We start from the raw sequence: 282,911 nt of genomic DNA on the forward strand, positions 1-282,911 counted from the left end.
CAGAACTTTTGGCATTTGATTAGCAGTGGCTGCTGAAGTTGGATAAAGCCCTAAGGCTATGTGGAAAACATGGATATAGTCATTGGCTGTATCCATGTTTTCCAGACAACCTTAGAGCTTTATCCAAGTTCAGCAGCCCCCGCTAATCAAATGCCGAAAGTTTGGGTTCGGATCGACTCGAACCCGAACCCGGTTCGCTCATCTCTAGTCATCAGTAGAGATGAGCAAACCGGGTTCGGGTTCGAATCGATCCGAACGCGAATGATCGGCATTTGATTAGCGGTGGCTGCTGAACTTGGATAAAGCTTTAAGGTTGTCTGGAAAATATGGATACAGCCAATGACTATATCCATGTTTTCCACATAGCCTTAGAGCTTTATCCAAGTTCAGCAGCCACCGCTGATCAAATGCCGAAAGTTCAGGTTCGGATTGACTCGAGCATGCTCCAGGTTCGCTCATCTCTAGTCATCAGTTGTCATCAGGTTTTATATAATTTTTTAATAAAAGCCATCAGTTGCCATCAGTTAAAGGGGTTATCCAGCACTACAAAAACATGGCCACTTTTCCCCCTACTGTTATCTCCAGTTCAGGTGCGGTTTGCAATTAAGCTCCATTTACTTCAATGGTACTGAGCCTCAAAACCCCACCCAAACAAGAGACAACAGTAGGGGGAAAGTGGCCATGTTTTTGTAGCGCTGAATAACCCCCTTTAATATCAGTTGCAATCAGTTTATTCCTTTAGTTGTCAGTTTTTTCAAATACAGTATATAGGGGGTCATCTATATAGGGGGCAGCACCAGAACAGGAGATAAAATATTGTGGACAACTTTTACATGGGAGTCCTCTAGAGCAGGATAGAGAACCTTGGCTCTCCAGCTGTTGCAAAACTACAACTACCATCATGCCTGGATATCCAAGACATGATGAGAGTTGTAGTTGTGCAACAGCTGGAGAGGCAAGGCTCCTACCCCTGTCCTAAATGGTGCTGCACTGTATAGAGGAGATGGGGGGGGCCAGGGGTCACAAGAGTTTAATGTTGGGGCAGGGACAGGGACTTCTCTATGGAGCGCCGGAAATCCAGGTCCTGTCTCCTGCAGGCAGATTTTTTGACTTGTGCTTGGCTAAACACAGGAATTCCGGCCAGTACAGAGAGTCACAGCTCAATGTGTCCATCAATCACATGACTGCCTTCTCTCTGTGAGCGCTCAGATGGCCTGGTATACACAGGACTTCCTGTTTCCTGTTTTTTGAGAAAAAAAAGTCAGAAAATGGGAACGGGAAGCCATGTTTTCCATGATAACTAAAAAATAAATAAAGAATGTAAATTGCAAATTTTCTTTATATCACATCTACTGTTGATTTATATTTTTAAAGTTATAACGACACTTTAATGTGCACCTGGAATCCATGGAAATAAGGGGATCTGGCCCAGATACATAGAATTAAACTTTCTATTCTTTATTTCCAAGTTGAAAATTGTGCAAACATAACATTACAGGACAGGAAGAAGTCATGTGTTTCATGCATCCATAGGCTGCGTTCACACTACGTATATTTCAGTCAGTATATGTTTATTTCAGTCAGTATATTTCAGTTGGTATTGCAACCAAAACCAGGAGTGGATTAAAAACACAGAAAGGATCTGTTCACACAATGTTGAAATTGAGTGGATGGCCGCCATTTAATGGCAAATATTTGCTGTTATTTTAGAACAACGGCTGTTGTATTGAAATAATGGCAGTTATTTACTGTTATATGGCGGCCATCCACTCAATTTCAACATTGTGTGGACAGAGCCTTTCTGTATTTTCAATCCACTCCTGGTTTTGGTTGCAATACTGACTGAAATATACTGACTGAAATATACGTAGTGTGAACGCAGCCATAGGCTGTATGTGTACCTGAAACGCGTCACTTTCTTACTTATCGGTGCAGGGTCTCTCTTCTCTTTTGCACAGTATAAAATGATAATCCAGTACAATTGCAATGTCTTACCACTGTACATATGAAAAAGCTATCAGCAGGGAATGGTAATCCTTGACTACATTCAGGGCTAATCTATAAAGTATTAAAGCTATGCACTGTTGAAAAGCTTCCTGCATTCTGCAAAGCAGTGAAGCAAACAGCCTGGCTGGATAAAAATAAGCAGCCTTCCAGAAGCTCTCTCTACATCATAAATGAATAATGCATCTCTAGGTGGATTACTGTGCAGTACATTCTAATCATAGAGCTTCAACAGAACAGGACAACCCAGAGACTGCAAAGTAAGTGAAGAATTTAGGCATATTTTACTAAAATCAAGATTATGATTGGGTATTAAGTGTATTTCATGTGTAGCAGAGGCTAGTTTGGTAAATGTAGCAGAGTTGAGTTTGCCAAACCATTCTTGTTACTAGAGGACTGCAGGAAAGCCTATTATGTTATTACCATAGAAAAGTAGTAAAATTACAAATTCAGCTCTGCTACAACTTTGATATGTTCACTGTGTGTCTCTATTTAAACTAACCTTTATTATGCATGGTCATTACTACTATGTTGTGTAATGTCAGTTTATCATTCTAAATAATAAAAGTGGCATTGCCTGCCAGGACAAACCCTTAGAACACATCGTGAAAGTATCACTTGTATGTACCCATGTGGTGCAGAGTTTATCCTGTTCCTTTATCGTAGTAATATCTTTTACTTCAACAATACCATCTTATAATACCAGAGATAGGACTAATTTAACAAATTATTCATAAATTTGTGAATAGAATATTCTCAGAATGTTCGCAAAATATTGCGTAAACAAAGTCAACTGGTACTGACCAGACGTAGGCCTAAACCAGTTTGTGAGGCTTTTTAAAAAGCTGCAAATGATAAATTGGGTGCAAATCTCGGATTATGGAAATTTGCCCATCGAATACTGGTTCATAAATATAATAGGCGCATATGCACAGTATATGAAACCACCTCTTTTTTTGAGGGGTGTTTGATGGCCATCTTTTTGCACAGATGTCACTTCAAGCTCAAATAACGGATGTTATTTGAAAATAACAGACATTATTTAGGCTCAAATTGACGGATGTCCAAAAAAAACAGCTGTCAAACGCCCAAAAAAAGATGTTGTGTGATGCTTGCGGGTTCATTCTTCAGGTGGAAGGCGGAATCTGGCAAACCATAAAATGGAGCCTAGTGGACCAGCGGAGATGCGTGCATCTGTGAGCGGGAACGAGCTGCGGAATCCAAGACGCCTGATCCACTGGGATTCCATAGTGTGCACATACCTATAGATTGCACCTAGAGATAAGCGAACCGGGTTCGGGTTCGAGTCCATCTGAACCCGAACGTTCGGCATTTGATTAGCTGGGGCTGCCGAACTTGGATAAAGCTCTAAGTTTGTCTGGAAAACATGGATATAGTCAATGGCTGTATCCATGTTTTCCACATAGCCTTAGGGCTTTATCCAACTTCAGCAGCCACCGCTAATCAAATGCCGAAAGTTCGGGTTCGGATCGACTCGAGCATGCTCCAGGTTCGCTCATCTCTAATTGCACCTCTTACTTACAGATTTGGAAATCAATACTTACTTCCTTAGTGTCTGTTCTGTCTATTTCTACCAAAACTAGGAGTGCATCCAACATCTTTCCATGATATTTTTTTCCAGTTCCATGTTAGATTTTGGTAAATATTCTTATCAAAATAAGGATCATATACTGAGTAAAATACCATGTGAGAACCCAACCACAGAGTGCCATGTAGAACAGAAAACAGACGGTCTAACCCTACTGCATTACAATATTTACACGTATAGAGAGCTATGGACTGTAATAAGATGTATACTTTAATGTAATCATTGATAACCTCCATAGCTCTTGTTTGCAGAAAGTCTGTGCAATTGTTGATATGAAAGCATTGAATGCACACATACCTCCTAAGTATTTCACAGCCCCAACTTGGCATAAACATTTAGGACCCCCAGCATCTCATGTGGTTTCACAGCACACTTTCTGGAGCCTGTCACCCTTCTATGAATACTACCTCCCTCTGTATGATGCCCAGCCAATCAGAATTAGGTGATACAATACAAGTGAGGCACACCCAAGGCAGACAATAGCACCCCTAAGGCTACGTTCACACGTAGCAAAACTAGCGGAATTCCGCAGCGGAATTGTCCGCTGCTGAATGCCATTAGCCTCCCTCTCATAATGGGAGTCTATGGGAGGCGGGAGCTGCTGTTCTCACAGCGTCTCACTGCGCTGAAGAATGAACATGTTCATTCTTCAGCGCGGGGGGAGCAGCAGCGCGCGCCTCCCATTAACTCCCATTGTGAGTGGGAGGCTAACGGCATTCATCGGCGGACAATTCCGCCGCGGAATTCCACTAGTTTTGCTACATGTGAACGTAGCCTAATAGTGTGCTTAATAAAAAAAAATTACTGTGGCCCACTAAGGACCATATTTCGCTTGCTTCCTTCTCATTCCCTGCGAGTTGGGGAGGGGAGCACGGGGAGCTGCGAGAGGGGCTGCCCGGACAATCCATAGAAGAGACTGCCCATCGAAGAGAGCCACTGCCGCTCCTATTACATGAAGCTGGAACGTATGGTAATCGCCCAAGTATGGCCAATAATCGTTCGGTGTAATAGGGCCCTTAGAATGACGCCTAATGATTTGTGACGTACAGTATATACACCCAGGGAGCTGACCCGCAGAGTCCAAGGGATTAACACGTCACTGTGGATTATAGTTGTCAATAATCTTACTGACCCAGTTTGTGCGGGTTGACAAACAACATTTTTTGTGAAACTTATTATGTCATTTGTTTGCCAAAAACTGTCATCAAAGTCTAGAGACAAATAAAGAGTTTATTGAAGTGACACAAAAAAACGCTCTACATGTAAAACATGATGGTGGTTTTATGGCATCTTTGGGGCAGCGGCATATTTCTATGTATATTTTTTCCAGGTCCCCCACCACCACCACCACCAGGCTTCTCTACAGAATGAAAAAAGCCAGCAAAAATGTATGGAACATTGAGAAAACGCCATAAGAAATTCCTGTAAAAAGTGCAATAAAGCCCACATATAAATACAATAAATACATAAAGTAAATGAGGCCCTATGCTTCTATATATAAAATAGGCCAATAATATCACTGCAATACTTTCACCTCTCAGAATCTATAGCCTTGACAAGTAAATATTTAGAAGGCAGTGAAGCTTTCCGTCTATGAGTCACACACTTATCTGACAATGCAGATATTCTTCACCTGTAACCAGCCCGTCCACACCCTCTCCATTCTATAAAACCTTGTACAGAATGTTTGTATGTTTAGGGTGAGTGACAGAAAAACTAATTTTTTTTATTATTACCTGATGTTATGAGTCTAATACAGCAGTGATTTAAGGTAACTACAGTATATACACGTTATGACAAGTCCTAACAAAGCTTATTGATTCCATCTATATTCAGCAACTCTCCAAATAGTGTCTTTTGCTGAATTGACATAGGGTATACACCTCAAAGCTAACCTAAACGTAACCTCCTTAGTTATAGCTGGTAGAGGCATGAGGCAGCTCGCTTCACTTTCTGGGCAGCCACCCATCTAAATCATTGTCATAGACAGTCTCTATAGACTTATAATGCACTGAGACCCCGACCGATCCTAATTTTTGCCATGTCTGTGCAACATATCAGGAGTTTATATAAATTACAATAATGCCTGTTGTCCAGGGCTCTAAAAGGGTGCTATGACCACCATCACTGCCCAACTCTCCATTTTTGCATCTGTGCTAAAATGTTAGTAGAAATTATGCACAAACCCCCAGAAACATGGCTTTCCCCAATCATGTGTGTATTGAACCATGTTGGCAGAGACACAGAACTGGAAGTATTGGGACTGAGAATTGTGATAACATATTAGAATGCTGAAAACCTTACTCCGCTGCTGCCTGTATAGACAATGGCGTAGCTACCATGGAGGCAAACCACGCAGCTGCTATGGGACCCGTGGGACAGGGCCCCCTCTTCCCAGCAGAGCGTGGCCTGCTTTCATGGTAATAAGGGGCGACCCCTCCTGCACTGGCACTTACCTGATAGCTTACCAGCACCCCCAAACACCCCCCCCCCCCCCAACACTTTGTACAGGATTCATGGGGCCCCATGAATTTAAGCTACACCCCTGCATATAGAGGCCAGTCCTTCATTCCTCAAGCACCATCAACAGGTCAGACTTTGAGGAGTTCCCTAGTATTTAACAAGTGATATCATAGTGCAGGTATCACAACAGGTGTTGCATGTATACGAAATCCTCAAATCATGACCTGATTCTTGAAGATTGAAATTACTGCCTTAGGACATGTCAAAAGTTTTTTTTCTAGGAGACAGTTGTGCTTTAAAGTTTTTTGCATTTAAAGTTTCACTGTCATTATAACTTTCAAAATCTAAATCAACAGTAGATGTGATATAAAGCAAGTCTGAAATTTACATTCATTATTATTTGTTAGTTATCATGGAGAACACGACACTTCCTGTTTTCTGACTAAATTTTTTTCTCAAAAAAACAGGAAACAGTCAGAAAACAGGAAGTCCTGTGTTTCCCAGCCCATCTGAGTGCTCACAGAGAGAAGGCAGTCATGTGATTGTCGGACAAATTGAGCAGTGACTCTCTGTATTGGCCAGAATTCCTGTGTTTAGTTTGTTTTTTTTCAACCAGCACAAGTCAGACAATCTGTCTGCAGGAGACTGGACCTGGATTTCTGGTAAGATCAGCTTAGTTTTACAGCATGATAACAACAAAAAAATAGTAATGACTGTATATTGCAAACTTGCTTTATATCACATCTACTGTTGATTTAGATTTTGAAAGTTATAACAACAGTGACTAACAACAGTGACACTTTAAATATAAAACATAATACCCCCCCCCCCCAAAAAAAAAAACAGATGTGCGAATAAAGTAACAAAAATGAAGCATAATAACATGTCATTGCCTCATTTGTGTCATCACAATGACCATTGCCATTAACAAGACCTCAGTGTATTGTAGTGAAGAACACAGGATGACTTTCCTGATCTTGTATTGCCGGCAATATAAACACAGTAAAATCCAGTCAGGATCCAGTGATGTGGTTGAGGGTGGCTTTACACATCATTTTTCTAAGGGTGCCTTCACACCTACCGGATCCACAGCGGATCTCACTTCTGTGGATTCGAAACGAGAACCGCTGCGGAACTGGTATCAATTCACCCCTATGATAGCACATATTCGCAGCGGGATTCACATCCCGCTGTGAATATGAGCTTTAACTCCCTGGTGCCCGCAGCCCCGCCGTCGCATCCCCCCATCCCGGCCACATGCCCCCATCAGCCCACCCCCAGCCTGGTCCCGCTCAGATCAGCTGAGCGGGACCGGAGCCGGGAGCCTCACTGCAGCCGCGCCGCCGAGCAGGTAACATATGCTCGCGGCGGCGGACCTGAGATGGGCTGATGGGGGGATGTGGCCGGGGATGGGGGATGTGCCGCCACCGAGGATGGAGGATGCATTGGCGGGGCTGCGGGCACCAGGGAGTTAAAGCACATATTCACACCGGGATGTTAATCCCACTGCGAATATGTGCTATCATAGGGGTGAATTGATACCAGATCCGCAGCGGTTCTCGCTTCGAATCCGCAGAAGTGAGATCCGCTGTGGATCCGGTAGGTGTGAAGGCACCCTAAAAGGTTTTTCTGGACTCAAGAAAAACAATAATCTTGACTCTTTTTTAAGAAAGTGTTCTATTTTGGTGTTTTATAGTTTTTGTGCAATTTGTATTTTTGTGTACTTTGGCATTTTCGGGTCAGCATTCGAACTCAAACACAGACTTCATCACTGAACTCCATGTTCGGGTTCGAATGTCTAACCGAACGCACCCATGCCAGAAAGCTAGGGGTCAAATGACCCTCTTCTTTGCCTGGGGAGGTCCCAGACCTTTCACACTGAGATTATTGTGAGCTGCATTGGCTCTCCTGCAGTCTTTAAAGTCAGCACACATTAAAGGGGAACTCCAGATAAGAAAAACTTGTTTTCGATTAAAAGTATATTAAAAGTTATATAGATGTGTCTATACAATGTATTGCCACACTGGTAGCTGATTGACATCCAGGAAGTGAAGAAAATAGCATCTGTGCTGATCCATATTGTCTCCTGCTCTCTTTGCTCTCCCCCCCCCCCCCCCCACCCCCTTAGGAGACAAATCTGATGCAGAGAGGGGGCAGGGCGTGATGTCACAGGAGGTTTGGCTGGATCCCCCAATCTCCTGAGTGATTCCCCATCTCTGACCAGCCAGAAGCAGGTGCTGCAACTTTACTGATTGTGCAAAAGTCTGCAGTGAAATTAGGGCTATGTGCACACATGTTGGAGCGTCTTTGCAGTACTGCAGCGTCTTCACAAAAATGATGCAGTAACAGAATTAAATGATGATAAATGGCACAGAGGATCAGAGCCGGCACTGCCAATCCCACCTGGACAAACAACGAGGCATAGACAGTATATCTCATGTAAGATAATATCGGATAAAGTCCTTATTGTGGGGCTCAACCTCAAAGATAAAAGATGCTTGATTATAATATGTGCATGGAGATGGGCAAAAAATTCAAATAGTTCCTTACTTTATTCCAATATCAGCGTTACAGGTAGAGAGTACAGCATGCTGTGTGGTGTTACAGGTAGAGAATACAGCGTGCTGTGTGGTGTTGCAGGTAGAGAATACAGCGTGCTGTGTGGTGTTATAGATAGAGAATACAGTGTGCTGTGAGGTGTTACAGGTAGAGAATACAGTGTGCTGTGTGGTGTTATAGGTCAAGAATACAGCGTGCTGTGTGGTGTTACAGGTAGAGAATACAGCGTGCTGTGTGATGTTACAGGTAGAGAATACAGTGTGCTGTGTGGTGTTACAGGTAGAGAATACAGTGTGCTGTGTGGTGTTACAGGTAGAGAATACAGCATGCTGTGTGGTGTTACAGGTAGAGAATACAGCATGCTGTGTGGTGTTACAGGTAGAGAATACAGCGTGCTGTGTGATGTTACAGGTAGAGAATACAGTGTGCTGTGTGGTGTTACAGGTAGAGAATACAGCATGCTTTGTGGTGTTACAGGTAGAGAATACAGCATGCTGTGAGATGTTACAGGTAGAGAATACAGCATGCTGTGTGATGTTACAGGTAGAGAATACAGCGTGCTGTGTGGTGTTACAGGTAGAGAATACAGCGTGTTGTGTGGTGTTACAGGTAGAGAATACAGTGTGCTGTGTCGCGTTACAGGTAGAGAATACAGTGTGCTGTGTAGTGTTACAGGTAGAGAATACAGCGTGCTGTGTGGTGTTATAGGTCGAGAATACAGTGTACTGTGTGGTGTTACAGGTAGAGAATACAGCGTGCTGTGTGGTGTTACAGGTAGAGAATACAGTGTGCTGTATGGTGTTACAGGTAGAGAATACAGTGTGCTGTGTGGGTGGATCCACAATGACATGATAAAGTACTGCAAATAATTCAGTAGCACAATGAAACTGCAACGTGTGCACACAGCCTAGATGTTCTGCAACAGATTTGGGTGGGGAATGGGCAGGGTGGAGGACTGTGATGAACAGCTGAGGGAAAGCGTTGCATTCTGTAACCTGTAGTACTATGTACAACTGCTCAATCAGGAAGTACAGCCACACAATACAGAACAAAACCCCCCATAACAAATGGATTTTTGGTAGTTTCAAAACTGGGATAGATAGATAAGTAATGCTATTTTCTTCTGCAAAAGGTTATTTTTTTTTTACCTCTACCTGGAGTTCCCCTTTAAGCTCAGTGTGCAGGATCTGGTGAATACAACATCTGATGGTGAGTTTGAAGATCCCCTTCCTTGCTGGCATGGGTGCAGTACAAGATCAGGCTGGCCCATCAGGGGGTTAAGTGGGGATGCTATGCATCCTCACTTAACCCCCTGGGGGCCAGACTGTTCTGTATGGCACCCAAAGGGTTAAGTGGGATGCAATGCATGTTCACATAACCCCTTGCGTGCCAAACTGTAGTAGCTGTCTGTACAGATGCTGAATACTGTATGGAGCAGAACACCTGTCACAATAATGGGTGTTCTGCTCCTGCATTTGTCAGATTCAGTGGAGTACGTTGATAGTGAGGGGTGTGGGAGTGTTTTTATTTGAATAAAAAATATTTTTCAATTGTGTATTGTCTTTTTTTCTTTACAGTCTTAGTAGTGTAAGCTATCTAATAGACATCATCTAGTACTAAGCCGGGGCTTAGTGTTAGCTGGTAAAATGGCTAAAACTAACCCCACATTATTACTCCAGTACCCAAAGCTACAGGGGTACTGGGAAGAGCCAGGTACCAGTAGTCCTGGAAAAGCAAAAAATGGTGCTCCTGGACTAGATGGTTATAGGCTGGTACTACTAGGCCCCTCCCACTCTGGTGGGAAGAGGGGAACCATAGACACTTTGTTTTGTAAATAAATAATTAAAAAAATGTTTAGGTTCTTCCTCATTACCATACTCAACCAGGTAAAAAAAAAAAACAACAAACAGGAACAGCCTTGTAGTACCAGGAATAGAAGGGGCATTTATTTTGGCCATCTCCGACCTAATAATATCAGCCTGTCACTGTCAAATCCAGGAGTGCCAATTTTTGATGCTCCGGGACTACTGTCTTTTCCCAGTACCCCAGTGGCGGTGGGTACTGGGGTATTAATGGCGGGGGGGAGTGTTAGCCATTTTCCCAGCTAACACTAAGCTCGGCTTGGTGTTAGCCTACTAAATATGTAAAGTAAAGAAAAAAGACAATACACAAAAATATTTTTTATTCAACTAAAGACACCCTTCGTTGACCATTTTATTAAAAACTCAGCTGTAATCCTCAAGATACCAATATTTGAAAAGCAGAAGCAGAACATCATTGTGCCAGGTGTTTTGCTCCTTACAGCAGCATCTGTACTCATAACTGCTTTTACTCTGGTTAGGCAGAACACGGCACTCTATCCGATGTGTGGTGCTTGTGGTAGGAAGGAATCCCAGACAGTATAGTAGATAAATCCCGGCACTGACAAAGTAGATTAGGCTTCTTTTATTAAAGTGATTCAAGTAGGCACATGAGAGAGGACACATTTCGGCCTATGGCTGATGAAGGCCATAGGCAGAAACGCGTCCTTTCTCACGTATGCTCTCTCACAGAGCAGGGAGAAGAAGGAGACGCCAAATGATACAACAAGCCAGGGGAGTATGTGTGTGTGTGTATTTTTTTTTTTTACACAGGGGTCATGCTTTCTTTTCTTTTTTTTGGGGGGGGGGGGGGCTATCTACTGGGAAGGAAGGGCTGTGGTGACTTGACAGGGCAACTACCTACATTGAGGTCCAAGTACTTTGGGGGATACTACATACTAGGTAGGCTATCTGCCAGGAGGAGGAGACACCTGCTGGGGAAGGGGTTGTTAGATATGGGGAATACTACATACTGAGCAGACTACCTACAAGGGGGATTAGGTACTGTATATGGGGTACTACTTAGACGGGATGCTACCTATCAGGGAGACTACCTATTGGAGGGGGGTTCGCTGCATGGGGAACACTACTGAGGTAGTCAAAAAACATTATGTGAACATAGCCTAGAAAAATTCATGTGATATACTGCATAAAGCTATGTTCACACACAATAAAATAATGGTAAAATATGGCCGTAATTTTGAGGTAAAAATATCGCTGCATTTTCTATATTATAATGCTCTTTATTAAAGCCAATAGGAAACTAATTTTAAGATGTAAAAATGCTCAATTGTCAGTCTTTTACCTGAGAAAGTTATTTGCACATATACTGTCCTCCTCTCTTTCTTTTTTGGGGGTTGGATCCACACCGTAAACCTTCCAGTGTTGAAAATGTGTTTAATATTAATGTTTTTTTAAATGTTAAACTAAGCTAAGTTCTACAAAATCTGGATTGTGCAGTGTTTGTCAGTTTACAAAGTGGATCTTCCAGTATTTCCTGATAGCTTTGCAAACTCAAAATGTTAAGATATCATCTTGTCATTTGATCATCCACAGCTACCATGCTTCAGAATTTCTATCCATTTTGGAGCAATGTACAACAAATTACAATAGGTTAAAGTGTAACTTGTCAATAGTACAAGCAATTTTAATAAACTCTGTAATAGGTTTTATTAGGCAGAAAAGCCTCTTTCTGTACTCAAAAAGCAGTTTCCAAACCAACCATCTTAATTCTTATCTGTTTATTATCAGGCAACTCCATCTTCAATACAGAGAAGCCAGTGAAGACAGGTTCTGCTGTGTCCATTATATCCTATGGAGGGGGGAGGGGCCGAGGGAGAGGGAGTGAGCAGGAAGAAGACACATGAAGTTCAGCTGTTTGACTGGTTAGACTGTCTGGGCACCTAAAATGCTGGAGGTCAGAAAGGTCAGTGCTTATCTAGAAACTTGCTGAGAGGAGATTGCAGGGTGTTGTGCTGTGCAGGACTCCTCCATGCTCACTCACTACTCTCAGCCCCTCCCTTCTCCATAGAGCATAATGGACACAGAAATCCTGCTTCTTCTGAAGTCAGGGAGGACCTAGGAAAACAACTTTTTCAGTACAGAAGGAAACTCTTTTGGTAAATAAAACCTATTACAGAGTTTCTTAAAATTGCTTGTACTGTAAAGTATAACTGTCATTTCAGAGTGATTTTTCTGGAAACCATAAATATCACTCTGAAATGACAGTTATACTTTAAAGTATTCATTCATAGGCTTTTTTTTGTCCATATGAGGCCAAATAATGGCCAGTATTTCATACTAATAATGTTATTTGTACAATTAATGAATTAATCATTATGAAGTAACGGCTGCTATTTGACCTCAAACAGCCAAAAAAAGACGCTGTTAGAAAATAGCCATAAAGCAAAAATTATATTACTAATTATATTATAATACTATTATGTTCACACATTGTGTTTTGATTAATATTTCTGTCAGTATTTTGGTCAGTATTTGTAGCCAAAATCAGGATGATTGGGTTTACAAGTAACAGAATTGCAGCGGATTTCACAGCGACATCCACTGTGATACTGTACTGTCGGTTTGAATAGGATAACATACTGGCAGCGGAATTTTCATCCCATTGTGAGTATGTAAATGCAGCGCGCCTTAACCCAAGGCGGCCCAGTGCATACATTACCTGTTCCTCTCCGTCCTACTTCTCAGTCAATGCTCAGCCAATCAGTGGTTGCAGCAGGACAGTGCACTGATTGGCTGAGCAGGACGTAAGGATGCCGGGAGCCACAGAAGCAAGCCAGAGCATGGACCAGTAAAGCATTCACCAGGCCACCGCGGGTTAAGGGGTTGGCGTTTACATACAACGGGATGAAAATTTCGCTGTGAGGATGTAATCCTATTCAAAATGATAGTCCGGAAATCGCAGAGGATTTCACTGCAAACTCGCAGTGTGAAATCCGCTGCAATTCCGTTTTGTGTAAACCCACCCTAATGGAAAGATTTGCACAGTTTCTGACTGACATGTGAACAAAAGATGAAAAAAAAATTGCTGTATTTTACAAAAACAGTAAATAATTAGCATTTTTATTATCTGATGGCTGTAAACAATTATGGTTCTATAGGGTATGTGCTATGACGGCCAATTTCCCATTGACTTCAATGGAGCACATTATTAGATTGAAAACATGGGCATATTTTTAACCTCAGAATTACGGACATATTTTATCTTCATTCTACAGTACATTGTGTGAACATAGCCTTTATTCTTGACAAAATGTTCTGCTCTTCACATCAGTACAGACTCCTTTGTAATATTGCAATTTTTACAGTTTTAGTTCTTGTAAAATATCCATAGTATGGAGTCTCCGTCACCTTCACAACCTTCACAGACTACCTATAAAGTCCCTCAGAAAACAGGCTTAAATGGAAACTCTAAATAAAATAAAAATTTGGCTGCAGGCAGGGGCAGGAAGAACATAATAAAGAAGCGCTACTTACCTGCCCTCGGAGCACTGCGTTACAGGCTCCATGACCACCCCTGGAAACTCGGGGTAAACTTCCAAACCTAGTTGATGGATGGCCCACTCAGTCAGTCAGTGACTGCAACGGTGCCCCACCTCTTTCATTGATCCAGGAAGCCAGCGGGAATCAGGGAGCAGCAAGCTAATGCTGCAGGCGCCCAGGGACAGGCCCCTGCCTACAGCCAAATTTTTTGTGTTTTCATGTTGGCCAGACTGCAGGCTACAGGCTGTGTTCATAGAACATACTATTTTTTAAACAAAATTGCTGTTGTTTTCCATTAAAACATTGGCCGATCTTATCATACTGAAGTGAAATGTATTGAAGCTAACGGAACAACGGATGTTGTTTTCACACAGTGCATTAAACAACGGCAGTAGTCTGGCCTTCACTTATACAACGGCTCACTTAGGGTCTGAGTGTTCAGACCACAACCAATCTCTAGATCATCGGTGGGAGAAGTGAAAGGTAGAGAGTTTCATGTCCTGGCTGGCAGCAACCTCTATAGATTTATAATTGAGACCACTCAGTGCAGCTAGATGGAGTTTGTGGCCAGCCAGAAAGTGAATCTTGCTACCATGTGCTTCTTCCACTGGTACCTCAAGATTGCTCAGGGTTTGAATACTGAACAAACGTTTTAACATGACTGTCTAACGTGACAAACGTTTTTTTTTTTTTTGTGGTTTGTTTAGTGTCCCCCAGCAATTGAAAGGCGTAGAGGGTGGAGTTTTTGAATATGCACTCTTTGGTTATGTTATGCTAGAAGTATAGTTGTGCCTTGCATTACGAGCTTGTAATCCAAATCAAACCAAAGCAAATTTTCCCATAAGAAATCATTGAAATACAGACAAATAGTTTCCACCCTCTGAATAACATGTAAATAAAATGAAACAAACATTTAGAAACAAGTGAATATTTCTTGTTATAAGTTACTGTACAGAATATTAGTCAGCATGTGGAGTATAATGTATAGTAAGTGCACAAACTTCCCTCAGCTTTACACTCTGCTGCTATTATGTGCCTGCACTCACACTCAGCTATACACACTGCTGCTATAATGTGCCTGCACTTACACTCAGCCATTTCCACTGCTGTATAGAAAAGTTTCTGTCACTGTCCTTCTGCACAGCTCTGTGATTCTCACTACCTGATTGGTCCATGCTGAACACCCCCTTCCCCATTGTTGTCATGTGACCACACAGACCTCTGACAGCAGCCCTGCTTCTCAGTTCTAGCCTGTTGTACTACACTACTACACACATTATGGGGATCTGCAGTTCCATCCTGTATCTACAAACTGCGGCTGTTTTTTGCCCTTACTATACATTATACTCCACATGCTGACTGCTATACTGTACAGTAGCTTATAATATCACATATCCAGCTGTTTCTAAATGTTTGTTTCATCTGTTCTACATGTTATTTAGAATACAAAATGATTATTTTTGGGGTGTGGAACCAATTGTCTGCATGTCAATGATTTCTTATGGGAAAATTTGCTTTGGTTTAAGCGTAGATTTGGATTACAAGCACAGTCCCCGGAACGAATTATGCTTGTAATCCAAGGCACCACTGGTGTATAATTCTTTTTTCTTTGCAAAGTTATAGTCCAGAGTTCATTCATTTTTGTGACCACCACATTCACGCTCAGAACAGATTCACGGCTATTCCTCCATATGACCACACATATTTAGCACGACTTACTAGAAGATTTATTTTACTTTATGCATTGCCAGCAAAAGTTCATGACAGATTCTTGCATCACTGTGGCAAATATCCATGGATGTCAAGCAGGAGCACGTCTCTGTGGTCCAACCCTTTATTTCTATGCATAAATAATACATCAGCACACAGCAGTGAGCAGTGCTTTACACTCACTATAGTTTGGGCATTTTGGTGAGTCTGTTTCCTATAAATACAGGGGATCAGGTTTTCCCATTGGTATGTTATAAGGGATTGTGATGGGAAGACCCTTGTCATTCCTGAAGTTAGCAGCATGGATAGCTGATCTCTGCTGCTTTATAAGCAGAACCAAATGATCATTTATTCAGTATACGGAAACAATTATTCTATTTGATTGATTTTTCTATCCATTTAAGAGCACTAAAGAAACTCAGGGGAATAAACTTGCTAAAAAAGGTACAGATCAGACAGCTGTCCATCTCTTATACTATGGGGAAGACAGGCAGACGCTGTATGTGCAGCCCTGAAACGAAATGTAGAGTGCGTTTTATACGTCCCACATTTAAAGTGCATATACTTATAATAAATGCTTTCTTGCTGATTATTTTATTACTGGTTAATTTTTCACTCGGTTCCATTTAAGCACTTATTTGCTCCATTCTCCATGCTTTATACTGCTGCTCTGCTCAGATCTCAAATACTGTGATGTAAGAGTAGTTTAACACAACTTAGAAACAGTATACAGGGGTTGTCTACAATGTATTCTAACAGAAGATGTAAGTTCAGTGATCTAGTGAGATGAATACAGTTACAGGGAAAATTAAATCTACTGTGACCACTTAAAAAAGAAATATGGAAACTGTACTGAGGAAACCTAAACTACCAGGAAATATGTGAATGGAAGCCAGAAAGCAGAGTCCTTTATGACTATGTTCACACATAATATTTCTGTCAGTCTTGCACAACTTGGCCATGACCATGTGTCTTTTTTAGGCAGTTTGACAGCCACCTTTTTGGACGGCCATCATTTTACTTCAAATAACTGTCAGGCTGCACCCGCTCCCTGAGCTCCCCCGGCTCCCCCTCGGTTCTTGACGCCACAGGCCATATGCTCCTTAACTCTCTGCGCTCCTGGTTTCTTCCCCGCTCGCCAGTACGTGCGTCCCTGCCGGGTCAGTGCAATTTAAAGGGCCAGTGCGCCTCTAATTGGCTGCAGGCTTGTGCATATAAACCGGGGTCTGCACTAGCCTTCCTTGTTGGAGCCTCTGCATGCTTTGTAAATGGTCCCAGCTTTATGTGATTCCTGTCCGTGGTTCCTACCGTATGTGACTGTGCAATCCGGCTTTCTTATGCGTGTCCAGCTGCACCTTGCCCGCTGCTTCTAGCAAGCCAAGCCAGAGGCAGCAACCCGGAGGTCACCTGTCGAAGCAAGTCCAAACCAATTTGTGGTGGGCACTAGTAAAAACAGCAGCCTCCGCTCCCTTGTGCGGCTTTTGCCATTACAAGTGTTGGCTCAGCGGATCCTCGATTCCTGCCGTTACAATAATATCTGTTATTTCAAAGTAATGTCTGTTATTCGAGCTCAAAATGATGGCCGTCCAAAAAAACGTCAATCCAACCAAGAAAAGTAGTTAAATGGTCACAGCCCTTCTTTGTTTTCAACCCGCTCCTGGTTTTGGTTGAAAAAAGACTGACAGAAATACTATGTGTCAACATATCCTATAGGTAATATTTAATATTCTGCATAAGGGCTACAGTCTGTATTCACATACCCGGAGATTAAAAACTAGTCTTGCTCATTACAAATATATAAGGTAAAAGCCATCGATCAAACATTGAGATCAGGAGACATGTTTAGGCTGCTATAGACTCATACACTGTAACAAACCATCAGCCCTCTTACAATATGAAGGGTTCCTGAAGCACCTGCATTAATGGAGTGACAATCTTGCATGTGTATCGTTCTTTCATTCATTCATTATCTATGTAGCAGCTGCAGATAGCCCCAAGCACTAGTGTATAGTCAGCTATCTTCTATAGTCCCATAGAAAATTATTAGGATGGCCGTATACATTGAGGCAGGGGCTTTGGGAATCCTTGACATTGCATCCAGTGCTTGGTCCTTTGGATAGGGAATAAGTGTTAATGGCAGCACAATCCATTTTTATAAATGTTAAGACAAGCTTCCCCCAATTACCCTTCTTCTATGACCCAATAACTACCATAATAATGCTGAATTAGAGTAGGTCTTACACTATGCACAAGAAGAGCCGTTCCAGCAACGTCCGATAAAATCCAGTATTTTTATTCTATTAGTCCATAAAACAGGTTACAAGAGAAACTGCATGCTCTCCAAAGTGCTAGACGCGTTTCAGCCAGCGATAGGCCTTGGATTTTATTGGACGTTGCCGGAACTCTTCTTCTTGTGCATATTCAAACGTCCGTCTTTCTGTGGGTGAGGGTCCTTGCATGTCTGAAGCCAGTCCTTAAAGGGAACCTGTCACATCGAATATAATGTCCAATCTGCAGGCTATTTGTTATAGAACAGGAGGAGCTGAGAAGATTGATATAAAGTTTTGTAGGAAAACTTTCAGGATAGCGGGTTATTTACCCATGTAAATCTCTGCTCTTTCTGGGCTAAGTAGTCATGTGGGCGGTCCTATTAAGAGATTGACAGCTCTCTGTGTGTAAGTGTACATGTAGTCCATCAATCAATGACTAGGGCTACTCGTTTGTCTATTGTACATATTGTGATTTAAGAAGTCAATTGAGTGGTCCTACTCAGTGATTGACAATTCTTTCTACCTACACAATTACACAGCTGTCAATCTATGAATAGGACCGCCCATGTGACTTCTTGACCCAGAATGAGCAGAGATTTACGTGGGTAAATGTTAAGTTATCCTGGAAATTTTCCTATAAAACTATATATCAATCTGCTCAGCTTCTCCAACTCGATAACAAGATGCATTCAAGTTAGATTGCATTTTCAGTGTGACGGGTTCCCTTTAACCCAAGGAGTATGTGAGTTTTATATGTGTGGAGTTGTAGCGGAGAACTTATTATTGAACTTACAAACACTATATAACCTCTCAAAGTAACAGTTAAGGAGCTTGAAAACAGTTGGACATGGGCCACTCCTTTGGGTAGGTGGGATGAGTGGCCAGAGGGGGCCACTAGTTGCCATTTCTACCCATTGGTTCACCTAGTGACAGTTTCCCTTTAAAAGTATCACTTCCATGAAGTCACTGTACAGTAATGTTTTGCAACATGCCTGGCTCGGGACTGCTCCGAAATATTTGCCTAGGGGCCTGCTCCTCCCATATCTTACTCATTCCTTCACTTGGCCAATGGTAAGACATAGCGATTAGCAGTCAAGGAAACACATTCCCAGCTTAGCTCTGAGAAGAAGAAGGTAAGGAGGATATTTGTACTTTTTTATATTGCATAATATGGTTTTCCTTATTGCTTTTATATAATGCTGTTGTTTATTCCATGCCAAGCTCTTATAGCTGATTGTTTCTGATATGCATGTGTGCTGTATACCATCCTGTAGGATATGCACTTGTCTTCTAGCTTTCAAAGTGTGAAGTGTCATACTGAAAAGCTGCAAACTGTTTCCCTGGGAGTAGGTTGTATGCACAATGGAGAAGGCTTATCAATGCAATCGCACCAGTTTTCTTTTGCATTAATGCTGGTATAGGGTCAGAAAGAAAGGGTGTAGCTTTAATATCACCTACAAAACTAGCAGTGAGCTAGAACAGGTAAAGCCCTATCATGAGATGGGAAAAACCTGCCGAAGCTTAGTACTGGCATCAATCATGGTAATCAACAGCAAAAACGTAATGTGTTCCACTGTGTTACAAGTTACATAAAATGCATAAACTGTAATACAATATATATACAATACTCTAGATCACAATACAGTGAGGCGCCCCCTAGCTGCTGGGTAGGCAGTTTCACAAAAGTGACTATAAGCTGCACAGTCCTTTCCCTGATTGCAACAATGTCTGGTTTAGGAACATTACTGACTCATTTTGTAGTTATTTTAAAGGGGTACTCTGGTACTCTCAGTTTTTTAAGAAAGTTATATAGATTTGTGATTTACTTCTATTTAAAAGTCTCAAGTCTTTCCATACTTATCAGCTGCTGTATGTCCTGCAAGAAATGTTATTTTCTTTTCAGTCAGACATAGTGCTCTTTGCTGCCACCTCTGTCTGAGACAGGAACTGTCCAGAGCAGCAGCAAATTCCCATAGAAAACCTCTACTGCTCTGGACAGTTCCTTTCTCTGCCAGATATGTCAACAGAGAGCACTGAGTCAGACTGAAAAGAAAACAACATTTCCTGCAGGGCATACAGCAGCTGATAAATATGGAAAGACTTGAGATTTTTAAATAGAAGTAAATTACAAATATATATAACTTTCTGAAACCAGCTGATTTGAAAGAAAAAGATTTTCGCTGGAGCACCCCTTTAATTTTCTCAGCAATTTGTGTTACAGTAGTTCTGTGGAATGAGACCAGAGAGGCTAGACTCGTTTAGCATACACATTAATAAGCCTTGGGCACCCATGACCCTATGACTGGCCCACTGATTGTCCTTCTTTGGAGCACTATCATTAGTTACTACCCACTGCATACTGTGAACACCTTGCAAAACCTGATGTCTTGAAGATACTCTAACGCACTCATCTAGCACTATCTTGGTCTTTGCCAAAATACTTCCTACACCTGCTCACTTGTGGCGGGTGTTACAGAATAACCATATTCCAAGCATATGATCACTTCCAGGACTGCCGCTGAGTATACCTTATAATGGCATTGGCTGGATGTTTAGGGTAGTTGTCCTGATGCTGATTAGAAGTTTTAAGCCAGTTAGATGCTTCCCTTATGGAGGCCTCATACTTTTTTTTTCCACACACCCAATTTAAACATTGGCACAGTCCTGTACTTTCATGGTTTTCAAGATCTCTGCTTGCTGTCATTCAGAAGGAACTTTAATTGTTTACTTTCATGTTGCTATATATCGCAGTATGTAAATGGAATAAGCCCAGTGTATATAATAGGAATTAATAAGTGCTGGTATCAGGTCTAAATCTGCATAAACCTATGAACTGTCAGCCATGGGAGGAAAACAAAGCCATGGCATTACCATGCCTCTAGGTAATGTATCATCATATCCTATGCATTAAAGGGGTAGTTCACCAAAATGTTTTCCTTTCAAAAGAACTGGCACCAGAAAGTGCCGGAGATTTGTCATTTACCTCTATTAAATATTCTCAAGTCTTCCGGTACTTACCAGCTGCTGTATGTCCTGCAGGAAGTGGTGTATTCTTTCCAGTCTGACACAGTGCTCTCTGCTGCCACCTCTGTCCATGTCAGGAATTGTCCGGAGCACTAGCAAATCCCTGTAGAAAACCTCTCCTGCTCGCCAGACTGGAAAGAATAGAGCACTTTCTACAGGACATACAGCAGCTGATAAGTACCAGAATACTTAAGAATTTTTTATAGAAGTAAATTACAAAACTCTGGCACTTTCTGGCCACAGTTCATTAGAAAGAAAACTTTTGGGGTGAACTATTGACTTTTCTTCAACTCTTCTCTCCTGTGTCCAACTGGAGACCAAAGAACTGGACAAGAAGGTCCTGTCAGTGGTAAAACTTTCCTATTGGTTCACAGGAATCAGTGAGGATCTACATAAACAGGTTTATTCCAAGAAGCCCAAAATAACAGAGAACCAATAACTATCCTGTGTAACAGGTCTTCCCTTCTAAAGATTAAGTGTCAGAATAGAGAATGTGACTAAATAACCTAAAGCAGAATAAATAACAATAGTATTGTGGCAGAGCCGCTCATCAAACCTGTCTGGCCACATTACTCCAAAAGTACAAAGTTCTGCTCTATACAACAGATGGAATAAACTGTAACTGTATGTACAGTAGAGCTAGCATTGTGACTATAATATACAGGGTGAGTAACAAATCTCAGGGCACCATATTTTTTTTCCAGAAATAAAAGGGGAAATGACATATCTGAATATCCCAGCAAATAATAGGTGAGGGGCCTATCTTTTAGGCTATGTCTGGAACACAGCCATCATCTCAAAGGCAGCCATATTGGCTCCGGAGCAAGTTTTTCCAATGGACATATAACATCAATATCTTTTGTGGTTCAAAAGTTATGAACACAGATGCAACAGCAACCAGGACTATTCCCTGTGATGCACAGCTATTTACCATGTTCAGTGTGTTGTCCATGGTGCTGAACACAGAGATGAGCATGACACAAAGCAACTTTCAGGGGGGGATTTATGAAGACCGGCGTACAAGTACGGTGGTCTTATATAAGTCCCCACCCCTATTTTTCCTCGGCACACGCCCCCAAGCTCCCCCAGCCTGCCCATCAGGCGAGCGGGGCAAACAGCAGGTGTACGCCAGGGAGAGAGGGTGAATCTGCACCTTCTCCCTGGTGTACGCCTCGGGCGGACTATTCATAAATATCACCCTCAGTGTTGATAACTTTTGAACCACTACTCTCGAGTAGAAATGAACGGACACAACACTTTGCTTCTGGTCATTCATTTTAGCCATCAGTTGGGCCTCAGCACCTTGACCTTCACCAATATGAACTTCTGTAATGTCACTATGACATGAGAATTTTTTTTACATTTTTTTAAATAAGGATTGGCACTTTTTAAGTCCATAAGGCATTGATGAAAAGTTTTGCACTGTGTGAGCTTTCATAGAAGGCAGTCAGTTCATTGTTAGGTTTCTTTCTTAGGCTTGGTACAACCATAAATCTGAAAACAAAATGATTCAGCATGGTCATATATGTTCCAACAAGATGGAAAATAAATAAATAAATAAATAAATAATAATAATAATAATAATAATATTAATAAAAATAGCCTAGCCCAAATGAGTATCTTTGTTTTAGGCATCTGCTGTTGCCACCTGCTGGTGTAGTAGATTACTGCAATTTGCTCACCTGCTGTATTAATAACATAAAGGCTCTGCATTTAAAGCATTTACCGTATATATATGGTGCAATAGCTGAAAAGATCAGCCCTTCCCTTTGCTGCTCTTCTGTTGCTAGTTATCACTGTGGTCTTCATTCTGCACTGACCTGTGTTTTCTTGTTTGTAGCTATATCTGGCTATTATCTGTCTCTGGCTTCACATTAGCTGCTGTCTTTAATGGGTTACTGGGGGCCTATGTGATGCAGAACTTTGTATGGTCCAGTCACACTTGAGGTATCCTCTTGAGGTATCCCACCTAGACTGGTTTGATTGACAACCTGAGTTCAGAGAGAAGCCTTGGCAATTGTGATAAACGCTGTCCTGCTTTAGCTCTTGTGGTCCTGCTTTGGCAACTCACCCTGGCTATATCCTGACACTAAACTTGGTGGTGGAGCTAGCAGACTACACAGGTCACCTCCAACCCACCCTCCTGAAAAACCCTAAACTAAAGTCATCTGTACGAAAGATAAAGGATGGCCATTCCGAATCTGTAATTTTCTACTCCTCCTTTGTATTTTACTGTTGTAAACCTACAAACTGGGCATATTGATGCATAGAGAGGACTAGTTATACTCCTTCATTTGTGGGCTTAAAGCAAAGGAATGCAGGAACATTGAAAGAAAAAAAAATTGCAGCTATAGAATCAGTGTTGTATACTCTACTGATAACTTTCGTTTAGTGGATGTTTTGGAGGGGACAGTCCCTTTAACTGAAGACTTATTGGATTCTTTTAGGATTTGGTAAAATTTGTCATAACAGCCTCCAAAGTTCTGATATCTCCACCCCACCTGGGTCGTGGTCCCCTTGTTTGCATTCAGAGCATGTGGCAGTGGCACTTAAGCATTTTAGGGATATAGTTTAGAATAGTAGAATACACACAGTCTTGGAGTTCAGAATTTTTGTATAATTTTATATTCCCATTCTGAACACTTTTTATGTCACCTGAAGTAACCCGTAGCCCCCACCTGCGGGTGTAGCAGAGAATGGAATGTACGCATGAATATTTACTCCTAGCAGATTGATTTACAGCATAATTGAACTATTGCAAAATAATGAAATATGTTTTTGCGCTCTTCATTTTCTGACACACTTCTAATTTCTTCATTATAAAGTACAAAATGTTGTTTCTTTGGTTTGTGATGATACCAACATTGTACCTTCCACTGTAGCTTGAGAAAGCTGTGCAGAATTTGATAGAAAAAAATGCTGAGGAACAGCTGTTATTCTAACATTGTCCACTAGGTGGAAGCAGAGCACAAAAAGAAAAAAAAAATCCCATTTCAAAATCATTATTAATAGTGTTAAATCTCTGTGATACAGTGAAACTTCTAGGAGCCAACCACTGATATTTGTGCCAAAAAAGTGCTTTTTAATGAAAGAATTCAGGATGCCGATTAAAGTGTCTAATGAAATAATCAAGGCTGTATAGCACATAAGTACATGCAATTGACACAAGAAATCATCTCTTCACTCTTGTGTAGAATTACTGGTCCAGTAGGCCCTATCACTCATGGTCTCCAGCAATGCTCTCCATGTTATTCATAGTCCCCAGCAAGGCTATTTATCTTATTCCCGGTCTACAGCCTGGTCAACCATGTCGATATTATTCCCTGGCATGGCTCGCCATCTCATTTCTAGTTCTCAAGATGGCTCATCATCTTATTTCTTGTCCTCAACATGGCTTTCTGGTTTATTCCTGATTGCCAGTATGGTTCCCCATCTCAGTTCTAGTCCCATATATGGCTCCTGTTTCCTGACCCCTGTCATGGTTCTCCATCTCATTCATGTTCCCCAGTATAGATTCCCATTTTATTCCTGTTCCCCATTATGGTTACTCTACTTCTTACAATTTTTTTTTTTTTTAGCATGGCTCCTTGCTTATTATTGGTCCCCATTTCTGACCCTGAATATGGCCCTACTTCTCATTCCTGGCTGCTAGCAAGTCACTCCTCTCACTCCTGGCCCCCGACTTGGCTTCCCCCTTATTTTCAGTCCCCAGCATAGTTCCCTTTGCCTGTTCAGTATGATGTGAGTTGCATACTCCCTTTTCCATCAAATCTCCTGCCTCCTATCCAATGATCCAGGAAATGCTTCCTCCCCCTCCTATTCTCTATGCTCCAGTGATGACTCATGATGCTGGTAGAATCTGTCCTTTGTATGTCTCCTCCTTTTCATGCTCCAGTTTGGTGATGGGATGAAGTGCAGATCTGCCTCCAGAGGATTCGCAGCACATATAGTCTTATCAATGGGGTCAGATAAGGGGGTGTCCTGCTTATAGAGGGCAGCTTCCATAGACTACATTCAGTCTAGATTGGGGGGGGGGGGGTCCTTTTAATGGGGTGGCCTTCTTGGGAGGTTTGTCTTAATTTTTTTTAGCGGGGGGCCAACCGCCAGTAATGGGGGGACTGTAGCCCCTTTGGTTTTCCTCTAAAATGGGACTGCTCAGAGCAGGATGCTGTATCCTATATTGCATCACAGCCCCATTGAAGTAAATAGAGGTCCAAGTTGTTGGCCACCCATTGGTGACAAATCCTAAAAGCAATGTCTATTATTGGAATACTCACTGCACATTTAACTAATCATAGAAAGTGTGACTTTTAGGGTGCATTCACTTATGTCAGCATGTATATGCAGGAATCTCTGCAAAAAATGAGGGACCCTCTGTCAGATTTTTCACTGGGGCCCATGGGCTTCAAGTTACACCTCTGGTGAGAAGTATATCAGTGAGGCTAACTACTGGGACTACTACTGATCACAATGGGGGTCTCTTTCTCCCCTGTCATGAGAGCAGCAGACAAGTGTGCATGCAGCTGCTTTATTCACTTGGAGGTAATAGACCTTCTTTAGTGTCATGGTCCCAATAACCAGAACCCCCCCAAATACACACAAACACTGATCAGACAATTATCACTATCCTGTGGATCAGTGGTGTGAACTATAGTATGGGGACTCCTTTTAAACATATCTATCCACTGTGCTGATTCAGCAGTACTACTACCTGTAAGCATTGCCCTAGAGCCCTATATATATAGTGAGACTGTGACTATGTTGTTATATACAGCATATCTCATAACCAGGTGTGTAGCTCTCTCTCTCTACACCTATGTTAGTTTAGCATTATGTACATAACCCCCATAGTAGTGACCTTTGACAAGGCTGTGTATACAGGGAGGCCAGCAGAGTGACAGCACAGGACTCTCTGCAGCAGCAGTGCCAGTCCCACTGAGGAATGTTTCCTCCCAGGAATGCTGCCCCATCTGTCTGACAGGTCTGCTCTCACTCACTGCCTGCAGCCCACAACACTCTCACACCCCTTAGGAGACACAGAATGACACTCTCCTCTGTCCCCCTCTAGGACAGGTTTACATGCACCGTTTATGCTGCGGTTTGGTTGAGATTTCCCCTACTGATGCAGAATAGTGCATGCTAAGGCAGTGTACATATACAGGCAGAGTGATCCTGGGCAGGCAGCCCCCTTGGCAGCAGCGAGACAAGGAGGGGCCTCGGACGGAGTGGATAGGAAAAGCTGCTTCATGCACTAGGAAGTCCCTGACATCTCACTTTTTCTGTGTTTTGCTGCAGTTCTCTGTGCAAGAAAGGCGAGGAGTAGACGGAGCCGTGCAGACATGCCACACAAGGGAAAGAAGCCCACTGGAGGTGCCAAGGGGGTAAGTACAGCCCTGCTGGGGGCACTGCAGGTGAAGCTGGCCTACTGGGCTGTGCCAGGGGGCAAGTACATGCTTACAGAGTGAGTCAGAGAGTGGAGGCGGTGGGCAGCCCCAGAACTATAGTTACTACATGTAGCTGGGCACCAGCTGGCACCACTGATGCCCACATACATACGGTATATATACCTGTCCCTCTCCTAGGTGCACCCTGCCTCCTGGCAGGCAGCCTAACACATGTGAGAGAGGGAGGGTGAGGAGGAGATGCTTGCAGGGTGTGGTGGTGTCTGCATTCCCTTACTAGAGTTAACCCCAAAACACAACCCACTCTGTGTCATGAAGCAGAGGGCCGGGCTCTGCCCACATCACTCCCCTCTACCAGAGGTGCCTGCACACAACTAACACAACTTCATCTCAGGAGCAGCTAGGAACTCTAACTATGGCATTTGCAAGCTGGTGGTATGCTACGGTATGTACGTGTGTGTGTGTGTGTGTGTGTGTGTGTGCTTGGCAGCAGGTAGGCTCTGTGCAGGGCACCACTGGGTGTCCCCTTCTGCTTCCATTGTTGTAGGGAGTTCCCTGAATTCCTTTCTTGTCCCAGGGGGCCTGTCTGTCCTATCAGAGGTTAAAAACTTCCCAGGCAACAATTTCTATGTGATACACTGTACGCAGCTGTAATCCCTATATCAACATCTTTCTAGTGACTGGCACCCTGCTTGGCGGAGGCAGCTGGCAGCTTTGTGTTTTGGGCAGGGCTTTACTCTCTTTATAGCTATATGGGGACTTTGAAGATCACAATGTATCACATCTAATGATTGTCTATGTAGTTGTGACCATGACACTACAGTTGCACAAAACAGTCACCTGCCACTTTGCCAGCAATGACTTTGGTGTGTGCGATGGTAACCTTTTGTAACGTTTCTGTAATTTTGCTACATTTATACAGCCAGATCCCAGTTGTAAATAGGTGGCAGAAATGTTTGGGTGACACAACTAATATGCAATTTCTTTGTCTGTGAGACATGACACCAAGTAACCCTGACTGAAAGGGGTTCTCCAGTTTACTGTTTTTGGGAGTGGAGATTGGCACTGATACTTTGACCTGGCATTTAGGAAGTAGTTGGTTCTTCTAAATGGTATGTCAGAATTCTGAAGGAAATTTTAGGATGCTGCCAGTGTCGGACTGGGGTACCTGGGGCCCACCAGAGGAAATTATCCTGGGGTCCACCAATAAAAAACTGTGAGAAATGACATGTCAGTCAGTTTTACTGCAGGTTCTGCGCTGGGGGCCCATCGGAATATCCTCTGGCCCGTCCGTCACTGGATGCTGCTCTCTTCTAGGATGTCTTTGTAATTTAGGGGTACATGAGCGGACCCCATAAACCAATAGAATGAATGAGGTCTGTACACTTTTATGATGCATCGACCCTTATGCTTGTAGTTTAGAGGTCTCTGATCTAATCTTGGTGAGGCAGAACATGGGCATGAATAGGACTATAATATCACACCTATAATATAACATTGCATAGTACCCTCGCAATGTATCTGTGACTTGTCAGAAGCTTCTTAAAACTGCATGATCACTTTTATACTAAACTGTCTTTTTTTTTTTTTTTTTTTTTTACTTAACAGTTAAGTGCAGCTATTATTCTCTGTTATCAGTCAGTTCATGATGGTAGAGGCTGGCTGTAGAATTCGTCAATGGAATTTTGTAGAAAAATGTCTACACCCATGATGGCGACTTATTGTCACATATCTGTAGTCTCATTCCCTTGTTATGTTGACATACCTATGTGAATGTATAGGTGACCATGCAGATAAGATCTACAGTATTAGTGTAACTGTGTACTTTAATGCTGCGGCGGCGGTAAGGAAAAGGTAACTCCGCATACTACTCACATTCCTGCTTCCTTTATAATGTAACCTGTGGGTCACTTTCTTTTAATATTTTATGAAGGCAGCTCCTTGTTGGACTTCTTTCTTACTATGTCTTACAGTGTCTGTCAGAGGGATTCCGCATTAGATACATAAGCTCCAGTACTATCGGTGGGAAAATGCACAGGATACAAATAAATAAAAAGATGCACATAAAAAAAAAAATATATATGTATATATATATATATATATATATATATATATATATATATACATACATACACCACACACACATAATATAATAAGTACACATAAAAATACACATCAAGGGGGAGATTTATCAAACATGGTGTAAAGTAGAATTGTCTTAGTTGCCCCTAGCAACCAATCAGATTCCACCTTTCATTTTCCAAAGAATCTGTGAGGAATGAAAAGTGGAATCTAAATGGTTGCTAGGGGCAACTGAGCCAGTTTCACTTTACAAAAGCAGTTTCATAAAAATACACATCAAATAAATTGGTGACTTTCAGAGCAGCTCCTCAATCTAGCTCAAACCCCCCTCCATTATGTCCATATACCCCTCTGTATAGAGCCTAGCATAGCATGAGTTGTCTTTGTGATAACTCCTTTAAATTTGTTGTCAATAATAGGTCTAGTACATGTAATTTATAGTATGTTGTTTATATTTCTTATAAAGAAAACCCACACGCCATCACTAAACCCCAATGACAGCGCTCACTTTAATGCATAGGAGTTACAGAACCGTACAGCTATGGGCAGGCAGAGGTTTCCATCTGACCACCTTGCAATGGAGGCTCCAGGGCCGATCATTTTTAGGATTAGCTGTCTCAGTTGTTATACTGGAGCATTGGCAGCATTTGCGCAGTGATCAATAATGATTTGTGGTCATTTTGTGGTAGTAGAACCCTAATTCAGTCAATGGATTATCACTGGATGTATAATAAAATAATAATAATAGATAAAATAATGTTTATCTAGACACCAATGAGGATACCAATAATTAAATAAGTGGCAAATTGTTTTTAATATTCTTTATAACTGTCCATTTAGACTGCTTACTGTGTATGGGATATAGTCCATATAAAACAATGTACTGTATATATCCTGTCAGTATAGGCAGAGAACATTATGTCAGTCTATTTGAAGTTATACGCAAAGTTAAGTACCACTTTACTTAATAGGGAATATTATATTTTACAGTATATGATGAGTAGTGCTCTAATATACACTTATTACCCAAAACACTCCCTTTGGGAACACGTTCATTCATGTACAATAGCAAGACTGCCAAAATCATGGCCTAAAGTTGATGGGTACCGATACATCTGTAACTGGACCAAAAACTTATCCTGGACTATGTACATCACTTATATGATGGGTGAGTGGGGATCAGTAGGGCCACGTACTTACCAGAGCAAGTGGCGGGGCCCAGAGAGATAAAGAGGCCTAGTGTTTTGATGTCCAGCCTGCTCACTGTAGTGCAGGGTGTGCGCAGAAGACAAAGAAAGACCAGGACCTGTGAGGTCCTGCAGAGAGAGAGGGATGAAGGACCTGATCACATGATCGGAAGGTCCTCAACCTAATTACAGTGTGAAGATTAGTTCTATGTGTGTGTTAGTCAGTAATGTGTGTCAGTCAGTAATGTGTGTGTGTGTGTGTGTGTGTGCGTGTCAGACAGTAATGTGTGTCAGTCAGTAATGTGTGTGTGTGTGTGTGTGTGTGCGTGTCAGACAGTAATGTGTCAGTCAGTTTGTGTGTGTGTCAGTCAGTAATGTGTGTCAGTCAGTAATGTTTGCCAGTCAGTAAGTTTGTGTGTCAGTCATTAATGTGTGTCAGTAAGTTTGTGTCAGACAGTAATGTGTGTCAGTTTGTGTGTGTGTCAGTCATTAATGTGTGTCTGTCAGTAATGTGTGCCAGTCAGTAAGTTTGTGTGTGTCAGTCAGTAATGTGTGTCAGTCTGTGTGTGTCACTTAGTATCAGTAATGTTTATGCCAGTAAATGTCAGTCAGTAATGTGTGTTTGTGTATGTTAGTGGTGTCTCAAGTGATTGTGCATAGTGTGGATGGATGGGTGGCCGCTGAGGCTCTTTCTCCCAAGGGCCCACAAAAACCTGGAGCCGGCCCTGGTGATAAGCCATCAGAAAGCTGACTGTAAAACCTCAGTACCCCCTATGGGAATCAGCAATACAGTGAGATTTCTTGATTCATGAATTTACAGCTCTGCAAGTGCCAACAATCCAGCCATGGAAGCTGGCACTTACTCATCTCTATTATCTGATAAGAAAATTACTAAATGAAATCTATGCAAATTATGGACACAAAGCTCAGATAGATTTAATGGGAAAATAAAATTATAAGGAACAGAATGGATGGATCATTCTTTATGTGAAGGAAGCTATATCTCACAGAATCAGGTCCTGAGTTTTCCCTTTGAAACTCCTTCCAGCTACAGGCAGGGCTATGGATGTATGAATTGGGCCTCAGGCTTAGACTCCACAGAAACTTTTTGTATTGCTTCTAATAGATTTTAACTATTGAGTTAAATACTGTATGGATTGCTTTGGACATATATATCTATCATGGCTATGTATATATAGACCCAATGATATTGTAGATACTGCCACTGTATCCACAACATTAGCATTAGGGGTGCTGTTGTTATACACAGCATGGCTCCAGATACAACAGCAAGGCGCCTGGTATATAATTGTAGCATCCAAGGTGAAATAAACCTATAACCTTGCTGCCGCACAAAAACAAGCTCCCATATGGCCATATGGCTACTGTTTGTCATCTAAAATAACAAAAAGTTATAGGTCCTGAAAAGTTTTAGCATTATCATAATTGTACCGGCCCATAGGAAGACCCAAAGAGAAAATCTTGGCTTAAAGGGCACCTGTTATTTAAACAAACTTCTGACATGTCATAGCAACATGCCAGAGGTAAGTATCGGTTGGGATCCAGGTGCTCTGCTTTTTTATCACCGTTTCACTGCTACTAACTGGATTATAATGGCGCTCTATGGAACTTCGGGTTTAGTAATTACCGGAAGTTCCATACTGCTCTATTATTATTCCAGTAAGTAGCAATGAGATGGAGATGCTGCATGTGTCTGCCCCTTCATTCTAACAATTGGCGGCAGTCTCAGCACTCAAACCTCGATCGATACAAACCATGTCGCTATGACATTGTCAGAAATTCGTTTAAATGACAGGAACCCTTTAAGAAGTTAAAATATACATGTATAATACAAGGCCTTACTGCAGGTCTAAGGACCAAAAGTGAAGGCATTTTAGATCCCTGTGATACTTTCAGTTCAGATTATTAAATCTGTGGTTGTCCAGGGACAGTGGCCCACATGTACTAAAACTGTCTAAGTGCAAACCTTGGATTGGACATTACTTGGCTGAATTTTCAGCCACATTCAGGTACATTTTTTTTGGTGCAATGTAGGCAACGCCACATTTTTACATAAACCACACCCTTTTTTTTATAACAGGCATTAAAGTGGGTAAAAGTAGTGGAGAAGTGTCTAAAATGCATAATAAATGTGGAGAAAAGTCCCGTACACCACTTTTTCAGCCAAATTTCTGGCAGAGACACATTAGTAAATCTGGGCCAATGTGTCAGTATTACCCTCATCCGAAGCTGAAACTGATGGCTGCAGTTTAGTGGCCACTGTATATTCTCTGACTTATTTGTAGATATGGAAATAAAACCATTGTATACATTAGGCAGAGTAGGCGTTGTGGAAATAAATCATTTTTAAGCCATTAAACATAATTATAATATTGCTAAACACGATAATCAGCCGCTCCATTTTATTAAACTTTAGCGTCTCATTTTCTGAATAATCTTTTAATTACCAGGTGTCTCAGTGTCATCATGTAGGTTACTTGTGTATATAGACGGAGATGATGGTATATTAAATGTTCATTAACCGCTCATTTATTATCCATCTTACTGGGTCTGGGTCAAGGGCCCTAAAAATCCTACTACAGCATAAAGTTAGGTATGATGTACATCAGGCATGTCCAAAGTCCGGCCGGAGGGCTATTTGCGGCCCGCGTTCCGAACTTTTACGGCCCCCCAGGTATCCAGCTTGCTATTATCTGCCTGTGTTATAAAGCATATAGCATGTAGCATGTAAAATGGTCTACCCTCGCACATGTTCACTTCATCAAATTTGGCACTCTTCGAAAAAAGTTTGGACATGCCTGATGTACATAAAGGAGAAAACCTATCCCATCCTAAAGGAATGACTCTATCGAATGCCGTTAATGTGCCATGAATGCTTGCTCAGAAACAATGGGCTGGGGCTGATCCTGAGAACCAGCCAGGCATGCGCAGCTATTTTTTTCTATACCTGCTCAGTGCTTGTCTAAACCTCATTCACATGACAGTAATACAGACCAGTAATATGGCACCAGTACAAATCTGGGAGTATATACCATACCTCTGTTTGCCCTCAGTTATATACCAAGGCATGTAGATGAGGGTTTTTTAGGACTATAATATGGGCCAATAGGAGACATGTACATGACCCTAAATCGATCCAGGTTTTTGGCCTCAAGAGACCATACTTAAAATATGTCATGCTTACAAGTCTCCGGTTCAGTTATAAGGCCAGATTTGCTACCACAGACTTTGTCAAATATATAGAGCCACATATATAAGTTACACAATGCCAGGGAGGGGTGACATGACACGATAAACTTAAGAGTAGACATGTATTTAGTTTTCTCCTACCCCTTCTCACTAAAGTTCTTTTCTATGCCATTCTTTGCTGTGTGAAAGGTTGAGGAACCTAGATCTTAAGGCCTCTGTCACAGCCAGTACCATGTACTTTACATTAGACAAGTTCTGGAGAAAGACAGATGATGGATGAGGCCTAACACAAAGCCCAGCCATATTCTGACACATATCAGGAATTCCGCTCTTTGAGAAGCTTGGCAAAGCAACGTCATCCTTGAATTCGGATTCAGCTGACAGTCCCTTTATGTCCAAGAACATCACATATTAAATCAGATTTGAATCTGACAATTGAACAGGTTGACCATAGCACCTACCAGTATTTATTATAGAAAGTAATAGGATACCTTCATTTATAATAAATGTACTGCTCCATCATAGTCATAGGAATGCCAGATCGGTTACATGGCAGGCACCAACGGCATCCATCAGACCCCAATGGACTTATAATGCGTTCTGTCACTTTAATGCTTGCTGCACTGCTATTTTTTTCCTGCTAATACTATGTGAATAAATCTGTGATGGAGGCCGGAACAGATCACAGATGACAGCACAATAAATGTTATTCATTTACCCGGCATACTACTTCTGACACTGTGTTTTAGGGATGTTTTCTGATTTATTAGAGAACATGGATAAAAGGCATTCAGAGGTGAGAGTATCATGAATGAATTTACAATAAATATATGCATTGGGTCACACAACACTTTTTACACCTGAGATATGTTGAGATGCCTTGTAGATAACAGCCACAAACTTACTCCAGCCCAGCCAACACTTAGAGACTTCAGTAAGCTGTTTAATGAAGACTCTAACCTGCTGATACATCCCTACAGTGCACAGGGTGCTGAGGATGAAGGTAAGTTTCTTGCCTTCATCCTCTGCGCCATTTCCATGCTATTGGGAGCTTGATCTTTATGCTAATTAGGTGTTTGGGTGCACTTGAGGCAGGACAACTGCCCCCAGGGCACTAATCCAGCCCCAGCTGCCCTGCCTCTTCTAATGAATATCAGCAAAGGGCCAGCCTTCCGTGGGCAGATCTGTGCACTGAAGGTGGTAGTCCCATGCCCAGTGCACCAAAACATCTCATTAGCGTAAAAATTACATAGCACAGAGATGGTGAAGAGGATAAAGGTAAGAAACTTACCTTCCTCCTCAGTGTCCTGTGCGCTATAGGGACATAGCAGATTAGATGCTTCTAACCTGCTTATAGGTTCCCTTTAATGTGGTTTTATTGATCTATTGAATCAGCTGTGACCACAGACTCTACTTTTCTGAGGCAGATTGGAAAACAAATCCAATGACCTAATTGGCTGCTTTGTGCAGTTTTCTGCTATGTTCCCATTCTTTACGTCTTACGGACTTCTCCCTAGTGAAGATGCACAACAGTGCCATTTGGTAGTAACATGAAGATTCCGAGACCGCCTTACCTGCACAGTGCTTGGGCCTTAGTGAACATTAGGATGTGAAGAGACCCATATGAAAGTAGTCAAAAGGGAATTTATTGAATAAAAAAATTAATGGGAACTCTATACATTAGATTAATCCTTGTGGCTACTGGGGGTGGTAGTTTTGCTCCGTTCCAGAACTTAGTTTTGAGTAGCTCAAAAGGAGAGTAGTAGTATTTTCTTGCATAGATAAAAAAATGGTCTCTAACCATTAGATTAAGTTGGGTAACTACTGGCAGTTTGTGAATTGCTGAAAAAACATCAACTTCCTTTCCAGTTGAACAAAATATCCTAAGATTATTGACATATTATTGACCCCCCCCCCCCCCCTCTGCTTTTCATGGGAATGGTTGTCCCTTGACCCATAAATGAATGGAGTGGTTGGGCATGGAGAATGAAGGTTTACTCATACGCCGATTTTTTTAAAAAAAATGTCTAACCCTGGTAACTCCTTTCATCGTCTTTTGTAAGTGGGAAGTTACAATTAGGGTAGGTTCACACGTGCCGTTGTGGAGCACCTCTGCACAGATCTCCCTGACCTGTGGGCAGCTGAGGGGGAGAGTGGGGCAACTCTAAATCTGATGTTGCCTTTATTGGGAGCTTCAGGGCTTAATCACCCTGAAAAGAAGTGGCCAGTCATTGGGAGCAGTTTTGGGCGATGAAATATGCTTTTATGTACTTGGAAAATTTGTGCATATCTGCATCTAAAACAACACAATTTGCCTGTGTGAATGTACCCTAAGGGTACTATTACACCAAGCAATTTTCCGGCGACTAACGATTAACGATAAACGATCTTAAACAACCGCTAAGGCAAACGACCCGTAATCGTTCGCCCAAGTACACAAAACAATGATCGTTATTTATGATCGTTCTTGCGTACGTTTCAGCTGTGAATTCTTATTTCACCGAACGATATGCGACCGATGTGCAAACGATGAGCGAATGATCAAACGATAAAAATAGGTCTGGATCCTATTAAACGATCAACGATTTCTCGTTGGTCGTTTAATCGTTGCCTGCTATTACACGAAATGATTATCGTTCAAACCCGAACGATTTAACGATTTTTCGAACGATAATCGTTCCGTGTAATACCACCCTAAATGTGGAATCCCTTTTATCTGTCTTTGAATTTGTTCAGCTGCCATTCTGTATCATTAATTATATAATTACATATACAATTTGGGGGTGTTTACATTTCTTTTAGGCCCCCCACCCCCAATTTTGCTGTAACTACTGGGGGAGAAGGGTGAGGTGTACAGTGACTACTGTGAAGTGAAAGAGGTTGCCGTGACTAATGAAGAAGTGAAGGACTACAAAAGGGGTCACCGTTGTAATTACTAGGGATTTATATCTGGTGACGTGGAAGGTGAGGCTCATGCATCACCACTTCTGACTCCACCCTACAGTGTGTCAATAATAGCTCCTAAAGGAATTTTTAATGGGTTCAATTATTCCCTTTGCAGGCTGATTATTGGTAGGAGTTATGCTGCGTTTACACATAACGATTATCGTGCGAATTTGCGCAATAAAGATCAAATTCGATTGATAATCGTACGTGGAAACGCAGCGAACGATCAAACGACGAGCGAGAAATCGTTCATTTTGATCTTTGAACATGTTCTCAAATCGTCGTTGATCTTTCGCCAAAAATTCGCAGATCGTTTCGTGTGAACAGCCGTTCGCCGATTTAACCAATGTGTGAGATAGGCTTAAGCAATCGCAAAACGATCGCAAAACGAATTTTCCGTACGATATATCGTACCGTCTAAACGCTGATTGTTATGAAAAAAGAAAATCGTTACTTCGACATCGTTAATCGTACGATCGGGCCAATTATCGTTTCGTGGGAACGCAGCATAAAGCCCAGTGATCAACCACCAAATGAGCAACTGCTAGTTCGTTGGTTAATCACTCATAATTATAATTATCAACAATTCAAAGGACTACAAATAATCCAGTTATCGTTCGTGTAGCCTTAAGGCCTTACCCAAAACGATCATCGCCTGTACATGGCTGATTACCACCCAATCCGGGGCGATAATGGTTTGGTGTAATAGGACATGTTAAAAGACCACGATTAGCTTACATGCACAACGTCGAAAGATTGTTGTTGAAAGATACCGATCATGTCAGTGACAGTCTGCTGCTCATTGCCCAGCATAACAGAAGCGACGGCAACTTCAATGGGTAGTTCAAACGGGTAATACGGCCTTCAGCCACACCATCATTGAGCCATTTAAGAGTCTCTTTAAATCACTGTCACAGCAAACGTTCATTTGTCGGCTGATCGTTTTATCAGGTGGTTCCTCAGCCACGCATCTTCCTGTGTAATAAGGCATAGGCCATGCGTCTCCAAACTGCGGCCCTCCAGTTGTGCAAAACAACAATTTCCATCATGCCCAGACAGCTAAAGCTTTGGATTTGGCTGTCCAAGCTTGATGGGAAACTAGTATTGCAACAGTTAGAGGGCTGCAGTTTGGAGACCCATGGCAAAGGCAATGGAAGTAAAGGTCCATATGAAGGATCTATCTTTCATGCATGCACAATAATTGAGCAATGTAAAGAGTCAGAGCTCAATAAAGAAGACGTGTGGGCACATCTAAATACTGTAGGCCCTTACTATGCAGGTCCCTGTCTAGTTATTCAGACCGTTAAATAATGTGATAGGGCAAAACATATAGTTTGATTGTGTAAGGCACAAAAAAATAATTTCGAAATGATCTTATTGAATTTTGTCTGACCCTCCAGTCTAGCCTAACCAGAGGAAAATAGTTTCCTGTGGTGTCAGTTGTGTGTTGAGAGTCATCAGTTGTGATGTCCCCAGGCCGGATATAGAAATAACGCACAGGTGAGGATGCAAGGCAGTTGCACAACTTTTCTATCGGTTTGTCGTTCTCATTGTCATTCTCAACTGGTATGTGTGAACACACCCCAATTTACTAACATAAGGAGTTAAGTGACTGTTCTGTTCTAAGCCCATAGGCCCAAGAGACCTATAGTGTTTAATTATTTCTCAACATATCCTGTGTTTCTGAGTTTACATGCATGGGTAGATCAAAACAAAATGAGCATGAACACAAGGATAAAATCTCACCGCCCACATCCTTATGTCTTTGTGCACTGTATTTTGCCCAGTGGAAGTTTTTATTTTTATTTTGGGCGGCATGTCATGTCTCTCATTATTACTTTCAACAGTTTTTACCATTTATGGGGTTTTCCACTAAGAGTTTATCCGGTCAGTCATAATATGCTGGTCAGATATAAGGCCTCATACTTGTCACTTTACAAGCAAGTCTTCAGTTTTCAAGAAACATACCTTACTTTGCAAAACATACCATTTCGATATCATTTTCTGGAAAAATCCTTTAAAAGGGAGAATATGTTTTCCATTAGACTATGCATTAAAATGGGTTGTCCAGGAAAAAGTAATACTTGTGCAGGCTGCTGGGGCTGCGGGGGACATGTCCGTGATACATTATATACTTGCCTGTCCTGTTCCCCTACCGCTACCGGATCCCCAGCCGTCCGCTCTGCACCGCTGCTTGTGTTTTCATAGCATACGATTATGTTCCGCTCCCCTCAGAAATGGCCGCTCAGCATAGCCTCTATACTGAGCAGTCATTTCCTATGGGGGCGCAATGTCATTGTATGTTCTGAAAACAGTGCAGAGCTGATGGCCAGAATCCGGTAGCGGTGGGGGAATGGGACAGGTAAGTATATATCACGGTCATGTCCCCCACAACCCCGGCAGCCTGGTCAAGTAATCATATTTCCTGAACACGTATCCTAAAAGTCTTGCAGTAGAAGAACAGCTCTCTATGGAGGAGTAATGTGAATTTCTTTATGATCTGACATTTTTACTTTTAATTTGTTTTGTTGTCACTTTTGGCTTTGAAATAAAAGCTTTGAGATCCATTGGGAGTAGTGCCATAGTAAGACTTACTCCTACATGAAAGAGGAGACATTGGTTAACTGTTTCTAGAGGAAAAGTATTATTACAAAGCGGTGAGTGTATATATAGATCTCATCCTGCCAGGACCCAAATTACATTACTGCTGCAGTATCACACCCTGTGACTTTCATGTATTTGCCATGAAGAAACTCTGGAATGGTCGGCATTTCTCAAACGCCAGGAATCCTGAGGAAAGATCGGAGACTAGATTCAAGGTGGACTTGAACCCAGTCTAAGGTCTCTGTCTATGTGGTTTCATCTTAACCATATATAAGTCTAGCATATAATTATATCCAAGTCTGGCTACATACTGTACTGTATACTACTAATATACACAGCAAGGCTACGGGGGAGGTGTGTTTTCTGTGCAACAGGACTTCCACAAAGATAGTAGTATGTGAGTGAAACAGCTCAGGGATATTACAGTAAAACAGTGTTTTGCTTTCAGGCGTAACCCTGGAATAGCAGATAACAGTGGAATTGTGTTTTATTTTAGCACGGTGGTAAGAAACCAGATGGGACATCCAAGCCTACAGATAAGAAAAGCAGTGAAACAGCAGAGGTAAGTATACATGTCAATGTTTTATAATACTATTTCTACTGTCTGTAGGCTTATTAAACTGAAGGAGGGTATTAGAGCAATGTATCAGGAAATTGCTAGTTCTGCATCGGAAATACTCTGGATAGCAATGGGGGCCTTCTGATACCGCACTGGGATTCCCTGCAGTTGCTTTGTAGGCCTGCCAGTAAACATCATTGTGCTAACCTGTATCTGCAGTCAGCTGACTCATTATTTGGTTATTTCTTGGGAAATGAGGCAAACTATAGACATTAGGCTTCAGCGTTTTTGCTCATGGTGTCTCTATCTATGTACTAAAAGTTTAAAGGTCACAAAAGTAAATCTACACCCAGATTATACAGTATTCAGGCTGAAAACAACATGAATACAGCACATAGATGTTGTATGGTATTTATAGCTTTTAATATAATAACTGTGTCTTTGCTTTTACAAGAAAACAATACATGTAGTAGGGTTAATAGAAATACACACGCTGTATTATGTAGTGCCACTTGATGGCTATTAAATAATGTTCTTGAGATGTTTTGTTAGAATGAAAGACTGTGTCCATTATCCATTAAGAATTTGTGTTGCCCTTGTTGGACTTTTTTTTTTTTTGTATGAGGAACATTGCTTAATAACAAAGAAATTAAGACATGTTCACACATGGCAAGAATATCGGCTGTTGTTTGACCTGGCTGGGTCAAACAATGGCGGATGCCTGAGATGTTTACTTGGCCGATACTGTATCAGCCGGATGAACATCACTTTATTTGAATTGGAATGCATGGCAATTAACCATAGACCACAATGTAAAGTACAGCCAGGAGCCGTATTTGCACTGTGAGCACAGGCTATCTTGTATGACCGCTGTTCACTATATAGCAACTGCATAAAATAGACCTGTACACAGAGGGGGGGATTTATGAAGACCGGCGTACAAGTACGCCAGTCTTATATTAAGCCCCGCCCCCTTTCTGTGGCAGGATTCACTAAGAGGCGTACGCCTCTTAATGAATCCGGTCGGGCTAGCGCCCGAATCTGTGCCCGGCGTACCAAATCTACACCTACTTCCAGCAGCTCCGCCAGTCCACCTATCGGGCGAGCTGGGCGTACGGGAGGCGTACGCCTGTGAAAAGGGGCGGATCTGCACCTTCTCCCTGCCGTACACATCTGGCGTAGTCTTCGTAAATCCCCCCCAGAGTGTATACACTACTGACTTTGTTCCATACACTATAATATAATTTCACATTATTAATAAAGAGTGGCCGTTGTTGCAATTTGCAATAACGGCCGTTGTTTATTGCAATAATACAGTGTGTGAACATGGCATTAAAAGGGATATTGTCTTCTCAACTAATATAAATATACTTGTAGGAATGTTTTTGCAAATTTGTCCGCTCCTCCTGATATGCTGTTCTTTTAGTCTCATTGTTGACAGCTTGTTGTCTAAGTAACTGACCACCACTCTGCTCTAAAAGCATTTGTCTGGCTGGTGTATATGATAGATAGATAATAGATAGATATGAGATAAATGGATAGATAGATTGATAGATAGATAGATAGATAGATAGATAGATAAAGAGGGATTGAGAGCCCTGATTTCCATTTAGACTGATGAGTAAGGAAGAATACAATTTTTGATGTATCACATTAGTAATTTGATGACTAAATGTCAGAATATACAACAACAATGAAACATCTAACGTGTCCTGTAAAAGATTTATTGAAACTTATTGTGTTTATGCATCCGTGTATTAGCGTAGGTGTAATATATATATATATATATATATATATATATATATATATCCTGTTTGTAATTAGCTCTGTATATTCTTTCTCTACTGACGTCCTGTTGATGAACGTAAGCATTCCAGTGTGCTGATGACCTCTGACACATCCAGACATTAAGGCTTATAGTCTATAAGATAGATGCTTGGAATTGTCAGCTAAGGGACAGGTTGACGTGACAGATGGATAATATTAGATATGGGGAGAAAAGACAGAATGCTGTTTCATTCATCCCATTTATCCCAGGCAGGCGTACATTAAGCAACTGTAGATTTATCAACCATGTCTGCTGGAAGTCTCTTCTAAGCATCTACTACTCTTTCAGTAAAATAGTACTTTACCCCAACTATCCTCAGATTGTGCCCCCTTTTTCTTGTGTTTAGTTTCTTATTTAAAACATTTCCCTCCTAACCCTTATTTAACCCTTTATAGGGATTCTTCAGCGAAAATCTTTTTATTTTTATTTTAAATCCACTGGTTTCAGTATAGATTTGTAAGTTACTTCTATTCAAAAAAAATCTCCAGTCTTCCCATACTTATCAGCTGCTGTATGTCCAGCATGAAGCAGTGTATTCTCTCTAGTCTGACACAGAGCTCTCTGCTGCCACCTCTGTCCAAGTCAAGAACTGTCCAGAGCATTATCAAATCCCTATAGAAAACCTCTCCTGGTCTGGACAACTCCTGACATGGACAGAGAGAGACAGGGCATACAGCAGATGGTAAGTACTGAAAGACTTGAGATTTTTAAAGTAGAAGTAAATTACAAATCTATATAACTATATGTGAAACCAGTTGATTTGAAAGAAAATGTTTTTCGACGGAGTACCCCTTTAACGTATTTACATGTTTCGATCATGTTTCCTTCCAGGCTATAGTCTTTTCTGATATGTATTATGCTTAAAGCATTGCCCCATCATAGAGGCACGTCACATATTATTTCCTCATAGGGAGGACATTGCATCACTAATCCAGGTGGGAGGTGCTGTTGTATATGTGTAGATGATGAGTCCTTTATTTCTGAAGAACTTTGTAAATCACTGGCAGGGCATTATAAGAACAACATGGCAATGATGAGTCCTGGTCTCTGCTCTGTGTTACAAAGGTGTTTATAGTCATGTATATAGAGCTGGAATGCTGATATTCCTCATTCCAGATCTGTTCGTAGCTTTTCTGCAGGTATCTCCTTGGATTGTACAAAACATTACAGACGACACACCCAAAATGAGCAAGGTACATTGCACCTTCCCAGACCTGTCACATACCAGTCACTGCACAAACACTCTACTAGTGCAATGGCTTACACACATTTGTTACTGTAAATTGCAGACCCACTACTACAATGATGCACAAAAACTTTACTATACACACATACAGCTCTGATAGTATAAAAGATACCAAATATTATGTAATACGTCTCTATTCAGAAACAAGTAGCAGTAGGAATTACTATAAGAATCTTCCTAAAGCCAAGACACTGTGAGTACAGTAAGTTAGCAATACATGGGCAAATGCTTGTCATACCATTGTCCTATTTACTCTGCGCCGACACAGAACTAATTCTATATAGTACTTTACTGATACACAGAAGGCCTTGTTCTCACATATATGGAGTTTTCTGTTTCATACAACTAAAGGAAAACAGATTTTCTGATGCATACAAGATGTAGAGGATTCTGTGACATTGCTGTTAATAAGGCATTGTGCTGCTATGGTATGCATCATGTCAGTCAACAGCTTCTTCTAGTGTCTTCTTGTCTGCCCTCTAGTGGTAAGACATGGAAACATAAGGTCAGCACAGTCAAGGAATGCAACAATTCAGAATGAGTCTCACTTTGCATCTCATTTTAACACTATATATATATATATATATATATATATATATATATATGCTCCCGACATATACTTTACTACTGAAGTATACTTACATTGCAGCCTTAATCATAAGCCACTTTATAGACATTGTGATGCTAGTGGTCCATGTATGACAGAATACTGTGCCCCTGGATGATAGTGAACACTGGGTTACCTTTCATCCATGTGGCCCAGTCTCTGCCTGTACTTCATAGCACTGCCGCTGTTCCAGGGTCTACCAGTAGAGGTCATGCACTGTCTATTAAAGGGCCAGTGTGCACCATGACTCAGTTCTACCAGGATCAAGCTGCCTGACCAATAGGGTTTCATAGCATTTCAGAAAATGTGCGTGTGAACTGAGCCTTATTTAAAGGGGTATTCCGAAATACAGAACTTGACTTTATTCAAAGTTATATAATACAAAGGAAAATCCTCTCTACATAGTAATTAAATCTTTTCGGTAGTTTCTCATATAATCCCACTGGCTGTAAATATGATGTTTATAGGTTGTCATTTAGGGTTACGACAAAGTAGTTTACATAGAGAGCAACAGTGTGACAAAGAAAGGAAATGGTATATATTTAGGATGTAGGATTAGTGTTATACTGCTGCCTTGTGTGTAATGTCCCTGCAGCCTTTTTCTCTTTTTTTGAGTTTCTTGGCTTAATAGTTGCTTCAGGCCAGATGCAAACTCTGGGATAAAAATAAAGATTAAAGATAACATTTAGATTAGTGTCCTCATAGCACAGGTACGAAATTGATTTCAGACCCCTCAGCAGAAAACAGGGCCGCTTTGTCCTTACATGACAGTTCTTTAAAGTGCACATAGTTCTGCCCTGTAACACTTTAATATGTCCAGATACAAGGCCTCATTCACACACCAGCAAAATTTCGTAATTGCGGACAAATTTAGATCCCATTGTTTTCTATGCACCTATTCACACGTCCACAAATTTTTGTGGATCTGAAAAAAAAAAAAAAAAAAAAGGAAATGTCCTAGTGCGAACCCCAGTTGCGGCACAGACACGCCAATAGAAGTCTATGGGATCTGCATTTTTATAGACGTTTCTGTTGTTACCGAGGATCTGCAAAAATGTACCGACTTGTGAATGAAGCCTGAGGCCTTAGTCACATGTTTTGTAGTCTGGTCCATAGTTACAGACAAAATCAATGTCTAATGATTTTTATAGGGCTATTCACATGATCCGTATTTTTACGGACTTGCAATCCATACCGCAATAAAAAATTGAACATGCTAGTACGGACCATAATTGTGCATAAGATTAGGCAATAAAAGTCTACGGGATCCGGTGTTTTTGCAGACGTTACGGATTTGACATGCGTAAGGGTCCTATTACACCAAAAGATGTCTGACAGATTATCTGACAGATTTTTTCAGACAAAGTCAGAAACGTACTATAAACAGAGAACAGGTTGTAAAGAAAAGACTGAGATTTCTCCTCTTTTTAAATCCATTCCGGGCTTTGGCTGAAAAAAATCTTTAAGATAATCTGTCAGACATCTTTTGGTGTAATAGGGCCTTAACGTCCACAATAAAATACAGATCTGCAGAAAAATAAGGATTCCCCAAGAAACGTCACAGGCTGAAAGCAATAAAGTGACCTTTTTAAGGAGTTGGGGTACAGATTGCGGACGCAGTACGGATGAATTTTTGCAGATTAGGGACGAGATTGCGGACATTAAAGGTGAAGTCCGTCGGATTATAAAATCGGTCAGCCGGCTGATGGACTGGCCATTTAGCCAGTCAGTGACCTGGGTGGGACGCTGCTGTAATCACTGATTGGCTGAGCGGCCAGTTCATCAGCCGGGACAGGCCTTTTCCCTCCGAGTTGTGAGAGTCACAACTAGGGGGAAAATGCCTTCCGAGGATGGTCCCGCTGCTCACCACAGGCACGGAGAAAGGTAAGTTAGTACGTGTAATTAATTTCCCCCCAATTTTAAGCTTTTATAAACTTAATATATAGACCAGAAAAAAATTGCTGAACGTGTCAGCCTGATCATAGTGCTTCTACATTAAATAGTGATTTTTTTGGTACCCTCTTAGTACCTTGTTACCCTGTAACAGACATAGCTCACATTTAGCTATAAATAATAAATGTACATGCACCTGAAGCAGTCTGTGCAGACGACACAACACAAACAGCCTAGGGTGAGAGAACATTTGGCGTTCCCTGGGTGTGTACAAGCAGTACCGGTGGGACCAGATGATTTGAGCAATTTTACTTCTTATATTATAAATAGCCTAAAGTGCAAACATTATATCCAGAACACATACTTCCATATAAAGTTACAGTATGTGATTGTTGATTTACCTGTGTTGCATATGGCTGCATTATAGTGCATCTAATATTAGGATCTTCTTCAAGTTTGAAATTGGTCAACAGTTCATAATAATAATAATCATAATTTTATGTATATATAGAGCCAACATGTGTTGCAGCAATTCTAGAGGTACAAATATAGAGAAGATCAGACATTACAGGAATACACATTTAATCATCAATTCAAACATAAGGATTGAGGGCCCTGCTTACAATCTATGAAGATTTATGAGTTCAGCCAAAAAAAAAAAAAAATTCTTTTATTAAAAAATCTCAATTCTTCCAGAGCAATTCTCGCGGAATCCATTTGAAATTTCGCCTGTAAAAAATGAGCAGTCTTGGCTCCCATTGTTTTCTATTGTATTTCTGCGCATTAGTGCACATGGTGGAAATTTCCGTCCGGAATTCCATCCGCATTCTGCATTCCGCGTTCCGCTCAAAGAATTGACATGTCAATTCTTTGGGCAGATTCCACTAGAGGAATCCTATAGAAATCAATGGGGCTTAAATTCTGCTCGAAATTTCGCTTGAATTTGGCTAAAATTTCGATCAAATTACGCTCCAATTCTGCCAGAGCAGAAAAGGAGAGGAATTTTAAGCAAAAATCCTTCCTCTTCAATTCCTCAAGGAATCTGCGAGAATTGCTCAGTGTGCACATACCCTAATTACCAGCTGCAGGAAGTGGTGTATTCTTTCCAGTCTGGAGAGCAGGAGAGGTTTTCTGTGGGGATCTGCTACTGCTCTTGACAGTTCCTGACACGGACAGAGGTGGCAGCAGAGAGCACAGTGTCAAACTAGAAAGAATACACCACTTCCTGCAAGACATACAGCAGCTGATAAGTACTAGAAGACTGGAGATTTTTAAATAAAAGTAAATTACAAGTCTATATAACTTTCTGACACCTGTTGATTTGAAAATTAAATAAATATAATAATAATTAAATAAAAAAATGCTGGAGTACCCCTATAATTGTTAACCAGCAGTTTTGTTGATAGTTCCATCAAAGCTGTAGATCTGACTATATATATTTCACATTGTATAAAGACACAATAAAGGGCACATTTGATATTTTTACATAAAGGCCATGTCTGCTTATTGACCTACAGTAATCTTCACACCAGCTTTTTATTCCTGTGAAACTTGTAGTCTGATCTCATATCACTGCAGCATAAGTGAACAAGTGGTTGAAGAGCAGAGGTTATACCGTATATAGTACTGGAGGAAGGCGTGATAACAGTGCTCTGTGTGTCTGTGTGTATGGGTGCAGTTTGCAGATACAAAGCTGCCTGGCAGCTGCATGCACACTAATTCCTTATCTTTATGCTTACATTTCTAGACACTTAGGTAATAAAGCTGCCTGTCTAGTAAAATTCTTCAGTAAGCTAATAGTTAATACCCATAAAGGGGAATAATGTTTTTAGAAAATGATTTCAATTCATTGCATAAAGAAAATTTTTAATATTTTCTATTATGCTCTCTCACATGTATTTCAAGATACCCGCTAACAGTCATTCAGTAGGAATGTTCCTTGTCTACTCTCAGGGGATACAAATCTATCTCCCTATGTCCATAGAAATCCTAAAAATTTAATGGGGCTGAACAAAAAAATTGCAGAGTTCTCTCAAAAAAGTGCCACACCAGTCCAAAGGTTGTGTTTAGTATTGCAGGTTACTCCTATTATCTATAGTGGGGCTGGACTGCAGCACCAGACATGAGGGACACTATTTCTAAATGAATGCTGCTGGATGATTCCTCCATACAAACTTCAGAAAACCATACTGTACCTCCATGGACCTTGCTTTGTGTAGTGGGACACAATCATAATGGAACAGGAAAGGCCTTCCCACTACTAACTATGGGTGTTATTACACCGCCCGATGGGGGCATGATCTGCTAGATCGGCGCTCATTTACTGGGCCTATTACACGGCCTGATTATCGTTTAACAAGGGCTGCATGGACATTGTTACCGATGTCCTTGCCGCCCTTGATTAACTTTATACATTACCTGTCCAGGCTGCAGACAGGCCGCTCTGAAGCTGGAGCGCACAGGACCTGGGGAGAAGAAGACCGCAAAAGGAGCCCTGCAGCCTGGATAGGTAATGTATATCGTCAGCCGCTGGACACGCACCGCTATTACAAGTAGCGATGCGCGGTCGGCGCCCAACAATTATAGGTTCAAACCTATATCAACAATCAGTCGATTGTTGTATTTATTACACAGAGAGCGATAATCGTTCCATGTAATAGTACCCTATGTCTAAATGTATGGCAGCCTCTTGTCACCACCAACACATGATGTTGTGGACAGATAGGTTAGGCGTTTTTACCATCTTTTCTTCTGGAAGAGCTCTCTACCACCAGAACCTTCTGGTTGCAGCTTATCCCTCCAATCCCCATAAAGGAAACAATACCTTCAGCCGGCCTAACATTCACGTGTATGGGAATTTCTGGAGGCATAACTATCAGCCCAACGTCCAGTTGACAGAGTATGGCCGACCTGAAATCTGATTGTTGGCTGCAGCATTGACATTACCCCTCACTGGGACTACAAGGCCTAGGTGAAGCCTTTAAAAACAGCCTTATAGCTTTATCCCATTCTACCAAATTTTGGTAAGTAGTGTTCTGTGGCCATATGAACACCACTTCAGAGAATATCAGTGCTTAACACCACTTTAGATAACACATTATATTGTGTGCATGCTGCCCATTGAAACCCATTTCATTAAGCTCCAGAGGCAGTTTTGTAGTTAGTAATATTTTATGCAATAGGTGGTAGACATTTTGTACAGCAGCTCCCTGTGTACCTCATAGAGCTAAAAATCAGACTCCTCTCCCCCAGGCTGTGCTGCCCTGCTCTGTGGTGTTTATGTCCGACATGGAGGAGCATGTGACCATGCCCTGTCCCCTATGTTCTCCATAGACATATACAGCCTCAGTGGTGGACACTAGGGGCAGGGCCTGGTCACATGCTCCTCCATGTCCGCCATCTTATGCACAGAAACACCACAGAGCAGGGCAGCCCAGCCTGGAGTCTGATATTAGCTCAATGAGGTACACAGGGAGCTGCTGTCAGTATATACAGTGAATACACTGACTAATACAGGACACTGAACTATTTTACTATAAAAAGGCCAACCCCTTTAAGGTATGTTTGCATATGCTGGAGTTTCATTGCATTAACACAATGGTTGGACGGCAATTAAAAGATCACTTACTGCAATTAAATGATGCAATCACATTGCATTTTCATTGCGTTACTGCATGTGTAAACATAGCCCTAAAGGTGTTCAAGCCTAAACCAAAGATCAGCTGATAGTTGTTGTCATCGGCTGATCGTTGTCTCTTTTACACGGAGCGATAATCATTCTGCTAATTATAGCTCTATGTAATAGGGTGCTAAGGGACCGCAAGTATTCACCAGAGCCTGTCGCAAGGTTTGTTGGGCAGGTGACCCCCTGGTCGCTATCCTTGGCTTGCCTTGCTAGCGGTGGTGGCCAAGGTGCATCAAAAAGTGGAAACATACAACAGCTTGTGGTAAGGAACAGGCAGAAAGGTCTTGGGCAGGTGGCAGACAATGTAGTCAGGAAACAGGTAAGAAGGTTTAGTGCAGGTGGTAGACAACGTAGTCAGGGAACAGAGCAAACAGTCAGAAACACGGATGGGCAAACATGCAAAGAAGACTGTATTATAGGCTCAGGCACTAATATAGTCAGCAAGGGTACCAGGAAGGGTAATGTTGAGCAATGAGGTGACCTTTCATCTCAGTGGGAAGGTCAGTCACTACAATGTTAGAATTTGGAGCTTAGAAGAACCATGTAGTCTTATCCACCTCATGAGGAACTCATCCAAAGTAATGGGCATCTGGCCACTTCTACCTGGGCACGTTAAAGGAATGGCTTATGCCACAGATAGAGGAAGATCATACAAGTATTAGCAGGATAAGGCACCTCCACATTTCCATTTGGATATTTGCAGATACCTGAATGAAAGTCCCAGAATTTTGGTTATTGACTAATGTTACGCTGGCCTCCACAATCACCACATCTAACACCCTGTGTCTTCAAGCTGTAAAATGCCTAAATGAGTGCCTATAGCGTACAGTAAACTAGTCTCTGTATTAAACAATTGTCTCTGTTGTTGGGCTGTGTCTTTGCATAGGAAGCACATACAGTTATTGCCCAAATAACTCTTTATATATGCAGGTGGCCCATATTCATACACAACGCCGGCTCTTCTGCTCCAGTGCCAAAGAGAGAAAGCAAGGAGGGAGGTTAGGTGATCTCAGCAAGTCTTCAGTAGGGCTTCTCGATATTGCAATTCTGGATCATGACGCAAAAAGAATCTCTTTCCTGTCGGAGTTTGTCTGTAACCTGTAGCTACCAAAGCTGAAATATTATTTTATGGCTTACAGTCCAGCTGCAGATGACATGTTCTGTCAGCAGTGTCATGTCTATGGAATGAATGGTTTGTTCTTTAAGGAATGCGGATACAATAAAGTCTATTTAATAACAACATCTCTGTACCATTGGGTTTGTGTCATCACAAATAGACACCCAGGGTTACCAACCTGATATTTAAAAAAAATTTCTGAAAAATGTATCCATAAGTCATGGACAGCTAACAATTTTTATGCACAAATAGGGCCAAAGCTATGTTTACACTACGTAAAAGCACGGCCGTTGTTGCCATCGACAACAACAGCCGTACTTTATGCTATGTGGAACATTGCCTACATTTCTATGGGATCCCGGCCGGAGCATATACACATCGTATCACCTGCGGCGCCGCAAATAACTGACATGTCAGTTTTCTGCAGCCGCAATTCAATGAATTGCGGCCGTAGGAAACCCTGTCAGTTCACACAATACAGCGAGCGGCTCTGGCGCTGTGGGAGGTTCTGAAGCGGGCGCGTGCTGATGCACCCGCATCAGAACAATGCGGCCAGAAAGATCACCCGGCCGGTGCTTAAGTACCGGCCGGGATGATCCGGGCAAAGACCGTCCGTTCTCTTACCCCGTGTGAACATAGCCCAAAAGTGATTATATTCAGAGTAGCTCTTTACTTTTGTTCTTGGAGGGGAGATGTCCTGATGGGATATCCCCTTTAAATGGTAAAATACATGTAAGGGAACTGTAACTCTATATGCATCTTTAGCAGTAATAAGAAGAAGACAGAAACAACATGACAATTTTTTAAAAATAGATACAAGGTTGACATTTGTAATGCGTTATGTGCAATACTGTGTGCAATAGCCAAAGTGCTTGAGGAAATAGTTTAAATAGCTAGAAATAGAAAAATAGCCATTTATTATATACCTTGTGGAAACAAGGTCTTTCAAATCTGAGGTCCTCATTTATTGTTGTTGAAACAAATCTATAGACAGTTCGGAGACCCTAGGCGTTCCTCTGGGTTCAGCAGGCAGGGGCTTCTCTGTCGTTTTATCATCAGCACCATCACATACTCATTCAGGGAGGGCCAAAGATTTCCATGACAGACGGAGGCCTAATGAAGGCCTCCCAGGCCTCCTATATTTGTACTCTTATTAAAGGGGTTGTACAGCGAAAATCTTTTTCTTTCAAATCAACTGGTGTCAGAAAGTTATACAGATTTGAAATTTACTTCTATTAAAAAATCTCAAGTCTTTCTGTACTTGTGAGCTACAATATGTCCTGCAGGAAATGTTGTTTTATTTTGAGTCTGACACAGTGCTCTCTGCTGACATCTCTGTCCGAGACAGGAACTCTGTCTTGGTTTTCTATGAATCCCCTTAGAAAACCTCTCCTGCTCTGGACAGTTCCTGTCTCTGCCAGAGATGTCAGCAGAGAGCACTGTGTCAGACTGAAAATAAAACATTTCCTGCATAACATACAGCAGTTGATAAGTATGGGAAGACTTCAGATTTTTAATAGAAGTAAATTCCAAATCTGTATAACTTTCTGACACCAGTTGATTTGAAAGAAAAAGATTTTCGCTGTACAACCTCTTTAACCTCTGCCAAGCTGCTTTAACTTGACAGGCACAATACTCTGCATCACATAGGAGCATTAGGTAAGCAATTGAAGGATCGCATGTTCAAGTCCCTTCGCTGTGACCATCTAAAGTCACCTGAACTCGAAAGTGATCATGGTCATTTTCAGAGTTAATGTTGTGAAAAATCACAGAATTGCTGTTTTGTTTTTTTTTCCATTCACACAGTAGACACCATAAAAGAAAATGAAAGGGAAACTATCAGCTGGTTACTAACCTGCTGATATGAACATGGGGCGCTGAGGATGAAGGCAAGTTGCTTACCTTCATCCTTGGAGCCGTTTCAGTGCAGTTTGTAGTCAAATCCCTAGGCTAGTAAGACGTTTTGGTGCACTGGGGGCTGGACTTACCTTCATCCCCAGCGCCCTGTGCACAATAGGGACATATCAGCTAGTTAGATTAGTCTCCGTTTAAAGAACACCTTATCCTGCATTACAAACAACAAAATAAAAAGCATTCAAAAAGTCATTTGAACTCCAACACGTCACAATGTACAGCTGCCCTATGTGCTCTATCCTCTAATGTACAGCCAAAAAAAGAAAATATAGAAAATAAAGTTGTTTATACCACACAGTGAATAGAATATGTTATATGTACCCTCTGAAAAATGTTTCAGAATCTTTTAATGCATAAACAAAAAAAAATTTTAAGGCCTAAAGGCCTAAACACATTAGGCTGGCCACTAAGAGGTTACTGCAATTGGGTGATACATTCACTTACTATTCCTAGGCCTGTTGAGTCATGTCATACAGCACCGCCAGCAGAACCTTCATACTGAAGAGTGGTGCTCATCTGACTGCACTGCCTCCCTGGTACATAGAGAACGGGCTGCAGGGACACGGTCTGGTTTGGCAAGTTTAGTGGCTGGCGGCACACAGACATTCTTATTCTTGCTCCATATCAATAATTAATGATGACGCGTGTTTTGCACTGTAGGTGTGGATAAGCTTTTTTATTATATAAAAATAAAATATATTTTTGGTATTAAAGATGAGCAAACTGCATGGATTGGGGTTTTAGGTATAGTGCTAAACAGGGCTCATATTAATAATATGTCAGACAACTACTATATCAAGAGATCTGTCACAAAAAAGCATATCAAATATAAAAGAGGATAACATCAGTTCTTTGCCCAAATGTTCTTTTTTGGGTTTTTTTATTGAGCGACTAGATCTAGAGATATACAGTGATTTGTGGTGGGGTAGAATATATATGGTGATACATACAGTATAAGATCACATGATCTATGGTGATAGATAGATAGATAGATAGATAGATAGATAGATAGATAGATAGATAGATAAGGTAGAAAACCGCAGCACTCCAAGTAGAATAAAAAAAACGTGATGTTTATTCCACCCAAAACTTGCGACGTTTCGCTCCCACACTGGGAACTTTTTCAAGCAGTGCTTGAAAAAGCTCCCAGTGTGGGAGCGAAACGTCGCAAGTTTTGGGTGGAATAAACATCACGTTTTTTTTATTCTACTTGGAGTGCTGCGGTTTTCTACCTTTTTTATACACCAAGCACTGTTGGTCCCTTGTGCTGACCGCTTGGCACCCACCTTCTTATACATTGAGGAGTGCTGCAGGACTTTCTTGCTTTATAGATAGATAGATAGAAAGATAGTGATCACATGATGTATGGTGGTTTAAGAGGGACTTGAAACACTGACAATCTCCCTCTGTACGACCTACAATTCTCTGGATATCTGTGGTATTTCAGAAAAAAAATCACAGTTTTAACACTAGAGAGAGGCCTTAGGGATTTTCCTTGCCTTCCTATTAGGGTATGTTTACACTGAGCAATTTCGCAGAGGAGAATCTCACCTGCCTCAGTGTTAAACGGCGTCTCTATAGGAGGGCTTTGCTCAGTGTGAACATACCCTTAGGGTACATGTAGCAGATATTAAGTCCACACCATAGGCCAATTTCCACTGTGTTCAATGCAGTTTGTTTCTGCCACATTTAGATGAGATTTCTTAAAATCTCATTCCTATTGCTGCTACTGTATACATTGCCTCCGTCGACCGCCGGAGGTGGCTAAGGAGCCAAAACAGCTGTGCTGGTCATTTTAATGGGGGTTGTTAGACTGGTAGTAGAAGTTATACAGATTTGTAAATGACTTCTGTTTAAAAATCTCAAGCCTTCCAGTACGTATCAGCTGCTGTATGCCCTGGAAGAGGTTCTATAATTCTTCCCTTTCTTTCAGTGGTCTCTGCTGCCACCTCTGTCTGTGCTGGGAACTGCTCTGGGGGCTTACTCTGGAGGTCTGCTCTGGGGGTTTACTTCTGCTTTGGACAGTTGCTCACAGGGACAGAGGTGGCAGCAGGGAGCAACAGGTTGTACTCGAAGACTGGAGTTTTTTTTTTTTAATATAAATAATTCACAAATCTTTATAATTTTCGGGCACCATTATCCTGCCTACTATCTTTCTGTACTTCTCTTGTATGTGACTATGCAATAACCTATATCGTTTTGTTCTATTTCACAGAAGAAACATGGAGCCACAAGTACAAGTGCAAGCACGGGTGCTGCAGCTGCTAGCAGTAGTAAGGTAAGGAAAGGGTGCTTTGTGTTCTTGTGATTTATGTTACTGTTATATTCCTTTTGTTTCCGGCAGGGTGCACAGTGTTTGTACATTGCATTATACAGAGGTGCTATACATCATCATGGCCTGTGAGGGTTAAGTGCTAGGGAGGAGCTGGTCACTCCTTTGGGTGGAGATTAAGGTTCTTACTGTTGCAGTTTGGGATGGCCGTGACATGTCATGTGTGCGTGAGATTTGGGAAGAGCCTCATACGTAGCAGGCTCAGAGGGCTTTGCCAGCACACTGAAAAGAAATTCTGATGTTGTGGTTGAGTTGCAGTGCAGAATATCATTGAGGACGCAGGGCTTGCTCTTAAGAAATAAGGTACTTTTTTTTACTTGCTGTGTAAACTGCTGACGCAGGAATATAATGGTGACGTTTTGTCCTTTTTGCAGAAGTTATCCAAGTTCATGGTGACTTTGTCTGAGATAGGTGGGGGCGTAGTGTCTCAAATACAAAGTTTTGTATGCAGATGATGCCAGAACTTATACCCGAGATGGTGGCGGAGAAGTTCTGGTGACTGTACTTTTATTTACAGGGTGTGGTGTTATTTGCTTGTGCCTTCTGTACTGAACTGTGTGAAGTGTAGAGAAGCCACTGACAAGGGTGACCTATGAGATAAGAAGCATATCGCTGTCACCTCATAGGATCCTGCTTCTAACGGGAAATGTAGGTAGCCTAAAACAAGGGTTAATGATGGTGGATTATAATAAATGGCATAATATATGGGGATTTGCAGAGATCAAAGCAAAAAAGATATACCTGGAAATTATGGATTACGTTTTCCTTATAGAGAAACAATTTCTAGGCGGATGTCCGGTTCATGTCCTAGACTAGACATAGTCATTGACCAATGGAAACACGGAAGCCTATGACATCCTGTATCAGAGTATAATCACTTATCAAAGTAATCTTTATAATGTGGTGGTATAGATAGATACATGTTCCAGGTGTACATCATTTAATATCATAATGCAGCGTAAATACTTATAGGCAGGTTCACCTCTGCCTTAGCTGTTGTCCTTTGGTTTCGGCCATGTTTGGTATACAGGCCTACAGCAGTGGCTCTTTTCCATGTTAGTCAACAAGATATGTTTCGGATTAGTAGCTATTGGAATAGCTTCAGATATATGCATACAGCATGGCTACTCATGGACAGCACCTTTGCTTAGCTGTCAGCTCGATTACTGCATTGCTTGGGTCCTGGGATTGTGTCTTGTCGATTCAGCATCTCCATAGTCTTTTTAGTGGTTTTCCATCAGGTATACCAGTAACACCTCACATATACACAGTCCTGTCGTGTTGGTCCTGGGCTGTGTTAACACTAGCGTCATGGCTTTTGCTCCTAACACAGCCATGACTATTATGCCAGACCTATTTTTGATGGTTCCTGACTAATCCAGTTACCCTATAAGGGTAACAACACACAGTAAGTGGCACAGCTATCGACCATATGCAGGAAGTACTTCTGAAATGCTGCTGTTTATCTGCGTGTTACTTTCCATTTTGAGGTATTACATTTTAGAAGTACCTACTGCATATCCCCAACCACAACACAACCCCAACGCTATCGCATTGTGAGTTTCTACCATCATGGAGTCATGACGGTAGAAACACAGGATCAAGGTTTCTATCTATAGGATTTAAATGGGCACAGTCACCAAAATAAAATGTTGATATGCCATTATCGGTCTGGTTTCAGACCACAACTGCTTTCTCTACCGCCTCTGTGTCACATGACTGAGGAACGCTTGAGTTGTGAGGTATTGGCCTTTATAGACCCCTATTTACAATTCGAAAGAAGATATTTTATGTCTGCTACAATCCACTACCACTGCTGTATTCCAGTGTATTCCATTCTGGCATTGTGGCATCTGCATGGACTGCTGGTCACGTTCTATATGGTTATACTTAGATAAATCATTGTATTTTACTTGGTCATTGTTGGCCTTGATTAAATGATGTCACAGTTTGCATGAACCAGTGGAACATAGTAAAAGGACAGAATGGCACCACGATTGGTCATCAAATATGTTTACACAATTGCCCTTAGTGTCTGGTTAGGGGGATCAGACCTGAGGGATGAACTGATTGAACAGGTGTTCATACAGTAGATTGACTTTTTCAATCAGTGTAATACAATACAGCTATAAGGGTGACATAGTGTATGTTCTCACCCTATGGTGTATACATCCTCTGCTGTGGATTTTGTGACCTCCTAATACATGACTGTTATGACAGCTGTATGCAATATTTGATGAATGCAGGGAAGGGCCCTGTACCTCAGGCAAATGTTAAACTCCCAGAGAGAACCCACCCTTAGTACATGAATAGTGAATAGTAACATCTACTGACCCTGATCTGCAGTGCTAGAGAATGGTATCTGAATGCATGGTCTGTCCATGGAGAGTATCACCAAAGCTGGAACCACAGGGACTGAATTGTTTGCTTGATGGAACCAAGGAGATACATTATTAATAATAATAATAATAATATTATACAAGGTTCATTGATAACTGCCAACCAGGAGTGACCGATCTAGCCTGAAGTCTGTGCCAACCAGATGTTGTTTACACCTACATATTGTACAGCTCTGTATTCTCAATGTGGTTCGCAATTTATGTTGTCCATCTCAACCATACATTAGAAACATTTTCATTTAACATTTCAGTACGTTTTTTAAAGCATGAAAGAAAATCGGAGTACCCAGAGGAAATGTACACATAGAGAGAATCTACAAACTTCATGCAAAAGTTGCCCCTGGTTAAACCCATGACCCCAGCGATGCAATGCTACTGTATTTTGTATGGAGAACAGCCAAACCCCCCACCAACAGGTTTCCATCTGCAGATTTTATCCCCTAATTAATGAATATTTAGATAACTATATCCATGTTGGTTTCCACTCTGTATTTCCATGCTGAAATATGTAGTGAGGATGAGAACAACAAGGCTGGGGAGAGGGAGGTGTTTACTAAGACTGGCACAAGAGTCCAAGTGTGCCAGAGTGTGACAGGACTGCAGCCAGTGCCACAGATCTCAGCATATCTCCAAGCAGAACAACTTTAGTACAGTCTCATAAAGTATAAATCTGCCACAAGAACTTGGATATATACAAAAAGAATAATAATGCAGGTTTTCACATACATGGTTTTCAGGGCAGATGGAATACAACTAATAAATCTCATAATTCTGTCAGTTTATAAGTTCAGGTGCGGCCTACATGGGTCAGACTTGCTTTACCCATTACATCTCACATGGAGATATGGGGATATGGGGAGCCTTGAACATGTTCCTGAATGAGGGCTGGACCTCTATGACCTTGTCGTTAGTTGTCCCTCTTTGGAGTACTTTTGGTAGGTACTAACCACTACATACTAGGAATACACCCCAAGACCTGCCTGTCTGGACATGCTGTGACCCAGGCATTCTGCCATCACATTTGGCTCTTGTCTAAACCTTTCATCGCCTTAGCATCCTAATACACAAGGTGGATATTAGCCAAACAGGCCAGTATTCTGCTGTATACTAGACACAGAGTTTATTCGCTGACCACACTTCTCTCTGTGTAAACAGGGTATGTGTGCACAACAATTATTATGAAAAAAAAGGGTTGCACCAACAATCCAGTGATTGTTCGAGTGGCCCTGCATTATAGTTGAGCTGTGTAAAGGCTGCATAAACTACCGAGATCTATCAACTGCCTGATCTATCATGTGGTGTCCAACCACAGGTGTTGCTACTTTGAACACCCCTCGCAAAAGCCTGGCATCAAAAGTGAAGTGGTAATGAATTCATATATACAGTATATGTCGCACAGCTGTGGTCATGTAAGGGTTATTGTTTTGTTTGTGATTTGTACACCAATGAGAGTTACTCTTTCCTTCAACCTATGTCTATCCTCCTTTCTTCTCAAACACTCTTCTACAAACACCCTGTAGGAAGTTGTCACATGGGGAGAGGAAGTGTAGACCCACACTTAGTTGAGTTCTCTTCTGTTTCTTGGTGAAGCAAGACACACAGATCAGGCATCCCCGCTGAGTTAGCCGGAGACCTGGCTCTGCCAGGTTCCCCGTCCGGGACAGACCAGCTGTAGTGTACAGACACGTATGGAGAACACAGAGACTTTCTTTAATGCAACACTTATCCTGAAGATGCAGTGCTAAAAACGTAAAGATCACCCCAACCCACGACATGAACAGCTTAAACACAGTCCAGGACAGTATCCTAAGAAGAGGAACTGCAAAGAGCAAAGCAGCTAAGAGCCTATGTACTCTCGCAACGCAGGTGACACTGGGAAACGCTTGGACACTTCGCTAAACTCAGGTAACTAGAACTGGGGCTTGTGTCACCCTGATAGGATGGGTAACTCGACACTGCAGGGCAAAAGGTGGTATAGCCACAAAGGTTGAAACACGGGCACAAGTATTCTTCTTCTTCTCAAATATTCTTCTCAAGTATTTTACTTCTTTTAAAGTTCCGGCAGAGCACATTACTAAATTGGGTTGGACTTTCACAATCTATTCCTCTCCACTCCTTTGAACGTTCTCTATTCTTCTCAGCAGGCAACCAAGTCAGCACTGCTACTCTTCTTTCCACTTCAACAGCTCTCAGTACAGATCTAGCGAAGTAAAGTCTGTATCAGTCAAGTTTTATTCATCTGTATTGAAAAAGATTTATCAGTAAAAAAGAAAGAGTTTTTTGTCCTATTGGTACTCAGCAATTACAGTACCAGCACCTACACACAAGCTACACCGTTCTTGAGTCATCCCTTCCTTTCTGTGGGTGGCGGCACTGACAGTCCGGGTGGGTCATAACTCCACTCCGGACCACCGTGTGGAGCCCAAGGGACCCATCACAATGCGGCAGGTCACCGACTATTTCGGAAAAGTATAACCAGCCACAAAAAATAAAAGCAGGTGTGCCTCATACCTGTGTGCTGAGTCAGCACTGGCGTCACAACAACCTACCATCTGGCTGAGCTTTCCTCCACCGACCATCCACCACTGTACTGGAGTCACACAGTACCATATAGCAAGTGACCGGTCGCAGCTGCCACAGGCGGCCCACCACAATCACACCTTCTGACAGGTGCGATTATAGTTGTTTCTCACTTTACCTGTTAGTGATTTTAGTGTTATGCGGCTCATCAGTGTATGCCCAAGGTGTCCCATAGAGATAACATAAGGAAAGACATGTAAAAGTTTTGATCAGTAGGGGTTCTTCAGATGTCAGAAGATGGTCCCAAAGTCTCAAGTCGATGCGACTTTTTGATTATTTTTACTCCATATTTTCTAGGAAATGCAGTTTTAACAGCTTTTCCCATTTAGACAAATAACCTAATACAGTATATAGTCCCAGAGATCAGACTGCTATTACATCCAACATCAGGTCGCATTAGTCTTGAACCTTGAAATTCATAGATCCTATTGGATTACTTGAAGCATCTACCAGTTGGTAAAACATGTTACCGCCGTGCCTATGATTTATGCCATTACACATCCCATTGATGACCATGTATGTTCAGCACAGTATCAGACCACCATTATTCTGTAGTTAGGGGTCTTTCTTACCCAGATACTTCCAGTGTGTTACATTTAGCAGACTTGTGTGATATTCTTCTCTAGTGTGTCATCCGTCAGGGCCCAGTTTAGAACCTGTAATTAGATTTTGCAGACAACAGGAACCCACGCATTGTGCATTTTACGTAATATTAGGCACATCATTGACATTCAAGAAATATGCAAGTACATAAATTCATAGGTTACTGCAACTGGTATGTTCAGAACGTGCCATTCAGAGATCACAGTGAAGATGCGTACTGGTAACTAGGGACATGTCTTATGATATGTAACAAAACTTTATAAATGAAGAGATAACATTATGAGGATATAATGTTATCTCTTCGTTTATATAGTTTTATCATATTCTTCAGCATTGTCATCACTGTCCCCATTCACAATCTAAGCTCCTCTGTCAGTATATTTTTGGAGTGAGGGAGGAAACCAGTGTAGCCAGAGGAAACCCCTCCGTACACAGGGAGAGCATACAAAGCTCAGCAGATGTTATCCTTGGTTGGGTTCCAACCCAAGACCCCAGCGCTCCAAGACAACAATGCTAACCTGTAAGCCTGTAGATTTGATACATACAGTAGTTGATACTGGTTACAATAGCATCTTTATTATTCAGTCCATCAGGACCAGGAAGAACCTCCCCACACTTTATTATACCTACCTAATATGTCTCCTTCCATTCTAGGCCTAGTTCTTATTTTGCTGCAGTTTAGCGCTCCCCAGTGTTATTTGTTACTATATAAAGGAGCTTATATATTAGGGAAATTTTCTGCTGCTCTGGACAGTTCCTGTCACGGCCAGAGATGTCAGCAGAGAGCACTGTGTCAGGCTGAAAAGAAAACAACATTTCCTGCAGGACATACAGCAGCTGATAAGTCTGGGAAGACTTCAGCTTTTTAAATAGAAGTAAACTACAAATCTACATAACTTTCTGAAACCAGCTGATTTGAAAGGAAAAGATTTACGCCGACAGAGGTGTGCCTGTGCTTAATGTAATCTAACAGTGATGGCATTTGGTCTATTTCTGCCGCTGTACATAGTGTAATTCTCTCATAGCCTAATTTGCAACTTTCTTCATCCCTTACCACTTATGTAAAGTGCAATGGTTTAGCCAGGAGGGGGATGGGGACGGCAGATCTACACCTGTTTTAGGACAGTACAAACTGTACTAAATACATGAAGAGGCTTGTGTCTATAAATTATTTTTCTTTCTATCTGACAAACTTCAGTGTAAGTAGATGAAACACCTTATAAATCTCCCCTAGTGCTCATAGTGAGGTCCCTGTGTTATGTATGTGGTAAACAGGGTGTTTAGGTCTATACTAGGTCTATACTTCCTCTTCTATTCCCGCCCCTCACATTACGTATGAGTCCTGTTCAGTTTTGGCTCATATTCTGTGTCTTGCATAACGTGAAGTGAAGGGTTCACAAGCTATTATTTCTGTAGGGCACAGTCCTGGGAGGGGAGCGTTCGGACATATTTTCAGCAGTACCTTCCCAGGTGTGGTTCACAGCACCAAAACAGAAACCATTATTAGAGCTCATGTGGCTTCTGCTCTTACATACTGTATTCCCCATATTGCTTATAATTTCCTATTCATTGCCCGCCAGTGTTTTACAAGCATTCATGTACAGATATGATTTTGTGATAAAGGACAGGACCTTATCCGCTCATCGAGGATATGAGTATTTCAAGGGCACCTTACAGCAGTGCGCTTACTGTATGATCTGTAATACAGACCTATAGGCACCCTGCCAATCCACATGGTGCTATATTCACTCTCACAGAATTCTGCTTGTATCTAACCAGTAACTTCTCATGAGAATGAGTGCTGCTCTGTTTTGTGAGTTATTGTACAAATCTCTGCTTTGCAGAACACGTACTAGCAGAGAGTGCAAACACATACAGTAGCTGCCAGGAAATGCTTAGAAGCACAAGGATTGTATTGCACATAGGGGTACACTCATCTGCTGCGGAAAAAAAACCTGCACAAAATCCTTGCATAGATTGGTGCAAATTTGCTGTGGATTTTATATCAATTAGGCCCCGTGCGCACTTTGTATATTTCAGTCAGTATTGTGGTCCTCATATTGCAACCAAAACCAGGAGTGGATTAAAAACACAGAAAGGCTCTGTTCACACAACGGTGAAATTGAGTGGATGGCCGCCATATAACAGTAAATTATTTCAATATAACAGCCGTTGTTTTAAAATAACAGCAAATATTTGTCATTAAATGGCGGCCATCCACTCAATTTCAACATTGTGTGAACAGATCCTTTCTGTGTTTTCAATCCACTCCTGGTTTTGGTTGCAATATGAAGACCACAATACTGACTGAAATATATGTAGTGTGAACCCAGCCTTATGCAGGAGAGAAAGGGGTGAGGGAGGGAAGAGGTGTGCATGCTGCAGCTCAGCCTGCTCTCTACTCTCTCTTGTATGTACCCTTAGGCTATGTTCACACAATGTATATTTTCACAACGGCCGTGATTATTACAAAATATACATTGCATTGCTGTTTATGGAATACCGGACGGAGTGTATACACATAGTATATGCTCCGGCCGGGATCCCTTGTCAGTTTTCAGTGGCCGCTATTTAGTGAATAGCGGTCGCAGAAAGTCATGTCAGTGCACACTGTGGAGCGAGCGGCTGCTGCCCCCTATTCTGTGGGGAGTTCTGATGCGGGCGCGCACTGATACGCCCGCATCAGAACCCTGCGACCGAAAAGATCATCTGGCCGGTAGTGCAGTACCACCCGGGATGATCTTTTCAGAGACCGACCGTTCCGTGACCCGTGACTCTTACGTCGTGTGAACATGGCCTTAGGCTGCCTTCAAACGTTCTGTGTTTTTTCCTTGAAACACAAACGACGCAAATGTTGAAGGCCCTGATCTGGAGTGTATCAATATCATGCCGGCAGCAGGGAAACTCTTTGAATCGCTGCAGCTTTGTAATGATACATCATGCCGGGTGGGGAAACACTCCAGGTCGGGCATCCAACGTCTGCGTTATCAGTGTTTTACGGACAGAACATGGAACGTGTGAATGCAGCCTTAATGAGAGTTTATAAATGGTAAATCCTTCCACTCTATACAAGTATCTCCTCTACAGAGATGAACATATACATGTCACCCCACACACTGTTTGTTTAGTGTCAGTATGGAAATATATAGAACTAAGATGCCTTCAGGATGTGTTAAATGGTTTTCTTGTTTGTCTTGAGAAAATCGGAACATTGTTTGTCATCTTCCAGATACCAATGCACTTTCCTCCAACAAATATTTCAGAGTAGGTGCGGCAAAATCCCAATAGGTGAGGGAAAGTTCTCCTAATAATATAGCTCCAAATAATTTTCTTCTTTTTTTTAATACTCATCCTCTCATTTTTACCTGGCACCAAGGGACTTTCGCATGGAATGATCATAGTCCATACTTGTGTGTAAAAAAAAACATATTGGAGCAGGTTTACTATTGCTAATGCACCACACTTAGGCCAATTTCACACATACAGAACACGTGCCGGATTTCACGCTGCATGAAATCTCCTGTGTATGTGAAACTGTCCTTATTATTAGTTTAAGGGTTCATTCACACGTATTGGTGGAATTCAAGCCCCATTGACTTCTACAGGATTTCTCTAGCGGAATCCGCCCAAAGACGTCAGTTCTTTGGGCAGAAAGCAGATCTGAAAAAACAACAGAGTAGAAATCCGCTTCATATTCCTTGCCAATTCCTCAGTGTGAACATACCTTAGGATGCTTTTACACAGAAAGATTTATCTGATAGATTATTGAAGCCAAAGCCAGGAACAGACTGTAAACAGAGAACAGGTCTTAAAGGGGTAGTCCAGCGAAAATCTTTTTCTTTCATATCAACTGGTGTCAGAAAGTTATACAGATTTGTAATTTACTTCTATTAAAAAAATCTCTTGTCTTCTCATACTTATCAGCTGCTGTATGTCCTGCAGGAAGTGTTGTTTTATTTTTAGTCTGACACAGTACTCTCTGCTGACATCTCTGGCTGAGACAGGAACTGTCCAGAACAGGAGAGGTTTTCTATGGGGAGTTGCTGTCTTCTCGGCCAGAGATGTCAGCAGAGAGCACTGTGTCAGACTGAAAATAAAACAACACTTCCTGCAGGACATACAGCAGCTAATAAATATGGGAAGACAAGAGATTTTTTAAAAGAAGTAAATTAAAAATCTGTATAACTTTATATCAGTTGATTAAAAAAAAAAAAAAAAAGGTTTTCGCTGGACAAGCCCTTTAAAGAAAAGAGTGAGATTTCTCCTCTTTTCAAATCCATTCCTGGCTTCAATAATCTGTCAGATAAATGTGTCTGTGTAAACACACCATAAGTGTATGTATGAACATCAGCTGCTGTTTGACCCGGCTTGGTCAAACAACGGCCGATACTGCAGTATCGGACAAATTAACATCACTTTAATTGGAACCTCGTGTGGCTGCTGTTAACTTAATAGCCGCCGGACAAAATAAACCGGTCAGGCTGTCAATTATTATGTGCAGCTGCAGAAAACCTTGTCCTGTATACACTACGGCTGTTGTTCTATAGACTGCTATGCTATCTAAAGAAGCAAGGTAACTTGCCAACAGTGATACCATCTACCATCTCTACATTTCACACCATTCTGTTAGTTAATAGTTGTGTCCATTGCTCATCCACCACCTGCTGCTTTCTGAGTTGTTTGATGAGGCCAAGGAACTATTGTAGCACATTTGGGAAGAATAAATTCAAACCATAGGCCTCAGGTCGCAGAGCATTGTTGGTTCAGTAGCTGCCTATGTTCAGGAGTGGACCCTAAACATTTCCATTCACTAGACTAAAGCCAGCTAAATCTTGTCACATTGGGCCTGGATAAGCCATTGAAGTGTATAGTGGTCATAAACGTTGCCCTTTACTTTCCAATGGGTGAAATCTTAAGCGAATCAAGACAGAAGAGCTGCAAAACTGCAGTGTGTGAATCAGTCGGTAGGGGGTACTACCAGGGCTGTGCATTTGGAGTTTTTTATTTTATATTTTTGTGGAATCATTACTGATCCCATCAAATATTATGTTTTGCTTGTAGGTTAGACTACCTCTTTAATACAATGCTTTATGGAGGAACAATATAGCGGTCCACAAAACAACTATGGATGGGTTCACAAGTAGGATTTTGGGCACTTTTACTGGAAACCAATAATGGCCACGACAAGGAGAAAAACTATGATGAAAATTTGCATTCTTCTGGGTTTGGGCCAATTATTGGTTTTGTTTGGTAATGCAGCCACATTTTTTTCAATCATAGTACAACTGCATATCCCAGGCTGACCGTGAGTGTGATGACTTATACCAGGGGTAGGGAACCTTGGCTCTCCATCTGTTGCAAAACTACAACTCCCATCATGTATGGACAGCCAAGCAGACATGATAGGAGTTGTAGTTCTGAAACAGCTGGAGAGGCAAGGTTCCCTACCCCTGGTATACTGTAAGTCATCAGACTCATGGTTAGGCTGGGATATGCAGTTGTACTATGGATGCAGCACACAGCCTTATTACACCCAAAATCATAGTAAAAATCCTATTTCTGCAATCTTTCTAAGCAATTCTAGGAATTGTCTCTAGCACTGTTTTTATAGAAGAAGCGTGTATCTGCATGTAAGGAGTAGACATGCACTTAAACATTCCTTCACTTCAGCTTTTTCTCTCATTGAGGACTGTGGAAAATATACCACAATCTGAAAGGAAAAAAACTGAAGGACGTTTCTGGTTGAACACGATCCCATGACATTTTCCATACAGCTCCTGCACCAACCTGTATTACAACTATGTAAATGTGTCCTACTGTAATAAATATATAATAGCTGTCAGCCAAACATTATACCCACAGCAGTGTCCCCTGACCATCCCATAAGCATGCACACTAATCTACCAAACATGTCCATTCAGTATAGAGAGGAAGACAAGCCGCTACCAGACACTTTTGCCAGAAAAAGGGATCAAGTATGTTAGAAGCAAACATGTCCCGACCCAACGCCAATTTTTTTATGTTTGTTATTGGGATATAGTTGGGAATCCCTGATATACATTATTGCTATGTTCCCACACAGTATTTTTGCTTAGTATTTTGCAGCCAAAACCAGGAGTGGAGTAAAAAAAAACCTCACAAAGGCTATGTTCACACGCTGTTAGAATGTACACACTATTTGCCTTTAAATGGAGGCAGTCCACTCAATTTCAACAGTGTATGAATGTAGACTTTCTGTGTTTTCAATCCACTCCTGGTTTTGGTTGCAAAATACTGACAGAAATACTGAGCAAAAATACTGTGTGGGGACATAGCCTAGATGTTGACAGATCCTTTCCAAAATTGTAAGGGTATGTGCACACTGAGGAATTCTCATGGATAACTTCCCACAGATTCCGCTGCTCACCCTCGCGTGCTCCCGCTTGACTCTCCGCCCGTCCCATAGTCCCTTTGTTTAGGCAGAATCCACTGTTCGCCCAAAGAATTTACTTTAGCAGGAAGTTATTCGTAAGAATTCCTCAGTGTGCACATACCCTTAGGGCAGTGCTTCTCACTTCCAGTCCTCAGGCCTCACCAACAGGTCATGTTTTGAGAATTTCCTTAGTATTTCACAGGTGATATAATTATACTCAGTGTATCAGGTATTAGCACAGGTGTCCTTTGTATAGGATAGCCTCAAAACATGACCTGTTGGTGAAGCCTGAGGACTGGAATTGAGAAGCACTGCCTTAGGGTGAGCTCACACTACGGAATCCAAGTGGATTCGTCAGACAGCGGAATCGGCCCGACTATAGAACGGTATGGAGCCGGTGGAGAGGCGTGCCGTCGGGAAACGAGCGAGGGAATCTGCTGGAACTTATCCGCACGGATTCCGTAGTGTGAACCCACCCTTAGGCAGGAATCACACATGCAGTTTTTGAGCCAAAGTCAGAAGTGGGTTCAAAAGAAATGGGAACTATTGGGAGGACTTATCCTTCTCCTTCCTGTTGGATCCACTTCAGGCTTTGACATGAAAAGCGGCATGTGTGTTCCCAGCCATAAAGCGCTGCACAGAGAGGTATGTACAACAGTATGGAGCCACATGCTACTGCACATGTTTCCAGCTATAAGACACTGCACAGAGAGATATGTACTTTAGCACAGTATAGAGCCATATGTAAAAGCACATTGCTTTGTGGTGTGTATGAGGCCTGAAGCACCTTGGGATCTTAGTGAAGATTTATTGAAGTCTTAAAAAAAATGCTCCATAAGTGTTTGGTGCTGGTTAGTATGTCTGCTCTGTAGTTCCAATTGTTTCTCTACCATGAAATAACAGGAAATTTAAGTGACTGCGTTGTGGAGTGCTCTATAGATTGTTATGATTACTGGCGGAATACCTTATTGTTGTCAGCCTGCTCATGTGTATACCAACATTAAGAAGGAAAAGAGTTGAGTGTAGATTGTAAACTATATTTACGGTATGTATATGGTGTACAGTATGGCAGTGACTCTAAACTCCGGCTCCAGGTCAACACCTACAATGCTTTTACATGGGACGGATACACTGCAGATTTAAGCAGCAAACTTGCATGTGGAACATCTGTATTATAGTGCCATTGATGTGAATAAGACTTTAAGAAATATCACCATGAGTTGATACAGATATATCCAAGACTTTCCGGTGTGTTTCTCTTAGGCCTATTGTGTAGGGCTCCTTTCAGCGGTATATAGGCCGGAGCTTGTAGCCCAAAACCAGGAGTAGATTCTAAGAAAGATTTAGCACGTTTTCCAGGTTTTGGACTTTATAGTTACTGATCTGTATACTGCTGTGTGACAACGGCCATAGGGCATTTACCTCAGGATCTGCAGAAGACCTTACAGACCTGCAAATTTGGGAAGAGACATATGTATGGGCACCTACGTGTGTGTATATATATATATATATAGTGGTGTAACAGAAATGTAATCGCATGAAGATGCAAAGCCCATATAAACCTACATCTTGTCTCCTGTATAAGATTATACAGTCTATTATTAACAGGAACAGCTGTATAAGACAGTGATGAATAGGAAGCCATGCAGCAGAGAGGTGCAGCCCCTGATACACTCATCATAACGTCTTCATTATCCGGATTGTCAGATCTCTACTGTCCTGGGCTTTTGTGTTTTACTCTTGCATCACAGTTTAGGTTTGTAGACAACAGAAAAGTTCACATTCTTAACCTTGTATTCAGACTAGAGAGAAAAAGCAGTTTAGTGAGGCAAGGGTGTGTCTCCCAGGCCTGGACCTCCTCCCAGCAATGCACATGGCATGAGTCAGACGACTATTGTGTCAGTTGTTAGGCAACCCTGTAATATTTAGCATTAGGATGTTTGCCGCTGCACGGTGGAGGGACGTCCTGCAGCTATATGCTACTGTTATTAAATGCTGCATGTCACTGTCATACTCCTATACCTTCTATGTTGCTCCTATGTGTACCAAAGAAGTGTGCAAAAATGTACGCTGTTATGTACTAATAGGCATCTGTGGGGAGAGCAAGTACCAAATGTATGTGCCAATTTCTACAGGCATGTCAGTTTTTGATTTATGGCAGTGAGTAGTATAACCGGCTACGCTATTCAGTATCAGGCTATGTTCACACATAGAAAAAGAAAAGCAAAATAAGACAGTAAAATAGGTATAAAATTCAGCTATATTTTCAATCTAATAATGTGCTGTAAAGTATTAGTCTACTCAAATTGTTTAAAAAAAAAGACTTTAATATAGCACATTATTCGATTTAAAATAGCAATTTTAACGTTGCATTTTGCTTTTTAACTGTGTGTGAACATAGCCTCAGTATCATAACAAGTAATGTGCCAGGTTACCTTCGTCAGATCCATTGGTGTAATGAGGCCTTTAGGGTCCATTTACACAGAAAGATTATCTGACAGATTATCTGCCAAAGATGTGAAGCCAAAGCCAGAAACAGACTATAAATAGAGATCAGGTCATATAGGAAAGCCTGAGATTTCTCCTCTTTTTAAATCCATTCCTGGCTTTGGCAGATAATCTGTCAGATAATCTTTCTGTGTAAATGGACCCTTAAGTCCCTATTACAAGGGGCGACTATGAGGAGCAAAGGAGCGCTATCAGCATTGTTTGCTCCTCGTTCCCCGCTCGCTGCCGCCGCAGTTACACGCGGCAGCAGCAACCGGGGGGGGGGGGGGGGGGGGGAGGTCTGTCCGGGTGACCGCTAGATCGTCCTGGCAGCCCAAAGCATTCAGCAGATCATTGCTGTATCTGTATGAGTCCTTTGTTTTTTTAACTAACAGCATCATAGGGATGTAAGACATGCAGCCATAATAAGGGAGCAGAAATTATTGTATTATGTTTGTGTGACAATGGCTTTAGGCTCATTTTGCGTATGTATTAACAGTACTCCGGCAACATTTGTTTATTCTTCAAATTAACTGGTTTCAGAAAGTTATATAGATTTGTAATTTGCTTCTATTTAAAAATCTCAAGTCTTCCAGTACGTATCAGATGCTGTATGTCCTGCAGGAAGTGGTGTATTCCCTCCAGGATGACACAGTGCTCTCTCTGCTGCCACCTCTGTCCCTCACAGGAAATGCCCAGAGCATGAGCAAATCCCCATAGAAAACCTCTCCTGCTCTGGAATGTTCCTTGCATGTTTGTTGCAGGAAAATTCTCAAACATTCAGTCTTATATATATCAAAAGACGCAGGCATTCAGCATAGGATTATCTAAAAGAGGATGTTCCACCAGGTACGTCCTCTTTAACCTGACACAGGGATAGAACAGCGCCGTCACGGGAAAGCCGGTGCCGCGGTCCGTTTTTCGAACCACGGTCCGTTTCCTGTGTACGGCGGCATTCTATGCAGGTTACCGGCCGGTGTTCAAGAACTGGAGGTAGGCCGGCCCTCCCCCAGTGGGAGGGAATTCCCTCCCCTCTATGACACGGCTCCATTAGAATCAACTTCAGCAGCCACTGCTAATCAAATGCCGAACGATCGGGTTCGGATAGATTTGAGCATGCCCGAGGTTAGCTCATCTCTAATTATATTCTGTCATTAAAAGCAACTGTGTTTTTAATTAAATGTATACATTAAAGGGGTTATGCAGCAAAAAATATTTTTTCTTTTAAATGAACTCTTTTCAGAAAGTTATATAAATTTGTAATTTACTTCTCTTTAAAAATCTCAAGTCTTCCCATACTTATCAGCTGCTGTATGTCCTGCAGGAAATTTTGTTTTCTTTTCAGTCTGACACAGTGCTCTCTGCTGCAACCTCTGTCCAAGGCTGGAACTGTCCAGAGCAGAAGAGGTTTTATATGGGGATTTACTACCGCTCTCTGCGCTACTCAGTACAGTTGCCTGAAGATTTAACTCTTTTGGAGCTCACTTGTCAAGACCAAACTGTGGTTGAAACGTCGCTTGTTCCCGGATATGCATAAATCTCTTTTTAAGATTTTAAGACCGCTCTACTGGAAGCTGTTGAATCCTCTCTCCTTGATGTTTGACTGTTAAAGATAAAGATGCCAACTACTCAGTGTGCATCTATCCTTCTACTGTTTGCTACACAGATAAAATTCCCTGGTGCTGTTGGACCTCAGTCATTTATGTTATATCTAGAGATGAGCGAACCTCGAGCATACTCGAGTCCATCCGAACCCAAACTGGCTAGTCATTGGCTGTATCCATGTTTTCCAGACAACCTTAGAGCTTTATCCAAGTTCAGCAGCCACCGCTAATCAAATTCCGATAGTTCGGGTTCGGATGGACTCGAACCCGAACCCGGTTCGCTCATCTCTAGTTATATCTAATGACCTGTCTTAACTTATTACAGTAATGCTTTGTTAAGCCCCATGCCATCACATTTAGGGGTAGGTAGATGAAACAAGTGGCACTCACCTATTCATGCATTTGGTCGTTTATTGTAGTGACAATTACAGACAAACATAGTGGCTCACCAGTATATGTTGAAGGATCTCCAAAAAGGTATGGCAGCATATTTATTGCAGCATATTCGATGTAATAGACGCCCTATAGCCTAATAGTAACTGAGTTGAGTCTATTTCCTTAAAGTGTCACGTTCATTCAAATTTTATTTTTTTATTTTTTTCAGAAATCAATAGTACAGGCGATTTTAAGAAATTTTGTAATTGGGTTTATTAGCTGAAAATGCATTTTTATCATGAAAAAGAAGTTTGAAGCTCTCCCCCTATTTTTATGGCTTTCTATGGAGAGGGGAGGGGTGGAGGGAGATGAGGCACCAAAACAGGACAACAAACAGTTAATTTACAGCTTTACGGGCTTTTTCCTCTGAAGTCAGCACTGACCTCTCTGACCTCTGAATACTGGTTTTCACACAGCTCCCACTGTGTAATGCTTTGTTCTCTGCTGGCCACTAATCTCCCTCCTCCCCTCTCCATAGATAGACACGGCTTTTGAGTAACACAATCCAGAAACAAGCCTCTGTGTAGTCTGATGCCGCATTTATACTGTACTACAACTGGTCTCTATTTCTTGCTAACATACTGAATGTATATTAGCAGATGTAGGGGGCAAATGAAAAGGAATATGACTGCGGACAATGACTACAGGGGGTTTGTAGTCTGTTGCCATGGAAATGCAGCAGTCTGCATAGAGGCTGTAGGTACAAAATATTAGGACATTGTTAATGAAGATGTATTGGATCAATAACTTTTTTTTTTTTTTGGAAGGAGTAAGCAGACAAGTAGAGCTACATATATAGTGCTATCTAGTAGGAAGCAGTAGCCTATGAGGACTTGGCTTCAGGCAAGGGCAGTGTCATAGAGACAGGGCGTGTAATGTGTAGAGACGTACATAAAGAAGTGGCTGGAGCAGCCCAACAGTAGTGTATACAGCTTATTCAGGTGACTGAACATGATTATAATTAGAGATGAGCAAACTTTTCAAAAGTTCGGTCCGACAGGACTTTCGGATTTTTTCGAAAAGTTCAGTTCGACCGAATTTCGGATTTCTTTGGATTTCATAGTTTAAAGCATCTTTATGATACGGGGGTAGTGTATTTGGTTGAATTTAGGGCTCTACATGTCAGTAACATCATTATATTTCCAATATCGCAAAGTAATTTTTTTATTTTTTTTAGACTTCAATATTCACCATTACAAGGGTCTATGCAGGAAACTCACCATTGCAGGGTCTATGCAGGAAATTCACCATTACTGGATCTATGCAGGAAATTCACCATTACAGGGTCTACGCAGGAAAAAGGTCACAAATGCAGTGAAGGAGCAGCAGTAGTCATTGGAGGCCAGTGGAGGTCCAGCAATAGTCATTTGAGGCCAGTACAGGAGCAGCAGTAGTCATTGGAGGCCAGTGGAGGTCCAGCAATAGTCATTTGAGGCCAGTACAGGAGCAGCAGTAGTCAACATGGAGGCCAGGCAGGAGCAGCAGTAGCCAATATGGAGGACAGGCAGGAGCAACAGTAGCCAACATGGAGGCAAGGTAGGAGCAACAGTAGCCAAAATGGAGGCCAGGCAGGATCAGCAGTAGGCAACATGGAGGCCAGGCAGGATCAGCAGTAGGCAACATGGAGGCCAGGCAGGAGCAGCAGTAGCCATCATGGAGGGCAGGCAGGAGCAACAGTAGCCAACATGGAGGCCAGGCAGGAGCAACAGTAGCCAACATGGAGGCCAGGCAGGAGCAGCAGTAGCCAACATGGAGGCCAGGCAGGATCAACAGTAGTCAACATGGAGGCCAGGCAGGATCAGCAGTAGACGGATGGGATATATACACTTTCAATCAGAGGGGTCCAAGTATAGAAATTGTGTGTGTGTGTGTGTGTGTATGTGTATAATATATATATATTTATAGCACTTTTTTTAAGATATAATGCTGACACTTGACCAGGTATTTTAGTCTCTCAGGATAAGACGGATGTGATATACACAATCAGAAGTATAGGACTTGTATATCTGTACTGCACATTTTGGTTCCGTGCACCCTTTGCTGTCCTATGCCTAATCTATCTATCTTTCGCCCTCTCTATATTTCTCTCAATCACTAGATGTTTCTCCTGTCCGCTTTCCTAATCTTTCCTTTCCCACAATATCTTCTCAGTAGTCTGTAGTACACAACAACAGCAGCTTGCTTCCTCTCTCTCTCTCTCCCCCTCTACACACTGCGTGGTGTGGTCATGTGACCGCACCTTTTAAAGCAATACAAACGTCACACAGGGGGTGGGCTAGTACAAGATCCCTGCTGATTGGATGTGTTCTGGGCATCATGGGAAAGCGTTTTTCCCGCCCGGAACACTTCCTGCTTTCCAGAATGGCGGCTGCCATTTTAGAAAGCATGAAAAAAAAATCGGAGCGGATTTCCAAAAATCCGAATCCGATCAGACTCTGATTTTTGGGAAAATCCGAACCGGATCCCATACTGGCCGAACTGGTTCGCTCATCTCTAATTATAATGTCATGTGGTGTACTATATAGACTAAAGATAAAAGTGATTCCTTATATCTGAGGTAATTATATATTTCTCCATTTTGTGCATCTTACATTTCTTGCCCTATATAGTTACAGCACTGTTTTTCTTTGGTCCTATTTATATTTTTATATCCACATAATCGCTCTATTATCACCCTGGACATAGACTCTGTACAGGGCCAAGCCTGCCTGCACCCTATTCATTGGCTGCCAGGAGCTCTGGACGACAAGTCATCTGCTTTTCTACATTGCATGGGAATAAATAGACTACTTCCAATCATTTGCATCAGTCCTCACATTTTCTGTATATTGGTAACAATAGTGGAGATGTTGTGCCAGGTTAGGCCCTCGCTTCTGTGGTACAGTACAACATTTTAGCAGTGTCGGAAATGTCCTGTACATGTACTTAATGGACTTGGAACGGGATCTGAAACGTTGTAACAGAGTGTGACCCTCTTTTGTTATACTGTACTTGTGCTTGATTGCTTTTTACTAAATAAGGAGGAGGAAAATCCAAAAATAGACCATTAACTAGTAGCCAAGAACCTCACAAATCTACGCTTGTTGTGAATACCTATTATTACATTGAAGTGGTTGTTTCGTCTTGTGTGTAATCAAGTGCTTTATGTTTCCATTACCTGGCATTTTCAAGATCCCCACTTGCTGTTACTGGACGGAAGCATTTACAGATTGAAAAGCCTGTCCTGAGCTTTATGGACACATGGCTGAGGTTTTTTACCTTCATGAACTTCACACAGTGTATTTGTAGGTGCATTTTGAAGTGTAAAATAGACTTATTTTCCTCCCATAGATTTTTTTTCCCCACTTCCAGTACTTATCAGCTGCTGTATGTCCTGTAGGAAGTGGTGTATTCTTTCCAGTCTAGAGAGGAGAGGTTTTCTGTTTCAATATATTTATTAGGTTTTAACAAACTTTTCCAAATAAAAAAAAAAACAGTTGTACAACTTAGAACCGTACAACATTTCCAACAAACATACATAATTTCCAAACAATTATATATACATTTCAACAAGAAGAGTATTATAGTAGACAAGGATCTGATTATACATCAGGAAACCATCCATAGTCATAATCCTTGTTTAACAAAATAGAAAATGTTAAGGTGAAAAATAGGAGCTTGTTGTCCATGGTGACCAATTCTCTCTGAACTTTTTAATAGTTATTACCAAAGGCTATAGCCTCCTCATATTTGTATGTAGTGTTAATTTCTTGGATTGTGTCCTCTATTTTAGGAATAGAAGAAGATTTCCATCTTCTTGTTAAGAATAGTTTCGCAATTACTACTATTTTGCAAAACAGAATGCGAAAAGGTGGTGGAATCATATGGATACCTACAAGTTAAAGTGCTAATTGGGGTGTTAGTGGGATTTGAGTTATAAATAATTTGTCCAGTAATTTAAAGATTTCACTCCCAATATTGTGTTATCCGTGGGCAATACCATAGAATGTGCTGTAATGATCCTTCACACCCACATTCCCTCCAACATAAACTAGAGGATGAGGGGAACATCTTGTGAAGTCTAAGTGGGGTGTAGTACCACTGTAACCTTGCTTTGGTGATAGCCTCTACATGAACTATACATTGTAGGGCCTTGTGTGACCACGAGAAAGCATGTTTCCAGTCTTCTCCGGAGGGGGAAATATTCAGTTCTGCGGACCATTTAGCATATGGTCCAATTGCTTCAAATGAGGTAGTTTTCCCTAATATTTTATAAATAGGTTTAAGACCTTTTGGTTGGGATTTAAGGGTTTTTATAAGATCCAAATTACATTTCACATTTGTATGTTTCCTAGTTAGTAGAAATTGTCGTAATTTTAGATATTTGTGTAAGAGGAGAGATTTTCTGTTTCAATATGTTTTATTGAATTTTCCCAATAGATTATTGCATACATAGCAAATTTTGCAGTCAAAAAGGAGCAATATTTTCAACACATTGTATAGATAAAGTATAAAGAAAGGCAAAGAAAATTCAAGCAATATATGTCTTTAGAGTTATTCATAAAAATGTAGTAAGTCTGCATGTATTCTTTATACTTTATCTATACAATGTGTTGAAAAAATATAGTTTACACTTTAATCAATCTTTATGCACCTAACAACCATCAGCTAAAGTTTATCCAAAAAATACATAGACATGTCTCTAAAGTCCAACAAGGGAGAGTAATATATTGTGGGGACTTCAATCTGGTGCCTGACCCCCATCTTGATACCACTACTGATGATATCAACCCTGCCCATATTTGGAACGCTCATAAAGCTTTTATCAGAGGAACATTTATTAAATTAGGACACCAAATCAAAAAAGAAAAATCACAAAAAATTAACTCAATACTTAAAGAAATAAAGCAATATGAATCCCTAAACAAAAAACAACAGGAAAAACATCACCTAGAAAAACTCAACACACTAAGTAGGCAATTAGCTGAGTGTCTCCTGTCCGACTTCGAAAAACATATGAGAAAACTAAAAATCAAATATTATTCTCAAAGTAACAAGGCAAATAAACTAATGGCTAACCAACTAAAAGCTAAACACCTCAAAACCAAAATCCCTTATATGATAGATAGTTCGGGCAAGGGTAAGGTGATAGACCCACAGGAAATCTCTAACCTGTTCAGAGATTATTACACTAAACTGTATAATCTTGAAACGGATCCATCCTTACATCACCCATCTCAGGAGGAAATTAACTCCTTCCTGGAAAAAATTAATCTCCCACAACTGTCTAAGGAACAAATAGATAGTTTAAACACTCCAATCACCATAACAGAAATACAAAAGGTTATAAAGCAACTACCTTTAGGGAAATCTCCTGGTCCTGACGGACTTACGAACTTATATTATAAAACATTCAGTAATATCCTATCCCCTAGCTTACTCAAATTTTATTTGGGTGTAGTGGACAGTGGAAAATTTCCCGCAGAAAACCAAAAAGCGTTAATAATCACCCTTCCCAAGCCAGGCAAGGCCCAGGATGTCCCCCAGTGATATGAAAATATATGCAAAACTCTTTGCTTTACGTTTAGCCCCAATAATGACCAAATTAATATGCGATGATCAAACCGGTTTCGTTAAGAGGAGAGATTTTCTATGGGGGTTTGCTCCTGCTCTGGACAGTTCCTGACATGGACAGAGGTGGCAGCAGAGAGCACTGTGTCAGACTGGAAAGAATACACCATGTCCTGCAGGACATAAAGCAGCTAATAAGTACTAAAAGACTTGAGATTTTTTAATAAAAGTAAATTACAAATCTCTGGCATTTTCTGGGACCAGTTGATTTGAGAGAATGTGTTTTTGGATGAACTACCCTTTTAAGAGGTGGATGTTATTTTGCACTTTGACCCCGTAGTGGCCATAAAGGGTATCTCATTTAAAGATACAGAATGCATAAGTGTTGGGAATTTTGTGGACCTGGATCAGGATCTGGGAAAATGCGGCACGTTTCAGATGTTGTTTTTACGTTCGTGTGTAATTTTTACAATTTTTACTTTTATCTGTATTATTCTATTAGGCTGCATCCTTAAAAAAAAAAAAAAAAGCACACTCACATATGCGCCTCACATAAGCTTGTGTATTTCACTTTACTGCTTACAGCGATCTTCATGCGGCATCTCGATTAAAGTCTGTGAGGCTATTGCTTAAAAGCGATTGACAGTGAGAAGGGAAATACGCTTTTTCTCCTTGTTCTCCTGATCCGTGAGAGACACAAACCAATGAAAATTTTTGACATTGGTCAAAAGTTTTTGTAAAAGACAGGTCTGCTTTGACCTGCCATAGAGACATGTAGGGAAGTGTCAGAAGAGGTTTCAGCCTGTGGATGTAAACAGGATTGTTTCCATTAACTGACAGGAAACTGGACTGGAATGATGAGGAGAACAAAGTATAATAAAAAAAAAACCTTCCTGGTCATCCTAGAGGGGCCCTACTATATATTACAGGTCTGGTCAGCTACAGCCTATACTGGCGGTAGCATTTGATAGCCGGGGGATTCCAGAAGTCGGACCCATGGTAAGGTGGCTTTCCTTAGAGATGTTATTCTGTGGGTATACCATGGGTGAGGCATGGGTGACGATGTCAGAGGCTCCACATCTTCCTTCTTACGTGAACTTTCTGTTCTGCTTCGGGACACTGGAGTTGCTGAATAGTCTGGTTTACTGAGGACATCGATTTAGTTGATGACTTTGTTTACAAGTTCTTCATCAATCGTCTTTCCTACATTTTCTGTCCCGTAGAAGAACCTTGCAACGTGTGTTGGCATTTACTGCAGTGACAGATACCTGAGTCATAAGGTCATCTAGGGATTTTACATATGACTGAGTTTTTGGAATGTTAGATCAGATATTTTCCTTAGCCATTAGTTTACATGCATTTGTTTGTCGGCATTGGTGACTTGTGACTTATAATTACACCAGTAAGCAGTTTGTTAAAAATGTTGTCATATAAAAGCAGTTCTGATGGTGCCCTGCTGGAAGAGTGATGGCGTGCCATATGGGCAGATGACTCCTGCAGCTAATCACAGGTCTGAGCAATCACGTACCAAGCTGACTGGTATCACAGCTGAGGCCTCACAGATTCCGTACTTTTCATTTTACAATGGGGAAAAAAAATTAGCTCACTCATATATAAGATGGCATCAAGACACTTATAATCGCTTCTCACATTCTGATACTATGCTTTAAGGGTAGTTAGGAAGGCTATAGGTACAAGGATGTAACGAATCTTAGGGTTACCATGATATGGGGAGGGATCATTTATTGAATACAGGCTGGGGTGACTGTCTGAATGATTTTAGTATATCAGGTGTCAAAAGTGTTGTGTTACAGCCATGGAGTTTTGTCTTTATTTTCTAGACATAGTAACAATAATATATAGACAGAAAAATAGGATTTTTAATACTTATAATATTTTTTTTTTTACTTTCTCTCTAGGTACCAACATCTCAAGAAAGGACTATGAAACCATCAGATACAAAGGTAAATGGTTTGTATTTAAAGGCTTTTTATTACTCATTGTCAAAAGACATACAGGCAAATAATTTTTTTTATTTAATTTTTTTTACCTTTCTTACATAAAGTTATATAACTTTGTAATTTGTGCATTTCTCCATTGACTGGCAGCAGTAAAGTGTGACATGGCCCATCTGATTCCACCAATGACAGTGCCGGGAACTGCAGGGCTGAACAAGTCCTGGTCCTGACACATTTACATATTGCTAAGGATATGGATCCTTGCTTAAGGGCCTGCTCACACTGTGTAAAAGCTGTGGAGCCCCTGGAATCCTGCCTGCCTCAGTGTCACACGGCGTCTCTATGGCATGGCTTGCGCGCCTCCGTCCCTTTCCGCTCAAAAAATTGACATGCCAATTCTTTGAGTGGAGAGCGGCAGGAGTGGAGGTGCACAAGCCATCCCATAGAGACACTGAGGCGGATGAGTTTTTGACGCTTTTACTCAGTGTGAACAGGCCCTTGCACAGCTGCATACAGTATAGTCGTACTGCAGAACATTCAGCTTGATAATCCAGCATGTTCATGACCAACAAGATTATGATACTGTTAAATATTTGTATGTTTATCACAGGTTATCACCAGCCATGCAAATACATTCTCAGTTCTTCTCTCTCGCCAATTCCTCAGAGCAGAACAGCTGCCAACTCTATGTTCTCTGATTTAATCCTAGTGCACATCACAGAACCGTGGGCACTGAGGCACAGAAGCAGATAGAGCCTGTGTGTCAATGTGCGGTGCTCTGTACACACCACTGTACTAGGCCAAGTTCACACTGCATTTTTGCAGTTTAACATATACGTTTTATAACGGGGGGAAAAAAGATGCAAAAAACGGATGCAATTGCGTGCAATTTGTTTGGATCAGTTTTTCCATTGACTTCTTTTTTTTCATTTTGAACACGTTTTTGTGTGTGTTAAAAGTAACCAATTAAAAACGGATATGTTAAACGGACTGCAAAAATGCAGTGTGAACCCAGCCTAAAACAATTGTACTTTTTAGAGGATAGTACCTATAAGGCACCCGGTGTAGCATGCCACCATTTTTTTTTTTTTGTCACATTCATGTGGAGTTTAGTTGGGGGCATAGACATCTTGGACACTGTATGCCTATGTGCATGGGCCCTTATACATGTGGGTACTAACTCTGAAAATACCAACCAGTTAAATGGTGAACTGGGATTTCTGTTTGTACTGAAACTGTCTCCAGCATGTCTGTCACCCCCCAAAACAATACCGTAAAGGTGTCTGATGTACAACATAAGGTATCACTCCTATAATACTGTAGTCTTTTAACTTTATGTGTTAGGCAGCTACCACAGTCTCGGTTTTATTTATGTCGGGAGCTTTTCCCATTCTGTACATTAGAAATGTGAACCCCAAACACATGATGGAACCCCACTTTGCTGTGTTTTATGGTGCAGTTGTGAATGTGCCCTTAGAACTCTACATTTTCTATTTTTAGCCAAAGACTGAACCAGCCAAATCTACACAGACAACTGTGGTAAGTGACTCTGACCAGCCATCAGTATACTTGTTGCCTTTGTAACATGGTAACACTGTACTGTGAACCATGTCCAACAGAGCTCCTGATTTACTTCACTTTAGTCCACAACGTCTTTTAAAGCAGAACTCCGGCCAAATTTATAATTTATTACACTGCTGGCAGGGGATGGGAAGGAACATAATAAAGAACCTCTGCCTATCTGTCCCTACATTATTTTTATTTGCCTAGAATTCTCCTTTTAATGCAACATAACAGCCTTTATTTTACAATGTCGAACGTCAATCATGATCATCATTTACGTCCGTCATTATCAAACAATAGCCGTTATTTTGCCTAAAAAAAGACGTTGTGGGAACGTAGCCTTGGACTGTACTTTATTGAAATTTCCATATATTAACGATAGTTTATAATTGAAAGCCGTCAATACCTGACCGGTGGTGGCCCATCCCTGCTCATCCGCTAAGGCTTTTGCATACCTAGTAAACGGCGAGGAAGCAGACAGCACCTTGTGTAGTGGTCACCCTGGGTTACTCAGCTCCAATTTACTTTAGTGGTAGTCAAGTTGCAGTAACCTAGTATAACCACTACACAATGTACAACGCCATTCAATGTGTATGTGGGAGCTCCACCTGTTGTTGGACCCCAATATTGATAACCTATCCTAAGCAATATCTGGCAACCCCCTTATTTTATTAGATTTATCTATTCATGTCAAACCAACTGATGTCATGTGATATAATATATCATTTTAGAGATTTTTTTTTTCTCTATGTAAAAGGATATTATGGCATGTGTTGCTTTCAGTAACTTTAGTGTCACTTTGCATCTGCTATGTCCATCGCGTTGTAGTATCAATTGTTATTGATGGTGACCCAGTTTTTCACGCATGATACCCACATTACTGATGCTGCGGCACAGGAGCTAAAACATTACAGATGGTCATGGACATTTCTACTAACAGCAGAGCATGTGAAATGAACACGTAAAAAGTGTTTAATAGCTGGGACCTTGTTATTTATGGTCATTTATGGAGGTCATCCACGCGGATTCCATAGTGTGCACCTACCCTTACCTGGCACAGGAATGTCCTGCAAAGTGTGGCTCTGCATTGTACTGCAGCTTATGTATCATGAATGGGGTGAGCTGCCGGACCAGGCACACCCACTGTTGTAATGTCGTCTCTATACCGGGTACCGCAGTGTAGTGTGTGCTGGAGCTCTATTCTGCCTTCATCTGCTCCTGTTACATGAAGTTATTATGATCAGGATAGAGGTCAGGCCCCCTTAAATGTCATCAATTGGTACATGTCTTAAAGTTGAGTAACATTAACTAACATGACATCTTTTTAAGTTTCTTTCCATTCCACGTAAATTATCATATATCATAGACAGATGTTGTCATGACTAATAGTACATCCTCCTCTTGCACTAGTCAGACAGTAGGTTTGGCCGGTATGATCTTTCTCTAGACACCTTTTATAGAATTGGGCTTTCTCAGAAGCGATAGATGTAAAGGTGTGTTCTGGCAGCACAGAGCGTGTGTTTTCTGTAGTACAGATGACTCAGGTCTATACGTGGACCAGACAAGGCAATGGGTGTCCTTTTTTTTGTATTTTTCCTCTAGCAATGTGACACACCTGAAACCTCAGTGATTCATAGTATTCACCTCACTACCACCATAGGTAGCAATAGACCATTAATATTTGTGTATTCAGGTGATGTAAGCTTCATAGCATAGGAGTGTTTTAGCCAGCAATAATTCATATATATTCATTTTATGCATATTTTTATTACGAATACTGCTACATCTATTAAATTTTCAAACCCCCATCAACCTCTTACTTTTTGAGGGATATGCTCTAATAATATATAATAAAAGTCTAAAAATCTATAATATTCCATCAATATGTGTTATTTCAAATTAAAGCCAGTGGCGTAGCTACCATAGAGGCAGGGTAGGCTGTTGCTATGGGGCCCATGCATGAGGGGGGCCCAGGGGCAAATATAAGAGCCTCATGAGTCCTTCTGCTTAACCCCTTATATACTGCAGTGTGTAAGTGACCCAATGTTTACTTACATGCTGCAACACAAAAAAGGGTTACAGGCAGAAGACAAAAAAAACTTTGCTTCCCTGCACTGATAACCCCTGACCTCTGTTCGCACTGCCTGCTGTGCAGAGGTCAGGGGTTATCAGTGCACCAGCAGTAGAGCAAAGATTTCCTTGTCTTCTGAACATTGGGTCACTTACACACTGCAGTACATGAGGGGTTAAGCAGAAGGTAGTCTGCTCCTGCACCTACTATATGTATTTATCCATAAAGTGCTCCTAATGGACCCTTATAGTTAAGTATAGTGGACTGACAGAACAGGAGATTTTATTTTTTGGCCACATCACACAATATATATATATAATATATATATACTTGTGCGTAGGGGAGGGGGGGGTGGCCTTACAGCTTTTTGCTATGGAGCCCCGTGAATCCTAGCTATGCCCCTGATTGTAGCCTTGGTTTTATATTGTGTATTTTACCTTTTTTTTTTCTTTTTTTTGTGGTTTTGGACAAATTCAATGTTCAATGCACCCATCCTGTGTCTTGGATGTTAGAATGTATATTGTTTGCCAAATGTGCCCCAAAAGACCCTAAAAGCAAAAAATATTAATAAACATGTTCTACCCTATTGTGACTGCAAATATCATGTTATATACAAATGTTGTTTTTTTTTTTCAGCCAAAGAGTACTACCACAACGGCATCAACAGTAAAACCCAGCACAGAAAAAGTCCCAGCCAAACAAGACTCAAAAGCCGTACCACCAAGAAAGAAATCAGACACCACAGTAAGTCTTAGTACTGTCTCTTCTTTACTACTGTGCATAAGCTATTTCTAAGGCACAAAGTGAGGCTACAATATATACCTCCAACATATACCTAATGCATGCTACGAATGCTAGTGGAAGCAAAAACCACATGGTATACTGCTCTATAGAGCTAATAAATTTTAATTCAGACACCAGAAAGAGACTCATATTACCCGCTTTTTGTCCTTCATCAGGTTTTACAGAATTTTTTTCGACAGATCTGTCCAGTGTTATTTCACTAGGAATATCATCACAAAGACACCACATCTAGAATATGCTAAACTTCTGTACTATGTAGAGAATAGTCTATAAGATCTAGTCTGCAATAACATTCTACAACAATATTTTTATAGTATAGTGTGTGGTCTATGTATTATTTTATGAAACTTAGCTCGGGAGTTGACTGTAGGTTGTTTGTTTTTTCTAGGTAACATCAGGGGTTGTAGGTAAAGCAGCTGCTGCCTCTGTCGTTGCCCCAAGTAAACCTAAAGATCAGGTGAGTACCAGGATTTTTAAATTCATCTTTGATCCCAGCCTTTCTCATATAAAAAAGTGTTCCAGGAGATATTTTTCTCATGTCAAGAGATTTCAGATTAGACTGATTTATGGCTAGGAGCAGAGCCGGCTCCAGGTTTTTGTGGGCCCCTTTTCAGAACAAATCATGTATCGGCAATAAAGCAGCAGGTCCAGTTATAGATGGCCCCCTCTATGTAGTCCCCCTTATAGATGTCCCCCTCAGCATTGTCCCCATCTTCATTGTCCCCTTATAGATGTCCCCCCTCAGCACTGCCCCCTCATGATGTCCCCCCTCAGCATGGTTCCCTTATAGATGTTCCCCTCAGCATGGTTCCCTTATAGATGTCCCCCTCAGCATGGTTCCCTTATAGATGTCCCCCTCAGCATTGTCCCCCTCATAGATGTCCCCCTCAGCATTGTCCCCTCATAGATGGCCCCCTCAGCATTGTCCTCTTATAGATGGCCCCCTCAGCAGTGTCCCCCTTATGTGCGATCTAGAGTAAAAAAAAAAAACAGTCACCTGCGACCTCGCTCCCCGTTGCTAAAGATATCCCCGCAGTCTCCTCTCTTCTACGGCACCAGCACCGTGTGTTAGGGACGCTGCCTATGCCGGAAGTCCTGGTCGGCTGCGCTCAGTCAGTTGCATGTGCGTCTTAAAGGCACACTCGCAACTGAGTGGTGAGCTCGCTCAGGAATTCGAGACAACTGTGTCCCGGATTCCTGCTATGCCCCTGGACGGCTGCACACCTGGTAGGGCCTACAGGGCCTCATTCAACAATGATCGATAATCGATCATTGCTAAGTAAGCAACTGGGGAACTGGGCCCCCAGAGGTGGGCCCCTGCACCTGCCCGACTATGCCGGGTGCTTATGCTGGTCCTGACTACGAGGCACCTTCCACACAAACCTGCTGGAAGAAATGCTGCATTTGCACAGTAATGCCAGGCTGTTAAACTCCTATCCTTTATCCATGCCAAAGCTTCTTGGTCTTTTCCCAAGAGGACAACATTTGGAAGAGTTCGTGGTCCATAAGTTATTTGTATGAAATTTAGCTAGGAAATTGACTTTACATAGATTTCTTTTTTTTTGTTACAGGTAACATTAGGAGTTGTAGGTAAAGCAGCTGCTGCCTCTGTCGTTGCCACAAGTAAGCCTAAAGATGAGGTGAGTACCAAGAGTTTTTGATTCTTCGATCCAGACTTTGATTCTTTGATCCTGACCTTGCTATTTTGATCCTGACCTTCTCCAAATCAAAATTAATTTAAAAAATGTGTTCCAGGAGAAATTTTGTCACATGATTTCAGATCAAACCAATACAGTATATGGCTAGGAAGTACCTTGCTGCCACAGAAACCCTCCTCCACTGCTGTGTTTGCAGTTCGTCAGAGTCCTACCCTTTATCCATGCCAAAGCTTCTTCTTTTCCCAAGAGAACAACATTTAGACTTTTTTCTATGCTAGATAGTATACATGTTTTTGTCTCTTTTTATCCATATTTTTTACCTTTGAAAGCCAGTGACTCTTTCTACATTTACTACATCTAGATATTAGTGTAGTCAGTGCTAAGCAATTGCATAATGTATACAAAGAGCTTCTTTCCATTTTCTACCTTTGAATCTTCTCTGAGTTTCTCAATAGTTTCTAAGCTGGTTATAGACTTTTTTTTTTATTATTATTATTTCTCTGCAACAACTCTTACAGATTAAAGGGGTACTCCAGCGGGGGGCACTTTTTCGATGGGACCAGGGAGGAGGTGGCTGAGGGAAAAGACGCCCACTCACCTCCCCGGTTCCAACGGCGGGTCCCGCATCACGGCGCTCCGGTGCCCAGTTCCCGGACGCTTCCGGGTGTCTGACTTGACGTCTCAGGTCCGCTCAGCCACTGAGTGAAGGAGGTGGGATCGTTTCACGTCCGCTCAGATCTCGCCTCCGTCACTGAGTGGCTGAGCAGACCTGATTCGTCACGTCTCGGGTGAGACACCCAAAAGCGGCCGGGAACCGGGCACCGGAGGGGCGTGATGTGGGACCCGCCGCTGGAACCGGGGAGGTGAGTGCACGTCTTTTCCCTCAGCCACCTCCTCCCCAGGTCCCAGCTAAAAGTTCCCCCCCCCCCCCCACTGGAGTACCCCTTTAAGGCCAGCGTTACACAACCATATTATGGCTGCATTTTAGACTTCCAAATAATCCAGTAACATATGGAGTCTTTTTCCCCTCCTCTTGGATAATATTGGTCAAGGTAAAGTGCAACATCACCCTTTAGCTCTGTTTTCTGTCAAGCTTAGGTTTTTGTGGACCTCATTTTGAATTTATTAGGAAAATGTCAGTTCAGGTGGGTAAATGGGTAAATGTGGGTAAATGCACCCTAGACTAATAGGCCTCCGATCCACACAAAATCTGTAAATTCAGGCCTCATTTTGCTTAAATGATGCTAATTTTTTCTAAACTCAAAATGAACACAGCCTTAGGGTACAAACCCACACACCGTATACACAGCAGATACGCAACAAATACGCAGCAGATTTGTTGGTACAGATTTGATGCTGTGTTCAGTTATTTAGATCTAATCTGCTGCGTATTTGCTGCGTGTTTGCTGCGTATTTGCTGCGTATCGCAGCAGTAAATACGCTGCGTATACGGTGTGTGGGTTTATACCCTTAGGGTCCTTTTACAAACACACAGATTTATCTGATAGATTTTTAAAGCCAAAGCCAGGAATGGATTTGAAAAGAGGAAAAATATCTGTTTTTCCTTTATGACCCGTTCTCTGTTTATAGTCTGTTCTTGGCTTTGACTTAAAAAATCTGTCAGATAAATCTGTCTGTGTAAACGCACCATTAAACACTAGAGCTGGTAAACCATACACAACACAATAAACCTATAAAGGAAAAGTTTGTAAAATATCTGTGTGTTCTAGTATATAAGCTCAGTGTTATGTATTCATTTTAAATGTTAATTTTGTCCCTTTCCAATCTACGTAGGTTAAAGAAGAAAAGAAAACTGTGAGCGTTGAGCAGATTGCCGCTGTACCTGATACGCCGGTAAATAGTCATATCATTCATTATCAAATGCAGAATTCAGATTTAGTGAGCTTCGATAACTTACATGTGAAAATGCTGGCGCATTTCGTGGAAAACTTTGGCACCGTTTTCATAATTAGGTTTTGACTTTCGTAACTAAACTAATCAAACTTAATTAAACTTTGGCACACAGCACACCACCCCAAAAAGAAGTGTAGAACCAAACCCTGCTTTGTCTCCTTTTGTCTACAATCAAGATAGTTCTCAAATGTGTTAAAGGAAGAGCGCCAAAATAGTAAATTAAATAAACAAACAGACAGCTAGTCGGGGGTGGGGGGTGGAAAAGAAAAATGACAGTAAATCTAGGCCACCACTTCTGTTCTCTGCTGTGTAATAAGGAAACTCTTGCTCCACCTGCTGGATTGTTTTAAAAATTATTTTTCAAAGCCAAATACAGTAGCCTAATGCTGCGTTTACATGTAGTGATAATTCGCCCGATCTTACGATTAACGATTTTGAAGTAACGATTTTTTTTTTATAACGATCAGTGTTTAGACGGAACGATATATCGTACGGAAAAATAATTTTGCGATCGTTTTGCGATCGCTTAAGCCTATCTCGCATAGGTTAAATCGATGAACGACTGTTTACATGGAACGATCTGCTAATTTTTTTTGTGAACGACGATTTAAGAACATGTTGTAAGATCAAAATGCACGATTTCTCGCTCGTCGTTTGGGAGAAAAAAAATACTGATCATAGTGCCTCAATGGTCATTGCCAGGACATCTGTAATACATTATAATTGGTTATGACTATTGAAGGGGTATTCATGTCTGGACGTTTATTACATTTCCATAAGAGATTTCACTTAATGTCTACTGTTAAAGTGTACCAGAGACATAACTGGCATACATAAGTATATTATACCTATATTTAGTATCACCTGTATTACAAAAGTAAGTAAACCCCAGCACTATTTCTATCTGCATAAAAAACACATACTATAAATGATAACACTTATTTTAGGTCAATGATAAAACAGTGGTTTGTAATTTTTTTTCTCATTTTTGCTTGTCCCACTAGAATAAAATGTATAAGGTACATTACAATTAGCCCTGTGGTCATTTATTGATACTGTATACAAATTTTATTTTTTCTATTCTTTATTAAGCCGGGCAAAGATGACGCCTTGGATCTATTAATTGATTCTCTTGGTGGTCCAGAAAACGTGCCAGAGTCTCCAAAATTCACTGGTCCAGAGATTAAAGTAAGTATTCAAGTCTTTATTTCTTTGGTACTGTATTATAGAAATCACAGAAGGATAATAAGCAGCTTTGTCTTAGGAAGTATTTCTCCATGTAAAAGTTTAATTCCTTTATTTTCTTGTATGTTGATGGTGTTATTTTTTTTATTAGGTCTGATTTAGTTAAAGGGGTCGGCCACTTAATAGTAAAATTGCTCAGTGTGCAGTATTAGTAAGTGTACTTACTATATACTTGTATATACTTGTATATACTTGTATATATACTGTACTTGTATATATACTGACAGCAACTCCCTGTGTACCTCATAGAGCTAACATCAGACCTATCCTCCAGGCTGTGCTGCCCTGCGCTGTGGTGAGTCTGTCCATAAGATGGCCGACATGGAGGAGCATGTGACCCTACCCCGCCCCCAAGTGTCCACCACTGAGCCTGTATATGCCTATGGAGGACACAGAGGGTGGGGCATGGTCACATGCTCCTCCATGTTAGACATTATATGGACAGACTCACCACAGAGCAGGACAGCACAGCCTGGAGGAGGGGAGTCTGATTTTAGCTCTAGGAGGCACACAGGGTGCTGCTGTCATTAAGTGATGTGAATACAGTTACTTATACTATACATAAAACAATTTTACTATAAAGTGGTCAACCCCTTAGCAGTGCCAACCTGTGGCATTGTCCATAGTTGTCATTAGATCTCTGTGGAGCTTTATTTCTCAGCCTGGATATCAGGTCTTTTAGCTTTTCTGTAGTAGTTTCTTTTTGCACTGTGACACATATTGTTATATGAGGCCTGTCATTCACCAGCTGGAAGCTTTCTCATACTTCCTAAGCACACACTCAACCTGGGAAACTAGTCTAACACAGACATGGAGAATCCTGTAACTGATCTACATTTGTTGTCAGCACACAGGCGGGGAATGTAACTCAGCAGATAACCTTTGACCTGTATGTTCACATTGATAATAAAATGCTTTGTCACATTACTTGTCCTTGGAATAAGATGTATCAATACATTTCTCCGTTAGGACACCCCAGCCATCTCAGAATATTTGGAGGAGTTAGGAAAGAGAGATAGCACTATCCCTCCAGAATACAGGCACCTGTTGGATGTAAGTTCTGGTTTTGATGGCAAATTTTGGTCAAAATTTGGGTAATGTTTTTCTTATATAGAAAAATCATTAATAATAACAGAAATATTGTTGCCTTCATTGTAGGGTAAAGGAGACAAACCTGCACCTCCTCCTCCAAAGGAAGCCAAAAAGGTAAATATCTAGCAGTTCCTATAGGAGAAGCGAGTGGCTAAGCTTCGAGCTATATGAATGGGCATCTCTAGCGCTTTTCTTGCAGTTAACTGTAAAAGCTCCTGTTCCTTTAAGGACATAGGAGGATGGATCTTTATAATAATTCTAGGACTGCACAGTGACTTTGGGCACAACATGGGTTGCACAGCCGAAAATTGCCACGCTAGATTGTAGATAATGAAAGGGAAAGTGGTTGCTAGTTATCACCATCAAAAGGCTAGTCTAGTGCTAGTCCAGCAAATAAAATATGTATTTACGGTACAGTATATGTGTATTACTTTGTGTGTTTAAATTACGATGATAAGTGTTACCTTCTTGTGTTTCTGAAGAGCTTGGGAGATGATGATCTTGTTGCAGCATTTTCCTCTGATTTTGTCAGCTCTCCGGCGCCTCCTGATGAGAAGAAACCTAAACTAGAAGAGGTAATAACTCCATCTATATTGGCAAACTGGACCATTTGTCCCCTGTTCCTTAAAGGAGAAGTCCAGCCGTTTCAAATATGTGACAGTGGGCAGGGGAGAAACTAACAAGCAAGCATTGCTTACCTATTCCCTGTGCCCGTGATGCACCGTATGAACATTATGCTAATTGTTCATGTTCACCGATCATGAACAATTTGTTCAGTGATCGGAATGCTTGTAACAATCATTTTCAAACATATTCGAACTTGCGAACGTACACAACTGCGTAATTTACGATTTGCGCCTGATTATCTACACACATGTGCGTAACTCTAGGCCGAAACGTATGCAATCTGTACACAAATGCCTAATTGCATGCACAAATGTGATTAGCCTGAAACGCACGCCTCTACTGTATGTTCGTTACTTCTTCATAAATGTTCGGCGCATACGAACACGAAATGATCACGATAATTTTTTTTAATGTTCGTCTTCGGGATCTGAACCGAAAATCAGGATGATCACTGGTCCTGGCTGATGGACAGCCTGCTCAGCCAATCAGTGACTGTAGCTGCGTCCTGCCCTAGTCACTGATTGGCTGAGCGTCCAACCCATTAGCCAGGTCATGATGTCTGCTCTGGTGGAGATCCCAGAACCCAGCAGGAGTCCCAATTTGACACTGGAGAGGCACAGGGAGGGGTAAGTTAGTATAGCTTTTTATGTTCCCCCATGCCCCTTCTGTTTAAAAAAATTCTCCCGTGGCTGGACTTCTCCTTTTAACCCTTGTGTAGTCAGAGCTTCTAAGAATCTACAGTGGATTCCTGTGGTCCCATAATATGCAGCTGTACAGATCCAAATTCCATCCATAACATGGCATCTGATTAAGCATCCTTTAATGTGTTGTATAAATTGGAAGACAGAGGTGGCCCCATATATGTCTTTAGGTGCTATAATACAATTCCTTTCAACTATACTCTGTGTAGCTGTAATAGGGTGGTGTACATGAGCCTTTTTTTCTACACAGTAAATAGACGGTGTCATTGTTCTGCATATACTTAATATTGACTTTTACAACCTCTTATGTAGATTCAGTAGATGCTCATTACACTACCTGCAAATATTCAGTTATTTTATTTGCCTTTTGCTGTTTTTCTTTGTTTGTTAGTATTTGCTTAATAAACAGATTCAGCTAATTTAGTCTAATTATGATAAATTATGTAATTGCCGTTCCCCGTGATGAGTCCTGAGGAGGCAAATACTCCTTTTTACTCACAGATCAGTATTAGTATTCCGTGCCTTACATGCCACAGCATAATAGGGACTCAGGAGATTCATTTTAATTCTCTTTAAGTTGCAGAAAAAAGAAGCAAAACCAACATCTTCGGCGCCAGCTGCTCCTGCACAACCCATCGCGGAGGTAAGGATATAGCATATATATATAGAGAAGGGTTCTCCATACGCTTCCTTTCTGGAAGAAATACTTTGTGGCATTTTCCAACAACATTTTTTAAGCTAGGTGTGGGGTTATTATCCATCTTCAAGCACTGGCAAAAATACAACCTGCAGTAGTGAAAGCCAGGTTTTACATATGTCGACTGATTTATAAAGTTGTTATTATGATCAGTTGGGATCTGCCTCCTTCATGGCCAGAAATTATATTCACATGATAACAGCAGCCATTGTTGGGTTAATATAGTTTAAGTGCTACTGCAACATGTCAGACATGTGTCGCTGAGCGCTTCTCTCCCTGGCTCACCACTCAGTCTGATTTATTGCAGGAGTCAGGCTCTACAGACATATAAACAGGGCCGGCCTTAGGGTAAATGGCGCCCTGTGCGAACCTTTTTTTCGGCGCCGCCCCCAAACACACACACCTTTAAAGGTAACATAAAGCTCCTTCAGCCTCCAAGCCCTCCAGACAACACCCATGACCCGACCATACACACAACTACCCCCAGCCATTCCCTCAACTAGCCCCGCAAAACACACAACTACCTTACCCCTCAGCCATACACACAACTACCCTACCCCCCCCAGCCATACATGCAACTACCCCTCCACCTTTCACACATCTACAACAACCAACCCCCCTGGCCATACACACAACTACCCCCAGATCCATTCACCAAACTACCCCCCAGCCATACACACAACTACCACCCCCAGCTCCCCAAACTCAGACAGACACACACACACGACAGAGCTATGTACACACACACACACACATGACAGAGCTATGTACACACACACACACACACGACAGATCTATGTACACACACACATGACAGACCTATGTACACACTGACACATGACAGAGCTATGTACACACACACACGACAGACCTATGTACACACACACACACATGACAGAGCTATGTACACACACACACACACACATGACAGAGCTATGTACACACACACACACGACAGATCTATGTACACACACACATGACAGACCTATGTACACACTGACACATGACAGAGCTATGTACACACACACACACATGACAGAGCTATGTACACACACACACACACACACACATGACAGAGCTATGTACACACACACACACATGACAGAGCTATGTACACACACACACACATGACAGAGCTATGTACACACACACACACACGACAGATCTATGTACACACACACATGACAGACCTATGTACACACTGACACATGACAGAGCTATGTACACACACACACGACAGACCTATGTACACACACACACAGACACATGACAGAGCTATGTACACACACACACACACATGGCAGAGCTATGTACACACACAGACACATGACAGAGCTATGTACACAAACTCAGACAGACACATGACAGAGCTATGTACACACACACACATGACAGAGCTATGTACACACTAGGGCTCCTCATCACACACTATAGCAGCCTCCTCAGTGTATACAGGGCTCCTCATCACACACTATGGCAGCCTCCTCAGTGTATACAGGGCTCCTCATCACACACTATGGCAGCCTCCAGTGTATACAGGGCTCCTCATCACACACTATGGCAGCCTCCTCAGTGTATACAGGGCTCCTCATCACACACTATGGCAGCCTCCAGTGTATACAGGGCTCCTCATCACACACTATGGCTGCCCCCTCAGTGTATACAGGGCTCCTCATCACACACTATGGCAGCCTCCAGTGTATACAGGGCTCCTCATCACACACTATGGCAGCCTCCAGTGTATACAGGGCTCCTCATCACACACTATGGCAGCCTCCAGTGTATACAGGGCTCCTCATCACACACTATGGCTGCCCCCTCAGTGTATACATGCCAGTGTGTGGTGTGTACAGCTGCAGTCATTCTTTATGTACAGGAAGCACAGCGCTCACCTTTCCCCCCAGCTAAGAGCAGCATTCCCAGGTGACAGCCCTTCTCCTCTCCTCAGTGCTGGTGATTGTGTCCTGTACCAGCGGCACCACAGCTCTCACCTGCCTGTTCCCGGGAGGGCCGTGTCTCCTGCAGCACTTCCTGTGTGTCTGCCCTCCCCCGTTCTGTCTGTGCCTCCTCCTCGGTCCCAGATCTCCCTCTCTGCTTCTCCCTCAGCGTTCTTCACCTCTGCTGCACGGAAGAGGCAGGCGGCCTGCTGGGGGGGGGGGCGCCCCGGCACACAGGCAGCACATCTAACTTCCATAGATGTGCAGAGCAGCTCTCTGTCTGCCAGAGCGCCCCCTAGCTGGCCGGGAGTGAGGCGCCCTGTGCAAGCGCACAGGTCGCACACCCCAAAGGCCGGCCCTGCATATAAAGGATATGTAATAAATAATGCAGCCCATCTCCTGTAACAAGTTGAATCAAGTGGCAAGCCAGGGAGTGAAGAACAAAGCCCTGCGCTTCTCCCTGGCTATATCTAGTGAGGTCTCAGCACTATGACCCTGACTAATCAAAACTTTTGACATGCCAAAAATTTTTTTTAAATGACCATAACACTGTAACTAATGTTATAATAACGGTTAGTTAAAAGAATACTGATATAAATGCTTCCTAAGCTAAAATCCAAATGTGCATTTTATCGGCATATAAGTTGTCCTTGTCTATGCCTATGACATCTTTAAAGTCTACGCTGCTGCAACGTCTTACTGAGTTTACAGTAACTAATCATGCAGGTTCATTACTCAGCAATAGACTCTAGAGTATGGCACAATTAGTTTCTCAATATAAAACCACACCCTGTCTGAATCATAGAAAGAAAGGAGGAGAGAGGAAATCTCTTAACGCTCAGATGAAAGCAGAGAAAGACTTCCTGCACACACACACAACACTTGTGAAGGCCTAAGGCCTAGACTTCTATAGGAAATCAAGCAGCTCGATTTTGTATGGCAGCCAAAATGGCATAAAAATAAAATAAACAAATTAAAATTATTTTTATATATATATATATATATATATATATATATATATATATATATATATATATATATATATTTCATTCAACAGTAAGCAGAAAAGTATGTATTACTACATATATACTGATCAGCCTATAATCTGAAACCCCCTACAGGGATTTATTAGGCAGTAAATGAGCAATCACTTATTGATGTTGAAAGCAGTAGTAAAAGTATGCAAGTGTAAGGATCTTTCTGACTTTCACAAAGACCTAATAGACAAGGTTGCAGCATCTCTTGCAGAAACCTTGGCTCCTGGTATTCATGTAGAGCTATTACACCGACCTTAATATTTCCTAATGGCAGTGTTCTGCAGCATAATGCACATTGCAAAATCTGTTCAGGAATGGGTTAAGGAACATGACAAAGAGTTCAAATGTTCAATTGGCTTAAAATTCCCCAGATCTCGATCTGTTTGATCATCTTTGGGATATGCTGGAAAAATAAGTCATAGAGATCCCACCTTCACAGAATTTAAAGGGTTATTTCAACTTAAGACACCTATTCTCTGTGCACAGGATAGGGGTTTGTCTCAGAAGTCAGACCCCTTTTTGATCTTGGGAACAGAGACCTGAGACACACCATGCCACAACTTATTATCTATGGTGCCTAAAACTCCCAGAGGAGACTTAGGTCCCTTTTATTTTTAGCATCACCTACACAGCAGTAGGCAGGTGGTTTTAATGTTATGGCTGATTGTTGTATATAACTAATGATCTTAATAAAGAGTTAACTTTAGACTCTGGAATCATCCAAAATGCAGTCACAATGTAATTGTCTCTGTCATGTGTAGGGTCATTTAGCTGCCAGTCACCACACCCCGTCCCATGTGACTGGCACAGGCTCTCTGTCACACCTCTAACACTCATCTGATTGTATTTGTCTGTTTCTAGGCCTTATCACAAGATGCTTTAGATGAACTATTGGGCACTCTTGAAGGGCCCCCTACATCTGTACCACAGTCTCCTGAATTTACCGGCCCAGAAGTAACAGTAAGATTCTCTATCTTTCTTTGCATTATGAGGCTGGGTTCACACTATGTATATTTGAGGCTGTATTTGTGAGGCTGTATAGCAACCAAAACCAGGAGTGAATTGAAACACACAGAAAGGCTATGTTCACATAATGTTGTAATTGAGTGGATGGCCGTCATTTAATGGCAAATTTTTGCTGTTATTTTAAAACAACGGCTGTTATATTGAAATAATGGCAGTTATTTACCGCTATATGACGGCCATCCACTCAATTTCAACATTGTGTGAACAGAGCCTTTCTGTGTTTTCAATCCACTGCTGGTTTTGGTTGCTATGAGGACCTGACTTGAGGACCAAATACTGCCTGAAATATACGTAGTGTGAACCCAGCCTCAGTGAATGTGTGTATATAATGCAGGGCATTTGTATTAGAATGTAGATTATACACTACACGGTTTGAGTATGTTTGACCCCGCACTCATACTGAGCATTCCCTTGCTACCTATTAGTAAGTACCACTGTGAACACATACTTTCTTGCACTAAATCTTTTGACCATGTTGCAGTTTATGCTGTGACAAGTAGCCTGCCTTCCTATACATTAAAAGGAATATTATTCAGGAAAACTCTTTTTAGGCTTTAGTTGTACTATTATGTAGAAAGTTAATGGGGTTAGGTAGGGGGAAAAGATAACATTTTAAGAAAAAACAAACCATATTCATTCAGCCCAGCACACCACAGCCCCAGCGCCACTGCTGCCAAGTGCTGGTGGTGCAATGAAATCCCCATATATGTGTATATGATGCTGCAAACAGTTACTGATACTGCACAATCATGTGCAGTGTATACCGGAAGAGAAGCCTGAAATCAGTATTTGGTTGCAGCATTAGGCTATGTTCACACGTATTATGAGACCGGCCGTTCCGTGACCCTCAGAAAAGATCATCCCGGCCGATACTGCATGGCCGCCCGCATCAGAACCCCCCACTGCACACTATGGAGCTTGCGGCCGGAGCCGCTCGCTCTATTGTGTGAACTGACAGGGTTTTCTGCTGCCGCTATTCAATGAAGTTTACGGCACAGCTAGGAAACCAGGCTGGAGTGTATACCCTATGTATACGCTAAGGCCGGGATCCCCTCGGCCTGCAGCACAGCGTAGGTTCTGTACCAATCACAGCCGTTGCAACAATGGCCGTGATTAGTACAGAATTTACGTTGTGTGAACATGGCCTTACTGTTTATGTATGGGGATGCCATTGCAGCGCTTCAGGTACTGTAGGATTCTGGGCGTCAGCAGTGAGCTGGAGGGGAGTACACCTTTTTTTTTTTCTTTCCTTGGGAGATATAAGGCCCCAAACAGACAAGAGTCTATAGATTAGTTCAAGAAAGATGAAAAGTGTGTACTGTAAGTAGTATCAGGAACTGCCACAATATTGGTTGCCAGCTTAGAATTAGAATCTTACCATGAGTCAGATATTATTCTGTCAGTAAGTTCCGTGTATTAGGATATATAGGATATATATAATTACATGCAGCAGATTTGTTGCAGAACTTTGATTGTCCCATTTATCGGAATGGGAATTGCAGATGTCTGTGCACTTGCCATCATAACAGCCACAGGGAACTGCAGCAAATCTGTCACAAGAGAGTGCTAGTATTACCACTAGCTTCTGAAAAGTTAAAGGGGTTATCCAGCACTACAAAAACATGGCCACTTTCTTCCAGAGACAGCCCCACTCTTGTCTCCAGCTTGGGTGTAGGTTTTTGCTGCTCATTTTCATTGAAGTGAATGGAGCTTAATTGCAAACTGCATCTGAACTGGAGACAAGAGTCGTGTTCTCTGAAAGAAAGTGGCCAAGTTTTTGTAGCACTGGATAACCCCTTTAAGGTGCTAACCCAAATGGAGTAGAACTGGGCCAAGGCTTATATCATCTGATTATCATTCAAGTGTTTTATAGAAAACCTCCTGTGACAGGTTCTGTGCATTTCATGTATATACTAGATATAAGATACTGGTAGTCACACTAATATTTTCTTGTCCTTTTTATCAGGAAAACATAACACAAACATATGTAGAAGAGCTTGGTAAGAGGGACCACACAATCCCCCCAGAATACAGACACCTGCTAGATGTGAGTATACGCTGTATTGACTATAATTTTTATGTAACAAATATCATTATGCTGTAACAAGCAGAGGTGTTGCTATTGCTAATAAAGTGCAAATGCATTACATTTGTAGGGAAAGGATCATGGTAAACCTGCACCACCTCCAGTTGAACCACAGCCGGTAAGGAATCCACAACAGTGTCTGTAGTATTATCATAAGCAATAGGACAGATAGCATTTCCCCCATACAGTGTTATTATTGGAATTGTTTTCCTTACAAGGGTGTAAATCCCAGCAATGTAAGTGTATAGAATCCCCAAATATGAATCATGACAAACTTAAACTATGTCCTTGTTTTTACCAGAAAGTAACCTGTCAGACTGATATTAAATAGACTGAGTACTTTTGTAGGGCACATGATTAAAAGTATAAAGCACTGCGAAAAAGGAAGCACTGCTGGTAAAAATATATAGCTTTGTTGCTCCAAACAGGTACTTCATCATTTAGTAATTAAAAAGCTTTAGTTCATAAAACTGCCAATAGGTGGCGCTGTAGCTAGGCAAATCATACCACAAAGCATCAATATTTTACATACAGCAAAGTAGTAAAGATAAAAGATGAAAACATCTTTGATAAAAATCCCTTAAAATTAATTGGCCTATATTGTGTTTTTTTTTCTCTGCAGCCATTGAGCGATGCCAGTCTAGTAGATGAATTCTCAAAAGATTTTGAAATCTGCCTCTCTCCTGCTGCCCAAACAACTCCTGCTTTTCGTCCTAAGGTGAGTGATCTCAGTTTATTTTGCATAGTACATACCTCTCAACATGGTTTTTATCCTAAGGATACATTCACACTGAGTGAAACAGGTGGAATTCTGCAGCGGAGCCCTCGCCGCAGACTCCTCATGGAATCCCGCTTGCCTTGCGCACCTCCGCTCAAAAAAGTCACATGTCAGCTCTTTGAGCGGAGAGCGGTGGCGCGCGAGGCATCTCATTAGCACACTGAGGCAGGCGGGATTCCAAGCGGAGTCCGCAGTGGGGGCCTGTTTTACCTTAAAAAGTGCCCTTGTCAGAAGGATACCATACAAGCCTTAGGGGTGCCATTGATAGGTAACCTTCAGAGCCTTTGTTCCAACACTCAGGGAGTCAAACACCCAGCATTCATCCAGCCTTACTTGTATAAAAAGATCCAAATGCTCTTTTGTTTTCTCACATTGACATCAGTGTTAGGCACATAGGCAATACAGATTTCTGCCAGTTCTATTACTGCCCAGTCACTTTGATCTTGGGTGACAAGCTGCCACAACAGGTGTCTGGGAGTCGTTTTCCTTCCTCCCCATTAGAACACATGTACCTTCTAAAAGCCGAGCATGCATGTGTATAGAGGATCAGGGGAGACACCTGTTGGCTGAATGAACTATGGTATACCGTCTTATGTGTAGGGTCAGCTTAAGGCTGGGTTCACACTGCTTTTTTTGCAGTCCGTTTTTTTTTTTTTTTTTTTTTTTTTTTTTTAAATCTGTTTCCAGCTTTTTCCACTGCTCTATTCTACCGTTCTTTTCTGTCTGACTATATAGGGATCGGTTAGTATAAAGCACTGATATTTCTATAAGTGTCTTTTACCCTAAACCCTTATATTTATCTCATTTCAGGATGCTGCACAAGATAAACAAGCTAAGTCTGATGTTGTAGTGCCATCAGCCGCATCATCTGTTCAGTCTGCCGCAGCACCATCTGCTCAGTCCACTGCAGCACCCTCTGTATGTATACTCCGGGATAGATTGTATTCTATGTGTTATGTGCACATGTAGTTTTGTTGTTATTACCAGTAATCTTCTTTCCTCTATTGTACGTTACAGAAGTTACCTAACTGGTTTGTGATGCATAGTTTGTATTATCAATAGGCAGTGCACCATACAACTGACATGTAATAACACATTTTTAGAAAGGTATTCAGATCATTGCAGTAGATCTTGAGAAGAAAACATATAAATCTGGCCATTATTTCTCCTTGTGGCAGTTGTCAAATATCGTTTTTGTATGTATAACTCCAGGTCAGATCAGGTGTACATTGTAGAAGTTATCCTGGGGATAGGTGATAAGCTGTTCTTCCACTAAGATGCATGACTTGGCTGAACATAACTCTGCGGATGCTGATGGCAGTGCAGTAATCTATGATACTCTTGATTTTCTGTTAAAATGGTCATAGCCTATACCTCTGTCCCATAACATACAGTGGAGCACCCTACTATGTTTATATTGCAATGCCCTGCAGAACTAGTGATTTAAAAAAATCCTGTTTGTGTCTCTGTGTAGAATAGTAGATACATGGAGAGGCCCTTAAAGGAGTATTTCGGCCATGAAAAAAAAATTCAAATTGCAGGGGGGACAAAACAACTTATCCCAACTCGCCTCTCCAGTGCTGGATCGCCACTCCGAGACCCCTTCTGGGCCAACGTCACAGCCCAGTTGATGGACAGCCCCTTCAGCCAGTCAGTGACTGGGATGGGATGCCGAGCACACAATCCATCAGCCAGGGCGGGCATTTTTTCCCGAGTCGTGACGTCATCGGAACTCATGGAAAAATATCCCGGTAACTGTCAAATGGCGCATTGTCAACACAGGCAGAGGTTGACTATGTTCTCCCCTGCCCCTGGCGGCTGTGAGATCTTGCAAGTGGCCGGAATTCTCCTTTGAAGTTTATGGGTTATGGGATATAAAGGATCCATACAACATATATCCTAAACGGGTAACCATGTTTGTCATTTACAAGTTTAACATATTGGGGGAGATTTATCAAAGATGGTGTAAAGTGAAACTGGCTCAGCTGCCCCTAGCCACCAATCAGATTCCACCTTTCATTCCTCACAGACTCTTTTGAAAATGAAAGGTGGAATCTGATTGGTTGCTAGGGACAACTGAGCCAGTTTCACTTTATACCATGTTTGATAAATCTTCCCCATTGTGTATAAACTATGAACAGGTCAAGGTATAACATTAAAGTCAAATTATCATATGTTTTTACATATGGTAAATGTCTCAGTTTATATATTTTTATTTGTACTTTATTTTTGTCTTTCCTTGTTTAGGCTGGTATGGAGAGTGCTTTAGATGAATTAATGGGTACTTTAGAAGGCCCAGAGTTCAGTGTTCCAGAATCTCCCGTATACACAGGTCCAGAAGTGACGGTAATGCCATATACCTTTATTTCATCCATTTACATATAGTGACATGGCGTTATAGCATGTGCCCTGAGGTTTAGCATGGTGTCCAAATTATAAAACAAATAGGCAATGGATATACACAGAGAAATGACTGGTATAACCATCAAGATAGTTCTCAAATTATGTTTTCTTATTGTTTTTATATTCATTTAAAGACTGTTCTATCAGGAACAGGCAGCGGGATATATGTCCATGCTATCAGTGGAGGCTTTTGTAAATGGATCTTATTGTAAGGAGCTGCTCACATTACAATTTGACAGTACGTTTCTGATATACTATGGCAAAAAAGAATGCTAACATATACCGTGTTGTACAGCCACCTGGTCCATTGGATTTAGTGCACTGAATATAACTATAAGTGACTACAATATCCTGCATGTGGCCAGCTTTTAGGACTCCAAAAGGGTGGCCTGCTGCACTAATGACTATTTTCGATCCATTAACACCTTCAAGTATATGACCATATGTATATTTTAACCTCCACATCCTGCATATGGACGTGCCAACACATCCATGGATGAAACAGGCACATAATGCATAGTATAGGCATAATACACTGCAGTGCAAATCGGCTCTGCAGTGTATCATATATCTAATCAGACAATCAGATGGTTAATTCCCTTAGTGCGACAGTAAAATAAGATGTAAAATAAAATAAAAAAAATGAAATAAACACAATCCCCATGTTCCCCAATGCAAATAATAAATGTAGTAAAAAAAAAACCACATACTATATTTGGGATTGCCGCATGCATAACAAAACTGGCAAAAAATAAATATATCACATGATTTAACCTGCACATTAATTGCAGGAAATTCAAAGTTAGAAAAAATGTTTTGCAATTTTTTAATTAAAGAGTCTATCCAGGATTAGAAAAACATGTCTGCTTTCTCCCAGAAATAGCCCTTCTCCTGTACTAGGTCCAGGTGTGGTTTGCAGTTCAGCCCCATTCACTTTAATAGAAATGGGTTGCAAAACTCCACCCAAACTGGAGACAAGAGTGTTGCTGCTTCTGGAAGAAAGCAACCATGTTTTTCTCATCCTGGATAACCCCTTTAAATAAGGGCATTTTTCACAAGAAAATTGTAAGGATATCGGCCACAATTTACCACCAAAAGTACAAGTAATGGTACAAAAGTACCACCTAAAGTACAATGATCGCAAAGATACAAACTCAGAATTGCTTGGATAAGTTAAAGCATCATGGAGCTATAACCGCATACAGTGAGACAGGTCAGATTTAAACAATGGGCTCTAGTCCTTACGGCCAAAATTAGCCCGGTCCTGAAAGAGTTAAACTCAGTGGACCCCCTGACATTACAGATCGTTGCCAGTGAACATCTAAAATAAGGCTTTTAAACAGCGGTAAAAAGATGCTTGTACTTTGTGATATGTTATCTCACCAGCGAAAAATAACATGGGTACCCTAGGTATGTTAGAGTATGGGCCCTCTGTTGCATGGCAACAGCAGGGTCACAGTTCAGGGAGGAAACCAGGAAGTAGTCAGATGCATAAGGGGAAAAAATGGTACAGTGATGTAAACTTTTACGCTAAAAACGGCAAATTATTCATATATACACTCACCGGCCACTTTATTAGGTACACCATGCTAGTAACGGGTTGGACCCCCTTTTGCCTTCAGAACTGCCTCAATTCTTCGTGGCATAGATACAACAAGGTGCTGGAAGCATTCCTCAGAGATTTTGGTCCATATTGACATGATGGCATCACACAGTTGCCGCAGATTTGTCAGCTGCACATCCATGATGCGAATCTCCCGTTCCACCACATCCCAAAGATGCTCTATTGGATTGAGATCTGGTGACTGTGGAGGCCATTTGAGTACAGTGAACTCATTGTCATGGTCAAGAAACCAGTCTGAGATGATTCTAGCTTTATGACATGGCGCATTATCCTGCTGAAAGTAGCCATCAGATGTTGGGTACATTGTGGTCATAAAGGGATGGACATGGTCAGCAACACTACTCAGGTAGGCTGTGGCGTTGCAACGATGCTCAATTGGTACCAAGGGGCCCAAAGAGTGCCAAGAAAATATTCCCCACACCATGACACCACCACCACCAGCCTGAACCGTTGATACAAGGCAGGATGGATCCATGCTTTCATGTTGTTGACAAATTCTGACCCTACCATCCGAATGTCGCAGCAGAAATCGAGACTCCTCAGACCAGGCAACGTTTTTCCAATCTTCTACTGTCCAATTTCGATGAGCTTGTGCAAATTGTAGCCTCAGTTTCCTGTTCTTAGCTGAAAGGAGTGGCACCCGGTGTGGTCTTCTGCTGCTGTAGCCCATCTGCCTCAAAATTGGAGGTACTGTGCGTTCAGAGATGCTCTTCTGCCTACCTTGGTTGTAACGGTTGGCTATTTGAGTCACTGTTGCCTTTCTATCAGCTCAAACCAGTCTGCCCATTCTTTTCTGACCTCTGGCATCAACAAGGCATTTCCGCCCACAGAACTGCCGCTCACTGGATGTTTTTTCTTTTTCGGACCATTTTCTGTAAACCCTAGAGATGGTTGTGCGTTAAAATCCCAGTAGATCAGCAGTTTCTGAAATACTCAGACCAGCCCTTCTGGCACCAACAACCATGCCACGTTCAAAGGCACTCAAATCACCTTTCTTCCCCATACTGATGCTCGGTTTGAACTGCAGGAGATTGTCTTGACCATGTCTACATGCCTAAACGAGTTGCCGCATGTGATTGGCTGATTAGAAATTAAGTGGTAACGTGCAGTTGGACAGGTGTACCTAATAAAGTGTCCGGTGAGTGTAATATATATATATATATATATATATATATATATATATATATATATATATATATATATATATATATATATATATACATATATACATATTGTGTTCTTTGATTCATGACACAACCCCTTTAACTTCATTTGCACACAGTTTTTTAATGGCTGTGTGGTATTGCAGCAGAATAGCCATGGCCACATGTGATATATGCCCTCTAATCCTTCCGTGTCTAATAGAAGCGAAATTCTGACCAGAGGGCCCCCTCATATACAGTATTTCTGTATACAAATATAAGGCCTATCAGTTGTATGCAATGCTCCTACAAAGCTAGAATTGTGTGCATCATTTATTGTATGGCAATGTAATAAAGGATATTCTCCAGCTCCAAAGTTAGTAAAAATCCAAAATCTTTATTAGAACATGTTAAAAAATATTCTTAAAAAACATCGATGTTCACTAGAAAAATACCTGACGCGTTTTGGACAGAACGTCCTTACTCATGGCTCATTTATAGTATAATCCATTTCTGTATGCTACTGTATATAAACTATCTATTTACATGCATATGTATTTATTGTATATTTGGCCTCTTTTATAGGAAACACGTACAGCCACTTATATTGAGGAGCTTGGAAAAAGAGAAAGTTCAATCCCTCCTGCATACAGACACCTCCTAGATGTAAGTGTGAAGCCTGGCACAGTAGACGCAGTAATTCATTGTGATTGTCAGCTCTTCTTAACTTTCTTGTGTTCTTTAGGGAAAATCTGATGGGAAGCCAGTACCCCAAACTCCTGAAGATAAGGTATGCGCTTCTATTCCTCAGTTAAGAAATATTAGTGTGAGGCTATAGAGCTTAATTTACACATTTATGATTGCCAAATCCCTCATTGTGATTGATTTTTCTATTGATTTTAGCCCATGACTGATAGTGAGTTGGCGGCTGCATTTGATAAAGAGTTTTCATGTCCCGAGCCCCCAGTGGCACAGCAGACGCCTCCTGTCAAACCCAAAGTAAGTGTCTGTAGTTTATATATGAAAAAATAAGTCAATATAATCCAAATGTGGATGCAGAGCTGCAATTTCCCAGTTTTGTAATAGATTGTTGTGTTATAGTTAAAAAAAGTGAGAATTACCTGTACCTTAAAGTGTCACTGTCATTATAACTTTCAAAATCTAAATCAACAGTAGATGTAAAATAAAGCAAGTTTGCAATATAAATTTTTTTTTTTTTTTTTATCATGCTGTAAAACAAAGCTGAACTTACCAGAAATCCAGGTCCAGTCTCTTGAAGGCAGATTTTTAGTCTTGTGCTGGTGGGAAAAAAACAGACTAAACACAGGAATTCCGGCCAGTACAGAGAGTCACGGCTCAATGTGTCCAACAATCACATGATTGCCTTCTCTATGAGCGCTCAGATGACCTGGGATACACAGGACTTCCTGTTTTTTGAGAAAAAAACAGGGAACAGGAAGTGCCGTGTTTTCCATGATAACTAACAAAAAAAATAATGAATGTAAATTGCAAGCTTACTTTATATCACATCTACTGTTGATTTAGATTTTGAAAATTATAACAAGAGTGACACTTTAAAGAACAGTATTGACATGTAAAAAAGAAGGCAGCAAGGTGCACTCACCATTATGCGATTGTGTAGCTTTTATTAAGGATTCAGATTCAATCCATGGTAGCACCACTTATGCAAGTCTCTCCTGAGTTACCTTCCTTGTGCCGCTAACAGCTTCACCTATGCTAATAGTGCCGACCGCCTCACTCTTTGTTTCATTGTTAAAGAACAGTATGTCTTTTGATGTTGAATTAAATAAAATTTTTGCTATTTTCGTCATTTCAGGACACTCCTGCAGGGAAAAAGTTAGAATCTGAAGTAGTAGTTAGTGCTTCCTCCTCCTCAGCTCTCCAAGCTGCTCCTGCTCCTTCTGTAAGTGAAATCTGCTTGAGACTGGTTGTTATTATTGTTAGGCAGTGATTAATTTTGTTTTGCTTGGGGATAGCATGTGGTTTCTTACTATACAGTATGTGCTTTGGCCCAGTGATCCCAAATTATACCAGTAGGAGAAATACAGTTATATGGGCTATTGGCTCCATGTGGTTCATACATTACCTCTGCCTGTTGCCTACTCCCCAGAGCCGATCTCTGTAGTGACAGGCTGCTCAGCCAATCACTTGCTGTGGCGGTCCCATCCCGGCTAGTGATTGGCTAAGCAGCTTGTAGGTAATGTATAAACTTTATTATTTTCTTTACAGATTCAGACATCTGCCGCGCATCACTATTGCACGTAGCGATGTGTGGTCGGCAGCCAATGATATTAGGTCAGGACCTAAAGTCACGATCACCTGATCGTTGTCTTTATTATTTGCCGAATAGGCCAAAACGGACTATAATCGTTTAGTGTTAGTGGGCCTACAAGGAGAAGTCCAGCAAAAAAAATGATTAAAGTATCATATTGCCCCCCAAATGTTATACAAATAACTTATATACACTTATTAAAGGAAATGCTTATAAAGTGCTTTTTTTCCCTGCACTTACTACTGCATCAAGGCTTCACTTCCTGGATAACATGGTGATGTCATTTCCTGGATAACATGGTGATGTCACGTGCCGACTCCCAGAGCTGTGCGGGCTGTGGCTGCTGGAGAGGATGATGGCAGAGGGATGCACAGTGTCCCTCCAGTGCCCTGTGTCCCTCTGCCATCATCCTCTCCAGCAGCCACAGCCCGCACAGCTCTAGGAGTCCGGTCGTGACATCACCATGTTATCCAGGAAGTGACATTACCATGTTATGCAGGAAGTAAAGGCTTGATGCAGTAGTAAGTGCAGGGAAAAAAGCACTTTATAAGCATTTCCTGTAATAATTGTATATTGGTGATTTGTATAACTTTTGGGGGGCAATACAATACTTTAATAAAAAAATTTTGTCGGACTTCTCCTTTAAGAGTCTGAAGGGGGCTTCTCATATGGGGGTACTGCAGTGAATAGGTACTGTAACGTAGGAACCAAAGGAGCAGCCTGTGCTCAGCATCAATGGCATTAAATATTAAATGAGCTTTTGTATAGGGAAACGTATCACTCATCTGTGTTCTTTTTTTTTTGGTTGTAGAAAGCGCCTGCAGGCAAAGTCGACCCACTGGATGCCCTGGCTGGCACATTGGACACTAGGAAAAAAGACCCAAAAGACAAGAAACCGGTTGCAGATAAAGTTAAGGTAATTTTGATTCTGGAAAGAAACATATAGCTGATTTTATTCTCTAACAAGTATAAATAAACAGTAGTCTGTGGCACTTCAGTATTTTATATGAAATTCAGAAGATGGATGAGGAGGAGGTTGGCAATGGCCCATTTGCTATCACCTTACAGGCAGTGCAGATACAGACTTCCTATCACACTGCGTATAACATTTACAGAATGCACCTGAGCTAATGTAACCTGTAACTAGAACACACATAATGCAGTAGTTTCCAGGTAAACCTTCCATTGCTTCAGATTTAGTTACTGCATTGTGTCAAGACTGCAACCTGCATTGTGTCTTACAACCTTTTAATAGACCTATAATTTAAAGAGGAGCTGACACCACTCCTGGCCTGTCTATTTAGCAAATACATGCAATGCCTATGAAATACCAATTCTGGGTCACCTATTTTTATATCTCTTTGATGTGCTGTTTCTCAGTTATTCTTACTAGAAATCTATAACTTCATAACCAGTTGGGTGTTACCAATATGAGTTTTGTCCCTACACTGTCCCACATTATCCAGTCAGAGCTGACAGTGCCAAACTGTGTAGGGACACCCCCCCCAACTGGTAACACCCAGTTAGATATTTATTCATACATTTCTAGTAACAACAGAGAAATAGCACATTACAGAGCTGTGAGATAAGATGTTCCAGAAATGTAATTTCATGGGGAACACAAGGATTTAGTAACACAGACAAGTCAGGTTTTCTTCAAAGCGGTACTTCAGATGAGAGGTGTTTTTTTAGTATCGCCAGGGAGGAGGTGGATGCAGACAATAACGTCCACTTACCTCCCTGGCTCCAGTGCTGGAGCCTACAACACGCTGCTCCAGTTCCCTGATCTCTGGCCGCTCACATCTCAGAAGTGATGTTGGCAGATTTGCTCAGCGGCTGTAGCGGGGTCCTGCCTCTGCTGCTGAATGGCTGAGAGGGCCACCTCACGTCTCTGGTTCCCTCTGACATGTGAGCAGACGGAAACCGGAGAACCAGAGCAGCCCCAGTGCTTGACCTGGGGAGGTAAGTGGACATTGTCTGCATCCACCTCACCCCTCCCCGACAATACTATAAAGACTCCTCCAGCCAGGAGTACCCCTTGAAGGGCATATTCCAGGCACCTATCCACTTGTTGAGTTAGGAACCAACCTTTATATAGCCACTACATAGTTTTTATGTGACAATATTATGCTCCTATGTGTTGTGTAATGATAAGGGCTCATACACATGACAAAACCACATGTGCAGCCACTGTATGTCCTTGCACAGTAAAGCATGCCGCATTTTTTTTTTATTAGCATACATTTATAGGGCATCAGTGAGGGAGAAGATCTTTGAGTCTCTCTATATAAAATAAACCGGTAGTACTGTATGTGTGATATTCTGTATCTGAACCACACACAACAATATCACAATACCTTAGCATAATACACTCAATATAATGTGTTTATTGTCAAGCAAAGCAACATTACAGCCTTTTGTTTCAGGAAAAAACTGGCAAAGAAAATAGGGAAAAACTTGGTGAGGATGAAGAAACTATCCCCCCTGATTACAGACTAAAGGATGTCAAGGTGGGCAGACTGCTGTTTTACTATTCACTACCTCTGTATAGATTCTGCATCATTCTGCACGTAGTCATACTTTTTAGACCAGAATAAACAGATATCTAGAACACCTATTCTAGAATAGTGGATATATATATATATATATATATATATATATATATATATATATATATATATATATATATATATATATAATGATATAGATAGATATAGTGTAAACAAATATGCCGACTATCATTTCACTCTCAAAATGACCATATCAGCATGATATACTAAGGTTCTGTTCATATCTGTTTTCAGATAACAGGCCCTAACACCAAACAGTAGGGGGGAAATTTATTAAAAGACTAAAATGCCTTTTTTAGGCGGAGCTGGGCCCGATCGGCGTAAAATATCCGCAAATGGTCTATTTGCGAATATTTCATTCGCACTGGGCCCATCTGCGCCAGTGGGGTGGGCGTTACGCAAGGAAAGGGTGGTGCAGCAGCACGCTGAGGGGATGTGGCCTCTGCATGCGCCGCATTTATCATCTTTCTGGAAGAAAAATGACTGTGAAACTTACGCCAGCCCTGAGCTGGCATAGGTTTTAATTTATTCGCATGGACAGGCTCTATGTGCACAGGATTTATGTAGAGGCAGTGCACTTCTACATAAATCCTCTGAGCTCCATAGCTGCAGGGACATTTGTAAGCCCGACGTAAAAAATGCCAGACTTAATAAATGCCCCCAGGAAATGGACCAAACATAGTCAGTAGCTGGCTGTGTTTGGTCCATTAAACTGAATAGGCCCGCTACCAGTATGCCACAGTACAGGTAGGCATCCTTTCTGATGGGTTGGTAGACCTAATATGTATATTTATATTCTGATAACAGGATAAAGATGGGAAGCCCCTTTTGCCAAAACCCGAGGAAAAACCAAAGGTGAGCTATTTATATTTTTTAAAATTTATTTGGTTCCCTAAATAGAGATGAGCGAATTTACAGTAATAATAAAGGGCATCACTTCCCTGTCTTGGCAATCTGCTGATCTGCCGCCTGCCTTTAAACTCTCTGCTCTGGGTGCCAGGAAAAGCTGGATCCAGTCCTGGGAAACTGGAAGAAGTTTCCCAGGACTGGATCCAGTTTCCAGGCATTTTCTTTTGTCAAAGTATTGATCATGGCTGATAATAGGGTGACAACAAATTGTATTCAGCGGCACAATGACAATACATAGGATAGACATTAGGTTTAGTGTTTCTCTCATATATTTAGTTTTTTAAACCTTCAGTAGTGGAATATATAGTACATCATAGTCTGAGCAGCACAGTGCCTGTTTTTGCTAGGATTGTAGGCAGTTTTCTCCGCGGTAGGCGTTTGTTTGTCTATGTTGCTAGGCAGAAGCTTTTTTGTCTCTGGCTCTGACACGGGGCACCTGATACTGTTTCCCATGCACACTGTGCTGTAGGATCACGTTTCAGCCACACTCATATAACAGACATCAGTTCTAGCCTTGTATTCAAACATTAGAGCTCAATTCGGTTTCTTTTTATTACATTATATTGCTATGGCCATGCAGGCAATGAGCGAGGATGAACTCCTGGATGCTCTGACGTTAGGATTTGACACTACACCTGTCCCCGCACAGAGTGCACCATTACAGTCCTCTGCGGTAAGTTTTGTAAATATTCTTCTGTCTTGTAATGTAATTTCTGTGACTGTTTTTTATACCACCTATTAGAGCATACTAAACTAAATCAGAAGAAGAACTCCCTCTATTAGTGCAGCACATCTCTCTTCTTTGGGGCATTGCAGACTCCAAACCAAATTCCTAAAGTTCTTCCACTTTCTGTTATAGAAGACTGCTGGAAAACCCGGATCTGAAGAAATTGTGTCCTGCTCCAAAGCTTCTGCAGTACAACAGTCCTTCGCAGCAGCACCCACTGTCTCTGTAAGCTCCTGAATGGATTGAAGTTTTCTTATTTATTTAATTTGTCCTATAAATTGTATACATACAGTAAAAGTAAAATGATGATACCAAGGCTTCTATAGTTAAAGGAGCTTTCTCATCTGAAGCACATATATATTATATATATATATATATATATATATATATATATATATATATATATATATATATATATATATATATATATATATAATTATTACATAGGGATCAGAACACAGTACATAACATGCAACTGTTAAAGAGAACCGTTCCTATTATGCTTCTACCTCTTTGTGTAAAGGTGATAATACATATCCTATAGCTCTCCGCCAAACATTTATAAAGCTAACGACTGTCCCTCCTGATTCCCTCATACAGAGCAAGGACAATCTCTTGAAGAACAAAAGGATCAAGCACCTAAAATACATGCCTGATCCTGCATATGTCAGGGGAAAGTTAAAAGCTGACGTTTTTTGAATTTGAATGAGGGCCTTAAGTGTATCCATGAATACTATAGGTCCTCAAGGGCTGAAGTAGCGGTTAGAGTTTTCCACAAAGTGAGGGCCTCTCCCCTTCTGGCGCATGCTGTTATTTATTTGGTGTCTGGTAACCAATTTCTCTGGATAAAAAAAAGTGTTTACTTATGCATCACTTTTGTGGCAAAAAAATGCCTGCTAGACTTTCTGATTATTTTTTTTCCCGCAGACTTTGGCACAAAGTTCACAAGTTTGCAAAAACCTAACCTTAACTGAAAACTTTAGCTCAAATTGAAAACAAATGCAATAAATAATTAATACTGTCCTGCTGTGCAGATACCCGATGATGCCTTAGATCTGCTGTCAGGTTCCCTGGGAGAAAGACAGCCTGATCCAGATGACAACAAGCCTATGGTAGACGTAGTAAAGGTGAGCAAAGCCGTAACCTTCCGATCAGATCTCTATAGCTGCTCTTGATACAAAAAGTATGAAAGAAGTTATGAGGAGTCTTGAATATGAAATGGTATTGATGTGTAGTGTCTGCTCCATGTTTAGGAGAGGGCCAAGGAAGAGCACATCGATAGGCTCGGAGATCGAGATGACACAATCCCACCTGAGTATAGACACTTGTTGGATGGTAAAGACCAGGTAACGTTCTGTATAGACTGTTTTCCTTTGACGTGTGTATTGGCTTATGGCTGAAATTTATTGTCCATCTATATGTCTTACAGGGAAAACCCGCAAAACCAGAAACAGTAAAACCACAGGTAAAGCAAACATTAACTTTCCTTTTATTAAGTTCAGTAAAGATGCCCACACATATGTGATAGCCCTCAGCTGTTTCTCCCATTCCATTGTTACACATGAACATTTGGCTTGGCTTTGGTGAACAAAAGGACAGGCCAGTTGAAATTCTGAACATTCGTCCATGCTAAATAGTCATATATACTGGGAAGGTCATGAAAGATAACAGAGGGCCAATAGTTAATGAAAGAATATCCAGCTTTAAGGCGCCCATACCCGTTTAGCTGTTGGCTCTATTCAGTCCTCACCCAGCAGAACAAAGTAATGCCGGGCCTCACCATCATGACCAAAAGGATGCTGGGACCTCACCATCTGTGGATGAAGTTCGTGCAAACATAAAAACTTTTGCTCAGTCTACCCTTTCTTTAGAGCCTAAACTCTGTATAACATTAAAATAAGTACATTAATGTTCTTAAACCAGTGATTGTTGCAGCCAGGGAAAGGAATCTGCAGCTTATAATCACTTTTGTGAATACCGCCTCCCCAGCTGTGCCTCACCAGCATCTAGGTGGTGCCTCACTGGAAAGGCCCGCCTCACAGTTTGAGAAGTACTGCTCTATGGGGAGGGCTAAGCCACAGCCAGACAGCTTATTGCTTTGAGAACAAATAGATCATGCTTCAAAATTCTAGTACATCCAACACTTCTCCCCACTGGCATCACCTAGTGGTGGTGAATAAGAAGGCCCTTATATACCTTTTACTGACTGTGCCGCAGTCAATAGTGACATCACTATAAAGTGTATGGGCACCTTTTTAAAGGAGAAGTCCAGCGATTTATAGAAACTGGCATCAGGCAGGGGGGAAATTGAACTTAACTCTCCCCATGCCCGCGGTCAGTGGGGGGACTGGCCTCAGGACCCCTGCCGGAAGGCATTTTCGTGACGCCACTGGAGGGTGGGGGGGGGGGGGGGGGAGTACTGTCCCAGCTGATGTACTGGCCGATCAGCCAATCAGTGACTGGAGCAGCGTCCTGCCCCAGTCACTGACTGGCTGAGCGATCAGTCAATCAGCCAGGTAGTGACGTGTCGGTGGCGGAGATCCTGGAGCCCAGTAGCTCACCGAAGGCACGGGGAGAGGTAAGTTATGGTGCGTTTAGACAGAAAGATTTATCTGACAGATTTTTGATACCAAAGCCAGGAATGGGTTTGAAAAGAGGAGAGATTTCAGTTTTCCTTTATGACCTGTTCCATGTTTATAGTTCATTCCTGTCTTTGGCTTTTAAGATCTGTCAGATAAATCTGTCTGTGTAAACGCACCATTAGTACTTGTTATCAATTTCTCCCCTGCCGGCTACCAATGGACTGATGTTTAAAGAGACTTCCCGCTTGCACCCTGTGGCAGATGTCAGACATGTAGGACGTTCCCATGGCAGGTAATCTACTGCCTGTAGTGTCTAGCAGTGGATTTTAGATTTTACTGAGCTTTTTAATTTGATGCTGAAATTTGTAGTAAAATTGCATATTGAGAAAAACAGGTGATATCAAAGATACAGACATAATTTTCAGACTTGCTGTATTAAGACTAGTAATTTTTCTTGTAGACCTCTATGGATGACGCCACAGCTATCGACCTGCTCTCCGGTGGCTTTACATCTTGTGAAACCAGTTCAACTGACAAAACACAAAATTCTTCAAAGGTACAGAGTAACACTATGCAGGAAATGTGATACAGAGGATTCATTCCAGCCCAAGTACATAATGGACATGGAAAAGTCATGCATTGGGGAAACTGTAGTAATAATATAAACAGGACTGGCTCTTAGTAGCCACAGAGGCCATCTGAAAATGCTGTGGGAACTAATAGTGGGGTGCCAGATTGCATAGTTTCCCCTTAGCCAACTGCATTGGGAAGTAGGGCATTACTATGTAACATCTTAACTAGATCCTGACTTTCAAGCAAAACAATAAGAGAATCCCTTCTGTATTGCAGGACAAGGGCGAGAAGAGTTCCTGTAGTGCTCCAGTATCTAAAGCATCAGGGAAGGCTCCAGAAGCTTCAAAGGTAAAACATATAGCATATAGCAACATCTCCAGAAGATGGAGCAGTGCTGACATTCTGGTCCTTGTCATGATGGTTAGGAGGGTGACCATCTAGTCATACAGTATCCTTTACTTGGATATGTCATTTGTGTTTGCTGTGATGCCTGCTGACCGCTACAATAAAGTTACAGCCCAGATTTTTGTGAAAACCAAATGGTCATCTTATAATATTCAGTGGCCAGCTATGCAGCCACACCTGCTGATGGTTTTTAAGAAGCCCTATGCTTTCTGTTCTTTCTTCTTTGTCCGTTTGATAATCTCGCACTGTCCCATCCCATTGATTCTAGATTACAGGGTGTAGAATTAATTCCTCTGCTTTTTATTATGGATACATAATGGATAACATCCACTATTTCAGTACAGGAAGTGTTAAACATCTGACACAATGCAGTCACACACATTCATTCTCTATAGTGAATGACTTCTTTGAACCAGTATAAGGGATTATGCCCAGTATATGGACAGTATACGGAAGGCTTAACGTAGTTTAGTTTCTAGACTACGTAATGAACTCCCTGTTGCTGGAAAGTCCTGGCCTCTATGATTATTAGATCTAAGTATAGTTCTTGCTCAAGATATAACATTTCATTAGTACTTTTGTTACACAGTTTGGATCCATGCCTGGTGTGGGCTACATGTGCTGAGACGGTCAGTCAGCAGCATAACCTTTCATCTCTATTGCAGGTCCAGGTTGAGAAGAGTCCCTCAGTCCAGAAACCAGAGACAGCAGGGAAAGTTCCAGATTCCTCAAAGGTATAAACCAGAAAGATTTTATAAAAAGATTTTATCTATGGGAGGCCACAAAAATAGGGGGTGTCACTTAATGTTTTTCATCATCTTACGTATGATAAGATAAGGACTCTTTATGTCTGACCTAGATATTTTATGTAAAATGTCCTTCTTGAAACTGTGGACTTTTAAGCGACTCTGTACCCACAATCTGACACCCCCCCCCCCCCCAAACCGCTTGTACCTTCGGATAGCTGCTTTTAATCCAAGATCTGTCCTGAGGGCCGTTCGGCAAGGGGGGGGGGTCAGATTGTGGGTACAGCGTCGCTTTAAATAGAAGGTGTCCCTGGCTCTGCTGCACCAGCCATTAAATCTAAAGTCCTTCACAATGGCAAAAAGCTGCAAATATGCATATAATTAAATTTTCTACTACAAGAATAGTATCTCCGTCCCCACAATGGTTACAATAAATAAGTTCACACCATGTCACTAGAGGGCACTCTTTACTATCCTCATGCTGTGAACACCAGGAGGATTTAAAGGGGTTATCCAGTGCTACAAAAACATGGCCACTTTCTTCCAGAGACAACACAAGTCTTGTCTCCAGTTCAGGTGCGGTTTGCAATTAGGCTCCATTTACTTCAATGGAACTGAGCAGCAAAACCCCGCCCAAGCTGAAGACAAGAGTGGGGCTGTCTCTGGAAGAAAGCAGCCATGTTTTTGTAGCACGGGATAACCCCTTTAATGTGGATATTCCACTCAGAAATTTCCACTCAGCATAATCTTTCATCTCTATTACAGGTCCAGGTTGAGAAGAGTCCCGCAGCCCAGAAACCAGAGACAGCAGGGAAGGTTCCAGATTCCTCAAAGGTATAAACCAGATTTAGAGTATTCTGACTACGGCTTTCATGTAAAGCATCAAATACCCATGGTAGGCCACACGAAATAGGGAATGCCACTTAATGTTTTTCATCTTCTTCCAATTTTATGTTATCTAAGATAAGATGAAGGCTCTTTATATCTGACGTAGATATTTTATGTAAAATGTCCTTCATTAAACTGTGGATTTAAAATGGAAGATGTCATGAACATTGTAACAGATGACTAACCAGCTCTGCTACACCTGCTATGAAATCTTTAATCCTTGATAATGGCAAAAAAAACAACAACACATAAGTGATTAAAAATAAATCTTTGCGGATATGCATATAATTACATGTGCTATTTACTAGCATAGGATCCTAGAGATGAGAATACCCCTTGTAATCCTGTGTCATTCGCCACCCTCTTAGGCTCCAGGCTTTTTTTGTATATCTCCTCTACTGTACACACTGCAGAAATCTGCAAAAATCTTTTTTTCTAGTTGCATGATAATATGATCACAGTCCTGGGGGTACTTTGATGTAATTTAGGGGAGTAGGGGCCACTTGGCTTAGGGATGTTAGTAAACACTTTTGCTAAACCCTCAGCATATGTATAATCGCATGTTCCCGGGCAGCCTCCTGAGAGGTAGCAGCAGGGTTATTGTGAACTTCACTGACAGATCTGAATAATGTCTTTAATATTAAATGTAGACAGCTGGGAAGTCCCCATGTGGTGTCAGGTTTAACACTGACATGCCCAGCATCATAAAGAGGAACACTGTGATGAATATTTAATCACTCATCACAATACAGGCCTCATGCAATTATTTATCACTGTGCTGATCACCTGAGGATGGAAAGGTACATAGAGATCTCTGTGGCAGTGATCCACAACCCATTGTAGGTCACAAGTGACTCAAATATGGTACTGAATATACTCTACATTAGTGTTATATGCTTTTTACATTAATCCCAAGTTCTAGTGATGATCGAAAATCCCGTGTGCCAGTATTCTACAGTAGTCTATAGTTAGAGAGCCACATGCAGGAACTGGGTGTCTGAGCTATTACACAACACACAGGATGAGACTGAATGGCGCAGTAGAGGTAGATGAAACCACCAATATACAGAATGTTTTTTGTGCGGTACAGATGACTGAGAATTATACAGATACAGATTCAGACATTCTAAATAAACAAAGGAAATATTTTATCCGTGTGATAAATGTATTCTATTATATTATAGAGCTAATTATTATAAAAATATAGGTATCTTCTTAACAATATACCTCTGTCCATGTTCTAGCCTACAAGTCAAAGCACCTTGGAAAAGCCTAGCGCTCAGAAGACAGGCAAAAGTTAGACCTTCGGTAAGTCAGTGCTGTATTCACATTTACATCAAAATCAGTAAGAAGAAACCATGGCATACAGTACTTCACTATATACTCCCCTGAATGCGCTGCTTTTATGAAAGAAAAAGGTTTTGTTCATACAGGTCACGTTAACTTTAGGCAAAGCTGCTGCACTGTTTTGTTTTTGTTTTTCTAGAGCAAGGGAATGAGATTTAAAATAGCCAAGTCACTTGCAGAATGTCAGTGGATTCTGCCAGGATGTGGATATGGAATCCTGGCTTGAATCCTGACTATGTGAACTTGATCGTAAAAAAGTGGTGCTCACTGGCCAGGGGTTTTGGGGCAAGTGTCCTGGATTTTCCTTCTAGTGCCACAGTGGACTATAATGGGAGTAGTTTGGCTGGCAATAGGCCCGGGCAGCAGCCCATATTAGGATCCACTGAGTAGATTGGGGGATGGGGCCATTTGGTTCCATTTTGCCTTCTAACAGCCACGTGCCCTGCCTCCATGGTAGGTATGCCACTAGACAAACTGGACAGTATTTCATAGGGACTGTCATGACTGCTTGTTGCAAGGACCTCCAGTAAGTCTGTATAAAGCTTCATTCACATAGACATCTTGAGAAAGCGAAAACAGTTCTCTCCTTCCCAAAATGCAATTGTCAACATGATATAGTGGACCAGCACCATGGATCTGTTTCCAGAACAATCTGGACTGTGGAGCTTCATACAGTTATTGGGTGAGCTGTCTTTATAGATTTTTCTGTGTGTAATTCACATAAACATTTAGGGCCACATTAGGCAAAAATCCACCCCTGGCGTACGCCACAGAGAAGGTGCAGATTCTTACCTTTTCTGTTGGGTACACCAGCTGTAAGCCCAACTACGAGTATGCCAGTCTTGATAAATGTCTTACTGTTTGCACTTTTAGGGTCCTATTACACTGGCCGGTGGGGGCCCGATAATAACTGTAAACGAGCGCCAATCTGCTAGATCAGCGCTCGTTTACTGGGCCTATTCCACGGCCCAATTATTGTTTAACAAGGGATGCATGGACATCGTTACCCATGTCCTTGCAGCCCTTGCTAAAGCTTTATACATTACCTATCCAGGCTGCAGGGCTCCTCTTGCGGTCTTCTTCTCCCCAGGTCCTGCGCGCTCCAGCTTCAGAGCGGCCTGTCTCAGCTGACAGGCCGCTCAGCCAATCACTGAAGCAGAGTGAATCACTCTGAAGTTGGAGCGCGCAGGACCCGGGGAGAAGAAGACAGCAAGAGGAGCCCTGTAGCCTGAATAGGTAATGTAAATCGTCAGCCACCGTCTGCGCACCGCTATTACACATATCGATGCAACCGACAATTATAGGTTCAAACCTATATCAACGATCAGCCGATGATCGTTGTCATCGGCTGATCGTTGTATTTATTACACGGAGCGATAATCGGCTGATTCGGGCCGATTATCGCTCCGTGGAATAGGCCCCTTAGTTTGGGATTTGTGATTGCACAATATAACTTATCCCTGTCTTTTGTGCTTTCTTTCAGATGCAGAGTCAGTCTCAGTTTTGTTGCTAAAAGGGGCTGCTTAGGAAGAACAAAGACTGATACAAGAACATGCCTTCCACACTGTACCTTTCCCTAGATCCTGTTGTGTTTATGGAAGTGCTGAATGAATAATTTTTTTCCTTCTATGCAAAATCTGTTTTTCGGTTCTTTAAAGGGGCAAAGCTTCTATAGTTGTAATAAAATGTCTAATGTAAGTAATACCTTTAAAGCCTGCAACCTTTGCACATATTTTCCACATAGAATGCGTGAGCTTGAGAATGCGTGAGGTTACAGAGGAGCGTGTACATGACTATATACATAGTGAGATGATAGCCTTGGTCATATTATTCTGTTGGTGTTACAAGGGCTGCATGTTATAAGTGAAGAACACATCCTCTATGTTTACAAGAACTGTGCCTTTTTTACTCGCCAATCCCCTGTTCTTCATGCACATAAAATGTAATGGGGCTTCTCTGGCATGGACAGACCTTTACCATTTTGCTTATAATAAAACATGATATTTTTTCAGGAGATGGTTGTACTGATTCCCAATAAATTGATTTGATATGGATAGTACTTAGCCTGGTGCAGAGAAATAGATTTTTTTTACTTGATGTGTCTCAGCGGAAGTGATATCAGGGCAGTTCGGCTTTGAACTTATAACTGTGGAACACTATCAGAAATAAAGTTTCATGAAAACTCAGGTCTTCATCTTGTCATTGTGTTACGGAAGGCTTGTTAAAGGCTGTGTTCGCATCTCACACCTCTGATGTATACATTATTATCATTTATTTGTCCCCCTGCTGGTGCGTATACTCACCAGTGATAATCGTTGTCCTGTGGCACAGCTTAGTTCCGGTCCTGCAGTGCCGTTCACCTTTCTTCTGACCCCTCTCCATGTCGATTGAAGGGCGGAAGTCCCGCTCTCCCATAGAGATGCGCTGAAGAGCATGACAGAAGAGGGGTCAGAAGAGTGGTGACATAAACGCACATGGGATCTGAACGACTCCGCAGGACACAGATCATACTGTAGCTGGTGAGTATATGCACCAGCGGGGGGACAAATAAAAAAAAAAAAGTGCTTCTTTAAACAGGTAGGATGTCATACAGTGACATCAAAGGCCATTGTGGCTAACATGCAACAGGTACAGTACTCTGGTTGTACATGTTAAATTGATGGCATAAAGCAAAATCTTCTTAATGTTGGCAAAAAAATTGTTGATGAAAAACGTCAACAGGAACTATGTGGCCACTCCTGCCAAACTGTAGTAGAAATATGCAGAGCCACAGAAGAGTAAGTTATGTTGTATACAGTACAATGAACTGGCTATAACACAAAAATAAAAGGTACAAGTCTTGGGACCTCAACAAATGACCCTTTTATTATGTTAGCAATGGAGTCATGGTTTACAGAGACATGAAGTAATTTGTGTCTGACATTGGTGTGGCATCTAATATTTCATTATGACGAAAAATGGATAAGAAAAAACATTGTAAATATAAGAAATTATATAATAAAATTAAGAAATTATATATTAATAAAATATAAGAAATCAAGTCACTACTTGATCTGAGGCTTCATGATAGTATACACATCTGTTAAGCAAGACAAGAAAAAAATCCATTGGACTTTACCACAAAAATCTGCTCCAAACCGCTGCATAACCTTCCTCTCATCTTATATCTGTTCTAACCATACTAACTGTGAATAAAGCTAGGTTTAAAACACAGCATTCAGGCTTCCCTCGTGGTATCGAACCCATCAGCCAACCACCAGAAATAGCTAACAAATAACTTTATTATAATAAAACACGGAGACTTTTTTTGTGGAGAAATTAGGCTGTGAATTATTATTAGGGGGTTACATAATAATAACCAATAATATGTTAAAATTACACAACTCAACAACTTGAATAACACCTTGCCCAGCATAAGCTGACTATTACCCCACTAACAAAAGTCACAACAAATGACCAGCCTATAGCAAAGGGAGGGAAGGTGGGGCACTTCTTTGAAGGCTGTGATAGACTAAAGAAGACTGGTAAATTAGCCCCTTTATATTTAAAGGGGTTATCCAGCAAAAAAAAATTTCTTTTAAATCAATTGGTTTCAGAAAGTTATATAGATTTGTAATTTACTTCCTATACTTATAATCTGCTGAATGTCCTGCAGGAAATGTTGTTCTCAGGAACTGTCTAGAGCGGTAGCAAATCCCCATAGAAAACCTTTCCTGCTCTGGACAGTTCCTGGCATGGACAGAAGTGGCAGCAGGGAGCACTGGATCAGACTGAAAAAACAACAATTCCTGCAAGACATACAGCAGCTGATAAGTACCGGGAAACTTGATATTTCTAAATAGCAAATTACATATCTATATAACTTTCTGGAACCAGATGATTTAAAAGAAAAAGATTTCCGCTTCTCACAGCCACTGTGAGATAATGCTCTTCCACATAGTGATTCAACAGATACCAGAGATAGCACTTGTGCATGCCATTAGGCTGCACTTACCCAATCATGGTTGCCCTGTAAAGATAGGAGGGACTGGGGAAAGATCTGGAATAGAGATGAGCAAATCGGGTTCGAGTCGATCCGAACCCGAACGTTCGGTATTTGATTAGCGGTGACTGCTGAACTTGGATAAAGCTCTAAGGTTTTCTGGAAAACATGGATACAGCCAATGACTATATCCATGATTTCCACATAGCCTTAGAGCTTTATCCAAGTTCAGCAGCCACCGCTAATCAAATGCCGAATGTCCGGATTCGGATCGACTCGAGTATGCTCGAGGTTCGCTCATCTCTAATCTGGAATGAACCAACAGGTTCAACCCCCCACGGACTAAACCACTTCACAAACAGGTATATTAGAATAATAAATACTGAAACCATAGCAAATTAAGAACCCAAGGAAAAATGGAGGGGGTTGGGATGATACCATGAGGCCCAATGTAAATTAGTAAGAGTAAATGCATACTGTTATCCATGAGACTCAATATCACAGTATAATACAATTTAGTGCAGCCTAAAACTCTGCAAGGACATTCAGAAACATTCCTGAAGAGTTCTTTATAGACTAGCCAGACGATTTCACTTGTGCTTTGGTTAATAATACAAAATGGTGTTCATTTGATGTGCTGTGATGAAGTCTCACATAGTAGTAGATTATAATAGGTCCACTTTGGGCGGTATCCTGGGGCCCATGGGAGGTACAGGGTGACCAGTCTGGGATGGGGGCATGGGGATACAGGGTGACCAGTCTGGGGTGAGGGTGTGGACACAAGAGAGCAGGGTTATTAGAGCAGTGTACGTTATGTATGTGAGGAAAGGGGGTATTTAGGTGCAATTTGGGGTCTCAATTAATTTTGGGATCCAGTGTCTGTATTTAAGGGTCTGGTTGAGGTCTGGAATAATGTTGTGAGTAGTTACGGTAGTATATTATTTTATACTTTATCCCCTTAATGACACCTGTCTCTAGCCTTGCGCCTTGACCTAAAACTTCATTCCACACAAATCAATTTTATTCATCTCCCACGAGGAGGCAATCACATTGGACACATTCAGCTAACAAGTTCTGAATGCCATGGGACAAGCGGTGCAGTCAGCACATAGGCCTTTCCAGGCTGGTTTTTAGACATCCGTTCCAGAGATCTCAGCCAGGTTCTCAAATGGCATAAACCTTATTTCATATCTACAAACTATTATTCTCTAGCCAGGTTTTAACTATGTCAAAGTTTTTATCCATCCATCTGATGTTCTCCTCCATAGTCTCTCTTGCTTGCTGGACACACTGAAGCTGGGAGCCGTTTTCTTTCAGCGATTCAAAAAAATTAGTTACCTAAAAAAAAAAGAAATTAAGAGTAGAAACCATCTTCTTATTGACCAAAAATGAGACTTAATCGAGATATGAGGGTAAACACTTAAAAAAGAAAAAGCTTTTGACAGCCTTATGGTTCACACTGAGTAAAACAGGTGGAATTCCGCAGCAGAGCCCCTTGCCGCGGACTCCACTTGGAATCCTGCCTGCCTCAGTGTGTCAATGGAATGCCTTGCATACCTCTGCTCCCCACCACTCTCCGCTCAAAGAATTAACATATAAAAAAAGAGCTGAAGCGGGGGGAAAAATACCCTCTTACCTCTGCCAGCCATTCCTTTGTAGAAAATAGTTTTGTTACACCAACAACCATGTCCCCAATCGTATGGGATCCCAACTCAAACCTGAAACATAAAAAACATTCAATACAGAACATGCCTCGTATGAAAGTGACAACAGAGGATTATAGATGATCAAACAGTGGAAAATCTTAGGTTCTATAGAATTCGAACCTCGTTGAAGCTTCCGCATTTCAGACAACCCGGGTACTGCCTGGAATTCCGAGATACAGCCTATTACCTAGGCTGAATCCCGGAATTCCAGGCAGTACCTGGGCAGTCTCCTCCTTCCCCACGGACCGGGAAGGTATCGGGAATCAAATACGGAAGGTTCAACAAGGTTCGAGTTCTATAGAACCTAAGATTTTCCGCTGTTTGATCATCTCTACAGAGGATAAGGAAGACTCATACTTTTGGATGAGCTGATGCCAGTTAGTCTTCAGAAATTTCCAAGCCATCAAGTGACCCACTTGGTTCCTGCTCACAGAGACAACGATATGTGGCAGTTCTTGAGATTTCACAAGGTCTCCTTTCAAAGCTTCATCCATAAGCCTAGACAAGATGGCAAACATATTATATCGACAACATATAGAGCGGGCAACTTACAGGTGAATACTGTAGATGTTAGAAATGTTTTAATTTTTTGGTGGACAATAGTATATAAAAAGTGCAAAATAAATTATTACCACTGCAGCTTATCCAGATCCTGAGTAAGAGTCAATGCATACTCAATAAGATGCATTTCACCGGTTGGGGCCGTTTTATATTTTTCAAACAAATAGTCCCAACCTTCAGATGTCTGAGCACCGACAGCATAAACAGCTAAGACAACATCACGTGGCAAACTGGGGGGAACAAAAAGTGGCCAGGTTACAAGAGGAAGAAGGACATAATCCAATAAAACAGACAGTGGCATAACTACAGTATATAGGGTGCAGAGCATGTGGTCGCACCAGACCCCTTTGTTCTATGTGAGAAAGGCAATAATCTGAGTTATTTGGTAATAAGATGGCAGCATCTGAGTAATATTTTAGATATTAAACTTTTGCTGCCTGTGCTGTATGTAAATCAAGTCACAGAGTTACAACAGTTGTGAGCCAGGAAGTAGTCTCTGAATTTCTCATCCCCCTGCTGCAAGCACACCTCCTGCCTGATGACTGACAGCCGATGTCAGGGAAGGTGGGCTATCAATCATGGCACAGGAGGCATGCTTGCAGCAGGAGAGAGAGATTATTGAAGGCAGATGGGTCCTTGACTTATTTCTTAGCACTTACAGTATATCTCATTATATCTTGGCACTGAATTGCAATACAAGTGGTATCTGTGGATTCAAGGTATGAATCCCTACAGTACACTTTAATTTTTGGCATGTTGCTGATAGATCCACTTTAAGTTAATCACTTGGTGTGAAAAACATATTAGAGATTTCCAGTAATACAAAGTAATACACACATATATTTTAGCCCCCTACAGCAGCTCTATCAGTAGCACAGTCTAATAAACCTGTTTATATGAAAGGATTTGGGATGATCTCAAAATTGTCAATTATGTAGAAACCTTAATGAACCATTGGATTCCTTCCAGTTGTTGAAATACTTCTCGGCCTTCTGGACACAAGGCTGGTATTTATGGAAACAACCAAACATGAGGAGAGAACTGCGAAGCATTCGCTCAGACACGGTACCATCATCTGTCCACGACTGGGCATCTATGAGATTGCGGATAAGTTTTAAAATATAAGCCTGTAGGGAAAAAAGGTACAATGCAATGAGATACAACCCACTACAGCACATGTGTATGAATGTTCTAGGCAAACAATGAATTATCTAGAATTACTTTCATCTGCTCTTCAGTCTCCTTCATGTCTCTCTTTTCCATTAGTTTGTATAGAGGGACCAGTTCATCCATGCCTTGAAAGACTGGCATGTTCCGATCTTCCTTTGTCAGGTACATTGTTAAGCTGAGAGCTTTGTCAATTGGTAGGCGATCGATACTGAGAAGCAAAAACATCTTCTATATTACATATATCCTGGAGTGGGATACAGGTGGCACTGGCAGTATACAGTGTATATGTAATTTTTGCAAACTTTCAGTTTTTATTAAAATGTACTTAGTAAAAAATGTATTTAGTAAAAAATTTAGTAAATGTAAATTTATGTGCAACAAATAAGCCAGTATAAGACTACATTTAATAAAAAAAAAAAAACGGAATACTTTATATAGTGTATGCTAGTTTTCTAAAAAGATACCGAATGCATAAGGTTGGTGAAATATCCTGCCCATCCAAGAAGTAGAAGACTTTTTGTTGACCTGTTTACCTCACAAGTTGGAAGGCATTGTTGATGAGACTGGCGCGGTCATTGCTGCTAATAGCTGTGTGATTCTCCTTTAAGAGTTTTATCAACACATCCCAGCCACTATCTTCATAATGAACAATGTAGTAGCCGTTCATTCCCACATTGAACTTGATCCATTCAACTTCTTCTGATAGGACCAGCACATCTGGAAGGAAACAAGTCATCACGCCATGTGACTAGATACACCTTTATATTATGTTTACCAGGTATATGGCAGAAAGTTTGCTATCACACTCCTGACTCATTCTCCTGACTGGCGGGAGTCTCAGCAGTTATACCCCACCCAATCACATAATTGAATTAAAATAATTGTATAATTTTTTTTTTCAACCATTTTACAATAAAGGGGTACTCCCGTGTTTTTTTTCCCCCCAGTAATTGAAACACATTACAAAGTTATATAACTTTGTAATATGCTTCAATCACCTATCTGTCCCCCTTCCCTATGTTTTCCCCCTCAACCTCCCACCAGGAAGTGAAGTAAACTCATTCTTACCTAATGACTATTGACCCCAGGCTGCTCTGTGGCAGCCATTTTGTGACAATGACATCATCAAGAGGGAGGCGGGTCTAAGCCTTGTTAAGCCAGCCTCCCTCTGTCAAATGGCTCAGGTTGCTCAGCTCTGATTGGCTGAGCAAGCTGTAAGCCATCTAACAGTTCTACAGAGTCAGTAAGACATCACAGGAGACAAAGTGCATCATGGGAAACCCCAAACCAGAAGTGAAGAAAAAATAAAGACACCAACTGGAGCTTCAGGGACCCGTAAACAGCAGGAAATTCAAACAGAGACAGACTCAGGAGGGATGGTGTGTAAAAAAATGTTTATGATTGATTGTTGTTTTTTTTTTTTTTTTAATCAGTGCCGGAGTACCCCTTTAAGTGGCAGTAGGAAGGGGCAACGGGCCTCTCTGCTGCCACCAACGTTTGTGTTGAGAACTGCAGGGCCCTTTAGGCCTTTGTCCCCACTCTGATCCAGTGTTGTCTCACAAACAATGCTGCAGATCCCCCCCATGTACTGTATATTCTTATGATATGCAATACACAGGAAAGGCTCGCTATCAGCAGGACAGTGTGTGTGGCACCCTCTGCAGAGCAAGGGATGGTTGCAATTAGTGCTATTACTACTAATGGCTCTAGCAGACACCCTCCACTGTGTATTGTATATTGTAATAACAATATACAGCACACAGGTGGGGAGCTCTGTATCTGTAGCATTGTGTGTGGAAGCACTGGATAAGAGCGGAGGAGCAGGGCTTGGACAGCCTGCACATCCTGACATGAACGTTTGTGGCAACAGAAGGACCCCTTTAAGAAATGAACACTGCTATGATTGGTTGCTATGGGCAACAAAGATAGATTTGTAAATCTTCCAAATGCATTTGTCAATTTTAGTGTATTGTGCCCTCTGCCTCTCATCTACTCACAGTACATTACCATGTGTTACTTACCTTTCTTGGTTTTAAGCAAAAATCTTTGAACGTCGTTTGATTTACTAGTGATATACGTCAAAGGGATATGCCATAACATCCTATAGTAATAAAGAGATCAAATACAATTGTGTTAAAACAGTATATTACAACCTGCATTACTATGGCCATCTAATACATCTAATACAAGTGTCACAAATGCTGAGATGTTTAGCTTTCTTTTCTGTGGAAAGCTGCTCAGTAACACCCTCCATTTCTGCAGAAGTGACACAGCAGGAATAATGTGTTCACCTGAAATTAGTTAGAAAAATGAATTTAACAAAATATTCATACAGGATGGCTACACTGTGGATTTTCTACTGTGGATTTGGATGTGGGACATCTGCAGTAGCAGCAAGGTAAATGGGATTTGTAGGAATATCATCCACAACCTATATTAAAAAAATAGCTTAAAAACAATTGCACATAAAGTGGCAGATATAGATACAAACATGCTAAGACATGTCACTTCTTTGAGTGGAGAACGGGGGCAGCGGAGGAGCGCGCACTCTCCCATAGACACACTGACACAGGCGGGATTCCGGTGCGGAACTCTGCCTAATTTACTCATTGTGACCATTCCCTAATAAAATATAGAGAGGGGAAAAAAGTCCCCATACACCTTAACTTTTGTTGGCCATACCCACCTCTCATATAGTGTTCGGCCATCAGTATAATATATATAGGGCTCTCCCGACTGTTCACTGACAGATGATGTTGGTGGTGATAGGGATGGGGCGTAGTGGAAAATCACTGCCTGAACTCTTTGTTCTGGGAGAGATAAATCACAGTCAGAGCTCTCTGGCTGCGGTTTACCCCTCCCTATAGAAAACACAGGAACGTTCAGCCATGCCAAACATTACTGTGTATGGGGAGGAGGGGGGCCAGGTGGGAGAGATAACCAATGGCTCAACAATTGTTCAGCCGCCAGTTATTGAAGGCGTATGACCACCTTAGTGGACAAGGTGCCACCAATGCCACTAGTAAAATTTTACTGTACACTTTACCCTGCTGATTCTGCATATTTGGCTCCTTTCTGATAATGCTCTTGTTGTAGGTAGACATACTTTGCTTTTACTGTGACATAAACTAATGGAAAACCTTTCTGTAGTGTCCATGTGTTCATCATGGACTGGACATCGATGACATTATTATCTGTCCAGTGCTGTAAGAAATAAACAAAGATCACATCACACCTCGCATCAGTTATTTCTAGAAATGTCAGCAATGTGTGGTGCCTGCTCGACCGGTCACTTGCTAGATGGTACTGTGTGACTCCACACTGAGTCCCAGTAAAATAAATAAACTCTTTCTTTACTGGTAAATCTTCTGTGATACAAGTGAATCGTATAATACAGACTTGACTTCACTAGATCTGCACTAGAACTGTCGAGGTAGAGAGGAGAGTAGCAATGCTGACTTGGTGGTGTTCTGAGAAGAGTAGAGAGAGTTCAGAGGAGTGGAGTAGGTCGTGAGAGTCCCAACCCAATGTAGTACTGTGGTCTGCTTGAACTTTAGGAGAAGAAGAAGAATACTTGAAAAGAATACTTGAAAGGAAAAGAATACTTGTGCCCGTTTTTCAACCTTTGTTGCTATACCACCTTTTGCCCTGCAGTGTTGAGTTACCCGTCCTATCAGGGAGACACAAGCCCCATTCCTAGTTACCTGAGTTGAGCGAAGTGTCCGAGCGTGTCCCGTTGCGAGATAGAGTACGTAGGCTCTTAGCTGCTTTGCTCCATCTGGATCAGTTCCTCTACTTTTGGATACCGTTTTGCACTGTTTTTAAAGGGGTAGTGCGGCAGTAAAGAATTATTCACAGAATAACACACATTACAAAGTTATACAACTTTGTAATGTATGTTATGTCTGTGAATGGCCCCCTTCCCCATGTCCCCCCCCCCCCCATCCGTGTACCCGGAAGTGTGGTGCGCTATACTCACCTGTCACATGCCGACACTCGTCTCCGATCTTCATTCAGTGACGTCTTCTTCGGCCGGCCGGCGAACAGCTCCGTCTGTTCTGAATGCCGGACGCCCTCTGCAGCGTCATCCGATGCTCAGCCGCGATTGGCTGAACATAACTGTGCTCAGCCAATCGCGGCTGAGCACAGTTGTGACGCGGCGGAGGGGGGGCGGGCGGCAGCGACTCGGCCGTCCGTCCGTCCGAAGATGACGTTTGGCACAAAATGGCGGACGGCCCTCGACACGGATCAGGTAATGTATAATGCACCAACACTTCCGGGTACACGGGTGGGGGTGGTGGGACACGGGGAAGGGGCGATTCACAGACATAACATACATTACAAAGTTGTATAACTTTGTAATGTGTGTTATTCTGTGAATAATTTTTTAGCGCCGCACTACCCCTTTAAGATGTTCACGGCATGGGTGGGGGTGATCTCTAACTTGTCCTTTCTTTAGATGTTTATCACTGCAAGTTGAGGATAAGTGTTGCTTTAAAGAAAGCCTCTGTGTTCTCCAGAGGGGTACACTACAGCTGGTCTGTCCCGGACAGGGAACCTGGCAGAGCCAGGGTCCTGGCTAGCTCGGCAGGGATGCCTGATCTGTGTGTCTTGCTCCACTGAGAAACAAAGAAGGACTGACTAAGTGTGGGTCTACACTTCGGCTGTATTCCCACATTCTGTGTCCCTCACAAAACACGGACGTGGAATGCCTGTAACGGACTCTCCCCCCGCCCGGGCAGCATCTGTAATTAGATGCTGAGAGTGGGGGAACTGTACAGATATGTGCCGCGCTGTAATGACAGCACCACACGGCTGATTCATTACAGCACGCCGCATATCTGTACATTTCCCCCTGCTCCCAGCATCTTATCACAGATGCTGTCCGGGCGGGGGAGACTCTGTTACAGGCGTTCCACGTCCATGTTCCGTGAGGTACACAGAACGTGGGAATACAGCCTTCCTCTCCCCATGTGACAATTTCCTACAGGGTGTATACAACAGCTCCTGTGAGTGGAGAAGAGAGTGCAAGAAGAAAGGAGGATAAAGATAGGTAGAAGAAAAGAGTAACTCTCATTGGTGTGCAGATCACAAACAAAACAATAACCCTTAGTTCACTACAGCTGTGCAACAGTTACAAGTATACAGACAGTGACCTCTTGTGGCAAAACTCAAATATACACCTTCATTACCACATTGTTTCTTACAGGACAAGGCTTTTGAGAGGGGTGTTCAAGCTAGCAACACCCACAAATGTATTGTGTGATGTGATGCCGTTCTTGTTGTTTTTGCCATTCGTTGTAGTTGGGTAGTGAAGTGAACAGTACAGATGTGCTGTAATATGGACATACATAATAAATGGCTTAATCTCTAAAGGGATAACCATATGATTACGTACAGATTTTGCTTGGCCTTTTCTGCAGAATCCACTTGTCTCCTTATTATCACTGGCAGAATCTTCTGAAGGACAAATCTGATGGATGGAAACAAAGACAGTGAAGCTTCTCCGAAGCAGAGTTAATGTGATGCATTTTCAGCCATTTCCTTTGAGAAGACCACTTATTAATGCAATTTTGGGTGGTTTTCTGAAATAGGTTTCATTTTATTAGTAATAATCTTGTAACAAGATAAAAGTTATAGGCAGTGAACTTACATCGGTCATGCTGAGCCATAAGTCCTCATTCTTTGCATTGCGATAACTAAAGCGCTGCAAATACTGAATAATACCAGCTTCAAAGCTCTCAGAACCCATGTAGTCGTGTAACATATGCAAAATACATGCACCCTGTAACATAGACATAGGAATTAATGTGTGGAAGATTCTGTAGTTTAGTCATATAAAAGTTATTCAGTACTAGGCAGGTGGTCTTAGTCTAGACTAAACTGGGAAATTTTTTCTAGGGGGAACATCATAGCAGTATGTAAAAAGATCATATAGGACATACAGTAATCCACATATTTAATGAAGTTAGCCATTTAGTTAGAAGTTAGGCCTCAAATACTTGAGCACTGAGATAGAATACTATGGTCTTATGTCCAGAAGGTATGTATTGTGAGGAAGTCCAATGAGTAAATGAGAAACTTTCATTGGGGTACAGGGGAATCTGATAAAGAAAAATGCAACCTCTATGGTAGATCATTTTACTTGGGATACCAAAAAGTATATCCTGTAGTAAAAGGTTTGGTATATAAGAATGGCACTGATCATGATATGTTACCTTATCATAGGAGACCTCATCAAACATCTCCATTATCTGTTCAGGATTCTCCACAGTGGTGGAAACAGCATGGGAAGAGTTTAAGGAGTCGACTTCCATAGCTCCAAAACATTTGTCTAAAAACGTGTCATCCTGCAGAGAAAAAACAGCTTAGCGTCATCTAAACCACAACATCTCTGTGACCAAAATCACCCAAAATACATCATACATTTTGTTCCTGCAAAGGGCATCTTACAACCATATTTCTATATTTCACAACCTTCATCCATACACGTCTATATAGACTCTTCCGTCATGTAACCTAAATTCCTGTATACTTATTATATTTTACATCCTCTCTAATATTAGTAGTTAGGCTAGGTTTACACTGAGTTTTTGCTTTCTGTTTAACATATAAGTTTAAAGGAAAAAAAAAACAGATTGGTAGAAACAGATGTTGTTGTATGCCATACTGCAGCATCAGCTTGCCAAAAAAACTGAAATGGATCCTTATTCAATTTTTTTTTTACATATACAAGAACACAGTTGACCACACTTTTATGTATGCATGGATGCAAAAAAAAACAGTATGAACCTAGCCTTACAGTTCCTCTCCTATAAAGTAGGCTCCCATGCCATAGTTATGACTCCATTGTATTTAGGCTGGCAGCACATCCCCCACCTGTCTCTGCTGTATTCTTTGATAGATTAAATTGACCAAATACTACAATATTTCTTGTGCCCATAGTTGGCCAGTCTGTGTTCTATGCATACACTTTAAGAAGTCATAGAAAATAAACTTACAACTTGCAGTTCTGGATAAGTAATGTTGACAGAAATATACTCCATGAACATCGCAAATCCTTCTTTCAGCCACAGATCATTCCACCACTCCATTGTTACCAGGTTTCCAAACCACTAATGAAAAATAGAATCACAGTAATCACTCACAGTATTATCTCCTAGCTACTGTGGCACTGTACATTAACTTCTAGCAAAGTCTATCCCAAGGGTCAGGACTGCCCTCACTCAATGCATCAACCTAATCTGTATCCTCTAGTCACAGGTAAAATTAAAGACTGCAATGGAGCTTAGATCTCACCGACTCTGTGCCCTGCAGTTCACTCTTATAAACCACAACCCACTATTGTCAGGGCCGTATTAACAGCTGCTGCTGCCCTAGGCACTAAACCTGAAGAATCCCCATCTTGCTGAGCGTGGGGGAGAGTGGTTTTGGCCACATGCATTTCTCTACATGTAGAAACATTGTCTGAATTGTGTTTTTCATGTTTTTTAACTGCTTAAAACATAAACAAATTTTCACATTGAATCAATGATTACTGCAGTCTGCATAGTGTCTAGATTGGCACATAATAGATACGGGCATCATATTTTACACTGGCACACCAGAACTGAACAATACTGCCATACTGTGACTGGATAATACCCCCACACCAGACCTGAACAATTCCCCTGAATGGGGGGTGGGAGGCTATAAAAATAAAAACAAACAAAAAGTTGTTTCCTTCCCCCTGCTTCCTGGTGCTGCCCCCCTGCAAGCTGCTGCCCTAAGCACTGGACCACGGGTGCCTAATGGTAAATATGGCCCTGACTATAGGCCTGGCAAGTGGCAAGGTCTTCAGCATGGGAAGGCACCATGCTGTTTGCCGAGAGGCTTGTAGACTGCATCACTGAGCAACATGGGAATGTGGTTAGATGAATATTTTTACTATTTGTTATTTGTTTTATGTACACAGGGTTTGCCACTCTGCTCGGGGGCATTATTACCTAAATTGATGGCCAGGGGCACTAAGACTGTCTGGGCACTGTTTACTTGCCACCATTTTGCACATAATCAACTATTTTCTGGGGTACTTTTGTAGCAGTATCTATCAGCACTGTCGGAGGCACTATCTGTTTAATTGCACTAATTATATTAGGGGGCACTGTGGATATTTTTGGGGTGACTATAGATGTCAACAATATGCTTGCAATAGGGCATTTCCGTGCACTGGGCAGGTACACCATTGGGGGTTGAAGAAGGATTACACTTTTAGTTTTAAGAATGGGGAGTTTGTGTTGAAAGGTGAGGAGGAGGATAAAAAAGAGAGGGAATCTAGACAGCAAACTCTGCGGAGAAGAGTCATTACTGGAAGTATTATGGCACTTTAGACTTAGAGCCCTATTCCACCGGACGATTATCGTTCAGTTTACCATTAAATCGTTCGAATCTAAACGATAATCGTTCGGTTCAAATGCAGTTAACGATTAATGACCGAACGAGAAATCGTTGATCGCTTTATTAGACCTGGACCTATTTTTATCGTTGCTTGTTCGCAAAACGTTCGCATTGAATAAGACGTCGTTCGGTCGTTGGCAGTAGATACGAACGCAATAGAAAAGAAATAGCGAAGAAAAAACGATCGCAAATACGATCATAAGTAACGATTATCGTTCCATGGAAATGAGTGAACGTTTTCAGGTCTTTCGCAATAGCTGTCATTTGAGAACGTTAATTATTAACGATTATGCCAACGATAATCGTCCGGTGGAATAGGGCCCTAAGTGGAGAGGATGACTATAGTACACATCAGAGACTATTTGCTCAATAGAAAAAATGTGGACATATTGGTGTACGTCAGACATTTGATATACAATGACTATGAGTGTTGAATATGATAATATAGGGTAATGGAATGCAGTCAATTATTTTTAGCAGTAGCAGCTATATTTATATAGTACTATATATTTCGAGAGAATAGTAAGCTGATATCAAAATGCACACCACTGACCTGGTGAGCCAACTCATGAGCAATGATCATTGTAATATAGAGTTTACTAGAGGCTGTGGATGTCTTGGGATCATACAGCAATGCAGACTCTCTGTACGTCATGAGCCCCCAGTTTTCCATTGCACCAGACTGAAAATCAGGAATTGCTGCAAGATCTAAATAATTTAGATAAATGTATAGTATCATCATAAAGGAGAAAAAAAAGACACATTCTAAAAAGCATCTGTCAATCTCCTGATACTATACCTTGCTTTGGCATAGGGTATGGTATATGGAAATATTCTTCATAAAAATCCAGAAGTTTTACAGCTGCATCTAAGGCATACACGGCGTGATCTATTTTATGTGGAACAGTGTAGACGGATATCTAGAATAAAAACACAGAAGCTATATTATATTAATAACCATGAGTTTACATAAATGAATAACCTTAAAGGCGTAGTGCGGCGCTAAACATTTATTCACAAAATAACACACATTACAAAGTTACACAATTTTGTAATGTGTGTTATGTAAGTGAATGGCCCCCGTCCCCATGTTCCCCCCCACACCCCGGAAGTGTGGTGCATTATACTCATCGCATCGATTGGCTGAGCATAACTGTGCTCAGCCAGTCGCGGCTGAGCAGCTGATGACGCGGCAGAGGGGGGCCGGCATGAGGGACGGCTGGAGAGGTTCGGCCGGCCTCTCGAAGATGTCGTCATTGTCACAAGATGGAGGCCTGGGGTCGACACAAATGCGATGAGTATAATGCACCACACTTCCGTGGTGGGGGGGAACAGGGGGATGGGGCCATTGACTTACATAACACACATTACAAAGTTGTATAACTTTGTAATGTGCGTTATTTTGTGAATAAATGTTTAGCGCTGCACTACCCCTTTAAGCAAAAAGGAGCAGTCTATACAAAGGATATGATCTATTTCTGACCTATACTGATCTATATCTGACCTATACTAATTGTCAGTTTGGCTCATCCGACCCATGGTCTGGCTGGGGTTTGTGGCCATAGTACACAGTAAAAAATACATCTGTAATATGTATATGTTGCTCCTGAGCCACTGTTTGGTGGCCATAATTTATACAGCATACTAAGCTGGCCATTTGTATAGTGCTATATTATAGGTATCAGGAAACATGTTCTATCATAAAAAATGATGCCCTTTGCTGGCATTTTTTTGCATTCTACCCCATAAACATAATAAGACTCAAATATGTAAAAAAGAGAGAAGTAAATCCAGGAAATAAAAGATTGCATCGCTATGGTTAAAGTAGCTAACAGTTTGTGAACCTTTACCTTGACACCATGGTTTGTGACCTGACTGATTGACCTGAAGTCCGAAACGATGAATGCCACAAGGTAGGTGCTCATCTTCATCGTGACATCAAAGTGGTCTTCTAAGAGCCCATCACCCACAGGTACAGTCTTCACCTGGGGAAGGAATGATCACAGTCTGGTGAATGTAGAGTCCATATGTGTTTTCTCAGTGACAAATCCCACAACAGGGGCGAGAGAAGCATACAATCATATACAACCCCTTCTCTCCAAGCTTAGACTAGACCACCTCACTCAAATCTTATAAGCCACCTATAACTGTGAGCTGAATACGTGATAGGTAGAAATAAATGAACCTGGAGCATGCTCGAGTAGATCCGAACCTGAACTTTCGGCATTTGATTAGCGGTGGCTGCTGAACTTGGATAAAGCCCTAAGGCTATGTGGAAAACATGGATATAGTCATTGGCTGTATCCATGTTTTCCAGACAACCTTAGAGCTTTATCCAAGTTCAGCAGCCACTGCTAAGCACATACCGAACACTTGGGTTCGGATCGACTCGAACCCGAACCCTGTTCGCTCATCTCTAGTGATAGGTCCACCCACTCATACTGCGCAAAAAAAAAAAAAAAATTTATGTAAATGTGGCTAAATAAGATTAAAATGTACAATACGGGTTACTATTGTCCTATTTCAAAAACTGCTCCTCTGTGTACGCCCATTAACAGAGCTATCTTTCTATTACTTATTTCTATTCAATAAATCCTTTAACGTTACTCTCAGTATTTATTATTTAGCTGTATGGTGAATTGCTGACGCTATTATTGGTAACAAGGAAATACTTACTATAGGCATGTTGGACACGGCATTGTGTTTTGCTTCCCTTCGAACTTTAATGGAAAAACGAGCTTTAAATGCAGGTTCATCAAAACACGGGAAAGCCATACGGGCGGCTGTAGGTTCAAACTGGGTGGATGCAAGGATCCTGGCAGAGAAAAAGTGTAATGTTTTGATTGCACAACAGATAAGTCCTATTAAAGGGGTTGTTTACCAAATTTTTTTTTCTTCCAAATCAACTGGTGCCATAAAGTTCCAGAGATTTGTAATTCACTTCTATTAAAAAATCTTAAGTCTTCCAGTACTTATCAGCTGCTGTGTGTCCTGCAGGAAGTGGTGTTTTCTTTCCTGTCTGACACAGTGCTCAATGTTGTCTCCTCTGTCCATGTCAGGAACTGTCCAGAGCAGCAGCAAGTCCCCATAGAAAACATCTCCTGCTCTCCAGACTGGAAATAACACAACTTCCTGTTGGGCATACAGCAGCTGATAAGTACTGGAAGGCTTGATATTTTTTTAATAGAAGTAAATTACAAATCTCTGGCACTTTATGGCAGCAGTTGATTTGAAAAAAAAAAATTTTTGGTGTACAACCCCTTTAACTAAAAGTAGAGTAAGAATGCTTAGGTGTCATGCACATGTCCATGATATACTGTCCAGAAACTGACTGTATATCACAGAATGAACTCAACCTCTTATAGAACTTGTGGCATCATAATTCATTATGATGCCGGGAGCTTCAAAACAGTTAAATCTCTGTGCTACTGTACTAACACAGCCATGTCAGTTCAGCAGCAAAGAAATGTAACTGTTTTAGAGCTCCTGGCATTATAATAATTATGATGTCAAGAGTTCAGTCCATGATATACAGTCAGCTTGCGAACAGTATATCAGTATATACTGCTATGTGTGTCCTTACCCACTGCTGAATAGCAGGCTTACCTGATCTCTCCATCTGGGGCTCTGTAAGAGCCTTTATAAAACCCATGGAAGCTGTCAGAGAGGTTGGCCTTGTAGGTAATATACAGAGTATAGTTTTCTCCAGGGCTCAGTAGATCAGAGGCTTGAAGTGCGATTTGTTCACTTGCAGGATGTTCCAGAAAGTGTAAATCTTGCTGTACAAGCCCATTCCCCCTTTTTCTTTCCAAACTTGTCTTGGTTATGAGCAGATTCTTACTATGCAGAATGACAGAATTAGTCGGCTGTCTAACAACAACTGTGATCTTGGCGAGGCCGGAAAATGTGAGCGTGGTCAAGTTTGGGTGTATGGAGAGGTCATAGTGCAAAGGGACGACAGATTTGGGCAATCTAAGATCTTTCCAGGGAAAGACGTCCTTAGCATTGTTCTCAGTTGCCTTAGCCACAGAGCAAAGTGTCCATAGGAAGCATAACGTTCCAGGCCAGAATATAAGCTTCATTGCTCCCTTCATCTTTATGGGTGGTTTTTGATCCACAATTTGATCATATAGGAACCTTTGTTATATAGAAACCTGAAAGAAGAATGACAGTCACAAAAAAGGACTCTTATCTAGAAAAACAGAAACGGCATCTTACCCACATGTAGGGTGCATACTGGTGCGGCAGACGACATACTGTAGTTTACAAACTGAATGGACAAAGCTAAAACGCAGATTTTTTACAGTGGCTGTATCAGTACAGTAGCGCAAAGAAGATACATTATGTCGAGAGGTTCATGAATCCAGTCTGTTGTACATATTCACCCTATATCTGGAGTTTAAATGGCAAAGATTTTTCGAAAGCAGATTTCAAATCTGTATGTTAGAAAAAAGGTGAAGTGCTAATTATTGCCTGGTTTCTGCATTGAGGGAGCTTGGGTTGGAGGACATGAAATTAAACATAAATGGGGCAAATTAATGTCAAAACCAGGACAAAATCCACTGCATGCAAAGTGAAAATCAGCAGGCATAAGAGACTTTTACAGCTATGAACCCCAACATGTTCTTACTAAATTCTCTGCATCTGCTTATTTACTTATTTTTTATTTGTTCCAGTTTGGATAAAGGTTGGAACAGTTAGAAGGCGCTGCATTAAACTAATGTTACTTAAGGTCTATATTAGCGTTGCCTGAGAGCTGAACAGATTGATGCTATATATATTTTACTTATTTTAGCTGATACACCTTTTACATTGTTTAATACACCCTATGGCTATGTTCACACTACGTAAGAGACCGGCCGTTCTGTGACCCCAGCCGGGTCATGGAACGGCCGGTCTCTGCCTGGATCATCCCGGGCCGGTACTTAAGTACCGGCCAGATGATCTCTCTGGCCGTAGCTCAGGGCCCCGGGCTGCCGCCCGAAACGCCCCTGTTATAATCCACTACTGGTGCCCGCATCAGAACCTCCCACAGCACATAATGAAGCAAGTGGCCGGAGCCGCTCGCTTCATTGTGTGAACTCACAGGGTTTCCTACGGCCGCAATTCATTGAATTGCGGACGCAGAAAACTGACATGCCGGTTATTTGCGGCCCCATATATGCCCCGGCCGGGATCCCACAAAAGATAAGGCTATGTCCACACCTCACAAAGAACGGCTGTTGTTGCCACGTAGTGTGAACATAGCCTTATTTTGTGGCATAATTCATTTTGTCTAATGTTCTTTTATGTTTACAAGAAATATGAAATCTTACTGAGTGATCCTTGTACATTGCATTGGTCTAATGATGAGCTGTTCTTCTCCTCTATAGGACTCTGCATGGAGACATTCTCCTCTACAAGTGGTTCTAGGGGAGAATAGCTCCATACACAGAGACGGATTAAGTATGCCGGAAGGTCACATTCATACACCATGTACAGTGGGGGCATGCGGAGGCAAACAGAAGCATGGTATAGGCCTCATGCACCTCTATTAGGGCTCAATACAAAATAAAGCCATAATACAACTAAGTACATGAGCTGCAACCACTGTTCCCACACATTATAGTCCATGTTACATTACATACACAGACAACACTATACTTTATGCCTCCAGGGACAAGCCATGGATCTATATACAGTATAATATACATATATATATATATATATATATATATATATATATATATATATAAAATCACATGCAGCCTGCAGAGTGCACCAGGTTACAGCATGACAGACCTGGGGATTTCCAAGAGCCACAATTCAATGTGATTAGAAGCAATGCCTGCTGGCTGCTAAACGTAATATATAAAGATGGCCAACATAATGTCAGAATGACGAAGGCCGTAAGGTGGCAGCCATTTTGTTTGCTATTACCAATAAATATGCTAATGAAGAAATGTATTTTTTCCTGAGAATCGTGCCTGTACTACAGGTTACACACCCAGCAACAGCCCTGAACTAGTATAACAATACAATGCGGACGTGTAAAGCAACTCCAGTGGTTACAGACACAGAACAATGAGTCCATAGATACACACCTGTAGGCGTCTAGGGAGGAGCTCCCCTACTGGAGGAGGCAGAACTCCTATGTGATGTTCAGGGCTTACACATAAAGGCGAGAGTAATGGTCCCTCCACGTAGTCTCCACAATACTCTGACAGTCCAGCTCCGTACACTTTTACTTTCATTCCCCAGCTGCTGAATGTACAGGAACTGGGGGCCGGGCTGCTGTGTGATCGTAATATAAAGCAAGCATCTATCTATAGCACACCACCACTCACAGCCCAACATTTAGGGGTCTCAGAAACATACTGTATTCCAAGATGCACCTGATGATAAGACGCACTAAGGTTTTAGAGGGGAAAAATGGGAAATATCCTTCAATGAGCTTTAAAAGGCTATATCTCATTGAGGGTTAAAGCGACTCTGCACCCACAATCTGTCCCCCCCAAACCATTTGTACCTTCAGATAGCTGCTTTAAATCCAAGATCTGCCCTGGGGTCCGTTTGGCAGGTGATGCAATTATTGTCCTAAAAAACAACTTTTAAACTTGCAGCCGTGTGCCAAACAGCCGTGGCCAAGAGTATCTGTGCCGTAACTTTGCACCACCCCTCCGTCCCTCCTCCCACCCTCTTCATCATTAGGAATGCCACTGCAGTGAACACTGCACAGGTGCCTTAACAATCCAGCCCATGTGCAGTGTTCACACAGCTTATGAATAGGAGACAATCTGCCCGAAGCATTCCTACTGATGAAGAGGAGGGATGGAGAGGTTGTGCCAGCCAAATGCATACACAATCTAGGCCACGCCAATTTGACATAGGGCTGTAAGTGTAAAAGTTGATTTTTAGGACAATAACTGCATCACCTGCCGAATGAACCCCAGGACAGATCTTGGATTAAAAGCAGCTATCCAAAGGTACAAGCGGTTTGGGGGGGGGGGGGGGGGCAAGATTGTGGGTCGCTTTAACTCATTGGCACCACTGCTCCCAGGACACTAATTCTGCTGGGTAGCTTGCTAGAGGGTGGGGGAGGAGGGACTCCACAGTGCTGTGCCACCATGAGCACACATTTTTAGAAAAAAAAATAATAGCTAAACCTAAGGTCAGCTCACAGATATGGAAGAATACAGGTGCCAGCTGAAGCAGCAGCCTCTGACAGATCATCGCAGCGGCTGCAGGACATCCACTCATCCAGCTGCTGCTGCTTCAGCGGACACTTGTCTTCTCCAATGTCTGTTTGCTGTTTGTTTTTTTATTAATTTGGTGCTAGCCGCTGCTGGATCAGAGGGCAGTGCAGGCCTGACGAATGGTACTACTCGCAGTGGGGACACGGCAGGTGAATCTTGGCACTGCAGGATCAGCAGCCAATGGAGGCCAATGGGTCGGCAGACTGGAGGAGGCTTCCCGGAGCTGAAGCAGGCCGGTGGCCACGTCTCAAGTGTCCTGGAAGGGTAGTAGTGGCAGCATTTGAAGCTGGATCAGTGTCCTGCACTGGAGAAGGCTGGCGGCGATGTCATCTGGATAAATCATCTGGATAAATGGCTCCATCTGAATTTGCTCTAGTTCTGTGTTTCCACCCCAGCCCTGTGTCCATGTTACTCCAGTCATGTGACCACCATCCTTTTCAGTGCTCCATGTACCTGTTCCTGTAAAGCCAACATGACTAATCTGGAGACCATGATCTGGGAAAAGTACTTAAGAAATGTCTACATATCTTTGCAAAGTGGGCAAACCAAGGGACTTTTTTGTATTTTGCACACAACAACATAGCCAACACTAAGCCAGTGAAAAATACTGATAAAATTAACCTGTAAGTGTAGAAAATAACTAGAAATATTTTGAACCTATTTTACAATTAGTTTATTGTTTTATGTTTACTCTGATTTTATTAGAATTTTGTGTAGAATAGCAGAAAAATTAACAACACAAACAGAATCACATTCAATGGGTCAGAAAGCCAATACAAAATAAAGCTTGCGCCACAGATAGTGGCCTCCAGCGAGCAGTAGGGCACAATAATAAAAAGAGAACAATCAAAACATAACATTATGGTCAGCACAGTATAAAATAAACCCTAGCGGTCCCCATTCCGCTGATCCACATGAGGCTAAATCTGAAACCAAAGAGTAAACCATATATGAACTACAAAACACAAAGGAATAACGGACAGACACCACAAAAGAGAAGAAAGGAGAGAAAGACAAGGGAAAGCACAGAGGGATATGCCGGGAAATCCAGAGATTCACCATCAATTCACCTTAGGGTCTCTACAAAGCCTGGGGCCTCTACGTGGAACGTCCACGCTGTCCAGACCTTCTTGAAAGCGTCCACTCGGCCCTGCGCCTCGGCCACCATCTCCTCCGCACGTTGAATAGCACACAGCTCTGCGAACCATTCTTGTAGGACAGGCGAGACTGCCGTCCTCCAATGGCGAGGTATTACAATTCTAGCAGCTGTAAGAAAGTGTCTCAGCACGTCCTTCTTGAGAGCAGACAGGGTACCGGGCAACAAGGACAATAGAGCGATTTGGGGGGAGTTGACAACACGTTTCCCAGAGAACTCCTCATAAATTCTGAAGACCCCCTCCCAGAAGGGTTTAATACGGGCACAACCCCACCATATGTGCAGCAAGGTCCCCTCCTCTTGGTTGCACCTCCAACATAAATCAGACACCTCAGGGTACATGCCATGTAGCAGAGTCGGGCAGCGATACCAGCGGGACAAAATTTTAAAATTTTTCTCTTTTGCATGAGACGCCATAGACATGCCATGAGCAAAAGTGCACATCTTAATGATCTCCTCCGCAGTGAAAGAAACTGCTAGATCTCTTTCCCAAAGGGAGAAGTAAGAAGCCACGCCAGGGTTGCTGAGAGACATGAGCATACTATAGAGTTTAGATAGCACCTGGGTGCCACCATCTGATGCTAACGCCCAGTGGTCAAAATCTGTCAGGGAAAGGTCCAATGCCGCACGCACGGTGGGGGTTTGGAGAAAGGACTGCAATTGATTATGCGCCATCCAAGACAAAGCTCTTGCCGGGTTGGCCTCTCGTAGGGTCTGCAATGAAGGGAGACTCCCATCAGGCACAATCTGATGTAAGCGGGGGTCAGTGTCCCTGTGCCACAGTAGAAAAATCCCCGTCTCCAGCCCTGCCGGGAAAGCCGGATTCCCAAACAGAGGTGTCATGGGGCCAGGCCGAAACGAGATGCTGAATTGCCGCACCCACCTGTCCCATATGTGAAAGGTGTGTTTAGCAAGGAATGGCCATCCCGCTAACGTTTCCCTGTCTAATGGAAGTATCCATAGAGATGCAAGTAGATTACTCGGGGCGATCCTCTGTTCCAAACCCACCCACCGTTTGACAGCCCCCCTGTGCGCCCAGTCCAATGTCCTGGTCAGCATCGCGGCCTCGTGATAAAGGCGAAGGTCCGGGAGACCCACCCCTCCATCAATTTTAGGTTTCGTCAGGGCTAGTCGGCTCAAACGTGGTCTGCTGCCTCCCCAGACATACAGGGTGAAGGCTTTTTGTAATGTGCGGAAATAAGCCACGGGGACACTGATAGGGACTGTTTGGAATACGTAGAGAAAGCGGGGAAGGATGTCCATCTTGAGGACGCTCATCCTACCAAACCATGAGAGAAATTGTCTGTGATAGGATTGTAAACGGTCTAACGTTTTCTTTTGCAAGGGAACATAGTTCAGGGAGAACAGCAGGTCCAGCCTATTCGGAATCTGTATGCCCAAGTAAGTGATGCTATCAGATTGCCAGCGAAAGTTAAAGTTAAATTTCAACCGGGCCAAGTCAGGTGCTGGTAAAGAGATATTGAGGCCTTCCGTCTTAGACAGGTTCACCTTAAAGTTGCTAAGCCTTCCGAAAGTCTCCAATATCTTTAAAATTGAGGGCAAAGATGTGTGCGGGGATGTCGCGTAAAGGAGCAGGTCGTCCGCATATAAGGCTAACTTATGGTGATCCTGCCCAATTACCATTCCCGTAACATTCGGGTCACTGCGCAGGGAAACCGCCAAGTGTTCCATGGTCAGTACATACAGGAGAGGAGACAAGGGGCACCCCTGACGTGTACCATTCTTGATGTGGAAGACCTCCGACAGGACCCCATTGGCTCTGACACGGGCAGAAGGATGAGTGTAAAGTGCCATGATTTTGCCGACAAAGGCAGCGCTCAGGCCTATTTGCGTCAGGGATGCCGTCAGGAATTTCCAATGGACCCTGTCGAAGGCCTTTTCCGCGTCGACTGAGATCAGACACAACGGGGTCTTAGTGCTGTGAGCATGAGCTACAAGAGAGATGGTGCGTATGGTATTGTCCCTTGCCTCCCGTCCCGGAATAAAACCCACTTGGTCCAAATGGATCACCTTTGAGATTACAGGGTTCAAGCGGGTTGCCAGCATCTTTGAGTACAGTTTAATATCACAATTGATGAGAGATATTGGGCGGTAACTGCTACATTGGGTCTCATCTTTCCCTGGCTTAGGCAGGACCACCACATGAGCTTCCAACGCCTGTTTCGGAAATTGTACACCCGCTGAGACAGCATTAAAGACCTTTGTCAGGAAAGGAAGTAGGCAGCCCTTGAACTTTTTGTAGAACACTGCCGTAAAGCCATCAGGCCCCGGACTTTTGCCATTCTTGGAGGCTGCAATAGCTGTCCCCACTTCCTCCTCCGTAAAAGGCACATCAAGGCTCTCCCTAGTGTCATCATCCACCACGGGCAGGGCCGTCTCTCTCATATAATCCGATAGCTTATTGTCAAGAACCTCCGCCGAGGCATCATCATAATGTCCAGATATAGAATATAAGGAACTGTAGAAGTCTTTAAATGTGTTGGCAATAAGCCTCGGATTATGATGAACCACACCATTTGTGTCCTGAATAAGGGGAACATAGGTAGGAGCGTTCCGTGGATGGATGTACCTCGCCAGAGCTCGACCGCATTTATTAGCTTGAGCATACAGATACCCTTTGAATCGCAATTTATTGGCTACTTCAGTTTTCAGCACAAGATCCTTAATTTGTTCCCTGACCACAGTCAAGGCCTGGAGAGTGGCAATGTCTAGGGTGCGTTTATGTGTGGCCGTGAGGTCAGACAGGGTAGCCAGAAGTTTACGGAGCTTAGCGCCTCTCTCTTTTTTCAATCGAGCCCCATTTTGTATAAGAACTCCACGGAGGACACATTTTAAGGTTTCCCACTGCATAGGGAGGGATGTGGGGTCTCCAGCATGGATTAAAAGAAAGTCTGAAATGGCAGATTCTATTGCTGTCCTGCACACCACATCCTGTAAGAGGGTTTCATTGAGGCGCCAAGACCATTCTCTGGGTGCGCCGTCAGGCTGAGTGAGAGAAAGGAAAACAGGGGAGTGGTCAGACCATAAGCCCGTGCCAATCGAAGCGTATGGGGTGTGCATGAGAGCATGTTGTGAAAGAAAGATCATGTCCAACCGGCTGTATGATTGGTGTGCGGGGGAGAAATAGGTGTAGTCCCTATCCTGAGGGTGCAAAACCCTCCATGTATCAACCAATCTCTGTGTGTCTAAGGCTCTCTTCGCCATGGTCAAGGATGACCTAGGGACCACCGATTTCCCAGAGGAGGAATCCAGTGGAGGCTCCATTGTCATGTTAAAGTCTCCCCCTAGGATGAATATACCGTCAATAAAATGGTCCGTCTCGAGGAGGATATCCCTAAGCGCTCTGCCTTGGTCAGAATTGTGGAGGTACACAGTACCCACAGTGTACAGTGTGGAAGCAATCGTCAATTTGAGAAAAGCGTACCTACCCCTCGGGTCTATGAGTGTGTCAAGAAGGACGTGCTGAAGAGACTTGTGGACGCCAATGGAGACACCCCTAGACTTCGAGTCTGGATTGGTGCTGTGGAGGAAGTAAGGAAAATGGTGGGACTGCAGCCGAGGCACATGACCCGTGCGGAAGTGAGTCTCCTGTAGGAATAGAATATGTACACGTTGTTTATGCATAGAGTATAACACACGAGATCTCTTAGCCGGCTCATTGAGGCCCCTGGCATTATAAGAGGCGACTTTAAGCGTAGACATCTGGGCACCCGGACGAGGGAAAGGAAGGAGGGGAAGGGAGGAAAGGTAGACACGTAAGTAGAGACAGAAAACAAAACAAAAGACGTACGACACCAAAGGCCACTTGTAGTGACAATCAAATAGCAAAAACACAATACAAGCAGAAACACAATACAAGCAGAAACACAAATAGAGAACACGTATTACAAGGAACCTAAAGGAGATCCCTTGCACTATGGAGACCTAGGCTCCACAGGTAGACCAAAAGTCACGGCGACAAAGGCGCCGACACTATATGTGAGCTTGACTGACAATAACAGACACAAAACTCCCCAGAAGGAGGACAGCTCATACTAAATGTAATCTGAATCTCCCCCCCACCCCACCTCACCCCCCCCCCCGGCCAAAACCCCGAACCCAACATAAAGAGCATATCAACACATCACATCTGAGATGGGTACATATGGTAACCGAGAGCACAAGCAAACTAATGCCAACTATAGTGAACAAGACTAATGGAGCCCTAAGCCCCCCCCTTTAGTAACATATAAGGCAACATGACTGAGTACCCAATCTGAAAGGTAGGAAAGGCACAGTAACCACCCTGCTACATAGTGAAAAACGGGCAGCAGGCAAAAGGAGAACAAACGGCCAGTCAATGGCTAAAGCTTAACAGTCTCGCTCAATCCTTGTAAAGCGGGGATCCGCGTGCTGTGCATCATCCCTCGTCCTCCAAGTCCCTGGAACTGAGGCACACTGGACCAATCCGGTAGCCGCACCATAGGCAGATTAAGATTAGCGAGAAATTCAGGCAAGTCAGCTGGATCTTTAAGGACATAGCGGCGGCCATGGAGGCGAACAACAAGCTGAAACGGGAAGCCCCATGCATATGGTATTTCCTTCTCCCGCAGCAATTCCAACAATGGTCGTAAAGCCCTCCTCTGGGACAGCGTATGTCTGGAGAGGTCTTGAAGCAGAATCAGAGGAGCACCATCAAAGTCCACCGTGTCCAATTCCCGTGCTTTGCGCATGATCTCTTCCTTTATGGCATAATGATGCAGGCGGCATATGACATCCCGTGGTCTGGTAGGATCTTTGCTAATGGGCCCCAACGCCCTGTGCGCCCTGTCGATTTCAAAGTCATCAGTTACCGGGCGGTTGAGCAGTGAGCTGAAAATCCCCTGTAAGGAAGGGATGAGGTCAGGTGTTTTAGTTGCTTCGGGCAGACCTCTAATTCGAATGTTGTTCCGCCTGCTGCGGTTTTCATTATCGTCATGTAGCTTATAGAGCTGAGCAATATGATAGTCATGAGTCTCTACTTTGCTAGAGATATCAGCCACTTGTGTGGATACTTGCTTTTGGTCTGCCGCCAGCTCCTCAACCCTATCCTCAGTCATCTGGATGGCCGCTTTAATGGAGCTCAGCTCCTGCCTGTAAGATCTTTCCAGTCTCTGTACAAATCCCTCCATTTCTGCCCTCGTGGGTAGCTGTTTCACATACTCCTGCCAGTCCCATGTAGGAGGGGGAGAGACATGTGGCTGTGGGGCCTGCTCCATCTCTACAGCCTGAGAGGAACCAGCCAGCGCGGGAGAGGATAAAGATGGCGCCTGCAGGCTCTCCTCACGTGGTGCAGCGGCGGCGCCGACCGGGCCCGGGCTGACAGTGGGCATAGAGCGGACCGGAGGAGAGATCGGGTCGGCACCTACCGTGCCCGCTGCTGAGCGGAGGATGCGGCTGATCTCCCGGCTTCTGTCCCTCAGGAGCCGCGTGCCGCAGCTCTGCTGCTGCGCGCGCTGCGGAGTGTCCGGCGTCCGGACAGAGAAAGCCGTCCAGGCTGCGTTGTCCTTGCCGGGAGCGGGTGCGGCGGGTGCTGGGCTGTCTCCCGGTCCTTTTCCCAAACATATGGCCGGGGGTGAGAGGGGGGAGAGCGGGGAGAAGAGCTAGTGCGGCCTCCTTACAGCGGGAGCTCTGCAAGAACACGTCCTCACGCCGCCATCGCCAGGCCACGCCCCCCCTAGTTTATTGTTTTAAAGGCACACTGTCACCTCCAACCTATCCCCCTAAAACCCCTTAACTTACATTATCTTTAAATGGGATAAAGGATGCTGATTCCACATCTGTAATTTGTAGCTTTCTTCTCTTTTGCATTTCATCATTGTACGCCTACATACTGGGCATGTTGATGCATAGAGATGACTACTGAGCTGTAGACTATAATGAAGAGAACTAGTTAGACTCCTTCATTTGTGGCTTATAGCAAAGGAATGCAAGAATATAAGATAAAAATTTCAGAATGAGAATCAGCAGGTGTCTTGGAGGTGACAGAATCCCTTTAACGTCCCTATATACTTTATACTTTCGTCAGCTAGTATGGGGCTCTCCGATCGTCCGACAGATGCAACAATAGTGGTTGTTTAATGAAAACTTACGTTGTGTGAACATAAAGAGGATTATGTGCCTTAAAAAGGATCTGTAGCCAAAGCCCCCCCCCCCCCCCAAAAAAGGAGACATCATTAAATAGCCTGGGATGTCCTGACTAAACCCCCCATAATGCATGTTATTATCACCCATATAGCGGTAGATACCAATGGTACACACACTCTGCACACCAGATAAATGATTACAGTGCAGTTACATCCATTGACACCTGGTACGCATTCCATTGTGTTTAACAAAAAAAAAAACATAGCAGAAGTCCTGCTCAGAGCACTCGAGTGATGTTACTCATGCGCTGGAGCGCTAGTTCTGCAGTAATGTGGACAGGAAGTGTATGTGGCCACTCCTGCCAAACCGTAGTAGAAATTTGCTGAACCATAGATCGTGTATACTGTATACGTTACATGAGGTGTATCTTAAAAAAAAAGGTAAAAAACACATCCTTGGGTCAAAAACAAGTGGCATTTTTATTACATCAGCAATGGTAGCTATGGTCATGGTATACAGAAGTAATTTGTGTATGACATTGGTGTGGTATTTAAAGGGAAACTATCAGCAGCTTTGCGTATATAAACCTGCTGATGTATCACTGTAGCCCCCATACCTTTCCTTTCTTGCGCCATATGTAAAGTATGCATCTGCAGGCCAGGTCTTTGTCGGGCATGTGCAGTAACAGGACTTGTACGGAGATGGGGCTGCTGTTCCTGGGCATGCCCTGTTCAAATTGCGTTCTATCAGCCTACCAGGATATGGAAGAAGCTCTTCTGAGCACCTTTTTGGAACCCTTGATAAAATAGATTTTCATACACTATGCACACACCCATCATCCACACACATACACTCCTCTATCAACTTATGTATAGTCATTTGGGCAACACTATGATAACAAATATACTCATAATATCAGTGCCGTCCAGGGTCCTGAAAAGGGTGCTTAGAAGAGCTTCTTCCACTCCCTGGAAGGTTGGTGGAACGTAGTTTGACTGGCGCATATGCAAGAACAGCCCGCAGAACGCAGACACTGTTACTGCACATTAGTGTCAAAGACCAGCCTGCTTATGCTTAGCTGAGTAGGCATAAAAAGGCGTGAACGCAGAAAGCAGTGGGTGGTCAGAACGGTGCACTGGGTAGGGGGGAGAAGTAGAGCACCAAAGGAGCTAATTTACATATTTATTTTTTTAATAAATTTCGAATTTCAAAAACAGCGTGACAAAGAATACAAGAGCAGCGCCAGAAAGAAGAGGTAGGGGGCAACAGGGACATATCGGCAGGTTTGTGTATACGAATAGTTTCCCTTTAATATTTCATTATGACAAAAAATAGATATCAGGGCTTCTTGATAGCATACACATCTGCTTAGCAGGATAACCTTTCCAATGACTACATCCTACAACAGCTAAAAAAAATACAATGTAGTAGATTAACCCTTCCGCAGAATTCAACACCATTGCATAACCTTCCCCTTAGGCTGGATTCACACTGTCCTTGCTCGCTCTGTGCAGCACAGATGGTGAATCCCTGTAATGGACTGTTTCCCCGCCCAGCATGATGTATTAATATCATGGCGGGAGCTGGAAAACTGTTTACTCGGCAGGACTGTAGTGACTGAGCCGTGTGGCAGTGTCATAACTGTGACGCACAGATTTAGGCTGGGTTCACACACTGTATATTTCAGGCAGTATTTGGTCCTCAAGTCAGGTCCTCATAGCAACAAAAACCAGGAGTGGATTGAAAACACAGAAAGGATCTGTTCACATAATGTTGAAATTGAGTGGATGGCCGTCATATAACGGTAAATAACTGCCATTATTTCAATATAACAGCCGTTGTTTTAAAATAACAGCAAAAATTTGCCATTAAATGACGGCCATCCACTCAATTACAACATTATGTGAACATAGCCTTTCTGTGTTTTCAATCCACTCCTGGTTTTGGTTGCTATACAGCCTCACAAATACAGCCTCAAATATACATAGTGTGAACCCAGCCTTAAACAGTTTCCCTGCTCCCAGCATGATACATCATGCAGGGCAGGGAAACAGTCCAGTACAGGGATTCAACGTCTGTGTTGTCTGTTGTCCACAGAGCAAGCAAGGATCATGTGAATCTAACTGTGAATACATAGGGGGAGATTTATCAAACATGGTGTAAAGTGAAACTGGCTCAGTTGCCCCTAGCAACCAATCAGATTCCACCTTTCATTCCTCACAGACTCTCTGGAAAATGAAAGGTGGAATCTGATTGGTTGCTAGGGGCAACTGAGCCAGTTTCACTTTACACCATGTTTGATAAATCTCCCCAATAGTTTTAAAACTATAATAGAAAACTAAAAATTTAATCCAGGCCACCCACACTCTGTTATCCATAAGACTTAATAACACAGTACGATACAATTTTTGCAGCCTCCGATTCTGCATTTTCAGCTTTTTTTGATTAAGGCTATGTTCACACAACATATTGTACGGCCGTTGTTTTAAATTAAAACGGCCGTACTTTTTTCATAGTAAAATGTGTTGCATTCAAGTCAATGCAAACAAAGACAGTGTATTGAACAGCAGCAGTGGAAATACTTGACATGTCAATTATTTCCGGCCGTTGTGCATTGATTTCAATGCAAATTTTAATGCAACAACGGCCATTGTTTGACACTCACTACAACAGCCGTTATTTTTGAGTGCCGTTATTTTGAGTAACGGCCGTTGTCCATACCATGTGTGAACATAGCCTGATAATACAAGATGGCAGACAGATTGTGTTAATTTGATGTGTCTTGTGATGAGTTCTTACATTCATAGCAATTTGTATACAGACAACAGGATCACCTTAATCAAGGTTCTCCTTGGGTCTCTCAAGCTGTGGCAAAACTAGAATTGTGATCATAATGGATGATGCGACAGCTAAAGAGACACAGGTTAAGGAACTCTGACCCAAAGCATCATTCCAGACAAATCACTTTTATTCATCACCCACGAGGAGGCAATCACATTGGACACATTCAGCTAACAAGTTCTGAATGCCATGGGACAAGCAGTGCAGTCAGCACATAGGCATTTCCAGGCTGGTTTTTAGACATCTGTACCAGAGATCTTAGCCAGGTCCTCAAATGGCATAAACCTAATTTCATATCTACAAACTATTATTCTCTAGCCAGGTTTTAACTATGTCAAAGTTTTTATCCATCCATCTGATGTTCTCTTCCATAGTCTCTCTTGCTTGCTGGACACACCGGAGCTGGGAGCCATTTTCTTTTAACAAATCAAAGAAATATGTGACCTAAAAAAAGAAGCTAGAAGTTAGTTGAGAACAAGATTTTGGTGCAGCTGCATTTGTAGTATATCAAGAAACCTACATCGTATTACTGGCTGAATCTTTTCCCTTCGCCAGTGTCGATAGCTTTATATAAGGCACATGATATCATCAATGTAATTTTATTTAGTCTGAGGTTGCATGTCTACAAGGATTTTAGAATAGACACGTCTGTCATGATGTTCTGAAGGAAAAGAGCAGCTCAGTACCACATCTACAGTATGTGAATTGTCATTTGTGGAAGTAACTTATCCACTGTGCTGTTGTTTCCATCATGCCTATCCCTTGTACAGGTTGTCTCATCCCCACACCATCTTTCTTATTCAAATTCATTTGGGCGTTCTGGAGATATTAAAGGAAACCAATCAGCCCAGTTGTACTGATATAGCTCCCAGCTGCCCAAATAGAGCTCCTACGCAGCTCCTCTACCATATCTGCATTGTCTTTAGTGGTATCTGTATATCGAGGGAAAATGTCTTTTATTCTGGCACATGAGGCAAGAAGAGAGGCAGGAACGAGTCATCTGTGCGAAGACCAGGCTGTAAGAAGTCACAGCTCTGTGCCTGTCAGCGCACTCTGCTGGGATGATTGACAGGCAGATAGACCTGTTATTAGCCTCCAGTAGCTAATCATCCCCGCAGAGAGCACTGACAGGCAGGGAGCCATACAACATTGAAAAAGTTGGGATCTTGAAAAAGTTGGGATTTTGAAGAGGTTTGCAGAGCTATAGCTATGGTTAACCTATAATTCTTAGCATGCCTGGTTTTGCCACAGGTTGGGAAATCACGTGTTCTGAACAGAAGAAATTATTTGCTTCCCCTCAAGCATTAACATATTGTATCAGCAACAGATGAAACTGGATCAGTAGTACTATATAAGTGGAAGTTATGGTCCTTTTAGACTGAGCGATAATTTGCCCGATCGCACGATTAACGATTTTGAATGAACAATGTGTTTTTTTATAACCATCAACGTTTAGACGGAACGATGCATCGTACGGAATAATCGTTTTGCGATCGCTTAAGCCTAACTCACACATAGGGGAAATCGCTGAAAGACTGTTTACACTGAACGATCTGTGAATTTTTTGCGAACGATCAACGACGATTTGAGAACATGTTGAAAGATCAAAATGAACGATTTCTCGCTCGTCGCTTGATCATTCGCTGTGTTTACACTGAACGATTATCGCTCTAATGCGACCGTTATCGTGCAAATTCGAACGATAATCGTTCCGTCTAAAAGGACCATAATGCTGCGTTTACACGGAACGATAATTCGCCCAATCGATCGTTTAACGATTTTGAAGCAACAATTTGGTTTTTATAATGATCAGCGTTTAGACGAATAAATAGTTAGAAAAATCATTTGAAAATTCATAAGAAAAATCGTTATTGTGATCGTTTTTAAGATCACTTAAGCCCATCCTTTACATAGGGTGAATCTTTGAAAGACTATTTACACGAAGCGATCTGCAAATTTTTAGCGAATGACGAGCGTCGATTTGAGAACATGTTGAAAGATCAAAATGAATGATTTCTCACTCGTCGCTTCATCGTTTGCCGTGTTTACACGGAACGATTATCGCTCAAATGCGATCATTATTGCGAAAATTCAAACGATAATCATTCCGTGTAAATGCAGCATAATGCTAACCAAACCTTTTCAACTAGTTCATCACACCTGGGGCCAGATGGTTATAACACTGATAGTCCTTTGGTCCACTCACCTTTCTCAGTGCCTAATCATTCCTTTCTTATGACAATCAGCCAGACTTTTCTGAGACTTGTTCCTTGTATCCTGTATTTCTCCTCTTTTCACTGAATTCTTTGCACCTGGGTTCCCCAATTAATTTGTTATAAAAATGTCATCCTCTTACCTCTTCCAGCCATTCCCTCGTAGAAAACAGTTTAGTAACACCAACAACCATGTCCCCAATTGTACGGGAGCCCAGCTCAAACCTAAAACATACACAAAGCTCCATTACAGAACATGCCTCGTATATAAGTGAGAACAGAGGATAAGGAAGACACATACTTTTGGACGAGCTGAGGCCAGTTAGTCTTCACAAATTTCCAAGCCATCAAGTGACCCACTTGGTTCCTGCTCACAGAGACAACGATATGTGGCAGTTCTTGAGATTTCACAAGGTCTCCTTTCAAAGCTTCATCCATAAGCCTAGACAAGATGGCAAACATATTATATTGACAACATATAGCGCGGGCAACTTACAGGTGAACAGATGTGAGATAATTTTGCAGTGGATGGAATGTTAATTATAAAGGGATTTTCCCAAGTGAAAAAAAAAACCAGGAATGGGTGAAATTAATGTGGACAGCTTTTGGACACTAATCCCCAGCTGCATAAAGATCTGCAGATGGTTTGGTGTCCAAAAATCGATATGTGAAAGCTACAGTATGGATGTATCTATGTGTCCAGGCAGCCTTAGGGCTGCATCCATTTTCTACAGTCACCAGAGGTCAAGAGTTCAGCATTTCACGAAATGGAACTGTAGTTTTGCTAGTAAAACTACTAGTAAAACTAGTAAAAGTCAATAGTATATAAAAAGTGCAAAATAAATTATTACCACTGCAGCTTATCCAGATCCTGAGTAAGAGTCAATGCATACTCAATAAGATGCATTTCACCGGTTGGAGACGTTTTATATTTTTCAAACAAATAGTCCCAACCTTCAGATGTCTGAGCACCGACAGCATAAACAGCTAAGACAACATCACGTGGCAAACTGGGGGGAACAAAAGGCGGTGAGGTTAGAAGAGAAAGATGGAATTACCAGGAGCACATAATACAATGAAATACACAGTGGCATAACTATAGGGATTGCAGATGGTGTGGTCGCACCTGAACACTGTATTTCACGTAAGAAGTAATCTGTAATACTACTATGTAGCAGACAAGATGCTAGCATCTGGAGTAATATTTTTTCAAATATTAAACTTTTTCTGCCCATGTTGTATGAAACTGGAAGTACTTAGAGTCATTGGAGTTGGAGTCGGAGCTAGTTTTGGCTGATGTCTGAAAAAATGTACCGACTCCAGTTTAAAAAAAAAAAAAAACGTTTAAAATTTCATAATTGAGCTTTTATATGAATTTTATACATGCTACTCATCAATATATTTTAAGTTCTATTAATCTAAGCCCCTTATTTATTAAAACTAGAAGAACACTTTCTCACATGCAGTACATTTACAGTAGCAACAAAGGGTGAAGCATTTTCTCCACATATCAGTAATAAAGCACTGGCCCTATTAGATAAGGGTGGTCGGAGAGAAATTTTCGGTCACTCTTTGGGAGTTTCTTTCTCATCTGGAAGAGTCCATTCTGTGGTGGGTGATGTGTGCTGTTCTCTTCTTGGAGGGTGCTTTCACACATACAGAATCTGCAGCAGATACGCAGCAGATTTGAAGGCCCAGGTTTGATTTGCTTTGAATCTGCAACTTCAAATTTGAGTCAAATCTGCTGCAGATCCTGTACGTGTGAACACACGCGGATGTTGGATGATAATATATGAGCAACAGTGCAATATGAAGATAAACTGTGTAATACAGAGAAGAAGGAGAAGCAGCAGCCATAAGTAGTGTAGCAGTAACCTCTGTCCTCTATGTGGTGTTTGCCCTTTGGGGAAAGAGTGTGTTTTTTCTTCAGTGTGCTATGGCTGCAGCTCACTGTGTGTGTGCGCTATGGTTGCAGCAGGCGAAAAACATGTTAAGAAACTTCCAGACACAGAAATACAAAGGTTAAATCTATTTTAGCCCCCTACAGCAGCTCAGTAGCACAGTCTAATAAAACTATTTATAGGAAAGTATTTGGGATGATCTCAATATTGTCAAATATGTAGAAACCTTAATGAACCATTGGATTCCTTCCAGTTGTTGAAATACTTCTCGGCCTTCTGGACACAAGGCTGGTATTTACGGAAACAACCAAACATGAGGAGAGAACTGCGGAGCATTCGCTCAGACACGGTACCATCATCTGTCCACGACTGGGCATCTATGAGGTTGCGGACAAGTTTTAAAATATAAGCCTGTAGGGAAAAAAGGTACAATGCAATGAGATACAACCCACTACAGCACATGTGTATGAATGTTCTAGGCAAACAATGAATTATCTAGAATTACTTTCATCTGCTCTTCAGTCTCCTTCATGTCTCTCTTTTCCATTAGTTTGTATAGAGGGACCAGTTCATCCATGCCTTGAAAGACTGGCATGTTCCGATCTTCCTTTGTCAGGTACATTGTTAAGCTGAGAGCTTTGTCAATTGGTAGGCGATCGATACTGAGAAGCAAAAACATGTGCTATATTACATATATCCTGGAGTGGGATACAGGTGGCACTGGCAGTTTACAGCGAATATGTGATTATTTGCAAACCTTCAGTATCTAGTGCATTATATAAATTTTAAATGTCAATTTATGTGGCACAGATAAGCCAGAACTAAACTTTATTCAGAAAATTGTATATAGTGTATGCTATAAAAGGTTCTGTAATGGAAGCACCACAATGGTTCTTGTTTTTTAAAAGACACCTATAACGGTGGTGAAATATCCTGCCCATCTATTGTGGACAGCAGATCATAGGGATCAGTCAATTTAATGACTATACATTTTATGGGTGGCTCATAAGGTGTAGCTCCTATGTAGTACACTTAAAAAAAAAAAAAAAAGTATATTCTTGGTAATGTCCACAAGACTTTTTGTTGACCTGTTTACCTCACAAGTTGGAAGGCATTGTTGATGAGACTGGCCCGGTCATTGCTGCTAATAGCTGTGTGATTCTCCTTTAAGAGTTTTATCAAAGCATCCCAGCCGCCATCTTCATAATGAACAATGTAGTAGCCATTCATTCCCACATTAAACTTAATCCATTCAACTTCTTCTGACAGGACCAAAACATCTGAAAAGAAACAAGTCATCAAGCCATGTGACTAGATACACCGTTGTATTATGTTAAACAGGTATATTGCATGGCAGGGGTTTTACTATGTAAAAGTTATGAAGGCTGGAACTATTTAATTGCTACTCTCTGGAGTACTGCTTTTATAGGTTTCTATGGGCAATAGAGAGGTTCATAATCTCCCCCCCCCCCCCCCCCCCAATTTTGTAAATTTTTAGTGTATTATGTCCCATGCGTCTCGTCTACTGACAGTACATTACCAGGTGTTACTTACCTTTCTTAGTTTTAAGCAAAAATCTTTCAACCTCGTTTGATTTACTGGTGATATACGTCAAAGGGATATGCCATAACATCCTATAGTAATACAGAAATCAAATACAATCATGTTAAAACAGTATATTACAACCTGCATTACTATGGCCGTCTAATAATCTGGCCAGCTAATACACAAAAGCTGAGATGTTTAGTTTTCTCTTCTGCGGAAAGCTGCTCAGTAACACTTTCCATGGCAGGAATAATGCGATCACCTGAAATTTGTTCAGACAAAAAAAATTATTTAACAGTATGTTCATACTGGATGGCTACACTGCGGAAAATCTGCAGCATATTACAGTAGCAGCAAAGTGGATGGGATTTGTAGAAATATCATCCACACCCTGTTTAAAAAAAAAGTGAGCACCCCCACAGCAGGAAAAGGGAAATATATCAGGACAGATATAGATACAAACATACCAAGAAAAGAGAGAGGAGCCAAACCAGATCTAGAGGTCCCTATACATACTTTGTCGCCTCTCATTACAGGTTCGGCCACCAGTATGAGGTGTTTGAGGCTCTCCCAACCAGGTAGAGACAGGTGTTGGGCGGGATGGAAAAATCAATGCGTGAAACCTTTGTTCTAGGAGAGATAAGCTGCAACCAGAGTGCTTTGGCTGCAGATTAACCCTCCTTTCTCCAAAGAGAGCACAGGAACACTCAGCCTTGCTAAGTGTTCCGTGTATAGGGAGGACAGGAAGAGGATGGGAGAGAGAATTGATCGTTGAACGATCGTTCGGGCGTCAGTTATTGAAGGTGTATTCAGAACAAAAGTCCTATCACCTGGCACCACCTGAGTCTCCAGGCTCCGTATGCTGGTTGTAGGTTTGTATGACCTGGTTCACACCATACATGCGCTGACCTGGGGTGCACACTTCAAAAGCATTCAAGTGAAAAGTCCAATATACAGTACAATAGAGAATAGAAGAAGCGGCACTCACCAGTTATCAGTTGCAAATCTTTAATAACGTGCTGTAAAGTCCATTACAGAGCAAGGCATCTACACGGCGTACTATGCTCGGTAATGGACTTTACAGCAGGTTATTAAAGATTTGCAACTGATAACTGGTGAGTGCCACTTCTTCTATTCTCTATTGTATATTAGTTATTGAAAGTGTTTGGCCACCTTAAATAGTGGACAAGGCTACACCAATGATTTCCTAGTGAAATTTTTCTGTACAACTTACCCGGCTGATTCTGCATCTTTATCTCCTTTCTGATAATGCTCTTGTTGTAGATAGACATACTTTCCTTTTACTGTGACAGTAACTAATGGAAAACCTTTCTGTAATGTCCACGTATTCATCATGGACCGTACATCAATGATATTATTATCTGTCCAGTGCTGTAAGAAATAAACAAAGATCACATCACATAAGTTATTTATGTCAGCAATCTATTGTGTGATGTGGTGTCGTTCTTGTTGTTTTTGCCATTCGTTGTAGTGGGGTGCACAGTACAGATGTGCTGTAATATGGACATACATAATAAATGGCTTCATTCTTAAAGGGATAACCATATGATTACTTACAGATTTCGATTGGCCTTTTCTGCAGAATCCACTTGTCTCCTTATTACCACTGGCAGAGTCTTCTGAAGGACAAATCTGATGGATGGAAACAAATACAGTGAAACTTCTCCAAAGCAGATTTCATGTGACGGATTGTCAATCCACCATACGTTATGCATACTGGCCATTTCCTTTGAGAAGACCACTTTTCAATACAATTTTGGATGGTTTTCATTGTATTAGTAATAATCTTGTAACACGATAAAAATTTATAGGCAGTGAACTTACATCAGTCATGCTGTCCCATAAGTCCTCATTCTTTGCATTGCGATAACTAAAGTGCCGTAAGTACTGAATTATACCGGCTTCAAAGCTCTCAGAACCCATGTAGTCTTGTAACATATTCAAAATACATGCACCCTGTAACATAGACATAGGAATTAATGTGTTGAAGACTCTGTAGTTTAGTCATTATATGAGTTAGTCAGTACTAGGCAGGTGGTCTTAGTCTAGACTGAACTGAGAAATTCTTTCTATTGGAACATCATAGAAAAATGTAAAAAGATCATAAAGAAAGTATAAAACAGCATATTTAATGTACAGTTAGCTATTTGGGTCTCTTGACTAATGGGACCAGATGGACTACACCTCACACACTTGAGCACAGAGATGGAATGCTAAGGCCTTCTCTCCAAAAGTTATCAATGTAGAGCAAGTCCATTGAGTAACCGCTGACTTTTATGGGGGCATGGGGGCTTTTTATAAAGAGAAATGCAAATACCAGTGATCCCCTGATAGATCATTTAACTCACGGACGCCAAAAAGTATATCCTGTAGTAACAGGTTTTGTATATAAGAATGACAATGATACGTTACCTTATCATAGGAGACCTCATCAAACATCTCCATTATCTGTTCAGGATTCTCCACAGGAGTGGATACAGCATGGGAAGAGTTTAAAGAATCCACTTCCATGGCCCTAAAACATTTGTCTAAAAACCTGTCATCCTGCAGAGAAACAACAGTTTAGCATCATCTAGAGTAGACCACAACATCTTCATGACCGAAATCACCCATAACACATGATGTTTTGGACATACAGTAGTTCTGCTTACGTAAAAACTGTGACTGTGGCGGCATTTTCATACAAATCACCATACGGGGTGTACTTAGTATTGCCATTTTAACTATGTACTACCACTCATAGGGACATGTAATCTGAATTCTGATAATCCAAATGGGGACATTTATGAAAGTTGCACCGGTGGAGCATGTCATGGGGAAGGCGTAGATTCTTACCTTCTCTATGGTGTATGCCATTCGTAACCCCCATCGGCTTATCAGGGTAGCAGCAAAAGGAGGTGTGGCCCTAGTTCACCATGTTCTAAGACTGGTGTGAAAGTGTTGATAAATGCAAACCAAGATATTTTAGGTGTTCTCTAAGCCAAAGTTGGCAGCAGTTCCTTTCCCACTTACCACCAATCTCTGCTGTATTCTTTGATAACTGTAACTAGCTAAAAACCACAATATTTTTTGTGACATTTAGGCCCATAATCTAGTGGGCCAGTCTGTGTACTATGCATCCACTTTAAAGAGCCTTAGAAAAATAAACTTACAACTTGCAATTCTGGATAAGTAATGTTGACAGAAATATACTCCATGAACTTTGCAAATCCTTCATTCAGCCACAGATCATTCCACCACTCCATTGTTACCAGGTTTCCAAACCACTAATGAAAAATAGAATCACAGTTATCACTCACAGTATTATCTCCATGTTATGTACTGATCAAGCTACTGTGGTAAGCCCCTAAGGATGCAAGTCTATCTGCAGTTAACTGCAGCGGATCAATCCATCAATTTCAACTGCATCCTTAAATCACACATGAAGATGAAGACTGTGGTTGAGCTTAGACGTCATCACTCTAAGCCCTGCAGCTCACCCTTATAAACCACAGCCCACTATGGGCCTGCAGTCTATGAGAGCGCAGATCTCCAGCATGTGCAGACACCATGATGTGCGACACGGTTTAAAGAGTATTTTTACTATTTGTTTGTTTGTGGTACACAGGGTTTGTCACTCTGGTTGGGGACAGTATAACTTTTATAAGCATTAATAATGGATTATTGGTGGGGGAACTAATACTGTCAGGCAACTCTTTGCTTGGCACCATTATTGATTTGGGAACATGAATATAGTTATTCAGTTATTCTGGGGTACTTCTGTAGCAGTAAGGACCTGTTCACAATACAGAATCGTCACCGAGATTCCATGCCTCCGCTCTCCACACCTCTCCGCCCAAACAGTTGACATGTCAATTCTTTGAGTAGAAAAGCGCGGAGAGCAGAGGCGCACGAGCCCTCCCATTCGAACTGATAAAAGGCAGGATTCGGCACCAAGTCTGCGCGGGGAAGGGGAGGGTTTCTGCACAGAATCTCAGCGCCGATTCCGTAGTGTGAATGGGGCCTAACTGTTGGAGGCACTGTCTGCTCACAATTATTATGGTGGGCACTGTGGATATTTTGGGGGTGACTATAGTTATGTAAATATTGTCCCTTGCAATATGACATTTGGCTGCACTGGGTAGCAGAGCAGGTACCAAATTAGGGGTAGTGATTTTTGTTAGAAAGTGCAGAGAATGATAAAAAGGGAGGAAACCTAAGACATCTACAGTAGATGGCAAACTCTGTAGAGAGGAGTTGTGGCTGGAAGAAGTGTTATGGCAACCTAGGTCAAAAGGAGAGGATATATAAAAAACATATACATCAAAGAGGTAACCTGTGAGTCACAGTAAGTCGTTGGTGTCTATTTTGCTATCAGTAGTAGTAGTTCCAGTACTACAAAGTAACAGAGTAGGCATTAGGGTTCAGGAGTTTCACAACCACATAAGATTTTCCATTAAAACTTTGTCTAATTCGAAACATGGTGGTGTCCGTCAGACAATTGATATACAATCACTATAAGAGGTGAGTAATGGAATACAGTCAATTATTTTTAGCATAGATCCTATATTTATGTAGTACTATATATTTCAGGAGAATAGAGACATAAGAGTGCACATTTACAATGTAAAGTTAATTCAGATAACTCTCTACTGACCTGGTGAGCCAACTCATGAGCAATGACCATTGTAATCCAGAGTTTACTAGAGGCTGTGGATGTCTTGGGATCATACAGCAATGAAGACTCTCTATACGTTGTAAGCCCCCAGTTCTCCATTGCACCAGACTGAAAATCAGGAATTGCTGCAAGGTCTAAATAATTTAGAATAAGATCATCATATCATCATAAGCGGTAAAAAAATAAAGACACATTCTAAAAAAAATAAAAAATAAATAAATCACGTTAGTCAATAGTACTATACCTTGCTTTGGCAAAGGGTATGGAATATGGAAATATTCTTCATAAAAGTCCAAAAGTTTTACAGCTGCATCTAAGGCATACACGGCGTGATCTATCTTATGTGGAACAGTGTAGACGGATATCTACAATAAAAATACAAGTTTTATCAAATTAACAACTATGGGTTTACCTGTATGCGTGACCATAAAAGCAGAAAAGAGCAGATCATGCAAAGAATATACTATTTCAGTTATATGGCATATAAGTGATGTCATGTGTCTTTTTTGCTGTGTTTTCACAGAGTGTTTGTCCAGTAGTAGACAAGATGGACTACAAAGATCGGGAACGTTCCTGGTTAAATCAATTAGACCAAGTATTTAAAGAGGAATCGGCAACTGTTGGTTTTAATGGTCAGAGGAATGAGTCTGCCAATCCAGTTCTGACTCTTTTCTTGTCATTATTTTGTATTTTAATTTATAACTAATAAAAGGTGATTTTATTAATATTATTTGGGGTTTCAGCTGTATTTTTTTGTAGGTTTTGTAGTAAAGAATATACTATGCACAGTGCACCATTTCTTCCAGTTGGACAAGGGGTGAACAGAAAGGCAGGTGCCAAATAGAGAGGCACAAGTTTGTTGAAGAAAAATACTAAATGTACCAGGGGCAAGGGAACATAGGAATACACTGTGTATATTATCTACATTAAATATTCATAATGTTTGTATCGTGTGACCTTCATTTAATGACCATGATTTAGAGTATGTTCACACTCAGCAAATGTGGCTGAACTCTCACCCATGGATTCTCACCTGTCTCTATGTGAAACGGCGTCTCTATGAGAGTGCTCGCGCACCTCCGCTCAAAGAATGAACATGACAATTCTTTGAGCGGAGAGCAGAGGCACGTGAGCCCTCCCATAGAGATGCCGTTTGACACAGAGACAGGCTGGATTCCACGGCGGAGAGTTCAGCCAAATTTGCTCAGTGTGAACATACCCTTATACAGCATACTCAGGTACTCTACAGCTGGCCATTTGTGCTATATTTCAGGTATCAGGAAGCTTGCTCTAATATAGAAAATTATGATCTGTGCAGAATTATTTCTTCTTGCCACCTAACCCATAATCACAAAAAAAACATAAATATGTAAAAAAGAAAGAAGGAAATACAGGAAATAAGAGATTGGATGGCTATGGTAAAGCCTAGCTAACAGTTTGTGTAACTTTACCTTGACACCACGGTTTGTGACTTGACTGATTGATCTGAAGTCCGAAACAATGAATGCCACAAGGTAGGTGCTCATCTTCACTGTGACATCAAATTGGTCTTCTAAAAGCCCATCACCCACAGGTACAGTCTTCACCTGGGAAAGGAATGATCACAGTCTGGTGACTATAGAGTAGATATGTGCTATTTTCTGTGCATTTCTTAGTGACAAATCCCAAAATATATATGAACTTAAAAAGATAATTATAAGCCATCTAAAACTGTGAGCTGCAAAAGCTGAAGAATCCGTCCCCTTAAGAATGACATTAAAAGCAGCTCAATAGATCTCAAGGATTAAAATGTACAATAAGGTCACTGGTGTCCCAGCTCAAAAACTGCAGGACTGACAACTCCATATACTGAGATTGGGGGACATTATTAGTCGCCATCCAAGGGACATTTTGGGTGTTGGTACAGCAGTGTATACTTTAGGTCTAAACATAAAAAGGGTAAGAATCTTTCTTATTTCTATTCAGTAAATCCTTTATATCATCACTCTCGCTAATATTTAGCATTTGTATTGTGAATTGCTAACACTGACATTGTTGGTGATAATGTAAAAAAAAACACTTACTATAGGCATGTTGGACACGGCATTGTGTTTTGCTTCCCTTCGGATTTTAATGGAAAAACTGGCTTTAAATGCAGGTTCATCGAAACATGGAAAAGCCATACGGGCGGCAGTAGGCTCAAACTGGGTTGAAGCAAGCACCCTTGCAGAGAAAAAGGTTAGAGTTGTGATTGCACGACAGATAAGTCTTATTATCTATGAGTGGCACAATAACTTATACTGCTATGTGTGTCCTTACCCACTGCTGAATAGCAGGCTTACCTGATCTCTCCATCTGGGGCTCTGTAAGAGCCTTTATAAAACCCATGGAAGCTGTCAGAGAGGTTGGCCTTGTAGGTAATATACAGAGTATAGTTTTCTCCAGGGCTCAGTAGATCAGAGGCTTGAAGTGCGATTTGTTCACTTGCAGGATGTTCCAGAAAGTGTAAATCTTGCTGTACAAGCCCATTCCCCCTTTTTCTTTCCAAACTTGTCTTGGTTATGAGCAGATTCTTACTATGCAGAATGACAGAATTAGTCGGCTGTCTAACCACAACTGTGATCTTGGCAAGGCCGGAAAATGTGAGCGTGGTCAAGTTTGGGTGTATGGAGAGGTCATAGTGCAAAGGGATGACAGATTTGGGCAATCTAAGATCTTTCCAGGGAAAGACGTCCTTAGCATTGTTCTCAGTTGCCTTAGCCACAGAGCAAAGTGTCCATAGGAAGCATAACGTTCCAGGCCAGAATATAAGCTTCATTGCGGCCTTCATCTTTATGGGTGATTTTTCAGCCGCAAATAGATGAAGCGGTTATATAGGAACCTGAGAGAACAACAAGACAGTCACAAGAAAAGTAATCTTACTAAGAAAAACAGAAATCTCATCTCATCCACATTTAGGCTATGTACATTTTTTTAAAAAGAACGTCCGTTGTTTTCAGTTCACACAACAGCCTCAGGGGAACAAATTGTGCTGTGAATAAGCCCTATTGAGAACTGCATATACAGTGTAGCATTGCCGATTCTGTAATTTCCATAACACAGTGGCGCTTATATGGCACAGATTTTTTCTGAAGAGGATTTTAAATGGTAAAATATATATTTTATCTACCCTCATTTTCGCTGACTTTTTTTAAATTGTTTACTATACCCTCATTTTGTAGGATAATTCATCTTGTCTAATGCTCTTACAAGTTTACAAGAAATATGAAACCTTACTAAGGGTATGTGCACACTACGGACCTTGGGCGGAAATTTCAAGTGGAGTCCGTGCAGCGGTCTCTGCTTGAAGTTTCGCCTCTCTCATTGATATTCTGAAGCTTAATCCACCATCTGCCCAAAGAACTGACATCACTGAGCCTATGGGACAGGCAGAATATCAATGAGTCTATGGGACAGGCAGAATTTCAAGTGGAGACCGCCGCTCGGACTGCGCTTGAAATTTCCACCTAAATTCAGTAGTGTGCACATACCCTAACAGAGTGATCTTTATATATTGTGGAAAGTCACATTTGTACACCATGTACAGAGCGATATCAGATACAGACAAAGGCATGGTATAGGCCTCGAGCACCTCTATAGAAGCTCTATTAGGGCTCCATACAAAATAAAGCATATTATAGCTGAGTGCATAAGCTGTTACCACTGTTCACACCATATTAATGTTATACAAAGAAGTAATTTCATGTAAATACTTTATGCTTCCAGGGACAATGTGTGTGTGTGTGTGTGTGTGTGTGTGTGTCACACACGCAGCCTGCAGAGTGCACCAGGTTACAGCATGACAGAACTGGGGATTTCCAAGACCCACAATGCAATGTGATCAGAAGCAATGCCTGCTATCTGCTAACCATGATATATAAAGTCAGCCATCATAATGTCAGAATGACAAAGGCCGTAAGGTGTCAGCCATTTTGTTTCCTGTTAACATTAAGCATGCTGATAAAGAAATGTACTTACACCTGAGAATTGTGCCTGTACTTTGGGTTACACACCCAGCAACAGCTCTGAGCTAATATAACAATACAATGCGGGTGTGTAAAGCAACGACAGCTGTTACAGACACAGTAAAGTAAGTAAAAAAAAGTCATTGTGTTAGTAGTAATGTCCTTTACTGTGTATTATTCACGTAATAGGGAAGTAAGAATCCCAAACTGCCACAATGCCATAAAGGGCCACACACGCCTAATATATATAACACACCAAAGGCAGACGTAGCAGAGCTGGATATGTCAGACGCAGCAGTACTGAGTTTGTCTTTATGACCTCATGATCACTGAAAATATAACAGCTAAGAACCCAAGAACGATACGCACATTTTGCTCAGCTACATCTGTATGCGGGTGGCTACTTTCTTGAGCATTCTTTAAACAAAAAAAGTATATGATTTTTACAGCTAAACCAATGCCACGAGGAAGTAACAAAAGTAAAAGCAGACACGATATAGGCAAGCAAAGAGTTAACAGCTGCTGCAGCAGAACAATGTAAAGCTGACATCGATACAAACCTGCAGGGGTCTAGGGAAGAGCCCCCCTACTGGAGAATGGAGAAGGCCTGGTACTATGTGATGTTCATGGGGTACACATGAAGGCGACAGTAATGGCCCCTCCACAACGTCTTTACAGGACTCTCACAGTCCAGCCCCATCCACTTTCACTTTCATTCTTTAACTGCAGAATATACAGGAACTGGGGGCAGGGCTGCAGTGTGAACCTATCATAATATAAGGCAAGGCTCTATCTATAGCACACCACCACAGCCCTACATTCAGGGGTCTCACCTCCCCCGCCCCCCCCCCCCCCCAAAAAAAAATAAAAATAAAAATAAATAAAAATGTGTGTATATATTTTCATTGGTACATTCACATGTGGCAGATTTGTTGCAGAAAAATATTAGTTACATTCATCTGTACATTGTATTCTGCATGACAATTCACCTAGTAGGGACAGTCCACATATTCCTATAACAAATCTGTAAAGCATGAAGTCCCTCTAATAGTGGCCCATGAAGCAGAGGTCTGGGCTGCTGCAGGTTCACCTAGTACCTGCCAAACAATAATGCTTCTAGGGGGAAATACTGCATGTGATAGCGCACAGTATGCAGCAATATAATTTAAGAGGGTCTGTATTACATGTCTTTACATGAGGCCTTAAAGAGTCACTGTCGTAAATTTTTTGCAGAAATCAATAGTCCAGGCGATTTTAACAAACTTTGTAATTGGGTTTATTAGGCAAATATGCCATTATCTGCATGTAAAAAGCCTTTCCCCAGGTCCTCCTCTCCTTTGTGTCATCCACTGCTCAGAATCAGGAAATCTCGACTGTTTTTTCATCAGTCGGATCCTGTCTGAACTATGGAGAGGGGAGGAGGAAGGAGCGAGATCAGCAGGCAGCTGAGAGACGAGAACAAAGGATAACACAGCGGGGGTGCTATTCAGAGTGCTATTTAGAGGTCAGAGGGGTCAGTGGTGACTGCAGAGGAGAGAGCCCATGATGTGAATGTAAATTAACTCTTTGTTGTCCTGTTTTGCTGCCTCTACTTTCTCTCTCCATAGGAGAACAATGAAGACAGGGGGAAGAGCTTCAAACTGCTTTTTCATGATAAAAATTCATTTTTCGGCTAATAAACCCAAGTACAAAGTTTCTTAAAATCGCCTGGACTATTGATTTCTGCAAAAAAATTTTTAACGACAGTGACACTTTAAAGCAAACTTTAAAGCAACTTTTGCAAAGAGCAAAGAGGGACATGTGCGCCGCGGTCCCCATTGCCACACCCCCATAGCGACCCTCCATAGCCACACCCCCATAGCAACCCTCCATAGCCATGCCCCCATAGCAGCCCTTCATAGCCACTCCCCTATAGTCACCACATGCTGCTGACTGAATAGTACACCCTATAGTATCCAATCCCAATTATAGTACCCTATACAGTATCCAGTCCCCCCAATAGTGCCCCATATAGTATCCAATCCCCCATATAGTGCCCTATATAGTTTCCAATCCCCCCATATAGTGCACCACATAGTATCCAATTCCTCTAATATAGTTAACTACTACAAGACACAGCAGCTGGCACTACGGATGGACGGGTGAGCTGTGAATGCGGTCCCGGAGGTAATCTGGATAACAGGAAAAATGTGAACTGGGGGTGCACCTCACTCTAAGAAACCAAGTTCAATTGCCTGTAGAAGTGCGGAAGCACGAAACAGCTGTAGCTATCAGCTAGAGGGTGTTGGCGTGGGAAGCTGTCCGATGTAACCATATAAAAATATTGGATTTTTAATTGTTTTGATGAAAATAAAATAAAGTTGAAGTGAACCATAACGGTGAGTGCCCTTCTAATATCTTCGCTTATGAACCCCCTAATATAGTGCCACACATAATATCCAATCCCCCATTACAGTGCCCCACATTATATCAATCCCCCCATATAGTGCCCTATATAGTTTCCAATCCCCCCATATAGTATCCAATCCCCCATATAGTGCCCCACATAGTATCCAATCCCCCCATATAGTGTGGCCCCACATAATATCCAATCCCCCATATAGTGCCCCACATTATATAAATCCCCCATATAGCGCCCTATATAGTTTCCAATCCCCCCCCATATAGTGCCCCATATAGTATCCAATTCCCCATATAGTGCCCCACATAGTATCCAATCCCCCCATATAGTGCCCCACATAGTATCCAATCCCCCCATATAGTATCCAATCCCCCAATATAGTGCCCCACATAGTATTCAATCCCTCCATATAGTGCCCCACATAGTATCCAATCCCCCCATATAGTGCCCCACATAGTATCCAATCCCCCATATAGTGTGTCCGCCGGTCCCAGCAGCTACTCTCCCAGCAGAGCACAAACTCCAGTCATCCGCCGGCGCGCAGGCAGCAGGGTATAGAGACACTGCCTGTGCCGGATGTGTGCTGCAGCCTCTGTCATGAATTATAGTAGCTGCAGGACACATCCGGCACAGGCAGTGTCTCTATACCCTGCTGCCTGCGCCGAAGGATGACGGGAGTGCGCGCTCTGCCGGGAGAGGAGCTGCTGGGACCGGTGGACAGGTGAGTTACTTACTGGTTTGTTGTTTTTCTTTTACACCCAGTATAATGTGGGACACTGGGTGCCGTTCCGGGATGGTGGGACAACACCCTGAAAACGGGACTGTCCCGCGGGATCTGGGACAGTTGGGAGCTATGCTTAAAGGCGTATTCCTATCTCAACCAATACAATTGTAGGACTCGTTGAGTTAAATATTTTTGCAAATACATTACTTTCAAACTCAAGTTATTCTTCTGATATGCTGCTTTTAAGCACCCATTGTTGACAATTTTTTGTCTAGATTACTGACCACCACTCTGCTCTAAAAGCAGTGATCTGGCTACTGCATATATAGCTATAATGTAGATGCACAAAGATATAGGGGTAACTTATCATTGCAGGTGTGAAAGTATTTGTGTGTATATGAGGCCTTTCCATTTATGCATTTTCATGTTTTGCACCAGACTGCCAGATCGCCCTGATTCGGCAGATTATCGATCCGTGTAATAGGGCCCTAAGTGGTTGCAGGAGGTCATTCATCCTAATGTTTGGATACTTGTTTGCTGATGATGCTAAGAACTGAAAGATGATGATATCTGTCAGGGACAACTGTCATCTGGGGTTTGCCCGCTAATGTGAATAACACGTAAAGGGGCTCAGAACACTCAGAATGTTATTAAAAATATTTTGATGTACAGCTTGGCCTGGCAGCACTCTGCATTTATAGATTTTGTTTCTCTGTTGCAGGAAACTTGGGGCACAGCTCTAACCCCTAAATAGGTACATGAATGGATTGTCTGCGATGTGGGGAATCAATGGAACCACGTCACAGATGGAAGGGCAGATCATCACACTGGGGGCGGACGGGTTCGCCTCCAGTACTTCATACCGGATCGGTGCCCGGGAATAGACTGGTGCGGTGCGCGGAAACAAGGTTGCGGTTCAAAAAAAGGACTGCAGCGCCGGCATCTCCGCACTGGTGCTGAACCATTTATGTAAAAGACTTAAAGGAGAAGTCTGCTGAAAATTTTTTAATTTTTCAAGTATTTTATTGCCCCCAAAAGTTATACAAATCACCAATATACACTTATTATGGGAAATGCTCATAAAGTGCTTCTTTCCCTGCACTGCATCAAGGCTTCACTTCCTGGATAAAATGGTGATGTCACGATCCGACTCCCAGAGCTGTGCAGGCTGTGGCTGCTGGAGAGGATGATGGCAGAGGAATGCTCAGTGCAGGGCCGGCCTTTGGGGTGTGCGACCTGTGCGGTTGCACAGGGCGCATCACTCCGGGCCAGCAGGGGGGCGCTCTGGCAGACAGTGACAGCTGCACATCTAGCTATAGAAATGTGTGCTGTCTCTGTCTGCAGGAGCGCAGGCACACTATAGGAGGAGGGTGCAGGGCGATCAGCCATAGAGGAGCCCGGGCAGAGAGAGGCAGCTCTGCATACTTATCTGGTGTAGAAAGGAACGCTGTATGTCTGCAGGAGCGCCGTTAGAAACCACTGTATGAGCAGGGTGCCGGGCGGCCAGCTGGGGGAGCGATCGGGGCGGACAGACATACACAGCACGACACTGTCACATAATGCATGTTGTGTATGTCTGTCGGCCCCGCTCGCTCCCCCTGCTGGCCGCCCGGCACCCTGCTCATACAGTGGTTTCTAACGGCGCTCCTGCAGACATACAGCGTACCGCTCCTTTCTACACCAAAGATAAGTATACAGAGCTGCCTCTCTGCCCGGGCGCCTCTATGGCTGATCGCCAGCGTCTCGTGCGTCCCGATGGACGAGTGACGTCACTGGAGCGACGCCCGCCGAGCTGAGGAGAGGAGACGCGCGGCGGGGAGCCAGGTGAGTTAAAGTGTCTGTTTTTTTTTTGTATGTGTGTTTGTTAGTGCCTACATGGGGAGGGGGTGGCAACTACCTACCTACAGCTACCCACAAGTACCTACCTACAGTTACCTATAACTAACTACAGCTACCCACAACTACCTATAACTAACTACCTACAACTACCTACCAACAACTACCTATAACTAACTACCTACAACTACCTACCTGCAGATACCCACAACTACCTACAGCTCACTATCTATAACTATCTACCTACAGCTACCGATAACTACCTACCTGCAGATACCCACAACTACCTACAGCTGCCTACCTACAGGTACCTATAACTACCTTCCTACAGCTACCTACAGCTATCTTCTTACAGCTACCTATAACTACCTACAGCTACCTATAACTACCTACAGCTACCTACCTTTAACTATCTACCTACAGCTACCTACACCTACCTATCTACAGCTAACCCCATCTCCTATCTGTACAGCTCCCTGCCCACCCTCCTCATCCCCCTCCTCTCATCTCTCTCCTATTGTTTGTAATGGCTAACCGCCATTTTACATCTTTCCACAAATTTCCTCTTATTTCCTTCTTTTCCCTGCCCTTCTTTCCTTCTCCGATACTGCCAATTCCCTCTCTCTATGATCTATCTCAGGAGATCGCTCTTGCTCTGACATTCTGGTGCTCAAGTGACAAATAAGTGCGCTTGTGCATTATATGGGGGCACAGAGGGGGCCTGACTACTGTTTGGTGGCATGTATTTGGCATACTGCTTATATGGGGGCACAGAGCAGCCTGGCTACTATTTGGGGGCATGTATTGGGCATACTGCCTATATGGGGGCACAGAGGGGGCCTGACTACTGTTTGGTGGCATGTATTTGGCATACTGCTTATATGGGGGCACAGAGCAGCCTGGCTACTATTTGGGGGCATGTATTGGGCATACTGCCTATATGGGGGCACAGAGGGGGCCTGACTACTGTTTGGTGGCATGTATTTGGCATACTGCTTATATGGGGGCACAGAGCAGCCTGGCTACTATTTGGGGGCATGTATTCAGCATGCTGCTTATATGGGGGCACAGAGGGGGCCTGACTACTGTTTGGTGGCATGTATTTGGCATACTGCTTATATGGGGGCACAGAGCAGCCTGGCTACTATTTGGAGGCATGTACTGGGCATACTGCTTATATGGGGGCACAGAGCAGCCTGGCTACTATTTGGGGGCATGTATTCAGCATGCTGCTTATATGGGGGCACAGAGGGGGCCTGACTACTGTTTGGTGGCATGTATTTGGCATACTGCTTATATGGGGGCACAGAGCAGCCTGGCTACTATTTGGGGGCATGTATTCAGCATGCTGCTTATATGGGGGCACAGAGCAGCCTGACTACTGTTTGGTGGCATGTATTTGGCATACTGCTTATATGGGGGCACAGAGGGGGCCTGACTACTATTTGGAGGCATGTATTGGGCATACTGCTTATATGGGGGCACAGCTCAGCCTGACTACTATTTGGGGGCATGTATTGGGCATACTGCTTATATGGGGGCACAGCTCAGCCTGACTACTATTTAGGGGCATGTATTGGGCATACTGCTTATATGGAGGCACAGAGGGGGCCGACTACTATTTGGGGGCATGTATTGGACACACTGCTTATATGGGGGCACAGAGTGGTCTCTGTTACTGTGTGAAGTGATACAGATGAGGATTTGTATGGCGATGAGGATGGTGCTGCATTAGAGAGGAGCCTAATATGTTTCTCTGGCAGATTCTGCGGAGTCGAGGTGTCACCAGGAAAAGTCACCATGATGGTCTAAACAAGAAGAAAAGAAAAAGGGCCTGCAAAAACATCACCTGCCATTCATACAGAGAAAACGCCCCCTGTGAGTCTAGTATTGAGTATTGTCATATGTTAATGTATTATTATTTTTAAGTTGTATGTGGTATTACAGTTTGTCTCTATTCACACCAATGGAACTGGGTTGTAATACCACACACAACCTGAGGACTGGGAAGGAGCAGTTTATGAAAGATAGTAGCCATGTTTTTTTTAATCCTGGATAACTCCTTTAATAGGGTTGTCTAAAATTGGAAAGGACAGCTACTTTGTTGCAGAAACAGCACAGCCACAGGGACAGCAGCAGCTCCGTCCCTGTGTGTGTGTGTGTAATATATATATATATATATATATATATATATATTTTTTTTTTTTTTTTATTATGGTGTCCTGGGGGGGGGGGGCGCCAGAAGACTGTTTCGCACAGGGCGCCATCTACCCTAAGGCCGGCCCTGGCTCAGTGTCCCTCCAGTGCCCTGTGTCCCCCTGCCATCATCCTCTCCAGCAGCCACAGCCTGTACAGCTCTGGTAGTCGGGTCGTGACATCACCATTTTATCCAGAAAGTGACATCACCATTTTATCCAGAAAGTGACATCACCATGTTATCCAGGAAGTGACATCACCATTTTATCCAGGAAGTGAGGCCTTGATGCAGTAGTAAGTGCAGGGAGAAAAGCACTTTATAAGCATTTCCCGTAATAAGTGTATATTGGTGACTTGTATAACTTTTATGGGGAAATACAAAACTGTAATAAAAATTTTTGCCGGACTTCTCCTTTAAGCGATGTACTTGATAGTACACACGCTTAAGGGTACAAACACACACACCGTATACGCAGCAGATACGCAGCAAATACGCAGCAGATTTGATGGTGCAGATTTGATGCTGTGTTCAGTTATTTAGATCTAATTTGTTGCATATTTGTTGCGTATTTGCTGCGTATCGCAGCAGTAAATACGCTGTGTATACAGTGTGTGTGTGTTTATACCCTTAAAGACTAATGAGTAAGCACTCAACTGTGAGCTTGATAATGCTTGTGCATCACAGAATTTATTGATTCAGATTTTTTTTTTTGTATTTTGTTGTGTGTTCAGTGGTTGATCAGCTTTTCAAATAAATAGGAACAGCAACTTTGTTGTTTATAGAAGCAGAATGATAGCTTGTCTGATGATGTGGACTAAATCATAATGGGGCAGTTGTCAGGGCCTATCAGTACCCGGTTACATATACACACAAACAAGCAATGTTTCATATTGTTTGCAAAATGACCAGTCTGGCATTCTCTGGAGTACACATACTGATATTCAGATTACACACAGTAGTTCCCTTTGACAGAAACATTATGTATCACCACAATTTCAATGCTAGTGCATGATAAATGACCCACTATGCTGTCATAAATGGGAAGTCCACCAATAACATGTATTGTATACCAAAGAAAACATGGGCAGAATTTACAAAATTAATTCAACTTTAATTTCAAACATAAATATATCCAGCCATAAAAACATGATTACAAGGTGTCAATGGTAAAACCCCATCAAAAGGAAAACTCTAGCTCACCAACGCATTCATGAAAATTATTAAAACTAGTAGTAACCTATTGCACTAAGCCCATTATATCAAATACATGTGAAAAAAAAAATAAAGTGCCTCAATACTGTGACCTGTGCAACCTGATATTTGTTGTGTGACCCGCATTTCTATGACTGATACACTTGTGTATACAAAAACTGTAACAACTCTTGTTATCATGTTTTTAAGACTGGATATATTTTTATATGGAAATAAAGTTGAATTAATTTTGTAAATTATGCTTATGTCTTCTTTGGTATAACTGATATTTAGAGTCTGCAACACACAGTATCACCCCCTAACTTTTCTGTATGAAGCAATTTGGCAGCAGTTGTAAAAACCAAGTAGCATTTTGTCCACTAGAGGGCGAACTAAGGATATTCTAGATTCCTCTTGTAAACATTACATGAACAACTGCTAAAGTAACAATGTATATTTCAGTAGGTGCCATTTAAGAGCCCAAGTTAATCTACTGAACCGTGACGAAGGGTATTCCATAAACATGAGAAAAAGCAGGATATCTCACTTATCTCTAATAGTAATGTGAGTAAATCTACAGTATTAACATAGTCAAGCGCTTTATTACACTCGGCTGTTGGCTTGTCAGATGGCTGTCTCTGAAATCCACTCCGGGCGCCTGGAGTAGCTGGATGCAGCCCTGGAAGAAGCTTCCCGGCTGCGCTGTGTTTACTCCCAGCATACCATTACCATTATTCCGGTCATACTTGGAGATATACTGTAGTTTCACATAGTAAGGCTATGTTCACACAGCGTACATTTTTGTAAAACGGCCGTGATTATTACGAAAATATACGTGCCTTTACTGCCTATGTTATACCGGCCGCAGTGTATACACATAGGGGGACATTCATTAAGTCCGGCGTTTTTTATGCCGGGCATAAAAATGTCCCCGCAGCTCTGGAACTCAGGGGATTTATGTAGAGGCGCATTGCCTCTACATAAATCCAAATTTCACGGAGCCTCAACATGCGAAAATTTTGAAACCTACGCCAGCTGGTTTCAGTATCATTTTTCGTCGCGAAAAATGATAAATGCAGCGGACCCAGAGTGTTGTTGTTAGAGAAAAAATATTTTTTCATGGAGTGCTATCCCACAAGCATCCGTCATGCAAAGATTGAATCCCACCTCGAGAAATACCCTCTGTTCTCTGATTTAGAGAAGTATTGTACAGACTCTGTAACCCAACCTTAGCACATACCAAGCCCAATTTATGCATGCTCAACAAAGATGTCAGGATAATGGCACAAACCTGTATTTCTGGTTTGGGCATACTGTACTGACTCATTCACCTACTTACAGTATAAGGTCCCATCCCTTCTCACAGTTAATGAGGACTGTAAATCGTGAAAGAGTGGAGTACGTTAGTAACACACTGTGATTATAGTTTTCCGTCACAGGTATCCATTGGCATCCCACTAAGAAAGGGATGTAAACATATAACGTGACATGCAGTGCAATGTAGTGACTCCATTCAGGCCAAAGGCTAGTTTAACCAGGCTCAGTAGTGTGGTCTGCTGCTTTATTAAATAATGTTAGAGAGATACTGTGGAGAATTTATTTATTTTTTTCAAATCAACTGGTGTCAGAAAGTTAAACAGATTTGTAAATTACTTATTTTTAAAAATCTCAAAGCTTCCAGTACTTATCAGCTGCTGTATGTTCTGCAGGAAGAGGTGTATTCTTTCCAGTCTGACACAGTGCTCTCTGCTGCCACCTCTGTTCATGACAGGAACAATAATAAATCTACTATTTGCTCAAATAAAATAAAGCATTTAATACTATATATATACTGCATGCATATTAATAAATAGGTTATGTGTGACTATTCCCCCCTTCAAAAAATACAGGTCTATGTTGGTGTCATGCATTGTTTAGGGGTTTCCCAGTTATTTTGGTTTAATAGATATCAAATATTCACAGCGTACAGCCAAGACATTATTTATAGGCCACAGATGACATTGCTTAGCTTTCTTCTTGTTTTTGTGCTGGTACATCATTCTTAAAAATATCCTTAGAATCACGTATGAGAGAGGGACTGGCTTTGTGAGTCCAATATCCTAATGTGGAACATTTGATTACACTTTTGCTTCACAGACTACTGAAGATCTATGCCCGACCAATGCCCTGCAATGGTGAGATGTATAATCTTAGGAACTGGGTCTCTGTGCAAAGCTCAGTGCCTGGTTATATACTCTATGGGGGAGATTTATCAAACATGGTGTAAAGTGAAACTGGCTCAGTTGCTCCTAGCAACCAATCAGATTCCACCTTTCATTTTCCAAAAAGTCTGTGAGGAATGAAAGGTGGAATCTGATTGGTTGCAAGGGGCAACTGAGCCAGTTTCACTTTACACCATGTTTGATAAATCTCCTCCATGTTGTCATATTTCTTAATACAGGTAACTCCATGTTATTTAATATATAGCATGAAATCCCTTTATAATGTTGTTGTTATTATTATTATTATTATTATTATTATTATTATTATTATTATTATTCAAAAATCAGGTAGAGGGAGCCCCAAAGGGGTCAAGTTTCCCCCCTCTATTGCTAATTTATGTTGTGGTGGGACGGAGGTTTTATGAATTTCTTTTATACACAATCCCCCAAGTTGCCAGCATTGTTGGTACAGTATGTGCATTATATCGACAATCTCTTGTTAATCTTTTTCTCCATCACTTTTTCTCAGCCCAATAATTAGATTTTTCAGGTCTTACTTTAAAAGAGAAGTCTGGCGAAAATTTTTATTTAAGTATTGTTTTGCCCCCCAACAGTTATACAAATCCCAAATATACACTTATTACAGGAAATGCTTATAAAGTGCTTTTTTCCCTGCACTTACTACTGCATCAAGGCTTCACTTCCTGGATAACATGGTGATGTCACGACCCGACTCCCAGAGCTGTGCAGGCTGTGGCTGCTGGAGAGAATGATGGCAGAGGGAAGCTCAGTGTCCCTCCAGTGCCCTGTGTCCCTCAGTGTCCCTCTGCCATCATCCTCTCCAGCAGCCACAGCCCGCACAGCTCTGGGAGTCGGGTCGTGACATCACCATTTTATTCAGGAAGTAAAGCCTTGGCGCATTTCCCATAATAAGTGTATATTGGTGATTTGTATAACTTTGGGGGGCATAATATATATAATATAATAATTTTATAAAAAATTTCTCCTTTAAGAGGTGATCTTGTGTAATAAGATCTAGGTTTATAAACCCCCAGGCCAGCGATATGATCCTGGACACAAAGAGTTGCCTTGCAGTACACACATAAAAAAGCCACCACAATGGAATCCCCTTAAGATCATACGCTATTTCAATCTCTTTGTTTAGATTTGGGTCACTTGTGTTATATTCTTTCCGTCATATAAATTCTAGGAACTCTGGAGGATTAGTCCTGTGCTCACACTCCAGCTGTGTGTCCACGTTACTATTGTGGTTGCATGTTTAAGTCATGTGACCTCCATCCTGTTCAATGCTTCATGTACTTGTTCCTGTAATGCCATCATTACTGACGGCCAACTGGTGACCATGACCTGGGAATAGTCCTTCAGCATTGTCTACATATCTTTGCAGGGATAAGGGGGGAAAAACAAGGGAAAGGGTGTGAATGTTTTCCACTGATGGGCATGTATGTCTAATGGTGCGTTTACGATTTTTTAAGCCAAAGCCAGGAACAGACCATAAACAGGGAACGGGTCATAAAGGAAGGATTGAGATTTCTTCTCTTTTCAAATCCATTCCTGGTTTTGGCTTTCAAAACCTGTCAGATAAATCTGCCTGTGTAAACGCACCATTATGGTGTGTTTACACAGAGAGATTTATCTGACAGATTTTGGAAGCCAAAGCCAGGAATGGGTTTGAAAAGAGGAGAAATCTCAGGCTTTCCTTTATGACCCATTCTCTGTTTATAGTCTGTTCCTGGCTTTGGCTTCAAATATCTGTCAGATAAATCTGTCTGTGTAAACGCAGCATAATACACACCCATTGAATATATAATATATAATGTATAAAGTTATATTGCAGAGTAATAAAGCTTTTTTATGGTAATGTATGTTAAAAAAAAAAAAAGGATACTTTTCGTAATACCCTTTTAGCAGTTAAACTCCACAATTAAGTTGCATCATTATGTCCACCTCCTACATTTGACCTTGCCAGTACATAGATCATAAAGGAAGTGATGTGTCGGGCAGATATAAGGTGTCCGATAAGCTGTTTGCATACATATGACTTAACAGTTGCAAAAAAGGCTAATTACTGACTTTTGGACCAAGGGTGGGGGTATTTCTAAAACTATGCTGTTTTAGTGAACTGTTCACATGGTGCTGTGGTAAAAGTGTATTCTGGGATATATTCTGGGGAAGGTTTTGTGGCATTCTCTGGATCCACTTATCCATGTGGGAGATACCATCAACAGATTTGGGTATGAATTCATCCTTACAGATCACATACACCCATACATGCGTATTCTCTTCCCTGGGATGCATGGAATCTTCCAGAACAGCAATGCAAGATTTCAAATAGCTAGAAATGTATGACATTGGTTGGATGAGCATGGCCAAGACGTCTTAGCAGTACCCTGGTCCCCTGATTCTTAAAGCGAATGTACCACTGGTACATCGCTTTTTTGTTTTTTACATGAAGACCTGCACTGACGCAGGGAAGATCTGTCCTCCTCTCCGTGAAGAATCAATGGAGCCGCGTCACAGAGGGGAGGGCAGATCGTCACACTGTTCGATAACAGACCAGCGCCCTGTGCAGGAACCGAGCTGCAGGTTCAAAAAAGGACTGTGGCACGGGCATCCCTGAGCTGGTGCTAGTCTATTCATGTACTATATTTCATGATAGTAACATCTCATTTTTGAGGGGTTGGCTACAGGGAAACTTCAAGGCCAACAATATTATTGAAACCCATCAGGCGTCCACTGCACAAAGATAATGTCCATGGCAGGAAGAGTTCAAAGTTACTGTGTAAAAATAGGGGTTTGTTATTTTGTCAAGCACTAGAACATGTCAGGATAAGCCATCTTCTATATACATGAAGAATAGCACAGTATATGGTCATTATATAACTGAATGGAGACTAGCTGTTATTATGACTTGCAACATGCCCACTGGAGGTTATCCTGCCCCCAATGTCTCTTTTTCACAGAAACAGCAGCAGCGTAGAGGACATTTGGGGGCAGTATTGAGCAGACTAAGCTGTAAATCCAGTCCTGGGATGAAATATAACACTAGGGTTTTGAGCAGTGCATTTGTAAGTTTATGAGTTTACAAAGAATGGGGGGGGGAGGGGGCTGAGTGAAGAAAGAGGCATTTTTCTTTTATAAACTATATTACATATGTGCCTTATATTTGTTTGTGCTAATTATTGTGCTATTTATGCAATGTTTCTCGATAGTTAGCTACCATGTATGCAGCTTTAGGGTATGTACACACATAGTTTATTTGTTGTCAAAATGTTTGCAAAAATCTGTTCTGAAATTGTTTTAAGGGCATGTGACATCTGCAAATGTCTCTTGCTAAAATTTCTACAACAAATCTGCTGCATGTGAATACTTCTGCCCTGGCCCCGTTTTGCTCTGGAGGAGTACATTATATAGCTCTGGACTTTGATCGGTTACTAGGATTTTTTTTTTTTTTAAGTGTATGGGAGAGGGGGGCATTTTTCACTGTAGTAATATCTATAATCATCAGTGTTCTAAAGCATTGAATACCTATAGAGAAATGGGTACATGATCAGAAAAACCTACAGCCCTGCTTTAGTAGTGATCATTTCTCCAGTCTACCTAATGTGTTGTAAAAAAAAATCTAGGTATGTATCAATATATATCTGTAAATGTCTGCAGCCGTGCCCTGGATCTAGTCATACAATATAATAGCAGTAACTACATGGTAATTCATCTCCAATAGATGTAACCTTCTCACTGTTCCAACTTTCTGACATGTTTCTCTTCTGGTCGCATCATCGCAGGCTGCTTCTCCTTTTATGGATGAAGCACTTACTTGTAAATACACATAATAATGCTTCTATTACAATAGTACGAGGGGGGGAAATATCTAAAAAAGCTAAATGAACAGATTGCAATTTACTTCTGAGTGAGCAATACATGTTATATAGCATATATTATTTACACAGTATGTCAGCATTTACCCTTGGGGACAGTGACTGTATGGATATGATGTATATGGTTTATATACACATCTGTACTGTGTACACCGACGTCTAGTTACACAGTGTAATGCAATGGAAAAGACTGATATCAAATTATAGGGAGTACAACTATATGAATACTTAAACTACTCAGCCATCTGTATCATTTAGCATTATACATACATTGTACATTATTGTAGCATTGTACATTATACATGAATGTAGTGGCCGAGTATGGGCCCCTGGTAATATCTTAGGAAGACTTCAGTTGCATATTAGGATGCACACATCTAACTACAGTACTTGTAACTTTGATGTCGTGTAAATGTTGTAAAGGTATACTGAAACCAAGCGGCACTAGGGCCTGCTGAGGGAGCTGTAGGGATGCTTTGTTGGTTAAAAGACTCTTACCATTCATTTATATGTGAATAACTGCATTTCCTATTATCTGAGAGTACTATTTGAAATAAAAGTTAAAGAGTCAGCAGGTTTATACTGCCCTATTTAAAGTGAGTATACCATCAGTTTACATGAACAGTCTGGCACTGGGATGCCAGTGTCGCAGTCATTTTTATGAACTGTGGCTGGTTCCCACGCATGGCGGCAGTCTATTCCCGGGCACTGGCCAGGCCTGAAGCACTAGGGGTGGCCCACCGGCCCGCAGTGTGACGATCTGACCTCCCCTTTGTGACGCAGCTCCATTAGAATCAATGGAGGGGGGTTGTCAAACTGGGGGACGGCGGGCCCATCTCCAGTGCTTCAGGCCGGGCTGGTGCCCGGGAATAGACCGGTGCCATGTGTGGGAATCGGCTGCGGTTCAAAGAAGGCCTGCGGCACAAGCATCCCTGCAGCGGCACCAGTCTATTCATGTAAAAATCTTAAAGCAATGTACCTGATGGTACATTCACTTTAACCCTTTGAGGACCAGGCCCAAATTGACCCAGTGGACCGCGCAAATTTTGATCTTAGTGTTTCCGTTTTTCCCTCCTCCCCTTCTAAGAGCTCCAGCACTTTCAGTTTTTTATCTACAGGCCATGTAAGGGCTTATTTGTTACAGGAATAGTTGTACTTTGTAAAGGCGTCTTTCATTTTACCATAACATGTACGATGGAATCCATAATATATTATTTATGAAGATATAAATTGGTGAAATCGCAAAAAAGAATGCAATATGGTAACGTTTGGGGGGTTCCTGTGTCTACGTAATGCACTATATGGTAAAAGCGACATGATAACATTACTCTATAGGTCAGTACGAACACAACCATATGCAGGTTTACGCAGATTCTCTAATGTTATATATTTTTTTAAAATGAAATCCTTTTTTTTGGCAATTAATTATAAATAAAATGGGCCTATTGTGACGCTTATAACGGTTTTATTTTTTCACCTACGGGGCTGTATGGGGTGTCATTTTTTCCGCCATGATCTCTAGTTTTTATACCATATTTGTGAAGATCGGACGTTTTGATCACTTTTTATTAATTATTTTATATATATAATGTAACATAAAATCGGTAATCCGCGCACTTTTTCCCCTCTTTTCGTGTACGCCGTTTACCGTTCGCAATGACGCTTGTTATATTTTAATAGATCGGACAATTACGCACGCTACGGTATATTATATGTTTATCTATTTATTTATTTTTATATGTTTTATTTATATAATGGGAAAGGGGGGTGATTTCAACTTTTATTGGGGGAGGGGTTTTGGGGTAGTGTAATAGTGTTTTGAACTTTTTTTTTTTTACACATTTGAAGTCCCTTTGGGGGACTTTTACATACACTACTTTGATTTCTACACTGATGAATGCTATGCCATAGGCATAGCATTGATCAGTGTTATCGGCGATCTGCTCATTGAGCCTGCCTGTGCAGGCTCAGTGACCAGAGCGCCGATCGGACCGCGCGGAGGCAGGTGAGAGAGCTCCGGCGGCCCGTTTTACCGATCGGGACCCCCGCAGTCACACTGCGGGGGTCCCGATCGGTAAGTGACAGGGGACTCCCCCTGTCACTTACACTTAAACGCCGCGGTCGCGCCGCGATCGCGCCGCGATCGCGGCGTTTAAGGAGTTAATGACACGCGGCAGCGCGATCGCTGCAGCGTGTCATTACCGGTGAGGTCCCGGCTGCTGATTGCAGCCGGCCCCCACCTGCTATGAAGCGCGCTCCGCTCCGGAGCACGCTTCATAGCGGGAGAAACACCCAGGGCGTACAGTTACGCCCTAGGTCGTCTGGGGACAGACTTCCATGGCGTAACTATACGCCCTGGGTCGTCTAAGGGTTAAGGGTAGCATAAACAAATGAAAGAGATTCTTTGCACAAAAAGATAAGATGAAGTGCGGCAGCTCACCAAAATCGGTTAAAAGATGCTTTATTTGGACATAGAAGGCATCATTAACAGGTACTATCCACAAATAAACAGAGCGATGGCTCTTTCACTTATAAAACGCTTCTTCTCGGCTCAGTGGCGCAGTGGCCTAAAGCCCCACCCAGGTAGCACAATCAACCAAATATAAATCTGCTGCGGATCTTTCCCTGTCACTTTCAGTGAGATTTCCAAGTATGTAAAAGTCAGCCCCCTTAACCTGGTACATACATTACCGATCCGCTCTCTGGCTTGCTTTGGGGGTTCCCGGCATCTGGACAATTGTCTGGATTTCGCTATTTCGCAGCGTGAAATCCATTGCAGATCTGTTACGTGTGAACCAGCCCTGAAAATGGGAAATAAAGATTTATTGCACATAGGCTGTATGTATACAGCAGGGGTCTCAAACTCAATTTACACGGGGGCCGCTGGAGGTAGAGTCTGGGTGAGGCTGGGCCGCATCAGGGTTTCCACAAGAAAAGCTCTTACAAAAACATTCCAATGTCATCAAATGTAATTATTATTATTCAGATTCAAATGTCTGTATTGACAGTTCCTTAACATTTAAAGGGAACCTGTCACCCCCCGTGCCGGGGTGACAGGCTCCCGACCCCCCGTTAGAGCCCCAAATACTTACCTAACCCCGCCGGGTCCCGCTTCTGGAGGTGGTCGGGTGACGGAGATCTCAGCCGCTGCAGCCCGGCGCGCGCGCTGAGAGATGAGTCCAACACCCATAGAGAATGACAGGAGAGTCCATTCTCTATGAGCGGCTGAGATCTCCGTCACCCGACCACCTCCAGAAGCGGGACCCGGCGGGATTAGGTAAGTATATGGGGCTCTAACGGGGGGTCGGGGTGACAGGTTCCCTTTAACTTTCTAAACATGAAAGTTACATCAGGTGACTCACAGGGGACGTCTTCATTGATCGGAGTTCTTCCCTTTTCATCATCTTCTCCATCTGCCATGGGCCATTGTGAGAACTTCTCCGAGCCACGAATCCACAGAATCTACCAGAGAAACATATTAGGCTCCTCACTCTGGCACCATCCTCATCTCTCTACTAACTGCACATCTGTATTGTCCCATTTACACCCTTGTTTAGTGGGTAGGCTGACTCTATCTGATCCACCTTATAGAATATGCCCCCCTCTGTGTAGAGATTGCCCCTTGCTCAGTCTTCCATATAGATGGCCCCATGTGCATCTCCTTGGGAGCCCCTCTATGTGTAGTCCCCCCATGTAGTCCCCCCTTATCTCCCCTCCCATATAGATGCCTCCTTTATGTTGCCCCCCTTATCTCCCCCCATATAGATGCCTCCTTTATGTTGCCACCCTTATCTCCCCCCCATATAGATGCCTCCTTTATGTTGCCCCCCTTATCTCCCCCCCATATAGATGCCTCCTTTATGTTGCCCCCCTTATCCCCCCATATAGATGCCTACTTTATGTTGCCCCCCTTATCTCCCCCCATATAGATGCCTCCTTTATGTTGCCCCCTTATCTCCCCCCATATAGATGCCTCCTTTATGTTGCCCCCTTATCTCCCCCCATATAGATGCCTCCTTTATGTTGCCCCCCTTATGTCCCCCCCATATAGATGCCTCCTTTATGTTGCCCCCCTTATCTCCCCCCCCATATAGATGCCTCCTTTATGTTGCCCCCCTTATCTCCCCCATATAAATGCCTACTTTATGTTGCCCCCCTTATCCCCCCATATAGATGCCTACTTTATGTTGCCCCCCTTATCTCCCCCCCATATAGATGCCTCCTTTATGTTGCCCCCCTTATCTCCCCCCCATATAGATGCCTCCTTTATGTTGCCCCCTTATCTCCCCCCATATAGATGCCTCATTTATGTTGCCCCCCTTATCTCCCCCCCATATAGATGCCTCCTTTATGTTGCCCCCCTTATCTCCCCCCCATATAGATGCCTCCTTTATGTTGCCCCCCTTATCTCCCCCCATACAGAGGCCTCCTTTATGTTGCCCCCCTTATCTCCCCCCCATATAGATGCCTCCTTTATGTTGCCCCCCTTATCTCCCCCCCATATAGATGCCTCCTTTATGTTGCCCCCCTTATCTCCCCCCATATAGATGCCTCCTTTATGTTGCCCCCCTTATCTCCCCCCATATAGAGGCCTCCTTTATGTTGCCCCCCTTATCTCCCCCCATATAGAGGCCTCCTTTATGTTGCCCCCCTTATCTCCCCCCCCATATAGATGCCTCTTTTATGTTGCCCCCTTCTTAACTTTTCCCCCATATAGATGCCTCCCTTATCTTTCCCCCCAAATAGATGCCTCCCTTATAAATGCCCCCACTGTGTTGTCCCGTTATACATGCCCCCGTCTCCCTCTTTGTAGATGTTGTCCCGGGGACACCACCAGGGAGGCAGCATCACCGGGGGCCGTCCAACACAGACTCTTGTGACCGCAAGCAAAACACTGCTTGCGGTCACAAGAGTGATCGATCAATGGGCCGGGCGGACGCCAGGGCAGTGCTCTGCCAAGGAGGGGGGCCGCCGGGCAGTAAAGTGGTGGGGGCCGCAAACTAGTGTCCCGAGGGCCGCAGTTGGCCCGCGGGCCGCGAGTTTGAGGCCCCTGGTATACAGCCTTCATGCCAGTGTAGAGAAAAGGATTGTTCACATGCTGCCATGATTTTGTGAACACAGCCTAAGGGAAAAATACACTGAATTCCGAGCGGAACCTCCTCCACAGACTCCACTCGGAATCCCACCTCCCTCAGTGTGTCAATGCGATGCCTCCCGCACCTCCACTCAAAGAATTGACATGTCAATTCTTTGAGCGAAGAGCCATGGAGAGGCACTATAGATCCCATTGAGACAGTGAATATAAACAGAGGGGGGGGGGGAAACGTGGCACAGGTGCCTCGTGTAAAACCTTCGGAGAATCTGTACACCAAATAAGTGAGAAACCTGCTCACCTGGTAGCCCCTTGGACTTAATGCATATCACCTCTAAACCTGGGGTAAAGCTGGCATCCAAGCGTGCAGTGGCCAAACGCCCACACAGTAGGCCAAAAGGTCAGAAGAACAGCGTGAAGGACTGGCACTAAAATGGGCTGACGGCACCAAAACGGGATACTCCCAGAGAGGGGCCCGTATGTAGCAGAAACATAAAAAGCAAAAAAGGAATATGGAACTCACTATGCCAGCAATGTCTGAATAAAGTGCTCATGGATATCCAATAAAGATATAATGATGTCAAATTTATTCTAAAAGAATTCTAACAGATATAAATACAGATACAAAAATGTTCAAAAATGCACATTTTTGTATCTGATGAAGGGAGATGTTTGCACTCCTGAAATGCATTATACTGTGCTTTTAAAATAAATTTTATATCATATATATTTATGGGATATCTGTGAGCACTTTATTCGGAGAGCGCTGGCATAGTGAGTACCATATTCCTTTTTAGCTTTTTATGTTATTGAGACGGCCAGGCAGGCTGGCATCCAAACGGAGTCCGCAGCATGGGCTCCACGCAGAATTCTGCCTAAAACTTGGGATTAAAAGCAGTATAACTACTACCAATATAGTAAGTATGATTCTAAGGGGTCATCAACATTTAATAAAACTATCAGATCTACCCTCTAAAGAATGTAAAACTTTGCACTGATATTTTCTAAAATTAAAGCCTATGATCATAAATGTAAAAAAACTCAAACTAAAAAAAAAATTGCAAACAATCCACAATAAAGTAAACCATTGTAAGCAGTAAGAGTACACAGAAAACCATTAAAAAAACATCAAACCATCATTGTTATCATTCTCTGAAAACCTCTGCTGCAGATTTCCAAAATGCAGTATAAAGATATGTGAGGTCACACTCCCACAGCAAAATCAAGGCAGGAAATCATTTAGCTAAATCACGAACAAACAAGAATACAGGAAACGCGATGCATCAGCTTATTAGGAGAATATCAAATTTTCTTAGGTCATGCTAAGGCCTCGTCCACAGATCCATAGTTTGTGATCCTCAACTGCAGATCCGCAAGTGTGGACTCTACAGGACACACTAAAATCTGGGGGCATTGCAAACAAATGTAAATGGTAGGGTCCCTGCATTTGCCTGAAACCCTGACCGCAAAAACATAGCACCTGCACTTATATGGTCCAGGCTCCATAGACTCTAATCCCCTTCTCAGTGCAAATCCAGTCTCGCACATGGATGTGTGGACGAGACCTAACAGAGCACAACTTTACTGGCAGTGCTAACCTCTGCAAGGTACAGCTGTTTTTATATTTTATACTTAGATAATAGGTGGATTCCCCCAGATGTCATTTTCTTACTCTTTTTTTGGTATGTCATGACTTTGTGGAAAAAGGCAAAAGATAGCCAACTCAGCCAGTCAGTGACTGCAGTGGTGTCCCGCTGCAGCTACTGACTGGCTACAAGGGGCATTCATCCGCTGAGTCATGATGTAGCAGGGGGAATAGATGAACAATCCCAGTGGAGGTCCGGGAGAGGGCCGTGGCACTTCAAATGCATGGGGACAAGTCAGTATAGGTTATTTATTACCCCCTGCCCCAGCTCAATATTTTTTATTTCCCAAGACTTCTCCTTACAAGTCATTGTTTTGCAATGCCAACTCTTTTCCACATGTCCCCATTGCCTAATATCCCGCTTTGTGCCAAAACACCCTTGCCCAGTGTAAAATATGCACTGGTGTAAACTGCCCATAGCAACCAATCACAGCTTGGCTTTAATTTTACCAGAGCTAAAAGCTGAGCTGTTATTGGCTGCTATGAGTAGTTTACACTAGTATATATTTTACACCCACTCCGTGCATTCTCATCTGGTTCTCTTAAACCCAGCAGCAAAATGGTTCAATCACACATGTATTGGGCACTGACATTTTAAAGAAGTCCAGCGAAAATGTTAAAGTATTGTATTCCCCCAAAAAAGTTAAACAAATCACGAATATACATTTATTACAGGAAATGCTTATAAAGTGCTTTCTCCCCCTACTACTTCGAGGCTTCACTTCCTGGATAACATGGTGATGTCACAAGCCGACTCCCAGAGCTGTGCGGACTGTGGCTGCTGGAGAGGATGATGACAGGGGGACACTGAGGGACACAGGGCACTGGAGGGACACTGAGCATCCCTCTGCCATCATCCTCTCCAGCAGCCACAGCCCGCACAGCTCTGGGAGTCGGGTCGTGACATCACCATGTTATCCAGGAAGTGACATCACCACGTTATCCAGGAAGTGACATCACCATGTTATCCAGGAAGTGACATTACCATGTTATCCAGAAAGTGACATCACCATGTTATCCAGGAAGTGACACCACCATGTTATCCAGGAAGTGACATCACCATGTTATCCAGGAAGTGACATCACCATGTTATCCAGGAAGTGAAGCCCTGATGCAGTAGTAAGTGCAGGGAAAAAAGCACTTTATAAGCATTTCCTGTAATAAGTGTATATTGGTGATTTGTATAACTTTTTGGGGGCAATACAATACTTTAATAAACATTTTTGCATGTACCGATGGGTGGGGGTAAGCCTTTTACCTCCGTCCTGTCGGATTGGTGATTTATGAATAGAATCTGCTCTCAGGCAGGCTCTATGCAAAGATCGCTGATAAAACTAATCTATGCTATGCTATGGCATAGCATAGATCAGTACATGCAGTCTAATGATTGCATGTTGTACAGTGAAAAAAAGTGTCATAAAAAAGTTTTTAAAAGTATTAAAAAAAACCTTATAAACCCCCTCCCAATAAAAGTTTAAAATACCCACTTCCCGATTATAAAAATATAAATATAAAAAATATAATAAAAAATATAATATATATCGTAGTGTGCGGAATTGTCCGATCTAATAAAATAACATTATTGTTCCTGCACAGTGAACGGCGTAAATTAAAAAAAAAAAAAAACACATCAGGATTGCTGATTTTATTAAATTATATATCAGAAAAAAATGAATAAAAAGCGATCAAAATTTTTCTGTTACATCAATATGATATAAATAAAAACTAGAGATCATGGTGCAAAAAATAACATACCAACCTGCCCTATAGGTGAAAAAATAAAAGCGCTATGGCTCTTAGAAGGTGGGGAGGAACATTGCATTAATTTGACCCAGACTTTTGTGCATCAAAGGGCTCTGTCTTGAAGGGGTTAAAAAGCTTCTTCTTGTTTCCGTTAATAATTTTTTTTTTTTTTACAGTTTCAAAAGGATACAAAAATGTGATGCGAACTTGCCTTTCTCAAATATAACTACTTCCCCAAGAAAAAATGGCAGTCACGTATACAAGCTCCAATATAGCACTATCATGGTGCTGCACCACATTCATCACTGTGTATTACAATAAAGTGCAAACACACATGCCACATTGTGTACTCTCACATTGAAACAGTGTAACAACTAGGCACAGCCAAGTCATAGCACAAGCTATACATGATTTAAACCCCCATTGCTGTCTATACTTTCATATCCTTTCATCATTGTGTGTAGTGTCCATCATTAATACCTGCAGAGAGGGTGCCAGCCCTGGGTGACAACCACAAGTCCACACTACAATGTGCATAATACCTGCAATCCTTCCTAGAGCTTCCAGAGCAGCCTAGGAGATTGGGTGCAGGCTGCCATGTGTTTCTTCCTCTGGAGGAGTGGTGTATGAGGCTTGTCATTGTGTGTGGGAGGGGAGACATGACTGACTGCCTGCCAGGGAGGGGAGAGGAAGTGTGCAGCACAAACACACACAGCCCCCTCCTCCTGTCCCAGCACTGACACCGGGGCTGCCTGCACAGCACAGGATGGCTCCCCTCTAGCTGCTGCACTGACCACTGCTCTGCTGCTACAGGGAGAACACAACAGCCAGGATCAGGAGAAGTGACAGGACAAGCTCTGCCTTACCATGGACACTGCATCCAGTGGTGAGTGGTCACCAGGGTACTGCTAGCACATGGGGATGGGGCACACACAAGATGATGTCATCATGGGGGGTGACATGTGTTGTCAAACATCTCTGGAGATGATCATAGCTGTATGACTCAGATCATTCTGACCCCCCTATAATAAACCCTGGGGGATCCCATGATGTGCTGCAATCATTATGTTGTGTGTATGGAAATACCCAGCAGAGTAGCAGGGAGGCTGTGGGTAGTGCTTGCCCTGCCCAGCACTGGGCTGCCTCTTCTCTTACTTTGGGCTGGAGACCTGCTGCTGCCTTCTCTGCCATCTGCAGCCTAATCTGAAGGTCACAAAGAGCAGTCTGCATGTGGGCAAATGCCCATAGCCGGAGCCTTTACTGTGTGCAAGGGCTGTAACCTTATCCCCAGTCATCTACTGGTTAAGAATGGGCAGCAGTGTTCGAGCTGTCAGCTGCAGGTCTCTCACTGTAAACTGTTAGTATTATACATATTGTTATACATATCTGCTAAACAAATGACAGATAGTATCAACACTAGAGAGCTACTTGTGCATTGTTTACTGGCTATGAAGTTACTGCCCATAACCCACAGAGCAGGAAGTCTACAGCTAGATGTGCTGAGCACTCACTGCTTATACAGGGCGAATGGAGACGCTGCTGCCTCTAGTATTGTTATATATGAAGAGTTGTGTGACACATTATTGCTGGGACTCCTGTTCCATCCAGATTTCTTTATTCTGTCTTTCTGGCAAAGACAGCGTTACTGATAGCAGATGAATGGGATGTAGTCATCGGGGAAAAATGATTTGGACATGGCTATTAGGATCCTGGAAATTAGGATCATTATGCTGATGGCAAAGTGTCATAGGACTTAGTCCATGTTCACATCTGCATTAGACTCCCCTGTTGCAGATTCTTTCTCGGGTCAAATGGCGGACACTGTGCTGGGCAACTAATACATCCCATTACAGTCAGTAGGGTTACTGGTATCCAGCATGCGATCTGCTATTTCCAGAGCAGATGAATGGAAAGATGCATAAACATAGCCTCAGAGAATGCATTGTATTGTTTGGGGAAGCAGTAAGTTGCCAGGACCTGGTTGTCATAAACTTGAAGATTGAAGCACCTTAAAGGCGGACCCGCAAATAATAGGGGAAATTTGGGACCTGGTTAAGTCAATACTGCGCCATAGAGTCTCAAGGATGATGAAACTGGAGCAGATGGCTGCGTATAAATTACCTGGCATACATTTTATCACATATCTTCATACTTACCCTCAAATTCATAACCCAGTAGTGCTTGAAGTGACCCCTGAAAATATTAGTCAGTGGCTACCTTTTGTTACACTAAGTTTGCAGTGTAAAGGTCCTTTTAGAAGGAAGACCCATCCCTGATAGGAGCATGGTACTGGCCTCCCTCCAGTATAGATTGATTCTCATAAGGCGGATATGCTAGACATTTATAAAAGTGTCCCTTTCCTTTAAGTGGGGTTTGCAGAAATCCATGCACATGCTGCAGAAACAACCCTGTTCAGTCATATTGAACAGATTTTCAAAGCCTTGGGTCAGTTTCACACGAACCACATCACGGTAGATGTCATGCTTCAAGTCAGCAGCAAAATCTGCAGCGATTCTTTGTAATGTCATTCCCTGTTGCTTTACATTGTAGCAGCGGATTTTCACTTTGCTGCAAGAATGTAGCCCCTCCCCACGTAACCCACCACTTCCGGGCTAAAACATTGCCTGCCTGCCCTCCTGCCCACTTCTCTGGCTCCCTGGTGTCCCGCTCAGCCAATCAGTGCGCTGTCCCACCACAGCCATTGATTAGCTGAGCGGGAGACGGGAGCCAGAGTAGCAAGCTGGAGCGCCCCTGCCCAGAAGCTGTGGGTTAAGTGGGCAGGGGCTACATTATCGCCTCAAAATGAAAATTCGCTGCCAGAAAGTAGAGCAAAAGGAAATGACACTACAGAGTATCGCTACAGAACTCACAGTAATGCAAGGCACGTGTAAAACTGTCCTTGAAGGGGTTATCCAGCACTATTTATTCTTACCTCCCCATGCTCCTGGGGGGTCTACAGTCACTGACTGAGACAGAACAGCGTTGCGGCCAGCTATTGTTGAGTTGGCTATCACTCATGAAAATAGTCTCAGAAGTGGTGTAGGTGCAGTCATCGGGGGAGACTGGAGAGGAAAGAGTAAGATATTTGTTATGTTTTATATGAAGACAGCAAGGTATAAAAAGTCTTTAAGTGCTGGAGTACCCCTTTCATGTTACCAAATTGTGGCCCTAAAAATGTTGGCTCTCTGCAATCTCTGCCACATAATGGAGCTTCTGTTGTCACCTTTACACCACTTTCTCATGCCTGTATTTAGGTCAGTATTTGGCATCTCTATGTGTAAACCAAAACCAAGAGCTTGTCCGAAACACAGAGAAGATGCCGGTGTATCCATTATACTTTTTGTTTGATTCCTGGTTTAGGCTTACTGTTACAGAATCCTGTCGTGTGAATGTGGCCTAAGGCTATGTGCTTTGTTACTATGCACTAGCTTGTAAACAGCACAGTAAGGAAATTATTATTATGGGAAATTCCATTTGTTTCCTGAGCTTTCCTGTTACAATGCCCTGAAGTTCTCACTTTCACTGAGACTACATTAGTGTAAGGAACACTTGCATTGCCAGGTGTTATTCTTATTGTTGTTTACATTGTGTTTTTAGGGCCCAGGCCTAGGTCCCCATGTATAGCACTACACACCTGTAGGCCCTATGGGATGCAGATATAATAGTTCCCACATTCTGGTCATCATAAGTGGGCAAAACCACGACCATTCGGTTACCAATAGCTGTGCAATTTCCTTGATTAATAAACTTAGGGGTGGGGTTTTAGTCATAGAAATATGGGAAGGCGGCCTTATTGATACCAAGAAAAACAGCTTTAGGGTAGCTTCATACATACCGCATCGCAGCGGATTTAATGGTGCGAATCCGCAGCTGATTTGATCTAAGTAACTGAACACAGCATCAGATCTGCACCATTAAATCTGCTGCGGGTCCTGTGAACGCACCCTTACTTTTATTTCTTCAACTGATCTAGAAAACATTGTGACTGGTTGCTGTGGGGAACAAGGACAACTTCATAAACAGCTTCTAATAAGGCATATGGTGTAACTTCCCTATCTCTATATGTGTCAATTCCTAAATATAGGGACAAAATTGTGGCAATTGTACAAATCTGTATGTGCCTGAGCAGGATGTTAGAGACTATGGGGGAGATTTATCAAACATGGTGTAAAGTAAAACTGGCTCAGTTGCAACCAATCAGATTCCACCTTTAGTTTTCCCAAAAATCTGTGCGGAATGAAAGGTGGAATCTGATTGGTTGCTAGGGGCAACTGAGTCAGTTTCACTTTACACCATGTTTGATAAATCTCCCTCTATATTTATAAAGCAGCTCACAGTGTCTGTCAGAGACGTATGTAGGGAGACCCTCCAACATATACAGTACCTACAACCAGTGGCGGATTATAATGGGGGCGGTTTGGAGGGATGAACTGCCCATATTGTCATTATGTCCTTCAGCTGTACATCAGTTGGTGGCCCCCCGGAGCATCCTGATAGCTGACAGGCGGACCAGCACAGGCAGCATCAGTAATAAGTTTTTATTTTTTTCATATTTTATCAGCTTAGGGTCCATGGGGAGGCTACACAGGGGACCATAGGACATAATACTGTATGGGAGCTGCATAGATGGGCCTACTACTATATGACAGCTGCAAAGAGGGGCCTAATACAAAATGCTGGGGTAAAGGGAGCCTAACATGATTTAGGGTCACTGAGTTAGGCTTACCCACTGTATGAGGGCACAGAGGGACCAATATAGAAGTGGTGTTTGTAAAGAGATGAGCATGGTGCGAGAGTGAGGAGTCTAAAATGTTTAGTAGATTATATCCCCTTTCACTGTATAAATCTCTTGGGTCCTGCACAGGGCTGTGGAGTCGGTAAGCCGCAGCTCCGACTCCTGAATTTTATCAGGACCGACTCCGACTCCCAACTCAGAATCCGACTCCTGCTCCTTCATAAATGGCCAGTCATATACCAGGGGAGTTATTTATCACACTGGCTCAGCAGCTTCTCCCTAATTTCTGAGGGAATAAGGAAAGATATAAAGCAGCTTCTCCTGTGTGTGCAGTGGATGCAGCCAGTCTCCAGCCTCCATGTCCTGAACAACTCACAACTAGACTAGAAGGAGTCTTTTAGTTTCTAACTAAATATTCACCATACACACAAAAACACTGCTAACAATGCCAGATACCTGTACATGTCAGCCATAGTGATATAGAGGGGGGGGGGGGGGTCACACATAGTGATATAGAGGGGTCACTGTGGGTGAGGGGGCACGCCGTAGCGCACACACAACCTGCTGCAGCCATAACATACACACAGCCTGCTGCAGCTATAGCTTACATACACAGCCTGCTGCAGCCATAGCACACACTCAGACAGCCTGCTGAAGCCATAGCGCACATACACACAGCCTGCTGCAGCCATGGCATACACACACAGCCTGCTACAGTCATAGCACACATACACACAGCCTGCTACAGTCATAGCACACATACACACACACACACACACACACATACACAGCATGCTACAGCCATGGCATACACACACAGCCTGCGGCAGCCATAGCATACACACACACAGCCTGCTGCAGCCATAGCACACACTCACACAGCCTGCTGAAGCCATAGCACACATACACACAGCCTGCTGCAGCCATGGCATACACACACAGCCTGCTACAGTCATAGCACACATACACACAGCCTGCTACAGTCATAGCACACATACACACACACACACACACACACATACACAGCATGCTACAGCCATAGCATACACACACAGCCTGCGGCAGCCATAGCATACACACACACAGCCTGCTGCAGCCATAGCACACACACACAGCCTACTGCAGCCATAGCATACACATGCACAGCCTGCTGCAGCCATAGCACGCACACACACAAACACACACACACACACACACACGCAGCCATAGCATACTCTTGCACAGCCTGCTGCAGCCATAGCATACACACACACACCCTGCTGCAGCCAAAGCGCGCCCCCCCCCCCCACACACAGCCTGCTGCAGCCATAGCATACACATGCACAGCCTGCTGCAGCCATAGCATACACATGCACAGCCTGCTGCAGCCATAGCGCACACATGCACAGCCTGCTGCAGCCATAGCGCACACATGCACAGCCTGCTGCAGCCATAGCGCACACATGCACAGCCTGCTGCAGCCATAGCGCACACATGCACAGCCTGCTGCAGCCATAGCGCACACATGCACAGCCTGCTGCAGCCATAGCGCACACATGCACAGCCTGCTGCAGCCATAGCGCACACATGCACAGCCTGCTGCAGCCATAGCGTACACACACAGCCTGCTACAGCCATAGCATACACACTCCGATTCCACAGCCCTGGTCCTACATCAGTGCCTTTAAGCCTTTATTGGGGATCTATGGATATGTTTATTATACAAGCCAGGAGCTTTCAGTGTGAAAATAACTTTATCAAGGTGTGAAGACTAGACTAGATTTGTTTTGTCCAGTATATAATAATTCAATGGCTATAATAACATTGTGAGTTAAGCTGCATTGTTATCCTGTGTGGTGGAGCATAGAACAGATTCAATGTTATGTCTGGTTCATTACAAAATCAAGATTGATAGCTCCTGTTTCACACTTGGGCATTCTTGGGTTATAAGGCTATTGTCCTGTAATTACCTTGGCAGACGCATACATGTGTCTACAGAGTATAAAGCACATTTGTTGTGCTGCTTTCTGGCTGTTGTGCCTATGGGTTTTATGCTATCTAATCTTCCACCACCATATTACAGAGCAGGAAGAACTGAGCAGACTGATATATATCTATATCTACATATATATTGTGGGACCAGATTCCTAACACCAGTTATTTAAAATGTATAATGATTTTAACAACAAAAAAAAAATGTAAAAAACACATACTCCTGTGTTCCAGCAACGTGTGCATAGAACCTGTAATACATCAGTTATCGTTACTTATGGTTTGTATAGAATCTATGAGCACTAGGGTAAGCTAACACTGCCACTACGGGTAGATCATACTGGGGCTCACTGCTGACACCCACCCAACGGTACTGTGTGGCTCAAGGCTCAATGGTGGGTACACAACCTCGTGGTCCCAGACCCAGTTTCCTAGTACGAAAAAGAGGAAAAGGCGGCACTCCAAATTCACTGAATAAGGGGGTTTAGTTTATTCCCCCAGCATGTGAAATGTCTTGTCAATGGAATCGTTGCTTGACAAAGATCTCATTGAGAAGATTAAAACATTGCACCTGTCGGGTGAATAAACTAAACCACCTCACTGAACAAACAACAACAAACAAACAAACACTGAATTTGGAGTGCCGTCTCTTCCTCTTTTTCATCTTTGCACTCTAAACAGAAGATATAGCCTTGGAGAGGTTGCAGCAGTGCGATTAACTCCCTGACCGGCCGCTCCTTCCGTCAATATTTTCTCAATGTATGAGTTAAAATCAACTGGTCAGCGATTAACCATAGCACTAAAGTCACTGACGAGTGAAGAGAATAACACTGATCTCCCTATTTTGGCACCTGGAAAGATGTGGCCTACAGTATATATTTCTACAGTATATTATGCAGCAGGGGAACAGTCAGCTCTTGGTTTGAACCAATGTGTATAAATCTGAGCAATTTTGAGAAGGGCCAAGTTGGATAGATAACTGGGTCAGGGGATCAGAAATAGATTCAAACTAGAGATGAGCGAACCGGGTTTGGGTTCGAGTCCATCCGAACCCGAACGTTCGGCATTTGATTAGCGGGGGCTGCTGAACTTGGATAAATCTCTAAGGTTGTCTGGAAAACATGGATACAGCCAATGACTATATCCATGTTTTCCACATAGCCTTAGGGCTTTATCCAACTTCAGCAGCCACCGCTAATCAAATGCCGAAAGTTCGGGTTCGGATGGACTCAAGCATGCTCGAGGTTCGCTCATCTCTAATTCAAACCAAAAAGCTTAGAGTACAACATGTATAAAATAGGTGGCTGAGAACCTCTGTGTCCTTCAAAAGTAGAATGTGCAATCTTTTATCTTGTACACAATTTCTTTATGTGCTAATTATTTGATCAATAAAATGCACCCATAGTGCCCCAAAGTCCAAAACTATTATAGAAGATAATCCCACAAGGCAGTAGAAGCTGTGATTCAGTAACCTGGCCTTAGTATTACACAACAACTTTTTATTGAGTATGTGCTGGAGCCCTTCAGAATAGTTGATCAGCGGGGGTGCCGGATGTGGGGAACTCAACTGATCAGACATTGATGACCCATACTGTGGATAGACCATTATTGTTGAATTCTAGAAAACCCTTGTAAGGTTCCACGTTGTGTGCATGGGTTCCTTCTGATAAGTACTATAAGCTATACATTCTCAGAGGCAATGTTTATGTATGCAAATATCACTGTTCTATAGCATTCGATGGAACATGTCACAGTTCACAATGCACAAATTGGTACAGTATGGACCCATAGCAGTAAAATCATTCTTTGTGTAGGAAGATCCAGCAGCCAGTGACTCATCCCTGGCATCTCGGTGATCAGTCAGGAAGTTACACTACTGTTCCTCCATTATGTACACAGCTCGGTCTTTTATTTGACAGAAAACACCTGACTACTGTAAAAGAAGTAGATCGAGAAAGCCTGCTGCCCAGTGTCAAGAGTTGTCAAACCATTGTAAGCTGGTTAACTACTAGCTGTCTAGTACTGTATACAAGTTGTCCTTGAACACATTACAGATGGATAGTGCAAATCCAGCTCCACATCCAAGGAGGAAAATCCAAAGAAATAAAATTTTGGGAATATGGGTCTTCGCAGGCCTGAAACCTTGATCAGGGTATGTAGAAACACTGCAGCACTCCTGTATATCATGAAATCAAAGTGTGGTTTAGCCCATCAAATTTAGAAAATAATAAAGTACAACACCTTAAAATATGCTTCATTAAGGCAGCAGAAATGTTACATAATATTTCTTGTAATTTTTTAAATTCCACGTTTTTAAATTTCCATCTTATATGAGAGTGCTGCTGTGTATCTACATAGATAGATAAAAAAAAGAAAAAAAGAGGTACAGCGGCACAGATAGAAAAATTAGCAGATGGGTGCACGTCTCACCAACCGGGCCCCGGACAGTCACAAATCCAAAAGAGAGCTGAAGACGGCACATCCAAAAAGAATCCAAGTTTTATTAACACATCAGAATGCGATGTTTCGACTTTATTAGTCTTTCTCAAGCAGTGGTTGAGAGGCTAATAAAGCTTAAACATCGCACTCTGATGCGTTAATAAAACTTGGATTCTTTTTGGATGTGCTGTCTTCAGCTCTATTTGACATAGATAGATATAGCCAATGATTCCAACAGCACTTCCTAGGGAGTGCTGTTGGAATCATTGACTATATACTTTGTTGCATTGGATAAATATCCACATTATTATGTAATGTTTTGCTAATGTGCAGTCTGTAAAAATAGCATCCTAAAGCTGTGTGTTTACATTTGCATTCAGAATGCACACCCCCATTTCTTAACCAAAAGGTTTTGTCCGCATTTGGAATGCAGCCTAATGGTTTGTAGGCCATGAGTAACTTTTAACTGATTACGTAGGGTACTATGGACCTTCAGAATGAGACATAGTTTAGCCATTTTTAGTAAATGTTTTTAATTTTTATTGTAAACCAATGCAGGGACTTTTTTTATGCCTTTTTCTGCATTGTCAAAATTTTACACTTTTTTTTATACATTCTAGCAATGCTTGCAGAGTATAATGTCACCTTAAGAGTAGCTTCACAAGCAACGCATCGCAGTGGATCTTCTGCTGCGGATCCGCAGCAGATTTGACTAAATGAATGTGCACAGCATCAAATCTGCTCCATCAAATCTGCTGCGGATTCGCACCAGATTTTACAGTGCGGATTTGATGCTGTGTTAATTCATTTCGTTAAATCCAAAATCCACTGTGATATGATACATGTGAAGCTACCCTAACAAAATCTAAATCAAAGCATATTGCAATTTTACATAATTTTTTTTTTATTTTATTTCTTAGTTATCATATTTTAAAAGAAATCTATACTTACATGCATCCAGGTCCAGTCTCCTGAAGGCAGCTTTTTAGTCTTGTGCTTGTTAAAAAAAAGAGACTGAACATGTGCGGGGACATTTATGAAGACAGGCGTACGAGTAGGTCGGTCTTAAATAGAGATGAGCGAACCTCGAGCATCCGAACCCGAACTTTCGGTATTTGATTAGCGGTGGCTGCTGAACTTGGATAAAGCCCTAAGGCTATGTGGAAATCATGGATATAGTCATTGGCTTGTATTTCCAGACAACCTTAGAGCTTTATCCAAGTTCAGCAGCCCCCACTAATCAAATGCCGAAAGGATGGACTCGAAAACGAACCCGGTTCGCTCATCTCTAGTCTTAAATAATGACCGGGACTTCCTGCGTTTAGTCTCTTTTCTTCAACAAGACTAAACTCTAAAAGTGCTGTGTTTCCCATGATAACTTAAAAAAAAAGTTAATGTCAAACATGATTTATATCACATCTACTGTTGATTTGGATTTTGAAACCACAGGGACACTTTAAATTGTTGTCATTGTCTATGATCACTTTTGAAATATGTCTGAATAATTGGGATAGGGCTAGTGTTACCACAGTGGTTGGTAGGGGGTAGTCATTTCTTTTGAAAAGACAAGGGGGAACTATATTTATCTTCTGTCCAGGGTTCCTGGCAGTCGCTGACTACCTGACATTTGGTTATCTAATATCTGTCTAATGACACCTGGATTAAACCCACACCATGTATATACAATGCTGTAGATTCAGGCAGTAATTTAAGAGGGTTATCCATGATTTGACATATTTGAAAAACATGGTTGCTTCCACCAAAAAAAACAGTGCCACTCCTGTCCCCAGGATAGTTGTGGTATTACAATGTGGCTCCGTGCATTTTAGTGAAATTGAGCTGCAATACAACACACAAACCAAGGACAAGAGTGGCACTGTTTTTAGACAAAAGAGGCTATGTTTTTCTAACCCTGGATATCCACTTTAATTGGTTGATATTGAAGCCACACTGAATATTAAAGAGGAAGAAGTCTATGAAAACTACTGTAGATATGACCACTACCCTAGTATTAGCTGCTTGTGGTTTTGATCCTGATACAAAGTTTAAAGGGGTTATCCAGCGCTACAAAAACATGGCTACTTTTCCCCCTCTCTTGTCCCCAGTTCAGGTGCGGTTTGCAATTAAGCTTCATTTACTTCAATAGAACTGAGTTCCAAACCCCACCCAATCTGGAGACAAGAGAGGGGAAAAAGTGGCCATGTTTTTGTAGCGCTGGATAACCCCCTTTAAAGGGAACCAATCACCGGAAAAACGCATATAGAGCTTTTGAAATGTGCTGTTAGAGCACACTTGCCACACGTGTTTCCATAGCCTCCGTGCCTTCCCCGTGTAAGCCGCAAAGTAACTTTATAAAACTGGCGCCCTGTATGCTAATTACCTGAGGTAGTCACCTGGGCGGTGTTCGGCTAGCAGGTAGTCACGGTCCCCTGGGCGTTCTTCCGCTGTAATCACGCCCCTCTGGGCGTGATTCAAATGGCCGAGTAGCTGTGACATTCTGATGCCGGACGCCGCCGTACATGCACAGTGCAGCCGCTTCCATTCCGGCGGTACTGCGCCTGTGCAGAATAGCCTCGAATAGCATGTTAGCCGGAGTTCGAGGCTATTCTGCACAGGCGCAGTGCAACCGGAATGGAAGCGGCTGCACTGCGCATGTGCGGCGGCGGCCGGCATCGGTACGTAAGCGCGCCGACGTTGGGCACGGCGCGCTCCTGAGTGACGCCACAGCCACTCTGCCATTTGAATCACGCCCAGAGGGGCGTGATTACAGCGGAAGAACGCCCAGGGGACCGTGACTACCTGCTAGCCGAACACCGCCCAGGTGACTACCTCAGGTAATTAGCATACAGGGCGCCAGTTTTATAAAGTTACTTTGCGGCTTACACAGGGGAGGCACCGAGGCTATGGAAACACGTGTGGCAAGTGTGCTGTGTGCTCTAACAGCACATTTCAAAAGCTCTATATGCTTTTTTCCAGTGATTGGTTCCCTTTAACTATTGCTATGAACAAGATAAATGGGGCAGTATGTGGTTAGGGAACACATCTTTATAGTTTATCTTCCAATGGCCCAAGTATGGTACCTGGAGTTGAGTGGCCCAGACTATGGAATAGCAGATTTCTGGAAGTCACATGTCTTCTATCTGAGGTTTCCTGTAACTATGAAAGAGGAACTGTGCTCTGTTTTGCTCTCTCTCAGCACTTACTTTCTGATCTAATGTTGGAGTCTGATCAAAGGAGAGAAAAAATCTTTAAACCCTTATATTGTTTTTGACCTAACTAAAGCAGCTAGAGGAGTTCCTGTTTTAGCTGTGAAAGTAGTTGACTCCACACAGTGAATGCTGTATATATAAGAGGGAGGTGTAAAAGACTTTTCTGCCTCTCTGCTTTAACTCACTGAATGTAGATGTTTATGTGATGGTCAGGAGTGGTGTCAGCTAACAGCTGCCCTACATTCTGCTGATACTGTGTATATTACATCTAATATGTGTGCGGAATCAGTTCCACATAATGAGTGAAGTCTGCTACAATGATGAGTGCTAAATTTCCACTGTGTTACAGATCTGAGTAAATATTAGTGTGTGGGAGAGATGAGGCCCCCAATGATTCCAAATGCTCCATATGAGTAGAGTAGGCGTTAAGCAGCATGGCCTGTGATTGCAGGCGGCACATCTGACTGCAGTCACGGACAGGGCCGTCTTAACAGCATTATGGGCCCCTGGGCAGAGGTGCGAATTGGGCCCCCACCCCACGGCCGCCGCCATCAAAACCCCCCCATCTTTTCAACCCCGCCCCTAGCCAGTATACAGGTGATGGGTAAAAGGCTAATTAATATATATTGGTGCCCCTCTCTATATATGAGACATGTTGCTGTCCCTCTGCATATATGCCATGTTGTCTCCCTGTATACTGCATAATACAGGGAGTCTGTGTATACTGTATTATACAGTATACAGGGAAACAACATGGCTTATATATAGAGAAGGGCAAAACAACATGTCTCATATGTACAGAGGGGCAACACCATGACTATTATATATGAGAACCATGTTGTTTCCCTGTATACAGAATACAGGGAAACAACATGGTTCATATATAATATAATAGTCATGTTGTTGCCCCTCTGTCAATATGAGACATGTTGTTTTGCCCTTCTCTATATATAAGCCATGTTGTTTCCCTGTATATTGTATTATACAGTATACAGGGAGACAACAGGGCTTATATGCAGAGGGACAGCAACATGTCTAATATATTGTATCTGGGGCATGTAATATATTCACCACATTTCCCTGTTCACTGCACAGTACTCCGGCAGCCATCCTCATGGGCTGCGACCTGACGTCGTCCTCCTCAGTTAATACATGTGACGGGAGTGACAGTTCGCTCAGCCTATCACTGGCTGAGATGGGACAGCATCGTGGCCAGTGATTGGCTGAGATGAGTTTATCTTGGTAGTAGCAGGCTCCGATCCTGCTCCGTTTAGCATTGGTCAGCCCTACAATGCTGTAAAAAGTAGCATGTAGCAAAATAAAGTCCTTTAGCATTGGCCATAAAAGATGTATTGGAGGTGACCAAGAGGTTTGACAACCACATCACTGTGCTATAACGCGATGTTCAGACTATAACTAAACTAGTTATAGTTATAGTTAATTCTCAGAGAAATCTTTTTCCCTGTAATAAAAAGGCATATCACTACAGCTTTTGGGAAATGCAAAGCTATAGTGGTAGTTGTACACTAGTTTGTAGTAATAATGTCTGATGTATACACTACATATTCTACAATGCAAGACAACAGAACATTCTCTATAGAGACACTAAACCAGCAGGGCAGAAGCTGTGAGCACTGCATCTCCATTCAGCATTGTTCTTTGTGTTTGCAGTTTTTTCTTTAGTACATTAAAAAAGCCACTAGCACATATGCCAAACACATCCATAGGCCTCATTCACTCCCATTTTACCAGGGAGTGCATACATTTTTGTTCACTGTATAGAAAGGGCCTGCAGTTTTCTATGCAAAGGCATCCTGCAGTATAAAATGGAATACTTAGGAGCATTTAAAGGGGTTATCCGGGTAACAAAAACAATATTGTAAACAATCCCCCCTCCCAATACCACCCTATCTTGCACCGTTTCCCTGTTTGTTTTTTCTCATTCTTATCCGTGGATGTTTAAAATCTTCTACTCTGGGTCCATTCAGACCACGCTAAGCTCCCTCTTCCCCCCTCCCTTTGTAATCACAGGATATGTGATCTCCTCTCTGGGGGCTGGGTTAACCATCTATTGACTTAGTAAACTGACCCCCAGGAGACATCTGCACCATCTCCATGCACCTGTGCTGCTTCCATAGACTTACATGTGTCCTGAGCCTAGGTTTCTGTAATATGAAAAGTTATAGTTCTATCTCTGCTTGCTGTCAGTGAATGCAGGTATATGCACACTACCATTCAAAAGTTTGGGGTCACCCAAACAATTTTGTGTTTTCCATGAAAAGTCACACTTATTCACCACCATACGTTGTGAAATGAATAGAAAATAGAGTCAAGACATTGACAAGGTTAGAAATAATGATTCGTATTTGAAATAACATTGTTTTTACATCAAACTTTGCTTTCGACAAAGAATCCTCCTTTTGCAGCAATTACAGCGTTGCACACCTTTGGCATTCTAACTATTAATCTGTTGAGGTAAGCTGGAGAAATTGCACCCCACGCTTCTAGAAGCAGCTCCCACAAGTTGGATTGGTTGGATGAGCACTTCTGGCGTACCATACGGTCAAGCTGCTCCCACAACAGCTCAATGGGGTTCAGATCTGGTGACTGCGCTGGCCACTCCATTACCGATAGAATACCAGCTGCCTGCTTCTGCTGTAAATAGTTCTTGCACAATTTGGAGGTGTGTTTAGGGTCATTGTCCTGTTGTAGGATGAAATTAGCTCCAATCAAGCGCTGTCCACTGGGTATGGCATGGCGGTGCAAAATTGAGTGATAGCCTTCCTTATTCAGAATCCCCTTTACCCTGTACAAATCTCCCACCTTACCAGCACCAAAGCAACCCCAGACCATCACATTACCTCCACCATGCTTAACAGATGGCGTCAGGCATTCTTCCAGCATCTTTTCATTTGTTCTGCGTCTCACAAACGTTCTTCTTTGTGATCCAAACACCTCACACTTGGATTCATCCGTCCACAACACTTTTTTCCAGTCTTCCTCTGTCCAATGTCTGTGTTCTTCTGCCCATCTTAATCTTTTTCTTTTATTGGCCAGTCTCAGATATGGCTTTTTCTTTGCCACTCTGCCCTGAAGCCCAAAATCCCGCAGCCGCGTCTTCACTGTAGATGTTGACACTGGTGTTTTGCGGGTACTATTTAATGAAGATGCCAGTTGGGGACCTGTGAGGCGTCTGTTTCTCAAACTAGAGACTCTAATGTGCTTATCTTCTTGCTTAGTTGTGCAACACGGCCTTCCTATCTTGGATATAGAATGGTTTTTAGAAAAGCTTGTAACTCATGAATGGGAGCAGGTAGAAAGACAGAAGACTGCTCAAAATACTCAGGGGGACTTTGTGAGTAAGACCAGCTAGCATTTAATTTTTTCGCTCTTAGGTGGATAACCCCTTTAATTGGTGCCATATATCAGGAAGTCCTACCGACATACCTATACCTCCGGTGAAAGGCTTTTCCATAATGTGAACAGTGGCTGAGAACAGCAACACTGAATGTGATTAGAGAGAACATTTATATAATCTGTTGGAGATGAGTTCTAGAATATTAGGTGTAGAATTACCATGTGAAATGATGCTGAGGAGTAAAGCTTCACTTCCAGATATTCTACCGCTACGGCAGGCAATGCCACCATTATATTGTATCTCAATGCTTAGCAAACTGACTCATCTAAGGCAGATACATGTATTTTCTTCTAGTTGCTAGGAGATGACGACTTTTGGCACACCACTTTCGCTTGATGCCTTCTATGGCATCGGCCCAGCTTGGAGACCGTTCAAAACACAAAATCTGAGATATCTGAAATTGAGCTATTTCCAGGATCCAGAAATGTAGTAGATATCAGTGTGTTGTGTGTCTGGATAATTTTTAACCTAATTTCCTGCAATCTGTTTGTGGGGAAAAAGACAATTGTTCAGCTGGTGCGCTATGGTTACCAGTACAAAGTATTGTGTGATGATGGTCATAATTGTCCTAGCTGTGCAGGTACCTTATCAGGTGTTCCAAGAACCATGGGCTGTATTTGACATATAAGATATTAGGAGAACATATAATTGCATATTCTTATAGATTTCATTTACATTTAACGTCAATCACACATCCCACTGACTTCCAGATGCTGAGAGAAAAACCTGCAAAATATCAGTTGCTGAAAATTCATAGTATTTCAAGATTGCATGGATGAGACAAGGGTGGGATGAGCTATCTCGGTGCCCAAGGAGATTCAGTGTACGCTTCTATCATTAGGCCACGCTCACTTTTCTGCTGGGGTTCCATTCGATGAGCTCTATGGCAAGTTCTGTTTATTTTTCAGGATCTATGTGGACAAAATCCAGCGTGGCTGGCCCTTTCCAATGGTGGCTGAGGGGGTGGGGCTTAGAGGTTAATTACATCACGGATGTGGCGGGGCCTATGGAGCTGATGTGGGCAGGGCTAAGTGCCACTGCGGAAATGAAGCCCCGCCCAGGTGGCACAAACCACCAATGATAAAAAGCATTTTTTACTGGACCAAGCACCAAGAAATCTATAATAAAGTAAGATATGAAATCTGCAGAATTTAGGCTTTACAGCTGTGTAATGAAGTCCTCATACAGAAAGGGGGTGACAGTATCACATTAAGGACCCCTCTAGCCTCTTTAGAATCTACACAGACAGGCTTTCATAAAGAGCAACATTTGCTTACGTTGTAAGAATCTTCATGGTTGACCCCTTCTATTATGGACAGTCCTTCAGCTTGTAAAGGCATGAATGAGAATATTATTATTGTATTAGGAAATTACTCATGAAACATGAGATAGCGTTATATTAGGAATACCAGCCAGTTTCAGTGTCATAAATAATTTTGAAAACAAAGCCAATATCGATAACATCCTAACATGTGGTAAATGTTGATATATATTATGTACTAGACAACATGACACCAACAGATTTAACATAGCAAGAAGACATAAAGTCAACTTTACATCTTTGCTCTTCTTCATCTCTTTGTGTGTAATCACATGATGGAATGGAGACCTTCTTGGGTGTTTCTGAAAGCTGAGACAAAAGATAAACTATTCAGTGTATACAGTGTGCAAATGGTCAAGGTTATGGTTGTTGCTGTGTTGCGGCACCATGTATTGATATAATAAGTCAATGGACTTTTTACAATGTAGATGTAAATAATTCTATTTCAGCCCCCTCACCAATGCTTTCAGACTTCTATTTATTACCCTTGTATTTAAAGTGAAGACACAATAAAAAAAAAAAAGTTTCCTTTTCAGCTGGATTTGCTTTTTTTTATGGGCAAGATTTCAAACCTATGTTAGTCCAATCTGCTTTGATATTAGGAGCTGTTTCACTGGGTTCTTTCTCACCAATAATTTTTTTCTCCCACACTTTGCAGAGCTATTTGTTTTTGTCAGGGAAAGTAACCAAGGGCTAGAACGTGGTCAAACAACTCCACATAGCTTCTTATGCTACTGTGATTGTGATACAGTCTGATTGTGACATAGTGGGACACTATGACTGCTATGTTCCTGTGCTGAATATGAGATCAGCAGATATAAGATGGTACTCTGTTAGCAGACTATGTGCTGACTATGAGGCTGGAGTCTGTATGCCAGTAATGTCACTAATATAATATTTCCTTACTACAACTTCCCTAGTAAACACTGAAGGGACATGTAATCCGTGTCTGAAGGTCATTGCAATGACAGGCCCCACCCCAGACGTGAATTTTATGTCCCTAGGCACCGCTCCAGCACCACTCCTAATAGTTGAATCTTGTATAGTTGTACATTCCTCTTTCTTGTAACCAGTTGATTTTGTTTACAGGATTTTTTTTTTATCCCTATCTACCATTCATTTTTCTTTAAATTAGTATAGAACTGTGAGTTCTGTTTCTTACATTGGCCTCATTGTGTCCTGTTGTAATTATACGGCAGTATAAATATAGAGTTCACCTTGGTAGGGAATGATAATGTTGTGGACTTTGGTTTAATCATTGTTTTTATAAGGTACCTGCAGGCCAAACCCTTAAAGTCAATTATTATATCCTCTTTAAGAATTGTGAGCAGCTTATTGTAACCTTCAGCAAAATAGTGACAGACCCTATTATGGCAGGGATTCAAATTATATATAAGTACTGTGCAGCTAGAGCTGGGGGGCAGAGAGGTCTGCGGCCTAATTATATGATGCAGGGGGGAGAATACGTGATTAAAACTGCTCCTTTGTAACTACATATGTGTTCTAAAGTCACAAATGTTGTTAAATACTATACTGCACTATGTAACTTTCAATACAGAATTGTCACTCTTAATGGGGGGGGGGCGCGGTGTGATGGGTGCATTTTCTGGGTGGGGGCTCTATTACTTTGAGAAGGGCACTAAGGTTATTATGGGGATTTTTTACTGTGTAATGGCAGTAAGGGGGCACTTTAAACATAAGAAGATTACTAAGGAGCCAAAGATGTCAGGGCAGAAAACTCTGCTGAGAGTTTTTAGAGTGGCAGGAAGAAGTCTTTATGGTGCTCTGGGCTGGATGTAAAATAAAAGAGAGAGTGATGTCAATCAGATGATCAGAAAAGGTGACACTTATTGGTCACTGGATGTAACTGCACCATAATCGCATCTGCACACCACCTGTGTAGGACTAATTACAGTGCACCTCCTGTAGTAAACCTATATTACCCATGTTGGGGGTCCACCTGGGACCCAGAGATTCCACACCAGACAGACCTTGTTAAACCTGTAGCTATGGCTCTAGCACTCTTTTCTTGTTACTATGGTCCTTACCACCAAACCGCATAGTGGTGTCTTGTAGTAAAGACAGAGAAATTATTCTTTAATAATAATAATAATTTGTGTAATATATATTTACAATATTCATCCATTTCAATGCTGCTATATTAGGGCATATTTACACAGCGCCATCATATCACAGTTTATCCCTGCAGTGACCACAAAAGTGCCAGCACAAGTTAGTAGTTTTGCTGTAGTTTTAGAAAAAAAAAAACAACAACAACTTGTCCTTAGACCAGAGGTGCCAGTCTTAAGGCCCTATTCCACGAAACGATTATGGGTCGGAATCGGCCGATAATCTTCCCGTGGAATAGAAGGCATTGATCAGCCGACAACGTTCATGTTGGCTGATCATTGCAGTCGTTTGTGTTTCAAACATGTTGAAAAACAAACGACTGTGATAGCAGCGATCTGCTGCTGTCGCTCCATGGAATAGGAGCGGCGTCAGCAGACCGCCACTATCCCCTATGGGCTGCCCGGATGATCTAGCGATCACCCGGGCAGCCCCCTTGCAGCTCCAATGGCCCCTCCTGCACTCATCTGCTCGCTGCCGTCGCGTGTAATAGCGGTGGCAGCGAGCGGGGAACGAGGAGCAAACGAGCGCTGACAGTGCTCGTTTGCTCCTCACAGTTGGCCTGTGGAATAGGGCCTCTACCACAAGGCTATGTTTGTATATGCGTAGCATAAGAATTTTGCTTTGTATTTCACTCTCCAGGGACACAATTGAGCATCTCTATTACGCACATGTGAAAGTGGCCATAGAGTCACAATTACAGTCAGGTCCTGATGATATTTGATGGCAATGCATCAGTGGGCAGTTCAGAGTATGCAATGTTACTACTGTACATACAAAATTTGTTGTATATGTTATTTTTTCAGTACAATCCTTGAATTCACTTTTTTATCCTACCCCAAGTTTTGTAGTGAAATCGGCTGTCAGTTAGTATAGTCTGGCTACGTTAGCCGTGTAGCGTTTTGGAGTAAAGTAAGCTAACTAATAGTTGGTCTAATCTTAGAGAAGACCTCCTAAAGATGTACCAGATGTAACAAACAGGCAGAGTCACCAAGATATATCTGGATCATTCATAGACTGTCTAGTCTAAGTTTACACAGCCTAAATTCCAATGGAGTGTCCAGCAGGGGCGCACTATATATAGAAGTCAATGGTACTCATTGACTTCTATATAGAGAGCGCCCCCTGCTGGACACTCCATAGGAATTGCACCGTTGGTCGTGACGTCACTGCTTCTGAGAGAATTCTAACACTTCCTGATACACTAAATTAAGGGAAATAGCAGTATATGAGCATTTCCCATAATTAATGTACATTAGAAAATTGTATAACTTTCCATTAGTAATAACATATAAAAATATATTTTGGCCGGACTTCTCCTTTAAGTTTTTCTGGCAGAATTTAGGCGTCAATGACCTTGTTGCTGGTTCACCGCTTTTCCTCCCTTCCTTACAAATCCTCAAATAATTTTCCTGCTTCCTACAAATCAGCTTCACTTTAACTAAGGTCTCAATGTTATGGCTGATTGGTGGTGATTGCTTTGCCATAAGACCTTACATAATATATTAAATTATATATTCAATAGTAATTATATATTTATTTTTTAAATAAAATAAACCAAGACACAAGCAACAGATTGCTTTTCTTTTACTGTTGTTCACGCTCGAGTCTGTCACTTTCTATAAATACATTTGTTTGAATACAGCAGTAAGCTGGCCTGCGAGGATTAGGAGCATATGATGTTTTGGATAGCAGTCAGGAATTTTTTCATATTTTTGGAAAAAATATATATTATTTTAGAGATAATACCCCCTCAAAATCTAAAACTCTAGATGTGACTGCAGTAACTCCTGTAGAAATCCTCAGATATGGAGAGATGTTTGATGGGGTCCTGTTTGTTGTTGGAGACTCTGGTCACATCATGTTATGGGTCTTATGTTCTGTGCATACACAGGGTACGTATATCACTGTACACCTTACAGCATCATATATCGCCTATTGGCTTCATTCGAAAGAAATAAAAACAAATATAAAACGGATAGTAATGATGATGGACGACTTTATAAAAATGCAGCAGGTTAGGTTTTCCTATACAGTATGAATACAGTCTTGCTAATTGTGCACATTAAAGGTGACCTAGGTTGTTCCTGTATGGAATATGGAGGGGACACTCCAATACCAGTGACTTTTATACTCCCTAGATGGCTGAATAACAGCTCCCTAGGGTCATAAAATAAATCTCATCTCTCCATCTGCAGAGCATCTACACTCACTGGCCACTTTATTAGGTACACCTGTCCAACTGCACGTTACCACTTAATTTCTAATCAGCCAATCACATGGCGGCAACTCTAGACATGGTCAAGACAATCTCCTGCAGTTGAAACCGAGCATCAGTATGGGGAAGAAAGGTGATTTGAGTGCCTTTGAACGTGGCATGGTTGTTGGTGCCAGAAGGGCTGGTCTGAGTATTTCAGAAACTGCTGATCTACTGGGATTTTCACGCACAACCATCTCTAGGGTTTACAGAGAATGGTCCGAAAAAGAAAAAACATCCAGTGAGCGGCAGTTCTGTGGGCGGAAATGCCTTGTTGATGCCAGAGGTCAGAGGAGAATGGGCAGACTGGTTCGAGCTGATAGAAAGGCAACAGTGACTCAAATAGCCAACCGTTACAACCAAGGTAGGCAGAAGAGCATCTCTGAACGCACAGTACGTCCAACTTTGAGGCAGATGGGCTACAGCAGCAGAAGACCACACCGGGTGCCACTCCTTTCAGCTAAGAACAGGAAACTGAGGCTACAATTTGCACAAGTTCATCGAAATTGGACAGTAGAAGACTGGAAAAACGTTGCCTGGTCTGATGAGTCTCGATTTCTGCTGCGACATTCGGATGGAAGGGTCAGAATTTGGCGTCAACAACATGAAAGCATGGATCCATCCTGCCTTGTATCAACGGTTCAGGCTGGTGGTGGTGGTGGTGTCATGGTGTGGGGAATATTTTCTTGGCACTCTTTGGGCCCCTTGGTACCAATTGAGCATTGTTGCAACGCCACAGCCTACCTGAGTATTGTTGCTGACCATGTCCATCCCTTTATGACCACAATGTACCCAACATCTGATGGCTACTTTCAGCAGGATAATGCGCCATGTCATAAAGCTAGAATCATCTCAGACTGGTTTCTTGAACATGACAATGAGTTCACTGTACTCAAATGGCCTCCACAGTCACCAGATCTCAATCCAATAGAGCATCTTTGGGATGTGGTGGAACGGGAGATTCGCATCATGGATGTGCAGCCGACAAATCTGCGGCAACTGTGTGATGCCATCATGTCAATATGGACCAAAATCTCTGAGGAATGCTTCCAGCACCTTGTTGTATCTATGCCACGAAGAATTGAGGCAGTTCTGAAGGCAAAAGGGGGTCCAACCCGTTACTAGCATGGTGTACCTAATAAAGTGGCCGGTGAGTGTATATTGTTAATCATGTGAAGACAAGGACTGGTGATCAGTATTGCCTCCATATCAAAGGCAGACCCATGGACAGTGCCAACACTAATGATGGTCCTGGATCTGCTTCCTATATTTTATCTTTTTGCACTTATTTATTGATAAGATTAATCAGTGTGTCTCTTTTAGACTATGTTCACACGCCATTAAAATGACAGCCGTCATTTAGCAATGAATAATGTTTTATAACGACGGCCATTATTCGTATAATTGTTTTTGAACCATTTTTTGTTTAATTTTTTTTTTTATTTGTTGTTAAATGATGACTGTCCAAGAAAAAAGGACAACATTTTGACACTGTGTGTACATAGCCTTAAGTTCCAAAACCGCATGTTTTCAAGCTGGCCTCTATTACAGTGTCTCCCTTGACGACTATGTACGTTTTGGAAACTTGAACAGCATTGATTTTTTTCACAAATATTTTTTCAAACCTTAAAAATGTCACCACATCAATAACATGTTATAATTGTTACACATACATTTATTCCCATGATGGATGAAAATTTCTCATGTTAACTTCCTTTTTGATTTTAAAGCGACTCTGTACCCACAATCTGACCCCCCCAAACCACTTGTACCTTACGATAGCTGCTTTTAATTCAATATCTGTCCTGGGGTCCGTTCGGCAGGTGATGCAGTTATTGTGCTAAAAAACAACTTTTAAATTGGCAGCCCCGTGCCCTACAGGTGTGTCTTAGATTGTGTATGCATTAGGCTGGCACAACCTCTCTGTCCCTCCTCCCTGCCCTCCTCATCATTAGGAATGCTCCAGGCAGATTGTCTCCTATTCATCAGCTGTGAGAGGACGGCACATGGGCTGGATCTTTAAGACACCTGTGCAATGTTCAGCATAGAGTAAATGTTCCAGTGGCATTCCTAATGATGAAGAGGGTGGGGAGGAGGGACAGAGATACTCCCGTTGGGCACGGGGCTGCCAGTTTAAAAGTTGTTTTTAGCACAATAACTGCATCACCTGCCAAACGGACCCCAGGACAGATCTTGGATTAAAAGCAGCTATCCGAAGGTACAAGCGGATTGGGGGGGGGGGGGGGGACAGATTGTGTGGGTAGAGAGTCACTTTAAAGGCAGGAGCAGCAGTGCCTGTCCATCTGTTCATGCCGGACCCGAGTAGTCATCCAAACACTAACAGGCCATGTAAACAGTTTGTTTTTTTATAGTTTTAAATTTTTTTTTTGTATTTATTGATTGTTGTACAGTGACATAGGAAAGGCACCAAAAAACTGATGTAAGGAACCACCAAACAACTGATCGCTGGCAATATGTAAAGTTATTGCTGCCTCATGCAGTAGATGTAGTGGTAGTGGTATATACAGTAGCCAGACAATTTAAAGGTTTAAAAGTTAAAGGAGGAGGACTACCAATTTTTAAAAATGGAGGAAGGCAGGGAGTGCTGGAAAATATTAAACAACCTGAATTCACCTGTCCATTGATCATTGGAAACTGGGTACGTCATGTACCCGGCTCTTCCATCTGCAACATCAGGCCTGGATGAGCAATTGCCCGTTAAGCCAGTCAGTGAGTGGAGCCGTGTCCTGCCACAGTCACTGATTGGCTGAGTGGGCAGTCACTCAGCCGGGTATGTGATGTGGCAGCTAGAAGAGCTGCAGGTCACCAGCCGCTGTCAGCTGGACCTGGGAGTGGAGCTACAAGGCACGAGGATAAGTAAGGGTCCATTTACACAGAAAGATTATCTGAACGATTATCTGCCAAAGATTTGAAGCCGAAGCCAGAAATGGATTTGAAAAGAGGAAAAATCTCAGTCTTTCCTTTATGACCTGTTCCTTATTTATAGTCTGTTTCTGGCTTTGGCTTCAAATCTTCAAATGGACCCTAAGTCTAGTTTGTTTATTATTTTGCATTCAACGGACAATCAATAAGTTTGTATGGCTGGGTCAGCGAGCTAGGGTCTCTGCTAAAATATTATACCAACCTGTAGCTCAAGGGGGTTTGGGCTGTCCCAATATACTTTTATATTACCAAGCAGCAATAATGGATCAACTAAAATATTGGTTTGTTGATGAGGCTCCTAACCTATGGATGGAGATAGAGGCAGCCATACTCCCTAATAGAAATCTCTTAGCCTTCCTGTGGGCCTCTAGAATAGGCATTCCTCGGCCACTGTGGATCTCGCCCACCATGTCCGCAGGCGTTAGAATTTGGAATAAAGATATTGTTAAGTCAGGATTGGTTCCTTTAAGGCCTATGGCTTTACCAATTATGGTAATGGAATATCTTATCCTGATTCTGATTTCAAATCATGGGCTGATAAAGGGATAACATCTCTTTCTCTCCTGTATGAAAATGGAAATTTAGTTTCCTTCTCTCACCTTGTCTCCACATACAATATACCGCATAGGGACTTCTATAAATTTTTACAAGTGCGACACTGTTTGAAAGATATTGATGTGCAGGCCTTAACCCCCCATGACATATACATATGAAAAATATTTTAATAATCCTAGAAAACCAATTAAGGGCCTCTCTACTGCTCACAAAGCCATGCAAACCCGACTGACCTCTCTACCATTTGTAGTGGAATGGGAACAGGAACTGGGGAGGTCCTTCACTGAGGAGCATTGGTACCATATGTTCACTTTAGCTAATAAGGTATCTCATTGCATAGGCCATTTAGAGGCTTCCAGAAAGCTATTGTATAGATGGTACCTGACACCCTACCGGTTATCCAAAATATACCCAGGTCCTGACCCTATATGTTGGCGGTGTAAAGCAAATGTAGGCACGCTCCTACATATATGGTGGGAGTGCTCAGTGTTAATCCCCTTTTGGCACAAGATTCGTAAGCTTATTGAAAAGATACCCATGTTCCCACTTAATTGGGGGCCTAGCATGGCTCTTTTAACATTGGACACTGATGATCTCCACTTCTCGGATGTGACAGTCTTACTTCATATTTTAATGACAACTAGAACTGCCATAGCAAGGAAGTGGAAATCAGTGGAGGTCCCTGCTCTAAAAGAAATTCTAGCTGCGGTAAACTTTAATTACCAAATGGAACTTTCTATTGCTATTAGATCGGACAAGGCCAGTTCAGTTGAAAAAATCTTGTACAAGTGGAGGAGCTATCAGGAGTCTTTGTGAATTAGGATTCTGTATGTGACCATCCGTTACCTACTCAAGAAGAGTTTGAGTAATCTATTAATCTATAAGTGGCCTTATTATTACACTATATATATTGCGGGCAATAGAGGAACCATTTGATGTTTATTTATGTTGTATTATGTTTTCTTTTATTTCATCACTGTTTGGTTAGTTGTTTGCTGACCCTGTTACATTTTCTTGTAAAATTGAAAAATTTTCAATAAACTATTTGTCATGTGAAGTCAATGCAAACAACGGCCATAGAAAAAATTTACATGACAATTGTTTCCGGACGTTGTGTGTTAGTTTCAATGCAACAACAGCCATTGTTTGATACTGATTTTGAGTGGCAAGCAACGGCCATTAAAAGCCTTAAAAGGATAAATATATTCTTGTAATATTTAACCTATTTTACTTACATTTAAAACCATGTCACTGTAAAAAAAAAAAAGCAGTGTTAAAAAAAGCATCACAAAAAAGCTGGCACAACCTCTCTGTCCCTCCTCCCCACCCTCTTTATCATTAGGAATTTTCAAAACAGGTATTCTCCTATTCATCACCTGTATGAACACGGCACATGGGCTGGATCGTTAAGGCACCTGTGCAGTGTTCACTGCAGAGCAATGGGAAAAATTCTGCCAGTGGCATTCCTAATGATGAAGAGCGAGGTAAGGAGGGACGGAGGGGTGGTGCAAGGTTAGGGCACAGATACTCTAGGCCACGTCAGTTTGGCACGAAGCTGCAAGTTTAAAAGTTGTTTTTTAGGACAATAACTGCATCACCTGCTGATCGTACCCCAGGACAGATCTTAGATTAAAAGCAGCAATCCGAAGGTACAAGTGGTTTGGGGGGGTCAGATTGTGGGTACATAGTAGCTTTAATAACTACATAATGGCTGTGATGCTATGTTAAATATCACAAACAAAGAAGTTTGCTTTTAATAGAATAACACAGTCAACTGCTTTCTATTTTTATTTTTTTTACAGATCGGGCTCAGTTGCCCAGAAATATGATAGAGAACAGTATGTTTGAGGAAGAACCGGATGTGGTCGATCTCGCTAAGGAACCAAACTTAAATCCTCTGGAATCTGAAGAAGTAGAATATGAACCAAGAAGCTCACGCCTACTGGTGCGTGGCTTAGGTGAACACGAGATGGATGATGATGAAGATGATTATGAATCTTCCGCAAAACTGTTGGGCATGTCATTCATGAACAGAAGTTCAGGTCTTCGAAACAATGCAGGGAACTACAGACAGGTTCAGGAGGGACTTTGTCCGGTTCCATCAGCAAGAACTGTGATTGTGAGCGTGGTGCTGGTTGTGATTTTAGTTTCCATAGTTACAGTCATTTATTTGCTCCCAAAGTGTACATTTACCAAAGAAGGTTGCCATAAGAAAACACATCCAATGGAGGCCATCTACCCTATTGCTACTAACGGAGAACTCTTCCCATGGACTAAAAGTAGACTTCCAAACTTTATTAAACCATTGGAATATGACATTACTCTTTATCCCAATCTTACTACTATGGAATTTTCCGGCAGAGTTAATATAAGGCTAAATATTGTTGGGAACACAAAGTCAATTGTACTTCATAGCTCAGGTCTTCAAGACATACAGGCAAATGTCACTTTAGCAGGCGGTAATGTTCTTAGCCTTCCCGTTTTGGAATATCCAACCTTTGAGATGATTGCTGTGGTTTTACCTGATGCGTTGGAGAAAGGAACAGAATGTTTGCTTACCGTTGAATACCACGCAAACTTTTCAAGTTCTTACTACGGATTTTACAAAATGTCATATTCTGATGAAAATAATAAGAGGTCAGTATATATGTATGCTAAATGCTGTGCCTTTAAAATCTCTATCACTGTGAAATTGAAGCACAGTTCTGCTAACATCTTGGTAGGGCTGATGAAAACAGACTGCTGAGCTATCCATAGAATGGGTCATTGGTCACCCAGCACCCCTGCCAATCAGGTGTTCTCACTACACAGAGAATAATGATGGAAGCAGTTGGCACCGTTCACTGTGTAGTGATGGCCATGTATAACTTTAGCTCCCGTTCAAGTGAACAGCAGCTGAGTTGCAGTAACCAGGTCCTGCCACATTACTTCACGAGTGAACGAGGTCAGAAGCAGTTAGCTCTCGGGCCTTGTGTATTGAGAGTGCTGAACAGTTCACTTGCAGGTCAATGACTGATGACCTGTTGTTTAAATGGCTCATCATTCTAAAACCCATATAAAGTCAATTGTCTGTACTTGCAGCAGACACTGTTGTTAAAGCACTATTACACAAAGCGATTATCGGTTGTTATGGTGTTGGCTGATTGTTGTCTTTCAGTAGTCTGAACTGGCAACGATCAGCCTGTGAATGATCGGCTGCCATGACTCCATGTAATAGGCTTATGGGCTGCCCGGATGATCAGACGATCACCCAGGCAGCTCCCGCGGACCCCCTGCCCTCCCCCTAACAGGTCAGCGCTCGCTTGCTCTTCGCATCTCCCCATGTAATAGGGGCTTTAGGGTGTCTGTAGACACAGCTGTTAGGGTGCAAAAGCAAACTGCATCACCATTTTATTTCTCAGCCAGGGAGGTGGATCTGAGCTGCTTAGAGAGCTTTGCTGTTTTAAATTTGTGTGTTCCCTATCCACAGTATAGGGGACAAGTATGAGATTGCGGGGGGGTTGACCTCTGGGACTCTTTTAATTTCTATGCTTCCTTGCTTGTTCTTACCTCCCAGGGCCTCCTTGTATACCCCAGGGGCAGATTCAGACTGCAGGAAAGTGGTGGTAAAAATAAGCTATTTCTCCATACTCAATATATATACCCTTATTTAGGAGAAATTATACAAAAGGAGAAATGTCAGCATGTTCTAAACTGGGTTGATTGGGATCTTTAGTTGTTCGGAGGAAGGGGGAGGCACTGAAAATGCTGCATGATAATATAAAATTGGTTGGAATTGCTCTTTAAATAACACAACCTCTTATCAAATAGATACTATGAAGTTAAATAGTTGTGGTAGTGCATCATGCTGATATTTACTCTTGTGTCTCGGTACAGCGTGTGGCTCGCAGCTACACAGTTTGAGCCCCTCGCAGCAAGAAAAGCTTTTCCGTGCTTTGATGAACCGGCATTTAAATCAACATTCCGATTAAAGATCAAAAGAAGTGAAGCTCATATTGCTCTATCGAACATGCCGAAGGTATTATTGTCTCTCTTTGTCCTGGTGTGCCATTATAAGTAATGGGAATACTTAACCTCTAAATGACTAGCTTTTTTTTTTGCCCTCTTTGTGTTTTAGTAGACATTTTTTTTAATTTATGTGGTTGTATGAGGCTTGTTTTATATGTCTATTTTTTCTACTTTGGTTGTACATAGTAATTGTGTAAGCTTTATGATTTTTTTAATGTAATGTTTGCACAGTAAAAAACTGTGTTGTGGATTTTTTTTTCTTTTCTTTATACCATTTAAGGGATTCATATTTTACCACTTTTATTTATTGGGCATTTATTGGTTGACCATGCTGTTTATTGGTTGTGTAAAAGACCCAGTGATAAGTCTATAAATGAGCAAATGATCTTTCCTCGACTGATTTCTGGGATTGTTTGACCTTATAAATCATCCTTTTTTGGCAGCGCATCACCCCCCCCCCCCCCCAACATGTATTACCAGCAATAATAAAATGTGTGCGGGGCTGCTCACATTGAAGCGGCCCCACACACACATTAAAACCCCTTCGTGGTCAGGAAAAGATATACACTTTCCTACTTTCCTACTGCATGGGCCATCGGCAGTAGGAATGTGTGTATATATATATATATATATATATATATATATATATATATATATATGTGTATGTATATATATGATATATATATATATATATATATATATATATATATGATATATATATATATATATGATATATATATATATATATATATAATATTATATTTGCTGGAATACTGGTCACATTTTGAGAGCTATACCTTTTTTTATTTTTCTATCATAATAGGAATATAAGGTGTATATATATAGAATATTTTTTTGTGTGTGTAACTGGATTCATAATATTTGCATAACTTTTTTTATTTAATTTTTATTTTTATTTTTCCTTTTTTTTTTTAAATTTGCACAGTTCACTGCAGTTTTTCATAAGAAAAAATTGCTGTTGCTGCATTTCAATAACCAGAACATGTTATTTCCATTTTCCGGAGATGTGCCTGCTTTTTTTAGACTTGCTATTTTACATATCTTAAACATCAGGCATATCCCAGAGTGAGGTGGTAGAATTTTAAAAGAGAAACACCGCGCAATTGATTCAGCACAATGGTTCCTGGTTGCTAGAGGGGAAAGGAGCGATGTCTAGAAGTTGACCACCACTGATAAAAAAAAAAAAAAGTAATAGGATATCCTAGTGACATGTCATTGCTAGATCGGTTCTATAAACCTTCACCATTATCCCTTTCTGAAACATTTGACATTGCAGAAATTATTGGTTTTTACCTCCATAAATATGTTGCTGCATTTCTTTCAATTTACAATATTGATAGTGATTCAAAAAGTTGAAAATCCTGGGTAGCAGTATGTCATATAAGCCAGAACTGCATTCATTTTTGGTTTTTACCCAAATGTCTCAACAATGATGGACAGGCACTTAAAAAGTTTTTGTATGTTAGGACACTGCACAGCTTTTCCAGCTTTGTGTAAACCATATTTTCTTTCCAGAGTAACACCACTGTACTCCCGGATGGTCTTCTCCTTGATGAATTTGCCACCAGTGTAAAAATGAGCACTTATCTGGTTGCTTTTATAGTGTCTGAGATGAAGAGTGTGGTTGCAGATGTAAATGGGACTTTGGTAAGTTTTAAAGGAATGGATATGATTTATTAAGCAACCCCCCCAGTGCCTGTATAGCTGTACCTTTTGCCTTAACAACTGGTTTATGTAAGAATAGTTGAATATTAATGTTTAATAGTGGAATCCATTTCCCACTTATTTTCTAAAAAAAAAAAATGCAACGTATATATTTTTTGCGGGACACAATAGCTTAGATTACTATCTTATAGTATACAGCAAAAAAAAAAAAAACATATCAAATTAATATCAGTGAAACACAGACCAATGGAAACAATGTGCTAGATAAGTCAGTGTTTACGTATATGTTTCTAGCCTTTTCAATAGCGTAAACCTGCACATTACACATAAACCCAACATGCAGTGTGAGACCAGATTAGAGAATATACACACTGAAAAGCTACTGTGCTTTAAAGCATATCTATTATTACAACAAACTTCTGACATGTCATAGCTACATGTAAGAGGTTTGTATCAGTGGGGAGGCTGGGTACTGAGAACCTTGCCGATTGCTAGAATGAAGGGGCAGATGCGCTCAACAGTGCATGCTCTCCCCCTTCCTCTCTGCTCTCTTTGCTAAAGTAGCAGTAGACGGTAATAACAATGGCCTATGGAACTTCTGGTAGATGTGATTGCCAGAAGTTTCACAGACTTCATTATAATTCCGCCCACCGCTACTTTAGCATTGCGAGTAGAGATAAAGGGGCAGAGCGCATGCTTCATTTTAGCAATCGGCAGGGGTCTCGGCACTCAGACCCCCCCACTGATACAAACCTCTGACATGTCGCTATAACATGTAAGAAGTTTGTTATAATGATAGGTACACTTTAAGGCTGGGTTCACACTACGTATATTTCAGTCAGTATTGTGGTCCTCATATTGCAACCAAAACCAGGAGTGGATTAAAACACATAAAGGATCTGTTCACACAAGGTTGAAATGGAGTGGATGGCCGTCATTTAATGGCAAATATTTGCTGTTATTTTAAAACAACGGCTGTTATATTGAAATAATGGCAGTTATTTACTGTTATATGGGGTCATCCACTCAATTTCACCATTGTGTGGACAGATCCTTTCTGTGTTTTTAATCCACTCCTGGTTTTGGTTGCAATATGAGGACCACAATACTGACTGAAATATACAGTACGTAGTGTGAATCCAGCCCCAAGAAAAGAGTTGTTTTAGGCTATTCAAAAATGAGCTTGCAAATTGTCTATTAGTCTGAAAAATAAAGTTTGAAAATGTTATTTAAGGGATTATTTAGGTTTAGAAAAACATGTCTAATTTTTTTAAGAAACAGTGCCACTCTTGTCCTGTGGTTTTGCAGTTCAGTTCCATAGCCTCAATGTTTAGAATGTTTTTGGTTTAGATATATTTAACCTATTTCTTTTATTATTAACAGGTATCCGTCTATGCTATACCACAGAAAATTGACCAAGCAGAGTACGCACTGAATGCCTCAATTGTATTGCTTGACTTTTTCTCGGAATACTTTAGAATTAAATATCCACTTGCAAAATTAGGTTTGTAGCCCCTTTTCAGATAAGTTTTTGTTCCAGTTTACATCTGTTGGTTATAGATGAAAAAAACTTCTGGGCTCCACATACAGGGTAGTTCTATATTATTTTCAGCCTATAATTTTTTTGGCAAGAGTTTAAAGTGTTTCTGTCACTTAAAGGGAGTCTGTCACTAGATTCATGCTGTCTTAAATAAGGATAATATAAACTAGTGATAAAATGCTGAACATATCAGTGTATTACTTACATCATTCTGTTCAGTCGTTCTCCTAATGTGCAGGAGAATAGGATTCTTGCCCCACCCCTCCCCCTGCACTCCAGCTGCTGATTGACACCTGACTGCCTATACTCAGCATGAATAGATAACTGCCAATCAGAAGCTGGTGGGTGGGGTTTTCTGCCTCTCATGAATATCCAGGAATACTGGGCTCATGCACATAATGGACTACTTATTGTCCATGTTTTTTAGAAGGGTATCTTCAAATCGGCTGCACAGAACAATGTAAGTGATACATCATTCTGTCCAGCGTCTCTGTCACTTCTTTATGCTACCCTGGGATAGGACAGCCTAAACCTACTGTGACAGTCTCTTTAACAAAACAGAACAGAGACATGTGTTTAGACCCCCACTGATTGATCATCAGTGGGGGTCTAGACACGATTCTGGCGATGTGCTTCACTCTTCAGCTCATTATGATCTCCATCCAGCTGCAGAAGATGCACTCCAATAGAAGACTATCTGCTGCAACTGGAGGGAGCCGGGCATTTTTTTTTTAAAATTAATAATAACAATAATAATTATATATATATATATATATATATATATATATATATATATATATATATATATATATATATATATATACACACACTGTGTGTGTGTGTGTGTGTATATATATATATATATATATATATATATATATATATATATATATATATATGTATTTATTTGCTGCCTTTTTATACCAGGATTTCTGAATATGAATATATTTATAAAGATGGAACACACAGATATCTGCTGTATCATGGTTAAAAAATGACCCCCTGTAGTCTTCTCTTTAATCCCATGGTGTGATGCTGTAACACTCCGGGGCATATTCTTATGTTTATTTCCTGAACTACATTACTTCATTTGCATCTCATTTGCATTGGGCTTAATTCTTGCACATTATCAAGTCCCCATATTCTCGTATCTCGTGATTAGTCGCTTGTTCTCCGTGTCATTATTTGTCGCTCTCTCGCTTTGTGTCATCAGGTGAAAACACTTGAAAGGCGTTTAGAATAACGTTCTGTAGGTTTGATGATATGATGCCGTGATTGATAGTTCTACTCAAGGGGATCTTGAGTTGATGAGCAGAGATAGTCGGGAGACGCTTATCAGCTTTCGCTGTCATCTGTTCGACATTACAAAACATTCTGTTGCTTTCAGGCAAACATACTATTAATGCTGTTTTATGGTTTAGAAATGAGAGTACTTAAAAGCTGCCAAATCTGTGGAGATGACTGGCCGCGAGCCACCATTCTGTTATTAGTCCATGACTGGGCAGAGAGCAGAGATGCCCTGATGTTATAGCTGTGGTGGGGAGGAGGTTCTTATGTGAGCTTCTTCTACATCTTTCTATGACTAGGAAAGTGCAGCGTATTGTTTTATAGCTTATTTTATACTAGGGAGTATTTAGATGTGTGTCCTAAAACATCTTCCCTCTATTGTAATAATTAATTGTTTACCAAAGAGAGGCCAAGTGGTATATGATGGCTGACCCCCTGGTCCAGTAGCTGGTTATATTGCACAATATATCATTTGACAGATACAGTGTTTGCAGTTGAACTCATTTTAATCATCTGAGGCACTATAAGCTTGGTGGTTACATACGCAGCTTCACTATGCTTTGAGGTTCTAGAATAAAGGTCAGCAATAGAAGGGTATGTTCACATCTGGTGGATACGCTGCATATCAACTTCAATATGATATATAATAAAATAATTTAATAACATTGGTATATAACTTTACGCAAGAAAATGTGTATGTGTATTTTTTTATTTTTTATTTAGTTGCAACAATAAGGGTTGACACTGCCCCTTTTTCTGCCTCCAGTTGCCTGTTTTAATGCATGTAAGCCTAAGAATATACATTAGAATTGGGGAAGCTGTCTGTATCAGTAGTGGTGCACTGTTTACAGTTATATCCGCTAGCTTTGCTAATGGGTACACACGGCTTCCCCAAGTGCTATATCTATTCTATTGCTAACCTGCATTAGAATAGACATTAGGGGGAGGACCAGTATCACCAGTGCTGTATAACCGTGTCAGGAGCAGGGCTTGAGCAGCTCGGCAGTTCCCGACCCCACCATTGGTGTTGGTCTCTATATAGACACATTTTTCTTTGAAGAGTCCAGTCCATTGAGTAACACTGTCCATTAAACGACTTAACACAGAATGAGCCGGAATTTTAATCAAAAAGTTACAGAATCTTCTCCTACACAGTTAGAGATCATTCAGCTCGGTCTAAATTTCTTAACGCATGTTGTTGGAAATGGAGGGAGATTGTGATCCTGCTGTATAGAGCTCTAGTGACATCACATCTGGAATACTGTGTCCAGTTGTGGAGACCTCACCTAAACAAGGATATTGATAAAATAGAACGGGTCCAAAGATGGGCCACAAAAATGGTGGCGGGTGTGAGGCATAAAACATATCAGGAAAGACTTAAAGCGACTCTGTACCCACAATCTGTCCCTCCCAAACCACTTGTACCTTCGGATAGCTGCTTTTAATCCAAGATCTGTCTTGGGGTCCATTCGGCAGATGATGCAGTTATTGTCCTAAAAAACAACTTTCAAACTTGCAGCCCGTGCCCAACGGCCTTCGCCTAGAATATCTGTGCCTTAACTTTGCACCACCCCTCCGTCTCGCCTCTCCACCCTCTTCATCATTAGGAATGCCCCTAAAACATTTTCTCCTGTCTGAACATTGTACAGGTGCCTTAACGATCCAGCTCATATACCGTGCTGACACAGGTGATGAATAGTAGAAAATCTGCCTGGAGCATTCCTAATGATGAGGAGGGACAGAGAGGTTGTGCCAGCCTAATGCATACAAAATCTAGGCCAAGGCCGCTGGGCACGGGGCTGCCAGTTAAAAAGTTGTTTTTTAGGACAATAACTGCATCACCTGCCAAACAGACCCCAGGACAGATCTTGGATTAAAAGCAGCTATCTGAAGGTACAAGCGGTTTGGGGGGGGGGGGGGGGCAGATTGTGGTTGCAGAGTCACTTTAAGGATTTGAATCTCTATAGTGTGGAGGAAAGAAGGGAAAGGGGGGACATGATTGAAACCTTTAAATATATTAAAGGACTAAATAAGGTTCAGGAGGGAAGTGTTTTTAATAAAAAAAACTCATAAACAAGAGGACACAGTGAGAGGTTAGTTGGGGGAAAGATCAGAAGCAACGTGAAAAAATATTACTTTACTGAAAGAGTAGTAGATGCTTAGAACAAACTTCCAGCAGATGTAGTTGGTAAATTTACAATAACAAAGTTTAACCCCTTAAGGACAGAGCCTGAAATGGCCTTAAGGACAGGGCCAATTGTCACTTCTGCGTTTTCGTTTTTCCTTTTCGCCTTCTAAGACCCATAACTCTTTTATTTTTCCACCTACAGGGCCATGTGAGGGCTTGTTTTTTTCAGGAGCAGGTGTACTTTGTAATGGCATCTTTCAGTCTGCCATAAAATGAATGACTGAACCCCCAAAATATCATTTATGGGGTGAATCTGGGTCAAAGAATGTGATTCCACAAATTCTTTGGGGGTTCCATGTTTACGTAATGCACTTTACAGTAAAACTGGCATTTTTTCTTTATTCTATAGGTCGGTCTGAACACAGCGATATGCAGGTTTACTAGGTTTTCTTACGTTTTACCATTTTTATTAGCAGTAAAAAAAATTTTTTTGCAAATAGGCATATTTAAAATGGCCGTATTGTGACTCCTATAGCGCTTTTATTTTTTCACCTACTGGGTCGTATGGGGTGTCATTTTTTGCGTCATGATCTCTAGTTTTTATTATTAACATTTTTTTTCTATAGCAAACGTATTGATCGCTTTTTATTAATTTTTTTATACAAAAAATGGCATTAAAAAAGGCAATGTCTGCGTTTTTTTTACAGCTTTTTTTTTTTTTACGCCGTTCACCGTGCGGGAAAAGTATTGTTTTATATTAAGCACGCTACGGTATATAATATGTTAATTAACTTTATTACTTTCTATGTGTTCTATGTATAAAATGGGAAGGGGGGGTGAATTACACTTTTATTGGGGGGGGGGGGGGGGGCTTTGGGGCATTTTGTAAAACTTTTATTGATTTATTTTTTTACACTTTTATAGTTCCCTTAGGGAACTATCACATTTATATATAGGATCAGTGACACTGATCCCTGCTATGCCATAACATTGCTGGAAACAGTGTTATCTGTGATCTTCTGATTCAGCCTGATTCAGCCTGCCTGTGGCATTTAAGGCCCGCCATTGAGAGTGAGGGCCTGGCTGCAAATAGCAGCCGGTCCTCACCCGCTATGGGACGGGCTCAGCTTGTGAGCCCGCTCAATAGCCCGGGACCGCGCCAGGGCGTACATTTACGTCCTCTTGCGTTAAGGCCCAGGCAGTGAGGGCGTAAATGTACGCCCTGTGTCGTTAAGGGGTTAAACCTGCCTGGGATAAACATATCTATCCTAAAGGCAGCAATATGCTGTCGTCCCTCTGTGCAATAGGATCGGCGACAGCAGACAGCTGCTATCTTCTATAGGCTGCCTGGACGATCTAGAAATCACCCTGGCAGCCCCCCCCCCTCCCGGGCTCTTACCTGCTCGCTGCCGACGTGTGTAATATCGCCGGCAGTGATGAGGAGACGAGGAGCAAGTGAACGCTGACCTGACAGGTTTGGCACTCGTTTGCTCCTCTGAATCCCCCTGTGTATTAGGGGCTTAAGATGATAAGAAGGGAAATACTAAAAGGGCAGACTAGAAGGACCCAGTGGTCTTTTTCTGCCGACAATCTGCTATGTTTCTATTTGAGTAGTTTTCACCCCTTTTTTAAATTTGTTTTGTTCTTTATGCCAGTTTTAATTGTGTAAAATGTATCGTATTGTCACACCAGGTATGATGAGTGTGTGCATTTTTTTTCTTTGATGCACTTTTTTGCTGTGTGCTTTTATGCCATCTAATGGAGTGTAGTAGCAACTCTTTAAAAAGTTGCTTGTAAGAAATAAATAAAATGTCCAAATACCCACAACACTTGAAGTGTATGTGTTCACATGGCCGTGTTCACATGTTGAATCAACAGTAAATTCCTCTGTTAATCCAGAAGTTCAGCCATACTGACAGGTACCCTTCACCACTGCCCCTTTTTATGCCTTTTTTCCCCCAGAATTATAAAAAGTTGTCAAAAAAGGTGCAAATGCTTGATAACTGTTTGAGAAGTCGTAGAAAATGATGTGGGGGTGGGTATAAAATACTTCATAAATTCAGCCCATAGTTTCTTTTCTTGTAGGCCCCACTTCAGGGGATAATACTAGCACTATTTATATTGCTATTACTGACTTATTTATTTAATTATTTATTTTATATACTATAGATCTAGTGGCCATACCAGACATTCAAGCAGGAGCAATGGAAAACTGGGGTCTCCTTACCTTCCGGGAGACCACACTTCTTTACAAGGAGAATTCCTCATCCCTTATGGATAAGCAGCTGATAACTCAAGTGATTGCCCATGAGCTGGCCCATCAGGTACATCCAGTTTACCCTTTTCTTTTTTTTTTCTGTTTTTTTTTTTTTTTTCTTAATATGGTGCAGTATGGAAGTTATATACATTTTGGAATAAACACAGTGGATAAATTTATCACAGTTTTTTATGTAAATTTTTGTAGAAAATTGAAAAAAAAAATGCAACTTTTTAAACTTTTTCTGCGTTTTGAGCTAAAACCTGTTATTTTTTTTTTTTTATACTAGTTTTTAGGTGACAGAATTCCCTCCCCTCTGAATAGCAAGGCCCCAGACTGACTATCTGTTATGCAGTGATCCATTCCTATTATATAACTAAAGGAGTTACAGTATATGGCTTTATTTTTTTTAGGTGACTTTAGGGGATCCAGCTTTTTACCCCCCACCAGTCTAATTCATATGTCCTCCTCTTTTCATGGGTGAAAAATATTTAAAGAACTTAATGTTCCATTTTTATTATGTACTTTTTTTTAAAATATAGCTTCTTGTATTGCAGTGGTTTGGGAACCTTGTGACCATGGAGTGGTGGAATGATCTGTGGCTAAATGAAGGCTTTGCTACATACATGGAGTACTTTGCTTTACAGTCAAAATTTCCAGACCTAAATGCTGTGAGTATGATTATGGCTTTTAACCCAGAATCTCTGAATGCCATGTACTACTGTCCATACCTTATCATTACTGTGATTTTATGGTAAGAGCAACTCTATTGTAACAGGTCTGCAATGAAGAGTGGGCTCACTTATCTCAACAGGGATGTAAAGTTAATATCAAAGTAATAGACTGAAATTAGAGCTGGAGATGTGGTTCTATTTTCATAGTGGCTGCCATGGATTTTAGAGAATTGTCTATCTTAAAGTGGACCGGTCAGCTCTCCGTACACATCTGTCATAATAACTTTTCTGTGTATAGTATTCTTTACAAAATGAACAGTTTCTTCAGACATGTACACTATGTAGAGCTATCTCATTCTGGAAATCCATGTTGCTCCTTGACTACAGATTTGTCCTCTGTGATCTTGTCACATGTCCATGAAATATAAGATTGTTTGGACAGAATATTAATTTTTTTTTAGTTGTAATACAAAAGACCACAAGATGGCGCTAGAAGCATATATGAGATTAGCTTTCAGTAGATACATGCGCATGTCTATATATAAACCTAGAAATCATTCTCCAGTAATATTGGCCCGGATAGCTTCTCACTGCTGCTGCAGATTAGATGGAGGTAGAGATATTCTGACCCAGTCTCTCATTCCAGAGATGCCCTATAGGAGTGACCTCTGGGGACTGTGAAGGTCAGGAAAATAAGAAAAACATACTGGGACCTATGATTCTACAGAAGTGTTTTTACTCGCCATAATGCTTTTATTTTTTTTTTATTTTTTTTTAACTTATTTATAGTGTTTTTCTGTACCATGCTGTACACTGTGCAGGAATAATTTTGTTATATGTTAATAGATTGGGCACTTCCTCTCGATACCAAATATGTTTATTGTAGCACATCCACTATCTATTAATTAATGGAGATATAAGCATAAAACACTGGATGCGCTACATCAAAAGATGACTTCATGATTAATAATTCAGTATCAGGCTATATGATTCATTGGTTTTACATTTCCTTGATAGTTATTCCACCTCGTGTCTTTACAGAGAGCGGGATGGGATAAAAGCTCTTTGCTGTGAGCAGGATCTGTAAATATTACTTCTAGACTCCACCAAGTCTTGGAGGGGCTGTAGGTTTAAGAAGAAATTACAGATGACCACTAATCTAACTAATGACACGGGTTGTGATGATAGAATATTCTGTGTGCATATTACAGTTCAGATGCAGCCCTGATGGTTACAAGTCTTTTTTTTTCTAGAATAATCTGTATTGTTTTGTAAGGACCATATTGTATGCTTAATATACAAAAGGTAACAGCATCCAGGTGTTGTAAGGTGCAGAAAAAGTAAAGTGCTTTATTCCATCATGGCAGTAGCATAACAGCGACGTTTCGACCTATGTGGTCTTTCTCAAGCTACCTTTTGTATATTTTGTATGGACTTTTCCTGCCGGGCTACAGGATCGGTAACTTTGCTTCATCCTCTTTTTGATACAATTTTTTCTATATCATTGAGTCTTATTGAGACTGAAGGAGTGGTATGGTAATTTTTTTTTGTATTTTTCATATTGTATACTTCACATGAGCTGAGTTTAGTTTGTTTAAGGGCAACTCCAGTGACCTCATAAAAAATAAAATGCACAAAAAGCATATAGGTGCACTCACTGATTGATTGTTTCATTGATTGTTTGAAACCTTTCCCACTTATCTATTCTGCTCCTAGCTCCAGACTCAAACTTTAATAAATGATCCTAGTTTTACATCATGGCACCCGGCCAGGAAATTACATCTCCCATCATGCATTGAACTTCAGAGCCAACTGCCAAGTACTTGCCCCTGTCTTGTGGAAAGAGTGAGAGAGATATGAAACAACAGTGTCTCTTTCCCCCTATACTACTAAGTGGAGGCTGTTGTTTCCCTGCCCTTGGCCAGGTGATCACTGTGTGATGTCAGTGGTGGGCGGGGTTACAGCTTGTCTGGCAACAGAAGAGACAGAGATCATGTGACCTCTGTCTCAGAAGGGGGGAGGGGGAGGGCCTTTAGAGGAGTGGAGACATAGTGGAGCAGAAAGTGAGGATTTTCAGCATCTTCAGGGTGTCAGGATGTCCTGCAAACTGTACCATTCATGTAATAAAAGCCCACTACCAACAAACTTAAATTATAGGTGGGGATTGAACAGGGTTAAATCTTTGGTATCTGGAGTTTCTCTTTAAACCTCATATACTATATGCAATATTTTTTAATTAATATACTCCAAACAGTATAGTATAAAGTAAAACCTTAAAAGAATACAACAAGTAAAAATACCCTGCAAAGCTACCAATGTCATTTCTGCAATTTTAGCTTATATTTAATGAGCAGAAAAATGGACTGTGTTATTTTCGTTCAGTACTAAGATATATAGATAGACCTCTGTTTGTAGGCAGTTTCATGCATTGTTCTGTCTTTCTTTGCCTCTAGAATAATAACTTCCTGAAAGCGCGCTGTGATGCCTTGGAAAAAGATTCATTGCAGACAACACATCCTATATCTACAGATGTGCAGTCTCCAGAGCAAATTGAGGAGATATTTGATGACCTTTCTTATATCAAGGTTTGTAAGATTCTGCCTACTGAGACTCTTCCCACCACAAATCTCAAGATGTTTATGCCATATGTATTCCTAGTCTACAGTGGACCACATGTTGGCATATGTTTGTTTCAAACATGGCCCTTGCTAAACAACTATCGGCCATGTCATAGGCAGATCAGCACATGTTTACAATATTGATAGGCCCGTGTAATAGGAGCCTTAGTGTGGGATCCCTGGGTGTGATAGCATGTGTCAGTGAAGGGAATATTCTACAGCCATAGCATAACAAGTGTAGCATATTCCTCATCATGCCACATGCTGACATCTCATCACCAAGATAGCACTGATCATCATACAGCTCTCATATAACATCATTGCGTGTTCTCATGTGATACAATGACTTTGATGGAGTAGACCTATAAACTAATATATGTTCTTCTCAAACCTTAGATTCTTATAGTGTCTTCTACTTGCTGGATCCTGTTTCCTTCTTTTCTATAGGGTGCTTCCATTCTGCAGATGCTGAATGCCTATCTCTCTGAGGACGTCTTTCATGACTGTATTGTTAAGTATTTGCAAGATCATAAATATGAAACCACAAAGAGTGATGGTTTATGGGACAGCATGAACCAGGTATGTGTGCTGTGGCATTATTGTAAGTGTCCCCATTCTTTACTTCTCTGTCCAGTATACTCTGCAATTACTTATTTATTCCAGCTATAGATAAAAGTTGTTCCCATTGCATTAATTTAAATTGTGTTACAATGTCTAAATTTGACTTTAGATTTTCATAGTCTGAGCGGTGTTACATCTAAGTGGTATTACATCTCTACCCAATAACAGAGACACATTGTAAACTGCTGCATAAACCAGTGATAAGAAGTTCTATAATGTGGGTGACCAAATAGCCAAATGGGTGTTACCAGTTTAAAGTGGGTGACAAAATAGCCAAATGGGTGTTACCAGTTGGTGACGTGTCTTTACACAGTTTGGCCTTGTGATTGTGTAAGACCGTGTAGGGACTCACCTACAACTTGTAATACCCATTTGGCTATTTAGCCATACATTTCTAGAAGGAATAATAGATTCATGCACAACTTCAGAGCTATAAGAATAAGGATAGTCCAGAATTGCTATTTTATGGGTAATACATGTATTTACATTACAAAAAGAGATGGGTGAAGAGAGGCCACAGGTCCTCTTTAAATGGGCACTAAATGTATAAGTTCTATGTCATAGCAACAGATCAAAGGTTTTGGTCTAAATGTTCAGACCAAATGTTCAGATCAGGAGAATGAATTGAGAGAAGTCCACCCTTAGCCAGCCACATAATGTAAGTCTATAGGGTCATCTTGCTTACATATACACAAAATAGGGAGAGAGGTGTGCATTCTACCAACTGGTCGTGATCTGAATACACAGACCCTGGCTGATCAATAGTCTTGATATGTCCCTATATCATATCAAAAGTTTTATAAAACATAAGGTACTTTTTAAGTGATAAGTGAGGTATAATGAATCCTGATTTAGTTTAGTCTATGCATGTCAAGAAATTACAAAAAGTATCAAATACGTTTTTTTTTTTTACTCTAACCTTTAATTAAAGGGTTTTTCTAGGAAATAACCACTGATGGTATATGCACTGGTGAAACCATCAATAGCTGATCGCCATGATGCCGCCACCTAGCACGCCCTCTGATTAGCTGTCCTGCACTAGCTCCGCTCCATACATTGTATAGTGGTGGCAACAGGTTACTGAAGTGAAGCTCCTGTTCACTTTAGTGGGTCAGAGATGCAGTAACCCAGTACTACAACTTCATAATGTACAGAGCCAAAGCTTCTGGCAGAAATTTGCATCTGAATGCCATAGCTGTACAGCTTCTAGGCAACCCTGCCAATAAGCTATTGATGGCCTACCCTGTTGATAGGTCATCAATGTATTTATTTTCCCTGGAAAACCTCTTTTTGATGTCTTTCCTCTTTACAGAATTTATCCCCAATTTACTTTATATTTATTAGCTGTATATATTTAATTAGTGCATGGAAATGATTGTGTTTCACTTGGAATATCACTATGTCAGTGTTCTCCCTGCATTAAATTAGTAAGGAAAAATACTGATTTATACTGTGTCGTGTCTGCAGGAAAACCTTACCATCTCTGTGTATATTTAATTAATGCGTACATCTATTTTATTTCTCTCTGGTTATTCATGGCCGGCCCAAAACTCAGGAAATAAGTTGATTAAAAAAAAAGAGTTCACAGAGAGTTTATCAATTTTTTTAAACAATAAATTTATAATTCCTTGAGTCTTCATTTTGAAAACTACTAATAAAGGTTGTAAGAAACGACCTACGTTCTTTGGCTTCTTTTGGCAAATACTGTAGAATAATATAGGGTGAATGTAATGAGGACTGATATTGTGTAGGCCCATTATTTAACAGAGCTATGAGTTATTTCTGTATATGTTGTCATTTATGACAGTAGACCAACATTTCACTCTTCAGGTCACTAAATCTAATCCAGATGTGAAGAACATCATGAAGACCTGGACACAGCAAGCTGGATATCCTCTAGTGACTGTTCAATGGAAAGGGAAGGAGGTTTCTGTGAGTCAAGAGCGATTCCTACAAACTGTAAATTCCGGCAACTCAACAGGGAATTCCAGGTGGGTGTTTGTTTTGTTTTTGTTTCCTCCCCCAAAAAACATGATTTTATTTCTGTTGAAGTGAATATTAAAAACACAACTGAAAAATATTTCATTTTCCAAATTGTTAAGAGAAGTCCGGTGAAATTTTTCATTAAAGTAATGTATTGCCCCCGAAAAGTTATACAAATCCCCAATATACACTTATTACGGAAAATGCTTATAAAGTTTTTTTGACCTACACTTACTACTGCATCAAGGCTTCACTTCCTGGATAAAATGGGGATGTCACGCCCCGACTCCCAGAGCTGTGCGGCCTGTGGCTGCTGGAGAGGATGATGGCAGGGGGACATTGAGGGACACAGGGCACTGGAGGGACACTGAGCATCCCCCTGCCATCATCCTCTCCAGTAGCCACAGCCCGCACAGCTCTAGGAGTCGGGTCGTGACATCACCATTTTATCCAGGAAGTGAAATCTTGATGCAGTAGTAAGTGCTGAGAAAAAAAAGCACTTAATAAGCATTTCCTGTAATAAGTGTATATTGGTGATTTGTATAACTTTTGGGGTCAATACAATACTTAAATAAAAAATTTTGCCGGACTTTTCCTTTTAAATAGTTTTTTTTAATGTCATGAGGAATGAAATGGCTAGCACTCCACTAACAATTGTTCACACTGTGCAGCTTGCATGCTGCCGTGGATAACATACAGATAAAGGCCATGTGCACACAATGTATGTTTTGTATAAATCACATCGGCCATGATTTATACAAATCTTACATTGTATGTGCATGAATGAAATCCAGGCCGGAGCGTATACATATAGTAGACACTCTGGCTGGATTCTAACTGGCTGCACAAAAACAGACATGTCAGTTTTGTGTGGCCGCTAGTCATTGAATAGCGGCTGCACAGAACATGTCAGTTCACACAATGGAGCGTGTGGCTCTGGCCGCACGCTCCATTGTGTGCAGAGGTAAATTGGGATGCGGGCGCACATTAATTTGCCCGCATCCCAATTCAACAAAAATGAAGATCATCCAGCCAGTACTGCAGTAAGACGGTGTCACAGAACGGCCGTTGTTTCACAATGTGTGAGCATGGCCAAAGAACAGTAAAAATACTGTAGAAATCTGCAAGTGGCCACCATAAAAAGGCGCAACGATGGTTATTAAGAGGTTAGGAATAGTACCACTTAAACAGAGAATATCACGTCCACAAAGGGCTCTGTGGATTCCTCTGTCACTGGACCTAAGCAAATGTATCCTGTTACCAACAACTCAGATATACAGGAAGCAGAGTCCACACTTTGGACGAACTTAACGTGTTATAAAACCTATGTACATCAGTGGCAGAATAAAGCTAGTTAACTGCTGTCATGTTAAAAAAATAATAAAGAGGCAATGCTTACCTGTCCACTATCCCCCGCTGCCCTTATGTAGCGTCTTCAGGTTCCCGCTCAGTGACAGCCCGATCAGCCAAGCACTGGCAGCTACATAGTTACATTTTACAAAGCTGTGACACTATATTCTCACGTTGATGTGAAAATCAGCTGCAATGATGGAGTGCCATAGACCTCAATATAAATTAGAATTGCAGTGTCTTTCACTGGGAAACTCACATGTGAACTCTGCTGTGATACAATACATGTGAATGGACCCTAACAGACAATTTCGACAATGTCTATGAGACTAATATTCATGACAAAGGCAACATCAGAGGGGTTTTCCCACAGTTATAGTTCAGTATTCTTCTAGTATTGGTGATGGCTATCATGTATTATCTATGTTTCCTAGATGGAACCTGTTCTTATCACTGTATTTTTTCTATATTAGCACCTTGTGGCATGTGCCTCTTTCTTACATATTTGGACCCTGTGGTGGACCCACGTGTTATAATGTTTCCTTACTCAGTCAGAAACAAGGTAAGTAATGTGAGCTTGGAAACAAATGTAGTGATCTTTACCATGGTTCAGAAAATAAAGGATTCCGGTATCTGGCTATATGTTCCCTATTGGAACTGCCTACAGAGTAAGGCTATGTTTGCATGCTGTATAAACAATGGCCGTTATTTGGCACTCAAAACAATGGCTGTTGTTTTGAGTGTCAAACTACAGCCAATGTTTTAAATGCAAATTGTGTTAAAGTTTGTGGACAACGGACAGAAATAAAACCAGAAGTTGGAGGTTCTGCAAAAATATTAGTTGTTACCGCAAAAGAAAAAATACCCATAACTAATTCATTGGGTCTTACTGTTTTGTAGATAACCAGGTTGTAGTTCTATGTAATGAACATTGTAAACACTTTACCCGATGACTTATGCTAGGATAATCTCTTTTACTAAAACATCACACCAAAATATGTTTTTTTTTAAAAAAATTAGGTGAGTGCCTAATTGTTTTAGTAGGTAGCAAAGTTTCAGGTGCACATCATCCTGGGATGGATACCTGGAACTATTCTATTGACAACAGTGCGATTGGTTCCTTACCATGCCAGAGGGAAATTTTAATGGATTGCTGGATATATGGGAAGAGCCCTATTATTTAGACCTAGTCATTTAATAGGGGAATCCATGGTGCAAATGCAGGCCATATAATGGCGGCATGGATAGTTGCCCCCAACATGCAACAACTACGAATGTGTGTATGGAGCTATAAAAATGAATGGTTCTGTATTCTGTCCGTATTTGTTGACAGAATAAATGAGTGTGTTAAAGGAGCCTTATGCAATTGATTTGAAAACTCTGTAATAAAAATATTTTCATGCCTGCTTGATTACTTTTCATTAGAACTTTTATGCAAGGTAATCGTGTTTAGATGTTATAGAACAATACTCCATACCGAGGAAAGACAATATATGCCTTAAGATAACCTTCAGTTTTCTCCTTAGGTAAAATTGTATTGCCAAGTGTACCCTCCTGGCTGAAGTTTAATGTGAAGATGACAGGATACTACATTGTAGATTATGGTGAGGATGGTTGGAACGCTCTCATTAACCAGCTCCGAAACAATCACACAGTCTTTGCTCCCAGTGATCGAGCCAACCTGATCCATGACATCTTTGTCCTTTCGGGGTAAGTTAACGATTTGGTGTTCTTGTGGTTTCTTTATATTGATATAGTCAACCTGTAATATTTCCTTTAACTCCCAGATAAGGAATGATTTATTATCTGCCTGTAGATGGGCACCTATTATTAAAGCTATGTTCATACTACGTAAAATAACGGCCAGTGTTTTCACCGGCCGGACTTTTGCTACCAAAACTACTGCCGTAGAATTACGATCGTACGGGCTAGTCGTGAAACTACGGCCGTTGTTTAATTTTGATTCCTAGCATGTTTATAAGCGGGATGAAACAGGTCATTAACTTTAAATACTGCGCCCAGCCTGAGAAACCACTCAGAAATGTTTTTACATCAAAATCAAGTTTAATTCGGCAGATATAAGTTTAACGTTCGCGGCCGCATTGAAATCCACGGCCGTTGTTGCAGTATTACCGGCCGGAAATAATTGACATGTTCATTTTTCAGGGGGCCGTATAAACAACGGCCGTTATCTGACACGTAGTGTGCATTCGACGGCCGTAGTTACATTGCATTGCAGTCATAATAGGAAACCTCAAAACAACGGCCGTAGTTTTGCGGCGCGGACAACGGCCGTTATTTTACGTAGTGTGAACATAGCCTAAAAGTGTATGGGAGCCTTAAAGTGTCACTGTTGTGAAATTTTTTTTTGCAGAAATCAATATTCCAGGCGATTTTAAGAAACTTTGTAATTGGATTTATTATCCGAAAAATGCATTTTTATCATGAAAAAGCAGTTTGAAGCTCTCCCCCCTGTCTTCATTGTTCTCCTATGGAGAGAGCTAAAGAAAAGACCAAAACAGGACAACAAAGAGTTAATCTACAAATCCCTCACCCGTTATCTCTTCTGACCATCACCAGTGACCTGTCTGAGCTCAGATTACAGCTGTCACCCAGCTCCGTGCCTGTAATCCTCTGTTATCTGCTTTCTGCTGCCGGCTAACTCCCTCCTTCCTCCTCCCCCCTCCCCTCTCCCTAGAACAGACAGGGTACGTCTCCTGCAACAAGTCACAATTTTCAGATTTTTTGGAGTGGATGAAAAAGAGGAAGGAGGGGGGACCTGGGAAAAGGCTTTTTACATGCAGATAATGGCAGATTTGGCTAATAAACCCAATTACAAAGTTTCTTAAAATCGCCTGGACTATGGATTTCTGCAAAAAAAATAAAAAATATGACAGTGACTCTTTAACACTTAGCAAGTAATGATTACAGTGGTTCGCTTTCAATATTAGAAAGTATTTTTTTTCCTGTTTTTTATTTTCTGTGAACTTTTATGTTTACCGGGTGACTAATTGTATGGTTGCTTTCTTTTATCAGTGTTGGAAAGGTCCAGCTGTCAAAGGCATTTGACCTCATTGCCTACCTTGTGAATGAAACTGAGACTGCACCCATCAGACAGGCACTTCATCAGATCCACATCATCCAGAGTCTCCTAGCTAAACAGGGTATTAGTTATCCAGCATCACAATTAGAGGTTTGTGTGTTTTTTCTCCATGTTTTTGCAGGTACCAGATACTTCACCCCATACCAGGGTAGATGAAGCATTTCATGATGTCCTGATGTTTTATAATTTGGATATATAACATTATTTTTATTTTTATTTTATATTATAGAGGCGCATCTTTGACCTTTTAGGACAGCAAATTAAAAAACAGGAGTGGACTGATGAAGGAACATTGTCTGAACAGGAACTAAGATCTTTACTCTTGGATTTAGCATGTAAGCATGGGGATACCAACTGCATTCACATGGCTACCGAATTGTTTGATAGCTGGCGAAAAAATGGAACAAGGTAAGATTTTTAAGCTACTATGTTTGTAAAGCTTGTTTTATACATGGCTCAAAATATTAACATTACAATTTGTGGGGGCCTAAAGCTCCTCAAATTATTTAAATAAGATGAATGAATTGGGTAAGATGGCACAATTTAGCTGTAGAGATAATGTCTAGAGGAAATTAGGTTGTGTTGCAATGGACAAGGACAACAGGTAGTCACTATAGGATGTACTGATTTAAAGATGGAATGATGATTAGAGGAGTCTAGGTTAATGGTTGGTAATTGAGGTAATTCAGAATCCATATGCAACATTTAACAGTTGCAATGTCTACATAACCAGAGCATAGTAAGCCCCTCCCCCCATTCTCAATAATCTGAACATACATAATATCAAGCACACCCAGAATTCAACCCGCTCTTCTACAGCTGTCAGCAAGGATCATCAGAGATAGTAGGGAAAGTCATAAAGAAAACATGAATATGGATACCAAGTGTGTGAATAATGCATCCATAACGCATATAGCATCCATAACGCAATAATGCATGCATCCACCCTAACAGTTGAACAAGAAACTTAGACATATAGCTTATGGGTTCTCATAAGCATCTCTGAGGCAAGCACAGGACTCACTATACATTTCCTCCACTGTTCATCAAATTTACTTTGCACTTTCCCTTGCACTTCACATTTAGAGTATCAGCAGTTTGTGTTAGCAAAGACTTTAGAAGAGAAGGATTTAGGGGTAGTGATTTCTCACAGTGTTAAAGGAGAGCTATGGCCAAAACAAAAATTTGGCTCCAGGCAGTGGCAGGGACATAATAAAGAAGCTCTACTTACCCGTTCCCATGCACTGAGTCACCGCATGACAGGCTTCTGTCCAACAGCTGGAACTTTTTCCCGGGTTCCATCGATGTCAGGACCTGGGAAAAAATACCCAACCTGGCTGACGGATTGCCCAATAAGCCAGTTAGTAACTGAAGGGGTGTCCCACCACTGCCACTGACTGGCTTAGTGGGCAATCCATCAGCCAGGTCGTGATGTTCCAGCGGCAGGAGATCCAGGAGGTCTGTGGGAGTCCAGGATTGGTGATGTGGCACTGTGGGCCCACGGGACAAGCTTTTTGATATGTTCCCCTCTGCCCCTGCCTGAAAACAATTTGGCCAGACTTCTTTTACCCCTTTACGTCAGCCATACGACAATATACGTTCCTGCTGGAGATGACCCATGCAGCAGGAACGTATATGAACATCTCGGACTGTGAAGGGGTTTTAATGTGTGCACAAATTACTGTCCCCAAATGTTCTCTTTAACATCTTCAGTTTTCTTTAAAAGCATTGAACCAAAGAAATGTGTATCATGTACAGCAGGATGTTTATATGTATGGATGTGATGTACACCTAACTTTTATCAGATTTTTTACAGAATATCTTTAGTGTTATTTGTAATCTGAAATACAATGATCAGGTTTGTCTCCTTAGTCTTCCAACAGCTGTCAAGAAAGTTGTATATAAAGTCGGAGCCCACTCAGATGAGGGATGGGAGTATCTGTACACTATGTACTCTTCATCATTATCTGAAGCAGAAAAGATCAAATTACTTGAGGGACTTGCCAGCACGGATAGTGGCAAAAAATTACAATGGTATGTACTATACTAATGACATGGTTTATATTTCCATTATCTTTTCTTTTTTTCTTTCTTTATTGCAGATTTGTTTATATGATTTTTCGTATATATCACAGTGCAAAAGAAAGCTATACCTGTGAACAGGTGGAGTGGGGTATGAAAGCATGCATAATTGGCTGCAAGGGACTTAAAGGAATAATAATTTACTATCCTAGAATGATGGACGTAAACATAAAAAAAATTTTAGTTCATGCTTCTTAAAGGAGAACTTTTGGCAGGATGGCTTTTTTCAAAATGCCTTGGGAGGGGGTGGGTGAAAAAAATAAGTCCACTTACCTCTCCGGCTCCAGCGCTGGTGCCAGCATACCCCCACTCTGGTTCCCGCTTGTTTCCTAGTGTAGAGACAAGACTTGGGACGTGACTTTCCAAGCCCGCTCAGCCAGTCAGCAGCTTTAACTGTGTGTCATCTCTGCCGCTGATTGGCTCAACATTTAAAAAAAAAGTTGTCCTGCCTGGAGTTCTCCTTTAATAATTTTGGCATATCTGTGATTGTTTGTGTGCTACTGATTTAAATTTAGGTCAATTGTGAGCTGGTTTGGATTTCAAGGGAACCTGTTTAGAATGTAGTCTAATCTATTGGCAACACATAATATAGCAGGAGAAGCTGAACAGATTGATACATGGTCTTATAGGACCATTTTCATGATAGCTAGTAATTTATTAATGGAAATATTTGCTTGTTCTGTACTAAACAGTCATATGGGTGGTTCTACCAGTGATTGAGAACAAATGAGTCATGTGGGTGGTCCTACCACCAGAAAACTGTGCTAAAAGTGGTGCTTCGAGACGGCCATTTGGCACACGTATTAGCTATACAGTAGTAATTAACTGGATCTACTTGCGCTTACAAGGGTGGCACTGATTGGTTGTGGGCATTCACTGGCATTTTAACATAGAAATGTGCATGAGGACTTGCTGGCATATCGCATCTGCGACTGATTGGCTTATCTGCAGCATTGTGCAGGACCAGCTCCAGTGCACCAGACAAGCTATTAGCTTTTTTGTTATAACAGTCTGAGCTGCAGCTCTATTCATGTGCAAAACTTAAAGGGAACCTGTCACACTGAAAATGCAATTCAACTTGCAGTTATCATGTTATCGAGCAGCAGGCGCTGAGAAGATTGATATATAGTTTTTTTAGGAAAATTTCCAGGATAACTTGTCATTTTACTACGTAAGTCTCTGCTCATTCTGGGTTAAGTAGTCACGTGGGCGGTCCTATTCAGAGATTGACAGCTCTCTCTAAGTGTGTGGGCAGAAAGAGCTGTCAGTCACTGAATAGGACCACCCAATTGACGACTTAACTCTCAGTATGTAGAATAGACAGGTAAGTGGCCCTACTGAGTGATTGATTACCTGTACACTTACATACAGATTGTCAGTTTTTGAATAGGACCGCCCACATGACTACTTAGCCCAGAATGAGCAGAGATTTACATGGGTAAATAACCAGTTATACTGAAGCTTTTGCTACAAAACTATATATCTATCTTCTCAGCTCCTCCTGTTCTATAACAAGATGCCTTCAGATTGGACAGCATTTTTAATGTGGCAGGTTCCTTTCAAAGCTAATGTGCTGATGGTACATTCGCTTTAAAAAAGGTAAAAAAAAAAGTAAACTTTTTTTTCTTAACTATGATATAGCCTCTCCCCTTATAAAGGTTTAAATCACACCCCTTTTATAAAACACAGAGAAATAAACAAACAAATTATATACAAAGGTGTGCTTAATTATCCGATCTATTAAAAGTTTAATTATTAAATTTTATTTCCTCATGGTGAACACTGAGGCCTGAAAAAATGGCCTGGTCATTAAGGCCAAAATAAGCGGCAGAGGCAAAGGGTTAATGGCCTGTAGTAAAATGAAAGCTGTGCTGTTTTTGGGTGGGTTTACACTGAGGAATCCAGGCGGATTCCGTTGCTAGCCCCCATGCGCATCTCTACATGTCCCAAAGACTCCATTCTATGATTGAACGAATTCCGCCTTCCGCCTAAAGAATTGACATATCAATTCTTTCGGCGGACGGTAGAATTCGTCTGACCATAGAATGCAGTCTATGGGACGTGCTGAGATGTGCACAGGGTGCGAGCGACGAAATCCGCTGCTGGTGATCCGCCCGGATTCCCCAGTGTGAATCCACCCTTTGGTTGCAATAAGAAAACAAGAGTTTCTGTCCTCTGGTCCACTGGTAAATCTTGCCTATAATTTCATCCCCACAATATCCCAACCTCAGCTCATACTACTGCTGCAGAATGTGAGTGAGGATGGTGGAGGAGCAAGGATCTCATCTCCTTTTCTGTGTGCAATGTAGACAATTATCATGGCAGCTCACTCTAGAGTCTATAGGAGGGTAAACTTATGAAAAATGCAGGACATATAATGGTCAGATATGCAGCTATTACACAGCACATACAATTGACCTCCATTCTTGACCAACTCCACTTTGACTTCTACAAAACAGCTAGTTATCCCCAAGCCCTTAGGTAGGGATTTATTTTTAAATTTTGGATTACCCTATGAATAAATGTATATTGTGAAAATGAGTTGGACTCTAGGGGTATGTTCACACTGAGTAATTTAGGCGGAATTCATTCTTTAATTTCACTTCTTTGAGCGGAGAGCGGCGGCTGCAGAGGAGCACACACTCTGCTATAGATGGGCTATAATACACTGAGACAGGCGGGATTCCGTGGCAGAAAGTTCCGCTGTGGAATTCTGCCTGATTTACTCATTGTGAATATACCTTAAATTTATAAGCTATGCATAAATGATTGATTTTCTTTTTATTTCCAACAGGTTAATGTCAGACAGTCTTCGTGGAGAAAATATAAGATCACAGGACTTTCCCATTGTTATCCATTTTATCAGTAAGAATGTTCCGGGGTTCCTACTGGCTTGGGATTTTGTAAAACAAAACTGGAACGAAATTACTCAGAAGTAAGTATGAATTAGTCTGTTGCAAGATGGGAAAGTAATCAATTACTTTGCTTTACAATGTATTATGTTAGAGAATAGAAACTAAGTTAGCGGGAATGACCTACCAACCAGTTGGCATAATCTCATGTTTAAGTGCTATTTTTGCCAGGAGGTATTGCTGAAATGGGTGCAGAGGGGCAGTCACGAGTGAGCGCTGATCTACTAGCTTGACGCTCGCTTACAGAGCCTATTAGATGGCTCCATGATTGTGTGGCAAGGGCTGTATGTTTATAATGTGTGTGTGTGTGTGTGTGTGTGTGTGTGTATATATATATTATGTATATGTACATATAATATAATATAAATTGTGTGTAATATATATAATGTGAATGTATATGTGTGTGTGTGTGTGTGTGTGTGTGTATATATATATATATAACAAAACGAAGAAAAGGCGGCACTCCAGACTTAGTGAATAAAGTGATTTGGTTTATTCACCCCATGTGCGACGTTTCAATCTACTCAATGAGATCTTTTTCAAGCAATTGCTTGAAAAAGATCTTATTGAGTAGATTGAAACGTCGCACATGGGGTGAATAAACCAAATCACTTTATTCACTAAGTCTGGAGTGCCGCCTTTTCTTCGTTTTGTTATATCAACATCGGGACCTGGGTCTGGGACCGTGAGGCTGTGCACCCAATTTGAGCCTTGAGCCTACACAGTGCCGTTCTGCGGATTATTTTGTTTATATATATAAATATATATATATATATATATATATATATATATATATATATATATATATAACATATGAAATATATTGGTAGCGATGTTGGTGCAGTCCTTGCTTTAAAGGGGTAAAATAGTAAAGGTGTTTTAGGCTTGCCTCTCCATGCTTCCTTGACCTCCTCCTGCCTTGTCTCTGCATATCACACTGACAACAGCTGACACCGACACTTTTGAATCGGTCTGTGCAGTGACAGCCCACTTAGCCAATCACTGGCCGTGGAGCTATCCCTTCTCAGTCAGTGTGTTGCTGAGAAGGCTGTCCCACACATTTGTACAGAAGTGTTGGCAACCGCTGTGTTCAGCAGTGGATGCAGAGACAAGGCAGAAGGACACTGGGGGAGCATGAAGAGGTAAGCATAACATCTTTATTATTTTTTATGTACTGGAGTACCCTTTTAATCAGCTGTTGGCCGCACATTAGTTTTTACACGGAGCAATACGCAGCTAATGATTTTTATACATGTTGATAACAATCAGCCAAGCCCCAGTCACTGGCATCAGTGTTGGCACCCCACCAATCAGTGACTGATTTTTCTATTGTGTTGATAGTTCATCTGTCTGCCTGAAAACAAAAAACCCTTTAAGGTATACTGTACCTCTATCTAAGGGAGATGGGGATATTAGTATTACTAACTTTGACATTGTACAGATGTTACACCATATTTCCAGTTCAAATTATATTCTACATGGAAAGCTATATATGCATGCATTTCTGTTTTCATGCTTTTCCTTTTTGAATTCCTTAGTTCATGTACAGTCAATGATTGTCCAATAATACTGAATGATTTTTTTTCTTAGATTTCCACCTGGCTCATTTCCTATACAGTCCATTGTGACCCGAACTACTGCTCATTTTGGCACAGAGGTTTATTTAAATGAGGTTAGTGCTTTTACTTTTAAATACCTTTGTCTAAACTATCCCCATATATTATATACTGTTTGTGACTTTTGTTTAATGTAACCGGGGAACATATGGCTGGGGCTACAAGTATGAGCTCTGTAGCTCTTTGATTCAATCTTTAAAAATAATAATAACATAAATTCACTATTATTATATTCTGTACCTTTCCTGTTATGCAGTAACATATTGCTTTATTTTATATTCTTGCATTATTAAGAATATTTGGTAATATCCTAATGGCCAGTAGACACACATGAAAAGTATATTACAGGAGAAGTCCAAAAATGTAGAGGAGACAGCACATCCAAAGAAAATCTTCACTTTTAATCACACAAGTGCACTTGTGTGATTAAAAGTGAAGATTTTCTTTGGATGTGCTGTCTCCTCTACATTTTTGGATATCCTAACACGGACCTAGGTCCGGTCCGGTAAGACAAGCACTCTGACCCACATATTGTATCACTGGTGCTGCTTCAATATTTGTTTGTTACAGGAGAAGTCACTACCATAGGATAATATATTATTGTCAGATGACATGTGCCCCAATTAATATCAGCTAGGAAGTGGAATACATTTTTGCTATTATTCACACCCAGTTTCTGGTATAAACTATATTAAGTGTGTTGTGCTGCCTGTGCCCCACCCACTTTTTTTTTTTGGGGGGGGGGGGGCAATCTAGAAAGTTACAAATCATTGTGTGTACTGAGCCTTGTGCAAATATGTGCAACTCTTTTTTACTAGACCACTGGTCTATATGTTTTGTTAAATGTCTTCCATTGTGATAAAGCGAATGTTACATCAGTACATTCGCTTTAAGATCTCCACATGGATAGGGCAGCGCAGGCGTGGGGAAGCCGGTGCCACAATCCTTTTCTTAAACTGCGGCCCGGTCCCGCGTTCAGCGCCATTCTATTCCTGGGCACTGGCTGGGGGTGAAGCACTGGAGGCTTGCCAGCCCGCCCGCCTACAGTGGGATGAAACCCCTGCCCCTCTATGACACGGTTGCATTAGAATCAATGGAGCCGCGTCAGAGGGGCAGGAGTTCCCTCCCACTAAGCACGGGCCAGTCCGCCTCCACTGCTTCACTCTCTGCTCTATACGCAGGAACCAGACTGTGTTTCAAAAAAAGGACTGTGGCATCGGCTTACCAAACGCTGGCGCCATTCTATCCACGTGAAAATCATAAAGTGAATGTACTGATGATACATTCTCTTTAAATGAAAAAATACTGTATTTTCTACTTTATAAGATGCTTCTGACTATAAGACGCACCCCTGGTGGTTTAGATAACTAAAAACAAAAGACAAAAAAAAGTCATGTTAATAAACTTCCTTGGTGGTCTAAGGCAGTGAAGGAGTTATTGCAGTTAAAAGTTTATTGAAATAACAAATCCAAAATTATGTCAAAGGTTATGTTTTTTTTAATAATTAATTATTGCTGCAAACTTTATCAGTTTATACCTTTTTAATTTATTGAATTTATTTTCTTTATTTCAGGTGATTAATTTCTTCAATTCTACTAAGGGCAAAAGTAAAGACATGTGGTGCGTGAAAGAGTCCATTGAAACCATCAAACTGAACATCCAATGGCTTGCCAAAAACCGTGACAAACTTACCTGGCTGTAGTTCAACCCAACACTTTAAAGGCCATTAAAGCACAGATCATGTCACACATCCTGAAATGTTGTGTGGATTACTGGAGGGTTCTCGATCGCTCAGGGCAAAATAAAAAAAAAATAAATAAAAAAAAATCCTTTTGTATGTGTGACTGTTCCTACGAAGAGAGACTGTATTTATTACAGAATTGTGGCAATCACAATGTTGCTGCACTGTACTGCACTGTGCCAAGAGTGGCTTCCATGGTAAAGCAATTTCTACGACCACTGTGCTTAATCTGCCAGGTAAAAAAAAATTGGCTTGGAGGTTCTATGTGTCGTGTGTCAACAGCACAAATTCTGTGGAGATGTGGATTTCTAGACTATGTACATAATTAATACAGCCATATTCACAATGGAGAAGGGGATCTGTTACTTATGGGACAGGAGCTTCTCTTGTCGTTTCTTATGTTTCAGCACTGGACAAACTTTTTGAAAAATTCTAAGAATATAATAAAGAATCTCGCTGCCTTCCCCCCACCCCTCAGGTTTTTGCATATAGCTTGTGAAAAATGTAAGGCTGCAAGGCTGGACGTGCCGAATCACTGCTGACCAGAATGATCTTTTTATACCGAGTGGCCATGTATGTTTGCTGATAAAAATGTAATATTATAGAGAATGTGAAATTCACAGACTAGTAGTGGGCAATAGAAATGACTGTTTTCCTGACTGCTGAGATGCACTATGTTTTATACCAGGCTTGTGTTCTCTGATATTGCACTCTCCTGACCTGACTTAATGTACATGCTAATTCAATAAGCCCATGCTACTTGTATGATATCACTCAGTTGGGATGAAGTGCTGCAGTATGTAATGGGGGTCAGTGAAGGGAAAATTCAATTGTTTATTAATAAATGACCTTTCAAATGGCACATTGACAGCTTTCTGTTATTTATAGGGGTTGTGCGTTTCATTAGTCTCTATAGATGAATCAATATGCAATACTACTTATAAATATGTAAAAGTGGTCATTGTACTACTCAAACTCCAGGGTTACTTGTTCATTGGCTGTATAGTATCGCCTTTCTGCTAGTATAGTGCATTATCATTTGTTTTTATTGATCTTCAAATTTTATTTTTTGGAAATGACAATAACAGACAGGCCTTCACAAACCTTTAAGTTTTCCCTGTATAGTTCTTGCCTTATTATTTCATATTGTAAAAATAAAATGGTGCTCCTGAAGGCATTTAACCCGTTAGTGACTGCCAATACGCCTTCAGTGCTGACCATAGACAATACACTGCACTACAGAGGCAGTGCAGTGTATTGCATCAGTGAGCAGCAGATCACTGGTTAGTATACACTAGTGTACAGTAATGTCCACTAGTGTAAAAGTTAAAGAAAAAAGTGTAAAATAAAACAAAAAAACAAAAATCCCCCCTGCCCAATAATAAAAATGCATTATATTTCCCAAATACTGTATAATAAACTGTTATGTAAAACACTTTAACCCTTAGAGGATCGGACAATTTTAATTTTTGCGTTTTCGTTTTTTCCTCCATGTGCGTAAAAGGCCATAGCACGTGCATTTTTTCACCTAGAAACCCACATGAGGCCTTATTTTTTTGCGCCACTAATTGTACTTTGCAATGACAGGCTGAAGTTTTTCATAAAGTTCACTGCAAAAGCAGGAAAAAATTCAATGTGTGGTGAATTGAAAAAAAGAAAAAACGCATTTCTTTTATTTGGAGGGTATTTTTATTTTTTTTTACGCCTTTCGCCCTGGGGTAAAACTGACTTGTTATATATGTTCCTCAAGTCGTTTCGATTACAACGATATGTAACATGTATAACTTTTATTGTATCTGATGGCCTGTAAAAAATTCAAACCGTTGTTAACAAATATATGTTCCTTAAAATCGCTCTATTCCCAGGCTTATAACGCTTTTATCCTTTGGTCTATGGGGCATTTTAGGTGTCATTTTGTGCGCCATGATGTGTTCTTTCTATCGGTACCTTGATTGCGCATATGCGACTTTTTGATCGCTTTTTATTATAATTTTTCTGGATTTGAATCGACCAAAAATGCGCAATTTTGCACTTTGGTATTTTTTTGCGCTTGCACCGTTTACCGTGCGAGATCAGTAATGTGATTAATTAATAGTTCGGGCGATTACGCCAGCGGCAATACCAAACATTTATTTATTTATTTTTATTTATAACGTGAAAAGGGGGGTGATTCACACTTTTATTAGGGGAGGTTTTTTTTTATTATTATTAATGACACTTTTTTTTTTTTTTCCTTTTACACACATATACTAGAAGCCCCCCTTGGGGACTTCTAGTATATGCACACTGATCTCTCATTGAGATTTATGCTGTATAGTAATACAGCATAGATCAATGAGATAGGCACTGGATTGCAATCGAGTGTTGAGACGGGATCAACGCTATTGCAGCGCAGACCCCGGCCCGAGCCGGATGTGTGGATCGCTCGCCGGAGGAGCGATCCACCCCACTAGACACCAGGGAATGGCTGCATAAGGTAATCGGATGCAGCTGTCATCTTTGACAAATAGCCGCGGCTCCGGGCCGGGCTACATGCGGCACCCAGGACCGCGGCGGTTTTGCCGCGCGGCCCCACTCTGAACACCCGTAGGCGGCCCTGGACTTACAGGTACGTCCAGGGTCGCCTAAGGGTTAAAAACAAAACACAAAACCTATACATATTTGGTATCACCACGTCCGTAACGACCCAATCTATAAAACTATATCATTAATTATATCGCACAACACAAGCTGTAAACATTTTTTTAACAAACAGCACCGTAATTGCTGTATTTTATCAATCCTTTTTATAAAATATGTTTCAAAGGAGATCAAAAAGTCATAAAAGTTATTATCAATAGAAAGTACACATATTCCTGCAAAAAATGAGTCCAAAACTAGCCCATCACATGAAGGATAAGAACGCTATGCTCTCAATGTGGCAATGTTTTTTTTTGTTTTTTTTTTATTTATTTTCAGGAAGATAGTTTCTTTGTATTAATTCTTAATGAAATGTTTATATAGCTTTCGTTGTACAAGGTCTCTGACGATGAAGAGGAACCATCTTTTGTGCAAGTGGACATCTACAAAATACTGTGGGTTGTATATATGAATAATATTTTCTATAAATTTGTTACATTGGCAACACAATGTATTATATTTAATGTTTAAGTAATGTGACAAGAGCCAGGCTGTATACCAGCACCTTGTCCCCTCCGTGACACCTATTTCAAGCATCATTAGTAAGAGAAGGGGATCATCAATAAGATTAAACAGTTTGTTTGCTGATGGCTTAAAATGTCTATGGAAATTGTGCTTTTAATTAGAGTAGTGCAGTCTCCATATTGAATCACTTCGCCTATGTGTATCCCCCCTTCCCAGCCCAGGCTGCTCCTCTCTCATTAGGGTCTACAGTGCATTAAGGACCCCCCCCCCCCCCCCCAGCTCCTCTTTAAAGTGGTCCATCATATAACATGTACAACCAAAAGAACCATGTACTATGCCACTTGCCCATTGGCTTGATGAACATGGGAATGACATTGTGTGAGATGGAGGTCCACATTTGGAGCATATGAGAGACATTCAACATACAAAGACAATTAGCCCTTCAGTTGGTAAATTAATGAAAAAATTGAATAGAAAAATTTGAAACCACTCGCCAATCTTGATATTTGTGAAGGCTCTTTATTTTTTTTATAGCGTGGACACGATCAGAGCAGACACCATTCAAGAACGTAGCACCCGGTATCGTTTTTTACAATAGAAACCTGCAATCCACCTTATCATTAAGTCCAGACGGACCTTTAGCCTCAGTCCAGAGAATCCATTCAGTCTCTGCCGTCAGTAAAAGGCAATGTCTATCTCATCCTGCACACTTAGTAACCCTTTGCTTAGTAGCAAACTTTTCTCCTGATAAATCACTTGCATGTACCTCTCTTATGTGCTGGATAAATCTGGGAGCTGCAGAGCCTAACCTTATGTACCATACCTGCTGTTCTATTCATTACACAGAAGTCTGGGTCTGATACAGAGATCTGCGGGGGGTACAAAGCTTTCTCCTACTTTCCCCCTATCCTGTGGATAGGGGGGAAAATTGTTTTTTTTTTCCCCTGAAATACCCCTTTAACTGTGTAAAAATCATTGACACAGACCCCTTCATTCAGAATATATCCCCCTAATAGGTCCTTCTCATCACTGCCCCAACACAGATAAATAACACTTATGAATGTGTGTATGGGACCATAGAAACAAATGCGGACAGAATAAATGGAAGCGTGAAAGGGTCCTTAGGTTGAAATTACATCATTTTCTACGTTTAGAATTTGCAATGAAATAAATAATTTCTTAACACTTTACACGAATCTGTAATCCTACAATCTGTAGAGCTATTTCGTTCTGGAAATGCATGATGGGTCCTGATTACAGATTTGTCCTTTGTGATCTGGTCACATGTCCATCATATATTAGATTTGACAGAATATCATTTTTTTTTTAGTTGTTATACAAAAAACCACAAGATGGCGCTAGAAGCATATCTTGTTAGATTAGCTTCCAGTATATATGGTACAGTACGTGTGTGTGTGTGTCTATATATGTCTAGAAATGATTTTGCAGGAGTATTGGCCCGGATAGCTTCTCCCCGTTGCTGCAGATTAGATGAAGGTAGTGACATTTTCTAAAGAACCCTTTCTGACAGGTTCGGACTGGAGTGCCTGGGGCCCACCCTTCAGCCACCACACTTATCTGTGCTAACATAGGTAAGGGTCCTTTTACATGGCACGATATGGGGCAGTGTCTGACTGCAAATGAGTGCCCAGTAATGAGATCGTCGCTCAGCGCCTTTACAAGTCACAATTACACAGAAAGATGTAAAAAATATTTTTACGGCCGCACAAAATAAATCGTTTGTTCGCTTGTCTCCTGACCTCTGGCACTTTTACATGGGTCAATTATCGTCTGAATACGAATTCCTAGAAATGCTTGTTAGGGATAATCAGCCCATGTAAATAGGCCTTAAAGGGGTTAGATGAATCTAACCTGCTGATAGCTCCCTAGTGCACACAGGGCCCTGAGGTTGAAGTTATGTCTCTTACCTTCATCCACAATGCCGTTCCCATGCTGTTTGTTGGGAAATCTGCTGCCAACGACTGGCCCCCACCCCCAAGGATTATCAAGTGGGCCAGCTGTGGGCGGGCCAGATTCCGCTCCTGTGTTACTAATGGCCTTACCATGGCATTTCAGAACAAACAGCATTGGAACGGCACCAAGGATAAAGGGTAAGAGACATACCTTTATTCTCAGTGCTCCATAGGGAGCTATCAGAAGGTTAGATTAGTGTAACCTGCTGACAGTTCCTCTCTAAGACAATTTTCCTTGCATGATAACACTGTATACTTAAATACAATAGTGATACAGCTTCCAAATAACACCAATATATAAAGAGCGAATCCAGTATATCAAAACTGATATTAAAGGGGTATTCCAGGAAAAATTCTTCTCATTGAAAAATGCATGCAAATTTGTCAGAGCACACGTGTAAGGGGAAGTGGGGAGGACTAGTTGTCATTGACTGCTTTATTTAGGTTGTAGGCATTAGACCTGGTGGTGTTAAAATACAGTTGAAAGACATATTCGCCAGCCGCTTATTCAGCATCTAATTATGCAAATGAGGAGGCGTAAACAAACAATTAGTCCTGATTCTGCACATATCTGTACTGTACTCTGCAGGTGAGTGCTTTAGTATTCATACTGTGTTGTATGGATCCCGCTATCTATTAATTAATGGGATATACGCATAAAACCACTGGATTTGCTACATCAAAAGATGACTGCATGATCAATAATTCAGTATCAGGCGATATGAATCATCGGTTGTCTTTTACAAGTCCTTGATAGTTATCTCACTGTGTGTCTTTACAGAGAGCGGGAATGAGATAAAAGCTCTTTGCTGTCATCTCGCTGGCACTTTTAAACAGCAGAATCTGTAGATATTACTTCTAGATCAAATGGAACTTCACTGAGTCTTGGAACACTAAGCACCAATGACACTGGTTGTGGTTATAAAATATTTTGTGTGTGTTACAGCTCAGAAGCAGAAATGATCAATAGTCTAGAAAAGATTACTAGTCTTTGTTCTAGAACAATGTGTATTGTTTTTTAAGGACAACATTTTGGTTCAAACTATTTATATTAACAAAAATTTTCAAATCGAAAACAACTACATTGACAATGAGCAGTATATGAAAGCCATACAGCGATGTGTTCACAGAAAACAGAGTTCCGGAATGACATGGTCCAAAAGGATCGTTACACCATTGAAACTGTAATGAAAGCGGAATGAAAGATGCTAATGCTGCGTTTACACGGAACGATTATCGTTCGAATTTGCAGGATAACGATTGCATTTGATCGATAATCGTCTCGTGTAAACATAGTGAATGATCAAGCGACGAGCGAGAAATCATTCATTTTGAACTTTGAACATGTTCTCAAATCATCGTTGGTCGTTTGCAAAATCACAATACGATTTTTCCATACGATATATCGTTACGTCTAAACGCTGATCGTTATCAAAAACAAATTGTTATTTTGAAATCGTTAATCGTACGATTTCCCGAATTATGGCTCTGTGTAAGCGCAGCATTAGTCGCTTCTCTTTCCTAGTATGTTCTACCATGTATAAAAGAAAGCGATAAACATCCAAGGTATTATAAGAGAGGTGTAAGGCCATATGGTTTATCTAAGGCACATCACCGGGCCTAACATAAAGGCATAGTATAAGCTTAGCTAAACAAAGAAAACATAACATCAAGACACATCAAGACATAGACATACATGGGGGGGGGGAGGGTACACAGAAGGGTAAGAAGGGAAAGGGGTAAGGAAGGGAGAAGGGAAAGACTCTCACCATACCAGGTCCACCTTGATCAATGCGCCCTGGAGAATTCACAGCCTACCCACTCAGAGCGGGCACTCCGCCAACCACGTGGCAAGCTCCGGAGAGGATTTAAAGTTCATCCATGGTCTCCATCTACTGTTAAATTTGGTCCCCAAATTTACAACATTATTTGGTGACTTTAGGGGCAAAGTGCTTCACATCAGCTGTAAAACTTCATATACCATAAGGCTATGTTCCCACACCATCTTTTAGGATGGCCGTCATTTTGAGGTCAACTAATAGCTGTTATTTTATATTGACGGCCATGATTATACATGTAACAGCAGTCATTAAAAAAAAGGTCTGGTGCCAAAAAAAGACGTTGATAGGCTATGGTGATCTAAAGCAAAGTGGTTTGTTAAAGTTAGGTTGGGTTCTACTCTGCACTTTTTCTTTTTTGGGGGGGGGGGGGGGGGGGATAAGCATAACGTTGGCCTCCATCTTTCCATCTTGCAAATATACATCGATATTTTGTAAAAAGTAAATTATAGAGTTAAACCAAAAAAAGGTACGCCGAGTAAAAATACACAGTAGTAATTCAAGGCTAAAAATGTAACTTTCAGAATGGAAAGGACTGTGCATATACATTGTTTTTATTCAGAACTGAAATGTATAGGTGCTTTATTCAAGACCACTATTTGTACACATTTTATTGTTGAAACAAATTGTACCATATTTTTATCATTGATCTCTTATTCCTTAATACTGCAGTTTCATGCATAGTTCTACCTTACTATGCCTCTAGATTAATAACTTCCTGAAAGCGCGCTGTGATGCCTTGGAAAAAGATTCATTGCAGATGACGCATCCTATATCCACAGACGTGCAGTCTCCAGAGCAAATTGAGGAGATATTTGATGATCTTTCTTATATCAAGGTTTGTAATATTCTGCTCACTACCCTAAGACTACTAAGACTCTTCCCACCACAAATCTCAAGATGTACTGTATATGCCATATATATTCCTAGTGGACAGTGGACCACATGTTGGCATACGTTTTTTCAGATGAAATTAGAAACAGTTCGTTATAGTCATTTATAGTTGACTTTGCTTTCCAAAAGAAGGATATCCCATAGAAAAATGTTATAAATATGTGTTACTAGAAAATGTACCCGGCGCTGCTCGGGTGTAAAGTGTCAGTGTGTTAATTAGATTTGTTCCAAGGTCGCCCAGGAGGCCAATCTATGCCCTTGTTTTTAAGGGGAAATCGCTAGGAGCCCTATATACCCCCATATACACTATATACCCCGACAGTTCTGCACTGTTTATGTAAATTGTAGCTTATGCACATTAGAAATAAACTAAAAACTTTAAACATCCTAAATACCTATCAGACTGTATACAGAGCCTGGTTATATACAACATTGGCAGTTTTATATACAGAACCTGGTTATATACAACATTGGCAGTGTTATATACAGCCTGATTATATACAACATTGGCAGTGTTATATACAGCCTGTTTATGTACAACATTGGTAGTGTTATGCCGAGCCTGGCTATATACAACATTGACAGTGTTAGTGGAGGTCCTGTATACCTGTAGTATATAGCTGGTGGAGGTCATGTATACCTGTAGTGTATAGTTTGCGGTTCTGTATACCTGTTGTATAGAGTTGGTGGAGGTCCTGTATTCCTGTAGTGTATAGTTTAGGGGTCCTGTATACCTGTAGTATATAGTTGGTGGAGGTCCTGTATACCTGTAGTGTATAGTTGTGGGGTCCTGTATACCTGTAGTGTATAGTTTGCCCCCCCTGTTACTGTATACACCTCCCACCCCTGCGGGTAGCCCCCATGCTCTATACACTTCTCCCACTTGCAGGTAGCCCCATATTCTATACATCCCCCCCTTGCAGGTAGTCCCTATACTGTATACACTCCTTCCCCACAGGTATCCCCCATACTCTATACACTGCCCCCTTCTTGCAGGTTGCCCCCATAATGTATACACTCCACCCCCGCAGGTAGCCCCCATACTGTATACACTCCCCCCTTCTTGCAGGTTGCCCCATACTGTATACACTCCACCCCCACAGGTTGCCCCAATACTGTATACACTTCACCCCCGCAGGTTGCCCCCATACTGTATAGACTCCCCCCTTGCAGGTAGCCCCCATACTGTATACACTTCCCCCTGCAGGTATCCCCTATACTGTATACACTGTGCCCCTTGCAGATAGCCCCCATGCTGTATACACCCCCCCCCTTCAGGTAGCCCCCATGCTGTACAAACACCCCTCTGCATGTAGCCCCCATGCTGTATATGCTCCCCCCTGCAGGTAGCCCCCATGCTGTATATACTCCCCCTTCAGGTAGCCCCCCATGCTGTATACACTCCCCCCTTCAAGTCGCCCCCATGCTGTATACACTCCTCCCTTCAGTTAGCCCCCATGCTGTATACACTCGACCCTTCAGGTAGCCGCCATGCTGTATACATTCCCTAACACCCCCTTACTGTATACATTCCCCAACACCAACACCCGGCAGGTAAGCCCCTTACTGTATACACTGTATATACACTGTACACTGTTAGGGTACAAACACACTGGGCGAATCCGCAGCCGGTCTCGGGCGAATATCCCTGCCCTGTGCACTCAATAGCAGACTCATATCCCGCTGTGGGTTTGTCAGCAGCGCCCCCGGCCGCCGGAGCGTATGCATCACCTGGTCCCAGCTCCGGCTTGCTTCAGGGGTTCCCGGAAGGTCCCACTCGGCCAATCAGTGCACTGCCCCAAAGCAAGCTGGAGCAGGGAGCAGGCGAAGTATACGCTCCGGCGGCCGGGGGATTAATGGGGCGGGCTGCTGACAAACTCACAGCAGGATGTGCATCCTGCTGTGAGTTTCTCTGCCATTGAGTGCACAGGGCAGGGATATTCGCAGCGAGACCCACTGCGGTTTCACCCAGTGTGTTTGTACCCTTACTGTATTTATTTCTGTGGCTCTGTTGTAAGGCAGCGGGCCCTAGCAACCAATCAGATTCCAGCTCCCTGTGAAAATGAAAGTAGTAATCCTATTGGTTGCTAAGGCTTCCAACTGCCGTTTCTCCTGGAGAGCTGCAGCTAATTATATCACCTGTGTGTGCAGTGTGGAGATTCTCCCATTCATCTCTATGGGGCGCTCTTTCCCACCCCTCTCTCCTCCTGTACATCTGGTGGGGATGGGACCTTTGCTCTAACTTTCCCAGGCACCCAATGTATCTGCCTATCTCGCAGGTGTAAGCAGGGAACCCTCAGCATTCTGCTCATCCTAGGTAACAAGGTCTGGGGCTTGTGTCACCCTCTAGAACGGGTCCCCTGACACTGGTGGGCAATAGGTGGTGCAAAGACCAAAGAGTCAAAACACGGGCACAAGTATTCTCTCTACTCTTAAGTACTCTTTTATTTCTACCTCCGAAGTTCCTGAAGAGCACAGTACTACTTGGGTTGGGACTCTCTCGACATCCTCCTCTCTATTTCTCTGATCCTCCCTTGTACTTCTCATCACACAGCCCAGTCAGCACGACTGTACCACTCCTACTATTCTCAGTGCAGATCTGATCTTTAAAGTATTAAGTAACTTATCAAGTGTAAAGTATTGTATCAAGGTAAAGCTGTATGATCTGTTGCCTACCTCAAGTATCTTCAGAGTAAACAAGATTATATTTATGTTAAAGAGACTCTGTGATTCCTCGTCCAGCACTGAAACAGCACACAAACACTCCTTGGGTCATCTCCCCTTTCTGTGGGTGGCAGTACCAATAGTCCGGGTGGGTCACTACTCCACTCCGGACCACCGTGATAAGTACCCAAGAGACCCCGCAACAGCCCGGCAGGTCACTCACCACGGGAAAAAGGTATAGTCGGCCCAGTAAACTAAAAGCAGGTGTGCCACCATACCTGTGTGCCCAACCGTCACTGGCGTCACAACACAATACCACCGGGCAATGCTATATCTCGGCTAACCACCATGGAACTGGCTTCACGCTTAACCATCTGGCAAGCGGCTGGCAGTACCTTAACATCTGGGGTGTACACCACAGTTGCACTTTCCAAGGTACACAAGTACTTTTTCCAAATTAAGTTATTACTATCGTGCAGTGTGTTAATGAGAGCCAACAACACAGTTTTTTGAGATTACTGGTAAACTTTGCTCAACAGTCTTTTAGATACTATTCAATATAAAGGGCCTTTTCCACGGCTGATCTTTGTATCGTTTGTGCAGCCCTTGAATCTGACAGCACAGTGTATACTTAACATCCGTGCTGATTGTGATCTGGCATCCAGCACTCCTGTCCTCTGCTGCTACTATATCTTACGGCCACCGCCTCCTTCTCCGGGGCCTGAACATAAAGCTGGTGGCCAGAGGACTGAAGAGCCGGATGTCGGTAAGTATAAACTGCTTGTGTCCATTTGTCAGGTTCCACGGCTGCACGAACAATACAAGGATTGTTAGTGCAGCCCAGACACTACATTTGTCGTGCTTGGTAAAGGCACTGCAAATGAGCACCAATCATGCTCATCCGTACTTATTTACGTCTGAAAAATTGAGAAATATAAAAGGACCTAACTTCAATCCTTGGTCACAAGGTGCAGATAAGCTTTTATGCTTGAGCATCACTAACTTTGTCACTTTTTATTTAAAGGAGAAGTCCGGCCAAAATTAATTTTTGATATGTTGTTACTTATGAAAAGTTATACAAATTTCTAATGTACATTAATTATGGGAAATGCACATATAGGGCTATTTTAGTAGATCAGGAAATGTTAGAATTCTCTCAGATCCAGTAACGTCACGACGAAAGGTGTAATTCCTATGGAGTGTCCAGCAGGGGGCTCTCTCTATATAGAAGTCTATGGGACTTTATTGTTTCTATGGATTTCTATGTAATGTAATGTAGTGTAGTGTACAGTGCTTTATTGAATGAATACATCTATGGAATACTTTGGGGAGCAAGTGTCCCTGCTCCCCAAAGTATTGCATAAATGTATTCATTCAATACATTAGGATATCACAGTAAGCCTGCCGATCCGCTGCATTCCCGCCGCACGCCGATCCGGACCATATACACTGAACTACAGCTCCCATGATCTGCTTATAGTATGAACAGGTGATGGGAGCTGTAGCTGGGTAATGGCTGACTTGCCTGCGATGCCACTGCTTATGCCGCCGGGCGCAGGGGGGAGCCGCTCAGTACACAGGAGCGCTCCCCCCTCCTCCTCCTTCCGGGAACCTTCCCCCTATAGCACTGCTATAGCATCCTGCAGCACTGCCTGGCCGCCGCTCTCCGCTCTCATATACTGGCTCCCGATGCTTCCTGGTGTCCGCACTGATGCATCGGGAGCCGGTATATGAGAGCGGAGAGCGGCGTCCAGGCGGGGAGTCAGCAGTGCTATAGGGGGAAGGTTCCCGGAAGGAGGAGGAGGGGGGAGCGCTCCTGTGTACTGAGCGGGTCCCCCCTGCGCCCGGCGGCATAAGCAGTGGCATCGTAGGCAAGTCAGCCATTATCCAGCTACAGCTCCCATCACCTGTTCATACTATAAGCAGATGATGGGAGCTGTAGTTCAGTGTATATGGTCCGGATCGGCGGGCGGCGGGAATTTGGCGGGCGGCGGGAATGCGGCAGAGCGGCGGGCGGCGGATCGGCGGGCTTACTGTAATATCCTAAAGTATTGAATGAATACATTTATGCAATACTTTGGGGAGCAGGGACACTTGCTCCCCAAAGTATTCCATAGATGTATTCATTCAATAAAGCACTGTACACTACACTACATTACATTACATAGAAATCCATAGAAACAATAAAGTCCCATAGACTTCTATATAGAGAGTGCCCCCTGCTGGACACTCCATAGGAATTACACCTTTCGTCGTGACGTCACTGGATCTGAGAGAATTCTTACACTTTCTGATCTACTAAATTAAGGGATATAGCCCTATATGTGCATTTCCCATAATTAATGTACATTAGAAATTTGTATAACTTTTCATAAGTAACAACATATCAAAAATTAATTTTGGCCAGACTTCTCCTTTAAGTATTATCTCATGCTATAAGCAGGTAAACCAAAGTAAATCGAGATTAGCTCAGGTCTCTAGGTTACTGCAGTGCAGCTCCTGTTCACTTTAGTGGGGAAGAGCTAAAGTAACTTGGTGCTACCACTACATACAAACACTGTGATTGTGATGAACAGCTGATGGATAGTAGTGTATGGTGCTGATCATCTATAGATAGTCTACCCTGTTGATAGGCCATCATTGTTTTTTCCTTGTTGTCCTTAGAAAACCCTTTCAAACGTCTTCCTCTTTACAGAATTAATTCACCATTTACTTTTTCTATTTCATTTGTGCATGGAAATGATCACGTTTCACTTGGAATATCACTATGTCAGTGTTCTCCTGCATTAAATTAGTAAGGAAAAATACTGATTTATTCTGTGTCGTGTCTGCAGGAAAACCTTACCATCTCTGTGTATATTTAATTAATGCGTACATCTATTTTATTTCTCTCTGGTTATTCATGGCCGCCCAAAAAGTCAGGAAATAACTTGATTAAAAAAGGGTTCACAGAGAGTTTACCAATTTTTTTAAACAATAAATTTATAATTCCTTGAGTCTTCATTTTAAAAACTACTAATAAAGGTTGTAAGAAACGACCTACGTTCTTTGGCTTCTTTTGGCAAATAGAATAGTATACGGTGAATGTAATGAGGACTGATATTATGTAGGCCCATTATTTAACAGAGCTATCAGATTGTCTGTATATGTTGTCATTTATGACAGTAGACCAACATTTCACTCTTTAGGTCACTAAATCTAATCCAGATGTTAAGAAAATCATGAAGACCTGGACTCAGCAAGCTGGATATCCTCTAGTGACTGTTCAAAGGAAAGGGAAGTAGGTTTCTGTGAGTCAAGAGGGATTCCTACGAACTGTAAATTCTAGCAACTCAACAGGGAATTTCAGGTGGGTGTTTGTTTTACTATTTTTTTTTTCTTTAAAAATGTAATTTTAGTTTGAAAGTTGTGGCATTTGGCAAATAGTTAGAATAATTTTTTTTTTTTAATTATATTTGTTTATGTCCTAGAGCAGTGAGCTTAGCTTTTGCTGTCCAGGCTTGATAGAAGTTGTAGTTTTGCAACAGCTGGAGAACCAAAGGTTCCCTATCCGCATCTCAGAGACATGTCGGACATGGATGCTAACATCACCACCGATAGCTAGGATGAACGCAGAGAAGCACTCGGCTCATTGCCCCTCTCTTTGTCACTTTCCTAACTGCAGGAGGCAGACTATAATAACTCTTTGGAGCTTGTCTTATAAAGTGAATAGAGAGCTGGGGAGAGAATACTTTTTTCTTGTCCCTATGACATATCAAAAGTTCCTGTTTGGCACAATAACTTGAGACTTGCATAAAGTATAAAATTCTTTAGCATCTATAATTCAGTAGTAGGCACCCAGCTTCACGTGGCCCTGGCCAGTGATTGGCTGAGCAGGCTGTCTCTCCTGAGACAAGTTTGTCTCGGAAGTAGCGGAGCTGCAGTCTGCGGCGGACATCAAAGAGGCCGCATTGGGACACCAGGGGAGCATGGAGAGATAAGCATAACATGTTTAATATATTTACCAACAGTGCAGCAATATCTGGTAGGCTTTATGCTTCAGACCATCCACCATTTTTGCAGCCCATCTTTGGACCCATTCTATTTTATCCAATATCTTTTTGTAGGTGTCTAGAACTGGACACAGTATTCCAGATGTAGTCTCACTAGAGCTCTATCTAGTGGGATCACAATCCCCTTCTTCCTACTGGTTATACCTCTAGCTATACAGCCCAGCATACAATAAGCTTTGCCTACCACCTGGTTGCACTGGAGACTCATTTTAAAGTGTCACTGTCATTATAACTTTCAAAATCCAAATCAACAGTAGATGTGATATTAGTTATCATGGAGTACACGGCACTTGTCCAGTGTTTCTCAGGCCATCTGAGCGCTCACAGAGAGAAGGCAGTCATGAGACTGATGGACGCATTGAGCTGTGACTTTCTGTAATGGCTGGACTTTATGTGTTTAGTCTCTTTTTTTTTTTTCAACCAGTCAGAAAACCTGCCTTCAGGAGACTGGACCTGGATTTCTGGTAAGTTCAGCTTTGTTTAACAGCATGATAACAAAAAAAAAAAAAAAAAGAATGTATATTGCAAACTTGCTTTATTTCACACCTACTGTTGATTTAGATTTTGAAAGTTGTAATGACGGGTACACTTTAAGGTTGTCATAAATCACTACCCCAAAATCCTTCTCTTCTGAAGTCTTTGCCAACACAGAACCGCTAATATTATAATCGGATAGAGGGTTTCTTCTCCCCAAGTGCATTATATTTAGAAACATTAAACTGCAGTTTCTATTGTTTTGACTACTTATCTATTAAAGCGACTCTGTACCCACAATCTCCCCCCCCCCAAACCACTTGTACCGGCAGGTGATGTGGTTATTGTCCTAAAAAACAACTTTTAAACTTGCAGCCCCATGCCCAATGGCCGGGGCTTAGAATATTTGTGCCCCGCCCCTCCCACTTTGCACCACCCCTCCGTCCCTTCTCCCCACCCTCTTCATCATTAGGAAAGCCATTGGAACATTTTCTCCTGTCTGAACATTGCACAGGTGTCTTAACAATCCAACCCATTTTCAGTATTCACACAGCTGATGAATAGGAGATTTGTGAGCGCTCAGATGACATGGGAAACAATGGGCTTTCTGTTTTCTGACTGTTCCTGTTCTTTGAGAAAAAAAAGAATCAGAAGACAGGAAGTGCCGTTTTCCATGATAACTTAAAAAAAAAAAAGAATGTATATTGCAGACTTGCTTTATATCACATCTACTGCTGATTTAGATCTTGAAAGTTATAACGATAGGTACACTTTAAGTCAAATTTCCAGCCACTTCTCTATGAGCTCCTTATGGGGAACTGTATCCAAGGCTTTGCTGAAGTCTAGATAGGCAATATCCACAGCACCATCTTCATCCAACACTTTTGGGACATAGTCAAAAAAATCTATGACATTAGTCTGACATGATCTGCTCTGCCCTCAGTAAAGCCTTACTAGTTTGGATCAAATGATAATTAGGTAATTAATTATCTTCATTTTTAAAAGCATTCCCATAATTTTTACTACTATAGATGTTAAGCTAACCGGCCTGTAGTTACTGGGCTCTTCTAAAGAGCAATGTTTGGGTGGATCATCATTCTTATTTAAAAGACATTAAAGCTTGCTAGGACTGTAAAATATCAATCTACAGTGTACTCACCTCTTCCATTTTTTACATACCCTGATAACACATTTCCTCTGCTCTGCTGAAGACGTTCTGCTGCAGGACATCATTGAAATTTCAGTAAGTACTGGACTGGGTGAGGTAAGTATGCTGTTGTTTGTTCTTTCACAGCCCTAACAGGCCTAAGTGTGCTTTTTAAATGAATCAGTATGCCCCTCTAAGGTGGTTGGTGCTTGTAAAGATTGAAAAGAGATAATGTCCATGAAAAACATTATTGCATCTGAAAATTATTGAATGCTCACCTAATAAAACTAATTCCATTTAAAGGTAATTTGTTGGCTTTGTGTCATGCTCAGAGTAGATAGCCGATGGGTCCATATGTTTTTTCCATTGATCCAAACCTATCCAGCTTTTGGACTAGTCCAGCATGTCAACGGACATGCAGGATACCAGGAACTATTCTATTGACAACAGTGGGACTGGTTATGCCACCTGTTTCCTTACCATACCATATGGAAACTTTGGCAGATTGCTGAATATATGGGAATGAGCCCTAATAGTTGAACCAGAAAAGATGACCTATCACACTCTACTAAGTATCTAAGTGTGAAGCAGTCTGCACTTACAGAGTTATGCAACTGATTTTAAACTTTGTAATGAAAATATTTTTATGTCTCTATTATGACTTTCCATTAGAACTTTCATGCAAAGTGATCACATTGAGACGTTATAGAACAATATTCTAATCCGAGGAAATAAAATATATGCCTTAAGATAAACTTCTGTTTTCTCTATAGATAAAACAGTTTTGCTAGACGACCCCTTCTGGCTGAAGCTTAACGTGAAGATGACAGCATACTCCATCTTGGATTGTGGTCAGGATGGTTGGGACTCTCTCATTAACCAGCTCCGAAACGATATTTGCTGCCAGTGATGGAGCCAACCTGATCTAAGACATGTTTGTCCTTTTGAGGTTATTCAGTGATTTGGTTTTCTCATGGCTTCTTTATTTTGTCAGCACATAAAGGCAGCTTTTAATATAGCGAGCCTGTAATATTTCCTTTAACCCCAAGATAAGGAAATATTTATTATCTGCCTGTAGATGTATTCTGTGCTCTATCCCGCTGCCCGCAGTATGCTTTATTGGAATGTTGTTTGTGTTTCATACTGGACAGGAAATATTCCCTGACCTCAGACTTTGCTCTGGATGTTTCAGCATACGGCTGATTTATTGACATTGCTAAGTGAACAAATCTCAGCATCTTGTGGTTTTTGCTATGTACACATTTTGAGTTACCCAAATTCTGATTCGCATCACTTGCTACTTATTTAGATAAATTCCCTATTCAGCAAGGCAACCACAGTTTAGACGTAAACTGTAACTTTTATAACAATTTTGTACATTTAGGGAAGTAGAATATTACTAAAAACAACAAGAAAAGAGTAGTATAGGGATTAAAGATAATTAAAAAAAAAGTCATTATTGTTGGGTATATCAGTTGTCTGGAACCTTGACAGACTGGCTGACAACACTACAGTGACTGGCCATGCAATAATTGGCCTGTGTAAAAGTGCCAGAGACCAGCAAATGCCCGCTCATCGGCTAATTTGATCCTTTGTGCGGCGGTAAAATGTATCACATCCGCACATCTCTCGGTGGATTACAATGTATGTTAATGGCTGCACGAACAATACAGTGATCGTTTGTGTGGCCCAAGCATTTGATTAGATCATGCTGTGTAAAGGGTCTGCAAACAAGAGCTGATCGATTCTTGTGTATGTTCACTGTTGCGCATTGGGCCATCTAAAAGAGCCTGTACAGTACGACTCTGGGTACTAAGCGTGGGGAAGGGATAGCATGTCTCCATACTATATATACAATAGAAAAAAGCTACCGGCACTACCACTGGAGGAATAAATCAGTCACCATTGATCTCATATCTGAAGAAGCGCGCAAGCGCGAACCAGCTGTTACCTATCATCTTGAAGGTGCTTGGCGTACCATGGTTAAGCCCAGAAATGTCCTGTAAGTTTTATTCTAACTGCACGCAATAAAGAAGATCACGTTAAAGGGTGAGTGCCCTCTCCGTTTTTCTTTCACATATTTGGATGTCTCCATACTAGTGACTTAGCGGGGGTTGGCAGAGCCTAGGGGAAATGGTTAACCCCCATGATGCCCTTAGCATGTCTTCTACCCCTATTCCAGAATAAAAGATAATTATTTGTGAATATATGACTTCTTGGAAAAGGCTTTGTTGTACTGTATTATTCTGCATCCCTGAAGAGTGAATATTGCTGATTATCTTATGCCTATCATTTGTTTGGCACCTTGGCATAGAAACACTTTCTTAGGTACTGAATTAAAAAATATCTAAAATAAACATTCATATTCATAAATATACAATTAATATAAAATAATATTAATAATAATAATAATAATAAACAAAAGATAAATCTGCATTAATCAGATTACTGTTGGGCTGGCAATATTCTTAAAAGAGGTTGTTATGTTGGGATGACCCCCTACTATTCTGTACTGTACTGTAAATCATTCCCCAACACAGTGCCAGCCTGTCCAGCCCATTGTATTTTATGCTTTTCTCTCGCACAATCTTTCCTCTTTGTCTAACTATACTATATTATACTGGCATGACATACAGGAGGAGGGCTTTTGAGTTTTCCTGTCATTACTGGAAAAGTCATAAAAAATAAGCCCAGTTGTGATTACTGCTGGCAAACTGAAATGGACATAATAAGAAATTGCTGTGCACCATGGAGCAGCAGTAAGAGCTCAAAAATCACATTTCCCTACTCTGAAAGGTTGATGTAACAAATCGTACATGTTTTCAACATTCTTTGTTAAGTATTGGAATACTTTAAATGCTAACATTTGTGTAAAAATCTTGTATATAGGATATATATTATATCATAAAATCATTTGTGAATATTGCAGAAGCTAACCAGAATCAGAACCCAATAGGCCACAATGGAGCAGTATGGTGACCCACCGTCCAGGAGGAAATTACTATATAATGGTGGCCTATTAGGAAATGAGCCTTGGTCATCTAACTCCTGTTTATTTAAAATAATAATTCCTTTCCCAGACTAGAGGAATCTATGCTTGGGATTCTGAATTTATAATGATCTTGTTCCATTTCTGGCATGCATGGAAACATGAAAATATGTAGTTACGCAGAATCCCTTTATAGCTCAGTATGTGCATATCAGGCATATTACATTATCTTCTCTGCCAGTATAAGTATCAAGTGGACTTCATTGCATTTCTGTAGAGTAAATATTTAAACACAATAAAGATCAGATGTTGTGCAATTTGTAGGAAATTAATGATGTCATGTTTCATCAAGTTGTCTTCAGCATCCACGGAGCATCTTATAGTGCCGAAACCTGTACATGTTGTACCTGTACATGTACACTGTTGTATCATCAATATCGCAATGATCACTATTTCTGATGCAGTCACTTCCATGAGATTGTAATTGATATTTGTAGCAGGATAACAAAAATCTATATTCTCTTTCAAAAGTTCTTTTAATGTATTTGTTAATCAAACTTTTTATGGTTTACATACTTTATAGTCTATTAAGGGGACCATGGGGAAGGATGGGCCTAAGCTTAGTAAGTAAGAAACTTGTCTGAAGTTGCCCTTGAACTTCAACAGGATCACCTAACTTTGATATGTGTATTGGTCATGTTGAATCTCAACGCTTTATCCTTCTGTTCTCAATGTAGATGGGATGTTCCAGAGATGGGTGGCAGCAGCTTAAGGCCCTATTACACAGGTCAATGGTGAGGAGCAAGTGAGCGCCGACTGTCATTAAAGGGCTGCGGCAATTCAAGGCGTTTCCCCACTGCCGCCATGATATTGGGGAGATAATCCATGGCAGGCATTCACCGTCCGTAGGTCCTACTCCTGGCACTGCATTGTTATAAGCAAGAGCTGAGGAGTGTGGGGTTCTAGAAAAGACCCTGGCCACAGCTGTGGCAAGCAGCTCTGCTGAACGGTTGCTTTATTAGCTATCAGCTGTGGAGGACAGCAGCACACAGAAATAGTAGTGCAGAGATCATCTTGCAGGGAGGTGCGAGGGAGTTTTCATTGGTGGCCTCCCCACCTGGTCAGCTAGTACGGTGGTGTGTGGGTCTAGGGCACTTGTCATGGTAGCCCAGAGTGCTGTAGGACCCACCCCGGACAGTCTGGCACATCACCAGCTCGAAAAAGAGATTAACCCAAGTGTACAGGTGCATGGGTGCGAATGCACAAGAATAGGCCAGAGTCTAATGCTTAGGATCAAAATAGAACAGTTTACTTGGAAGAACTTTGTGCAATACAACAGTACATGATAGGAATATAGTTCATTGAAATGCAAAAGAACAATATCGCAGAGAGGACAAGAGAGGGGGTGGCTGCGAGGCCTTGTCCAATGTAGAAGTGTACTCTGCCTAGAACAGTTGTAGATGTGTAGAGGAGACATAGAGAACACTCGTATTCACGTATAGACTTGCGAGCTACTTGTCCTGCTAGGGTAGTACGAGACTCCTGAGACTTCCCAGTTGTCCTGCACTGCACAGTGAAATACGTAGACTTTCCGTAACTTTGTTCCACTGGAGTAAGTTTCTGTGACTTCTGAGGTAAGTGACCTGCATGCTTAGAGGAGGTACTAGTCAGGATAAGGTGATCCCTGTGTGGCTTCTCTCCCCTTGGTACTTCCTTAACACTGCATCTTGGTTGTGTTACTCATAAGGAAGAATCTGTGGCTTGCTTGGATTTGTCCCTGTCAGAGGACCTGGCTGCTTTCTCACACTCGACTAGAGCCAACTCACTAACTAACTACTCTCCTCCCACCAGAAACTAAGTCTTTCCTACAGGGGTTCAACTAACCCTGCCTGTGATTGGTGGGACTGTGTGCGCGCAGAGAGAGAGAGAGAGAGAGAGAGAGAACAGAGGATAGGATAGAACAAGAAGGGAAAGCAACTGCACCTGTGAGTGGCTGAAGAACAACTTGTGACACATAACAGTTAACCCTTATCCTTCTTCAGCCATACATAAAAGATAACAGATACTTTAGTGACACCTAGGTGGAAAAAAACACTAACTGATGTGGATACTTCATCCCACTTGTGTGAACCCGTGGTAGTTAGCTTACTCAAGTACAATAAAGGTCTAGGAGCCTGTACCGTGTCACTACAATCTTATGTTGAGGGACTACTGTATAGGGAATTCCATTAATATGTGGCCAGTCTCCCTCCGTTCTACCAATCAGACCTCCCACCATTCACACCTTGATAACCACACTGTACAAGTTGGGTGCAAATACTCCTTTAAGTGTCAGGATCTGGAATAACAGTATTTCTATATGTCACATGTGTGACATAAGAGTCTGTTTAATATCCATAGCTTCCTGTGTTCTAAAAGCACTTGAAGTCTGTTTGTTCATGGGACAGTATATAACGTTTTGAAAGTGATATTGTTCCATTGGATGCATATGGTGTATTAGTCTGGCACGGGAACAAGTCTTGATCACATAAAATCGTTTTATGATGCATTTAATATGATCATGGTGCTGTTTGTACATTTCCCAAGCAGGTGTCTTTACCCCTGGGTGCTGCTCATACATCTGCTTTCTGGAGCAGGACCTGCTTATATGTTTAGTTCAGGATATTAATGAACCAGTGAAAACAAATGAATACAATGGCTACGCACCACTAACATTTGTGACTCCTTAGTGCTGATGAGGAGCCGTCATATTTAGTGAATGTTTCTCTTGGGTTTCTGCATTTTAGACAGTCCTCACTATGTGACATTATGAGACACTTACCTGTAAGTAGTTACAGGATTTACACTTACTCAATTGACAGCTTTCTAGCAGTTGGTGGTCTTGGCAAACTATAGATTTTTTTTTTAAGTCCTAGTTTTAAATATTAAAATCTTTTCTGCACCTGGAATTTATTGCATTCAGGGTTCTTCACTATTTCACGCCTCTGTTCTTATTTCCAACTTTCTGTTCTATAACAGAAATAAATGAAGAGTCAATTAAGAGTTTTGTCTTCTGACAATTTTGGTGCATTCTAGGAGGCGGAAACGCGCACGCCGGCCAGGAGGAAGAGAGCAGGACACGGTAGTTAACTGACACAGCTGGGAGCTGGACCGTGGCACTGAGCCACTCGCAGGAGACAGGGGAGCCGGAGGCATGAGTTTAGCTGTGGCCCAAAGTGTGGGTCATGGCCGCAACCACAACAGTTATACAGTATATCTGGACCCTGGTTCAGACTGACCTGCAGTAGGAAGGTTCGAGTGCCTAGGGCAGTTTGGTCCATCTAGTCCCCACTACTGTAGTCCAAAAAATGCAGGATGACAACAGCAATACCACAGAGATATATTCTTAGTTCAAGTTTATTCCCACAAACATGTTTCGGCCTCTGTCGGGGGAGCCGGTGAATCTGTCAGTGGCCCCTGATAGTCTTTGTTGCTGACTGGATGTGCAAGTGGCGAAAATTCAAGATGTCAAGTCATCTTGACACTTTTGCCCTATGTCCACTTAGCGCCGGGCCTGTCTTTCTCTGACACTCTCCCCTAAGCACACAATGATGCCAGATGCACTTTGCGTAACCTATCACAATACATTATATGATAAAATGAAAGATGCTATTCGAAAGTACAACTGGTACCACAAAAAACAAGCCACCATGGTTCTATTGATAGAAAAATAAAAGAGCAATGGTTCATCACACACATCATGACATAAAATGTGATCACATGGTCATTGTCACTGTGCCTATTCGATCAACAATGGGAAGAGCATGCCTTTATGTGCATTAGATCAAGAAGGTAATATTTTTATGTACAGTAAGTGATGGGTCCCTAGAATTAATTCCACCGGTGGGCCCTCGAAGAGACCCAACCCCCCCCCCCCTGCCCCGGTTGGACACTTACACTGTCTGGACCAGTGTGGTCATTATTGTGGTTTGAGGGGTTAAACTATCCAGCTGAACAACAGTTGTAAAATATGTGTTGTTTAAATAGTAAGAAACATTTTTGCATAGGTTAGCTATTTGTTATGTAAGACGTGGAATGTATAAACAGTATACTTCTCCTTAGCAGTGTAAGCTTCTTGTGTGTTTATCTGTTCTAGAGTACATCGACCTTCAGCTAAAATCGACTTAAGAATGTAACCCCTAATTACTGTATGACATAGTTTCTAAATAATATGCTTAATTTATTTGTTTTTAATATTTCTACTTTTTACTGTAGAGGTAAATATACTTTAGCTGCTGAGTGAACTTTCCCAACCATTTATTTACCGTATTTTACTTCTGCTGATAGACATTAGCAGCATTGTATTGGTAGCTACTGTATATGTCAGCAGTAGATAACATATGACCATGAAATAAGTCATGGGTGTAGTGGGAAATACTGTATGTTTAAATAATTTTACTCTTACTGCACAAAATATTATAGGAACCTAATATTTACTGTATACCACCTTCCTTCATTTTGCCTTATCAGTACTTTACACCTTACTATCGTTCTGTAAGGACTGGGGTCGTGGATCCGCTGTACTGCCACTAGTGATGACGTAAGCCACACAAGGGAGTGGAGTCTAGGGAGCCGCTGGTCTTCCCCAGCGTCCACCACAAGGTGGGATGGACCTGCTGGCAACTCCCAGGTCACTACTCCTGACTTTGCTTGCTAGCGGCAGCAGGCGAGCTGGAAACATGTAGACAGGCAGGGAAAGATACAGCAGGATTCACAGCAGGAACCAAGACAGCAGTCTTGGGCTGGAAGTGCAAGCAAGCTGCAGGAACCATGGGCAGGAATCATGGGAGACCACACACTATGAAAGCCCGCAGAGGCTAGGGTCAGGGCAGGGCAGGATTTATAGACAGGCGAAGAACACATTAATAATTTAGGAATGGACTGTCCCAACGGGTAGGGATGCGCACGCCGGCCAGGAAGACAGTACATGGGACTGTGGAGTGGTAAGGCACCCCAGGGGGTCAAAAAAGAGTCGGCACCGGGCCCCGGCACATGGGCTCTGGTGTCCATGGGCAGAGGGGAGCAGCGAGAGCGGGTGCGGTCTCCGCCTGGAGCACATTCCTCTTTTATATACTATATATTCTCTCACCCAGCAGTACTTTACACCATCTTCGCTTTTCACCAGTTGTCAGGGTTTCATTCCAATAGTTGGGTTGAGTGCTTCATATGAACGCACAGATGTGTGAATCTTCATTGTCAAGTATATAGTCTTTCTGGACAATCATAGTCGTCAGATTTTCTTGTTTGGAAGAATATATAATAGCAGATGGATGGATATGTTGCTTCCATATTTACAAGTCCCATACAGTATAAAGTCACATATCTATTGGGGTTTAAAGGTTTCTAAGGGCTATTATACAACTGCCTGTGTCCATATTCTGCCTGCAAGATTTGGAACCTACCTAGTTCTACTGAATGCAACGTGGATCACCCTGGAACCATGTAGTAAAACAGAAAGATTCAGATCCAGATGTTACAATTCTAACTTTCAGGTATCCCAGAAAAGAACTAGATGTTTTTTCATATCTACACTATAGTGACTCTAATTTTACTGCAGTAGTGACTATATTGGAGCGGTAGATCAATAAAAAAGAATGTGTTATAGGCGGTTTTACCAGCCCGAACATCTTTGAAAGTCTCTGCTCTTATTTTACACAAAGACACATTGCACTTTTAAACCAGTCCTTTTACTTTTATTGGGAGTGTTCAACATTGCTAATGTGAACCTTATGAGGCATAACTGAAATACCATCAATCTCAGGAAATGTCATTCGTTACCGCATCGGTTACATTCAACCTTTGAAGTCCGATTTGTCCTATTGAGCACGAGCACCATTCTTCACACTTGACATTGATTTTGCTGAGAGCATATAAAAGTCACAGCTTCATGGAGTACTCAGCTTTTCCAGTGACAGAAACCATCATGAACACAGGCTTAATATCAAACACAAGGCCTGACTAAACTGGACAAGTTTCCCTCTGCCACACCAATCCCAACACTTCCCCCTTAGAGCCAGAGCCTTCTCTGATTTCCTCAACTAAAACAAAATGGTTTGGAATTAATTTATGTCTATAACACTTGGTGAAACATTACTAATGGTTACCACATGAACTTCAATATCCCTTGTTGTTTTCTTTGGCTAATATTTCCGCAACAGATTATCCTTGTATACGGGAATGCCAGAATTATCACTGTAACTCTTTGCTGAGTTAAAGTTGGAATGTCAGGCCAGATACAAATAACACAAGAATAACAATATAATTGACTTTCTTTTTTTAAAAAAAATCTCTTAGTTTTCAGTAGTCAGCAACAAATAAAAGGAATATTGAGTTTGTCAGACCTCTCAGAATTTGGCACATTTCTATGGTAAGCATTCATGTTAAAAGGGTGGACATAACCACAGGATATGCCATAAATGTCTGATATATGCCGGTCCTACCTCAGGGACTGGCACCTATGCAATAACTGAGAATACCCCCCCCCCCCTACCACACACTAGTTGTGTCTGGTTATGAAAATGCTGAAAACAACTAAGCAGGCAATTTGTGTAACTCATATTGAATCTAATAGGGGTTATGTAAACAACATAAGCAACATATACTGATATACTGTAGAACTCTCAAGTTATAGAAACAGTGCAGTTTATGGTGCTACATCGTTTTAAACAACTCCTGTTAACTGTATGAGATTTCAACTGGCTGCCGTGTCCATGTCATGAGGCACAGCCAGGAGAGAACACACTATGCGCAGACTTCTCTCAGCTTTTCCTCAGGATTGGTCGAAGTCTGAACACCAAGACCCCAACCTATAAAAACTTTTGATATATATCTATATGACATATCAAAAGTTTTTATCCAAGAAGTTTTTTGGGCAAAATAGACTAATAAGGTATCCACTAGCGATCAATACAACTCAAGCTTGCTCAAGTCAGATCGCTTTGCATTTGAATACCGGTGGCTGACTAAGTTGAATGTAGCCCTAGCGAGCCTATCGCTGTATCCATGTTTTCCTGGACTCCATAGGGCTACACCCATTTTCATCAACCACCGGTATTTAAATGTTAAAATACAGAGTGCTCCGACTCAAGCATGCTCATGTAGCTCTCTGGTATCCACACAATTAGTTGTTTGGCGCTTGTACTGCACAGTGAATGGGGCTGGAAGCAGTTGTTTAAAGATAATCTGTCACTCGGTTTATGCTGCCTTAAATGAGGGAAGCAAAAACTAGTGACAGAAATGCTGCACAGATCGGTGTATCACTTATAGCTGTTCTCCTAATATGCAGGAGAAAAGGATTTTTGTCACACCCCTCCCCCCACCCTCCAGCTGCTGATTGACAGTTGACTGCCTATACACAGCATGGATAGATAACTGCCAATCAGCAGCTGGTGGGTGAAGTTTTCTGCTTCTCATGAATATTGAGGACTACTGGACTCACGCACATAATGGATAGGACTACTTATCGTCCATGTTATTTAGGAAGACATCTCCGAATCAGCTGCACAGAGCAATGTGATACATCATTCTGTTTAGTTTCTCTGTCACTAGTTTATGCTACCCTTAAATACCCATAAATCTACTGACAGAGTCTCTTTAAGTTCAAGTGAACAGGAGCTGAGCTGCAGGTAGCCAGTTCTACACATTGAACAGAGACAATAAAAGCCTTATTGTGGCCCTTAATGTGAACAAGGTCCTATAACTGATAAAAAAAAGTAGTATATACTTATCCCCTGCCATTTTCCTGTATCCTAACATCCAAACCTTTAACTCAGCAAGGACACAGCCAATTTATAATTTCCCAAGTTTTCAAATCTGATGTATAACTTTATGCGAAAATAATTTAATTTACTTTTAAAAAATTGAATTCCTTTGCTTGTAGTACAGTCATACCACAAATATGGTTAATATTGAACATTTACCATACGTCTACATTATATCGGCATCATTTTAAAACCTTAGAAGGCTTATCGACTTTCACCAATTTTTCATATATCAAAACATATTTTAGGACCTATTTGGTTTTAGAGTGGCTATGGGAGGCTAATATAATAAAGTATTCAAAATAGCATTCAGTAGGTTTGTAAACCCTTCAAGTGTTTCAAAGGAATTATAGCAAAGTGAAGATTAAAATGTAAAAATGGTTTTAATGGTATTAAATTTGAAGCTAGTTTTTGCTGTAACACAGGGGAGCACAACTCAATATTTAGTCTCCTGATTCTGTAGTGTTTAGAAATGCCATATACAATGCATTCAGAAAGTCTTCAGACTTTCAAGTTTTTTCCCTATTTTGTTATGTTAAGGTAGGGTTTCCCCAGCAATCTGAACTCAGTGCCATATAATGACAAAATGAAAACAGAATGTTAGAGTTCTTTGCTAATTTAGTGAAATGAAAAAAAATAAAATATTGCATTGTCATGAGTATTAAGACCTTTACTCAGCATCTGAAGGACCTTTGGCAGTGGTTACAGCCTCCAGCCTTCTTGGGTATGATGCCACAAGGTTCGCACATCTGGATTTGTGAATTTTCTGCCATTCTTCTCTGCAGATCCTTTCAAGCCCTGTCAGGTTAGATAGGGACTGTCGTAGGGCAGCCATTTTTATGTCTACTCATTGGATTAAAATCAGGGCCCTGATTAAGGACATTCCCAAAGTTGTCCTTAAGCATCTTTTTACTGAGGAGAGGCGTCTTTCCGGTCTGATAGGGCATCTAGCTCTAGGAAAGGTCCTTCTTGTTCTAAACAACTTCATTTAAAGAATTATGGAGGTCACTGAGCTTTGGGGAACTTTCAGCACAGCAGAAATGTTTTTCTTCCCTTCTCTATATCTGTCCCTCCACACAATTCTGTCTCTGAGCTCTACAGGCAGTTCTTTCCTGCTCATGGCTTGGTTTTTGCTCTGATATGAATTGTCAGCTATAAACCGTATATCCAACTCAGAAACAGGTGTAAGAACATTTCGAATATGGGGGTAAAAAAATACCAAATACTCATTATGGGATATCAAGTGTTGACTACATTGTATTTCATAGATTTTACACCATTTTGTTACACCGTTTTGAAAAACTATATTGTTCTTGAAAACATTGCTTTACTTACTAAGGGCTGTTTAAACTCTGGAATCAGCGCTGAAATTCCGCTCAGAGGCCTTGCGCACCTCTGCTCTCCGCTCAAAGTATTGAAATGTCAATTCTTCGAGTGAAGAGGCGTGGAGAGCAGAGGCGTGCGAGGCCTCATAGATTATAAAGTACCGTACCCCGCAATTAGTTACATGATCTCAGCTGTGCATATAAGGGTTTAGAAGAGAAGGGGTGCCATTTGACGTTTCAAGCTCCGATTTTTGGAATGGCATTTTTACTCCATGCTCCATCTCCACCAATCTAGCATCTTAGCTTCCCTTACGTCCCATTGGCATCACAAGTCTCCTATCGTTGTGATGCCAATGGTATTTAGGGAAAACAAATTAACATAATAATTTTCGCTTCCCTTATGTCCCATTGGCATCACAACGATAGGAGACTTGTGATGCCAATGGTACTCAGGGAAAACAAATTAACATAATAATTTTCACTTCATTGAAGTAAAAGGTTTAGAAAAACAAGGCTGTGTATTGCCATTGCATTCACACCAAGTTTTTTCCAGCGCCCATAAGGATGTATTTGGCAGTCATATCTTCAATCACAATATTGACTTAAAAGAATATGCACAAATTATTATCAAAGACCCCGAAAGTAGAAAGCAAATACATTACTTAACCCATAGCTGCACCAGGACGTTACTGAACGTCCTCGTGCGGCTATGGGAGTTCAGAGGGGGGTCGCGCGGCGACCCCCCTCTGAACTGCCGCGATCCCGGGTGCCGCATGTAGCCCGGGATCGCGGCTATTAGCGGGCACGGTCCGATCGCCGTGCCCGCTAATTAAGTACTTAGAAGTAGCTGTCAAAGTTGACAGCTGCTTCTAAATACTTGCTCATCTCAATACCTGGTTGTCTAGTGGGGGGATCACCCCCCCCCGCGGCGCGATTGCGGGGGGGCGATCCCCGCATCCATCCCGGGCCGGGGTCTGCGCCGTAATGGCACTGATCCCGGCTCGGCATTTTATTGCTTTCGGCTGCAGCAGCCAAAAGCAATAGAACACCGATCTCATGGATTCATGCAGTATAACTATACTGCATGGATTTCTATGAGAGATCAGAGTGCATATACTAGAAGTCCCCCAGGGGGGCTTCTAGTATATGTGTAAAGTAAAAGAAAAATGTATTTTTAATAACACAAAATCCCCTCCCCTTTCCCCATTTTATAAATAAAAATAAATAAATAAACAAACATGTTTGGTATCGCCGCGTGCGTAATCGCCAGAACTATTAATTAATCACATTCCTGATCTCACACGGTAAACGGCGTAAGCGCAAAAAAATCCCAAAGTGCAAAATTGCACATTTTTGGTCGCATCAAATCCAGAATAATTGTAATAAAAAGTGATCAAAAAGTCGTGTATGCGCAATCAAGGTACCGATAGAAAGATCACATCATGGCGCACAAAATGACACCTTAAACAGCTCCATAGACCAAAGGATAAAAGCGCTATAAGCCTGGGAATGGAGTGATTTTAAGGAACACATATTTTCTTTAAAAGGTTTTAATTTTTTACAAGCCATCAAATCAAATAAAAGTTATACATGTTACATATCGTTGTAATCGTAACAACTTAAGGAACATATATAACAAGTCAGTTGTATCCTAAGGCGAACGGAGTAAAAACAACCCCCCCCCCCAATAAAAAAAAAAATATATATATATTTTTTAATTTCTCCACACATATAATTTTTTTCTGGTTTCCCAGCACATTTTAGGCAAAAATTACATCTGCCATAGCAAAGTACAATTAGTTGCGCAAAAAATAAGGGCAAAAATGAAAACTGGCTGTGTCCCCTAAGGGTTAAAGGTTATGAAAAGATTACAATTATTACCTATTCTGAGGAAAGGTCATAGGTTAAGATGTTAGAATGACCCCTTAAAATATTTGTAACAATACAAACTAAACAAAGGTTTGCTCTTTTTGACTTAGCGGAGATCTCCAATAGCCTCCAAAATATTTCTGACTTCATAGACCATATGTATGTTATGAAAATAAACTCTTCTCCAAACCATTAACCCGGCTGTTTCTTCTGCCCCGATCAGTGTTTGTTATGTAGCACCCAATGTAATAGATGAACAACTTAAATAAACTAATGAATCATAAAAATGAAATTCCTAAATGTACCGTATAATGAGTAAATCTGGATCATAGGAGGAATTATCACTGGAATTGTGAAATACAACACAGAACAAATATACAAAGAGCAGATTTCCCTGCTGGCTATTCTGTTCATAGGAGCTGGAGCTGCTTTACAGGTCAGCTTGAAAGGACGACAAAATACTTTGATAGCATTCCAGAAATGTAAATACTATTATAAATGTTTATGTATCTTACACCGAGGAGCTAAAGCAGAGCTGGCCTATATTGCTTGCAGCGTTACTGGCTTCCTGAATCTTTGGAAAGGAAATTGGATGTCATTGTGAGTCAATGATTATCATGTTATGGATGGCCCATGCAGAACACTAGAAAGTGAGTCCTGCTCTCGTATTGTGACGTTTAGGTAAATTGTTCCGACACGTGGAAAAATAAGCACAATTCTAATGACAATTTCTTTTGTCAGCATCACTGGGAGTTGCAAGTCCTGTGCCATGTAGATGCCTGTCAGATGAACTTTTAGCTTGAAATGGCAATTGATTTTGTCATTTTGTGGTATAAGCATTGAGAAAACTGAATCCTTACCCCAGATTTTTTATTTTTTTTTACTTAGAATTTATTCATATTATAATATATTTTATATATTCCAAGCAGGTAGAAGTCTCCAAAAGAAAACTTTTAAGACTAAGGGCAACAACAGTAGGGTATAGCTATACACACTCATGTAACATAGGAGCGAAAATGTTTACTCTGCAGCAAGACATAGACCCCAAACATGCAGCCAATGTCATTTAAGAAGAACAAGGAGTCCTGGGGGGGGGGGGGGGGGGGGGGGGGGGGGGGGGGGGGGGGGGGGCTGATGTGCTTCGTTATTGTGTAAAGCTCAGCCAAAGTGCTTTGTGTTGTGGCTGGCTGTACTCCCCAAAATGGTCAGTGACCTGCTGGGTTGTAATGGGTCCCTTGGGCTCTTGTCACGGAAGTCCTACCCGGACAAGCAGTACCGCTACCCACAGAAAGGGGAAAAATAACCCAAGGTGTGCGGTTAGTGTGCATGGGTGCTGGTGCGTACAAAGGATGACAGAGTCCCAGTAATATCAAAATAGATTAGCTTTACTGTACAGTCTCTAAGTAGTACAATACATTTCAGTAAAATAGATAAATTTCCACATACTGTAGACTTTAGTGCTTTACTTGGTTGTGCTTGAGGAGGTGCTTGAAAAAGTAGAGTAGAGGGGTAGTTGCAGCGGTGCTTAAAGAGTTGAAAGTAGAGGAGAAGAGTTTTTTGAGGGAGTCCTAACCCATTGTAGCAATGTACTCTGCTGGAACTTGGAATATACTGTAGTGAGAAGTTTACTTGCACCCGTGTATATACTTTAGTCTGACCACCTTGTGCCCTACAGTATTGAGTGACCCATCCTAATAGGGTGATACAAGCCCCAGCCGTGGTTATCTGGGTGAAGCTAAGCTCCTGGGGAGTGTCCCAGTTTCCTGCACTGCAAGATAGGATACGTAGACCTTCCTTGGTAGCTTTGTCCAATCCTGGTTAATTCCTCTTGTGTATCAGGATACTGCCCTGCACTTTTTAGACTGGTTCACGGCGTGGGTCAGGATGTTCCTAGACTCTTCTCCCTTAAAGTGCATAGCACTGCATAGTAGATAGAGTAGAAGTATTGAAAGAACTGGTTGTCTCTAGCTGCATCTGTACACAAGTGTCTTAGACTCAATTTCACTAAACTAACCAACTAACCAACCAACCAAGTCCTCCTACTGGGTTGTATGTGTGTGGAGAGCAGGGATAGGTAGAAGAAGAGAAAGCACCGCTTATAGGCTAGCACTGAACACATGGCACAACAGTAACAGTAACCCTTTGTTAACTTCAGCTGTGCATGAAATAACTAGACTCATAAATAATACTGACACCCAGTGTTGAAACTATAGAAATACCTTCATCACCACTTAACCTGTAGTGAGAACTTTGCAACAGGTGCCTAAGGCAGTAAATAGTGGGGCACCACACACCCAACAAACCCAACAAATTATGTGATAATTATGGGGGGGGGGGGTTGTTGGTGGAGTGTAGGAGTGTACAAGATTCATGGGGAAAAACTACTGAACATGTGAATGTAGCCTGATGCTGCGTTCACACATACCGAATTCGAAGTGAATTTAACACTGCCAGTCCTGCAATGAAATCCGTAGCAATATGTGGTACAGTTATGCCCTAAGGCTCTGCGTTCTCGCAGCGGATTAAATGTAGTCACAGCCTAATAACTAATCTTATACCGGGCCTTTAAACAAGATAATACATTACTTGTCCATGCTCCCATCTGCTAGAATCTCACTCAGCCAATCAGTGCGCTGTCCCACCGCAACACATTTATTGGCTGAGCTGGACGTCAGGGACCTGAGAAACAGAGAAGTAGGTAGGTAATGTATTATATTGTTATTGTGAGGCCCGGCAAATGATTAGTTATTTGCTATGTGGCTACATTTTTGCAGCGGATTGAAAATCCTCTGCAAGAATGCAGAGCAATAGGGCATAACTGTACCCCACATCCCTGCGGATTTCGCTGCGGGACTCATCCGCTGCAAACTTAGATCGTGTAAACATTGCTTAAGGCTATGTTCCCACACGGTATTTTTGGTCAGTATTTTGCAACCAAAACCAGGAGTGGATTGCAAGCACAGAAAGGCTATACTTACCAAAATACTGACCAAAAATACTGTGTGGGAACATAGCCTAAGGCTGGGTTCACACTACGTATATTTTAGTCAGTATTGTGGTCCTCATATTGCAACCAAAACCAGGAGTGGATTAAAAACACAGAAAGGATCTGTTCACACAATGTTGAAATTGAGTGGATGGCCGCCATTTAATGGCAAATATTTGCTGTTATTTTAGAACAACGGCTGTTATATTGAAATAATGGCAGTTATTTACTGTTATATGGCGGCCATCCACTCAATTTCACCATTGTGTGATCAGATCCTTTCTGTGTTTTTAATCCACTCCTGGTTTTGGTTGCAATACTGACTGAAATATACTGACTGGAATATACATATACTGACTGAAATATACGTAGTGTGAACGCAGCCTTATAAATCTGCAACAAGTCTGCAAATCAACATTTGTCAAATCTGTATGCAAAAAAATTGGACTCACCCTAACGGGGTGTAATTAGTTCTAGTGCCTAGGGCAGCACAAACTGTAAATACGGTCCTGTTGACAGCAGATTTTCATCAATTTAAAAAATAAAAGCAATGCACCTGAATGGTTACTATGGAGAACATTGCTATTTTTACTAAAGTTTTCATAAATAAATCAAATTATGTGTCAATTTTAGATGGACTGATTAATAATGTAACATTTTTCACCAGTATAAATCAGGTGTAGATATGGAGATCATAGAAGAAAACAAAGACAAAAAATTAACTCTCAAGTATTATGGATGGATTTTTGGAGACCATCTAAAGGGGATGTTACTTGTGTATTCTTAAGCTTCAGCTATGCCCTATCATCACTTTTCTACTGGAGAGCTGAACGACAGACTAAGTGCTTATTGACACAGCTGTATTACCGCTACTTACAAGCTTTGAGTTGACACGGGTCACACAGCTGAAATTACCATGATGCTCTCCCTGAATCCTTCTCCATCACAGCTAATGAAAGTGATTGGGCTTGGGTGGTACTCCAAGTGGTCATAACCTAGAGCAGAAATCCATCCCAGATTCATGGCTGGCAATGTTCAAGTCATGGATGCATCTACTTGTGTGAATTAGACGCAATGTTGTGGCAATCAGGGAGCATGACATGGAGCACAACAATGGGACGAGCGGGGCCTGTGTCACGACAAAAGTCTGTCAGCTTATTGTGACTAATCACAGGCCTTGCTGGACCACTTGGGCCTATTTACTTTGCACATGCCAATATTAGGCTCCCTTTTACTTCATACAAAGTCTAGCCACAAACTTTTATTGGTGCTAAAACACATGTCCTTTAGTAACTCCTCTTTGCATATTCTTCTTGCATTGTGTTTTGGACACTCCATTGCATATCTACCTTCTGCAAGCACCCACACCCTCCTGGGCTTAGGTTGACCTGAGTAAACTCTTTCTTTTATCTGAGAACTGGGCCACAACTCACCCATTTTCCCAATAAGCAATCATTGGAGTCTGACGGTGTTGCCAAGAATCCTTGCCCTTCAGTCCCAACTTGTCCCAAGGACATAACATAGAGCGTAAAACAAATATACAGTACCACATAGGGATGAGCGAACTTTTTAAAAGTTCGGTTCGGTTCGATCCCCTGAACTTTCCTGAAGTTCGGATTCTTACGAACCGAACCGAAAACAAACCTTGCAATAATGCCTGAATAATTGCAGCTACAATAGTGGGAGTGTGATAGGGTATAGTTTTGTGTAGTTGCAGTTGCTATAACAATGAAAAAAGTGGAAAAAATCAAAGTGCAAAAATAGTGAAAAAAAAATATAGCTGGCAAATCGGCAATAATGCCAACTCCCCTAATGGTTAATTTATTTAATTAATAAAACACATTTTCGTTGTAATAAAGTCACTTTCGTTGTTCAATAATTTAGTTAAAATGAACAGCTCTCCCCACCCCCTCCCCATCCAAGCAAGAAAGGGGGGTCACTTAACCCCTTCCTTGCTGGTATGGGTGCAGTCTAACATCAGTCTGTCCCCCAAGGGGTTAAGGGGGATGCAATGCATCCTCCCTTAACCCCTTGGGGGCCAGACTGTAAGCAGCGATCTGTAAAGATGTTGCATACTGTAAGGTGCACAACACCGCTCACAATGATGGGTGTTGTGATCCTGTTTGTGTGTTTTTTGTGTGTTTCTCCCTTTTTGTTTTTCAGATATCGATATCCAGTGGATTACGTCGGATTCGATGGACTACGACGATGACCAGCGGTTGTTTGGATTTTTTTTTTTAAATAAAATGGTCAATGAGGGGTGTGGGGGTGTTTTTATTTAAATACAAAAAAATTTACACTTGTGTCTTGTCTTTATTTCTTTATTTTATAGACTTAGTAGTGGAAGCCGTCTAATAAACGGAATCCATTACTAAGTTGGGGCCTAGTGTTATCTGGTATAAAATGGCTAACACTAACCCCCCTATTATTACCCCAGTACCCAATGCCACCAGGGGTACTGGTAAGAGTCGGGTGCCAGTGGTCCCGGAGCGTCAAAATTGGCGCTCATGGACTGGGGCGGCAGCAGGCTTGTAACATTTAGGCTGGGGAGGGCCTAAACCAATGGCTCTTCCCACCCTGGTGTTACCAGGCTGCTGTTGCTTGGTCTTTAACCCGGCTGGTTAGGAAAATAGGGGGAACCCTACGCGTTTTTTTTAAATTATTTATTTATTAAAAAAAAAAAAAACGAGTAGGGTTCCCCCTATTTTCATAACCAGTCGGGTTAAAAACCAAGCAACAGCAGCCTGGTAACACCAGGGTGGGAAGGGCCATTGGTTTAGGCCCTCCCCAGCCTAAATATTACCAGCCTGCTGCTGCCCCAGTCCAGGAGCGCCAATTTTGATGCTCCGGGACCACTGGAACCCAGGTCTTCCCAGTACCCCTGGTGGCATTGGGTACTGGGGTAGTAATGGGGGGTTAGTGTTAGCCATTTTATACCAGCTAACACAAGGCCCCGACTTAGAAATGGATTCCGTCTATTAGACGGCTTCCACTACTAAGTCTATAAAGTAAAGAAATAAAGACAAGACACAAGTGATTTTTTTTTATTCAAATAAAAACACCCCCACAACCCTCATTGACCATTTTATTTAATAAAACACACAAACAGGAGCACAACACCCATCATTGTGAGCGGTGTTGTGCACCTTACAGTATGCAGCATCTTTACAAATCGCTGCTTACAGTCTGGCCCCCAAGGGGTTAAGGGAGGATGCATTGCATCCCCCTTAACCCCTTAGGGGCCAGACTGATGTCAGACTGCACCCATATCAGCAAGGAAGGGGTTAAGTGACCCCCTTCCTTGCTGGGATGGGTGCAGTGCTGGGGAGGGGGTGGGGAGAGCTGTATACTCACCATCTGATGTTCCCATGTGTCCTCTTCGCTGGTCCGCAGCACAATGAAGTCACTGTGCTGCGGACCCACTAATTATATGTGCGCACATATGATTCAAAATGTTTCTTCTAATAATGCTATTGTGATAGCATAATTAGAAGAAACATTTGATGTTTTAATTAAAGTAAAGTATTAATTATTACAGTGAACTCTTTTACCGGCAATATGAATTAACGGCTTTAAAAGAGCTTCCTGTAATAATTAATATTTAATTAATAAAACACATTTTCGTTGTAATAAAATTAGTTTCATTGTTCAATAATTTAATTTAATCAAATCCATACTTGTGCAATTAAATATACTGTAAAAAAATAAATATATATATATACATTTATTTATATATATATTTTTATTTTAACAGTATATTTAATTACACAATGATTGATTCGTTTTAATTAAATTATTGAACAACGAAAGTGACTTTATTACAACGAAAATGTGTTTTATTAATTAAATACATTAACCATTAGAGGCATCGGCATTACTGCATAGGATCGCTAACCCCGTAATGCTGATTACTCTAATACTGTTTCCCTGCTTTCCCAGATGCATTCCAGAGGTGTTTGCATCACTTTCTAAAGATGTCTTGGATGTCTTCAATTTTATTTGTTATTGTTATTTTAACCATATTCATTACGAACTTTCTCAAAGTTCGGTTCGGTGACGAACCGAACTTTTTGCAAAGTTCATAACGAATCTGGTTCGTTATGGTTCGGTTCGCTCATCCCTAGTACTTCATAATATGGCATGTACAAGCTTCAATAAATATTTCTTGAAGGGATTTGCATCTGTGCAACATTATGTAAGAAGAAAATTATTGGCTACCTAGGCTCATTTTTACAGCTCTGATTGTGTATGAGCCATGAAGGCAATGTGTCATCAAAAAATGACTTACTGTTTAAATAATGTTTTTATGTTAACCTTGGTTTTTTTTTTTTAGCATTTTTGGTGCCTTTAAAAAAAAAAATCTCCATTTTACTATCTATATTAGAAAATAATTCTAAAGTCTTGCAGTTTTCATTCTCACCGCTGGGGCCCAAGCGTCTGAAGCCACCTCTGAAGTGACAGGGTAGTCAGCCAATCACTGGCCATGGTGCTGTTCCATCTCAGCCAGTGATTGGCAAAGCAACCTCTCACCACACATATGGATTCAGAAGCTTCAACGGCGGCTACAGTAGGCTGGAAAAAAAAGCCAAAAGGATATAAGGGAGCATGGAGAGGTAAGTAGAAATTATAGTTCTTTGTAAAGAAGCAAAGGCTGCACGAACATCGCTAACAATAACTGTGCTGCACGATTATCAATCCATTTAATAGGCTCTGTAAGCAAGCAGCAATCTAGCACATAGGCCCATAGATGCTTGAGAAGGGCCCTTTTTTTATTTACTGGGCTGAAACACGTTGCGGTTAATTAAATTTAGTCCTATTTTGCTTACTTGCACATTATACGTTGTGGCGCAACGTTTGCGGTTCCCATGCGTTTTTTTTACCCTTGATGTTCATCTGTGCTGAATATCTGTAGTTATACTTGTGCAATTAGCCCCAGTCGCACCATATTACACTAGGAGACACCCCCCTGTTCTCTCTTCTTTTATCAGTAGATAGAAATAATAGCAGATCCCTGTGGAATGACCTCTTCAAAGGTCACAGAGTATGCTGAGTAACGTTTCACATTCATCTCAAGGAGACAGACTCTATTGTCGTCTATGTCCATGGGTCTTGCTGTAAAGTATGTCGCTAAATGCTGTTAAAAACAGCTCAGGCAAGATGTCAGCCCCCATAACAATGTACAAAAGTGAAATAAAAAAATTCTGTTAGATAATAGAAATAGATAAGCGTAAAATAACAACCTTTAGTATCTGACTCTAAATCTAGGTGACACATTCCCTTTAAAGATTGTGAATTTCCAGCATGACTAGGAACCTACAGGATTCTTTATTATGCCTTTTTTTCATGTGATTTTTCTTCCCCATGCGAAGGGTGGAATTACTTTAGTTGCTGGCCAAAAATTATCCCTGCAAAAGAAATCCAACCTAACAAGTTGTTAAGAACATGTAACATAATTGTTCCATGGACATATTTATTGCCAATTTTATTTAGTTTTCATTGCCTTATAATGCAGCCACATCACAGTGATTGCCATAAAAGAACCCCAAAGGGTCAAATGAAACATATAAACATAGTTTATGCGTGATTATTCTTATTACACTTTGTTTGTCTGTTATTCATTGATCGATATAAAAATAATTGTGGTCATTTAGGAAAAAGTATGAATGGTAACAAGAGAAAAATGATTTGACGTTAAAGAGCCTAACTCCATTAAAATGGGTGACAATATTCGTCACCCCAGCATGTGGCAAGATAAAAAAAAATCATTAAAAAACAAATAAAAATAAGCACACCCATTACATTGCTTTTCAAAAGAGTTTTTGGCAGTAAACACCCCTGATTGCCCCATTAACTTCCCAAATCATCCTGGGGTAAACTAGAATATTGATCCCTATGGAGGAACGATTGCCAGACACTTCTAGCACCGCTGTCTAGGGGGTTCCATTCTAGGCTATTGATTTTCTTTATTAGGCGACCACACAAATAGAAATTTTAGTTGGTCTGTTAGCCATATGTATAGATCTGATGCTAAAATCCGTAAGTATAATTTCACTTCTGATATTCTGTTTCTAAGCCTTCAATGTGCAACTGCAACACTGTCTCTGAGAACATAAGAATGCTATCATTACCTGTAAATGCACTCGACTCACAATAAATAAATTAAAATATAGTCCACCTATAATAACTGAATCAGAGGTTTAACTAGAAAAGTGGTCACAGTGCCTAAGGGGGGGCCACAGAAAGAGACGCCACTATCATAAATAGCAATGGAAGAGGAGGGGCTGCTACAGATTTTGCTTTGGGGTCTGGAACAGTTAGGGCCCTATTACATGTATCGATAATCGGCCTAATCGGGCCGAATCGGGCTCAGTGTAATAGAGACAATGGTCAGCTGATAAAACGATCATCGGTTGATCATTGCTTTAGGCCCAAACCTAAAATCATTGGGCGCCGACCGCTCATCGCTATGTGTAATAGTGATGCATGGCCGGCGGCTGATGATTCTGCAAACAGTAGAATTTGCCTATCAGTGGCGGACACAGTCTGCAGAGGGCCCCTGTGCAAAAAATGTGTTTGGGCCCCTATGACCTATTCATGTCTCTATCTTTCTGCCTTAAAGACACACACATATATGTACGCCCGGGTATCCGGTACATGTGTCCTGGTTTCTCGGGAGGGCCCTAGAGCACAGCACAGATGCCAGGGCCCACTAAAGGACTGTACTGCAGTCTGAGCAGGCCCCAGCGTGGGACTGAGGTACCTGTGGCCCACCAATAGAACTGATCATAGGGGGCACCCAAATAAAGAACCCGACAGAAGTGACATGAAGACCTTGTCCCATCCTGTAGTCATGTATTTGTGACCACAACTCCCGGAATAACAACAAGCTGCAGTGGACAGAAGATCCGGGCTGAGGAAGAAGCTGCTGGGGAGCGAGGTGAGAGGTAAGAATGTCCCCCCCCTTCACATGGGGTCACACAGTGGCGCGAGGAGCGGGAGGGGGTCAGGGTGGCTGTCTGAGGTTCTATATGGGAATGCAAGGCAGGGGGATATTCTATATGGGGTGATGCAAGGGCGGAGGGCTATTCTATATGGGGGATGCACAGGGGGGCTATTCTATATGGGGGGATGTTCAGGGGGGCTATTCTATATGGGGGGATCCATAAGGAGATAATTCTATATGGGGGATGCAGAGGGGGGCTATTCTATATGGGGGGATGCACATGGGGGCTATTCTATATAGGGGGATGCAGGGGGGCTATTCTATATGTGGGGATGTTCAAGGGGGCTACTCTATATGGGAGGATGCATGAGGGGGCTATTCTATATGGGGGGAAACACAGTGGGGCTATTCTATATGGGGGGATGTTCAGGGGGGCTATTCTATATGGGGGATGCATGAGGGGACTGTTCTATATGGGGGGATGCACAGGGGGGCTATTCTATATGGGGGGATGTTCAGGGGGGCTATTCTATTTGGGGGATACACAGGGGGGCTATTCTATATGGGGGTTGCAAAGGGGAGCTATTCTATATAAGGGGGATGCACGGGGGGCTATTCTATATGGGGGGATGCACAAGGGGGCTATTCTATATGGGGGATGCAAGGGGGGCTATTCTATATGGG

General features: G+C 41.7%; 4 protein-coding genes and 1 long non-coding RNA gene across 16 annotated transcripts; 2 read left to right on the forward strand and 3 right to left on the reverse strand.

The window, feature by feature from the left end:
* The first annotated feature begins 2,204 nt into the window (after positions 1–2,204).
* CAST (calpastatin) lies at positions 2,205–117,273 on the forward strand. 7 transcript variants are annotated; one of them, XM_069962946.1, is made up of 39 exons: positions 2,205–2,264; positions 26,298–26,383; positions 38,930–38,995; positions 53,498–53,560; positions 77,604–77,648; positions 79,143–79,181; positions 81,913–82,020; positions 82,469–82,537; positions 83,652–83,720; positions 85,533–85,592; positions 86,745–86,840; positions 87,867–87,950; positions 88,056–88,103; positions 88,472–88,564; positions 89,895–89,960; positions 93,850–93,948; positions 95,981–96,061; positions 96,171–96,218; positions 96,723–96,818; positions 97,689–97,796; positions 99,126–99,224; positions 102,633–102,713; positions 102,793–102,837; positions 102,951–103,046; positions 103,885–103,971; positions 105,152–105,256; positions 106,767–106,850; positions 107,718–107,765; positions 108,400–108,492; positions 108,679–108,771; positions 109,581–109,673; positions 109,800–109,892; positions 109,976–110,011; positions 111,589–111,684; positions 111,978–112,049; positions 112,772–112,840; positions 113,618–113,686; positions 114,985–115,048; positions 116,571–117,273. In XM_069962946.1, the coding sequence occupies exons 2-38, from the start codon at positions 26,342–26,344 to the stop codon at positions 115,039–115,041; spliced, it is 2,796 nt and encodes a 931-aa protein (XP_069819047.1). In that variant the 5' UTR covers positions 2,205–2,264; positions 26,298–26,341; the 3' UTR covers positions 115,042–115,048; positions 116,571–117,273. The 7 variants fall into 7 exon arrangements, with proteins under 7 accessions (XP_069819047.1, XP_069819045.1, XP_069819046.1 ...); XM_069962944.1 differs by lacking the exon at positions 2,205–2,264 and adding an exon at positions 19,043–19,111; XM_069962945.1 differs by lacking the exon at positions 2,205–2,264 and adding an exon at positions 25,929–25,983.
* Positions 22,291–29,772, reverse strand: LOC138786164 (uncharacterized). The gene is made up of 3 exons (XR_011362190.1): positions 29,687–29,772; positions 28,280–28,420; positions 22,291–22,496 (listed from the first exon to the last, which is right to left on the reverse strand). It is a non-coding gene; the product is annotated as an uncharacterized lncRNA (long non-coding RNA).
* Positions 117,274–119,824: 2,551 nt separating the features above from the next.
* LOC138786166 (endoplasmic reticulum aminopeptidase 1-like) lies at positions 119,825–135,044 on the reverse strand. The gene is made up of 18 exons (XM_069962954.1): positions 134,549–135,044; positions 133,619–133,757; positions 132,793–132,927; positions 131,742–131,862; positions 131,496–131,650; positions 129,508–129,621; positions 128,725–128,856; positions 128,160–128,291; positions 127,905–127,979; positions 125,553–125,710; positions 124,528–124,607; positions 123,040–123,223; positions 122,558–122,714; positions 122,279–122,463; positions 121,408–121,566; positions 121,133–121,273; positions 120,706–120,787; positions 119,825–120,407 (listed from the first exon to the last, which is right to left on the reverse strand). Exons 1-18 carry the CDS (start codon positions 135,034–135,036, stop codon positions 120,261–120,263), a joined length of 2,784 nt encoding a protein of 927 aa, XP_069819055.1. The 5' UTR covers positions 135,037–135,044; the 3' UTR covers positions 119,825–120,260.
* A 13,365-nt stretch (positions 135,045–148,409) lies between these two features.
* On the reverse strand, positions 148,410–179,852 carry LOC138786165 (endoplasmic reticulum aminopeptidase 1-like). Of its 3 annotated transcripts, XM_069962953.1 has the most exons (20): positions 163,181–163,317; positions 162,990–163,037; positions 160,959–161,497; positions 160,701–160,839; positions 160,089–160,223; positions 158,882–159,002; positions 158,617–158,771; positions 157,133–157,246; positions 156,393–156,524; positions 155,805–155,936; positions 155,538–155,612; positions 155,194–155,351; positions 153,969–154,048; positions 153,511–153,694; positions 152,920–153,076; positions 152,641–152,825; positions 151,365–151,523; positions 150,815–150,955; positions 150,657–150,738; positions 148,410–148,744 (listed from the first exon to the last, which is right to left on the reverse strand). In XM_069962953.1, the coding sequence occupies exons 3-20, from the start codon at positions 161,444–161,446 to the stop codon at positions 148,598–148,600; spliced, it is 2,784 nt and encodes a 927-aa protein (XP_069819054.1). In that variant the 5' UTR covers positions 161,447–161,497; positions 162,990–163,037; positions 163,181–163,317; the 3' UTR covers positions 148,410–148,597. The 3 variants fall into 3 exon arrangements, with proteins under 3 accessions (XP_069819054.1, XP_069819053.1, XP_069819052.1); XM_069962952.1 differs by lacking the exons at positions 162,990–163,037; positions 163,181–163,317 and adding an exon at positions 179,756–179,852; XM_069962951.1 differs by lacking the exon at positions 162,990–163,037.
* Positions 179,853–186,270: 6,418 nt separating this feature from the next.
* Positions 186,271–242,990, forward strand: LNPEP (leucyl and cystinyl aminopeptidase). 4 transcript variants are annotated; one of them, XM_069962955.1, is made up of 18 exons: positions 186,271–186,435; positions 212,327–213,161; positions 214,401–214,542; positions 216,069–216,200; positions 217,602–217,722; positions 223,343–223,497; positions 223,988–224,101; positions 226,558–226,689; positions 227,170–227,301; positions 229,174–229,334; positions 231,150–231,238; positions 232,203–232,386; positions 233,713–233,869; positions 234,009–234,187; positions 235,652–235,813; positions 238,656–238,796; positions 240,364–240,445; positions 241,963–242,990. In XM_069962955.1, exons 1-18 carry the CDS (start codon positions 186,417–186,419, stop codon positions 242,089–242,091), a joined length of 3,066 nt encoding a protein of 1,021 aa, XP_069819056.1. In that variant the 5' UTR covers positions 186,271–186,416; the 3' UTR covers positions 242,092–242,990. The 4 variants fall into 4 exon arrangements, 3 of the variants coding, with proteins under 3 accessions (XP_069819056.1, XP_069819057.1, XP_069819058.1); XR_011362191.1 differs by lacking the exons at positions 235,652–235,813; positions 241,963–242,990 and adding an exon at positions 235,882–235,942; XM_069962956.1 differs by lacking the exon at positions 235,652–235,813.
* The last annotated feature ends 39,921 nt before the right edge of the window (positions 242,991–282,911 follow it).

Source organism: Dendropsophus ebraccatus, chromosome 3 (assembly GCF_027789765.1).
Source record: "Dendropsophus ebraccatus isolate aDenEbr1 chromosome 3, aDenEbr1.pat, whole genome shotgun sequence".
Classification (NCBI taxonomy): domain Eukaryota; kingdom Metazoa; phylum Chordata; class Amphibia; order Anura; family Hylidae; genus Dendropsophus; species Dendropsophus ebraccatus.

What these genes read in the sequence shown, in the direction of transcription:
- LOC138786166 (XM_069962954.1), bottom strand. Translation starts at nt 135,036, where the DNA reads ATGAAGGGAGCAATGAAGCTTATATTCTGGCCTGGAACGTTATGCTTC. An exon ending in GCCCCAGATGGAGAGATCAG is followed by an intron (nt 133,758 to 134,548) that starts GTAAGCCTGCTA and finishes TTTCTCTGCCAG; the next exon opens with GATCCTTGCATCCACCCAGT. An exon ending in CCGTGTCCAACATGCCTATA is followed by an intron (nt 132,928 to 133,618) that starts GTAAGTATTTCC and finishes TTCCTTCCCCAG; the next exon opens with GTGAAGACTGTACCTGTGGG.
- LNPEP (XM_069962955.1), top strand. An exon ending in CAGATGTAAATGGGACTTTG is followed by an intron (nt 216,201 to 217,601) that starts GTAAGTTTTAAA and finishes TATTATTAACAG; the next exon opens with GTATCCGTCTATGCTATACC. An exon ending in TGGCGAAAAAATGGAACAAG is followed by an intron (nt 234,188 to 235,651) that starts GTAAGATTTTTA and finishes TTGTCTCCTTAG; the next exon opens with TCTTCCAACAGCTGTCAAGA.
- LOC138786165 (XM_069962952.1), bottom strand. Translation starts at nt 161,446, where the DNA reads ATGAAGGCCGCAATGAAGCTTATATTCTGGCCTGGAACGTTATGCTTC. An exon ending in GAATCCAATGGTTCATTAAG is followed by an intron (nt 151,524 to 152,640) that starts GTTTCTACATAT and finishes TGTTCCCCCCAG; the next exon opens with TTTGCCACGTGATGTTGTCT. An exon ending in GATCTGGATAAGCTGCAGTG is followed by an intron (nt 150,956 to 151,364) that starts GTAATAATTTAT and finishes CATCTTGTCTAG; the next exon opens with GCTTATGGATGAAGCTTTGA.
- CAST (XM_069962946.1), top strand. Translation starts at nt 26,342, where the DNA reads ATGCCACACAAGGGAAAGAAGCCCACTGGAGGTGCCAAGGGG. An exon ending in CCACTGGAGGTGCCAAGGGG is followed by an intron (nt 26,384 to 38,929) that starts GTAAGTACAGCC and finishes GTTTTATTTTAG; the next exon opens with CACGGTGGTAAGAAACCAGA. An exon ending in TGTTGGATGGTAAAGACCAG is followed by an intron (nt 109,893 to 109,975) that starts GTAACGTTCTGT and finishes TATGTCTTACAG; the next exon opens with GGAAAACCCGCAAAACCAGA.